The sequence below is a fragment of the Malaclemys terrapin genome, chromosome 1, assembly GCF_027887155.1.
Source record: "Malaclemys terrapin pileata isolate rMalTer1 chromosome 1, rMalTer1.hap1, whole genome shotgun sequence".
Classification (NCBI taxonomy): domain Eukaryota; kingdom Metazoa; phylum Chordata; order Testudines; family Emydidae; genus Malaclemys; species Malaclemys terrapin.
The window spans coordinates 76,141,400-76,429,757 of record NC_071505.1 but is presented as its reverse complement, the minus strand read 5'-3'; the positions used below and the strand labels follow the sequence as shown (position 1 = coordinate 76,429,757).

Here is a 288,358-nt window from a genome sequence, read left to right as displayed (position 1 = left end):
GCCAGATTACAACTACATTACACTTCACACCATCAAACTGTGAGACTGCAGAGAAATGAGCTTTATCTACATTTCAGACAAACTTAATGCATCTAAGATTTTAAAAACTCTACAGAAAATGTCCACCTCTGCTATCAGTCAGCTGAACCAGTAATGCCCTTAGTGTAGGCAAGGATTCTGTGGCCAGACCTGTTTTTTCCGCTATATTAATTAAAATTGGTAAAAAGCAGTTTGCTGACATGGCAGTAAGTCAAGCAGGATCTACCAGAGCCTTCCCTATATTAGGGCCACCACCAGTGAAAACGTTTTAGTAATATTTCCTATTGTACACAATGCTCATTTCTCTACAACAGCAGTGTTCAAACTGCGGGTCGTGACCCAGTACTGGGTCGCAGAATATAAGCCATGCGGAATGTAAGGTCGTGGTGGCTCTGGTCAGCACCGCTGCCCAGGCCATTAGAAGTCCCATCGGTGGTGCAGCCCAGCTAAGGCAGGCTAGCTCCTACCTGTTCTGACACTGTGTTGCACCCCAGAAGTGGCCAGCAGCTGGTCCAGCTCCTAAGCGGGGGGACCACAGGGCTCTGAGCGCTGCCCCTATCCCAAGCACTGACTCTGCACTCCCATTGGCTGGTTCCCATCCAATAGGAGCTGCGGGGGTGATGCCTGCGGGCAAGAGCCGTGCAGAGCTGCTTGTGGGCCTCCGCCTAGGAGCTGGACCTGCTGCTGGCCACTTCCGGCGTGCAGCGCAGTCTGCGTTGACAGGACAGGCAGGAAGCCTGCCTTAGCACCCCCACTGCGCCATTGACCAGGAGCCGGCCAAGGTAAGCCCATGGCCCAACCACGTACCCCAATCCTCTGCCCCAGCCATGAGCCCCCCACAAACCCGGCACCCCCTCCTGCACCCCAAACCCCTCATCCCTGACCCCACCCCAGAGCCTGAACCCCCAGCCCAGAGCCCTGACCCCTCCTGCACCCCAACCCTCTGCCCCAGTCCTGAGCCCCCATCCACACCCCAACCCTCTGCCCCAGGCCTAAGTCCCTCCCACACCCCAATCTCCTCTGCCCCACTCTGTTGGGTCATGGGCATCAACAATTTTCTTCAACTGGTCACCAGAAAAAAAGTTTGAAAAACACTGCTCTACAACATTTGATGGTAGCTTTGTCAGAAGCACCTTCCTGAGTATAACGGAAAAGCTTACTCAAATGTATATTTTCTGCAAGTACGTTGCAGAAATCCTGATCCCATTAAAGTCCATTTTTGGCCATTGATTTAAGGGGGTCAAGGTTTCACCCTTTGAGCTTTTTGGGCAAGAAGAAGGGGGCAGTGGTTTACAAAAGTTGGGGATACTAGTGAAAAACAAACTACAGAAATTCAATAAAGTAATGAATCACAGCCAAATGAAACAGCACAAAAGAGAAAATAATTACCTGTTTAGGAGTTCAAGGAAGATTTGTTATTTGTAATAACTATATATAAAATTGTATGTCAACCATATAAATGTATAACATATTTTATTTGTTATACTAACATTTCTTGTGAAAATTCATTTTTTTAAAAAATCAGTATTGAATAACTTGTTGCCATTTCCAAATAAGTCCATACTATTGCAATTTTTTTTTTTTTTTTTTAGTTTTTCATAATAACTCTCTTGCTTAATACTGGCTTAATACTGGAAACAAGGAAATGCAGCTGTTACTTGTAATTTTCCCCAACCAAGTCCTGTGTTCTTTCCTTAACATGATCCAAGAATCTAACATGTGGTGCTTGAGATACTCCTGAACCCAGTATGCTCTCCTGATGGCTAGATTTATCCATCAGTAACATTTGCTTACCAGCAGTAGTATATGAATGAGGTGAAATTTCATTGGAAGAAGCATATTGAAAACGTGTGTGTCCTGATTTGTTACATCTGTGTAAAGCCTCATCCCACTCCCCCCCAAAAAATGCAATTGTATTTACTTTCTTTTAATCTTGCAAAGAAATTTGAAAGTAGAAAAACTGACCCCATGTTCAAAGTCATTATCTGAGACAATGAAGTTGTAGACTTCTGTTTTTAATAATGTCTTGCAAAACAGAGAACGTAACTAATCATATTCATAGGATAAAAGACAAGCAGATTTTCTAGTTTCAAGCCTTTCTGAAGCCCAGAACATTTCACAGGCTTGTAAATGCTTACAGATACCATTCCGTGACTTTACACAAAAAGCTTGAGCAGTGATGAAAAGGCAAAATTAAAATTTTCATTAATGTATAAAACATTTGAAACCTGACTTTATTTTACTGGTTTTAGATGGAAGGTAGCATAAAATTGGGACTTCAGGCTCCCCGATATTATTTTCTACAGGCTTAAGCTTTTATTTCTACATGATTTAATTGGTAGTTATTCCTACTTTCTTCCTGTTGGTCTGTCCACATTTTTATATCATACCAATCACCATAGTAGCTGAGCACCTATAATTCTGAACGATTATTGTCTGGAAATAAGAACCCACAGTAGGTTCATCTGTGCATAAATATTTCAAAAAAGTGTCATATAGACCTAAATACTTTTGAATAAATGAGTGAGATGATGCTCTAGAATTTCTGAAACTTACCATATATTAAAAATACCTACATAAGGACTATTTGAAATTTGGTCCTATCTGAGAAAAGAAAAGAAAAAAACTACAATATTGTGCATAAGCATCACGTACCAGTTCAGCAAAATATATAAGCTTTGATTTCAGTGTAACATAAGCACATGCTTACATGCTTTCTGAGTTTATACAATTAATAATTGGTAATGACAAATTTAAGAAAATTGTGCTTTATTCAGACATTTTTCAGGCAGAAAAAAATAATTAATAAATTGTTTGAGAATTATTCACCCTGACTTAAAATATATAACGTTTTGTTTCAAAATTTTCCTTAAATTACAAAGCACCTCAAAAATTGTCAAAATTGAAATGAAACATTTTGAATTTGTCAAAGTGAATGTTGCATTTGACCGAAAGTGAACCCTTTTTTTTACTTTTCAATTTGCCAAAAAATTAGAAAATGTTTGTTTTCAATCCAACCAGAACATTTTTTTCCAACTTTTCAAAATTGCCAACAAACTGGAAAGTCTTTTATTCATACAGCTCTAAATACAAGCACCCAAATGCCACCCTCTATGTCATTCATTAGTTTCTGTACCTTTGTCAGATCTTCTTTGTTTTCTTGTCTGTCCAAATTAAAAGCTATGTTGTGGATTTACCATGAGTTCTGAACAAATAAGCCTCAGAGGGTCACAATTTGGTCCCTTGTTCCACCGCTGCTTCAGCAGGAAAGTAATCTGTGCCAGCCCTTTACATCCCCCTCTCTGCTAGTTCTTCTGACCAGCACATTGTTGGGATTGTTAGCTCCCTGTCCACCTATTACCTGCTCACCTGTATGGGAAGTGAAATAGAACCTCCTTGGAGGCTGCTTCCCCATCTCTGGTGTTCTAACCTGTGATGCAAGGGTTAAGCAGTTATTTATGTGCCTTGATGAACTGGGGCCGGAGTGCTCAGCACCTTGCAGGATCAAGCCCTCAGTTCATACATGTGTTCCAGCTGACTTTTCAAGATTGACAGTGATACAACCCTATTTATTTGGTACTCCCTACATGCTGAGTAGTAACACTACCGTGTGTGTGTGTGTGTGTGTGTGTGTGTGTGTGTGTGTGTACTGACAAACCATTTACAACTCACATGTGCACACTCACTGGAGAAAGTCAAAATGAACAGAAACTAGGTGTCTTGAAATTCCAGCCTTTTATGTTGGTATCCAAATGTACTACAAGGCCCAATTTTTTTAATATAAAAATTAACAATAATCAGCTTTTTCTTCTCTGGGTTACATCCTGTAGTATCTTTGACCTACAATCCTTAGTCTTCACTTAGGGAAAAATCCCATTGGGTTTTTGAAATCTTGCCTGAACTCTCACTGGGAGTTTTGCTTGGGTAAGGACTGCAGTATTGGACCCTGCATATTTATGTGAGCAGCATTGTCTAAAACACAAATCCAGGAATAGAAATTACAATTTCTGTAGCAATATTTGGTTTTGTTTTCCCTTGAGTGTTGAAAATGAAGCTTCCCCCCACACACCTCCTGGTCATTTCACCCTATGTGTTGCAAAAATATCTTCTGAATTACTGTGGGTTCAACTATTGTTTCATGGCTTGATCCAAAAATACTATTGGAAAAGGTCATCCGAATGCAAGTAATAGAGAGCAATGTTTATTGCAGAATCCAATTTAGTGTTAAATTTTTTCTGCCTCTGTCAAAAAATTATCGCCCGCTATTGCAAGCACATCAATACTAATATTTTCCACACATCTGTCATAGAAAAATCTCCCACATGATGTGTAAATATGACCAGAAGAAGCATTCAAAGGCAAAGCACTATTTTAGTAGCAAGCAACTGGGGTCTTGACTCTGCTATTTGTGACAAGGATTGATATTTTTGAGATCTGCCCTTCAACATTTGTGCACTCAGTTTTATTCAGATGATTAACAGGCGGCAATGGGTTTCCTTATGGAGGAGTCCTAGATATGTATTTGTTTTCCTATTACACATAAAGAGCCAGAATCTGCATTCCCCTTCTTGCAATGGGGTCAATAGGAGTCAAAGGCACGGTGCTGCTGAGCCTAGGATCAGGCCCAAAAAAACATAAAATCATCATAAGTGAAGGTGAAGGCTCTAGATCTCTTGTAACTTGTTGCTTTTCCTAATATGTCGCACCAATCAGAGTTCCTAAGCTATTTCTACAGTGCTGTGATTCTTCATACTGGTGAAAAAGTTCATACTATAAAGGTATTTTATACAGTGGCATCATAATAATCAATCTGCCATGTCCTGTACTGTTAGCACTGTTTGCTTGATTAAAACCCAGTTCATGAATATAGACCTTTTTTCAGTTCCTTTAGCCAGGACAACAGGCTATGTTCAGTGAAAAGACACTCATACGGAAAGCTATATTGCATCTCTAGCTCGAGCACTGACCATATGGGGACATCTTCTTCATGATCATGGCACAAAACTGACCATTCATGCACCATTAACTACACATTCACCTGTAATATCTGTAATGTATTACTGGAGAGGAGCCTCAATCTTGATACGGACAGGCTAGCATTATGGTTTTAGCAGAGTATGCAGCAATCCATATCTGCTTACCTGAATGCATGATTGAATCCAATTTCAATTACTTAAGTTTATTGGCCAGTTACCAGCATATTTCAAATCTAAATGACTATAACCTTGGCACAACATTAAAATGAAATGTCAAGGTTCCTTTTGGATAGTCACAGAACCTGATTTCACTGAGAGAGAAAGCAGACTATTGTTTTTCTTCTTCTGAGGTTAGTGTCATTTCCACATTTTCACAGGTAAGGAAAACCATGATTTTAAACAACTGCCAGGTCAGCTAATTGGATTTCTTTATGGTATGGTTATAGTTTTTCATAGGCAAGCACACAGGTCAGTATTAGCCCATCACTGTTTTGCTCTAAATGCTTGATTACCACTTGCTGATTTCTCTAGTCCTGCACCATTTAAATCAGCAAATCCTATTTGGGGGGCTGAAAAATTTAATAATGCAAAATTGAACATCTGTCTTTAGAAAAACTGTACACTGAATTTTAGAAAGAAGCAATTCAGCATAGCTAATATAAGTGATTTCATGCTTTTTACTGACCAGCTGGTTCTAGATTCTAGAGCATAATGAATTAGTCACTTCTGGAATCTGTTTTATGGGAATAATTCAGCAAATATAAAAGAGATGACTTCTGAATTTTAGTCATTTGGTGTACATTATTATGTTCCAGATCCTAGGGTGGCATAAATTGGCACAGCTCTGGGATGGTCTTATTGTGTATTTATACAGCACCTAGCACAATGAGGTTCTGATCCATGACAAGGGTTCTTGGGCACTACAGAAATGTAAATAAATAATAATAATTAACGGAGCTATGTTAATCTATACCAGGGATCGGCAACGTTTGGCACACAGCCCGCCGGGGTAAGCCCCTTGGTGGGCCGGGCCAGTTTGTTTACCTGCGGTGTCCGCAGGTTCAGCCAATTCCAGCTCCCGCTGGCCACCGTTCACCGCTACAGGCCAATGGAGGCTGCGGGAAGCGGCAGCCAGCACATCCCTTGGCCTGCGTCGCTTCCCACAGCCCCCATTGGCCTGGGAGCAGCAAACCGCAGCCAGTGGGAACCACGATCGGCCGAACCTGCGGACACGGCAAGTAAACAAACCAGCCCAGCCCGCCAGGCGACTTACCCTAGTGGGCCGCGTGCCAAACATTGCCAATCCCTGATTTATACCAACTGAGAATCTGGCCCTTTACAGGCATTTCGACTTAAGGCTCCATGTACACTCATTCTAAGGAAAAAATAAGTATCTGAATGCTGATTTTCATAGTGGCAATTTATCATACGTGGCAAACCATTATAATTACCAGTTGTAACCAGAAGAGTTCAGAGGCCCTTACCATCTAGCTCAGTATTGCACCAGAAATCTTTAGACTCAACTTGTGCTATGGTTCCAGATACAACTCTCTAGCTTATACTGCCTTGGATCTAGAGCTGATTGAAATTTTCCATCTGAAATTGTGGTACCAAAAAAACAACAAAAAAGGAAAGATATATGAAAGTGAGGTGGAAAAACAACTTTTCACCCTTTTTCAGTTGGAAAAGAATAAAAAAAAAAGTTTTAATAAAGTGTGAAAAATAGGGTTTTTCCACTTTCCCATATTTTTTCATCTTTCCCCCTTTTTCCAGTGTAAAAAATTAGGAAAAGTAAAAATGTGAGAAGCTGGGAGTGGGGGGACCAAAAACTGAAGATGGAAAATGAAAAAAGAATCAGTTTTCAAAAGTCAAAATGAAAAATTTTAATTGAAATGAAACAAAAAATAAAATAAAAAAAAAAGATAAAAACACTTGACTGGAAAATTTCAAAAGGGGATTAAAATGAGAAAAATCTGGATTTTCTGATTAGTCCTACTTGGGCCTATTTCACTTTCTCTGGTTTACTTCTGGTTTTGTTGAATGATTCCCATCTTTTTACTCCTAGTTTGCTCTAATGAGTCTCTGAGCCTCCCATATCTATTTTCCAGCATCTACTTTTCTCCTCTTCTTTCCTCTATTCCACTCCTCTGGCCCTCTTAAATTCTCCTTTGGCCTCATTATTCTTAGGTGGTGAATTCAAAATAGATGAACTTGGGTCCAAATTTAAACTTCACATCCCTTTTACGAGCAACTTTCTTTTACTTACAAAAATGATTCCTCTAGAAGTTGTAATAAGATCATTTAAAAAATCAGTCAAACTAAATTCTCTCAGGGACTTGGTTTCTTTCAAGGCTATCACATTTGTATATAGTGTTTTGTGTAGCATCTGATGCCCTCACTAAGCTTTTCATCAAATTGTCCTGTCAAAGGGGGTCTCCATCCTGACCCAGTGAACCTCACTGCCTGGCCAGTGCAGATGGTTTTGCAGTCATAAATACACACCAGACCATTTATCCTTCACCAAGGTGTGTATTTATTTCCCTTTTACATCACAATAACATGCAACACAGGCTTATAGCAAAGAAAGGTTTCCCTGCAGCCTTCACTTCACTTCACTTCACTTCACTGCCCTGCCCTGTTCTGTTCTGTTCTGTTCTGTTCTGGCTCACACTCTGAGATTCCTTCTAAGTTCCTCTTGAGCTGCCCCTTGTTTCTTGTTTCCTCCCCTTTTTTCCTCCCTGATTACCTTGTTAGTCCTGTGATTGTCACCCAGGTGCTCACTATCCCCCATCAGAAAGTGTGTAATTGCCCTCAGCTGGGTGTGCAGCCTGGTCCAGGTTGCAGCAATGTCAGTGATCAAGGTGCTGCTGATAGCATCCTGTCACATGTCCCAATGTTGCTGGAACACTAGTGTAACTCCACCACAGCTTGGACCCATGGAAGCACTAGTATTAGTTGGTTGCTGGCATTTTTACCACTGTGTTCTCTAGGGACCATCTGTCTATACTAGCACTCCCTCCATTGCTAGTAGCAGAGGATCTGCACCAATGCAACAACGGCAAGGGTGGGAGAACTTGACAAATTGTTCAGTGTAGATACAGCCATGATGCCCAATAGTTACTCCCTTTCCATACTTCTTTGGAGCTCAGTTTTGTTGCCTTTACATGAATGCCTTATTCTGGGGGTATTAGTCTCCATATACTTTCATACTGTCGTAATATTTGTATTTTATTAAAAATATATATTCACCAGACCCCAGCAAAGCCATTGCAAACATAATCCTTAGACCCTCTGATACTTTTTGATTTTAATCTGCATGCATCATGGAATTGTAGAGGAATCAATAGGTATTAAACATTATTTAATGTCTACTTATATTACTATATTTCTTAGAGGGGTTTGTGGATTAGTTGAATTAACAGTTACTTATACCAATCTCTGATTGCCATGCTAGGAGTTCCTACTTTCCCAAAGCAGTATTTAACTGATCTTGTTGTCTTTGTTTTTCCAAGAGATCAGCTGTCAATTAGATGCATGCTAACCAGAATAAAAGGTGGATTGAAGGTATTAGCACCTCCTTTCCAAAGAGCGAGAACATGCTGAGTGCTCAGTGGCAATCCTGGAATGAAGGAAAGTGTCAAAATATTTGCTGGGCAGATACCTTGGCTCAGCATGCCCTAGTATCCTTCCTGGGCTCTCCATTAGGATTAGCTGCAGATCCAGGCAGAGAGACTATCACTGCTCTTAATTCACAAAGAAAACATTAATAAGTGGCTTTTAATTGGCTTCAGGAAAAGGTTAAAGACTCACCAGAGGGGGGTTCTAGATCTATCTCAAAGCTCACTGTGTGATGCAGTCTGAGTATTCTCTAAGGACACATGATGTGAGAAGAAATTTTATTGGAAACATCCATTGCATCCCAGTACTTTGCCCTAGATACCAGAAGAAAGAGCACAGGGAACCCATAGGAAAGATTTGTATAAATCCTGGTTTCAATTTGTAAAATTTCAAAAGATATTTCAAACTAACGCCTTATTATGGGCCCAGTCCTGCACTCTTTACTCAGGCAAAATTCCCATTTACGTCACTGGGTGTTTTGTCTATGTAGAGCTAGGTGAGCTATTTGCAGAGACAACTTATTTGATCAATTCAAACGCTCACAAATTGTCCACAAACAGACTTGGATTATTTCATTATTCTAAATTATTCAAGGAATGGTTTTATGGGAACATATTTCAACTTCTATAAATATCCCTCTGAGAATTCACTATTCAAAATTGCTTATTCAGGCCCATGTGATTGGTTGCTTAAGTCCTATGGTGTTTCTGCTCCCTGTTTTGATGATTCCCAAGCTCAAGTGACCTTTCAAAATGGCTTCAAAAGCACTTCTGGGGTGATTACTCCTGAGACTAAATATTCATGCAGGTTCTCATAATACCTTCTCTTTCTGAGAATAATTTTACATTCAAAACTGTGCTCATACAAATAACAAATAATAGGGGTTAGACAACCACTTATGTTCATGGACACTTTTCTGGATTGCTTGCTTTGAGTAAGCACTGCAGGATTTGGCTTTATTGACAGAAAGTTCTGAGTTCAACGTTTTTGTGGGACTCCCTGAGATTTAGCACAGTGGTTTGGTCAGCACAGGGCTTAATCCTAGCTTTAGAAACCAAATGTTTTTACTTCCTTGGCAACAGAATTCTGACTTCTGGCTTTGGCTATTGATCCTGAACCATCAAGGCACATAGATCTATAGAGCCTCCTGTATACCTATGTGTAAAGGGTACCCCCAATTATGTTGTATTCTGGACTAACCCCCCTCCCTCCTCCGAACAAGGTTTCATTTATAACCAACAGAGAGATGTTTCTTGGGAAACACTCTTCCTTTTACAATGTCTACCAGGGACAGGTGTTTATAAGACCTGATAGTCTCAACGTTCCTTATAAAAGCCCTTTAATCTGTTGTTTGATTTTGGCTTAGGGAAAGGTACTGTTTCTTCTGCATCCTGGATGATTCCCAGGATATGAGGAAGGTGAGATTGTCTTGAGGGAGCAACCTGTCTGCTTTTTAAATTTGTCTCACTCCAGTCAGCAGAACAACCAGATTTTGCGTCAGGCTGTTTGACCCTTCTCAGGAAGAATGTGTCATTCTTCACTCCCTCTTTTTACATGAGTTCTTTTTATTGGAGCAGGACTACTATATTATGCACAGTATGTTTTGCCACCTGACATGGAACCTGAACTGAAGTCCGTGATCATTTATCTCCAGCCCATATGCACTCTTAATAGGTTTTTCAGGTGACTACTGTAACATAAAACCTGCACTAGGAAATCAGAATCAGCTATGAATCCTGCATCTTTCTCTACTACATTATTCAGGTCTCCTAACTTATCATTTAAAAAAAAACCCTCAGATTTGATCCAGCATAAAAGAGGCATCTGACACCAATGCGGAACTGCTGCTACCGAGGAGGGCCTGAACCCTGGAGAGGTGAGAAGCAGTGATTTGCTGGTTGCCACACTTCTGGGCCATGGACAGTTGCAGCACTTCTCCTGTATGTCACACGGCCTTTCAGGACTCTTTAGCCTATAAAGCGCTGACAATCTCACTTACAAAAGATTTCAAAATAAGAAAAAAAATAGAAATGTGATAGAAAGAATGTTACATCTGGAATGTGAAAAAATCAATAAGAAATAAGTTCAAGAAATTTACATAATATTTTAAGTAGACTGAATGTTCTATCTACCAGATATCTACCTAGATTATTTTATGGCCCCCATTATCATGGTATTTGAGTCCCTTGTTACTACCCATCCTAGGCCTTGGATCAATGTCATTATTTTGTTGGGGAGAGGAATTCCACATTTGCGAGCGGTGGGGAGAAGGAAAGATTATTTTCTTACAATTCTTTTTTAGATGGCAACTGTTTGAAGCTGCTACAAATCTTGGAATGTTAGAGATAGTCCAGGCAGAGATGGATTAGTAGGCAGAGTGCAGCTGAAGAAGTCAAAGGTGCATGATGAATGTAATTTAACACATGAATCTCATACCCATTTACAGATTTGGCAACTGTTCTGCAGTGCTCCAAGTATTCTGGTGGTCTTTAAAGATATTATCACTTATCATTATTCACCAGTACATTTCACAGTTGCAGTATTTTTGATTATTGTATTTGTGGTGTTTGCTCACTTGCTTGGTAATTCACAGAAGGAATGAATCTGCAATTGGTCTCATAGACATTTCCACAATTTAGCAACAGGTCTACTGCAATAATGAAGAACTATTCACGAAATTTGTAGTCAACTAAGGCACGTTTTTTACTCTAGCGATTTGTATTAGTGTTCCATGGTGGGTGAAGAAAATCTCAGCTCCAGTTTGCTTCCCTGCAGAAAGAGAATTCCAGAGGAATTTACTCAATAAGTATTCAGGATGAAGCTGATCTCTTTGCAGAGGACCAACATGTGGCCTATTCATCATTAGCTCCCACTTACATCCTCAAGTTAGGATTTAAGCGGTGTATAGGTCTTGTATAGTCCTTTGTACAGGGATGAAATTTAGGTCTACACTACAAAATTACCTCCTCCTTTCTGTTCTCCGCTTCCCCACCCCCCCGCCAGCATAGCTATGGTGGCAAAACACTGGGTTTAGATGCACCTATATTAACAAGAGTGCTTCTGTCAGCTTAGCTTATGTCATTAAGGGAGGTGGTGTAACTATGCAGGTAGAGGAATTCCTTCTACCTTCTTGCACTGCGTCTACCATAAGAGGCTCTGCTGTCTTAGCTATCCCGGCCAACGCTCTGTAGTGTAGGCAAGCCCTTTCCCTCAGTGATGTGGCTGATGTTATGCTGAAAAGACAGAAAGAGAGGAAGACCAGTCCATATCTTTGCAGAGGCAGAGGGACCATATAACCTCCTTGATAAATAAAGCCCATTGCATAATCAGAATGGCTTGAAAGGTGAGTAGAGCCCTTTAAATATTGTGAAAAAAGACCAAGGGGATTCGAAAATGTTTACACACAGGAAAAAAAATAGCTCTCCATCACTGGAAAGTAAATTCCTAAAGGCAACAGAAACCAAGAATTTTGGAGTCAGAAGGCATAACCAAATCTTTTCTCTACTTTCGGTTTTTGTTCCAATTTTATGTACATTTTGAAAAGTTGCCAAAATAGTCTAACTTGTCTCCCACTAAAATAATCTTCTATTCCCACAGAGGCAAAAGTCAAACAGGGATAAGTTATCAGGTAACATAAATAGTGTTTAGTGTTTTGAAATCATTGCCCCTTTATCTGAATGGGGGAACGCTGCCAAATACTGACATTCAGAGCAAGGGACTTTAAATAAGACTGGCTCCCAGTCAGCAGAAGGATGGTTCTTTATCATTTCACCCAATACCTGCAGCACTACTATTTTTCTTAAAATCATATTTTGGCTTCTCTCCATCTAAAACTTTTGCTGATCCTGTAGTACTGTATTTGGCACATTATTTTTCTTTGATGACTGTGGCAGCTACAAAACATTCGCTAAGCTTACCAAAAAAAAAAAAAGAAAAGAAACTGGGATCTGCTTAACATTTGGTAAATTTTCTTTTAAATACAGTTACTGATAACAAGGATCACTTCATTAGCCAGATATAATGCGTAAGAAAAATTAATAGGGAGAGAGATTACAATCTGTTTTTTTAGCAAATCTGACCCTTTAAGGCAAGCTACTGTATACTGAATAATATCTGGTATTCTTTGGTTGTTTCCCAAAAGATATTGTACATGTGACAAGTAGCTAGTTTAAACCATATATATGTATATATATGCTTCTTGCCACTGTGTTTTGTTGTAGCAGCTTCCACCTTCAGCAGCTGTGATAAGCCTCAGGTGATTCCATTTCTCAGTCTTTGGAGGCTCACTTTCTGTAATATTACTCCCTTCACAGTACAGCAAGCATAGAGTTTGGGCTGATATTAGGGTGCTAATGTTCTTTTTTTTTTTTTCCTCATTCTCTTCCTCCTTTTTTTTTTTTTTTTTTTTTTTTTTTTTTTTAAATGGAGATATCCCATCTCCTAGAACTGGAAGGGACCTTGAAAGGTCATCAAGTCCAGCCCCCTGCCTTCACTAGCAGGACCAAGTACTGATTTTGCCCCAGATTCCCAAGTGGCCCCCTCAAGGATTGAACTCACAACCCTGGGTTTAGCAGGCCAATGCTCAAACCACTGAGCTATCCCTCCTTTGCCCATGCTGTCTCTCATGAACCCAACTTGCCTCCCAACTATTCACAAAAAATCTAGGAGTGAAAAAAATTCACCACCCCGGTTCAAATTTTGCAGTGGGCTGAGAAAGCCATGAGAGAGTCCAGCCTTTCTAGGGTGGTCTAGAAAAAACTTCCTCAAGAAAAAACTGCATTCCCATTCTATTGCATTCCAAGACTTATATGTTTCATACACAAAGAGCAAACAGATACTTTCAGTGAGAATTACTTTTATTTGAGATTGAGAGAAAAAAATGTAAAAAGAAAAAACAAAGTGTCCTTGAGAGAGCACATGGTGTGGATGTGATCTTATCAGTTTGCATTAAATTGAACTGCTAACTCTTTAAATCAGCTCTTTTTATACCAAAGGCATTTATACCAAAGGATTACTGTGGCCAGGGGTGTCCGTTAGGATAGGACTCAATCTTCTGGCCAGGGCCGGCTCTAGGATTTTTGCCGCCCAAAGCAAAAACAATTTTGGCCGCCCCCCCCTTATTTAATTACCCCCCTGGCCCTGCCTCAACTCCGCCCCTTCCCCAAATCCCCAGCCCTGCCTCCTCCCCCCAGGCTCCCAAGCCTAGGAGGGAGGGAGGGAAAGAAGCGGCGCCACGCCACAGCCACTTGGAGTCTCCCCCTCCCTCCCAGGTTTGAGAGCCTGGGAGGGAGGGGGAGACTCCGAGTGGCCGCGGCTCGGGCGCCGCTTCTCCCCCTCCCTCCCAGGCGCCCAAGCACCTTCTAAGCACTGAGACTATGGACAAAATTCTGATGTCAGAAACACCAGTGCAAATCCAGGTTAACTTCCTAGAGGTACTCTGGATTTGCACTGGTGTAATTAGAATCTGGATCAGGCCCTGGAATGTGATCTTGAAATAAAATCCTGGATCTGAACACCCCTGAACGGTGAGGAAGTTTGGCTCTTTGTGGCTTGGGCTCATCTCTGACTAGAGACCTCTAGTGACAAGAGTTTGAATCATCACACAACTAAGCTCTTCCATGTAGAAGCAGGGTGAACGTGTCCAAGTAATGCTAGGTGAACAAATAGCAATATTGATCACACTACCTTTATAACACATGGTTTTGTTTATAAATATGATACAGCAGGATCCAATAAGTCATTATCAGGAGAAATTCTGAAGTAAAAAAGCAAGTTTGGCACAAGCAGAGTTGATCTGGGTTTTCATTTAGATGAAAACATGAGAATTTATCAGAATCCCACAGCAGAATTCAGTAATTGTGTGTTTCTAACCATGTCCTAATTTCCTTCTTATTGCCAGTGGTTTATGGTTCTAGTGCTGCAGTCAGCAAATAGTAAGAGATGCTGTATTTGGAGGTTTTATTTTACTTAATGCTAGGTCTGGGTTTGTATTGCTTCTTCTGCAGCCGATCTGCATACATAAGGTATGTGGCATCTCTAAATGTATCCTACTGATGAGACAGGATATATAAAATAAGAAATGATCAGGCTAGGGAAACTCATATTAAATATAAGCAAAACAATCTGTTATTTGTGGCCTGATTTCAAGCTGGCTTATTCTGTTTCAGTTTAGTGAACAAACCACTATTTAACCATTATCAGAGTGGGGGAGAATCTAAAATATCCTGTAACATGTTGGAAATTAAAATGCAATAAAGTACTCACACAATTATTTTGAAACCCATAATTTTTAGGTAGAAAAAGACAGAATAATAGTGTGTGTTTGCGTGCATTCATATGCATGCATTTGTTCGGTGTTTTTTTAGCCTTATGCTAGTCACTTTAAATCCTTTTTCAGTTTCTCCTCAGTTCCAACTCCTGTCATGACAAATTCTGCAGTCCTTAAGCAAAACTCATGCCAGTGGAAGTTTTAGTTAATTAAGGGCTGCACAGTTTGGCCAACTGGGAGTTTGCCTGAGAACAGGCTGAGTCAAATCTAGAATTGGTTGAGAATTTTTTGATGGAAAAGGCTGATTTGTCAAAAACAAAACTTTTTGCAAAACGTATCAGTTTCTCAGGTCAAGTAAGAGTTGAAAGAAACCCAGAAGCCAGCTCAGTTGAACAAGGACTTGAACGTGGGTCTCCCGCAGCTCAGCTGAGCATCCTGACTCTAGTTTTTCATGAAATTTTTTTTAAATGTCTTGGGTTTTGTTCCAATGCCAAATGAAAACAATTGTTGAAATCTTGAAATTTCCCACAAAATGGAATTCTTGTTTTCCACACAGTCCTAGTAAAAATGGAATCAAGATGTTGGGATTTGGCCTCCTGGCAACAAATGTGCACTGATCTTTGCTCAGAAAGAGAGTCCCTGTCTGAGACATAAAGTCCACTGCACACGCATATCACTCAACGCAATGCAGTTCCGGCAGCAACAAAACTGGCAGAAACACACAGCCGTATGTGTTCTGGGAGTGTGACAGCAGCATTGGAAAGAAAGCAAGAGGCAAGAATGAACATGTGTACTATCCTATCCCATTCAATTGAAGAATTTTGCCATTGATATCAGTGGGACCAGAATTTCACCCTCTGCATTCAAATGATCATAAACTGTTCTTCACACAGCACCGGATAGAATGATTTATGCACAGGAGTAGTTTTTGTCAGGTTTCTGGGGCTGTTAACTGGTTTGTAAGAGACAGTTAGCCTAGTTTCATGTGCACAAATTAACATCACTTATGGTGTCAAGTATCAGAGGGGTAGCCGTGTTAGTCTGAATCTGTAAAAAGCAACAGAGGGTCCTGTGGCACCTTTAAGACTAACGGAAGTATTGGGAGCATAAGCTTTTCGTGGGTAAGAACCTCACTTCTTCAGATGCAAGTGAGGTTCTTACCCACAAAAGTTTATGCTCCCAATACTTCTGTTAGTCTTAAAGGTGCCACAGGACCCTCTGTTGCTAATCACTTATGGTGTATGTTTTCATGTCACTTTAAACATATGCACCCAAAGCCATTTTGATTTATCCAGGGAAAACTCATTGAGGCAGTAAGTATTGTGACAGACCCAGACCAGTGGGGTACAGGAGTCTGGTAGAGGGCAAATATACTGGTCATTGGATGAGTAGTTTTCTGTTCCCTGAGTGTCCAGAGCAGGGGCTGCACTAGAGTAATCAGGAACCTGCTAGAACCAGTTAAGGCAGGCAGGCTAATTAGGACACCTGGAGCCAATTAAGAAGCTTCTAGAATCAATTAAGGCAGGCTAATCAGGGCACCTGGGTTTTAAAAAGGAGCTCACCCCAGTTTGTGGTGGGAGTGTGAGGAGTTGGGAGCAAGAGGCATAAGGAGCTGAGAGTGAGAGGGTGTGCTGCTGGAGGACTGAGGAGCACAAGCGTTATCAGACACCAGGAGGAAGGTCCTGTGGTGAGAGTAAGGAAGGTGTTTGAAGGAGGCGATGGGGAAGTAGCCCAGGGAGTTGTAGCTGTCATGCAGCTGTTACAGGAGGCACTATAGACAGCTGTAGTCCACAGGGCCCTGGGCTGGAACCTGGAGTAGAGGGCGGGCCTGGCCTGGGTTTCTCCCAATTGACCTGGATTGTGGGTTCTTCCAGAGGGGAAGGTCTCTGGGCTGTTCCCCAACCCATATGATGAATCTCTGAGGCAAGAAAATCTGTCAATAAGTGCAGGACCCACCAAGATAGAGGAGGCACTTTGTCACAGTATCTTTTTTTTTTTAAAATGTGTGCAATGCCTAGTAAAATGTAGCTTAAATGGAAAATTTTCAAAAGTGTGTTATTGGCTTAGGCACTAATATTCAAAGTGAGTTAGGCACTTAGGCATCTACATCTCATTGAAAATCAAGTACTTCTAAGTACGTAAGTTAATTTGGCTCTAAACCACTTGGGTGCTTTTGAAAATGTCACCCTTAATCTCTGATTGGGGCCTCCAGATTCTATCACAGTATAATAATTTTGAGAATACCGTCATTTCAGAAAATGTAGCCAAAGCTGAGTCTTCTAGTTATTAGCACTCTGTCTACTCTTCCTTTTTTTTTTTTTTCTGTGACTGACAAGCCACACTAAGGCAGCAAGCAGAAAAGTTACATGATCATGTAGGCACTTACATATCCTAACTGAGGGGGCTTAGCAGAGTTCCTCATCAATTTGCCATACTTTAGAGCAAAGATCTAATCATTTTTTAAGAAGGGTGATGAATGGGCTCATGCTTTGTCTAGGTCCACAAAATAAACACTAAATAACACATTCCTCTTCAGGAATATTTTCCGTAAAGTGACTGTATATTAGTATCACTGCCCTGGAAAGAGAGCCAAAAGGCAAAATCTTGGAAAGGTGTATATATTTCATGTTGTCAAATACACTTTTATGTTTCTGTGGGAAATACAATTAGCATTACTCAATTTATGAATAATCTTTCCAGTTGTTTAGACTTATTTTTCCTACTATGTTTCCCCTCCCCCCTTAATTATTTATTCAGTATTCCCACAGAGAAGTAGATGATGGGGAAAGAATTATTTATATAATGGAGACTACATACTGTATATAATATAATGAAACATTTCATAAGAAGTACTCTCACTCTTCATGTGTTCAAAAAATGATTTTATCCTTCAGAGGGTCAGGTTTATCCAAAGTAAACAATGTCTGCCAGAAGGAGTGTATGTTGACATGTTTGTGAAAAATTCATGCAGTCTGCAGGGTAGACACATGCTGGATTACTGTTGCAGAGCCAATGAAGATAGATATTTCAACTAGAGATGGGAGAAGTGGTTGTACTGAGTATATAATTGATTTTAAATGTATTAAAAGGAAATGTTGACTTTTTCTTTTCTTTCTTTTGGAATAAATGCAGATAGATATTCATCTTCATGGAGAAGGAGGTACTGTGGTAGTATTAGTGATGAGTGAATTGGTTGTACGGTAGAGCGGGTTGGAAATTTTTAGATGAAATGTTTTTCTGTCAGAAATATATGTTTTGACTAAACTTTAATCAGGAACATTTCTCAGGTTCAGGATGAAATTGAGAAAGAGAGAGAGAGAGAGACCCACACATTCCAGAATAGGGAACAGCCCATTTGGTACCCATTATAACTTTTCAATATCTTTTCAATATCCAATTATGATCTTTTAAGCATTATTTGATCAGTTAAAATATATTTTCCATTTAACTATGCAAAAGAATATATACTATGATATAAATATATATGATTTTCTGTCATGAAAAAACATTATGGGTTTATGTCCTTCCAAAATTTGCTTTCTCTTACATTTTAAGAAAAACTCTATGGAAATATAAGTGATCATCTTATCGGGGGCAGCAAACCATAGAATTTCAGTGGATCCATTTGACAAATAGTTCTGTTTTTTAGCTCTTCGTATAGCTGTCCAGTTTCTTCCCTGAAGTGAGATTTTCTGCTTAAGGATGAACAAAGAGCACTCAGATTCCATTACCAATACCCAGAGATTTCCAGTTCCCCCCCAAACTAAAAGTATTACAGACATTTGCAAGATTTGTTGATTTAAATGGGACAAAATTTCATCATTTCTGCTAGTAATGACAATTCTTCACTGCTCATTATGGTGAAACTATGACACCAGACTTGCGACTGCTGCTAAATTCCATCTCAAGATAAAAGGTCACAATTTCCATAGTAAAAGACTTTTTTTGGGGGGGGTGAAGTATTAATTTTTCATTGCTGTGTTTTCCTTTGCATATAAAAACGTGGAGCAAATTAGCAAAATGTTTATCAGTTTAGCAAAAAAACCCAAAATGTTTTGCTTTATTCGTTTTGGGTTTTTGCTACTCCCTATCAGTAGGCAGATACTTTAAATATAGACCCAGATTCTCAAAGGTATTTAAGGACCTAACTCCTATTGAAATCTTTGAGAGTTAGGTGCCTTATTACCTTTGAGGACCTGGGTGACACTTCTACTGCTGCACTTAAATCTTACCATGCCTGCACAGTCACAAGAACTTAGACTAAGGAGCAGATTTACAGATTTTGAAAAATTGGCTCTTAAACCGTTCTGCTTGTGCTATGAAAGATACTACCTCTCCTCCATAATGAAATGTTTCTTTCTTCCTGAGCTCTGATCCTACAAGCTGTTTCATATGAGTGGACTCTCATGCTCATGCAGCACCCCATTGAAGTATATAGAGCTCCCCCCCCCCCCCAGGTATAGGGGATCAGACCCTAAATCAAGACTATTTTGGAGCCACCAGTAAAAAGCCTATTTGTTCAGCAGATGACTGAAATAGAAAAGCACCACTGGATATTATGGCATAGTGCTTCTGTTCTTTGGAAATAAGGGGTTAGGCAACAACTTGATAATCTGAAGCTTTAACTATTTCTCGTGAAAAACAGAGAACTCAGTTAACTTACTCCTCAACTAGATTAATGAATTGGTTTAAAGCACCTCTCTCTGTTCCTCCTCTCCAACCTTCCCTTGAAAAGGTGAACATGAACCTTAGGAGGCATGGCTGAGACATGTGGGAAACATACTTGCTGAAAAAAGCAACAGAGGGTCCTGTGGCACCTTTGAGACTAACAGAAGTATAGGGAGCATAAGCTTTCATGGGTAAGAACCTCACTTCTTCAGATGCAAGTGAAGTGAGGTTCTTACCCACGAAAGCTTATGCTCACTATACTTCTGTTAGTCTCAAAGGTGTCACAGGACCCTCTGTTGCTTTTTACAGATTCAGACTAACACGGCTACCCCTCTGATACTTGATACTTGCTGAAAGGAGTCGGCCTAACTCAGATGAGGAAAAGGGAGAATATTGGGGGGAACAACTCTCTCGGTGGATCCAGAAGTTACCCAGAGTGTGTTTGGAAACACCCTCTTAACTAGGAGGTCATTAATGATCATAATACAGATAATTTTCTTAGTCTTGATGGCTCTGGAGTAACAATTAGTAAATACCTATTTTTGTCACTGAAGTCAGTAAATATGACTTTGAACGCGCCAAATGAGTATTTTTAACAGTCACTGCACTGACCATAGCTGCACTTTAATTTGTGATACAGTTCACAATGGATGAAACACACGCTTGCATTGACAGTCTAGGTGCGATTTTTATTCAGTTTAAGGCTGGGATTTCCAAAAGGATTTAAGGAAGTGAGATGCCGAGCTCCCAGGTGGAAATCCCAGCCTAAGTGCACATTATAGGGACCTCTGCACAGGAGCGAATTTCACTAGGGACAAACAGTATGAGGAATTTTAGAGTTTGTCAGAAGATGTCATTAGTAGGGAGATTCTGGCTGGCAAATTTAATGAAGGAGAAAAAAAACCCTTTATTAAATGCCTTTCTTTTGCTAGGTAATATTTAGTATGCTCTGTGTTGCACTTTTATAGAACCTTGTGGTGTAGGTTTCTCTGGCTTTTGATTTAGCTTATAGGAATCAATAAAAGAGAGGTTATATTCAAAATTTAAAAATTGTTTAATGTAAAACATTATGGCCTCAGTACAATGCATCACAAAGTGATATATTTGGCAAGATAATGACATGATTTTTCAAAAATAGCCTCTTAATTCTGCATGTAGGCAATTATCACAGGGTATCTGGCCCCTTGGGCAGATGGGGCCAGTCACACCTGTGCCATAATTAATCCACTGCTTCCTTGTCTGAGGAGGCAGGATTAAGGAGGGTAAGGGGATAGTTAATGGACACGTAGGCCTTATAAGAAGGCTGAGAAAGCTCAGATTGGAGCGTGGAACAACAGGGAGCAGGTAGGTGTCTGTGGGATGGACTGAGCCAGTTTCTGCAGGAAGTTGAGTACTACAATGGTAACAGCCTGGGGACTGAGTGCTCTATTTCAGGTCCAGAAAGACTCTCCAAGGTAGCCCAAAAGGGATTGGGAGCCTGGTCCATAGGGTTGGCTGAAGAGGAGCCCTGAAGGGCAGAAAAAACGATTATTTGTTGGGATTTTAGCTGGACATTTGCTACCCCAGAAGGGGTTTGGTTTGTGTATGATTTAGCCAGAGGGTTAAGCCACATCTCCAGCACAGACTAGCATGGTGAGAACTGAGGAAACACACCTTGGGGTAGGAAACTGAGGCAGGAAGTGCTGGCAGCATCATGCTTGGCCAGCTAGGGGTGCTATGGGTTGGCCAGGCCACATGACAGTGATGTATGGAAGAATCCTGTTTGTCAAAAGTGCTGAGCACCCAGTAGCTCTCATTGACGTCAGCAGGAGCTCAGCACTTTTGACAATGAGGCCACATATTTAGGTGTCTGAATATGGACTTAGTCTAACTTTAGGCATCTATTTTTAAAAATCTTGGCCAAAGGTGGTTAGAATATGGGATTAAATACCTGTATGGAATGAGTTGTCAGGCAGTCAATCATGTGCAGCTGGGACACAGCAGAGCAACCTGATTAACTAAGGCAATCAGGTGGCTTGCTGTTAAGCCTAGCAGTCACAGAAGGTCAGTGACTGCTCAACACACACACCAATGGATTCTCTGTCTCCTGTGCTTGCCTCACTCCAAGCCTTGCACCTCGCCTTGTTCCCATCCTGTCCAAGCCTTGCTCCTGCCTTGGAACCAGGCCTGCTTGTGCCTTTCCTGATTCCTGGCAATCCAGTGCTGACCCTTCGCCCAGATTCTGACTCTGCTTTGACCTTAGGTGCTGGCATTTGGACTCTGACCACTAGGCCTGAACACCTACAATCCAGTCTCCTCACACTGATTTCTGAGATATTAGCTACTTGTAGAGTATTAGTTTAAAATGCAAGGATAAAATGCAACCCTCTGAGCCTATGCACAAGGTTCCTATGCATCACTTCAGCCCATCCTTAAAACTTTAGTAACAAATTATGTCTCTCAGAAGTCCCTGGGATAGTAGAACTGTTGTGGTTCCAACACTGGAATTTGGGGGAAGCCCAGGAAGATGCTTCTGAACCCTTTTATTCAGGGGATGCCAGCTCCTAAGGGACTGGCTGCATGTCAGTATGTCCTAGATCTTTGGGGGACAGGTGGATTCAAAGAGTCCAAAGTCTTGGCTGTGGGTCTTCACTGTTTATTAAAGCATGAAGTCTCATTGTTGCAATAGAATTTCCCAATAATCCTAGATGATGGTACCACATAAATCTATCCTTCTGACAATGGTTGTCATGGGAATGTGCCTCAGTAAGTAACGTAATCACTAGTGCTCCCTTTCAGAGCTGTGCTATGGTTGGTTGCCACAAATTTCCATGTACTGTGCCAGTGCTAGATTCCAAACCATGGGCACTTAAAACCAAACATGTACAAGTAAATAAAAGCCCCTACTTCAAAGCTTCAAGTTTTTCTCAGAGGCTGAGCTGATTGGGGAAAAAAAGCAAAACACTGGAGTTCCTGCCCACAATGAATGCCAATGCCTCAACAATTAAACTTTAGTTTAATGTCACGGGAAGTCTAAATGGGGGTACCCTTGTGAAGTCTGAGGAGTGTTTCAGAGTAGCAGCCGTGTTAGTCTGTATCCGCAAAAAGAACAGGAGTACTTGTGGCACCTTAGAGACTAACAAATTTATTAGAGCATAAGCTCTAATAAATCATCTGAAGAAGTGGGCTGTAGCCTACAAAAGCTTATGCTTTAATGAATTTGTTAGTCTCTAAGGTGCCACAAGTACTCCTGTTCTTTCTGAGGAGTGTGTTCACAAACTACTGTAATTTCACAACACTTTTTCCTCTATAAAATGTAAATCTATGCTCCTGTCCCCTTTCTAAAACACATCATAATTTTATTCATCCTTTTACTAAAAGGAATAGCTCCTTAAAATCTTAGGCAGCCAGGATGCCGTGGTACATATGGCATATTTAATTTTTCATTAGCATTTATTTTCTATCTATTTGAGTAAAATTCACAGTTTCTGTCTGTATTATTCACTCTGCCCAGTCTCTGTTCCTATTTTTTCACTGGACTTTTTATTCTTTCTTCCTCCTCACTCTGGTTTTCACAGTTTCTCGTAAACCAAATGTGAACCTAAGGACATCAGAGCTCAGCTCAGACTTTCAAATCCACTATGGGCAGGTGGGTTTGCAGTGAAGTAAGATTAGTTGCCCTGATTCTGCAAATTAATTTTTGCTTAATAAATATAAATGTTGTGTGTTTCAGACCTGATTAAATGTTTCACATTGAGTCACTTATTTAAGAATTTCACTTTTCCCCACACAATTTGCAAGCTCTTTTCAAATACTCTGAGTAGTTTTCAAATGTTCTTTACTCAGCAACTTTTTCCACTGCATATTTCTTGGTCTGCAGATCATTAACATTTTGGATTTACATTCAGATATACTCTTAGTAGTTTGCACAGTAACTGCAAAATGTGCAAGAGAGCTTGGAATATAATTCAAATGCTTAGGCCTCAACCTTAAATGTTGTTCCCAGTGAGTAATTGATTGAAATCAATGAATTGGCTATACATTTGTGCAGTGTGGGGGTGGTAGATGACAACTAGGAATGTGCGATATGAGGTGGTTTTATTTCTATATTAAAGCAGGTTCTCTTGGGGTATTTAGGTGGTCCATTCCATGATGCAATCTACTTCTCTGGCAGTGTGTCCTTGTTTGGTGAAGGCAGTTTTGAGTGTGTTAAGATGTATATCCCAGACTTTCTCCTTGAAGCATATTCTGTGGTATCTAAGTGCCTGGCTGTAGATAACAGATTTCTTGGTATGTTTGGGGTGATTATGAAGATAGGTCAGGTGATCCAGGGGTTTCATGTATATAGTTGTCTGTTGGGTTCCATTGTTGAAGCTGATTGTGGTGTCCAGGGAGTTAATGCTAGCGTGGGTGTTCCAAAGAGTTTAATGGATGGTGGTGGTTGAATTGTGGTGGAAAACTACAAGGGAGTTTGAGTCATCTGTACAGAAGATGAAAATATCATCCACGTATCTCAGGTGTATCATAGGTTTCATAGTGCATTTGTCCAGAAATTCTTCTTCAAGGTGGCCCATGAAAAGGTTGGCATAGTGGGGAGCCATCCTAATATTGATGGCTGATCCCATGGTTTGGACAAATTGTTGTTGAATGTAAAATTGTTATGGGTGAGGATGAAATTAATGAGTTTGGCAATGTGTTTGGGGTGGATATCTGAGGGTTGTCCATTGTCTTGTAAATATCTGAGGCAGGTAGCTATGCTGTCATGTGAGAGATATGTAGAGGGAAGTGACATCCATGTTTTGTCCTATGACTACAGAAGTGTTAATGGGCCACTTCACCTTCAGTGATCCCTGAGAATATGTGCTAGCTACTTATGCTAAATAATCTGCATCACGTTGTATTTAGCTGTGACACTCTTTATAAAGGCTAGTCTATACTAGCAACACTTGTGTGGTCGTGGCACAGCGCTGGGAGAGCTCTAAAAAACCCCACCTCCACGAGGGGTGTAGCTCCCAGTGCTGGGAGCCTAGTTCCCAGCACTCTTTACACTGGCACTTTATAGCACTGCAACTTGCTGAGCTCAGGGGGTGTTTTTTCACCCCCCTGACTGAGAAAGTTGCAGCGCTGTTAATTGCCAGTGTAGACAAGCCCTAAGTTTACCAGACCTGAACAAGAGCTCTGGGTAAACTAGAAAGCTTGTGGTTCTCACCAACAGAAGTTGGTCCAATAACAGATATTACCTCACCCACCTTGTCTCTTCTGGCTCCATTAGGCTGTCTCTTCAATAACTAGCAATTGTAAATATCTAGGGGCGGAAGCATCTGAAAGAGTCCTCCTCAGAATGAAGTTTTTATTTCAGATTTAATTTTTTTCATTAAAGTTGATGTTTAAAAAATTAACTAGTACACAGGTTAAGAAAAGAGTGTCTGTACATCTGGGTATAGCTAAAGGCATACCTTAGCCAGTCTACAGCTGCCTCAAGTTTTGTTACCACTGCATTCCAATCAGCCTTTACCAGAATCACCTGTACCAAGGAACCTATTCACTCTCTTAGGCCTCGATTCAGCAATGTCATTCAGCACATGCCTAACTTTCAGCAGGAGTACTCCCATTAAAGACGATAACTCTTTTAACCAGAAATAGTTACTCAGCCACAGTTGATTTAAATCCATAAATCATCTGGTCAGGGAATGGAAACATCACATTACCTCTGTAATTAACCAGTGCTGCATGAACTGCTTGTTGGAAAATTTCCAATGAAATATACATGTTAAACTTTGTTTCCAGTGTCTATTGCAGCATTCAAGTGAAAATTCACTTTTTGCAAACATTTGCACTGCTGAAAGTCCAGAGCTTGAATGTTCTCAAAGGGTGAAATTCACCCTTAAGTCTCATTTAAGCTCTCAGAATTAGCTTTTCCTTTAGCACATATATTTGTTTTTTCCCCCTATAGTATACATCATAGTATTTCTATTTTCTATTGACTATATGCATGGAATATATATGTTGTATAGAATATGAACATAATACTGAGATACAATTCCTTCATGATTTTGAATAGAAATGTCAAACTGAATGGGATCAGGGATTCCCCTTCTAAACCTCCCCAAAGGAAGATTGTGGTTACTAGGTGAAGGGACACTTAAAACATTTCCATTAGTGTGTGAGGGAAGCTAAGGGAAGAGGGAAAAGATGTGAACATTCCCCCTTGAGCTCTTCCAATAAATTATCTTATTGCCATTGTGCCACTGTTTCTTCTCATGATGACTTCTGATTTTTAAAGGCTGCCCCCTCTCTCTGTTGTTCAGTGCACATGTCAAATGCAAGACAGATGGAGTGGGTTATCAGTGGCCAACACGAGGAGGCTAGCACTATAATCATATATCTGCGACAGCAGTATACATCTCTGTATTTTCAGGATTCCCTGAAATCTGGACAGATGTTTTAGCATAACTGCAACGCACATCGCCTACGAGGAGAAAATAAACAAATACAATTTTTAAAAATTGCATCTCATCATAAATTGTCTGCAACATCCAAAAATCCTGGAGTGAAATGTATATAACTTGGCTTCTTCTACAAACACCAATAGCTCATCATTTTTTATAGGATCCAGGGCTGTTAAGAATATGGAAAGTCTTACTGTGACATGATGGAAAATGCTATCTTCTGGCAGTTGTTAGTGCACTTTGTGAGCCTGAAATTTTGGAGCCAATGGGAAAAGGCTTATCAGGCTTCAACTTAATTTCCATAACGGATTTAATATGGAACAAATGCACATGCTGTTGCATTGAAATAATATCATAATAGACCTTCCACCCATACTCATGTGAGTAATGCTTACTTGCACAGGTAGACCAGGCTTTGCTGACACTATACACAGAAACAGGGAAGGAGATCTTAGCTGGCTGTCTTCCTCATGCAGTCCCTTGTCAAAGGAGTTCTTTGCGCAGTATAATGTGTTTTTTCTAGTGCTTACTGCCTTTCCCTACTGTAGTTAAAGGCAACAGGACTCTGAGGCTGTCACTATTGTTAATCCAGCTACCAACAAAAACGTGATCTGAATGATGAACTAAGAGAAAAGAGTTCCCTGCCCACTGTCTCCCCAGGTAACGTTACTTTGTTGTGTGGTGCACATTTAAACTCCATTAATAAATAGATGGACTGAGTTACTTGATGGTAAAGCAAAGCAATGATTAAATATTTGTGAAACATAAAGCAGACATGTGAAGGAAAGTCATTAAAAGCAAAGACAATTAGTCAGACTAAAAAAACAATACACCGAGATATACATGTCTAGCCTAGATACACACAGTAGCTACAGTCTGGAAGCATTTATCCTTGGATTACTCTTTATCTATTAATAACATTTGAAAAATGACTCCTACCCCCAAGTCATTTTCATGAGGCAAGTGTAATGTGAAATTCTGAAAAAAGCCTTCGATATAATTAGTAGCCATCCTGTGACCATACTTGGAAAAACCCTTCCGAAACCTCAGTCCCTGAACTAAGGCAGGTCCCGAAGAATGCCTCTCCCACCCCCCCGCCTCCAAAAATTTTTAAATAAAGAATAATAGCCTTTTTGGACAATGTGGAAATGGTGGTTTGTTGAGTTTCATAAACCCCAGCTTTGTTTAGAAATGTCCAGCATATGTTGATCAATGGCACTTGAAAAGACCTATGAATACACAAGGAGCAATAGAAAATCAGGCCTCCAAAAGAGCTGGCTTGATAAATGGACACATAGGGTCTGATCCAAAGCCCACTGACAGTAATGGGAGTTTTTCCATTGATTTCAATAGGCTTTGGCTTAGGCCCACAGTCATGGCAAAAAATGAAACCTTTCATACTCAATGGCTACTTTTTTTTTTTTCTAGGTTACATGAGTCTGCACAAGCCAAATAGAAAGTGGGAGCATTGTAGTGGAAGGAGTAAAGGCGAAAACCCCATGTGCTGCAAGTCACATTCATTAAAAAGACCAAGACCAAAGGGGGAGAGTATAGATCCCAGGGCAGCCCCATTTTGGGCTCTGGCCATTAATACAGATTTTTATTGAAACTCTTTTTTGTAGCTTTCAATAAAAATGCATCTGCTGCATTATCAGTGGCATGTGATATATCCACTGCCCCGAGATAAAGAGCACCTTCCGACAGAAATGTGATCCCTACTGAGCAATTTGAACCATTGAACTCTTTACTACATTTCAGAAGGAAAATATGTCCTATGTAATTCAATCATTTTCCCCCTTTCCCCTCACCCTTTTTTTAGTTAAAGCTCAAATTGTTATGGATTCCTAAATCAAAAGTATTTATATTGTGTGTGTATATAAGAATGGAGAAGTAAGAGAGGAGATGGGAAACAGTAGCTAAGTACAGGATATAAAACTTGCATTAACAAGGACATTATAGCTTCTCAAGGCCTGATCCTGTGACCTCTCACTCACTGGAATAATCTTTACTTATATGAACAGTTTGAATGATTTCAGTGGGGTACTGTGGCGGAGCACTTCTGGAAATCACGTTCCAGAGTTCTATTCTATTCATAGATATTAACAAAAATTGATTGGGTTTTAACATGTTTAATGCTGTCTATTGTATATACTCCCTATAATAGGTACATAGCCAAGTTCCAGAAGGAGTGAAGGATTAGATACTGATTTCCATTGGAATAGGATTATTAATTACAATTAGGAAAGGTCATAGCTATTTTCCTCTTGCAAGAAAGCAAGATTTTTGGCAAGGGTTACCTATGACACATAGCAGGTCTTGGGGAATGGATATGTCTGTGGTCAATGTATTTCTACGTCCCTTTTTCTTCTGAGTAGTTCTAGCTGAGGGCTATATCTACACTAGAAATGCTACAGCAGCACAGTTGCAGCTGTGCCACTGTGGTGTAGACACTTTCTACAAGGACAGAAGGGGTTCAAGCAATTTAGTTCAGATAGTCATTGGAACTACTGATGTGATTAAGCACTATGTGTGTGAATAAAAGTTGCTGGATCAAGCCTCTTGTAATTATTCCCACCTGAAAAACAATAAGCCAACGGAGCATAACATTTGTACTACACTCTTCTTTAGAGGGAAGGAAAGTATTCTGTACAATTCAAGCATTTTTCTAATTCTGCTTTTCCTACCAAAATGATTTGTCTCACTTGTACATCTATAATATACACCTCTACCCCGATATAATGCTGTCCTCGGGAGCCAAAAAATCTTACCGTGTTATAGATTAAACTGTGTTATAACAAACTTATTTTAATCCACTGGAGCGCGCAGCCCCAGCCCCCCAGAGCGCTGCTTTACCGTGTTATATCGGGTCACGTTATATTGGGGTAGAGGTGTATATAGGTCGGTACTGTACTTTTCACTTGCAATGTTAGCAACTTAAATAGGCAAGACTATCATCAATATGCAGAATGAGAATGCAGAAAAGTAATATTGGGGCTGTTTTCTGCCAGGGTGACATAAGGGTGGTAGAGATGCTTGCTCATCACAAGTCAGTGGTAAGCATTGTGAGAGGGCTAGAAATCAATGGAAAGTTTCTTAGACATATATTATCATGTCTTTCCATTGATATATATGGCTATGTTCCTTTCAATGGGATCTCATTTGTAGGCTTTGAGAATATTATCCAACCTATGAGCTTGATCTGAAGTTCATTGAGGTGAATGGAAAGATTTTGATTCCTTTCAGTGGATCAGAAGTTATTACAGATATCTAGCATATTGAATTAGCAAGCATTCCATATATGGCTCTTCTCTAATGACTACATGAAGACCTCTAAGGTGTATATAAGTAAAAATCATTCCTACTGCCCCCAAGAACTACAAAATGTTGCATTTCAACTTATCTATTTTTGAGATTTGTCCCTCTGCTTGCGGTCTGGTGCATCATGTACCTGGCCTAGACTGTAAAACCTAGACAGAGGCCTAGAATAGATATAGCAGCTGAGGAAGGGTTTGGCAGATCTGTTGTATCCAGGCATCAGGAGGTTTGTGGCAGCTAACAGGAAAATAAATAAAATAAACAACAGAATTTGATAGTGAAAGTTATCTCAGATGTAACTTGTATTTTCTTTTTCTGGAAAAAGATGGGATTTAATATCCTTTTACAAAATGCAAGACAACAGTTTACAGCAATAGTCAAATAAAGATAAATAATGGGTGGGATTTAGATAAATACAAAGTTCCCAAGCAGTTGTAGTTATTAGAGCCAAAATTAGACTAAGAAGTTATGTTGCACATGTATAGCAGCTACAGCAATCCTAGTGTATTGCATGAATCTCCAAGATTAAGTTCAGTTATGTTATGTGTAGAGCTGAGCTGATTTTAAAATACTTACCACCTCCTCTCTAGATCCCCGAAATACTGGCAGGGGCAGAGACTTATGGTACTGTGGGTACAAACTGAGGATTTCAGAAGTCCTTTAAGTTCCTTCAGAATAAGTGTTCAGTAAACCTTATACAGCTACTTAGGTGTGAGAGAGGGGAAAAACTGTCATTAAAATATTAATTTGTTGCGCTGAAGTGTTATGTTCTGACATCACCTCCTTTCCAAAACCTTTGCTTTTGAAAAAATAGCATCACACCATTTTCCAGTCACTATGTTTAAGGTTGCACCTATATTCCAGAAAATACTGCTTCCAACTCAGGAATGAACTCAGAAACCCTATCAAAATGAAGCTTGTCGATGTACCTGTATATATTTTGCATAAACTCCTTGCCCCATTGAAGTCAGTGGAAGTTTTGCCATTGATTTCAATGGGGTCAAGTTTCATCCTTTGTATCTAGGCTACTTGCATCTATGTCCTCACTACTATGTAATATGTATGTTAAAATCATTATTGTACAGCTATTGTCAAAGTTTACATTAAAAGTAGATTTAAAATATCCTCATTGCATTGCATTAATTAAACCTCCAGGTCAATAACCAAAGTACGTCTGTCATAAATAGGCTTGGAAGAATTAGATTTGTATTGGTAATTGCCGATGAATGTCGATTTCACCATATACACACTAACCAATGAAAAAATACTTCCAATGATATTACTGAAATTTAATAATTCAAAGAAAATGCTGCTTGAGAACTTTATTAGAGTTTGATTTAAGGATATTACTTTGTATATTTTGACAGGTAGTGTTGACAATTTGTGTTTTAAAGTTTGTATATCTACTGACATTAAATAATTATTGTCTGACATCCCCCTCATAATTTCTCACAATAGTGAAAACTGAAATAAATAAATTGAGGAAAATGCTTTAAAAATCAAAATTATCTGTCAAAATAATGATAAAAAATCAAATTCTGCTAAACCTAACTGTGAAGAGCCTTCAAAGTAAGGTCTTACCAGAATAAACCACATTTTGTAAGAAACAAAAACTTACTCATTTTATAAAAGACAAAAGGAATTATTTAAGAGTACAGTTAACTGACAAAGGACTAGATCCTCAAAAGGCACCTAAATCCAACATTAGATGCCACTGGGATGCTCAAAACCCCACTTAGCTGCTGCTTCATTCTGTAGGTGCCTAAAATCACTATGTGCCTAAATTTCCATTGTTAAAGTCTCCTAGGTGCCTATGTTTCTGCGGATTGGCATATGCCTACCTCACACCTACACCCCAGCTGGCTCTTCATTCTAGGAGTTCCTCCACCTATCTCACCTGCAGGGCCCGTTGTGGCAGGAATGCTCAGAGGATACCTAACCTCACACAGGAGATGGTGTCCTTCTATCCTCCTTATAACTTTTAGACCAGTGATCAAAGTATTCACCTGGGATGTGGGGAGACAGGTTCACTTCCCCCTTCAGCCTGATTTGGAGAAGGGGTTTGAACTTGTCTCCCCCAGCCCACATGAGTGCTACCCTGCTTCTTCTGGCCCAATGAGTATTTACTTTTTTATAGAAAGTGCAAAAATTTTAGCAGGACAGATTGAGAAAGAGCTGATCCAGGGTACCCCATAACTCTTCTAAAGGGGGGGGGACTCAAATTCAAATCCCTTCTACTCATCAGGCAGGTCTCCCTGTGACAGGTTGGATCACTGAAACCCCCTTGGGAGCTGCCACCTGATGTGCAAAAGACTCCCTCTGCTCCTGTTTTCCCTGCCAGCTCAGGACTCCAGCACCCTGTCTTGCTGAGACAGATGCTCCCGTCTGCTGCAACACAGACCCAGTGTCTGAATCACTTGTCCCAAAGCTGCAAGTTTACCTGAAAACAGCTCACAGAAGTGTGCTTGTCTCTAGCACTCAGATGCCCAACTCCCAATGGGGTCTAAACCCAGATAAATCCGAGATGAGTGCACTAACCACTGGCCTAACAGTTATAAGGAAGGCACCACTTGTAAGAAATGCTGTAGGTGTCTAACTCCAGGAGAGGGGTTCATATTTGAGAACCCCAAGTGACAATAGAATCATAGCATATCAGGGTTGGAAGGGACCTCAGGAGGTCATCTAGTCCAACCCTCTGCTCAAAGCAGGCTCAATCCCCAGTAGGCACTCCCTTCCAGCCCAGACTTATGCTCTAAACTAGAGCTGAATAAATAATTGATTTTTTGTTTGTTTGTTTGTTTCATGGCTGAACAAAAAAAGGAGATTAGTTTCTAATCAAAATTGGTGTTTTTTTTTTTTTTTTTACCAAAATGAAAAACCAAAAAATTTTCATTCGAGTCAAATGAAACATTTTGAATGTCATTTCATTTACTATTGACTGACATTTTTTCCCCCAACTGGACACTGAACTGCCTTTGAGGAGCAGGGCTTAGGTCACACCCCTCACCTTGGTAACTCCCATTGTCTAGGTGAGGCAGCTCCCTGTTTGGTATGCTGGCTTTTGTGGATCCCATTTTAAAGCAGCTAACATGCTTTGCATAAGGAGTTTAGGTACCTAATTCAGGTCTGTAGGTGGCAAGGCACCTAAAAGTTAGACATTATAACCCCTACCTCCTTTGTGGCTCTAGCCCAAAGTATCTTTATAGGAAATGGAAATAATAACTTTTACAGTTGCTTAAGGATGGTCTAAATTCCAGTACAACTGTTTAATCAAAAGTAGATGTTTTATCTGCAGTATTTTTTCAGCATAGATTGAAAACATTCATTATTATTAATAAAATAATAGGAAAATATGATCTGACCTAACTAAGATGTGCAATTTAGTTAAATTATAAGGTTGACTAACAATTGTTATTGATTTTATTACTAGCATCCTGCTGTAATAGAAGAAGAAATGTAATACATATGACTACCATTTATTATTCTATCTCCCATTCAGCTTGGTTGTTGAATCTTTGCTGAATTACTTTTTGGATGAATAACAAAACTAGACATTTGGTACTCCTCTAGTTTCCAGTGGCTTTTAATGAACTCAAACTCCTCAGCTTTTTTCAGTGTATTTAAAAAAAAAAAACTGTTAGAAGTAATTAAAAATATATAGTTTTGTTACATCTCATGACATTTGTATTGCTGGAGACATACCGCTTTCCTCTTCTAATGAGGTGCATTAGTCAAGAGCTAAAAGACCTTTGACCTTAGGATCAAGTGCCTACTCTGCAGGGACAAAGCTCAGTACATGGGATTATGAGTTGACAGGAGACAGCTGGAAGAAATACCTGCAAATTTACACATAAAGTAATCCCTGAAAATTGAATGGAGGTATGTGGAAATAACAATTATGTTCTTTGTGAAAAGCCTTATAAAAACTTAACTAGGGTTTGGGGACCCTGGCTACAGTTGCAGTGTTAGAACTAAGCAGTCATGCATTTTTAGCACTGTGGTCAATAGGGAATGAACTTTCATGAATGGACTTAATCTCCCGTTGATTTTATTGCTAACCCCTTTGCTGTGCTAAAGATGACATATGTTGTAAACCAATAGGCTGCCAAGAGGATTCACTCGTTTCATACAAAATACCAAATATTTTGCTTTTAAAAACTCTTCAGAGAGTAGTGATGACAAATAACTGTAAATGCCTGAAATAGACGGATTGACAGAAGTAGCAAAGACTTGGTCTGTATAATGACGGCTGGTCAATAACTTTAAAAAAATTACATTTTGTATATTTTTCAATTTAACTCAAAATAATGAAAGTTCAGCCACTGAAGTTGTACCCCCTTTCATTCACCAACATAGACATTTCTGTGCGGAAAACATCTGTGGTAAACTAGTACATCAAAATTCCTCTCATAATCCCTGAAAGGCATGTCATCGAAGCCTCTGGTCTTTATCTTAACTTCCACTTAGATTTTGTTCTCTCCTTCTTTGAACTACTCCTAGAACACTCTAGGCCAAACTCTGGAATCCAGACAAGCTACATACAACTCACCTTTGCACTCGCCCAGTTTTGAGGGTCCTGTGTACAAGGTTGTTTCCTTGGAGCAATCGCTAGCCTTCTCTAATTTACACCAACTATCAAAGATCTCAAGGAGCCAAAACTGCAACTGGGGATTGGTACAGTGTAGGAGCATCCCAGTCACACCCCTTTCTTCCAGATGTGCCTCCTACAACAGCAACAAACTGGAGGTAGCCCAGAAGCATCCAATTTTCTGTAAGCTTCCATTTGTGCTCAGGTGATACTCCAATGGCTGGATACTTAGGCAATATGGCTAGAATCTGCCAAGGGTATTGTCCAAATTAACCATGCTGCATCTAAGGACCTAGCACAAGATAGTGTTTAGATACTACTCACAGAATCAACTAAAATAATACCCAGTATATTTATGGGCTAAATACATTTATGGGCTGTTTCTTTAACAGGTTTTGAATAATAAATGGTAATTTGGTTTTTTAAAATTAACTGTCTGAGAATAATATTACTGATAAAGTGAAGGCTGTTCTGTTATTTGCCATCTACCAATGCCTCCCAAGTAATCAGCTAGGCACAATCAATGTTTTGGTCATGCCACCTTTCCTAGCCACAGAGCAAGAGGTAGTGCAGGAACAGTTGTGGATCCCCCACACTAGAGCATTCTTTCACTGATAGAAATTGCATAAAGTGGTCCACATGCAGTGTAGAATCTGTTTCCATGTCTGCATATTTTGGTCTTTTGTATATACTTCTACTGTAGAGCTGGTCTGAACAGGATTTCCTTATAGCTTATAGACATGGTCACCATGGGCTATAGAAGAATGGTTGCTTTCTCATGTAAAAATAGATATGAAAAATGGTATAACTTATATGTACTTTGGAGAGGTCATTTATTAAAAAATGCAACTATTTTTAAAACACAATCAAGGTTTTGTCTAGAGTGATAAATTACAATCTGAAGCAAAGTGAACTTGTTTTGTGATAATCCTTTGAGATCAACAGCTGCCTTGCTGTCTGGCTTACATTGGCTGAAGAATCCAAAATGCAAACATACACTGCCCCTTATTTATAATTGCTGTATTGAAGCAAATCTGTCCTCCTTTCTGGAAAATAAAATAAAGCTGTGCCAAGGAGCACGTTTTATTTACAAATACAACAATCACACGTATAGCAATAAAATAAATCCTATAAGCATTGCGATTATTCTGTTTATTGTAAACTTGACATGCCATTTGAAACATGCTCCAGAGAGATTTCCCTTTTCCTAGACTTCTGGCCAGATGGATGCTTCTGCACATAAAATGAAGACTTTCACCTTTGTATAATTTGTGTGTGTATGTTTGCTATAGAAACTACTAGGCGAAACACATCCCCTTACCAACAGCAGTATTTATACTAGGCAAATGTCTCACAATAGAAATTGGCTAAGATGGCAATGATTATTTTACAAAATAACACTACTCCAGGCAATTTTTCAATTTATATCAGAATTAGGGTATATCTAGAGCTTTGTCTATGGCGGGAATTTGCCCAGATTACAGCCATCAGAGGCTGTTCACTGTTTAAACTGCACAACCCTGGTATAAACATATGAAGTTACTATAAACCACCATGTGCCATAACGTAGTTCACCCTAGTTGCTAGCATTGTTAAGATGCAGTGGCAGAAATGAATCATGTCTGTATTAGGTTTGCACTGATGCTTCTATACCAGGCTGAAATCAGGACAAATGCCCCGTATAGACAAGGCCATACTTTTCCCATATGGTGCCATTTTTATATGAAAAAAATTAAACGTTTAGGCTGAGATTTTCAAAGCCACTTAATAAATGTGGCCGCCCAGTTCCCATTACTTAAATAGGAATTTAGTACAGAATAAATGGATACAAATATGACATCAGGAATGGTAATATACAAAAGCCAGTAAGTGAACACTTCAATCTCCCCGGACCTTCTATAACAGATTTAAAAGTAACAATTCTTGAACAAAAAAAACCCTTCAGAAACAGACTTCAAAGAGAACCAACAGAACTAAAATTCATTTGCAAATTTAATACCATTAATTTGGGCTTGAATAGGGACTGGGAGTGGCTGGCTCATTACAAAAGCAGCTTTACCTCTCCTGGAATTGACACCTCCTCATCTATTATTGGGAGTGGACTACATCCACCCTGATTGAATTGGCCCTGTCAACACTGGTTCTCCACTTGTGAGGTAACTCCCTTCTCTTCATGTGTCATTATATAATGCCTGCATCTGTAACTTTTATTCCATGCATCTGAAGAAGTGAGGTCTTTTACCCACGAAAGCTTATGCCCAAATAAATCTGTTAGTCTTTAAGGTGCTACCGGATTCCTTGTTGTTTTTGTGGGTACAGACTAACACAGCTACCCCCTTATACTTAAATAGGAATTGATTGTCTAAATCAGCTTGATTTAGCACGTAAGGCTCCAGGTCCTGAAAATATTACAAATTATGACATCACTGCAAGCTCAAGTAGCAAAAGAAGGGGAGATGGGAGGAGGGAAGAAAGCATTTCTAATTATAAATTATCTGTAGTATCGCCTTCATTTTGAGATTCAAATGAGTGTAAATAACAGTCAAGTTACGTAGATCTAATCATGTTGGAAGGGAAAGGAACAAAGCTGTGGAAGAGACATCAACCTTCTCCTCTGAGATGGCACAAATTCCTCTAGATAGACACTGTGTTGTTGGGGTTCTGTATGTTTATCATGAGTCTGTTGACAGTGGCAAAAAGACAGAGCCACCGAATTTTCTGTGGAGCATTAATTCCTTCCAAATTCCTTCTCAGCTCCTCTTGGTGGGTAGACACCCATAAATCAATTAGCCAGAGGAAGTATGGCCTACAAACCAGTCATGCTACCAGGGAAAAATGGGGAGCAGGACAGTATATGGGGAGCCTCTCACATACAACTGCCCCAAGTTTGATGGTTTATGGCTAGGATTCCTCTAAGAATATAATCAGGAAGACTTTTCCACAGCACCACTAATTCACCCCACTCCTAAAAAGCTCTAGCTACTTAATGAGCTGAAATGTACAGAGATTGCTGAATGATTTTTGTCCTTCAGAAAGCCAAGTATCTTGGACAATCAGCAAATTGGCCCGTGTACATGCCTGGTATAACTCTACTGCCTGGGATCAATATGGCCATTATGGAAAATAACAGAAAAGCAAATGGTCTTATATTTTTTGTCTGGTACATTTGATAGCTACATTTTGTCTTAAATATTTTGTGTCTGCAGCCTGAGGAAAAAAAAGGCTAATAAAAAAGAACTTTACTAGACAAGCGCTGAAATAGTTTTCCTTTAATCTTTTCCTTTGTTTATAGATTCAGAAGGGACCATTATGATTGTCTGATCTGACCTCTTGCATAACAAGCCACATAACTTCTCCCATGCATCTCTGCATCAGTCCCCTAACTTCTATTTGAGCTAGGGCATATCTTTTAAAGAGCCATCCAGTCTAGATTCAGAGACTACAAATGAAGGAGAATTCACCACATCTCTTTGTAAATTGTTGCGATGGTAAATTACCCTCACTGTCAAAAATCTGCACCTTATTTATAGCTCATGATGCCCGTGCAAAAAAGGAGGATGCAATGCAACTTTAAAGGTAATGTCAACCATGATTTGTGCTTGAAGCAATGCACTTTAATGTATATCAACTAAAATAACCACGACACGTTTAGATTGCAATATTTTTGGAGTCTTCTGAGTCTGCCTCTTGTGTGCATCCATTTGCTAGTGCCCTATCAGTTGCAGGTTTGGGACCTTATATTAGGAGAGCTTTAGTGCATGAACTCTCCCTTGCTGTGTGTTTGTACAGTTCCTAGTACACTGGGGCCCTGATCTCAACCGGAACTGCTAGATCTTACAATGATACAAATAAGTAAAAATATGTTTCCCAACAGAAATAACATCACAATGAGGAATACACTTTGGTGGCCTGGTTGCAAGATTACAAATACCGTTTACAGAGTGGAATTTCACTAACATTTTTTACTTTGGCATTCCATATATTCTTTAAAATGAAGTGTTTCCTCTCTCTAAATATAAACAGTTCCATTTTTCATGCTTTCTTCTCTTTTTAAGAGAGTTTTCCTGGGGTGTAACTTTTAGTGCTCTGATGTAAGTGCAGCTGTGGTTTTTTAAGAGGTGTTTACGCCACTTCTTGCTCACAGCTCATCCATCATGCTCTGCTCAAATACGTCGAGAATTAAAAATGCAGCATGATAGTGGCCCAGGCATTTACCTTCTGAGCAATGGCTGTGTCAGTGCTAGAGCACAACTTGGAATCAAGCAGAAATGATATATATGGCATAAAGAATGCTCTAGAAATGTGTGAAATGGTCTTACTGCTGTTTCAGATTATGGCAAGGGAGAAGAAGTGCTAGTGTTTTCATGTTCTGGTGAAAATGAAAACTCATGTGTCAAAATGATTGCTCTTGGCTTTTGCCCCAGCTGCTATACTCAGTCAGTTTTCCGTATCATCCACGGTGCAGGAGGTTCCACTTTTATTTGCTATTTATAGAGCAGTCTCCAGTATCTGCTTTTCCTTCATATTGAACACAGTCCCTCCTGTTATATGCTAGATTAGGCTAGTTATTAGTATTAACATTCCTGAGATTAAGAACATTTTCATATCATCTGGCACCATCCAGCTCAAGTCTAACTGCAAGGCAATTGTGCAAGTTTTCAAAACTTCTCCTTCTTCATTGGACCTATGTCAGGTCATACCACAGTGAGGTACTGTGATTGTCTTGTTGTGGTCTACATTCTGTTTTATGCTGGGCAAGAGCAACAGCCTAAATGAATACTGTATTTGAAATGGCAATTCACAATAACTTGCCTGAGAACTACACTTAAATGTCCATCTACAGGTGTCATTGGATTCTTACTGTCTGGCTGGAAGGAATCTAGGGTGAAATCCTGCCTACTGAAGTTGCCCTGTGTGAAGGGTGGACTGGTCCTGCCAGGACCAATCTTGTGCCATGCTGTAGCCAGCATTTTCTTCCACTCTGCCTGCATGCCACCAGGCAATAAAGGTAGAGTTTCACCCTATGTTTCTACCAGTCATAGTCTAACCTTTGGTCAGATACGTACTGAGAATCCAGAAGTAACTGTAGGTGATCAGTGAAATTCTAAGGAAATAGACTATTAAAAATATTCTTTTCAGACATTAATTTGAGTGACTCATTGATAATGATTTAATAAGAAAGATCGATCTGGGGTAAGTCCCACTGATAGCTCAACCACTAAGCTCAGCATAAAAAGTCTGTGTATCACACACAAGAGAATGAAGTGCAAACTCCAAAGTATTGTACCTACACACACACACACACACACACAGAGACATAGAGAGAGAGAGAAAGAGAGAGAGGTATGTTATTTCATATGCACTTCAAAAAAAAATTATTACTCATGCAAAGATGCTCATTTACAGTTTATGCCACTCACATAGGGCCCCAACTATCTATCCAAGGAAAACATATTCTTCCTCTTCTCCTTGTCCATTCAATATGAGTCAGATGGCTCTTATTCTTTGTCTTCAAGTGTTCTTGTCAAGTACAGCTTCCAAACTGACACCAACCTCCTTCATATGCTCGTTCAACATCTCAAAGCACCTTTATCTAGTTTTTCTCATGACTACTAGCTCTTGTATTTTCTGGCCAACATATCCCACTCTCATTATCTCACGTGACCCAGCCATCTTAGTCAAGACTCCCTTAGGAGTTCAGTGATGGGGGCTGCCTGTATCATGGCTCATACTATTTCACTGTGTAGCCTATCACTTCTCATCTTAACCATGTCCACTTGAGCATTCTCTTTCGACAGTGTGAAATGGTTGTTCTTCTCTCTTCCTCATTGACCAGCAAACATCATGGCTGGCCTAATTGTAATCTTTAGTTTACTTGGCATATTTTTATCACAGAGCATTCTCAACTCCCTCCATTTACAACAAGCACTCTTCATGCAGCTCCTAACCACAGCCACATTCCCATAATGGTTCAACACAGAACTGAGATATTTAAATTGTTGCATAGGCTTTAACTCTGTACCATCTAGTTTAATTGGTTTCTCATTGTCTCTGTCAATGAAGCATCACATGTATTCCATCCTTTGTCAGCTGATTTGTAAGCCATTTTCTTCTAATGCAGTTCTCCATGTTTATAAGTCCCTTTGCAATTTGTATTTATCTTCATCACATAAAATAATGTCACTGGTGAAAAACATGCTCCATGGAACTTCTCTCATAATTCAGTTCAGTACAATCACAAATAGGAATGGGCTGAATGCTGATCCTTGATGTAGACTTACCCTCAAAATGAATTACTCACTGCAGCTGCAGTTACACCTCACTAATATTGTGCTATCCTCATACATATCCATGATAGTCTGTCTGAACATATGTCCCTGGCAGATTGTGTGACTGCAGGTACCACCACAACAATTCTCTAAGAATTCTGTCATAAGCCTTTTCTAAATACACAAACATTAAGAACAATTCCTTGCATTTCTCCCATACTTCTGCCATATTTGGGCTGCAAACGCTGCATCCACTGTTGACCTTTCTGGCATAAACCCGAATTGGTGCTCCAGCTCCTCCTGAAGTCTTTTCTCGAGAATTCTTTCAAGCCATTTTGTCATGTGACTCATTAATTTGATACAGCATTGTTTACTGTGTTCTGCTTTACACTAGAACACAGGGACCAATGTGCTTTTTCTCCAATCGCCAGGCATTATTCCAGTACAGAGAATTATGTTTAGAAAGTTCATCATCACCACAACTATCTCATGCCCTAATACTTTAAATGCCTCAATTAGTACAAAATTCAGTCTCACTGCCTTTCCCCATTAATCCCTGTGAGCTAAGTAGGTATTATCTCCAGTTACAGACAGGAAAACTGAGATGTCTGGCCTAAGTTGAGATGGAATGTCTCTGTGAGATAAACAAGGACTGTAGTTGTCCAGTCCATCTTCTGTGAAAAAATCTATGGCCTGTGAATACAGGAGGTAAGGCTAGATGATTATAGTGGTCCCCTCTGGCCGCAGAGTCTATGTATCCTTGAAACTTCCATTTTTGTCTTACCACCTTGGTGACAAAAAGCATGGATAACAGATCCAACAGCCATAATATTAATTCCAACAGCAATTTTAAAAGCCAAGTGCTGGCAGAACTGAGCTGGTTTCTCAAAATTTGGTGAAGCAGAACTTTTTTCTGGAGCCTGCCAGAATCTATGCTTAAAAAAAAAAAGATACAATGAATCTTTCTTAAGATGTGAATCAGGTACAGATTAACGCAATGATATCTGCTTGAGTGTGCACGCATTGTGAAATACTCTGAGAAAGGTATGACTGCTTTGGTTCATATCAAAGAGCTGTTATCTCAGAAGCCTAATGACAGCACTTTAAGCACAGTTTTAATAATGGTTTCACTGCTGATCAATGCATGCAAGAAAGAAGAGGCAGTATCCCATTCTGAAGAACTACTGTGAATGGAATCTCGTTTGATGTCTTGAGTGGTTTGTGTGTAACTTGCCCCAGGACACTTTTATATGATGACACACTATCAATGGGATATGGGGCCTGAAAAAAGTTCCCTTGGAAGTGAAAAGAGATCCAACAAAGAAAAATAAAAAGGAGATAAATATTTTTTTAGAATGTCCAAGGAGGAAAGCCCAACATAGAATAAAAAAGAGTGGCCACTCAAAAGACAGTTGACCTGTAAAATTGTAATGGACAACAAGAAAAGGTGATACAGGGCTTGAATCTCCAAAAGAAGAAGAGAGGATGTGCAGCATCATTTGGATTTGGCCTGCTAGAAAGGCACATTAAGGAAGCAGAGATGAGGTGGAGCAAGAATATCCAGGGTAGCAGGTTTGGCAGTTTTGCCATAGATTTCATTGGGGTGAGGAGTTCACCCCCATTATTCACAATTATCCTTTAAATAACATCCCCAATGACAACTGTCAGCAGTCTCCAACACTATAATGGTCATACACAAGATTGAGGAACCCTAGCATTGTGGTGGTTCTGGTTTTAGAGGCTCTGTAGGAAAGCTAGAAGACAATGACCCTGATTGGCATTGCTGGCTGGGAATATTCACTGCCTTACTAGCAGATTAGAGTTGTAGCAGTGGAGTTGTTTGAGAAACAGGCAGTAGGCTTCATGTAGCTGATATGAATCCTTGGGGTGGGAATCTCTCCAGCTGTTCCTTTGATGGCTGACTACTCTGTAAGCATTTGGTCCCTGAACAACTCCATTCTGGCAATCTAGGTTTGCAGTTGGACAATAGGCTTTCTCTTTGATTAGGAGTTTGGTCCTGCATTTTTTTTTTAAAGAAAACAAAATGTAGGACGAGGCAGAAGACCTTTCCCCATTTTTTTCTGTGTTCTATTTGCTTTTCTTTATTAACTTCTTCGGCAGATCCATCCTTTTTTCCTTTTGTTCTGTTTTTGTTTGTTTACTTTGTATAATAAATACTCAAACAGCCTTTTGCTAGTCTTTTAACAAGAATAAAAACACTAGACCGAAAGCTATCACCACTGAACCAACTCAATTACCTCTTAACATGGTTCATTTGGTATATACATAGCTCACTCCACTCCATCATGTTTACAGTCCTGGGGCCTGACTCTCTCTGTTCCAGCTGGGGTACACTCAGCAGAGCCTTCCAGTATTTCAGTATATCAAATGCTTCCAGTATTTTAGGCCTGGGCTGGAAGCCTGCCCAATCCCTGCGTAAGTTAGAGCTGCCCAAAGACCTATGTGTAGCCGAGGATAGTCCAGGGTAGCACCATTGCATACTGCCCCTTAAACATTCCCCTACACCAGGACATGCAAGGAGAAGAGTGACAGAGGAGAGCTATTTGGTCAGTTTTATGTCAGTTGGGGAACCTCCATACTCCAAAGATGTTCTCTGAGGAGGAGATTCATTGACTTTAAGACTCCTTTATAGCACCTGAGCGGTGGAAAAGGGCCCTCGGCTAATGGAGAATCAGGCCAATAGTTTTGATCAATCTGTATTTATATAATTGTGTATATATATATATATGTCTAGGATATATGTAATTGACGTATATCCTCAATGTACACAGCTAAAATCAGTGCTTTGGAAAAGATACTTCCCCAACAGGTGAGTTTTCAGTGTTTTCAGAAACTTTCTTTTTTGGCTTATCCACTTTTCTATATTAATGTAGCAAGAAGGCAGAAACACTATGACCTCCCCAAACCACATTGTGTATGTTATATAACAGAGCTTAAACTAGCATCATCATCTTCTTTGTCCCCATATACAGGCATCTGTGGACTGTGGTGTAGTAAAAATTGTGTTAAAACTGCAGCTATTATTTAAAATTCTCAGGGGGTTTCCTGCTCCCGTTTGCAGGCTAGAGGGTTCTTCAGGGAAGCAAGTGAGCTGCAGTCAGTTCTGCCGACAGACAGCTTAGAGTAAGGTGGGATGAGTTCTACCTCTCTGCTTTAGGGAAAAGTCTGCTTTGTCTCTCTATTTTGAAGTCTTCTATGTTATCTTTCTGAGTTCTAAGAAATAAAATAGTGTTACATTTCAGCATTCCAACAAGAGTATTTTAAGTTTTTATCTAACATCTCTGTGTGTGTGCCCTCGACATACATGAACAGAGGTAGGTCCTTTTTCTTCCACTGTCCCCAGATTAACAGTAATCTCCAATCTGAGTAGAGCCACCAAAATCAGCAAAACAGCAGAGGAACCAGAATCAAATTCAATTCTGGCATAAGTGGGTGAAATTTTCTTCCAAGAGCAGGGAACTGTGAGCAGGCCTGGCCTATTACAGGAGTCCTTGCCCCCTGTGCATCCTCTGAATTTGGCCCTAATCCTGATCTTAAAAAAAAAAAAAAAAAAAAAAAAAGCTAAGTACCCAGAACAGTGATTGAAAAAATGAAAGAAGCCACAATACAAAATCCAAACGTGGAGGGGATGACCACTCATACATATGCTTCTATTCATCTAATCCATATGTGTCAGTTTATATTGTACCCATCCTAAGCACCAGGTGTGAGACTTCATAAGTGAGAGTTCTCTTCTCCTGTAGCAGCAACAGGAGGAGAGAGAGAATGTGGAAAGCAAAATTCTTGATCTTCTTGTGGGCTGCTAGGGGTAAAGAATCATAAAGCAAATCCAATGATAACAATGTCGGGTTAGTTGTTAGAGGCATCAGAGCATAGGATCAAAGGCGCAGAAGAAAACAAAATTTGACAAAAAAGACTCAATTGAGAGTCAGGGTCACTTAGGGGAACAGGAACAAAAGAATAAAGAGCACAGGAAAACATCTGTAAGCCGTACTCATGGGGAGGGAGTGGAAAGAAGGAAAAGGGAGGAACCCCTCCTCCACATGCTTTATGACTTACACTCAGAGGGCTTTTGTGTACATTTGTTGTCTTGCTCTCTGTTTCCTCCTTGTATATGGAATAATCAAATCACACAGTCAGAGAATCGGTGTCCCTGGATTCAAACCTCACCCACAGATGGGCACTCTTCCTCCTTAAGGTTCAAAGCAGAGTGCTAGGCACTTAAAAGCATAACTCCTGCCAGTGACATCTGTGAAATTTGCCCTGTAGATCTAAAACCTTCCACAGCATTTTGAAAATATTTGTCTCCTTGTTTCTCTTTCCAAATACATTGGGACAAATTCTGGTCCTTGTCCCAGCCCTTATATGCTGCTGCAGGGGAGTAGACAGCGGCTGCAAAGAGTCAGGGGCAAAGTCCACCAGTTGAGGAACAATGTAAGGCCACCATGAGCAGCCCAACTCTGGGCCCCTCACGATCCCCAAAACAGGGCTCATGCACAGTGGGTCAGGGAAGGAGTGTTCATAACACAGGTTTGGGGCTATGCCACTAGTCAGCTTAGGATGTGCTGCTATCAATTATAGCATACCTGGGGCTGCTCCAATGTTCACTGGAAGCCATTTTAGTTCTGGGAGTTTCCCAGATTCCCAACAGTTTGAAGCCACTGTTGCATACACATACTTCATCTGGCCTGCAACTTCTGTGTGGCAGCAGTCCAGGGAAGGAATAATGTCTCATAGCCTGTGTCTACCCTTGGAGCTGGGGGTATGATTCCAAGCTTGAGTAGACATACTCATGCCAGCTCTCATTATGCTAGCGCTAAGTGCTAAAAGTAGCGTAGTCATGGACACATGGGCAGTGGTTATCAGCGGCACAGGCTAGCTGCCCAAGTACAAACCTGCCTGAATCCCATAGGGATGTACTCAGCATGGTTAGCCTATGTCACAGCTATCTGTGCTACTGCAGCTACATTACTATTTTTAGCACACTAGCTGTGCTAGCAGAGCAAGGTCTAACATGAGCCAATGGCTGGAACTGAAGCTAGACAAATTCAGACTGGACTAAGGTGTAAATTATTAACAGAGAAAGTAATTAACCTTTGGAACAATTTACCAAGGGTTGTGGTGGATTCTCCATCACTGACAATTTTTAAAGCTAGTTTGGATGTGTCTTCTAAAAGATCTGCTCTAGGAATTATTTTGGGGAAGTTCTATGGCCTGTGCTATACTGGAATGGTCCCTTCTGGCCCTGCAATCTGTGATGAGAGCTCGCCCAAGTATGTCTGCTCCACCTGGGAATCACACCCCTTTCCCCCTCCCCCCGCAGCTCCAAGTGCAGACATAGTCGGAGAAATTCCTAAGCTTCCCTGCACAGCTCTTGCTTTTGGAGGGCAGAAATTTGTTGCTGGACTTAACAGTAGCAGGGTACTATTTAATCCTCACCAACTATCAGGGGCATGCAGGGGGCAAGAATCCACTGCTTTCTACCCAGGGGATTGGGAGTTTCAGTTGTGCAATCCCCTTGCTTCCCCCCCCCCCCCATGATCTTAGCAAGGATGAAGGGAAGCTGAACAGAGGCATGGGCGGGGGAGTAAATGGCATTAATGAAGGGCATTATTCCTGGTGCTTCCTCTGGGACAGGGAAGTTCTGGCCTGTGTTCTGTGTAGCAACTCTTACTGAGGCAAAACTCCAGTTTTCCCAGTGGTTTAAGAGTTTTTTAAACCAGTAAATAGCTGCATGTTAAAGGTCTGATTGTTTAGCACCCATACTGAGAACCCTTAACTCTGTAAGCTTTTCAGGGCAGGGTTCAACTCTTAGCATACATTTGTGCTGCACCATGCACAGGGAGGGTCCCAAGGATAGTTGAGTGCTTTTAAATGCTACCCTAACTTAAATAATCATAGTTGGTTTAGTGACCCTCAGCATATCGCAAAACTGGGCACAAAAGGAGAACTGGGCCAGGGGCATTCTAGAACAGGCTGATGAGCAATACTAGTTAGGAGGGACATGGCAGAGCCTTCTGGAATGAGCTTTAGTAAATATATTGGATCTTTGTTCAAAATCACAAGTTCTCTTTCACCAAATACCTTATGGAATTCATAAAACCTCTTTTTCCATCCAAAGCACTGAAAGTTGGTCTTGGATTAGGATACCAAACACACTAATGAAGGATAAATCTGTGGGAATTTTCCCGAACAAGGATTGCAGGCTCAAGTACTTGGTGTTAAAAGATAGCATACAACATTTTAAACAAATTACCAAGGGAAATGGTGGATGCCCCATCTCTTGGTGTTCTCAAATCAAGACTGGTTGCTTTTCCGGAAGATATGTTTTAGCCAAACTTAAGGTATAGGGCTCAATACAGGAGCAACCAGGTGAAATTTGATGGCTTGTGTTGTACAGGTAAGACTAGATGATCTAATGATACCCTCTGGCTTTCAAATCTATGAATCACATTTTCAAAATACATTATTTGATTACATACAAATACCCATTGTTTTGCTACTCAAATATTGCACAAGTGATATCTTGTATCCACTTTTTGTATTTGCCACTTCTTTTGATTCTATAAAACAGAAATTAGATTTTACAATGAAAGTCAAAAGGACTGAGTGGAAAACATTTTTTGAAATAAGATAGTTCTGGCTCTTAAAATTACAGCTTCAGATTATTTTGATTAAATAGTATTTTATCTTTAAAATCTTACCCATATTGAAAAATGCACATATTTTCCACTTCTATGGTATATAATAAGTTTCATAAAGCATATTGTACAAATATTTGTCATACGGTACAACATATATTTAAAATAATTTAAAATTAACCATGTTTAGGATAGTTAAAATATTTGATAATATCTTGAAAGATTTTAAATACACATAGTGTTATGCTGTCTTTACGTAGTGTAGCATTTAAAAAAATCTGCTTAGATATCTTAACACTGCAACACTGTTCCCTAAATATGTGTAGTAAATATTAGGGGCTATGTAATATACATATACATATGAGTAACATAGACATTTTTGCAATATCTTGGCATTTCTGTTTTTCAAATCGCAAACCTTAATTGGAGACAACTGTAGACAGAGACAAGCACAAGAAGAATTTGAAAGCTACCTTGGTGCCCAACTACATTAAATTACAAATTTATCCTAGTATATGACTCACTGTGTATGATGATTGAAGAGTATAACCCTTTTAAATGGTGTCACAATATAGACAAATGTGGATTTGAATTACTTGGAAGAGCACACATAACATACCATTATTAATTATTACTGTGAAAGTGCATTATAGTAGTACCTAGAGTCCCAACTGAGATTGAGGCCCCTTTGAGCTAGGCATTGTATAAATGTGTAGTGTGAGACAGTCACTGCTCTAAAGAGCTTCACATCTAAATAAACAAGATAGGCAAAATGTGGGAACAAATATGTTTGTGTTATCCCTTTTTCGTAGATGAGAACTGCAGCTCAGAGAGATTAAGGCCCAGATTTTCAAAGGTATTTAAGCACCTACCTCCCATTGATTTCAATGGAAGCTAGGCTTTGAAACACCTTTGAGAATCTGGGCCTAAACTGATTTTAGAAGTCTGGCAGAGCCAGAATCTGAACCCACATCTAGTGAAGCCCAGTCAAGTGCCTTAACCACAGAACCGTCTATATCACACCAGATGAGCTGATCTATATCTTAGACTGAAGGCTCTGCTGGTAATTGAATGTGCTTGCATGGTTTTGTCTAACCTTGTTCCTTTCCCTTCTTGTGCCAACAGATGCTAAGAACTGTACATTCTTCTCTGCCTATGAAGTGTGGAGAACAGCTACAGCCCAAATCTTGTGGGATAGCACAGAGAGGAAAGGCAGCTATTGACCAGATCCTCAGCTGGTGTAAATTGATGTAGCTCAGTTAACATCAATGGAGCTACTCATATTCACACCAGCTGAGGAGTTGGCCTATCCTGTCCTTTTCCCTGTACCCCACTGTCTGTCTGCCCTTTTCACAACTAATAGGAGTGGTGCCAGCAGAGCGAGGAAGGGACCCAGGGAATAGCCTTTCTGTAGTCTTGTTCCCCTCAAACACCATTGGAGGTTGTGCTGCAGTAAGCATTATTAGTTACTGATTTCCAGAAAAGCATTAGATCTCCATTTCACAGCTTCTACACACCATGGTGGAGGTACCATAGACACTCACAGTGTTGTGAGGTGAGAAGAGCAGTTAGGAAAGGTACAGATCACAGGTATTGTCCAGTAGTGCAGAAATCCAGAAATTTCTGGTGGCAAAACTGCCTTTCATGTCAGTAAGCTAATTGCTGAATCAAGTCCTGAAAATGTTCCCTTAGGTGAGGCTTTCTGTCTCAAAGGAAGGTCCCTCCAGCTTTTCATCTTATCTTTGTACATGGGAGGAGCTGGAAGGCTGCTTCTGAGCACCTAGCCTTAGGATGAAGTGAAGCTCACTTGAAGGATGGATAGGGTTGAAATTTTAAAAAATGGATTAGTGAGAATCACAGGATAGATGAAAGCTTCAAATCCTTCTAGGAAAGGGCTAATTTGCCTCTGCCTCAGGAGGCGAAGGCATCCTCAGTATCTACCTTTAGCTGTGGTTGCAGGGCAGGGTAAGAAAAACCTGATGCTAATACTGAACCTAATATTAAAAACATGCAAAGGAAAAATCGTACCCTCTGGCTGTAAAACTAACAGGAAAAGTGTCTTGCTCTATGGCATATGCTGCACAAAACCCATTTGTACCCTATGAATAACAAATTAAACCAAAAAGCCCTTCCCAACATGTGCTGCAAGAATATTCTTCCCTTCTCATTACTCCCCTCTCTGTATCCAGTTCATGCACTCGTTGCCTATAGTGGGCCAGCTTGTAAATCCAGACAGCTCTGTTTCAAGGATCTCCTTATCTCTGCACTGAAAGGGAATCAAGTGTTCTACAGCACTGTTTCATCTCCCCCACAAAGGCTGCAGAGGGGCAGACTAAGGAAGGTGTAACCAGGGCCAGAGGATACACATTGGCCCTTCACCAGCCCAGCAGAACCTACATGGAAAAGTTAACATAGTCCCAAGCTGTATCAACTTTTGCATAGCTTCCTAGCCATTCTCACATCCATTAGGCAATCAGATATTGCCGTGATGAGGGCTGTATAGAACTCTATAAAGAAAGAAAACCCACAGCCAGAGGGCCCTGCTGGCTGCATGGCTCCATGGGAGCTATGCTAACAGAGAGTTAGGGGCTGCCCATACATTGCATAATGCATTAGGAGGTGGGTGGATGTTAATTTTGCATGTTACAAGTGAGTGGGTGGGTCTTGAAAAATCACCAAAAATGTGTTACATAATTTATGGATAGCCCCTTAAGAAGGCTGAGGGCACTTCTGGGTGTCAGAGCTGAAGACGGGTAGCAACTTTATTTCAGGCTGCATTACATTGCTGAACAATCAAGTTTGAACCATGTGTGTGCAGAAAGCTACAGTGGGGATATTGGCGGATTCTGCACTACACCAGCCTGTATAGAAATAGTAATGATCAATGCACAGTCCAGAACCCCATATCCATGCCCTATATAGACAAGGCTGAATGCAGAGAGGCTGGTCAAGTGGACAGGGAAGATCAGGTGCTGAAGCAGGGGAGGGGCTAGATGTCCTTATGGGAGAATGAGAAGATGCGGAGGGCCACTCAGGCATTTGAGTGAGGGTGAAAGATCGCCAGTTGGGCAAGAAGTGGGAAACAAGGTTGGGCTTGGATACTAAGGGTGAGTAACCTGGGAGGGAGTCATGAGTTTCTGCACATGGTGCAGGAGGTTATTAATTTTGTTTTATTTGTTTGCAGTAGTGTTTAAAAGAGAACTGGATAAATTCATGGAGGTTAAGTCCATTAATGGCTATTAGCCAGGATGGGTAAGGAATGGTGTCCTTAGCCTCTGGATGGCAGGAAAGAGATCACTTGATCATTACCTGTTAGGTTCACTCCCTCTGGGGCACCTGGCATTGGCCACTGTTGGTAGACAGGATACTGGGATAGATGGACCTTTGGTCTGACCCAGTACAGCCGTTCTTATGTTCTTATATTATATTCTTATGCCCAATATGTGCTAGGCACTTAAGGCCAGTCTCTGCTCTGAGAAGTCACAATCTAAAGGCAGAGATTAGGGAGGGGGAATAACCACAGGCAATTTATATACAAATCAACAAGGTTCGCTATAGGCAGCATAGCAGAAGTAAGACTTAAAAGTAGACAGGGCATGGCCCCTTAAGATGAGCGCAGGAAGATCAAGCCATGGAGTGGGACTCCTTAAAAGGAGGCAAGGAAGTGACTGTGTGACAGTCTTACAAATGGGCAGATGACGTGGGAGCACTGGTGAAGCAGAGAGGATTGGGGGGCATGAATATTGACAAATAGGGTGGGCAGAATTATGTAGAGCATTAAGACAAGAAGCTTAATTTTCATACTGTGTTGGCTGGGAAGCCACTGGCGCTATTCCAAAAGGAGGGTTTATGATGTTCCCCACAGGTACCCAATGTTGTGAGGCACCTCACCATCACCCACCTTCTGCTTTCTGTAGTAGGGGAAAGCTGTTCCCAGGTGTGAAGGAGGTGCTGGGAGAGAGGAGGAAGAGCAGGGACCCTGGGTCTCTGCTGCTCCCGGAAGCAGCCAGCACGTCCCTGCAGCCAGGGAGGGGGCAGGGGGTCTCCGTGCACTGCCCCTCGGCCTGAACACCAACTCTGCATCTCCCATTGGCTGGGAACTGTGGCCAATGGGAGTTTCAGGGGCGGTGCCTGTGGACAGGGGCAGTGCGTGGAGACCCCATAGCCTCCTGCCTAGGAGCCACTGCCAGAGGGATGTGCCAGTTGCTTTTGGGAGCTGCCCAAGGTAAGCACTGCCCCCCTCAACCCTTCCCGCACCCCAACTCTCTGCCCCAGCCCAGAGCCTGCACCCAAACTCCCTCCGAGAGCCTGACCCCACATCCCGTCCTGCAACCAAACTCCCTCCCAGAACCCGCACCCCCTCCCACACTCCTCACCCTCTCCCATACCGCACCACCCTTCTCCAGTCCTGAGCCCCCTCAAGTACCCAAACTCCTTCCCACACACCCTCCTACACCCAAACTCCCTCCCACAGCTGGCACTCCACTCCTGCACCCCAAACCTCTGCCCCAGCCTGGTGAAAGTGAGTGAGGGTGGGGGAAAGCAAGAGATGGAGGGAGAGGGGATAGAGTGAGTGGAGGCGTGGCCTCAGGGAAGGGGATGGGGCAGAGGTGGGACCTCAGGTAAGTGGGCAGGGCAAGAGCTGAGCAGGGAGGCTTGGGGGTCCCCCAAAAAATCAAATCAAAATGGGGGTCCTTGGGTTGCTAAAGTGTGAGAACCGCTGCACTAGCTTGTTTGATTCAGCAGAGGATCAATGCATATATAATAGCACAGCACTGAGATATATTTATAGTGAAAACTATTATAAGTTTATTATAAAAGATTAAGGGATAGTGAGTAAGGACAGTTAGAAACAAAATTATTAAATATGAAACAAAATCATAAAATTCAAAGTGGGTCTACACTTATCATTGGTTAACTTTTTCTATACAATGATGTAGATTTCCCCCAAAAAGTTTCAGTCTTCTACAGAGCTAGCTGGTTTAAAAAAAAAAAAACAAGGGCCATGAGTTCATGAAGCACCCACCTCTGCCAGGGTTTTCCTCAGTGAGTGGATACCATAATGTCTCTTTGCATTCTTCTTATACACTTCAAAACTAAATGTTTGCCCCCCAGAGATAGGTCAATTTCCTCTGATTTTGTCTCCAATGTCTTCCCAATCCCCTGATGACTTCACATGTAAATTAGGCTCCCATTGCGTTGGCTTACAATGTTTAATTTACATGTGATCCAAGCTAGACAGGTTAATATACAGCCTAACCCCTGTCTGGAAGAAACCTGTTTTTCTCTTTGGTTGGTGACAGACTTTAAAACATGTTTTGGATACACATGCACAAGTCCTTAAATATCACATGTACCTACAATCACACAATGAGTCTGAGGTTCAGTATGACATAAACTTTTCTTAGAAACCTCACATGACCCTTTTTGGCTAGATCCTATGAAAGCAGTGTTTTAGGTGTGGTGAGTCTGTCAGGCTTTTCAGGAATTACGGTTACAGAACAGTGAATGCTTTGCCAGCTGGTGCCACTAGGCCTCTGTATCACAGGGCTACATGATCAAACTAGAAAGGAAGATGAGTTTAGCAGCAGCATTTTATATGAACCAAAGTGGAGCACTACGTGGAAGGATGGAGTGAGAAAAGTTGTAGTTTATTCCAAGGCAGGACTATTTTAATTTACAGGCTCTTTTCCTCTGAAGATCTGCCAAGGCCCCTTGGCAGGATATTGTTCTAACATGAACAGTAATGGCACCTCTTACTTTCACCCACCATGTCATCTCCTTAGGCAAGAGTATGGAAGCACCATGGATACTAGTCAGCAGGAGCGTTCCACAGGACTAAATCACAGTAACGTCCATCCCTCTGCACATTTGCTAATGATTTTCCATGGCAGAGGGTGGCAGCAGCAGCAGTTAGGCATGAACCAACTTCCAATGAAGGCAACAGAAAGACTCCCATTCACTTCACTGAGAATTGGAACAGGGTTTTAGACCCAGAGCCTCAAAGGTATTTAGGTGCCTAACACCATTGAAATTAAAAGGAGATAGGCACCTAAATACTTTTGAGGCTCTAGGCCTTAGTCCTTATTTGGTGTGTACAGTGTCTTGGGGGTCTTTAACACCTCCACTATATTCAATTTCCATTGATTTTGGATGCTTTTTGTATTGTGTAAAGAGATAAATGGCAGCTTTTTCATTTCACATGAACACTATATTTAAAAAAAAAAAAGATTATTCTCTTCCCAGGGTATTAAAAAAATCCCTGTGAACCTTAGTCTTCATCTCAAAGGAGTGTTAACATAACAAAAGAGCGCTTGTAATAAAAATGTGAGGCAAGATGTGTGTTCCACATCACCATTCAATCACTTGCTTTTTGCTTCATCCCTTTCTTTGTCTATCGGTTATGTATTTTGACTGTACGTCCCTCAGGGCAAGGGCTTGGGGCCTGAGTCTGATCTCACTTACATCAGTGGAAATCAGGGGATCTCCTGTGTAAAACTAGTGTGCTCGAGATCAGAATTTGGTCTCATACCTCCATATTTGGCTCCAAAGCACCTAGCACACATATGGGACTGTGTGAACAATAAATAATAGTAATAAAAAGATGGCAAGAGGCATTTTCCTCATCATTCTGCCTAACATGAGAAGCCCTTGAGAAAACGACCCATTAATGAATAAAACATAAATCTGCTAAGCAGCTATGAATATTTGCAACATGGTGTCTTCTGAGGCCTTGGGAAATTCACTTTGGTGTTGTTCTGACCTCAGCGGGTCAATATTCTTAACTTGTGGCAACTGAACATAGTTGAGACTATTTTCTTGCTTACAAACTTTACAGAGAAGCTATGAAGATCAACTGGGCTAGACCAGTATGAATTTCTTTTGGGTTAAAAGTTATATCCAACTGTTTACCAGCCACATAACATGCATAGCGCATGGAGACCCCAGATCCGCAATGAGCTTTCTCAGGACTGTGATGGGGGCAGGTTAAAAGTTTGGGAGGCCCCCACATAAATCTTTCTAAAATCATAGGGATTAAATGCTGGGAGCCCCTGACAAGTCTTCTAGTACAATGTGACATCGACCTTTATTGGGACATCTGGATGCAACAGCAAAACAAATATGAAATAATAATAACAGGCACAAACTTATCAGCATAGCTCTTAAAATAAGTATTGGCCCTTGTTGTGTAGTGCAGAGGGAAACAAAAGCCACGGTGTCAAGTGGACAGTGGCTCTATAGAATGCTCCTGGGTGTCTACTATGCTAAACTACCCCAAAATGTGAGCAGACCAGCATGTTCTACTCTTCCAAAAGCCATGGAAGGTCAAAACATGCAGAAGGGTAATGCCACTTGTAGGATTACTAATTGCATTGAGTGCCCTGTGTTTCCTTTTTGGGATCATGACTATGATTTGACCATGCTGCCATGACTAAAGGTAGCGGGGAAGGGCACTTCATGGAGACAAGAACAAAAGGAAAATCTATCCTTATAGTCAGTGAGGAATCTATCGCTTATAGGGCAAAGACACAAACAATTCTTGCCCCTCCCCCTTCATTTTTTTGGCCCCGCCCTTTGGCTGGTGTACATTTCACTGGTCCTGCAGATGAGGTTTTCTGTACAAGACATTATATTTCTTAATCATGTTCTCCTCTGTGGGATTTTGTGGAAGAGAGGAGCAGAGGGACCTTTGAGGTTTTTTTCACCTGCTGAAATGTTCACACCCAAATAAGGTATGTGGCACCAGTGGGGGTGGAAGGGTATCAAATACATAGTTGAAATTCTGAGTGGTTAATAGAGATAGCGTTGTGTAGTCTTGTCTAGAACAGCCATTCACAGAGGTATTGTTCCTTTACACATTTCATTTTTTCCCCCAAAAAACTAATTGTTTGCGTTGTTCTATCAGTATTACATTAAAAGATTCTGGTCAGTTTTCCACCTTGGGTTTTCTTCTCAAATAGCTTGGTGTGCTCCCTGTACAAGGGATTGCATAACAATAGCATCATTAGAGCTCAATTTTATTTCTGGATTGCATATCCAATCTCAAGTGGAGTTTTGAGTTGGATATTGAACACATTTGATCTGAAACTTTTGGCAAGAAAGAGATAGCAGGATGGGTAGACAAATATTAAGCTAGGCATTAAGGAGGTGGGTCACCCCAGTGCTACCCCAATCTTTCTAAGTTCATCTGTGATCTCTCTCTGCACCATATATTTCAGGTAGTCAGCCTCTTTGTGAAGTTATTGTAAGGTAGCAGTGGGCATAGCTAAAACACTGTAATATAGTACTTGGGCAAAAGTAGCCTCCCCCAGAGGAGTTTGTTTATAAATTGCTTTGGTCCACTTGACAAGGTCAAATCCATTCTCTTAATGATGAATCTCATCTGTTCTGGTGCAGAAAGAAATGTTTTCTTTCACTTCTACGTGTGGTAAGAGCTCATTCATCTCTGTATGTTCTAAAGGGAAATCTAGCTACATCAGAGAGAGAAGGAGTATTCAGAGGGCAACTGATGGCCAGTAAGATAGATTGAATTCACTTTCCTGGGACAGACATTCAAATGGTAACAAGTGATAGAAAACAGCTCTATATTTCAGCATGATGTGTGTTCTCTCTCTTACGATTAAACCCCCTGTGGGCCATCTGCATTTAATGGGTTAGAACTACTTTGTAGCTGGAGTTTTTTCCTTCCACTGCTCTTATTTATTTGAGAGAAGACCAAACTGCACACTTTAAAAGTGCAGCATTTAGGAAACACTGCCAAGAGAATGAAAAAGAAAAGGCAAATTTATGAGCCAGTGTTGTTTTAAGCATTTAGCAGTACAAATAGGAAGTGTAGATAAATGTGGACACATACGTGTCTCTCTGTTTATCTCAGTTACATTATTTGCCGAAATTCCAGAGGAGAATTAAACCAATTAGTTTAGATAATGGTTAATGCCGTGGCTCAGACTCAGAGATTTAGAGGATGTGTAGAATCATTTTCAAACTAAAGCTGATATTCTTTCCTCGACTGGTCTTCCCTAAAAACCATCCAAAACCAAAACACATTTTCCAGCCCATCCTCACAAAAGATTCTTATCAACAACAGTTAGAAACAAGTATGGAAACTACTGTAAGCAATTAGAGAATGAACGCTAATCAATGAAGCACTGTGGTTTTCAATAATAGAATGGGCTATCTAATCACAAGCCTTTCATATAAACTAACCGATTCAAGATAGTCTCATTTAAATAAATCTATTATATATTTGTTAAGAACCAAATCCTGGTCCCAAGTCAAGTCAATGGCAAGATTCCCATTAACTTGAATTGAGTCCAGGATGTGATCTTGAGTAAGGTTTTAATATGGGTGAAGCCAAGGAAATTTCCTCTTCCCGACCTATGAGTGTATTTTACTTCTTCCTCTCTATATATAGTGTTAGTGTTAACAATTGATCACAATGATCCCTTCCGGCCTTGGAATCTATGAATCACTAAATAATATTATCAGACTTTAGTCCAGACTTCAGCTTCAGGGCCTTTTTAAAGGGCTCACGGATCATTTTGTTTAATAATATCATGTATCCAATATAGTGAAGTGACAGCTTGAACATTTTTCCATGTAAATATGAATTTAATTATATTATTAAAATCCTTATGAAAACTAGTGGAAAAAATCTTACTTAAGCACTGCTTGGTAGCCAAGTTGTTCTATTAACAAATGTAATGTGTTTTGAAAAGGAAATCTGTGATAGTCCTGTTTAGTATTGTTATTTTAACTGGTGAAGAACTCAACCATTTTCCATTATTATTGTTTTCTAGCAAAACCATTTTAGTTACTAAAGCCCTGGCTTTGCAAACATCAGACACATAAGCAATTGTTTGAAGGATTGGGGCCTAATTTTTTAACAGCTTCTTATTTTAAATTAGGCCTTTGAGACATAGGAGGAAAAAATCATAAAGGTGTTAAATATAATCTTGTTGCCACTGTTGTGAATCGTTTCTGAATAATTATAAATCAGATTTTTTTACTTTATTAAAAAAATCCATCACATGCCAAGATTTAAACACATAACAAATTTTCCTGATAGAATTCTAACCCCTTGAAAATAATGGATTACAACAGAAGTGTTGGCACACCCATAATTACAGTGGCCTCTTGTTAAATGAGACCAAATCCTGCTCTCTGTACGTATTCCCAATGAAATCATTGACACTGCATATGTTGGTAAGACATACAGGATCTTAATAATGTTCATAATCATAGTATGATGTAGAGATTATTAGGATCCTGGTTTTGGGAAATGGACACCTCCAAAAGATTTAGAGCTATTGTATGGGCACTGGCATGTATGCTTTACATTATCCCATTCCAACTTTAGAGAGAGCTTGCAGGCTTGTGCCCGTGTTTTGGCCTTGATTCAAAGCCCACTGAGAACAATGGGGGTCCTTTGATATGCTTTGGACCTGGCCCTTTGTTTGGTTATATTTGTGTGCGGTTATTAGAACTGGGGGTGTACAAGAGGCATGCAAGTCCATTTTATAGCTGAGGTCACTTTACAAGAAAGATTCATTTAGGCCTTGATCTGGCAACCCTTACTGAGGCAAGTGGTGCTTATGCATGTCATTAGTCCCGTTCCCTATTCATGAATATTATTGTCTCTGGGTTGATTAATTTGGCTGGTTAGTAATTTGCATGTTATTATGGAGGCAACAGGTAGGGCTCCATAATTAAGCTTGTTTTGTGCTTAAAGCAGGGATTCAACAAATATGTCTGAGTACAGTGTATCCTCCCCATAATGGCACCATTTACTCTCTGAGTACACAATACTTTTTTTTAAAAGAATGTGCAAGTCCTTATGGCTTTCCATTGCGCTACTTTCAGGTATAAGAGGCGTTGAGCAAGGGACAGTGGTGGTTTTGGGGTCAAAGGAGAAATTGGGGATGAGTTGGAAGCAGAACTGTTTATGGGCCTGCAGGGAGAGAATGAATGTTTGTAGGGAGGGGGAAATATGTAGAGGAGACCAGTGTTATGTAGGAGGGGCTTGAGGTGCAGGGTAGCGGTGGGGAAGAGACCAGTCTCTAATTACTGATGTTTCTGAACTTTATTGGCTCTCCGTGAACTCTGGCCTCAGCGGCCCAGGCAGTTCTACCTCACTGCACAGTGGATACAGTAATGTCATAGAGACCCTTTCCGTGCATTGGAAGCTTTGTCACAGAGACACTAGGCTTCCCACTCCAGACCCCTGCATGGACCTCTCTGCATAAAAGCCTCATAACTCCCACATGTGCGGGCGTGTGGGCACACACACACACACACACACACACATACACATTGCATGTACATCTCTTGCTTCCTCCCACTCTCCTTGACGTTAACATGAATTTCTCCCCCTCCTCTCCTACAACTCAGCACACCACCCTTATTCCCCTTCAGAAAACCCTCTTTTCCAGTAATCAACTCCCGCCACAACCCCTCTATCACCTACCTTATTCCTCCTTATTGCCCAATCTGCCTCCAGATTTTCATAGGTAAGTCACATTTAAAACATTCTCTTTCAATTACAACTGTTTCACTCCATAGTTTCATGTCCTGGAAGTTTACTTGGTAAGTTTTCCTATACAACCCATAAGTCAAATGAGAAGTAAGGTCCAGAACCACCATTGAACTGCAGCTGTTTTGTGTTGCACAGACAATGCAAAGCAGCTGTAAACCCAGTTAAACTAGCCAATAATCTCTAGCTGCTTTGTGGTTGTCGACAGTCGTGCAAAGCAACCAGAGTGTACCACTGAATCTGGCCCTAATATTAAAATTCATGTGACTCACAATGTCTCAGAAACCCACTGCCAAAAAAATACCTCAGTTATCCAGGACACATGATCCCCCCCACAACATTCCTTCTCATTTGATCATTGGATCAGAAATTGGTACTGGGAAGGTGGGCTATGGAAAGCTTACATCTAGGAGGATGAGACGAGAACCAGTGGGGAATTGAGGTAGATGAGAGCTAACATTTAAGAGGAAAGAGAGGGAACTGGCAATGAATGAATGTGTATATTTAGGGGCAGAGGGAGTGGGTTATTCAGCAGCTGTGAGAGAAAGTGAAGGGTTCAGTGGTTGGGACAAAGTCAGGACCCTGTCATAGGGAGAATGAAGGATGAAAGTCTGGTGGTGAATAGGGCTGGTTGGAAAACAGAATTTCTTTCCACAGAAAATCTGGCATCACAATATTTGCTTTCATGCTGAATTGGAACAAAGTCAGGATTTTGAGGTCTGTCATGGAACGGAAATTCCAAAATATTTCAAATTCAGAAACATCTAATTGTTTTGATAATGTCAAATCATTTTGTTTAGATAATGTCAAATTGTTCCTTCAGTAAGGTAAAAATGACTCATTCCAATAATGTCAAAACATTATAATGAATAAAAATATTAAATATAATATACAAGATAAGCATATATAAATAGAATGTTACAATTCATATTTTAATATATACAAGTCAAAAATAATTGAAATAATAACATTGGAATGAAATGTTTTTACCTTTTCAAAACAAACCATTTCAACATTAGGGCAATGAAAACATTTAGTTGTTATCACAACAGAATGAGAGTCAATTTTCTTTTTTATTTTCTCCCATTTAAAATGTCATCAAATTCAATATATTCTTGTGAAACATCTCAATTTTGAAAAAGTGAATTTTCCAGTGGAAAACTGTTTTATTGAAAATTTGTGACCATTTCTAGTGGTGAATATAACGCTCTTCAGCTAGTCAGTGAAATATTGTCCTCAGTGTTGTAATACAGATTAAGTATATTCTGCACATTAAGATGTACAAACATTGATGACAAAATTTAATTTTTAGAGTTAGGTTTAAATATATATATTTTTTTGGTTCAGAAAATCAGTTTAAAAATGTAAGAATGATTAATCAATCTTAAGAAAAAATGGCCCACCAGTATATCATTACAAATAAATCATGACATTGTTTTACAACAATATTTCACCTTCTTCTTTAACAAGTGAGGGGAATCATAGCCCAGTACTTCTATAAATTTTCTTCTCATTGTTGCATGATGATCACATATTTCAAACATTAGCTAAAGTGCTCAGGAGAAAGGGCAGGTAAATCACCTCCTTTTGTTTTTAGTACATTCTCCACACCATCTGTGAAGGAAAATGTGTTGAAGAAGCAACTAAAAGTTCAGTCACTCATAGTAAGAAATCAGTAAGTGGATAAAATCTATTTATTTAAAAAAAAATAAAAAAAGAGTTAAAGTATGTGTTAAAGCTAACAAAAGTCTTGTAGACTGAAGAAGTGTATCCAACAGAAAAAGATCATTTTGATACCCTTATTCACACTGAGTAGAAATTCACTCAGACTATATTATATATATGCACACACATATATAGACAGACATTTCTTTTGTAAAATACTCTTGTAACAGATGTAGCGCTTTACTCCACAAATAGTGCCACTGACTTCAATACCACTATTTTTGCAGGAAGTGGCTACCCAAAGGGATTATAGGTATCTAACTCTTAAGAATATAAGAATGGCCATAGTGGGTCAGACCAGTGGTCCATCTAACCCAATATTCCTGTCTTCTGACAGTGCCAGATGCTTCAGAGGGAATGAACAGAACAGGGCAATTATTGAGTGATCCAGTCCCGGTCATCCAGTCCCGGCTTCTGGCAGTCAGAGACCATTAGTCATTGTGGGCCAGATTCTGCCACCCTTACCATTGTTGAATAGTACCATACTCTTGGCCTGATGGTGACTCAATTACGCTGGTGGTGAGCAACTATCCACATGAATAGTCCCATTGTCTGCTGTGGGACTAGTCATATGAGTAACCATTCCCCATTGTGCATAAGTTCACAGTTTGGCTTTCTGTGAGGAGTCCCATTGAAATTGTCTAGAGGGGTCACTAAACTGGCTGTTAATTGAAATCAATGAGACTACTCACTGAGTAAGGGCTACTCAATAAGAGTAGTAACGGAGGAAGAATCTGACCCTGTTGTATTATTTGACATCTAACATATGAGGGTGGTTTTTCTACATGCTGCAGCATATAGACTATCGTTCATACTAAGAGACCCGGCTGTTGCGAGAGTGTGACAAGTTTAACTCAGGGTCTGCAATTTATCACGCTTCGGGTTTAATTGGAGCTTGAATACCTGTTTGTTTAATGCATCAGGGTATGCTTGCAAAAGGTAACAAATCATTTCCATTGTTCAAAATGGAGAGGAAAAGTTTAATTCAAATATAACCCTTCCAGTTGATTACAATCAGCAGGAAAATGAGGGGTTCCCTCCCCACCTTTGCTTCTTGCTAGGATTCAAACATCTAGCAGTTTTGTAATGTTTTGAACATGACAGTTTATTTCCTGCAAACACTCTGTCACTGCAATACATTGCTGGGAATTGTTCAGTTCTAATCTTGACCTAAACTGCCTTGTAAAAATGAACTTTAATGCAGAATTTCCTGGACGATAATTGAAACTTCTGGTATTACAATATACAAGTAAACTGAAGGAAAGGCAATGATAAAATGGCTCAATGTTTTGCCAGTTGAGCTTTCATTGCCTTATTGCTAATGATGCTCTAATAAAAATTATCTGGAAATTGATCTGGCATGTTCCATATACTATACCTTAAAAATTATTATGTTGAAATGCTAAAAAAAAAAAAAATAATAACGAAAAACACATTTTGAAATTGGAAACAACGTGACCTGTGAAAAATGCTTGGATTTTCATCACTTTAATCCTTCTTCATATGGCACAAGTGTCTGTATAGCCGTTGTATCTTTACATATGTTAAAAACAAATCAGTCTGCTTTAAAGCATAAGGCACATTTTACAGTTGTCTAAACAGGTCATTAAAAAAGCTGCTAAATGTGAGCCTGAAAATTCCTCCTTCCTCTCCCCGCCCCCAATATCCACGGCCAAAATTGAAGAAGCTCATTTTGGCAAGGTAATAAAATTAGGAAACCACAAGTCTATAAATGAATAAAAGGCTGATCTTTTTGTTAAAGACTGTGCATAGGACAACTTTCTTTTCAAATCATCCAATTTAAAATATTTGCTATAAAAATCTCATTTCCAATTAATAATAATGCTTTCAAAGTGAGGCTTATTTACTGCAATTAAGGATTATGGATTGGATCCTTCTCACATTTAAGTCATTAGAAGCTTGGCCTTCATCTCAAATAGAAAGAGGAGCATTCCCTAGATCCCTGTAGTTTTGTTTTATTAATACTACTTAGTTCAGTTTTGTTGTAATGAAAAATGCTTCCCCGCTGCATCCCTTGCTTCGAAGTGGTGGCTAGAGAGAAAAGCAAGAAGCACGGGCTGTGTGGAGAGCTGTATCCTGTTCTAATCACAGCCATGCAAGTCCTTCTTTATTTCAATTAATTTACTTTGCCTTTATGAACTTGAGAGACTGGCTGTTGCTTTCAAGGAGCCTGACATTTCACTCATCTGAAGGAGCCTGGAATGTGACAGGGGAAAGGGAGGAGAAGTAAATCAAAGCAGATAGCAATTCTCCAGATGTAAAGTATTTTTCTTCCCCCCCTCCCTATTTTTAAATGTCAAAGTCTGCTAACGTTTTAATTCCTTTGTAATATGCAGCGAGCATATAGAGCCCAATCCTGCTGCCACTGAACTCAATGAGAGTTTTGCCATTGACTTTCTGCTTCCAGTGAAACCATGGGAAATTTCTCATTAAACTCAATGAGAGCACACTCAGGTCTATATGAGTAAAGGATCAGACTCACCATTCCATTACACCAGTTTTACAATGGTATAACTTCATTGAACTCAATACATGGGTGTAGCAGAATAATGGAGCAGGCCCAAAGCAGCAGCGGCGTGCTCACAAAGTCAGACCTACAACATTTATTTATAATAAGGAGAATCATATGCTTAACACCCCACACAATGTGCTTAAAGATGTACATCACAGCCTTGATATGACAAATGTATTTTCCTCACCAGACTTCCTCCTTTATCAGGTATTCATTCATAAGGAATTCCTTTTGTACGTAGCACTGACATATATCAAAATATAGCCGATGTATTTGTTTAATAAGTTTATTCTTTTTGCAGGTTTTATAATCATATTTCATCAACTGGTACAATAAAACATGTTTTAATATAAAAAACAAAAAACGGGGATGGTTGAGATTGGTAAATCTATTCAGGTTTATCCTTTAGTTTTATTGTTAAATAATATAGGATATTTAGGTAAGCAGGCTTCAATGTATATCCTGACCTCTAGCATTTCCAAACACAGCAGCTTATTGTTGTGTCCTTTAAATATGGGAAATAAGAATGTTTTTAGTTTGCTACTTAAAAAAAGAAAGTGTACTATGATATTACATGGCCCAGGAAATGTTCGCAGCGTGCTCCTTGGCTTTCATTCGTAGAACTGCAATACTGGAGGACCTCCTTTCAAATTCTGGCTTGGTTTCAAATGCGTGTCCGTTGGTAGCCCCAGAAAGTAAAGAATCAGTGAAAAAGTTGTTGAGGGGCACGTGGCTGAATTGGTTCTGGTGGTTTGAAAAGCCTGTGTATCCAGAATCTGTCCGGGGTGAGTGGGAATAAGGTGTCATACAGGAGGAAGTGTCACGCGGTAGCATGCAGGAAGTGACCATCGAGCTGCTAGCTGCATTTCCTGCCCACAGATTGTTCTGAATCTGGAACATATAAAATAAGATTACATTTAGATTTTTTTTTCGTGTTTTGTTTTCTTCTTTCTTTGGTTTCCCTCACTAATTCTGCTGTATAATATTAGCAGCTACCCTACTAGTGCTATACAATTTCATTGAAAAATATAGTGAAGATACAGCATGGGCAATGTATTAGATCATATGCAAGGGAGCTAGGACTGTGGAACCCTTTCTCTGCTCTGCCACTGATTCTCTTGGCACACTGAACTTAACTATATGCATCTCCTCATGGAGATAAAGAACCCAATCTAATGCCCATTATAGTCAATGGAAACCTCCAAATGACTTCAGAAGAAAGGAGCTGTAGAAGTGAAAATATTGTCATTATAAAAGCTTTTGATAGTTGAAAATTTTCACTTTGTTTTATTATTATTATTATTTATTTGTATTACTGTAAACAGGACTCCATAATGCTAGTCACTGTACAAACACAGAACACAAAGCTCAAAGAGTTTACAATTTAAGTATAAGACAAATAACAACAGATGGATACAGACAGATGGGGGAGTACAAGGAAACAATGAGCCAGTATTGGTCATCATGGTAAATAGTGGTCTCAGCACACCTGTCACCTAACTGTTGTAATGTTTTGCATACGCATCATGGCAAAGGAGAGTTTTTAAGTAAGCATTTGAAGATAAAAATACCAAACTTTGAACTGAACAGACAATTTTCTCAAGTTACTTATGCTTGACTATAAAATATGAAATTTCAGCGTCTTGGATTGCTTTGTATAGTTAGTTACTTTAAAACAAATGAATCCAGAAGATACAGACATGAGTCATAACACATTCATGGCTCCTTTCTAAAGTGGTTTCAAAGATGGTTTTTAGTTAAAACCGTCTTTTTCATGATGTTTTAAAACAAAATTACACCCATGAACCTTTTTTCCAGCTCTCTGCCTTAACTGGCTATACAGTGTGGCATTTTTGTTGGAAAACTTTGCATGACAGACTAGGAGACAAACTTTGTGGTTACCGGCAATGTCTGCTACAGATCTGGAGTAACCGCATGTGTAGGGTTTGCTGTCTTATGCCTTTTGTGCTTGGCACTCACCTAAAGCCTAATTTTTTAAACATAAAGTACCACTGGTTTCTCCTGTCTTCAGTGTATATATTTATATAATTTATGAATATATATTTTTCATATATTTGTTATTTGTTAGATGGTGGTTTACAAGGATTTTCAAGGCTCAGCACAACTTATGCCTCCATCTCAGATTGTGTATATTTTTACTGCCCTATCTGTGCACTTTGCTCCAACCAAGACTCACATCCAACCCTCCTTTTTTGTCTTCTCCCATTCTCCCATCATGCGACCACCTTTTGCATGAATGGGCGAATTGATCTTACAATCCCCCTTTCTTCAAACAAGTCTCTCTTTATACAATTAGGGCTTTTCTACATGGAGCTTTAGTCCACACCAGAAGGGTGTAAATTTTAGTCCACACTAGCATATCGTGCACTAACAGGATCAACGTGGACCTTGCTGATACACACTAAAAGTTCCTTAGTGCGTGTTAATGTAGTCCTGTTTCAATCTTTACTGAAACAACAATAAATTCATGATAAAGACAACTTTCCCTTCTCATTCACTATGGGGAAAATGCTCTGCCAAGAACTATATCATGCTCTTTTCATTTCCTGTGGTTTCCCCCACACCTTTAAAAATGTGTTTGTACATTTTCATGCTGACTTTAGATTACAAGCAAATTGGGATAGGGCCTATATCTTTTTATGTGCTTGTTAAGTGCTATGCACACTTATGGTGCTATTTTGGAGTGTCACAAATTGCTCCATAGGTCACAAAGTGAGTTATAAACCCAATTTTACCCCCATTTTTTCCTATCAAATTTGCCATCAGTTGGAAAAGGGGTTAATGAATTATGACACCCCACCAAAAAAGTTGCACTCCCAAGTTAAAAAATGTTTCTGATGTTTTTTTTTTCTCTACTCCTTCATAGCAAACATACACACAAACCACCAACCAGAAGGACAGAGATAAATTATGGTTCACTAAACTCGTCTAGTTGAGATCTAGTGTGCAGATATAAATATGAGGTAATTAAACTCATATTTTAAAAGTTAATATTTTAAATTATATTGTTAGCATGGGTCTTCGGGAGCTGACAAGCTAATTTTGGATCCTTGGCAGCTCCAGAAACTGTGCTAGGAGTAGAAAGAGAGAGCCAACGGGAAATGTTCCTTCCTGGGTGTCCTGCAGAACACTTGGCGAATAAGGGGCAAATCACACCCATCCTGATGCTCCTGCTCTCCCTAATCTCTCTCACTCACACACACACACACCCCTCCTAAAGATCTGCTCCTACATATCTCAGGTGGTCTGCTGGGAGGGATGGGGGTAGGAAGCAGGACAACGGATGGAGATAAAAAAGTGCTCGGGGGTGGGAGGGAGATCAGGGATAATTCCTCCTTCCTGTGGGCCTCCTGAGATCGACAGGAGGAAAGAGATCCAGTGACCTTTAGGAGGCTTGTCAGTCCCCATCTACTTCCTGCTTTTGGAGGATCCCAACCTCACAGAAACATCAGGCCCATAGGAGGCCCACCCCACCCCTACATGGGGCTTGTTATTCCCCAAAGGACCAGTTTGAGCCTATTTTAACTTGTCATAAGCTGACAAGCCTACTTTTGCTCCTCAGAGATCAGGGAAGCCAATTTCAGCTTCCGGGGGGCTACGGAACCTGCTATGTCTGAGGCAGACATGTGTGGGTCAGTTCCAAGACTACTAAGTGGCAGCCCATTAGCTATTTCTAAGGTTCATAGAGAGGGTCATGAGTATCCTTCTTAAGGCTCAAGAGACAGGGTCCATGAATGTTCTAAGGCCTGCAAAATGCAGGCCCTGATGAGCATACAAAGTCTTGTTGGGTATGGAGTGGAGGAGGAAGAGACCATCAACAAGCCCCATGAAGCCTAGGGATGGAGGGTAGAACACTGCCTCCAATAACTCTAGGGGAGGGTGAAGGTTGGAGAGGGCCCCAATGAGTCTTAAGGTTTACAGGATTTGTGAAGTCCCTTAGAGCCTTTTAAAACTCATAGAGACTGGAGGCACCAACAAACCTGCTAAGGTTTTTACAGATTTGGAGGCCTAATAACCACCAAGGAGTCTCAGGGGATTTGAGCTTCCTGGATTATCTTCATAGAAATGTAACGCTGGAAGGACAAGAGGTCATCTAGTCCTGCACTGAGTCAGAACCATTTAAACCTCAACCATTCCTGACAGGTGTTTGTCCAACCTGTTCTTAAAAACCTTCAGTGACAGGGATTCCACAGCCTCTCTTTCAAGCCTATGTTATCCATCCATAACAAACAGTTTGGTCTTTCTAGAGCTTGTGCTAACTCTGGCCTTCTTTATGATCATTCACATTCCACAGAAACAAATCTGCCTTATAAACTCCTGGTTAGACAATAACTTACTGACAGCAATGAATCATTCCCCATTCCTTTTGGGGGGCCCAATCCTCCAAGGTGTTCAGGGTGTTCAGCATCTCATATGCTCAGGCTCTATGACAACCAATGACCTAAGTGTCATTAGACACAGCGCTTATGGGCCAGATCCTCTGCTAGTGTAAATTAGCATAGCTCCATTCAAAGCTTTGCCAGTTTATGCTAGCTGGGGATCTGTCCCACTGTGCCTACAAAGGTGACAGAAAACTAATTATATACTAATGCTCTGTGTGCAATTTTATAGTCTACCTGCAAGCAGAACAAGTATGGTGGCAGTTCCAAACATAAGCTATTATACTTTTGAAAGCTCTTAGAAATGGTGCATGATCCCAAAAACTACAATCTTATGAAGCTATTCTTGCAGTACTAGGTTTCCAGTTTGAATGATATTCAAATATAGAAGAAATTTCACAAAAAAGACGATTTTGTGATATTTCCAGCCCATAAGTATCCAATCTGAACCTTGCAACCTTTTGAAATTTCCCCACTATTCCCACAGTTGACATACATTAGACAAAATCCCATTTTATCTGTCTTGCCCAATGTTCTTTAAAAAAATCAGGGCAAATTCTGCAATTCCATGGGCTGCAGAGGTATGATTACTGGAATAATTTTGCCTGAAAACTGCTTTAAATGGGTAAAACAGACAAGTGGAACTTTGTCCAATAGTATGTCTACTACTGTGATGATGGGTGGACTTCAGAAGCTTCAGAGGTTAAGTTTAGATGTTCCTATAAACTTGTGTGGTCTAGAAGTATCACAAGATTAGTACTTGTGAGATTTCTGCTACCTCTGTGTTTGTCATACTATAAATATAGTACCACAAGTTTTTATGATATTTTTATCCTAAATGCGCCCCTTTCAATTTGAGGTTGTACAGGTGTAAGTGAGGGAAGGAATCAGCCCATAATGCTCAAATAGATCTATCAAAAAAGTGTCAAAAAAGTGAACAAACGATTGATTCTTGAAGATTACAAAGTGGTCCCACAGATTCCTTCATCGGCGGAAGGAATCTTAACTAGTAGCCTGAATTTGAAAAGCCTAACAAGATCTTGGAAGATGCTCACAGCTTATCTCATGAGGCAGCTGCACTTTTCAAGTGTATGTATCATGTTTGCTTTATCATCCTATTCCCCGGGTCATTTTTTTGTTCCTTTATTATTGGACATGAAAATTATTCGGCCTTCATTTTAAGTGCTTGAATCATGTTTGATATCACAGCTCCACTATTTAACAAAAAGTTATTCCATAACTGTCTCAAAGTGAAATTGTAAGTGCAAAATATATCCCAGAATTACATATAAACAGAGCAATACTTTACAATAAATAGAAATGATCAGTGCTTCTTCTATAGTGTACATAGCAGATGTCAACAGGAGGGAAAGGGGACATTGTGCACATGAATTTAAAGAAAATATTTTTCCTCTTAAAATCTTGTGTGATCCATGTACTATATAAAAGGCAATTCAGAGAGGCTGTGAATAAGGCTATACATACTGTACATCTCTGGTTTCTGTTAACATCACAGACAGCTTGAGATTTGCTCTTGTGGTTACCATGAAATCACCAGAACCCTTGAATATATTTACCTACCATGTTTTATATATATTTATACACTGCCAGCAAGAAAAAAAAAAAGAGTCAGATTTCAGGGCTGTGACATCAACATCACTAGGAAAGTCATAGTTGTCATCGTAGTTATGATGTCACTTCCTTAGAATAGACCTTCTGCCTGACAGAACTGAGGTATAAAGTTAACTAAAGTAATCAGTATTCTGATTGTCTTTCCATGTAAAAATTCCATACTTCTTTCCATAGTAAAGTCTACTACACTTTCTCTCTCTCGTCTATTCAGACTGTAAGGTCTATGAGGAAGAAGGTCTTTGTCTCTTATTAATGTGTTGTTTTTTTTCAGTGCCTAGCACAATGGACCACTGAGATGTTAATTAATAAACAGTAATAATATAGTAATGAGCCAGATCCTAGCCACCGGGTCTGTTCCTTTTGTGCTGCTGAATGATGCAGGATAGTGGGGGATTCCCCTGATGTACAGGGAATGCCCATATGGCAAAAAGTCAGGGTTGTTTGCTCTATGCCACCTACTCTCCCTGTCCTTCTCCCTAGTGTAGATGATATTCCTGGACTGCCACTGCACCCTGGCAATCCCAGGCTGGCAAAAAGTTCCTATGGCACTGGTTTAGCCAGGTTAATCTTGCTGCTCTAAACTACACCACAGGTCAATTCAGTCCCTGCTTAGGCCCAGGATCAAGGGAGCAGACAGGCAGCTTCCCAGCCCTTGATCCTGTGTCTACCACAGCTTGGCCAGACTAAATTGGCCTAGTATTCAAAAGATGCTTTATTTCTTGTATAGTGTACATCCCAGATGTACTGTAACCCACATAACTCTCAGAGCCAAAGAGAGAAAAGAAAAGCATCATTCACTGCTATGATATGGTCAAAGGCCATATTTCATACCCTTGGAGAACACTATTAAAGGGGGAAATCCTACCTCACACCATTGAGTAACCTTGTAACTAAACTCTGGGTTCACTTTCACCCAAAAAGTTTAAGGGACTAAGGATTCAGCAAATAATGAGAAAGGAAATCTTGAGACACCAAGGACCAAGTATTTCAAAGTACTAATTGGGTAAGTGAGTATGGTGCTTTTATGGGCTTGAAAAGAAAATTGTTATATGTTGTATGATCCTGTCCAGAATGGGTTACGTAGGGAGATGGTGGAATCGCCATCCTTAGAGATTTTTAAGGCTTGGCTTGACAAAGCCTTGGCTGGGATGATTTAGTTTCTGTTGGTCCTGCTTTGAGCAGGGGATTGGACTAGATGACCTCCTGAGGTCTCTTCCAACCCTAATATTCTGATTCTAGATTCTATTATTCTAATTGGCACTGGTCAACAGAATTAGCACTAAATAACAGTCACTGTTAGTCAGCTACTGCGGTTATCTGCCAGTTATATTTAGCCTATAGTTAAAGTCATATAACATGTGGTGTATAATATAGACCACATGAGGGATTTAATTTGAACCAATAACTCTGATTATTTTTAATGGGAGTTATCCATTACAATGGAATTAGAATTATGATTCACGGGCTTAATAAACAGCATGTGCATATTTATATAATTTCTTACATCCTTGAGCTGCTAAATAGAATATGGGACCTTAAGGTTTTCCATTTCTGACTAGGTAGTCATAGGCTAAATAAGTACATATCACCTAACTTAGCCTGTCTGAGTGTGTTTGCCAGTCCAAGGTAGGGGACGAGCCCTTGTACTTCTTCCCCTCTCTATTTTTAAGAGGTTGCAATCTACTCTCCCCACGTTTTCTCTTTTGCATCCCCACAACTTCTTACTTTGTTTGAAGCCCCAGCTCTCCTTTTGGGATTCCCACTTGCAGTGGGTTGGAATGTCCCTGAAAATCAAGTGCAGCCAGTGCCTCAGACATGCCTCCATTTCCAACTCCAGTTGCATTTCAAAGGAGATGCTGTGGCTCCGGAGAAAAGGAACCCCAGAGTCTCAGTGACAAAAGGGCAGTCAGTTTAGGAAAAGCAACAAGAATCCAGCAGAGGTAACAGTGCAGCAACAGCAAAGAACAAACAAGTAGGGAAGTCGGGGTGTGGTAGTGAAAGAGTGAGGGGGGAGGAGGATATCCCTCTCTCTCTTTCTGTAAAGGATGTGATTGAATACAGTTATTTATTTATTGGCCTTCTTGTGTTTATAGAGATAATACATATGGATTATATTTAAGGTATACAGTGTAAAACTACTAGCCTAAGTACTGAACATGAATAATGTGGGATCGAGAGTATGATTATAACTCTTCATAGGGAATAAGAAGATGCAACCTTGTCTCAGCCTTGGTCCATTTACAACCTAGTACTTGAGCACAAAGACTATTGAAGTTTAGCACGGACAGTGGCACTAGTCTCTCCAAAGGACATGGAGCAATGTCTCCCTCTTCTCACCACCCTCCAAAACTGGCTCCATGTAGTGGGGTGGGAAGCACATGCTGTATTCTGGACATGGGGGTAGCAGGGCTGTGCACCCTCAGAGCCCTGAAGTTATTCTTCCTGCCTCTAGCAATGCTTCCAAGGACTGACTGCATCCTCTTCTCCCTATCACAGAGCTGTGCCTTAAAGGCAAAATCTGGATCATCATTTCTAGTGTCAGAGTGTTACTGACGTCACTTTTTCAACACAAGGGCAGCATTTCTAGCCTCTCAAGCTCTAGCCTATTTATTACACTCTTTTAAAATGATCTGAGCCCTAATGTGCTGCATAAATTAATCCTCTAATGAGGCCAAAAGCTGCTACTAGAGCAGGTCATAAAACAACATATGCGCTGGTTTTTCCATCAAATATCAAATTTTCAACACAAACCTTTGTCAAAAACTCAAAATTTGGAAAAGTTCAACTCGTCCTACAGCTGGCTTAAAAAACCCTGATGATTTGCAGGGTGTTGGGGGAGGTAATGATAACATCTACTTTTTGGAAAATTTCAACAAACTCTACTTTTTACTATTTTACCTTAATTTTTCCATGGCTATTTTGTCGTACAACATGCTTGACCACAAGCCTGAAGTACAGTTGAACTGCAAGGAGTTGTGTCCCAAATGCTACTTGAAGTGCCCACACCTGTATGCTGGTTGCTCCCATTACAGTCAAGGGGAGATCTGAGTGTGCAGACACAAGAGAAGAATTGAATGGCATTGGGGCTTCCAGTTATTTTTTCAACCTGCAGAGCAATCATTTTGCACCACAATTTGTGTCAACAGTCAACATACTGCAAAATAGATTAGACTGAATTAGACAGAACAAATAATTATGGTCGGTCTATAAAAATACCAAAAGTACATTGTCTATAACTATGTTAAAGATTAAGAAGAGTAACTTACTAGCATGGTTGGGCTGAATAATAGATAATTCAGAGCCAATCTTCCATCCCAAATAAGTTGAAAAGATTCTTTACTCACTTAGGAAGAAATCCTTTATATAGTTCACACAAGGCTCCGAATACATCAAAAAACATCATATTGTTACTGTGGGGTGGGGGTCAGATAGGCAGTGGAAAAGCAGAGCAGGGGGGTCTCCACACCCTCTGTTTTGCTCTATCTTTGTTGGAATTCAGGTGGGCTATGTGTGTTTGGAATACAACCCACACATGAGTTCAGAGCAGAGATCTGCAGGCTGCAAATCATATAATGCAGAACAAAGAACCATATTGGCTGCTGATCCTCATGCCACACGGCAGTCAGTGCAACAGACTGCCCCAGTGTCCCTATATTCATGTTGGAGGAAGGAGAAAGATTCCATCCTCCCCAGTCCCCATGTACTTTTCACAGGCAAAATCAAAGGTTGGTAAATGCACATCAATGTAAGTAAGGGTTTCACAACTTTATCACCCAATCTAATTATCTGTGTTCCTCCACTCCCAGACAATCTTCTTATCTGCATGCATGGCAGAGCATGCCTTGATCTTTAGAGATGTCAGTGTCAGAATAATAGTGCTTGAGAGGGTTCATTTAGGGAAAATAAAATGACTGATCGGTTTACTTTGTATCATTATTTATTTTTCTAGTTGTGGTACCACTAGGAGTGCTGTGATAATGACACTCACTCTACTTAATGGCACTGTGATTGCAGCCTCTATTAAATTACATTAATGTAATTTAGATCTTGTCTACACTTAATGCTACAGTAGCACAGCTGCATTTCTCCAGCTGCGCCACTGTAGCGCTTCAGGGTAGACACTACCTACGTCGATGGGAGGGGGTCTCCCATTGGAGTAGGTAATCCATCTCTCCAAGAGGCATTTTTCTGTCAACTTAGCACAGGTTACACACCAACTTAGGTTGGCTTAGCTACGCCATTTTACGTGGATTTTACGTGGATTTTTTCAAACCCCTGAGCGACGCAGTTATGCCAACCTAATTTTCTAGTGTAGACCAGGCCTTATTAACAGTATCCAGGGCAGGCAAGCAGATCACAAATTTAAATCCTGACCAATCTCTAATATAACAGCAGCGTATATCTCTGTTGCATATTACATCTGTCTAACCACTTATATAATTCCATCACCATAGTGCCAGAATGTCTTCCAACCATTTAAAAATAGAAATAACCATAGTAATTTCTCTCTTTCCTCCTTATCTGTGGAAGAAATAGCTTGAGTAATTTATACGGAATGTTGTATGTGTTGTGAAGGTGTGAAGCACTTATGACGGGAAAGAAACCAAATGAAAAGGTTTGAATGTAATGATTCTAGGGGCTATTACGTCTTCTGGTAGAAGATTTCATAGGCCAAGTCTACACTACAGCCCCCCACAGTAGCACAGCTATGCTGCCATAGCCCGTAGTGTGGAGGCTTCCTACATCAATGGAAGGGTTTTTTGCATTGTTGTAGGTAATCCACCTCTTTGAGAGGCAGTAGCTAGTTCAACAGAAGGATTCTTCTGGCAACCTAGCTACATGAGGGATTATGTTGACCTAACTACAATACTCAGTGCAAAATTTTTCACAGCCCTGAGCAATGTAGTTAAGTCGACCTAAGTTTTAGATGTAGACTAGGCCATAGCCTCAGGCCTTGTCTACATGAGTACATTGCACCAGTTTAACTAAAGGAGCAATTTTAAATTGATTTAGGCCTTGTCTATACATACAGCATGGCAGCGGCACAGAGGCTTCATATCCCCAAATGATATAAGTTTGCCAACATAGGCTGTAGAGTTAGGGTGACCAGACGTCCCGATATTTAGGCGTTTGTCCCAATATTTCACATTCCTGGTTTTTGTGTTGCTTTTTTTTTACTCCGCCAGCGGGACTCTCCCCTCCCGCCATGTGTCCTGATATTTTCTTCATCCCATCTGGTCACCCTATGTAGAGTAGACATAGCCTTAGTTAAACCAGTGCAAAAACTGTGGGGACTCTCATATTTCAGTTTAAACCAGTCTTATTTCAATCAGTTTAAGCTGATTAGGAGTCTGCTTAAGAGAAACTGAAAAATACCACTTTTAAACCTAAACAGGAGAGCCCATCTGAGTTTAAAAATCAGTTTAAAAAAACAACTGAAATTAAGCCTGTACAGCTTTCTCTTGTAGGCAGGCCTTATTCCATATACATATTTATGTGGGTGTGCTTTGAAGTGGATGTATATATGTATGTATGCAAAGAATACATATAGCAGTAAGGTAGCAATACTTACGTAATGTTCTGCTATCAGGATTTCTAATATAAACCTCTATTTTTAGGAGTTTATAACTCAACCCAGTGATAAAAATTTCCTCCAGGCTGAAACTTGGCAGACATGACCTAAGCCTGGGAAAGAATTTTTCACAAGATTCATGAAAAAAACAATAATCAGGTCACCCATTTCAGACCAGTAAAGAAGTATACAACAGACATTTTCATTGGCTTCAGGTTTTTCTTTTGGCATTCTCCTATAACTCAAAAAAGCTTCATTTAAATACTAACAATAACTGCCAAGCAATTATCACATCATGTGGATGAAACATTATCTATATTTAACAATATTTTAAATAACCAAACTATGGTTAGTTTTAAAATATACACTTTTAGCACACACATTTCAAGATGTTTACTGAGCGTCCCAGAGTGGTGTATGCATAGTTCTAGGGTCTGGTATTACTGGAAGTCTGCTGGTCAGGAAAGATTGCAAATGAGATTGTGCTGAAAGAAACTGTGCTTTAGGGGAGCTGGCATGGTGTAGTGGATAGTGCAAGGGACTGAGGTTCTGAAGATATGGATGCTAATCCCAGCCTTGCCACTCACCTCCTGTGTGATCTTGGGCAGGAGCGCCACCAGCTTTTCTGCCACCCTAGGCGGCGGAAGGTCCCGCCCCGAAATGCCGCCCCCCACAGAGGCAGCGGAAGGTCCCGCTGCTGAAATACCGCCGCAGTTGCCACCCCCCAAATTGTAGCACCCTAGGCGACCGTCTAGGTCACCTAATTGGTTGCGCTGGCCCTGATCTTGGGCAAATCGCTTCACATCTCTGTGCTTCAGTTCCCCCTCCTCACTCATTGTCCCTCTTGTCGACTTAGATTGTAAACTTTTAAGGGCAAGGACGATCTCTTCTGTGTATATACAGTGCCTTACACAATGGGGCCCTGATGTCAGTTGGGGCCCCTATGTGCTACTATACTATGAAATAATACTAATGCTCTGGAAGCCCCACTTCCTAAGATAAATGCATGCAGGTCTGTTTAAACTGATGAGCTGACAGAGATTCAGCAGTCCTGGTAGCACAAGAACATATTGTCATTGAGGGAAGAGGGCAGGTGTGGCTCAGGGTGTCCAGAAAAGCTTTTTTTTTTTTTAATATTGTGAAGTGGAAATTAGAAGGAAGACATGAAGAGGAGTGAGTACAAAAATAGAGGTGTCCCAAGTCTAAAAGAAAGGGGGCAAAGAGAGGAATGGGACAGGGGACAGACAGCAAGGAGGATGGGAACAGTATGAGAAGGAAAGAGAAGAGAAATAAATGGAAGGAGTTGATAACAGGTGAGAAGGGTTTGATGATCATCTCTTCCTCCTCCTCTCCTTCCCCCAAGTCTGACCCTTAAATTTCTTAATCATAAACTGTGTGCCTGTGAGTAATCTTACTGACTTCAATGGGACTGCTCATGTGAGTATACATTAATGCACATGCTTAAATGGTTGCAGAGTCAGGGCCAAACTGCCTAGTGATCATGTAATGAAAGGTCTGTTAACAAAGTAGAGTGACATCTACAATTCTGAATTTCCTGACTTCATTGTTAATGCTTTTTGGTGTTCTTTTTTTTAATGAATAGATAGTATAGATTATGTAGGGGTGTTTATATATATATATGAAGTGAAATCCTGGCCCTATTAAATTCAGTGGCCCAACACCCATTATTATCCCAGTGTGACTAGGATTTCACCCACGGGTGCGTGTGCATGTGCCTATGTATATAGATTACACACATACACCCTATGTATCATATACATGCAGGAAAAAAAGGAAAAATGCACAAACCAAAGTTATTGCCCACTGTTTAAGAACAAATCAGCCTCCATAACTTATGGAAAATCAGCCATAATAGAAATGCAACGTCTTATAAAAAGCCTTTTCTCATCTAAAAAAGAAAAGCTGTAAATGTATTGTGAAAGCTAATTATTCTGTATAAACAGTTGAGGTGTTGGTCATAATGGCAGCTCTGTTGGATACAAAGTTTTTTGGCATTTATAAATAGCATAAAAAACAAAGTATGGTCAGGGGAAATGAAAATATACAGTAACTGGTTGTGGGGGGGAGTAAAGGAAAACAGATGCCTTGGCTGAGACTGATGGTTTCATGGCGCTCTTGTTCAAGAATGGCTAAGGCTCACCAAACAAAGCCCAAAAGATATTGTCTTATTATGCTACATACAGTGTTATATTTATTTGACTAGTTAACAAAGGTAAAGAAATTGAAAAGTGAAAGTGTGCAGGAATTACAGTGCAAATGTAGTGCTCTTGCTGCCTATTTTGTTTCTAGGTCTTTGCATGTATGAAGTCATACAGAAATGATATTTTAAATGAAGAATGTTAGAAGAAAATCAAATTAGTAGAGTCAGAAATAAAATCAACATGGACTCGAATGTCTCAGTGAAGGGGAATGATGATTGAATATTTTCATTATGCTACAATTGTACTATTTTTGAGCACTTTTACATGCAAGCATTGGCGTGAGGGGGGAACAAAGGTGTTGTTCTATGTTATTTACTGTACCTGTGGGTAGCTGTCAGTCCGTGGTAGAACAGATATATCGTAGGTGGCAGCAAAATGGCTTTTAGCTTGCTGGATCTGGCCATAGCGTTCTCTTTTTCTCCATTTGGCTCTTCGATTTTGGAACCAAACCTACACCATGAAAGCAAATAACAATCACAAGAAGCTATTGAAAAGCCTTTCCTGAAACCAAAAGACTTCGGAAGGCAACTTCCAAAATTGCCATGTTTTTCTGAAAGGAAACTTCTCTCATTGAAAAGAGGAAGCTCACTGCCCCCTCTCACTCCAGACCCTTTCGATATAAGGTCTATTGAAGTGAATTCTGGCTCTTTGAGATGTGTTTACAGGAAATCTATTTTTCCCCTACTGACTGAAGGAAAGAGACAGAGAATGATCAGCACATAAGGTAACACGATGTTATATATCCCAATTATTTTGGGCAGCCCACTCAGGTAGCAGCAAGTCACACCTAAGAAGTACCTTCACTTATTATTAATTTCATACAGCCAATAGATTGTTATGATTGTCTAAACTCTTTATGTTAAGAGGTGGTATATAAACTTTATCTGGAGCAATAAAAAATGGTGGGGGAAGCTGGCTAACAGCATCTGTGAGCTTTGCTACATAATGGAGAGGATCTTGAAGGAAGGGACACAACCAGTCAAGGCTGGGAAACAATAAACAGTTATGGGGCAAAGGCTGTTCTTTATAATCGGATCCAGTGGATAGTCCTGGCAGCATGCATGAAATAGCTCAATGAAAAGAAATATTACTTTTACTGGGAGATGGTCCCGTTTGGAACACTGGAGGTCTGGGAAGGAAAGGAATTTCATTTCTAGGTTCACTTAGGGTCTCATCAAATGCCCACTGAAGTCAATGGAAAGATTAACTTGGCCCTTGGATTAGACCCTTAGTTATTAAGGCATTAATGTATCCAGCTCTCTGAGTATTTATATTGTACTCAGCACAGTATTGTCTGAGAGACTAATATGAGTCCACCATGTTGTAACTTGTGACTAAAGATGGGGGTCCACCTTGTGATGTATAATTAAAGCTTCACTCTATTTTGGAAGTTTAGTTTGAAGTGCCTAGAAGAGTTTATATGCCTCCTTCGTAGCCTGCTACAAGTTGAACCAAAACTACTATACTGAGGGCTCTATTGTGCAATCCAGACTCATGATGGTGAACACTTGCTCATGAGAGTCATCTCACAGAATCAAAGAGACTGCTAATTTGAAAGTGTTCATCAACAGAAGTAAGAGTTGCCCAGTTAAGCCCTTATTGTTCTGCTATGGGTAAATTCATTTTGATACTAGTTAATAAAGTTACCATGTTAGTAAAACTAATATTACTAATTGTATTGAGGATCCCCAGTCACAGACAATGACCTCATTGTGCTAGGCACTGTACAAACATAGAACAAAAAGATGGTACCCACCCGTATACTAAGGGATGCTTCATTATACTGGATACCACAATATTTAAAATGAAGTTATATGGTATTAGACTCTAGAATAGGGCATGTAGCTCTCTTTAGGCTGAGCAGAAAGTCTCATGATGAGGAAATAATTTAAAGACTCATCTGTCATTAAAACGTAACAGCAAAATGAGTTACTTGAAAAAGTTTCTAGTTGGTTTTAGTGCTTTTAACTCTTTGGGATTTTTGCCCTGGTCCTCTGGGACTCTAACAACATTCCCTTGATATTGTCTGAGCAGCAGAGGCATATTATTGGTCAGTTTAATTTCTAACTACTTATTGCAAATTTAATATGGCAGTCTTGAAAAATGTACCCAGAAATCAAAACAAGGCACAGAATACCTGTTGAGCATATTTTCTATGAACCTTGTTGGTAAATTTGTATTATCTATCATGCCTGGGGCTCAGCAAAATATATATATAGTATTTTTTGCCTGCTGTCTCCACAGGAGGCACCAGGAACATGCTAAGGGAATTTAGTAATGAGGCTCTTTCATTGAAAAAAGACCTTGACAATCTCCTTAAAATGGGTGCCAATTACTGCACTGACATGCAGCAGGAAAGAGAACAACTTAGATAAATTAGGTTCAGGTTGGCTCACTCTGCATGTACGCAGGACACAAATTAAACTGGATCTTGATGAAATGGCGGTGAAGAGAAATGTGGGTAGCGTATCCAGCTGATCATTCCACTAAAGTAAATAAAACAATTTGTTTGAATTTATAGTAACTAAACTAGAAAAAAAAAGCACACTTTTTTTTTCTTTGACAATCCCCCAGAATGTTTCTGTTTACATCACTTTACTAGAAACTGACTCTTGGCAAAGATAAAGTAACCATTTGCCTACACAAAGTAATGCAAAACTGCTGCTTGTTATCCTTACATTGCCAGATGCTTGCCCCTAATGATGCAAGGCCTTTTAAACTGCTTAATCCCATGATGGAATAATGTTGCTACTCAGGATCAACATGATCACCATTTCCTTTCATATTCCTTTCTTATTTAGCTTCTCAGAAATGCAGATATTGGTCATTTTCTAAGTGAGGGAAAATTATTTGTAAACAAAATAGAAAACAAATATTGTCAGCCTATTATTCAGATATACTGTGCTTTGTGCAATTCTTTGTGCAATTCTTCAGTTGTCCTACTTTTACTTCAAGAAGCTTATGTAACTGTGAAAAAAATATGATCAATTTCCCAACCTGAAACTATTAATTTGGACCCCATTATTCCATGCTAATTCTCACTAAGTAGAACTTTACTCTGTGAGGAGGCCCAGTGGCCCCAAAATTACATAATGGAAATAATATAAAGCCACAGTGGTCTTAATGACTTATATGTGTTTGTCTGAAATCTAAGCAGAGATTTGTTGCAAAAAGTAATGACCAGAAGTCACTCCCCAAAAGCTCTCTAAATTTAAAAAGAAGACTGATTCTCCAGGGTTTATTAAAGAGTTAAAAGTCCCTGAGCTAAATTCTCTTCACTTCAGTGACATTGCATGGGTGCAAATGGAGGGAATATCTGGACCCCGTTTTCAGATGGCAACAATGCCTATGTCACTCAGTTAAACACAGACAGGCAAAGGCCATTTATTTTATAAAAGTTAAGTAATTTAAATAGTTTATGAAAGTGATCTTTGTTTAATTTTCAGTCGTGTGCATGTGAACTGGCTTTTATTTCTTTATAAATTACAAGTTGTGAAGTTGTTAACACGTAAAGTGGTTAAACTGAAAAAAGTTACTCCTGTTTTGGGTGATTCAACAGGACTGATATTCCCTAAACTGTAAAAAACAGGGAATATCAATGAAACCAGTAAGATCTCTAAAAACAGAATGAACTTTTAAAATGCAACTACTGTATATATTTGACAGCTAAACCCATCCTTTGAAAGTAAAATTCAAAGGATCTCAGATTTTTTGTCAGCCTTTCTGCATATTTAACACCTTTTCTCATTATTGTATATGTACACATACAAATATTATACAGATGTATTAAATCAGTTATGTGTGTAACTAAGATATATACATATAATGCTAGCTAATTAATTATTTAACAATAAATGTACCCAAGAAATTAAAATAATCTTGAAAATTGATCATACAATAAGTGAAAGAAACTAGGTCACAATCCTGCAAGGTATTGAACAGCCTCAACTTCCAATGATATTAATGGATCCAGTCCTTACTGTCTATATATATTGTTTCAGTGTTTACTCTTTGAAACAAAATATAAGGAATTTGATTACTTTAAATCTGTAATTTGTGTTCAATAATAGAATTGGAGTCCACAGCAGTCCAATTTGGTATGATGATACTGCCAAACTATTATACATTTTGTATTACACTGTTGGGAACTTTTACATATTAACACCATATTCATGTGCTGCCTGAAATTTTGACAGAGAAGCAAGGTTATCAGAGACCGAAACTCTATATTTCTTTCTATTTTTCCTCCTATATGCAAGTTTCTCAGACAGTGAAACTTAAATATTAACAAGTTATTTTTCCTATGAAATGAACTGGCTCCTCTTTATAGAAAACATGACAAACTATATTCTGTTTCATGCAACATTATGAACTTTTGTACAACCCCTAATGTGCTGTTGATCAGGTTCCAGAATGTTTAAATTGTCCTGTGTAATGTCTAAATTAGGTACCTACCTGGACTCTGGCCTCAGTGAGCTCTGTTCTCAGAGCTAGCTGTTCTCTTACATATACATCAGGATAATGTGTTTTCTGGAACACTTTCTCCAGTTCCTCCAGCTGTAAACTGGTGAAGGTCGTTCTGTGTCTCCTCTTCTTACTGCTGGAGACATTGCTGTCACACTTATCTCCCAGTTCATCCAGTTCTCCCTTCTCCTGCATCCCTTTCACTGGAGACATCCTAAGACTGTTGCAATTGTCCATGGGCCTATTCAGCTCTGTGTGAAGAGGCTGTCCTTCTACTTTAGTAATCCCATAGTTCACTGTACACAGGAGGGGAAAATAAGCAGTTAAATGGGCTTTTAGATTGAGGATTTTTAGAAAACTTTCATAGGGAAGTTGATTATATGCAATGATGTTGGAATGTGATACAATTGGCAAGGAATCCTGTAATTTTTTTAAAAAATTTGATACTATTATTGATACCTATAGAATTTTTGCAAAGGTATGTTATCTAAAAATATTCTTTGAAGTCTTTTGGTGTGAAGATAAAGAAGTCTGCATAAGTAAATTACCTATTTCTTATATATTGCAAATAAAATACATAATAGGCAGTATATGAAATCTGATTAAAATAGAGTTGCATAGCCACAGAATTCTAGTGTGAACTAGACTTTGATTTAAAATAAATGGCACAAAAGCTGATGAAAAATGTGATCTTAAACTAAGATGGCAGTTAAACTAACCCCAACATATTTCTATGAAAAAATCAAAATAATTATATAGAACAAATTAAATATTTGTAAATTGACTAAACAAGAACCACCCAATTGAGTAAAACTAAAATTTGACATTGTGCACAAACCCAACAGATTTTTAAATACTCTTGGATTTGTGAAGTGGAATTGTTTCCAATTAAGGTTGTTATGATTACAAAATATAGGGGGGGTTCTGCAAAATGTTAATAAGTTAAAGGAAATTATTTCATATGTTTTGTATTAGTATTACAGGAACTATTTATCTTTAGGTAAACACTAAATGACAGCAATAAATATTAAAATATTTTCCTTTAGTTTCTAAATAAGAAATAAAAAACATTTGATATTTTTGCTAAACATGTCACATTGCATGGATAACTAATGCAACGTGTTACAAGATTTGAAAGATCCTTTTTTTGCTCTCACAGACAGGAGAGAAAATTGAAACATCTACTGCAGTAAAACTTTATAAAGGATGGCATCAGGCATATGATTTGGAGCTTGTTTTGTGGTTCTCTGCTTAACCAAACATAATTTTTTTGATACCCGACTCCAATACACAGATTAATAATGCAATAAAACACCAAACATAAATTAAGCAAGCTAATTAAAAGCAATCACACTCAGTAAATCATTATGCTGTAGCTTTCCTAAACCACACTTGTTCTTGATACTTTTAAGAGCAAAAGATTGCCATTGGTCCCTTTTAAGATTTCTCACATAAAAAGAATTGTCTCCAAAATCTTTCAATACATATACGAAATACAGCAAACTTGATATATTATTAATCCTAGTATTGTACTTAGCTGATTTGTAGCCATAAATAGGAACTTTCTACTAGACCGAGTTTTTTTTTCTTTTAGTATTATTTTTATAAATGCTGAACTACATAGAGAGAAAATATTGAATTAAAATGTCAAAATTGTAAATTGTTCATTAAAAAAACAAAAATAAAGTGTACCATATTTTATTTTTCCTAGATTCCAGAAATATAAACTATATTTATTTATTTAGTCAGAATGATCAAAAATAAGTGTTATAATTTATGATCTGTAATATAAACATTACAATTATAAGTGAGTTGCCGTTGTGTACTAAAGTAGTATTAGACCAAATAATTATTTGAAAGAAATGTAAAAAAAATTTTATTCAATTTCAGCTTTTGAAATAAAGTACAAATAATATATATTTTAAATGACCAGTCTGAAATAAAACATTGAAAATTTTCACAATAAAAATATTATATAGAATATAATAATGAACTATAACCCAAATATATTGTATGTAACTTTTGGGAAGTGAAAACATTATTTCCACAGACTGAATAAAATATTAGAAAACTACATACACTTTAATCATTTTGGTACTTAACATTTGCAGTAAGGTGTTTGGCAGATTTGAAATCTCGTTAAAATAAAGGGGTTTGTTATAAATATCTCACATTTATTGGTTTGTTGTTTTAAAAGAACCCCCGTTTGCAGGTTATGTGCTGTATACAAGGAGACACAAAAATCCTCTTGGAATTGCAAAAGTGCTTTAACTGTCTTGAAATGAAATGATGGGGTTTGTATTCGGTCGGTTACAAGATAGAAAAGATAGATGGCTTGTTTTGATAACATTTTGACTTTGGAGGGCTTTTGTTTTAGAGCTGAAGACTTTACCAAACAGTTACCACTAAGAAATGTCCCTGTAGTAGCTTGAAATCTGTAGTGGGTCTTTTTCTGGCTATTAAAAGTCAGTTTAACAGACTGTATAGCAAGCCAGATCTGAGTCACTTGAGCATTTGTTGCTAGGTTAAGAATGCTTCTAGACACTGCACCAGATGTTATTGCAAGTTTAGCTATTTCGTTCTCTTTAGTACATTAGAAGATAGTCTAAGCTAAAAGGTAGAATGACCAAACACGCTATAAGCTAAAAGATGGACTGATTATAGAAACAAACGGAGTGTGTCTATAATATAACAGCACACAGCTATATATGATCATTACTTTCTAGCTTGAACTATATATACAAGAGAATAAATCTGACTCTGTGCACTGTACACATTACATATCAAACAATGGTTAACATACAGGTATTTTCTATTATAAAATCTCCAAATTTAGCTGTATCCTGTAACAAAAAGAACTGTTTAAAAATGTTCAACATTTCTGTTTGGCTCGACTGGTTTTTGGCTAGAAATCCTTCAGGGAATTCTATGGAACTATCTGAAGGAAGGGGAAAGTCAGTACTGTTTACTGCAATTCGGATTGTGATTCTAGTTCTAGCTGAATGTTTTGAGTTTAGGCTGTGTCTTCCGGAAACATTTAAACTATGGTGCGGTAAAACCCAAAGCGAGAGCTTCGCCTGTGTGCTGCCGGAAAGAGAGGCTGAAGCCACACGAAAGGAGCTCATTAATATATTTGCTTAAAAGATCACTTTAAAAGCGTGCGACCGATCCTCCACCGGAACGTGCTCCGGATCCACCGCACTTTAGTTGCTAAGTGCACCCGTTAAAGCTTCCTCTGTTGTCCTCGGATAAAAGGAATGAACCTGGGAGGGGAGACGCGCCGATTCCCCTGCTCTGCGAACTAAGAATAGTGCTAAATAATTCTACGGGGAGACTCACCATTATTGTCCTGGCAGGGAGATGTCCTCTCGAGCCTCACATGATGCTCAGCCCTTTGCAGAGGGTTGAAGGCCTGCACGCATTTGCTGGCTGAAGTTTTGCTGTAAAAGGACTCATTGTCCAAAGTTTCCATAACGTGCTCCAAAGTGCCTCCTGTTCCCATGTAAAAGTCACTGTTCTTAGTCGGCTGGCTCTTCAGGGCAAACTTCTCTCTCAGAAAATCCATAATCATCTAAAGCTGCTTGGGAGCCGCTTCCCTAGACAGAGGCTGGACTGTGAGCTGGGGTAGGGGGAGGGAAGGGAGGGGAAGAGACCTCCAGAGCTCAGGGAGCTGCTTTGCCTCTGAGCCTTTGATTTGTCTTGTCTTGAAAGGGGGAACCCGAAGTTGCTCTTATATCTTGAAGCTCAGCAGGGCTCCTTGCGCAACCTCCCATTTCTAATGAATATGAAAATAGGCAACCAGTGTAACTCCACCCCAGATCCCTCTAGACCTAATCCCAACACTGGAGGGAGATCCAGGCCCACTTTAGACAGACAGATCCATTTCAGACAGACAGACACACAGACGCGCTGGAGGGTGGGGGCAAACAGATGGAAAGAGACATTTCCCCCACCTCGATGGATTCACATTTCTCCAGGGATTCTGGAAAGTGCGCTAATTCCCCCTCCCGCATCTCCTCCCCGGAAAGTTTAGAGCAATACGTTTTCAGAGGCAAATTCCATTCTAACGGGCTTTTATTTAATCTATTGGGACGACACAGAGATAGGACTATATATGATCTGGAGCTGTGAAATTAACAGCTGGGGTTTCTTCCGCTTCTTATGCACACGGATGGGGAGTTTGATCCCAAAGTAAGAAAACGAAACGCTTTGGGGCTTGTTTGGGTTGTGTGAATGGGAGAATCGAAGGAATGAAAGAAATTTACATCAGAAATTAGCCCAAGAGAAAACTAGCTCCTCCATCCCTTATATGTTACTTACCGTGCAGACTCGAAATCTGGTTTTGTGTATGCGTATAAAGAGACTAAATGTTTCCCTTATCTTAAGCATTCTAGATCTTAAAACATTTAACGACTTTAAGGGGGGAATCACATTTTGAAAACGTCTAGTCGCCCCTTTATTGCTTCTTGGGGAAATGATCGCCGAGTCACTGCAACAAAAATAGTATTAAGAGAAACAATAACACCTATATTAAAAAGAGGTATCCTATAGACAAAGCACATAAATCGTGACGCTTTTAACTTTCTTGTTTTTTTCCCGTTGCATAACGTGGAGGATTCAGAACAGAAAAAGAGACAGATTTATATTTTGAAGACAAAACTATTTAGAAAAGACCCTAATCAGTAGAAAGCGAAACATTGCCTTTTTCTGCTCTTTCGGTCGAATTATGATCTAATTATTTAATCATCAGAGAAATTTAGCTCCCACCTTGCAACACTCCTCCTCTCAAAGAAATCGATATTTCAGTGATAAGGTTCTCTTCTGTCCCTCCAGATTGGGTTTTCTTCAAAATCATGTTCAATTTTTCACATTTATATGTCATAACATCAGTTTTAAGCCCAATTTTCCATTGAGATCGATGCGGACCTTTTAAAACTAATGACACTATGTGGGCTATATTTACTAATAGTACATCTTATAGAGTCGATCACTAAAAAACTGCGGAAACAGAACAAGTAAAAACGTCCCTAATTTTCACATTAGTATTAAAAGCACCCACACCAGAGGTGTAATTTATTAACACCCGAGGTGAGGACTAGTCAGCTTTCCTTGTCTTTCTTTTTAAGGCTATTTGAAAATGTAGCTCAGTCAAACTAAAACATGGACCCTCTTTCATCTCGAAAACTATTGTACAAATTAAGCTTTTGTGAGCTGTTGAAGTATAGGTATGTGAATGGATTGATTTGGCTGCTGGTAGACCTGTTAGTAGTAAACTAGATAGACAAGCTAGGGCCTAAAGTGAACAACCTCAAGCTACTTTAGTGACCTGAATATTCGGCAGGAATTACTTTCTTCCTTCCGAATAATCCTTTCCCCCCTTCTTGTCCTGTTATTAATTGTCCCACTTCGCTGGTGTGTGTGTGTGTGTGTGTGTAGAACAGTTAAAAGAAAAGGGGGAAAACCCTCATTTTTAAGCATTTCCTCTCTGCTGTTCTATCATCTAAATAAATTGAAGTTTTAAAAAAACCATTAAAATAAACATCCCTGCTTGCTTTTAAGCCAGAAGGGTACCAGAATTGTAGGCAAGGCCGATTTATGTCGATATATATATTTGGCCATTTCTAGGGTATCTAGAAACGAACATTCGTGTGTGTTCGTTTAACACATATTCTGTCTAAAAGACCCGTCTAATTTGTCAATATAAATGCCACTTCCTAAGCACTGTACTATTTAGTGTTTCCTTGTGCCTTAGGTTATTAGCTTGGCTGTCTAGCTTACTCTGCATTGGCATTCTCACTATCTAACAGCCATTGTAGCGCCCCTGAATTACACATTGTCTATGCTCATTTTCGCCCATGTGCTCTCTGGTTTACAGGGCTCTAGTGGAGATCTCCTAAAGCTCTGATGGCAACTGACTCTCATTAGATGAACCCTAAACGAAGCTATACAGTTTAACAATGTGGTGTATTGGACTCAGACTCCCCACCCCCGTCGAGGTCTAGTTAACCTACAAGCAAAGAGGACAGAGCGGAGTTGGACCATCAGTAGAAACACCCACTCTAAAGAAGGGGTTTTTATGTCCTGCTAAAGGTGGGGAGAACGCCGCGGCGGGTGCAGGATGGGACAGGCAGGCACACTCCTGGGCGTGTGTGTGCCTGGGTAGGTCCAGCGCTAGGTTTGCTCCTCTAGCTGGATCACTGGTTTTAACAGGACATTTGGTGGAGCGCCTTTGAGGCCCAGATCTGCTGTGGCTGCGGACTCGGCCCGAGCTACGTCTTGCAAGCCTCGTTCAGCCAAGCCGCAGGGCCAGAGGCGGAGGCTAGCACGCACACAGGAATCCCTCTGATCGCCTCTCTGCTCCTGCTTATGCTACGTTCAATCGCCTGAGCGAATTGTGTGAGGAACGTTACATTTCCCCCCTACGCCATCCACCTCAACGCCTGTCGCTGACCCGAGAAAATAGGCCAATAATCCCAGGCCATCCGTATCTCTGTGTACTAGAGCCTTGTCAGCTTGTTTACAAATATGCCTTAAAAGCCCTGAACGCCTTGGGGGAAAAGAATGCTCGGTGTCTTTTAAATGAAAGCCACATGCAAGGTTGTTGCAGCCCGCAGTGCACTTTTATCCCAATAAATGTCCCTCTTAAAAGGCAGCTAGTAAACTGCAGGGAAGCCGGGGACAAGGAACAGCGCATCTGCCTGTAAAACCGGTTCCCAGCAGACCTCAAGCCTGGACTCTCCCCCAAGACGCTAGGAAACACATTGTGTTGCACGGGATGCCTGCTAGAGAGGGACACGAAGCTCGCTCTGTGCTTAAACTCAGGGCCCGCTTGGTGGCAAACTCCCGTAATAAACGCGTCACCGGCACTTGGCTGGCAAGGAAATAGCTCTCTGGGTGCCAGGGGGTCTCCAAAGCTGGAAAGGCTGTTCATGGCAATGTCACAGCTCTGAGCGTTCCTAACAAGCGCCGAGTGACTCCTGCACACCAGGAGGGGAGCTGCAGCCCGCAGAGAATCCGAAGTGAGACCGTCACTTTCACTTGCCCTTGATGCTTGGTTCCTTCTCGCTCTAAGGAAAAACCCCCATGCGATGGGGCTGAGCGCCTGGGGCTACCACCACTTCTCATCCCATTTCCCGCCTAGAGCAGCACCTTGATGGAGAGGCTGTTGGTTATGATAGCACAGCACCGGGCTGAATCTGTTACAGACAGGGCGCGGGGGGGTAGGGGGATATCCACTACCACCACCACACATTGTGTGTTTAGGGGTCAAATTCTGCTCCCATTTACATCCGTGCCAGTCTGCTGACTTCAAAGGGGTGGAAGGACTTAACTGGGGGCGGAAATTGGCGCCACGTTCGTAAATTTATTCTTCTTCAGAACTTGAAAGTGCAAAGCTGCCTTCAGTTGCAGAAAAAAATGTAAAGGGCTTTTAAAGATCTCGGGAGAGAAGGGGGCAACTCACACAGCGCCGGGAGCTCTCTCTCTCTCTCTCTCTGAAAAAGCATCTTTCTGTAGGGCAGATTCCTTGAATGCAGCAGCCAGCCCGCCCCGCTAGGCAGGGCAGCGTGCAGATGTGCCGCTGTGTTTCAAGAGATGAAGGATCTCCTGAACCTGCTGTGAAAGGGTGTTGCGTGTGATGAAGAGACGTTTCGTGGCCAGAGGTGGTGTGAAGGCGCTTGCCCTTGCAGCGAACGCTAGCTCGCCAGGGAAACGCTGTCCCCCGAGATAACCCCCGGATTATCCGCTGCCAAGTGGCTCCTAGCCCTGAGGTTTCGGAACTTCAGAACTTTTTTGAGGGCTTTCGTGTTCAACACAGAACTTGGCTTCTTTTTCTTTCTTTCGCAACCTTTCCCCTTCCCGTCGGGATCAGTTCGCTTTCTAGGAGCGCGATCAGGAAGCTAAATTAAGATAGTCAACAGGAGTGAATTATGAGCAAACATCAAACACAAACAGATCCCTGATTTAAAAACAAAACCTATTTGGGAAAAAAGGGAATTGGATGTGTCGGAAAAACTTCTCCACTGAACCAACCATCATTATTTGAGACAAACTGCCTGGAGCTACAGCCCAGACGAGTTGCTCACATTGTCTCTCCAGTTTGCCCTGTCCCTATATTTATGGGCATCAGCTCACGGCCCAATTAATGTCCCACTCTCCAGGGAATTCCCTTAGTTCTTCAGTTTGTTTAAACAAAGAGAGCGGACTAAAACACCAGTAAGACTCAGGGATTTCCTTTGTAAATTTCAAATAAGACCACCCCCACCCTCTATTTCAGCCAATGTTTTTCTAGGATTAGGGCCAGGCATAGGGTTGGTGTTTTGGCCTGGACTATAGCGATCTACTTTACACCGCTGATGTCTTCCAAACAACAAGCGGCTTTTATTGCCTGTGCTGCAAACACGACATATATTTGTGGGAAAAGAGAAATTATTCGCTTAGGTTGAGCGGCAGAGAGAAATCTCTTACTACAGAGGTTGGCGTCTCTACCTTACGGCGTTCTTTCCGAGCTGTTAACACAACCTCATGATAAGGGAATGACAAGCTATAGGGGTTGTAAAATGGATGCTTTTACAAGGTTATTTTACAAAGTGAATTTGAGGTATACCAGTAAGGGAAGCCAGGGAGAGAAAAAAAAAAAACTTGAAAATGACCGAACATGTCAACTGCCGGGGGAAAAAAAAAAAGTCCATGAAAAAAACGAAAGTAATTGAATGTTATGTAGAATGGCAAGTGGCCAAATGGTTCAATATTTTATGTGCCCTCTGTTTCCTTTGTGGAGGCTTCACCCACCCACGCTTTCATGCTTGAATATATAGATTTGTATTATCTCAGAATAACTCGAGAGTTGCACTGAAGTGAAGCCCATCAAAAAATAAATACACCAGCCTACAGTGTTATGAATCATTTTCTAAAGCTTAGTTATGACTCACTTGACCTTCTTTTTGGCGATGGGCGAGCCAAAGAGAGGCGAATAAAACATAAAGTGCAACCTGAAGGAATGATATGACGTGAGAACTATTCACCAAAAATTATCTAAGGGATTGTGAGAAGCCAAATTTTATAGATGTAGAATATGGATTAACCGATTTACATTTTACCGAAACATTCTGTTTGGGAAAAATATCAAATCAAATATTATTATAATAAACATACAATGCCAGCCTTTTAAAATGTATTTACACGCCGTTTAAAACGAGTTACTTAATATGGTAAACTTCATGTTCAATTAATTAAAAAACTGAATATGTTTAACCGAAGCACTCAGGATACTTAACGGACCCGATTCAACCCTATTAAGTTCTAGAGACAGGTCGTGTCCAAACTGATGATTTTTCTTTCCAAAGGACCGAATACACTTTCCCCCTCGCCGCGCCCCCATTAACGCATACAAATTTGGTTCAATATAGACAGATGCTCTTCGCATTTCACAGTTTGGAGAAAAAAATGTTGAATCAAAATATTTTCAGAAAAATTACTAATATCTGGGCTCCATAGGCTTAGTTAGAACGTACCGATAAATCAAGTTTTTTACTGATATTTTAATATTTAATCCTGTGCTGGCAGAAGAAAAAGACTGACTGGCTCTAATAAATCCCTTTCATCTCTATCTGTAGTAAGTTAAAACAAACGGATCATTTACTAGTTACGCCGGTCCCGATTCCACAGCCAAAACCCAAGGAATGCAAGGTCAGGCACTTTTCGTTCCTATCTACAATCCAGCCAAGGGCAACATAGCAGTAACGCTGTGGTATCTACCGTTTGATGCGCTGACAATACCTTAGTGGTTTAGCTGATTTCTTTTATGACACCTGCACAGATAAAAAGAAGAAAATCCCTGTCAGTTTAATTTGCCTCAAATAGATGTCCAGGAAAAATACACCACATGTAGGGAACGTAAAAGTTTGCTTTGCCCATGCAGGGAACATCAAAATTGTTTCAAAAGCTACGCCAGCTTTGATGAGTTTCCATTTGGAGTACGTAATGACTGTTCTTAAACCACCTAACGTTTCGCTAAAAACAAAATGGTCTCAGACTGTGTAGCGTGTGGTATGGATTTAATCTTAGCTCAATAGGGAATCACAACAGAGATGCTCCACAAAAGCAGACTGAGCTCTTAACAGGATCTAGTTTAAATGATAATGAAGCCTACTCACGTGTGTTGCAAAAACCAAACCCAACACGACTTCCATCTGCATATTATCTGGGGGTTATATTAGCTCTTTATCAAGTCTGTAAAAGGTTTGAAATTTGAGTAATAAGTGTCATAAGGATGAGACCAGCTACTCAAGAATGCAGGTTTCCAGGACCCGATCGTGTCCCGTACTCCACTTTAGAGCCGGCTCCAACTGTCAGTCTGCAGTCAATAGAAAGAGTTCCTTTCACATCTCTGGGAGTTGGATCGGGCCCCTAGAGGAGGTGGAGCATCTGGACCGTATTCAATTCGCACTCTTTACAAGGATAAACCAGTTCAAAATGAGAGGGGAGATAGCTGAGGTAGGTCTCCTCTGCAGCAGCTAAAAACTTTGTTTGAAATGAGGTCTGACCCCCGTGCCATTCTGTCTAATAAATCAAGGAGATACATATAAAGAAAAACACAAATACCGTTTTCCACATCAAAGAAATAGTCACATTAAGAAAGAGAGGCCCAATCACGACTAAACAAGCTCGCTAGTAAGTGAAAGTTGAACATTTGCTGCTCATTTTCCCAGCAGAATTAATTTTTTTTTTGAAAATGAGCTTATTGCGAGTTTTAATTTTCGAAAGCTCCTAACTAAATTAAATTTTAAAAAAATCCTCTCTATGTAGAATCACCCCAAAATGAATCAACCTAGCCCCGACTCGGACTCTAAAACATTCAAGACTTCACACACCTAAAAAGATCCCGTAATGGTCATACATTCTTACCTCGCTGGCCCTTGATTACTATTAGGACAGTTCTAAATATATACCGGCTACATTACTGCAGCGACGCAGGAAAGCATCGCGGAGGCTGGTATGGGTGGGCTTAGGGCTGAGTTGTCATCTCACGATTTAAAAAAACAACAACATGAAATATAGGTCGAAATTCTTGGTTTGCAGCACGAAGCTAAAGAAAGTCGGTTACAGATCGCACAAGGGCTAAAAAAAGATCGCTATTTATGTAGCCTGCATTAACAAACGGCTACATTGAGTCGATTTAAACCCACATTGACAGGGACTGCTAGTTTTCAAGGTTAGATCAGCTGAAAGGCCACTGCTTTTCGCCATGCAACATAAATGTTAGATCAGATTCAAAAATGTGTAATTCAGCTTCATCATTACTCATACAGTGCCCAGGCCGAAAGCCACAAAGCGATTTTATTCTACCCTTTCAGGGTTTGGATCTGGAGAGTCTCAGCATTATTTTGCCCTTCGGTGAGAACCGTTCTGTAGTTTTCGAGCCGTTTTGAGTGCTTAAAGGAGCATTTATTCCCAGCTAACTAAAGGTTCTCGCTCGGCTTTTCTTACCATGAGCACCTAGGTGAATACAAAATAAATAAATAAATAAATAAATAAAAAAGGGCTTAGTGGGTAACCGATGTGCTGCTGATATTTCATCCACGGTCCTTTTCTTTCCCCTTTAAACTCTAACTTTTGGAAAAAACAACGTATTTTAAGCTTTCCACACAAATATTGATATTGGCAAATAAAGCCCCATCTCACCGTCCATAGCTAGAGACAGTATTCTTTTTGTTTCGAAATTGTGCAATCAAAATTAACCCAGGGCATTACAAATGGCCTAAAATATCCAGAGGGGGTAATTTGTCTACACAAAACTCCCACGTCCACTTGCCACTGCGGCAGAACGTGCCTGAGCCCTTTGGAGAGGCGTTTGCCTGTCAGGGGAATACAAGCAAATGGCGCAAAGTGGGATACGTCAAGCTCAAACATAAGCCACGTGTATCTCTGCATTAGTGCCAGTAAATCGTTGGTGCGATCAAATAAACAAGGGAAGGTGGATCTCGACGCCTTGATTTGTATTTTGATCACAGGGCAGCCCTGTAGACCTATATCTGAAGCGAGCAGGATAGCATGCCCTGGGCATAGGATAGAACCAGATTGATCGCATCCTTGATAGCCAGTTGGTGTCTGAAACGCCACATAAGGAACATACAAACAAATACAACATCAACGCTGTCCTGATCAAGAGACAGACTTTAATCACCTCATAGGGCAGCGCTATACAATATACTCAATGAAATCAACCCGCCTTTAAGATGCACGGTCTGCAACAGAAACAAAGCAAATTAGTATTAATGAAAACGACATCAACGTGGGTAGGATCCCCACATAACAACTGTTGCCTAAAGGATCTATTCTCAGACAAAAAATTAATGGGAGTCAATGGGAATGGGCCCAAAATAAGGAATGCAACTGCTACTTTTAAAGAAAGGAAGCTACCTGATCACTGTTTCTAACTATGACATTTTAAAAATAGAGATTCCTTTGTGGTCTTTAAGGAGCCGCTATACTGCGCGTCTGTGAACTAACATCGCCTAAGCAGCAAAAAGTTCATTCAATTTCATCAGTCCAGTTCTTCATAGAGGTTCCAATTTAATAAAAAAACTATTTGCGAGGAGGGGGAAAAAAGTCTTTAGAAATCTCTATTTAGTTGAGCCTGTTTAATTTTCTTGGACTGCCTCCACTTCCATCATCTGCTTAATAGTATTTGCTTTCTGTGGCAGGCATTCTTCGTTTCCCACATTAAGAAAATTGTTTTTAAAAGAAAATTGCTGAGGAACTGAATTAAATTAGGTGAAATACAAAGAACTCATTACACGGGGCAGAGAAAGAATTCACGTTAGTCCTGTGTTTTTGCAAATAGGCAGACTCTCTAATCTCTTGCAGATGATTATGATGGCAGAACACCTGTCCTGTTGAAATGACAGGTATTATTACAGTCATCCTGCCGGAAAATAGCTTATCTCCATCAACAGCAACTTGAATCAACCTTGTTTTTTTAATACTCTTAAAAATCGTGACACACAGCAGTAGACAATTAACACCGATACAAAAATACAGAAGTTACTGTCTTTATTTCTTATTGCTTATTTAATTAACAAAGCCTTAGCTACATAGCAACAACTTTCCCTCGAAAATTGGTTTGTACAGAGAAATACCAGACGAGCTGATTTAAAGTCTTAACTAACTGCGTTGTGGGTCTTACGGGTCTTTCAACATAATAAGTTACGCATTCAAATATCAGCTACGGCACAAAATGTACTTGCGCAATTGCCCCTAAAGATTGAAGAGATCATTGCATTTCAGCCACCAGGACACTTGGCGACTATGTGATCAGTGGTTATTGGCTTTCTTTAGTATATGGGTGCAGGAAAGTAAATGTTGATGCTTAAAGGAAATACAGAAAACCAAATGAAAATTCTCCAGTTCCAAAACAACCAATCAGCCCCAAATCCCAGCAAAACACAAATAATTTAATCAGTTGGAGCATGGGACCGGCAGAATTTTGCTAACCTGCCTTATTAACATTATTTAGCTAGACTATCAAAGAGTGTACCTGTCCAGTCATTTGCCCATAAATAGGCATCTATTTGTATGTTGTTATACAGGTGACCCATACATGTTTCCTCTTCACAATTTTACTCCTGTCTGTTTCAAATCCCCATAGAAAAGGCTTGTCCAACAAGGGATTAGGGTCGATTACATAGTGTCTCTGTTCAAGTTACTGGCAATTCCAAGACAGTTGCAAGGTTGGCTGAAATGTCAGGAGTGCTTCAGTATTTATAGAGAAAGTCTCACAACTGCATATACATGGCCCTCTGCACCACCATGAGTTGCCTAAGTGAGTTGGGGGGACGAGGGTCTAGGCAAAGCCTCTACAAGTTGTGATCAGTTTCCCCCTGCTGCACAACATGTAGATAGGGCAGTTGGGGACAGGGCGAGGAACCACTACAAGACCACACCTATAAGGTATAGTGTCAGCAGCCTTGAGCTGGAATAGAGGGATGTGTTAATCTACAGGTGGGCTGAAGGTCTTTTCCCTAAATTTCACACAAAAAGGCCATTTTTTTCTGACTTTGTGTGAGAAGGGACAATTTTTCCTTTTCTATTTTAGACTGGAATAATGCCCAATTCCCTCGAGTATCCCAGTCTTATCTAATGTATCCTACAGACTCTAGTTAATTATGTGTCATGGGTTCCACTATCAATTTTTAGGCCTGCAGAGGCTGTAAATCAGAGCTGAATCTGGTTCCTTGTCTTACTAGGTTTAAAACTCCCAGTCCAAGCCAGGATAATATTTTTCATAAATCTTTAAAAAGATTAAAATTAGATAATCTGTTTTTTCCCCACTTATGCAGGTAAAAAATAAAACAAGCAACAAAGATTGCTGCTGTAAGACTTCTATGCTAGTACAGTTTAGTACAAACAGCTTTGATCTAAGATTGGAAATTTGGCAACCTAATCATGCATAATATGGTTCAGTTCTTTTCTGTATTATTGGGGACGTCCAATAAAAACTAGTTTTCATAAGGATTTTTCTCATTATACAATGTCACTTTAAGGTATCGCCTTCCAGTACAACCTGGCTTCCATTACTGCTAATAGGAGTAACTTTGGCGTTCATCAAGGAAAGAATGTATCTCCATAAATACACATTTCCATGACTGCCTTACTATGCTGTGACACTGAAATCAAAGGGCTGTTAATCAACTACATTCTTTGCAGTGCCTGTAATTTGTGCAGTAGGCAATCAAATGGTAGTTATGCTCCTGTGTATCTGTGGACTGTTCTGGATCCTAGTTATGGGAGCATCTTAAAAAATTATAGCATCATACAGTAGAACCACCTTTAAGGGACAGCCCTGTTAAAATTAATTATGATTCTCCATTAAGGTAAAATGCAGCACTAACCCTTCATGAAAAGAAAGCTGTAGAATATTTTTTTCTTTGTATCAACCAAAATATATTTTCTGTAAATACAGCAGCGCCTTGTTAAATGGGGACCAGTTAAAAGAAGAGAGCATTTTGAAGAATAATCTCTTGTTAAAATAAGGTTACTGTTTAATAACTGTCTACTATACAAGTAAAATGGACTGTATCGTGAACAAGAGACATATAATTATGGTACTTGGTCATTCAAGTACAGATTATTTGAGCATCATTGACACATCTTAGTCTAACTGAGTAATAATGTTCAATTTTGGTTACAGTCTCTCCATTTGAGGATGTTTTGATTAGCAGTATTCAAATAGCTATAAACCTGTTAAAACTTTCTAAATAAACAAGTAGTTAAAAAAAATCTCATTTTATGAGCTCAGATACTATGGTGTTGAAGGAAATCAAATAGCTGTAAGCTAGATAGGCAAAAAGAGTTCAGTGTTTGGAGCAGAGGAGAATACATGTAAAAATTTCAAAAGTCTTTCAAATCGATTTGGTAGATGACACAGTTATTAACAAATCTCCCCACGTATATTTCTGGGATTGAAATGACCAACATAATTTGGAATCACTGCATTTTTAGGTTTCTGAGAATGTATTCTATACACTCACCAGAAGAATTTTTAAGTGGCTATTCCCATTCATTTTTTCTTCCTGATTTATAGGATGTACAAAGAAAAATAAGCCTCAGATAGAAATGTTGGTGGATTGTTGTTGCGAGTGCTGGGGCACCATATGGACAATAGAACTTCTAACAGATTATGCTCTTGGATTTTTGTGGATGTGGGTTTGCTAAACCACTAATGGGGAGAGGAGAAGGGTTTTCAGTTTACAGGGTCAGTGTTAGTCTATATCAGCTTTTCCTCATTCAGCACATTCCTGTTCTGACGTCAGAAAATAGAACTAGCTCCAGGGAACATGTTTCCTTGAAAATACTCTGACCATGTTCCTAACTGGGAAGTATTTTCTGATGTATACAGGAAGTAGCATCTGACATCTTTGTGTTGTAAAGCTACAGTTCTCAACCTTTATTTCATTTATGAACCTCAAATGGAGGTGCAGACCCAAATCTTAGACATAGTCTGTGGACCCCATGGGTCAGTGGACCACAGATTGAAAACCACTGTTGTAAAGAACAGGGTCCCAATTGATAGTGAAAAGATGTCATGTCTCATAAATATGCTGCCATCTGTAGACATCCATACTTACTATTCATAATATCAGACATTACAAAGTTGTGTACCTTCCACTATAAAATGTTTGCATAAAAGCAACTCCAATTGAAATCAATGAAAGTCTTATTAATTTTAATAGGAGCTGGATCAGACTCCTTTGTCCATATTTGACCAGACCCAGTGCCCCTTTGATGTTCTGATCATATAATAAGGCTCTTTGAAAAAGCAAATTGTGCAATCTGATATACAATGTATGACATTGCAAAATTATGTAGTAAAGGCTGCAGCATATCTTGGCATAGTCCATACTTGACTTTTGGGTGGATATGCTATATAAACACCACCACGACAATGCTAAGTTGTCGAATAGCAGAATAAGTATAAAAGTATAATACTATAACAAAGAAGTTTGTTACAAAATTCACTTCAGAGTACTTGCTCACAGATTATGTTGTAGAGCAGTTAAGACAAAACTATCATTTTGCTCATCACATAGTATGTACATTAAACAATGATGCCAAATCAGTTGGCATAAACAGTTCTCATTTTATTCATGCTTGGAGAGGGTTCTTAACTTTTGCAAATTTGCAATGCTGCCCTGAGGAAAGTAGGTACAGTTTCCCTTTACAAAGCATGAATTTGGAAATACAAATCCCCTTCATTTATAGCTGCTCTCACATGTGCAGTGGGGTGCAGATTGCCATCTGCTACACCCATGGGTGCGTGTCAAATCACATAATGAATCAATTGCTAGATGTTACATTCGGACCTCTGCTTCAGCTGATACACACGTAAAACATATAGTCAGACATCTACTTAGTGACTGTACAGCTGCACATATTCAAAACCATGTTATTTAAGTGATGGAAGAAGGTTGTTCCTGCAGAGGTGCCATCCTTGATAATATAACGGTAGTCATAGTTTTCAAATTTGAGCATCTACATGGCATCTAGTGGTGCATCTGGATCTTCAAATTAACATTCAGTATCTAAAACAGGTATTTGATCAGGCAAGTACCAAATTGTGCACACATCTAAAGAACTGGATGCTGTAACACACTGCTTATGGACATTTTATATTCTTGTTTATGATGGATAGCAGCTTACTCCATAGGCAGTTCTATTGATAAATTTCTATTCATCCTGAATAAGGTAACTGGTGTAATGCGGCGTGCTCCATCCCCATCCTCGGATGCCCCAGAAACCTCTTAGATTTGTTCAAGTAAGTAGCAATTTTGTGTGAATTTATTTATAATTCCCATCACCAATATAGTCTGGGGCAGCCAGAGACAAATAGAGTCTCCCTTCCTTGAGATCTCAGTGCATACTTGGGATCAGCTAAGCCAGGTTCTCCCCTCCCTTCCTTCTTGTGTCTTCTTTTATACTCCTCAGCTCACCTGATCAGTGGTATATTCCCCAATCAGCCTTTTCCAGGAAAACTCACTGGTGCCTAAGTGATGAAAGTGCAGGCTCACCAGTTACTTCACTCATAGTGAAGGCCTGTCACACTGGCCTTCGCTATGAACAGCAGGCCCAATGGAGTAAGCAGCAATTTATCTTTTTCAAAATTTAAATGATAAGAAATTAGCAAACGTTTTTGTTCCTTTTAAATAATGAGGCACTGAAATAGGCAGAGATCAGCTTCATGACTTCGCATATGAATCGTAAAAGTCCTTAAACATCAGTATTAATGCAGCTTTCCTTTGGATTGTTCAGAGTAAAAGACAATAAAGTTAAACACTTCTAATCCATATTAGCCTGTGGATGTTAAAAGAAAACAATATGATGGACGCTTTACAAAACAATGTCTTATGGAATTTACACCATGTGCCAAAAACAAGGACAACATAAGAATTTATGTTTTCTTTATTGACTGACATCTCAAGCCCCATTAGCCTTCCCACTTCAGTCTCAGTTTGTAGCAGTTTAAGGCTTCACAAGAAAGGATGAGACGAAAGCAAACAGATGAGGAATCACCAAAGACTTGCTTCTCTATATCCAATTAGCAATTTCCACCTTCTAAACAGAAAACATTTAAAAAATAGGAATACAAATCAAATGATCTTCTCTGTCCTGTCTATGGATGAACATAGTGATTATTAAAAACAATGAGAGTTATGCACCCACTTCAAGCATGCTAAAGGTAAACATAATATTTCTCAGGCTTCCTTCATTAAAGCTGTATCACAAAACTTTTACGCATGCACACATTAGTTTGAATGAGACTAATTACTTGAACAAATAGAGACTGCCTATAACTGACCTAGAGATGTAATGCTACACTACCACAGGAGAAAATTTCAGGATGGTAAATTCAATTTTTCACTGGAAAAAATGTTAGAAGTCCTTAAAAGTATAAAATATTAGCAGCTTGCCATAGCATCACAACAGAACAGTACTAACATAATTTAGTATTAGAATTCATATGCACCTCTATCTTATTAGAAACAGATACTAGCATTTTATAAGCTTCTAATGTGCTGAGAATTTCCATTGCTTCTTCAATAATACATACATGTAGACTTTTCTCAGGGTGCCATTCTTGGGCATTAGAGTTCACAACACAGTTCGTAAGTATAAACATGATATATATTATTATTGTATTATAAGAAATCAGTACTTCAGTTTCTAACATACATCCTCAATAATGACCCATTATTGCATTTATACATCTAAACTAGTTGTTATGAGTAAACCCACAAATCACATTATATTAACAGCAGTTAATGGAGTCTGTATTCCATACCACATGAACACAGAAGCAACTGCAAATTCAAAATATGAATGTAAGGAATATCATCACCAGAAAACAAAAACAAAACAAAAAACCTGCAAAACATGTATGGTAAAATAAATCTAACATAGTTCTTTGAAACGTTGTATCTAATTGGTAACATATATGTAGAATCCTGAAATAATTGATAATCACAGACCTCTTGAAAAGAAACAGCTCTCCATACATTTTGCATGTTGAAGTTTCAACTAATTCTTCAAAGATTTTGCCTTCTTCTTGCCACTTCCCCATCCCCCACTAAGCTGGACTGGATGGTCTCGAAACGATATCCGCTCTTTACGAAATGGACCCGGGTGTGTTCTTTCTGAAGCAGATATGTCCTTTGCTATACAATCAAACAAATGGCATGAAAATATGTCATCAGTCCAGCCAAATTAGATTATTTTTAATACAATAAAGTAAAAATTCTTCCATCAACGTGTCTAATTTAGTAGTTTATATCTTTGCATAGCTTATGTCTTTTGTCTTTGTGCTTTTTCTTCAAAGTAATTTCAAGATTTAAAAGAAGTTGTAGCAGTAATTTTGTAAATATAATACAGTATTTTGGAAAATAAACTGCAAAATTATTAGACATAGGCAATGTAGTTTCCAAACAAGTTTCCCTGCCCATTTTGAAATGATTTTAAAGAATATGTACAAGATACATTAGAGAAACAAGTCACTCTTATAATTAAAGATGTTTTGTAACCACACAAAGAACAAGCTTGGTGGTTTTATCTATTTAATTGGTTATTGTTTTGATACATCAGTACAAATACAATGGGTCAGATTTGCTCTAACTGAAGTCAAAGGAAGTTTTGCCATTAGTGCTGATGAAAACAGAACTGGGACAACAAGCATATATAAAGACACTATACCCCCCAAAACTTTTAAATCTTACGAAATTATTCAGTATTCAGTAACATCTATACAAATACCTAAGTAATGCAACTACTGATTTCTACAAACAAGCCACGTGAGACAAGATGGGTAGTTTAATATACAAGAGAGTAATATATAGAGAGTGCCATAGATGTAATTTTATTTTAAGAAAATCAGCACTTCAATTGATAGAAATGTCTCCCTCTCTCTCATTAGGCATGTAAAATCCTCTCATATTCTGTGTAACACATCTCACATTGCGTAGCAAATCCTCAGAGAGGAAAATGGCGAAGATAACACAGTTATCTAAGGTGTCTATTACCAAGCAATTAAGCTAAGCAAGCATAACAAAATTTTACAAGTGTATTTCTGCCAGTTATCAATAGAACCTGTTCTAATTTACCCTTTTTGGGTAGTCCATACATTATTTTCAACAATTTTAATTAGCTGCATTAAAGCCATTCATATAATCATGGAGATTAGAAATGAAAAAGGCCTATTATATCATCTCAGCCAAAACAGGATTGTACACTGTTATATATATATATGTGTTGTCTAATTTAGTTTTAAGTCCCAAGCAATGGCACACTCGCTACTTCCCTTTGGAGCTTATTCTACAGTCAAACAGTATCTCACAGTCAGGACATTTCCCCTGATGGGAAAAGTCTAAGTCTCCATCACCCCTTTTAATTTTATCCCATTACTCCTAGTTATACTGTCATGCACCACGCAAAATAACACTTCTCTCTTCCTGATATTGTGACCTTTCAAATATTTTTTATGTATCCCCGATTTTTAGGTGTGGCTTAATCAAACAATACATATTTTTCTTATTTAATTTTTCCTCACAATTCTTTTCTGATACTGCCTAGAGTAGACCTAATTAATATTGTGTCAAAAATGCCTGTGGCAGCTGTTGCCCCATCTACATTAAGGCTCTCAACATTGGGTCATTTTGTTACCTTACCAATGGTAACACATTTTTAGATAATGTCACTATTACAGACAGGACCTTTATTAGGGAGCAAGGAGTTGGAGTTAAGGTATATAATAATTAATGGAGTTTATTGTAAACTTTCAGGGTATTCTTTACCTGGAGACAAAGTACTCACAGAAGATACCCGAAGCTGACAGCAGCAGAGTGGTAAATTCAATAATTTCTTTGAAGTTTCAAATTAAGTGTAATAAATAAATAATACTAAGAAGTTTCTTTCTCAACTGAAGGAGAGATTCTGAAGCTGGAAAGAACAGTTGCTAAGAAGAAAAGGCACGAAGAATTAAGACTATGGAACATGGTTTGTTTATTTGTGAAAAAGAGGAAGTCATTGTTACATGTTTAGACTGAAAAAAAAAAAAAGTTGGCGCTATTGTATGTATGTGACAATCTTTCTCCAGCATTTCTCTTATAAGCTGTAGCAATATGAATGGGTGAAGGTGGGGATAATAATTATTTTTTTCCTTTCCCCATCTCACACCTTTTTATATTCTTTATGTGGAAAAAAACTCCATACCAAAACGGTTCTGGAAGTTCACCCAAAAAGGACAGAATTCAATGGAGCAAAAGTTGAAATTAATCACACCCTAACTACTAATAGCATTAGCTGCTTGTAAATTTCTATATTGTTTAAATTTGATTTCCAGTGGAAGGACTCCAGAAATCTTTGCATATAGGGTTTTCTGCTTTTCCACATACAAATATACACAATTAATTGGAAGGGACAGTACTACATTTCCATTACTATGAAATATTATTCTGAAATGGTAATGTAAGATTTTTTTCCAGTTTGGTGTAATTTGTTGCAAGATAATTGTTAATGTTTTACAAAATTATTGAGATATATCTTTCTATTTGGACAGAAGGGAACCATGTTATACTACGGCATGAACTGTTCTTGCCCCAAAGTCCCCAAACTTCAGCTTCAAATGTCCACAAATTTACTTTGTATTTCTGATTGTAACTGATTGTTATATTTTTTTGAAAAAAGTGTGTTAAATTTTTCTGTAAATAAATATGAATTTAATAATTTTTAGAGTTTGAAAACTGTGTCGACAACAAGTAGTGTTCCAACAGTCTGTGATTAACCTGGTGGGAAGAATGGGAACCGTATCTCAGACTTCAAAAAGTCTACACAGTTACACAATGTCACAGAGTAGGATTAATCTCTCAGTCTTTTGATGGTTTTGCAGGTTTCCAGAAAATTCTACATGACCAGATTCTCTGTTTCACTGAGTTTATATTCAGTGAAGCAAGGAGGGGGATTTGTAAGGGTGCCAATTATGGCTCCCTGATTATCTAGCCATTCTCTACCTCCATAACTGACAAGATCCCTATATGGGATGCAAAGAATTGCTCTTTAGTGGCTAAAAAAAATCAACTACTCTCTGAAGGGAAAGACTAACCAAACTACTATAAAATCCCAGGAGTTCAGGGAAGCTATAAAATAACCAATAAAGACATGTCACCTCTATGTGCCTCAGTTTCCCCAAATCTGTAAAATGGAATAATGATACTGACCTTTGTGAAGCACTTTGAGATCTATCGATGAAAAGTACTATATAAGAATTAGGCATTATTATTATTATTATTATTACTACTACTACTGACAGTCTTAGCAGAGAGGCTAAAGACTGAATGGATAGGGAGATTAAACAACTTTATCATACCTAAAGATTGTCCCTTGAACACAGAATTAAGTCAGATTGGCATAGGAGTATAGTGAAGCCTGTTCTTTTCTATACCTTCTCTAGACTAATGCTGCAGGCTTTACACACAGAAAACTACCACTGGCTTACACATTAATCATGATGGAAAGACTGGGCCCTGGGATTGTGTGATCTATGCTAGAGGCAGTCTGGGTAGTCAATGGAGGAGTTCGCCTAGTAAGAAAAGTACCCCAATTTTATCCCAGTCCTTCCTGGAGTTGAATGTAGAAACAAACTGTGGGGAAGAAAAAGAAAGAGGAGCCAGCTGCAGGCCAGACACTGCAGAACTAGGAATTGTCTATACACAAATTGACCCTGAAATAACTGTTTTGGTTGTAATTCACAGTTAGATACTTCAGTGAAAGTTGTGCATGGACACATTTATTTTGCATCAAGAGTGTCTCATTTATACAAAATGAGCGTCCAGACACAGACTAGCACCGAAATAACAAAAGATGTCAATTAAAACCAATTTAGTTATTTTGGTGTCAATCGGTCTGTAATTTTAATTTAATCTGTCTCTTAATTCTACACTATCAAAATAGAAACCTGGGCAAACTTTTGTTGAGTGAAGCGTTCCACTAAAGAGAGAACCATCTCCAGTGATCCTAATCCCATCTAGATCCAGGGGCACAACAGGTACTTACAGAATCGGCAACACCATTTTGAATTGAGAGAGTATTCCTTACTTTTATAGCACCACTTATTCCCAGAAATTCTGCACTGCAGTCTCACACTGAAATGAATGGGTAACTGAAATCCCAGTTTATGTTTCTTCTGTTTATTTATACTTTTTTCTTCTGATTTCTCTTCTCCTCCTCCTCATTGGTATATGTGTTTGTAGCTGCTTGTTTCCTTCTGGCCACAGGAGGCCAAGCACGAATATTATTTTAAAGTGTTTTTTTTTTTAAACAGACAAGAGTGGGGACAATGAAAGAATAGAGAGACAGAGGAAGATGACTGATTGGTGCTTCGGGAGATAAAGCCAGAGATCTCTATTAAATAATACCTAGCACTTGTATAGCATTTTGTATTTTTCAAGGTGCTGAAGCAAACATTAATCTCAATGGATCTAATTGCATAAGTAAGGGCTGCATGGTCAGGTATTTATTTTGCAAAACTATTCTGTGGGCCTTCAGCTGTTATCTTTGTGCCCTTTCTCAGAGTCAGACCTTACACATAAACAATAATTTGCAATCTTTCCAGGGTTAGTTATAACTCTTTATACTGATATTGCTAATGATATATAAAAGCTCCTATTATATGACAATACGAACAGATTTTACAACAGCATTGAATTCTGTAATAGCTTCTTTTCTCTACACTGAAAAACATTGCTCTGAAATGAATGGACAGTGGATTAGTATACAACTGAATAAGCAAGTAATTTTTAAAGAGAACTTTTGCTGACAAAATAGCTGGAGGCATTTACATTCATCGCTTGTTAAATATATGTAAATAAACAATTTTGACTGGTTATCATTATACCTTCACTTCATTTTGTGTTCCATACATTAATTTGTATTGGGTCTTATCCAAAGCCCACTGCAATCAATGAAAAGATTCCTATTGACTTCAGTGGGCTTCAGATCAGGCCCTTGCGTTTTTGAAATGAATACATAGTGACAAAATAAACTGTAATGCAAAACAACAGGATCGTACTGGCACTTGTTTGGCAACTACAAGAATATCCTTATTAATAAGTATGATTAGTATTACATTTAAATAGAATCAGACAAGTCTATTAAATAGAATAATTAAACACTGTGGTAAATTATAACAGTTAGCCAGGTGGGAATAAAATCGTGAACAATTCTTAACTCATACTATTCATACCTCTAAAATTGTGAAGCTGTTATTGAAAATGATTTGTTTATAGTAACACTGTGTGTTTTTGACTATGTGACGCTCCAAGTCTCAAAGATATTTTCAGGTGCTTGTACGCACCAAATAATATTTTTGTTTAAATATGTGCTGAAAGCATCTCTTGAGTTTGGTTAGTGTGTTCATATTTTTAAGCAGTCACTTCTCTGAAGTTTAATCTGTTTTCTGCTAATGATTTGTTCTGGTCTTTTTTGGTTAAATCCTCGGTTCTTTAACAAATGTCAAGGTTTACATATGCTCTGTTTGGATAAGTAATGCAATATGTAAAATGCTTTGAATGAAACTCTTGGTATCTAGAAAAAAACTTTGTTAAACAAGTTATGTTAGAAATTTCATGATGTATGCTAAGACGTCATAGGATTTTCATCAATACACCTAACATGTTGTCTGGATATATAATTCATTTCAAAGTCCTTACCATATTGTATTGCTTAACAGCAAATACTGCAAAAGAAAGCATGGAGAGAAAAATTCAACATTTTAATGAAAGTGACCAGAACGAATCCTTAGCAGCAAAGCATTTACATCAATTTAAGCTCTGCGAATGAGTTAGATTCAGCAGGTTTAGGGGTGAGCTAGATGCTACAATCTATCAGCAGTTGTTTTTTAATGTTGTTTCTTATGTCCACATTGAAGTTACACTCGCCAGTTCCCCTGAACGTTATTTGTACCATTTAAACTTTTTTTTATAAATAGATAAAAATCAGGGGAGAAAATAAATAGAAAACTCTGAGGGTGAAATTCTGGCCCTTTTGAAATCAATGGGAGTTTTAGAGTAGGGTGAGGATTTTACCCCCAATGTATAACATATTTGGTATCTCAATAAACATATATGGTGATATTTCTTAGTTACACTGTCTTATACATTTTTAAACCAGTTTAAAATGACTTTTTAATACTTTTACACTAATTTTCAATTTGATCAGTTTTCCCTGTATTATTATTTCACTCTTATTGTGCAGTAGCATCAAGAAGCCTCAACCACTTCTCAGGGTACATCTACATTACAGGGGGGAGTCGATTTAAGATACGCAAATTCAGCTACGTGAATAGCGTAGCTGAATTCGACGTATCGCAGCGGACTTACCCCGTTGTGAGGACGGCGGCAAAATCGACTTCTGCGGCTTTCTGTCGGCGGCGCTTACTACCACCTCCGCTGGTGGAGTAAGAGCGCCGATTTGGGGATCGATTGTCGCGTCCCGACGGGACACGATAAATCGATCCCCGAGAGGTCGATTTCTACCCGCCGATTCAGGCGGATAGTATAGACCTAGCCTCAGACTCAAAAATAGACCTGTTAAAAACAACTCCTCTTATCAGATTTTGTAATATAAATGAGATAGTACATTTAGAACTTTTAACAAGTGTACAATTTAGAAAGGGATGTGTAAAGATTAAAGATGAGGAAAAAAATCTCACAGGATTTGGGGTATGACATCTTTAATGATATTCTTGTTGGTTAAATCCCAGTCCTGCAAACATTTAGGCAAGTGTTAAACTTTATGCATGGGTCTTCTTGACTTCATATTAAGGACCTGCATATGCATTTATAGGATTGGAGCCTGATTTTTGAATTTTATAGACAAGACAACTAATTTCAAATATTTTTTTGTCACTTCAGCCCGCATGTTACAAATGTTTATGCACATGAGTACCCTCACTGATCTCCAAAGGACTACTCAAACGCATAAAGATACTCATGCGTTTAAGTGTTTGCAGGATATGGGCCTTAAATTGCAACTATTTATTTATGGTATTTCTATATAATGAAACAATGTTTTAAAAAGCTAATAATTCAGTTTCTCAATTTCCCTACAAATAACTGTAAAACACAGCATTTTTTAAATCACAGGTGGGTCTGATATTAAGGTTGCCTGGCACTTCCCATTACAAGACTATGTTTTCAGTTGCTTTGCCAAGCTTTATCAATTTTGGCTGAAATAAATTTTTCATGCCAGCTATCTGCCTCAGGCTGATTCTTTTTATTTTGGTGACATTTTGTCTGAGAAGCTCTAGAAGCATCCATGCTATGGAGCAGGGGCCTCAATTTTAGCAAGGAGGCAGTTGATGTGTCTTTTACCATTCCCATGATCTGTTCAAATTTAGCCATGTTATAAGCCTTTCAAAAATCTTAGTTCACACATGATCAGTACAGACTTCCTAGAGCTTTGCAGATACATTCCAGAAGATTATGCCCACACTGAGCGTCTCTGGTCTGGAGTTGCAGGGACTGAGTAGGACTTTCCCTACAACTGCTCCTGCAGGTTGGGCCAGGTCCAGGCATGGAATAGGAAACTGCTTGAATCAAATGCAAAGGGAACAAGAACTGGGCTGTGGCGGGGGGCGGAGCAGAGGGAGGCAGTGTAATAGGACAGGGAGCCAGTGGGGGGTGGAGGGAGTTTGAGACTGGAAGTTGAGGGGATGAGAAGCTGGGAGGAGGGAACTGGCACTGAAATGGCAAGGAGACTGGGATTGAGAGTGGGAAAAAGACCACATGGGACTGGTGGTGGGAGACTAGGACTGGGATAAGAATCTCAGGAGTGGAGCCTGAGACTTGCTAGATGAGGAGAATGGGACTGGGACAAGGAGCCACAGATGAGGAAGAGACAGGATTGGGACAGGTTGGAGGCAAAGGAGCAGAAGTGGTCAAGTTTGGGGAAATAAGAAGAAAAGTCTGTGCCCATTAGAGCACACTCCTCTCCAGAGCCCAAAATGAAGCCCCAGATTCCTGTGTCTCACCATTCCTCTGAAATCAGTAAATATCTATAAAACCCACTGGCAAAGTGGGTGCTAATTCAGATAGAGAATGATGACAGATTATTTTACTCAGTTACCTCAAGTGGCAGAGGTCTGTGTAGTGGATCTAAAGGTTCCAGCCCTAATAATCACCTAAGTAGATGTCAATATGTTACATGATGGAATTTCTGTTTTTTCAGTTTGCTTATTTAAAAACCTAGAAAACTCTATACAAAAAACTACATTAAAACAACATGATTAATATTGTAAAGTCAAGCATGCAAAATTAGGAAATACCAGAATTAAGGTTCGCCTTGCAATCTTAATTCATTTCCCCATGTACACATGGACTATGATACAGTCTTCAATTACAAGCACAAATGCCTCCTGCCTCATTCAATGCATATGATGGACCTGCTGTGGAGATAAATAAGCATTGTGTAGTAAAGGAGGCTTTTGTCTGCTGGACCCCTGTCCATTTGTTGTAGATGATGGAAGATGTATAGTAAATGAGACGGGACTGCAGGAAGAGAAGTACAGTTTCATGGTCAAGACACTGAATGTTGCCCTGGAGAATTCGATTCTCTCTCTGTCACTAAGTTACTATGTGATGCTAGGCAAGTCACTTGAATCAAACTTTTCAGAGATGGTCATTAGTTATGTGTTCCTCCTTTTCTGGGTGCCTGACTTCACACCCTGGAATTTGAACTGGAAAGTGCCGAGCACTCACAGCTGCAACTGAAGTCAATGAGAGCTGTGCTTTGAACATATATAGTGCTATATTATGCTACATGCTCTGAAAAAAAACAGGAGGTAAGTATCTCACATTGGGTGCCAAAAATTAGTGGATACTTTTGACCTAAGTCTCTTTGCCTGAGTTCCCCATCTGTAAAGTGGGGATACCACCACCCTATCACAGGGGTGTTGTGAAGATAAATTAATTAATGTCTGGAAGCACTCAGATACTATAGCAGGGGTGACCAAACTTACTGACCCTCCCAGCCCACATACAATAATCTTCAGAAGTTTGAGAGACAGGCACACCTTCCAGGGCTTGGGGCTTCTGCCCTGTAGCAGGGTGGTGGGGCTAGGTGCTTTAGCCCCATAGGAGATGCCTGCCAGGGCTTGGGGCTTCAGCAAGAGTGGGGCTGAAGCCCCGAGTTCTGGCAGGCGCCTCCTACAGGGTTGAAGCCCTGAGCTCTCCCCTAAGTCTGGTAGGCAGAGAATGGGGGACACAGCGGGAGCCCCGCAAGCTGCACTTTAACTGTAAAAGAGGGTTTGGCCACCCCTGTACTATAGCAATGAGTGCCACAGAAAAGCCCATATGGAAAATAATAATTGTCTCTTCAGAGCAGGGTTTGAATAATGTGCAATAAATAAAGCCCGGGCCACACATTGAACAATAAGGATAAAACAAAATATTGTATAGCTGCCTATTAAATGAGCACTATCCATTCTATTCACAGGGATCTTGTTTAAAAAAATACAGTATGTAATCATTTAACTAGACCCTCATAATGAATATGCACAAGGGAATCAAATTAAGGTTGCAAAGGCACCTTAATTCTGGCCTTTCCTAACTTTTGAGTGTTTGGCTTTTTCACCTTAATAATGTTCTTTTAATGTAGTTTGTATGTGTAATTAGAGATGTATGTCTGTCTCTCTACCTGTTATATATATTTAATAAAGTGCTTAATCGGTTTATATATATATATTTCTTTTCAAAAAATTTCTTTAGACTTAGGCAGGGGTGCTGGAACAATTTATATAGTGGAGGTGCTGAGAGCCATTGAACCAAACTGTAAACCCTGTATGTGACGGAAACAACTTCAAGCCAGGGGGTGCAGCAGCAGCCCCGCACTCCTACTTCCAGCACTTATGGCCCCAAGTCTACAAGTGAAGTGATTCAGCATATATATATGCATTCTTTCTAGGGCTTTCCCAACAAAATACGTATCCTAAAAATAGATTAAGCACTTTATTAAAGGGATGCAATAAATAGGCTTTATTATTAGGGTATTAATGAATTATGGGTAAAATCCTGGTCCCACTGAAGTTAATGGGAGTTTTGCCACTGACTTCAGTGGAATCAAGATTTGACCCAGAAGTCCAGCTTTTCACTCTGTCCCATTATTACTTGCGATTCTCTACTAAAATCAAACCTAAGCTGCTTATCTTGTAAGTGGCTGCATGTGGGAGGATCCCTGCACACGCACATTGAAGTCAATGGGGCTCCATGAGGACATATAGGATTCTATCCATGCTGAATCACTTCACTTGTAGACTTGGGGCCATAAGTGCTGGAAGTAGGAGTGCGGGGCTGCTGCTGCACCCCCTGGCTTGAAGTTGTTTCCGTCACATACAGGGTTTACAGTTTGGTTCAATGGCTCTCAGCACCTCCACTATATAAATTGTTCCAGCACCCCGCCTAAGTCTAAAGAAATTTTTTGAAAAGAAAGCCCATGTCATTTCCATGAATCTTTAATTCATTGTGCCATTTTATTTTATAATGCACTGTCAAATTTTAAATAATATAACTTGAGAGTAATACTGCACTTTTGTCATTTAATATAATCCAGAAAAAAGTTAGAGAAAATAAAGAAACTGTCAAAGCTGATAGACCTACAGTCTGACCAACCAACTTTGATTTGTTTTGCTGGTAAGTACATCACTTGCCTCACGTGTCTGGCCATGTGTTTATTTTTGCCAAGAAAGGCCTTGATCATGCAAATTGATTTGCACTGGTACAGAGCTCCATTGACTTTAAATGGGGTTCTCTGTGATGCCTGGATGGATCCACTTGTAGGACCTACCCCTGTCTTGACATGGAGATTCCAAGCAGTTTAGTTAACTCATAAATGAGCAGGAAATATATAATTAGTATTGACTTGCTCCTTTTCTCACATACTACTCTTGGTAGTTAACAAAATAATACTGTCAAGTTTTCATAAGTAGCTATCAATACACTTTACATATTTGGTCAGTATTATTATCCCCATTTTACATAAGCAGAGATTCAGGTATAGAGAGGGGAAGTGACCTGCCCAAGTTCACCTAGCAGGTAGTGACAGAGTCCCACTCCAATACTTTTCTCACTAGACCACAGTTTCTCCCAAGTAGCTATAATATAGGCCAGTGATACAATTCACTTGCTATACACAGAAAATCAGTTTTCTATCTCTCTCAGATTTTGTGCAAATAAGTTCTATTCTGTTGTGTTTTCTCACACATTGTGCTTTAAAAACAAGTTAATAAACTCAATAATAGCTATAGTAACATTATGTAACTTCTGCTAGTAGCTGATATTGTTTTATTCTTAATTATATATTGAATAAAAAGTATCAATATTATATCATCACAGTTGAAAAAAAAGTACATATTTGGAAAGTCTGTATTTTGATTACAGCTGAGATACAATACAGTCCTAAATATACAGAGATGTTATAGATTTAATTAAGTAATTATTACTATGAAGTGTTCACAACCTTAAAGATATATTTAAAATTGTCAGACTTTTCAATAGGTATCCATGCCATTCGACTAGGTATTATAACCTTTATCAAGATTTCAAGCATGTCAGAATCGTAGAACATTTCCCAGTCACCTCACACTTAAAGTTTGTACAGCTGTCTGTTCTCCCATCATGTCCTCTGTTTGATGGAATGCAGGCCTGCTAAAATAAATGTGGACACCTCACCTAGCTATAAGCCTACAGAAGATATCCACCTTACTCCTAATTATGGTGGCAGTAGTTGTGATTCCAGAGGTAAGGCAGGGTTCAATTTAATGTAAGGCTGGGGTTAAAAGACCTTATTCTGTATGACTAATACACTATATCTGCTCCAAATTTAAAGCACTTAATCTGTGAGTGAAGAGTGAATTTTATGGCTATTTTCAAGTAAATTGTTAAGCAGTTAAAATTAATTTAAAATGATCCCTTAAAAATTTCTTTACAAAATTGCGTTGTTTCAGAATCTTTCAGGCCTATCCAATGGCTTGTTACTAATCCTTTAAACTCTCCATACAGTCAAAACTGGAAAAAGGCACATTTGAAAAAGTTTGTAACTTCATTAATGACTGTTGTTTGAAACTTATTACAAATCAGGGACAATTCAACGGTTCATGTCATTCTTTAGTATCACTGTCATATCAGAGATAACTCAATCATTCATCACCATTCCTGACATTAATTTGCATGCTGTAGTTCTACTGGCTAGAGTAAATCAATTAAGTAAGGGTAGCTGTACCCAATGCCATCTCCTCTGAAGGTCCGGAACATTGATGCTCCTGTACTTCTCCAGCTGGTTGAGCAGGCAAAAGCTAGGACACTCAAAATTAAGGTTTCCATGGCAACTTTGCCTTTTGTGCATTTTATTACTATTAATAAACATTTTTATACTGTTGTAGTTTACATATCTCTTTAAAGATACAAGGTCAAATATGGAGATCCCTGGTCCATTTTTATACTGAGGCATATTATCACTGGAGTCAGTGGAAGTTAGCTAGATAGAATCAGTAAAATATGAGTAAAGACTCTGGGATTTAGCTCAGAAATAAAATGTTTCCTGTCCCATGAGTTTACAGACTGCTAGCAGCAAAATAAAAATAAAGATGATACAGAAGACTAGTTTCTGGAATGACTGTCTGGAGATTACAGTTTATTTAATTAGTTAATTTAATTAGAGGGTTTTTTGTAGTCTTATCACTGTAGAATACAAATGCTTCATTAACCATGATGAACTTAATTTCATAATATATTGATGTAGTAGAGAAGTAATCTAGGTGAGAGGTGACCAGGGAGTGGATAGAGGTTTAGCAGTGGAGACCGTAAGTCGAGGGTAGATTCTGAAAAGAATGATGAGGAAGAAGTGCCAGGATTTAGTCATCTGATTAAGGCAAGCTTCCTTGCCTGAGAAGTGATGCTTTCCTAAATCAGTGACTCAGCAAGAGACTAGCATGTGGGGAGAAGGAGAGGTAAGAATTAAAGGTGGAATACTGAAAAGCACTTGTGTGATTTAAGAGCACAAGTCCCATTGATTTTCAATTCTAAATCATGCATATGTTTTTGGGAATCCCATTCTAAAAGATAACAAAATTACAGGCCTCAGAAACAAGGAGGAGAATGGAAATAAAGGATGAGAAGGCCAATGATTAGGAGAAAAAAAGGATATGTTCAAATTACGAAAAATGGAGATGGTGGCTGGACATCGCAGAAGAGATGTCAGAGAGACATCTAAAAGTGCAAGACTGGTTGGAGTGGGGAGAGGTCTGGAGTAGAGGCAGATTTAGGGATGATTAGCATTGAAAGTCAAAACCACAAGAGGAGTCATGGTGACAGAAAGAGGGAGGAGGAGATTGAAAACAGGTCACTGTGATCAGGTCTTGCACTATATGACCACGGCGTAAGTATTTTAGTCTATCCTTCCAATTTGTCAAAGCTATACTATATTCTAATTCTCTCTAAAAAATCCAATCCACAATTTTGCATTACTTAAGCATCTAGAACGTTAATAGTTTTACATAAAAATGATCTACAAGCTTGGTTACTGTCCTATTTACTGCAAAGTTCCTGACATTAATTAAAATATTAATTAGTAGTGGCGTCATACCTGAACTTTGCATGACTCTATTTGACAATAAACCACTAATAATCACCACTAAAGGTACACAGACTAATTAAGACAATTGAGAAGATATACTGGCTACTTATTCCCCTGTCTCTAAATACAATTACAAGGGGATAGGAAATGATATTGAAAGGCTGAACATTTAATAATCATAAACATTTTGTTCTTAACACAATACTCCATTTTGCTTTTGGAATTTTCTGCCACAAGATGTCACTGAGGTCAACACCTTCACAAAATTCAAAATAGATTGAACATTTCTGTGGATAAATGAGAACACCCAGAGTTATAATAGCAATGATTAAAAAAAACAAAAAAATTAACAGCTAAGAGGTTTCGAAGGGATATAAACCCTCATGTTTCAGAGCACAAGTCAATCTCTAACTAATGGGGTTGTGATGAAATTTTTCCTGGGGGCAGGCTATCCAAAAACTCACCACTTCAAAGTTTCCTGTACCTTCTTCTGAAGCAGCTAGTACTAGCCGGTGGCAGAGACAGGATACTGAAATAAAAAGACCACTAGTCCGATCCAATATGGCAGTTCTTATATTCCTATTCCTTATGTTGATGTTTTAGCTTGTTGTATATCCAATTTGCAGTGGCTCCATTTAATCCATAGCACTCAATTTTCTTTATGAGTATATTATATGGAACCTTAGTAAAGGTGCCTTAGTAAAGTTGAGATATACTGTTCTACTGCATTTCCCTTATCCACCCCCTGCCTCGGAGAGTACAGGGTAGAAAGAGAGTCATTGAGTTTCCTTGACCAGGAAAGGGAGGGATGGGGGAGAGAACAGCTCAGAACTTGAGTTCCCTTCTCCAGTGGGAACTTTGCTAACAGTCTCATTTTGGCTGTCACTGTCTCAGACTTTAGTTCTGAGTTCTAGATCTCATTTAACTGCATCTCTGTCTTGAGGATACAGAGCTACTTGGGTTGCTCTACATGCTGAAGAAGCTGCTCCTCATAGTTCTCATTGATCCTAGTCAGAGCTCCTTTTCTTTGTGCTGCACTGCAGAGGCATAATGGGAGCACCAGCTATCTGCCCCACCCCACCCCTTCCAGGAGAAGGAAAGGGAAATATGAAAACATTGTGTGGGAAAGAAAGAAAGAATATGAGAAAGAGAAAATAAAAAGAAGAGAAAGATGGCTTACAGAAGCATGATGGCAAGATGTGAGGGGCTGTGACGTGTAGCAGGAGTAGGTGAGGGGTATAGAGAAAGGTAGGAAAGACAAGTTGAGAAAGACAGAGATTTTTGCCTTTCTGAGTCAAAGACCCCACACATTTCTCTCTCTTAAATATAGTCTTCAGCTACAATAAATGTGACCATGGAACATGGTACTCACTTGAGCCAACGGAGGGTTGTGAATGAAGGATGGCAAATGGGGGACAAGCAGAGACTTTAACTCGTATTTTTGTCTATACTGGAATTATCACACACACACACACACACACACACACACACACACACACACACACACACACACACACACACACACACACACAATCTTGGTTTTGTATGCCTTTAGTATCAATCGTCTTCTGAAATCTGTAACAAAGACACAAATACAAGGGCACTACTCTGAATTACAATTCTCCCTGAGTTCCTGGGTTGTGCAAGGGAGGATGGAGGGGGAGGGGCCTACTGCCACTCACAGCATACTCCACCCCATCTTACACACACCCAAACACAATATGGCTCTGCCAACGTTTTGTTCCTTCCTGTGCACTTGTTTGCGTGGGGGTGGTAGTGGTGTCCATCCTCCCCTTTGCGCCCAATTCCCAATTTGGAAGCTACGTGGTTACCCAGGGATGAAGGTGGTACACACCCTCTTCCCCCAGCAATGTTTACCAGGATTGTTACATAGGGCTAAGATTACAACCTAGGACACAATTGTTATATGTTGTGTTATTTAATAAAACAAACACCCTCTTTTCATCATTATATGTGATTTGAGGTTTCTATATATATATTGTTCAAGATATGTTGCATTTATGAAGTTTTTTTAAATTGAATTATAGATAAGATGCATTCATTATACATGTATTTGTTTATGAACAATTCATTTAAGTGCTCATTACAGGACTTTGTATCACTGTATACTTATCAGCACAGTGATCTCAACCCTACTTCCTTTCATCTTAGTGGGACTTTTGCCATTGATTTTACTTAGTGTAGGATTAGATGCAATGTTTTCTTTTTTTGCTCTTAGTGGATTTTCTGACTGACTGTATTCCAGCTGTATCGTCATTTCACCCTTTATTTTAAACATTTTTAATTACAGTAGCAAAATATAGATAAAAAAGTATTCCTTATGCTTTTATGTCTAGTTTTTCCTTTTAGGACATCAGTTTATTGGACTTTGGTTCAAGTTTCATTTAAACTGAACAGTCAATATTAATGTCAATGGTAATGGTCTGATCAAAATATCTGAAACCAGTGATTAGATTTACTTTCTGTTGAAATAACCTACTTTACAATTATATGAACAAACTCAATGAACTTCACTAGTTATACAGTACTACTGAACTACACAAATCTGCCTAGGTCTTTTAATACCTCTTACAGTTCCTATGCGGTCTCTCCCGAATTTCACTTATGCTTGAAAGTCACATTTTCCAAAATCTACATCAAAAGTATAAATAGCATATGGAATATAATATATTTAAACAACAGATGATTTCCCAATTTTCCTCAATTAGTTTTACTATGCAAAGCAAAACCTGAAGCTTAAAAAGTTAAGCTTTTAATGATTTTTAATAATTATTAGAACATTTATTTTCAGTGTTTATTCTCTTGTTTATTTCTGTGAAATTTAAACAGTGATAAAGTTTCCCCAGAACTTTGAAAATACCATCTGCTATTAGAGTCCAGCAGTCATCACTACTTCCATCCCAATTTAATAACTGAATTCATGGCAATATGTGCCTTGATTGGGATATATGTACTGGCATTCGGTGGTTATATAAATCAACTTTCCCTAAATATTTTGAATGAACTGTTATAGAAGAAAGACAAGAAATCAATTCTTTAGAAGTACAAAATTTTCCTTTCATAATTAAAGAGTTAGGCAAAAATCTGTTTTTAGGAAATGAATGATCAAAGGATTTAGTGTGGCTTACAGGAGAATCACAGGTTACAATTAACTAACAGACAAAAAAACTAATGATGTTAATTTTTTGAAGTGATTTAGAGTTTATATATGTAAAACATAAAGGGAAAGTTTCAGGTAAGAAAGAATCAAAGATACATGTTACTAGACATTCCAATGGCTGGCATTTTATACCCCATCTATATGAGAATGCAGTTAGACAGGCAATTCCATCAACTCATTTTAAAGTGAATATTGAAAGAAACCACAACTTACTTGAAGATCCTGCTGAGTGTCTGTGCGGCTGATTATTTTTTTCTCTGTTCTGAGTCAAAGCACTTCCACTGATCATGGAAATAAGGTCTAAATCCGTGTCTTCTCTGCTTACAGGGCTTGCCTGGGAGCAGTGGGAGAGAATGTACACAATCATGAAACAAAATATGACATTTTCTGAATGCAGCTCACATTACCTCAAATAAATAAACATACTCTGTCAAACAACCTTCTTCAAAATGATACCATAGTCCTTTATTGCTGCCTCGGCTCAACAAATGCACTATGTCAAAGCATTTTTGTAAATAAGAGCCGATCTTAAAATTGTGGTTTGCGATCTGAGTCAGTACAACAACAAAAGAAAACTTTTCTGTACAGTAATTTTGAAGAAAATCAATCTTGCAGACAGCTGATGAAACCTTAAAAAGCTTAAGATCATTTACTGACCGGCCTATAATTTAAGTCATAGCTGAATGCCAGAAATGTCATATCAAATTATTTTCTGCAATATTTATGTTTTATCCAGGGCAAGTATCAATTCTATCAATCAAGCATGCAGTACGTAATTTCATCTTTTAGTGGTTTGCTACTTAACCATGGCCATCAAAGAGCATTTAAATTATACTTTGAATATTATATTAATTATAATCTGGCATGCAATGGTGGTACATGTTGGTGATGGACATGATATATGAACCTAAATACAGTAACATAAAATTGAAATGTTCTCTCATTTTAACACTGGGTTCTTGATCTTGGGAGCTTGTACAGCATGGCATAGAAACACTGTCCTGGAAGATACTATACTCCATAGATGACACTCTTAGGAGCTTGAACTTACATGTACTTAATGAGAATTCCCTTAGCTAGAACTCAGATATTAATCCAAGCAGGGGATGTCCTGCAACACCCTTCATTAGGAACCTAGCAGTCCACTGTGCTTTTATGGTCAGTTCTCTTTCTAGTAGGGAGTGATATATTTCTAAAACAAAAGCAGATGAACAATATACATATATTCAAATTTCAGAGTCCCCATTCTGGTGGGGAGTGGTAATCTGTCAAGATTCATCTCCTCAATGAAAACAATGATAGGAAAGTAATTATTTCTTCTCTGAAGATACCCATTATGATAGATTTCCATTCTGGGAGACTAAACTGCTCCAGATATATCAAAAAAAAGAAACTGCAATAGGAAGTGTGTGCCAATAAACACAGTGAACATACATCTCGAACAATAGCAATTTTATTCTATATTATTAGTATATAAAAACACATGTGCTCACACACATACATCTGCATGTAGACATTTTGGGCTCAATTGTGACATTATGTGTCAGCTTGTAGGGATCCTCAGCAGGAACTTCAACTTATTGTGCCTCAGTGCAGAGAGAGAAAGGCCGCTGTACCATCCTTGGTGCTATCACACCCAAGTCAGGTAAACCACTGCTCCAGATACTCCCTCCTTCCTCTGTGGAGTCTAGCAGCTACGGTGATGCTAGATAGACTTCAATAGTCTTTGCATTCAAAACAGCACAAGAACTAAGATTGCTCACAGCCTTTGTGATGACTTTCTGAGAAATTAAGTCAGCTCCACATAAAAGCTCAGGGTTTTTTTTCACATTGATCTGGGGGAGAAGGGCTTCACTGCACCAGATGTGAGTAAAGGAATGGTATAAAAAGGGATATTGATTAATGAAGGTGGGACACCATCACCAACTTTGGAAGGAAGTCAGGCTGTGTTGGAAGCACCATCTTGTCCTTGAAAAAAACATTGTGTACAATGGAGGTTTTAAAGGCAACCTGCAAAGGAAAAGAAAAAGGGCTATGTCCTTTTTAGCTTGTTTACAATATATATAGAGGGCCTAAAATGCTATTTCAAAAGAGGGAGGGGCTCTACAATTAAAATTTTGGGTTTTAAGCAGATTCTATGGATGAGAGGAAAATTAGGAGACTTATGATATGAGAAGTACCAAAGAAATAAAACCTAACCTGCTCAGGCTGGACACCATTGTGAGAAAAGTAACAGTATCTTATGTCAGAGAGACATAAAAGAGACAATAGTCATTGACAAGAGAGCAACCTGTAAGTATTAAATTCCTGACTTGAGCTGGACAGCTAAAAGGTATCCTTGTAAAAAATGCCCATTGTAATCTCCATTCAAACTGCAACTAAATACTGACAGGTATCAATGATGTGTAAAAGGAAATTTCAGAAGCAGAGTAAAACAATAGACAAGATTTAGAAAAGAGAAAGAAAATGAATCCACCTTCATGTTAACAGAGTGACAGCAAGAGAGCTTGCATGAAATGGAATAAACCTGGCATTCACTCATTCTCTGAGATTCAGTGTGATTGGTTTTATTTTATGAGTATCAGGCTTTTTCATATCCTCACACCTCAATCTCCTTCTGTTAAATGAAAGCTACTGGTTTGTGGGATTTGTAGACAGTCTGCACCACATTGCCTTTGTGACCTTTAGCACTGCTAGATAAAAGAGGATTTACTTAAAGACGTAACTGGGGAGAAACACTAAAATACATTTCCCCCCTCTGTCCCTGCAGTGCTTTAGGATTTTCTCCTTATTTATGAAGTTGTGGAATCAGAGTATAACAGCTCCTGTTCTTGGAGCTCGAGGAGATGAGGAATTAATGAGCAATGAGTGGAGTTAATTTTCATGTAGTTACATTTCTATTCCAGATTTAAAACTTCAGAGAGCCCCATGTTAAAGAAGATTGTGGGATCAAGCCTTGGGCTCCTCAACCCACAATGCACAAATCATTCCTTTGACTTTTGTTCTATCACTCTTCCAGACACCTTCCCCATTATTGCAATTTCTTGCTGGAGCTGTTATAAACTCCAAAGTGCAGCCTCTCATTCTCTAGGGCAGAGGTAGGCAATAATTTTTGCAGCGGGGCCACTCCACAATTTTGCTAAGTTGTCATGGGCCGTACATTTCTACTATATTAATGGAGAGGGTGTGGGGTCTGGGAGGGAGTTTGGGTGCAGGAGGGACCTCCGGGCTGGTGCAGAGTGTTGGGGTGCAGGAGAAGATGAGGGGTATGGGCTCTGGGAGGGAGTTTGGTGCAGGAGGGGGCTCTGGGCTGGGGCAGGAGATTGGGGTACAGGAATGGGTGTGGAGTCTGGAGGGAGTTTGGGTGAAGGAGGCAGTTCTGACCTTGCGCAGGGGTTGAGGTGTGGGACGGGATGCGAGGTGCAGGCTCTGGCAGGGAGGCGCTTACCACAGGTGGTTCCTGGCCAGTGGCTTAGCCGGGCGCTCAGGAAGGCTGCCTGCATGTCATGGCCCCATATAGCTCCCAGAAACAGACAGCTGCTGGCACCGTGGCACATCTCCGTCTGTCCATTGTGGGGGAGAGGAGCAGCGGGTTTCTGTGTGCTGCTCACGCCCGCAAGCACTGCCCCCGCAGTGAGGACGGTGCTGGCCAGGGGCACACAGACACATGCCAACAGCAGCCGGCCACGGCATGAGACCACGGCAGGTAGGCAGCCTGATTGAGCACCCTGTTGCGCCGTGGGACTTTTAGCAGCCCGGAGTTCGCGAGGTTGGCAGCTACAGTGCCCGGCGGACAGGACAGAAATGTTAGATGGGCCGTATTTTGCTCTAATATACCTGTCTGTCCTCTTCAGTTGCTCAATGCATGTTGACCTTTCATACTATCTTCTCCACAAACAAAAAATTGTAGTAATCTTAGAGCTCAGCAAAGAGGAACAGTTCTTTTAGGATCAGGGATTTGAATTACTGTATCATACATTCCTGCTACCATTACAGCTTCTAGAATGTTAGTAGGAGAACTCTCTTCTGTTAACTTTTCTTAGAGGTTCTACTTAGCAGTAGCAGCTTTGGGACATTTCTCTATCATTTTCTCAAGCTGCCAGTCAGATTTTCTCATCCTTGAAAGAAAGTATTGGTTTTATTTTGCCTAATAATTAATTCCCCTTTTAGTCTGTCACCTGATTCAAATACAAATTGCTTCAAGAAAAGAGGACATGAGGTCGGATGTGAGCTATGAAACAATTTTCTCCATGTTAGGTTTCCATCTCCAGTCAGAAGTAACACAGAAAGAATGGGATAAAGGAGAGAGGGGGAAAAAATAGCTGTGAAGGCTCTTATATTCTCTGCATTGGGTCCTGAAGCTGTCACTGGTGTGAGGAAGGACTAATAAGCAGAGGAATAGAAACCCTGTTCTATTTTTGCTGTCTCTGCAGAAGAAGTAGGATGGAGAGGAACAAAGAAGTCCAGCCCTACTACTCCAAATTGTGCTGACTCCATGCAGGCAGGGGACTTGTGGGGAAGACTCAGTCATGGTTTACTTAAAATCAACTTTATTAAGGACCAGGAAGGCTAGAGGGAGGAATGCCAGGGACAATTTGTTTTTTCCTGTGTAGCTGGATTATGCATAGAGATAATGAAGAGGAGCAAGAGAAAGAGCATACTATTAAGAAATCAGTCTTAAATGATTATCTCTGACAACCCACTGTTCCTATTATGCCTATTCATCTGTCGCTGCAATTTTTAAACTGTCAACTGCAGCGGTACAATGAAACCACTCCTGTCCTTCCTCACTAACCCACCACAACCCAATCCTCAGTTACCCAGTATCTTAAATTTCACATAATTTGTCTATGTCTAATTCTCGACCTTTCATTAGGCTTTTCTTTTCCAATTTCTATCCCTGGTCATTTTCAAATCATCAACTTCAAAGATGCAGTCAGTTAAATTAGTACTGTAATCCAGAATGTATTCTTCACTCTTGGACAATACACAAGGTATATGACATGCTGTTTGCCTTTTGTAGGTTTAGTGGCCATGATTTTTAAAATTTATTTTGCACGGATTGCAAGCTCTGCTCTTGTTCTTAACTGTAACAATCAATTTTCTCTTCAGGGACAATATTAAGGTACTCTGAAAGATGTCTTTGTTTTCTGTTGAAAAATTGGCCATTTTTGGCCTATTTTTCAGAGGTGCATGGGAGCTGCAGGTACTCAACAGCTTTGAAAATCAGACTATTTATGTTTGTCTCCCTCTGGTATCAAGTATTTCTGTACAATTTGATCACTTTGGCACTTATAGCAATTGAAATTAAACAGAGTTGATAAATCATTCATATCGCCATCTTTTTCATTTCCATGCATGGCAGATTGTTTCCCAATGTCAAAAATGTAATGGTCAGTGTTTTTTGTTTGTGCCCATAAAATGTCCAAAAGGTTTCAGTAATTTAAACAAGTATCCATGCTGTGGGGCTCTTATCTAATCTGTCCACCAACAAATCTTTTGAGAATGCACCCCTCACTTACAGACACATTTACACCGGATTTAATAAGGGTTGCTGGCTTTATGACTATTAATAATTGTTACTACACAGGCTAAAATAAAGATAAGAATAATCACATCAAAAGATGGTCAATCAAAATATTAGCTTTTAAAATTTCATTACTACAGAACAAAGTTTCATCCAGCACCCAGAAGCGGCCTAATCCAAAACCCACAAAAGTCAGTAGAAATATTCTCATTGACTTCAGTAGACTTTGGATCAGGTCCAAGATGTGCAGCAGGAGTCCAACACATGTTTTTAAGAACAGTGGTAGTAAGCATCTCACCTGAATTCATGACAGTATATTTAACTTTTTCCCTATTTCACCCTTGGCCTTATTCCTATAAAACATCTTTTCAAATTCATACTTTCCTGTGGGGTCAAAAAAATTTCAATCTGCATTGAATATAGCTGTAGATTTGTACATTTGATTATTACTTTGTTAAATTTTCAAATCTTCTGAGAGAAAAGACATGTAAAAGAGACATGGATGTTTTTGGTATGCTAATCAGTAATGAAGTAGTTAACAACATAATTATTTGGGGATATGTTGAATTAATTTAGATGGAATAAATGGGCCAAAGATGTTAACATACCCCAGTCCCCGTTGAACATTAAACAGTGTTAAACAAAATATAGTGTCTGGTATACAAAGACCTCAGCCTGCTTAGTACCAGGGCAAACAGACCATTAAAAGTCCTTATAACTTTTTAGTAAAGCAAAAGAAAAGAAGGAAAAACAGTTAAAACATTTGTAAAGTAATGTATTAAATAAAACCTTCATTTTAATATTTATTGTTCCCCTTTTCTTTAGCTGGAAAGAGTTTTTAGAAGGAAAACCCCTTATTTGAAAGTCTCTTAGATGGTATACAAGGGGTAATAACCATCCTTTAGGGTGGGGGGAGAGAGAAAAAGTTAGATGAAATGGATTGGCGCTGTTGTTGTTTTTGCTATTGTCAAAATATGATCCTGTTTCATCTCAGGTGGAGTTTGCAGTTCAGCTAGGGGTGGCGCTGTCATCTGGATCCCTCTCTCTCTGTCCTGGTCTGGTCAGGACATCTCTCAGGATCTGGATGACAAAAGCCTAGGGTCCAAGGAGACCAGGATGAGGTGGGGTGGGGTTTGGCAGCCATGATGGTGAGGCTTGCTGTAGTAACCTCTGTCTTTAATTCCATTCTCTCCCCAAAGTCTCCTTCTTCAAGGACCCACAAAGAGAATGGTGGGTGGAATAGCCAATTATTGTGTTTACCAGTTAGGCCTAATATCGGATACACCAATTCTGGTTCATTAATTTCTGGTTCCACATCTTTTGTGATTTCAACACAGTCCTTGAGTTATATCAAGTGGCCTTTTTTTTGTTTGGACTAATTTAGTCTGTCTGGTTCTCTTGCATCTGTTTTTAACATTCATTACTGAAAACAACTTGATCTACTCTTGATGAACATTTATTATTATAGGTTATTGTACTATCTTATGAATTTTAGATAGATTAGATTAATGGAGATATCCCATCTCCTAGAACTGGAAGGGACCTTGACAGGTCATCGAGTCCAGCCCCCTGCCTTCACTAGCAGGACCAAGTACTTATTTTGCCCCAGATCCCCAAGTGGCCCCCTCAAGGACTGAACTCACAACCCTGGGTTTAGCAGGCCAATGCTCAAACCACTGAGCTATCCCTCCCCCCAATTTTCATATACTTTTTACAATTGAGTTTACAATTAGGGTAAATTTGTCAGCCCAATTATCACAACAAGTAAAAAACACCTTGTTAAGATGAAAAAGGAAGTGTGCTCTACTCTTATACCCCAATTCAGTAAAGTACTTAAGCACATGCCTAATTTAACATGCTTAATTTAAACATGAAGTCAATGCGACTACTCATGTGCTTAAAGTCAGGCATGTATTTTCAAGTACGCTGGTGAATTAGGAATTTAGTATTACTTCTTCAATCTGTCTTGAAGACTCAAAACAGCATACTAGACAAAGCTGCTTTTGCAACCAGAAGGTTAGGACTTCATTTTTTGCTATGGTGTTTAGACTTGGAAGGATTACATTTTTATTGATAAATGTTGATAAACGTCAATTTCACCGTACACACAGAAAAATACTTCCAATGATGATGATAAAAATTTACAGACAGGCAAAGTAAGAAAAATGCTGCTTGAGAAATTAGTCGAGTTTGTGAATTTTGACATGTGACATTGGCAATGTGTGTGTTAACAATCATAAAGTGTTAACATTTTGAATCTCAATGTCTGCCGTCATTAAATAACCCACCCCCCATAATTTTGCACAACTATGAAAACTTAAATTGAGGGGAAAAATTAAAAATGCTTGCAAATAAATATTGATATTATCCATCAAAATTATCAAAAATAAAAATGAATTTTGCCAAGCCTACTGATATTCTAGGGATACCATGTCCCGCTTTTTTGGTGGGAACATTTTCTCTTTTGCCTGCATTTCCCCTTCCTTTTTCATTATGAGAACTGCTAAATGTTATTTTTTAGCCTTTAACAGAACTACATTATAAACATATTAGGAATATATTCAAATTTCAACAATCAAAATACAAGAAAGTTAATGTACATATTTTGAAACTACATTCATCGGGTTATACAAATCTGGTCATTAATTCATTATCTATGTACATATAGGATTTTTCTGGTACTGGAGATCCATATTATTACATTTCTTTTTTATGACCGTCCATTGCATTTTCCTCTGTACAATATTTATGCAGGGCAGCTTTGTAATTATGTAGCACAAGCTGCGACAATCACACAGCATTGTCGGGCATGTGGGAACACCAGAAGATAGGACAGTTACCTGTTCCATAACTGATATTCTTCGAGCTGTGTTGCTCCTGTCTACTCCACAGTACGTGTGCGTGCTCGCCACATGCACCGGTGCTGGAAGTTTTTTCCCTTAGCAGTACCCGTAGTGGGGGAGCAACGCTGCGACCCCTGGAGTGGCGCCTCTATATCACACTATAAGGGGAACTGCGCACTCCCCCCACCCTCGGTTCCTTCTTGCCAGACAACTCCGAAAGAGGGGAACGAGGGCAGGATGTGGAATAGACAGGAGCAACACATCTAGAAGAATGCCAGTTACGGAACAAGTAACTGTCCTTTCTTCTTCGAATGATTGCTCCTGTGTATTCCACAGCAGGTGACTCCAAGCTATATCTGATGGAGGTGGGTAGGAGTTTAAAGGTTATTGGGATGGAGTACCGCCCTACCAAACCCGGCATCATCCTGTGCTTGGGAGACGATCACATAGTGCGAGGAAAAAGTGTGGACCAAGGACCACGTGGCAGCCCTACATATGTCCTGGATAGGGATGTGGGCTACATAGGCAGATGACGAGGCCTGCGCTCTTGTAGAATGCATCTTCAAGATAGGCGGTGGGGGAACCCCTGTCAAGTCGTAACACGTGCATATGCACGAGGTGATCCAGCGGGAAAGGAGACTGGTTGCCCTCTCATATGCTCGGCCGATGCAACAAACAGTTGGGAGAATTTCCTGAACAGCCTGGCACGGTCCAGGTAAAAGGCCAGTGCCCTACGTATGTCTGGCGTGTGTAGGTGGCGTTCCTCGTTGGAGGAATGGGGCTTAGGACAGAGTACCGGTAGGAAAATGTCCTATTCCATATGGAAGGCAGAGAATACCTTGGGGAGAAATGCAGAGTGTGGGCGAAGCTGGACCTTATCCCTATGTATACGGGGGTTCCGAGGTCAAGGCCCTAAGCTCTGAGACCCAACGGGCTGAGGTGATAGCCACCAAGAATGCTACTTTCCAGGACAGGTGGGACCAAGAACACATGGCCAAGGGTTCAAAGGGAGGGCCCGTGAGGCGGGATAGCACTAGGTTCAGATACCATTGCGGGACCAGGGCCCTGGCGTACAGAAATGTAGGATCTAGTCCCTTTAAAAAGCGGGAGGTCATCTCATGGGAAAGCACCGAGTAACCCTGCACCGGAGGGTGAAAGGCTGAAATGGCCGCTAAATGTACCCTGATGGAGGCCGGAGCTAGACCTTTGGTCCTAAGGGACAAGAGGTAATCTAGAATAAGTTGGAAGGATGCAGACGACAGGGAGGCGCCCCGCTCTCCCGCCCACCTAGAAAACCTAAACCATTTGGCCAGGAAGGTCCGTTGGGTAGACGGCTTTCTGCTCTCCAGCAGAATCCTCCGAACACCTTCCCTCCTCCTCGTTTAACCATGGAGCAACCATAGCTGTCAAGTGAAGCGCGGCTAGGTTGGGATGGAGAAGGCATCCCCTCTCCTGGGAGAGGAGATCCGGGTGGAGTGGCAGCCTCCACGGTGGGAGGAGGGGGCGCAAACAGTTGCAGGAGGGTCTCATACCAATGCTCGCAGGCCCAATCCGGGGTTATGAGGATGACCTTCGACCTGTCTGCCTTTACTTTCTGCAGGACCTTGCCTATCAGAGGAAATGGTGGAAAGGCATAGAACAGTTGGCCTGACCACAGAAAGAGGAATGCATCCGAGATCGCTCCCCTTTCTGGCCCTGCCCTGGAGCAGAACTGGGGGCAGAGATGATTCTGGGTGGTAGCAAAGAGATCTACTGGGGAGCTCCCCACACTCGGAAGAGTTGCCGGGCGATCTCCCAGTGGAGTGACAACTCGTATTGGTGGGAGAAAACCCTGCTGAGGTGATCAGCTCACATATTGCGCGTGCCTGGTAGGTGAAAAGCCCACAGAGAGATGTCGTGGGCTATACAAAATTCCCATAAGTCCAGGGCTTCCTGGCACAAGGCCGAGGAGTGTGTGCCCCCTTGTCTATTGATGTAATACATCACAGTCGTATTGTCCATGAGGACTCTGACCATCTTTCCCCGTAGGTGCAGGCTGAATACTATGCAGGCCAGGCGCACCGCCCTGAGTTCCCGGACATTTTTGTGCAGGGACAATTCTGAGGTCGACCTGGGTTTGGAAGCTCTCTGCATGGGCTCCCCAACCCAGGTCCGAGGCGTCCGACACTAGATCTAGTGAGGGAGGAGTCTCTCGGAAGGGGATCCCTTGTAACATGTTGATCGGGCGGGACCACCATTGCAGGTCGGCCACTATGTTGGGAGGTAATGTGACCACCTTGTCTAGGCCGTCTCTGGCCTGGGAATATTGGGAGGCCAGCTATAGTTGGAGGGGCCTCATTCTGAGCTTGGCATGTCGCACCACAGAGGTGAAGTTGCCATGTGGCCTAAGAGTTGAAGGCACACCCTTGCCATCATCACGGGGAAGGCCGTGACGGAAGCTATGAAACCCTTGAGCATCTGGAACCTTTCCCGGGGGAAAGAGGCCATGGCCACCACCGAGTCTAACAGCGCTCCTATGAAATGTATGCGCTGAACTGGTACTAACATGGACTTGTCCTCCTTCACCACTAGGCCTAGACTCTCGCAAGTGGCCAGCAGGAATTTTATCTGGGCCTGCACCTGGGACCGAGACTTGCCTTTGAGCAGCCAGTCATACAGGTAGGGGAAAATTTGCAGCCCGTCCCTCCTGAAGTAGGCTGCCACTTCCGCCATGTATTTGGTAAAAAGCCTGGGGGCCGTGGAGAGGCGAAAGGGAACGATCGTAAACTGGTAGTGGTCCCGCCCTACCAGGAAGCGGAGGAAGCGCCTGTGACCCTCAAAAATATGGATGTGGAAATACGCATCCTGGAGGTTCAGGGCTGCGAACCGATCCCCTGGGTGTAGGGATGGAATAATAAAGGCCAGGGAAACCTGCAGAACTTGTAACGAACCATGAACTGGTTGAGGCTCCGCAGGTCTAGGAGGGCCTGAGCCCGCCTTTTGCCTTTGGAATCAGGAAGTACCGGGAGTAAAAACCCCTGTCCTGGAATTTCCGAGGCACCTTCTCCACCGCGCCCAAGGTGAGGAGGTGCGTCACCTCCTGGTCTAGAAGGAGGGCGTGCTCCGGATCCCCGGGGATCTCCAAGGGTGAGGGGTGCTGGGGGGGGGGGGGGGGGGGCGAAGTGAACTGCAACATGTAGCCCCTGGAAATGGTGCTGAGGACCCACTGGTCCGACGTTATATGGGACCATTGCACTCGGAAGGCAGATAAATGGTTGCAGAACACAAACTTTGTTAACTGGGGGGCTCCCCTGACAACAGGCCTGGTGGCCCCCCGCAAAGAGTCAAAAGCGCCTCTTCCCCTGCCTTTTGCCCTTGGAGGGCTCAGGTCGCAGGGCCAAGCGGGACTGGCACTGGGACCTATGTCTCTGCTCCCTCGGCCTCTTAGGAGGGGGCTCATATCTGCCCCTAGTTGGAGGAGCCAAGATCTGTGGCCTGGGTTTGTCCTTAGCTGGTGGGACAAATAGACCCAGAGTTTGCAGGGTGGTGCGGGAGTCTTTCATCCCATGCAGACGAGTGTCTGTCTGATCCGCAAACAGGGCCTTCCCGTCGAAAGGCAGGTCCTGCATGAAGGACTGGGACTCCGTGGACAGCCTTGACAGCGAGAGCCAGGACTCCCTACGCATGGCATCCACCGAGGCCATCAAACAGGCCTTCCTGCCAAAGATATCGAGTCTCCTGGCGTCTTTTTCCTTCGGGGTGGGCACGGGTTGACCATGCCTTTCTCGGTTGTTAACTGGCTCCACCACCAGAGAGTTGGGCGCCGGGTGAGAGTATAAGTACTCGTGACCCTTTGCCGGCACAAAGTACTTCCTCTTCGCCTTTTTAGAAATTGGCGCCAAGGAAGCCAGGGTTTGCCAAAGCGACGTCGATATGTTGGCCACCCCATGGTGGAGAGGCAGGGCCACATGGCCCTGTGCCGAGGAGGACACAGCGTGTCGGACGGCTCCTCCATCTCCTCAGCCTGAAGCTGGAGATTCGAGGCCACTCGCCTAAGGAGCTCTTGGTGAGCCTTAAAATCTTCCTACAAGGCGGGTGGTGGCGCCGCTATGGATTCATCCGGTGCCAGTGAGGGGACCCGATCTGTCCCCAGGGTGTTGGGCGGTACTGGGGGCTCAACCCCCAAGTCTGAGTCCAGGAGCGGTGCTGCTGGTTCGGTGCCGGTTGACTTTTCTCGATGCTGAGGCAGGGATGCTGAGTGTACCTGCGATGCCCCGGCCACCGAACAGGGTCTCGCCGGTGCGGGTAGTTGGGGCCATGGTGCCCATTGACACCACTGCCCTTGCCAAGGGGCCCCTTGCCACTGACCCGCTTGTGGACCTAGTAGGGCCGCTTGATCAGGAGGAGTGGCACTGCCCGGGGATGAGCGGCTGGATGCCGAAGCCAAAGTCGTGGAAGAACGCACGGTGCCGTACGAGTGTCAGGAGCATCCACGGCCATGTCAGTGCCAGCTTCGAGATTTAGACCTCGACGACGAACACCCGTATCCATTGGAGGAACTGCTTCTTGATTCCCTTCGGCGACCATGGCTACGACACCTCGGTGCCGGTGACTGTCGAGAAGAACTTTGAGCATGCCATCTGCTAGAGCGAATGTTTGAATCTGAGCGTCGATACTGACGGCGTTGCGACCTGCTCCTATAACTTCGTTGGGAAGAGGCGCGTCGATGCCTCTTGTCTCGGTGCCTGCAACCCTTTTTTGTGGGAGGCGGAGGACCCTCAAGACTCCCTCTCAGGCGAACCCTCCAACGGGGTGGACGTCTGACACAGGCTACAGGATGGCCTTGCAGAGCAGGTAGATACCTCATCCTCGGAGCGGGGGCTATGCCGAACTGGGGAGGGTTGGTGACCTCCCAGCAGCAGCTTCCCTCGGGATCGAGGGCCCATCTGAGGCGGCGCACCAGGTACCAGAGGGGCGAGGATATCACGCACTGCCTGTGCTGCCTCCGGCATCGACGGTATTCTCACCGCAGGAGAGGCACACGCGGACGGGGCCGGACTACTCCACTCAGTGCAAGTCGCAGGTCTGGGTCCCCAGGGGGATCGTGGGGTGCCCAACTCAGGTCTGGCCTCACCCCTGCCTTCTCTCGGCGCCGCTGGGTCTTCCATTGCTTCTTGGCTAGGGAGCGGTGCCAAATGGTGGATGGAGCATCGCTCCGTACCGAGGATGCGGTGCCCGGCGCCGAGTCAGGTCGGCGCACCAGTGCCGGGGCCAATGCCAACTCCATTAGCAGAGCCCGGAGTCGGATATCTCTTTCATGCTTCGTTCTAGGTTTGAATGATCTGCAGATTTTACAATGCTCACTTACGTGAGTCTCGCCCAGACAGCGAAGACACAGAGTATGGATCGCTCCTGGGCATAGAACTGCAATAGGAGTTGCACGACTTGAAGCCTGGGGCACGGGGCATGCCCCCAGCCAGGCAACTAACTAGAGAAACAATCTATGAAGAAGAGTTGTACTACTAAGGCTAGACGCGCTACAGCAGAGCTGGAGCACAAAGTTCCGACTACCTTCACTGGCGGCAAGAAGGAACCGAAGGTGGGGGGAGTGCGCAGCTCCCCTTATAGCGCAATATAGAGGTGCCACTCCAGGGGTCGCAGTGGTGCTCCCCCACTACGGGTACTGCTAAGGGAAAAAACTTCCGGCACCAGTGCACATGGCCAGCATGCACACCTACTGTGTAATAAACAGGAGCAATCACTTGAAGAAGAACTTTTCCGTTCTTGCTGTGGGATCACACAGCTATTTTGTGGATAAAACTGCTTACTATATATTGCTAATGTCTAGCTATGTGTATATACGTTTATGAACAATTACATAATGTGTATCCATATGTAATATCATTGGATTAAGAACCATTTCAGATTGGAGGTAATTATTGTTTTATCCCCTTTCTAAAACCAATCATAGCTACTGCTCACAAAAGCCACAGAAAGGCAACCTAGTTTATGAAAGCAATCTTTAACCTGGATCCAAACAACAGATCTTGTACTAAGAGAAATAATAAACAATCCTGACACTTATTAAAGCCATATCAAGAAAACAGCAATCAGAAATTTTTCAGGTGGAATTTTGTATTCTCCATGTAAATAAATTGGAGAGAATGTAATAAAATAATTACTGAACCATATTTCAAGTGGACCTCAGCTTTGTGCACCCTTTGGAGAGGAGACTGTGTCATCTTCTATATTTGGAAAATGTCCTGTACATTTTAGACATGACCTCAGTAAAAATAACAACAACAACCACTTGATATTTATTTACTCAACTTTTTCATGCTATCATTTGTGCTCAAGCTGGGCCCCAGAGCTCAGGCTCCAGCCCAAGCCCAAACGTCTAGACCAGTGGTTCTCAAAGCCGGTCTGCCGCTTGTTCAGGGAAAGCCCCTGGCGGGCTGGGCCATTTGCTTACCTGCCGCGTCCGCAGATTCGGCCAGTCGCGGCTCCCACTGGCCAGCCACAGCAGTGCTGTAGGTCTTTAATCCCTGTGTTGACATACCTTCTCATATACAGCACAGAGCACAGAGTACAGAGTCAGGAGAGAGTTTTTAACCCACATTGCTGGCCACCTGATTTTGGGTTAATCCAGGGGCTGGAAAGATATCTGGCATAATTCAGACAGTCCTGAGAGGATAAGTAATGGATGATGGTGCTACTGGATGTGGTCTGCCCCCACATGACACTCCCATGTACCACTTCCAACCCAACTCTCCAGGGCTTGTGAAGGGGTCCTTGATGGGGGGGGCCTGTGGCTGCCTTCTGAATTCCTGTGCCTGGGTGAATTTGAGGCTTCTAGAACCTCTTTATGTAGCTCCAGCCCTTTTTCCCAGTGCAAAGGAACAAAAGTAGGGATAAGCTCTCATCCTCAATATATATTTCAGTCATGTACCATTTGTGCATGATTTGCATGTGAAAATGGGGGTTTGGGCTGGTAAATTATGAGCCAGATTCTGAGTTGGAAGCTATTCTGCATACCACCATGGATTTCAATGGAATTATGCCACTTTATGCCAGTTGAAGATCTGTACCTGTATTTTCTTCATACATAAGTGAGAGTGTAAGTAGTGCACACAAGTGGCAGAGAGAGTTCAAATGGAGAACACATCTTAAAAATTATCGCATTAACAGTCTGGATGAGGGGAAAAAAATCAATAAACTATTTATCTTCAATAACCTTAGTTTTGAGTGCTATTGTAACACAATTTAATCACTTCACCATACATGGTTTTTGTAAAGGGAAATCATTCCTCAGCAAATCTACTGGAATTTTTTGAGGGGGTCAACAAGCATATGGACAAGGGGGATCCAGTGGATATAGTGTACTTCGATTTTCAGAAAGTCTTTGACAAGGTCCCTCACCAAAGGCTTGTAAGCAAAGTAAGCTGTCATGGGATAAGAAGGAAGGTCCTCTCATGGATCAGTAACTGGTTAAAAGATAGGCAGCAAAGGGTAGGAATAAAGGTCAGTTTTCAGAAGGAGAGGGGTAAATAGTGGTGTCCCCCAGGGTTCTGCACTAAGCTTTTAAATCACATGTGATTTAAGTCCAGCTACAGAACACAGGCACTATTAAACTGCTCAAAACCATTATCTGGATGTTGAGCCTTTTCCTCAAAGACATATTTGAATTTAACCTGCATCATTTTGTTTACAAAAAACAAACAAAATCCCAGAATAACCCACTACAGAAAATACTTCAGAATATTTTTAAATCTCAATTGAAAAGGAAGAAAAGGCAAATAGGGGGAATGAATTTTAAGATTTAAAATTGGATTTTTATTGCTTATAGAATAGAAATTTTAGGAATAAATATAATTTTATGGGTTATGTGATAATCACTACATTTTATTAATGTTGAAATCCAACTTACCACATTTTAGTAAACAATGCTCTGAACACATTGGAGTAGTTTACATTTGTGACCTCTTTATATGGCTTAAGCACATTTAAACACATATGACAGAAACAGATGTAGGCCTTGATTCAGCAAAGCACTTAAGCACATGCTTTATAGTGCTCTTCCTGAACAGGAATGCTGTCCTGAACTGGAGTCTAAAGGAATTTTTTTAAAAGCTGTATTTGGAAGTTTTAAAATGAATTCAATGTTGTTTTTTAATCTTAAACGAAAAATAATATCAATTTCCATATGAAAATTATGCCTCTGTGGTGAAGGTGCATTCTTGTGCCCACGTGCAACTCCACTACCTCAATGGTCCTCTGCCAAGATACAGGCATGTGGATCTGATTGCAAAGTCAGAATCTAAATAAAAGGATTATAGTCAAGAAAAAAAAAAGATCATACTTGTTTTTCATACTGCACATACATTTGGAAATATCAGCTATTAAGGTTTAAGTTGTGATTCTATAAAGTTTTACAGTGAAACAAACATCTTACCACTAGCTGAACTCGTCCACCATTGAGTATGTCTGGATTTAAGTCAGGCAAGAAGCGATTGCTGTGTAGTGACAAAAAACAGAACAAATACTTCAGTAACACCTTAAGTATACTGATTTCAATAAGATACCTTCCTGGAAGTACTATTGCTCAATAGAGAAAGCAACATATTCAGCTAAATATGATCAATTATTATTTGTATTTTATATCAAGGCATATTATTTTTGAAGCATCTGAGAAGCTCAAATATAGTCATCAGTTATTTCAAGCTAGCCAAAGATGCAGTTCTCAAAATGCAAATCAGTAAATGACTGGAAACAAAAAATATAGCAGTTTACTGAATGTGTATAAATTACAGCCATAGACTCTGATCCAAAACCCACTGAAGAAAGTGAAGACTCCCTTTGACTGCAGTGGGCTTTGGTTCAGGCTCACAATTACCAGATCTTATCAAATCAGTTGTTATATTTACCTTCTGTCACAATTAAGTTGTTTACATCTATCAGTTGTTTTACACATTGTGTTCCGCTGAAGTCAATGGGAGTTTTGAAACTAACTTCAATAGACGCAGGATTGGACACAATATCTATATGCAGCGTTGTAGCTGTGTTGGTCCCAGGATGTGACACTCTGACACAGATGTGACAGAGACCTAAAGATGAGTTCTGTATAAGCTCAAAAGTTTCTCTCTCACCAATAAAAGTCCAATAATTGGTCCAATAAAAGATATTATCTCACCCACCTTGTATCTCTAGTACTAATATTAATGTACTACACACCATAGGTGCTGGAACTAGGGGTGCTACCACACCTCCTGGCTTGAAGTGGTTTCCATCATATACAGAGTTTACAGTTTGGTCCAATGGCTCTCAGTATCCCCACTATAAAAAATAGTTCCAGCACCCTGATACACACATTTACGGAGGTGACTTCACATTTTAAAACTTTTCCTGTTGTAAGCGGACATATTTTCTTACTTCAAAATGTTTTCATTAAAATCAAAAGCAGTGAAAAATCACCTTAAGCACCTGGAGTGCATGAAGCTCACTATTAAGGTACGTGATTGACTATATTACAGATAAGAGTTTAAAAAAAAAAATTGCTGCTACTTACTCATCTGATATACACAATTTAACAACGTAGAGAAAGGTTATTTTTTCTAAGTGCAAAAATATATCAGTACAGTAGTTTCTTCAGAAATTAATATTTTTGCTTCTTAAAAATATGTTAAATAAGCACACTAACAATGTATTGTATGTTGACAACTAGCCTGATTTTTTTTTAAAAAGTGCTGAGTATCTGCAGCTCCCAGTGACTTCAATGGCCAAATATTTATTGGATATTGACTTAATGAATAAGAAATGTTAAATGCACTGTGTTTATGTTAACATCTTACAGGAGCAAAATTATTTTTAAGAAATCTATATTTGTATTTGATCTGGTTAGTAACCAAAACAAAGTTAATACAGAATAGGGTGTTTTACAACCCCCTTTTCAAATGTATTATAGATTTGTCAAAAGTAGTTTTTTCTTAATTTGTCCTCTCAGTGTTTCAAAGATACAATACATATTATCCATTTATAAAGTTTTATTTAGTTCCTTAACCTATCCTATGTACAGTGTATCTAATTAGCTATTACACAAAAATAATTTGAATGCATTATATAACAAGAGAATTATGCCCCATGTGAAGATCATATATTTTTCCTATATTCTTCATAGAATACAATTCCTCATGTTTGTGGTGAAAGGTTACTTATATATGTTATCATTAGATATTGCATACTGGTAGCATACCAATTCACTATCTGTTGCAGAAGAGGGATCCATAGAATTATTAAAACAGTTTAACGGGAGTCTGTTTGGGACCTGGCATTGTGGTGTGCTGGCCTTTGGCTATAAAACCATGTTTGTTTTAGGACAATAAACCTAGGTTTCACTTTACAAGAGGTATTTAACATACACAAATCTAATTTAAAAGCCAATGACCTCACCATTTAATATTTCTCAAACTGGTTGCTTCATAATCTCCGACCTGTGTGTGAAGCCATTGGTATGTAAGATCTTTGCTCCTTTGTAATTTCTCAGCTGAAGTAGTATCCAAGTGGACAAAATCTTCTTCCCTACCTGGGGATGAGAAAGAGATCCTCATCTTCCACTGTTATTTGAGAATAACAGAGAATAAAAGAGTAACCATCAAACTCTGCAAATATCAGAAGATGCTTTGGGGGAAGTCAACAAACCAGTGTTATCCACTTAACCTGCAAAGAGTCCAAAGCCCTCTGGATTACTTTTATATTTTAAATATTATTCTTTTTTAGAATAAAAATCTTGACCCTTTGAAGAAAAGTGTCTAGAAAGGGAAGATTGCAGAACAATCTTTTGCAGTAATTGTGGAAATAAAATTCTATGTAGGAACTTACAGCTCTGCTTAGTGCAGCATCTATGTGCCTCACAAACAATGAATTTATCTTTACTTTACCCCCATAAGGTAGGAAATATCATTATCCTCATTTTCTAAATAGGGAACCAAAGCAAACGTGACTTGCCCAAAGTCGCACAAGAATTTGGCAGAGCTCAGCTGACGGTGGTCCCAACTCTCCAGCTTCAGCTGCTTCCAAACAGTCATTTCATGTTAAGATAATCAATCTTAACTATGTATTAGCCAAGGTTTTTATTCTGGGGGAAATCTAGATAAAGAGTTGGAACAACTGCTGAAACTTACCTCTGAGTGTCACGGGAAAGCACGGGAGAGAGTGAGGGAGGAAGTAGCATATACAATAAGCTATAATAAAAATTACATACTGTACTTTTTAACTGGCAAGTTATGTTTCCCAAATTATTGTTAATAATTTGCTACATGTATGGTTTGGATTTCTGACTGTGTTATGTCTGGGGAATATTGCCAATTGTTTTATTCATAGCGATGCAAAACACTCTGACATCCAGTTACTTAAAAAAGGAAATGATCAAGATAAATGTAAGTACATTAAACTGACAAATGTATGAACTGATTTTTAAATCACATCAGCTATTTAACACAATGGCCACTTTCCATATTACATTTAATACTGTTTTTGTTTTCTCAAATGGGCAAATGGTATGAAGTAATTGCTTAGTAATGCATCAGAAAAATCTGTTCTATTGTCTCTCCCTCAAATATATCCACACATTTAAATCTCAGTGTTAATGTCTTAAATATTTTCCTTGTGGTTACAATCTTTTTACTTATTTAGAAAAATATAATACATTAAAAATTAATAAATGTTAATCACTCTTGTTCCATTTGTGAACCTTCAAAACCACCCATACCAAATATCATGTGTTTGGGGATCTGATATATCAATAATAATAAAATGTTATTTACCTGACAGCATTCTTAAATTAGGAGTCTAGCTTTCTGACAGCTTGTGGCCTGATTTTCAAAAGTACTGAACACCTACAAATCCCATGGATATCATTAGGGGCTACAGGCGTTCACCATCTTTGAAAATCAGGCCTATCTATTTGCAAAACATGAACAACTCTTGGAATACCAGGTTAAAGGGAACTTTTGACTTTTCAAAGGGAAATAACAGTAATAATAACACCGCCTATCTCTTATTTAGTACTTTTCATCAGCAGATCTCAAAGCACTTTACAAAAGGAGGTCAGTCTCATTGTTCCCCATTTTACAGATGCAGAAACTAAGGCACAGAGAGGTAAAGTGACTAGCCCAAGGTCACTTAGTAGGGCCAGGAGCAGATCCAGAAATATAACACCCAGGATCCCTATGTCCCAGTCCAGTGCTCTAACCACTACGCAATACAAGAAAACCAAATAATTTCAGAAGCATTAAAATAAAACACACTAAGGGATCATTTCTAAGCTTTCAATCTAATACACTTTACCTACCTGATACATGCAGTTTAACCATTTAAGATTAGAAAACTTTTACAGCTGGCATTAATACAATAGTGATTTTTAGGTGCTGTCAATTAACAGTCAGCCCGCACAACACACAGATGCAGCCTGTTATGCTTTACACAGTGAAAGGATGTGACTGTTAAATCAATATAAAATTTCTCTAGGCTAGATAAAATCCTCACAATTGTGTATGTCCAACCTTTTTCATGAAACTTGGACTCTAGAGGATGACTTTATTCAAGTAGTCAGCTTACTGAAGATGCAAATTGAGGGATCAACTCACATGGGTCTCTAAAGGATTATGTGTGGTCTAAGAATAATCTTTGAAACATAAAAAAATATATGGAGGTGATTTCAGGTCTCTAGTTTTATGTCAGTTATTTTTCTGGTCTTACTTTAAGTTGGAAAGTAATGCCGGAGGTGTAACTATTAACACTTACCTAAAGTGCTAGGAACTCAATGTCAGTAGTTTAAGAGCAAGGTAAACACAGTTGAAAATAATATTTTAGAATATTATTTGTATTTAATCTGTAGTTTTGAGCCTTTGCATTCCGCAGCTCAGCAGCAGCAGAACTTTAGCTGCTCCCCTACTGGGGGGCTGGGCAACTAGAAAGTTTGCAGTGTGCTGAGTGGGGATTTTTAGGCTACATCTACACTTGGAGCTAGGGGTATGATTCCCAGCGTGCTAAAAGTAGTATAGCTGCAGTAGCACAGGCAGTGGTGAGTGGCAACAGAGATTAGCTGCCCTGAGTATGTACTCACGGTCCACGAGTTTCCCAGTGAGCCCAATTAACTTCCAAAGATGAATGAAAGATCTATAAAATGGAAACTTCTCAAGGAAATGCGATGTCTGGCCATGAAAATGAACTCTAAACCAACAAGCATCCAGAAGCTTACAAATGTACTAAGGAAAAGGTTAACACGGAGTACTGTGTACACAGATTTTTTGATCCATTCAAAACAGCAAGAGTCCTGCAGAAAGTAACTGAGGCATACATAGCCAGAAGCTAGTAAAATGATGACTACAACTTTTGATTCTCTCCTAAAACTCTCTCCCTCTTCTTCTCCACTCAAGATCATTCAGATTTCAAAGAGAAGATCAATAAGGCCTACCACAATCTCCCCCTCCTGCTCTCCTCTAATCCCTCCACCTGCCCTAGAGTGATCCCATCCTTTTCACATCCTGACCTCACTTGATCCCACCATCATTCTCCAGCTCTCTCCTCTCATAATGCAAGCATGCTCTGGTCTCCCTGATCCTCAAAAAGCAATGACTCAAATAGGGCCAGAGTCCAATATCTCGGTAAATCAGTACCACTTTTTGTTTGCGAGGCCATACTCCTCCTCCCCTATTTCAGTTTCTTGGCATCTGCCTCAATTCCCCTCCCCTATACCCAATCTCTGGATGCTCTCTTCCACTCACATGGCTTCAAGTACCTGACAAATTGCAAATCTAACTCTTCACTCCTGACCTGCCTCCCTCCATTCAATACCATATCTCAGCTGCTCTCGCCAACATTACCATTATTTATTCTAGCTAAAGAAGACAACTCAGTTTCCTCAAGTAAAATTACCAGGGAGATTTTTTTTTCTTCTGAGAAGGTTGTATGATTTTTATGGTCTAGAAACAGAGTTAAGTAAATATGACCTGGCCACTGTTTTGGGTAGTCTCAATTGAGATTCTAGCAATGAATACCAGAACTAAAATTAGTACCTAAAGTTGGGGACCATTGTTTCATGATAATGAAACATCCAAGATTAACAAGCAGAGAACCATAGCATGTATCTATTTTCAAGAGTAGATGCATTTAAACTCCTTCATAGATGACTAAGATGACAATCTCCATTCTGGCATTATATTCAGCATTGCTCTGGTAAATATCAGCATGTCACTTTGTAATACTGTACCAGGTATGTGCAGCAAAATGGTAGGTTTTTTTTTGCTTCTGCACCTGGCACATTAGCCAGACTCAAATGGTTAATCAAGTGAATTATACAGAAGAAAAATAAGACAGAAGTAAACTACATAAATGCTGAAATACTAAGATTGAAACTGCTCTGTAACTTTCCAGATTTATAGGAATAATTCAACTCCCCCACAAAATGTCAGTACTACTATTTCCAAAGCAAGGTTTAGAAAGAAAGCAGTCTTTCATTTCTTGTATTCTGGATGAATATCAAATCTTTGTAACATCTGTGCCAGCATTTGATCTAACGTTTAGATTCTTGAAATCTATAAGGCTGCATTAAGAAAAACAGAAGACAAGTATCATAGCAATACTATTTGTAGCTCCAAAGCAAAGCATGACAGTTTCCATTAGAACAGATAATTTGAAGTGATTATAAACATTTGCATCAAGTTACAGATACAAGATACCCATTTTAGGAGCAAAACAATTGGAAAAAAATATGAAAAAAATACATTTGACTATCGTATGATTGGAGTGCCAATTATTTTTTTTTCCTATCTATGGTACCTATATGCCCCCAATCACCATGTTATATGAACACCTTTTAATTTATTTTTCATCTTTGAATATATTTATTCATATAATAACCCTCTAAGATAGTGAAGTATTATTGGCCACATTTTACACATAGGGAAATGATGCACAGAGATACTGTCTTGCCCACGGTATCAGAGGAAGTCTGTACCAAAGCAGAGTATTGAATTTGGGTCTCTCAAGTCCAAGATTAGCACCCTAACCACTGGACTATCCTTCCTCTCTTTAACCAGCACCTTAGTCCTTCGTGTGAATTGAAATATGTGGACAATTAGAAAAAAACAAATCAACCAAGTTAGAAATGTGTCAAGTGCATTTGCTAAATCACTTAGTGCTATAGCTAGGCTTGTAAGGATTAGAGTTTTATTGGTAAAAGTCAATAAACACAGATTTCATCATATACACAAACCAACAAAAATATTTGCAGCAATAATAATGGAAATTTCAGATAGACAACATAAGAAAAATTATGCTTGAAAACTTATTAGAGTTGGATTCAAGGATATTTACTTTGTATATGCTGATGTGATGCTGACAATTTTTGTTTTAACAAATGACAAAGCTTTAACTTTTTGAATCTCTCAGTCTACTGTCATTAAATAATTATTGTATGCTCCCCCATACTTTCTGCAACTGTGAAAATTTAAATAGATGAAAATAAAAAATTGCTAAGACATAATTTTGCACAAATATGAAAATGTAAATTGATAAAATCTAAAAAAAAAGCTTAAAATAAACAATTCTAACTGTAAAAATTACAAAAGAATAAAAATTAAATTCTGCAAAGCCTAGCTATAACATAAATAATTAAATCACTATCAGTAGCTGGATGTTCCAAAATGTGTTGCTTCCACAAATCCATTTAGAGCCCAGGTGTCATGTTGTAAGGCTTCAAAAATGTTGAGAGCACTTGGCTGCGTGTTGCTACACAACAGATTGGTGCCAAGCCTGAAGTGATAAAGAAGGCAAAGAGGCTCCTCCTTCCTCAGTTTCAATCTGAAATAAAGAAAAGCACCAAAGAAACAGGATTGGAGAGATAGGAGGAAGGGCAAACACGGATCTGTGGAGACCATACTGCATAACTGGGAAAATTTAGTTGTTGATAAAGTGCTATATTGTAACTGATATTCCTCTAGGCCAGTGGTTCTCAGACTTATTTGATCTGGCCTCCCTTCTTTGTGTCTGTAGTCATTTACATCCCAACCCCCTCCACAAGCACATATTCCGCCACTCAGCTCTGAAGGCAGAGCAGAGAGCAATGGCTGCTGGCTGGGCATCCAGCTCTGAAGGCAGTGCCATGCTGGCAGCAGCACAAAAGTAAGGGAAGCAATGTGAAAAGTGATATTCGTCAATATCACTTTTCACAGCAGACTTAGTGCCCCATTCACACCCTTACTTCTGCGCTGCTACTGCCACCCCGGGGATGGCAGCCAGAACCACGCTGCCTCCAGGTGAGGGATTTGGGGGGGGTGGAGGAGTTAAGGAGAGCCCGAGCCCAGGTGCCAAGGCTCCAGCTATCGCCTTTATCCCCACATCCCAGGTTTGCACGGCCCTTCTGCATGAGCCCTAGCCATCTGATGCTGACAACCAGAGCTCTTTTAAAACAAAACAAAACAACAACAAAAACCATACAGCTCACACCTTGACACATTCCTGCACCCAGCCCCATAGTTTGAGAACTTTGGCTCTAGGGTATAGCAGCAAGTGCTGTTGCATACCAGCTCCCTCTAGATATCTTACTGTCTATAGTATATGCTCGGAGGCAAATGCTGAAGGTTCTACAAGCACTAAACTCTTCAGGATCCAGACCCCGATGGATTATTAATTATTTGTATTATCATAGCATCTAGGAGTCCTAAATCATGGACCAGGACCTCATTATGCTAGGTACTGCACAAACAGAACAAAAACAGTGCCTACCTGAAAGAGCTTACAATTTAAGGATAAGGCAAGACACAATGGATGGATACAGACAGACTGACCAGGGAGAACAATGAACAAGGAAACAATCAACATTCACATATCTCAAATAACACATTGCTTTACCAGCACTGCCAGAAACTACAAGATGCATAATGACACCCTAGGCACAATGATTTTATGTTTCAATACAAAGATCAAACCACCAACATTCCTCAGACTGGCCCCTAAGAGCAGTCCAATTCATCAGTATAATCATCACATTGTAATCCTTCCACCCTATCCTCTTGGCGTGTAGGCTGCTGCCTGTACCTCCCTGGGGGCTGCTACTGTTGCCTCCTTGCCAACAACAGATTGAGTCTGTCAGCCTTTCAGTCCCAGCTTCCAGGCTTCTCCTCTGCAGCCAACTACCATAATGCTGCCTCTGGCCTGGTGCTCCTGCTCTCACAGGATCTCTGGTTCTCCACCCTACCCTGTCCCCAATGACCTCAGGTCATTCTTCTCCTCTCTGAAGATTATGGAGCCCTCAATTGGCTAAATATTGAACTGGGGATTAGACAAGAAATGAGCCACAAATGTCATTACAGTTTCTCGTTTATGACATTACTTCTACATTTCTCAGACTCTTGAGATTAACAGAAATAACTCACTATGTTAGGTGATTGACAAGTGCTTAGTGGAAGGATGAGATAGCTTTCCCCAAACATTCATCCAATTTAGCCTCAACATCAAGAATAATTCTGGATAAAAATATGCATCCAATTCCTCAAAGTCTCTCTGTGAATCTTGGAGATGGACACTGGGAGTCTGTAGAAGCTGCTCTAACTCTACTAGAGTTGGCTTTAAGGTCATCAGGTAGTTGAACTCCAGAAAGTACATAATAGATTTTCATGGAGAAGATTGTGCAATTGTGAGATTGATCATCTAAACACCTAAGAGAGTTGTCAAATGCAATACGTCATATGCAGGACTTTCAAAAATATTAGGGCCTATCCAGCTAATAATAGAATACCTGCATTACATTCATTTTATAGAGCAAATTTTCCCTAGGAGCATCACAGAATCTGGGGTTGGGGAGGGAGGGGAAGTGGTAGACAGATGGACTGTTTCAGAGATTGAAACACATCTTATCTTATCTTTATAAAGAACTGTAAGAGAGGGATGAGATACAGAATCATAGAATATTAGGATTGGAAGAGACCTCAAGAGGCCATCTAGTCCAATCCCCTGCTCAAAGCAGGGCCAACACCAATTAAATCATCCCAGCCAGGGCTTTGTCAAACAGGGCCTTAAAAACCTCTACGAATAGAGATTCCACCACCTCCCTAGGTAATCCATTCCAGTGCTTCACTACCATCCTAGTGAAATAGTGTTTCCCAATATCCAACCTAGATCTCCCTCATTGCAAATTGAGAGCATTGCTTCGTGTTCTGTCATCTGCCACTACTGAAAACAGCCTAGCTCCATCATCTTCAGGTAGTTGAAGGCTGCTATCAAATCCCCCCTCACTGTTAATTTCTGCAAACTAAATAACCCCAGTTCCCTCAGCCTCTCCTTGTAAGTCATGTGCCCCAGTCCCCTAACCATTTTCGTTGCCCTCTGCTGGATTTTCTCCAATTTGTCCACATCCCTTCTATAGTGGGGGGGCCCAAAACGGGACACAATACTCTAGGTATGGCCTCACCAGTGCCGAACAGAGGGGAATAATCATGTCCCTCGGGCAATGCTCCTTCTAATACAGCCCAATGCCGTTGGCCTTCTTGGCAACAAGGGCACACTGCTGACTCATATCCAGCTTCTTGTGAACTGTAATCCCCAGGTCCTTTTCTGCAGAACTGCTGCTTAGCCAGTCAGTCCCCAGCCTGTAGCTGTGCATGGGATTCTTCCTTCCTAAGGGCAGGACTCCGCACTTGTCCTTGTTGAACTTCATTAGATTTCTTTTGGCCCAATTTGTCTAGGTCACTCTGGACCCTATCCCTACCTTCCAGTGTATCTACCTTTCCCTCCAGCTTAGGGTTATCTGTGAACTTGCTGAGAGTGCAATTCATCCCATCATCCAGATCATTAATAAAGATGTGGAACAAAACCGGCCCCAGAACCGACCCTTGGGGCACTCTGCTTGATATCAAAGCTTGGAGCTTGCCCATACACTTAACAGTGGTAATAATGACCAAGGTGGCCGCTTTTTGCTACAGAAAGCATAAAGAATGTTCACAACATGATTCAAAAGGAAGGGTCCATGAATTTGCTGAAGTCTATATTCATATCCCAAAAATTTGCTAGGAACTCTAGCAGACAGTACAAGTGCAGCAGCTTCTTTCAGGGAAAACAAGCAGATGCTAACATTCAGTGAAAGTAAGTAATATGAGATGCAAGGTAGCAAAACAAGAATGGAGGCACCAGAGCCTAGTTTGAAATATAAATGGAAAAGTGCCTCCATTTTGAAGCACAGGCTTATGACAAGTAGCATTGTCATTGAGTGGAAGGAAATGGTTTCAGGAAAGCAGTATAGATAAACCTATTCTACTGCCCCTGGATTTTGAATGTGAGGCTGGAGTACCAAAAAGAGGTTGGACAGGAATTTCTCTCCTTGGTTTAGGATTATTCTTCAGCCTAGATAGAGATACACTCAGTAATCCTGTTATTTTTTCCTTATTTGAATATGGTTTGGATCTGATCCTGAAAGTTCTAGGATGGCAGGTGCAAGCACAACACTTGCTGTAGTTTGCTTAGTGTGAGAAGTCTCCTTCCTAATAAGTCTCAGAAGCCATTTTGTCAAAGCAGAAGTGTTTGTTCCCACCTACCACCACTCTAAGATTCAGTGGGGAAAGCAAGCTGGGAAATGTTGTACAGCTTAGCAATCATTGTAATAATGTGTGTCTTTGGTTTGGCATGATGGGCAAAGGGAAGGAAATACTGGGATATTAAAAAACCCCAAACATTTAAAAAAAATGGAGATTACTAAGTGATAACACAGTACTTAACTTGTATCAACCTAAGTACTTACAAGCAAGGAAATGATTAGGTAGGGATAGTATAAAATGACTTCATTAGAGTCCCTATGATTTACACCAGATGAATATTTGGCCAGTACTATTTATGAAGTTAAAAGAAATGCATATTTTTCACCAAACCTTATATTGTTACTTTAAAAAAATATTACAGTATTTATGTATGTTTTATCTTGCTTTTAATATCTAAATATTTTGTTTTAAAGTATATTCTAATTAAGATATTATAACTTAACATTGTCAATTGATACGGTCTCGCATGATATTCTTATCGATAAACTAGGCAAATACAAATTAGATGGGGCTACTATAAGGTGGGTGCATAACTGGCTGGATAATCGTACTCAGAGAGTTGTTATTAATGGTTCCCAATCCTGCTGGAAAGGCGTAACGAGTGGGGTACCGCAGGGGTCTGTTTTGGGACCGGCTCTGTTCAATATCTTCATCAACGACTTAGATATTGGCATAGAAAGTACGCTTATTAAGTTTGCGGATGATACCAAACTGGGAGGGATTGCAACTACTTTGGAGGACAGGGTCATAATTCAAAATGATCTGGACAAATTGGAGAAATGGTCTGAGTTAAACAGGATGAAGTTTAACAAAGACAAATGCAAAGTGCTCCACTTAGGAAGGAAAAATCAATTTCACACATACAGAATGGGAAAAGACTGTCTAGGAAGGAGTACGGCAGAAAGGGATCTAGGGGTTATAGTGGACCACAAGCTAAATATGAGTCAACAGTGTGATGCTGTTGCAAAAAAAGCAAACATGATTCTGGGATGTATTAACAGGTGTGTTGTGAGCAAGACACGAGAAGTCATTCTTCCGCTCTACTCTGCTCTGGTTAGGCCTCAGCTGGAGTATTGTGTCCAGTTCTGGGCGCCGCATTTTAAAAAAGATGTGGAGAAATTGGAAAGGGTCCAAAGAAGAGCAACAAGAATGATTAAAGGTCTTGAGAACATGACCTATGAAGGAAGGCTGAAAGAATTGGGTTTGTTTATTTTGGAAAAGAGAAGACTGAGAGGGGACATGATAGCAGTTTTCAGGTATATAAAAGGGTGTCATAAGGAGGAGGGAGAGAACTTGTTTACCTTAGCCTCTAAGGATAGAACCAGAAACAATGGGTTTAAACTGCAGCAAGGGAGGTCTAGATTGGACATTAGGAAAAAGTTCCTAACTGTCAGGGTGGTTAAACACTGGAACAAATTGCCTAGGGAGGTTGTGGAATCTCCGTCTCTGGAGATATTTAAGAGTAGGTTAGATAAATGTCTATTAGGGATGGTCTAGGCAGTATTTGGTCCTGCCATGCGGGCAGGGGACTGGACTCGATGACCTCTCGAGGTCCCTTCCAGTCCTATAATCTATGAATCTATGAATTGATAATAGGATTTTTATATGTACTTATAATTGCTGTTTCTTTAGAATAACACTATAAGTGAAGTTTAGTAAAGAAAATGTATACTTTATCAATGTATTGTAAAATTATGAATGCACATGGGCTTGTATATTATGCTGTTCAATACATACATATTTGTGTTTCATTTTAGAAGGGTTTTATCTTGTGTTATTTCAGTTACTGATGAAAAATAGTATTTATTTTTGGGTCAGTCATGGTCGTTGCTTCGTGATGAAATATGTATTCTTTAACTAGATAAGAGTAGTGTGTTAACTATTCATGGCTTCATCAGTGTAAGAAATGCAGCAATTCAAAAATATATGGCAATAAGTCATATCACACTACATCATTATGTATTTTCTCATAGACGTTCCACACACCCACAGTGTATGAAAAAGGATGTGAGGATTATTGTTTAATATTTATATTACAGTAGTACCCAGAGGCACCAGTGAGGATCAGGCATCCCATTGTGCTGTGCATTGTACAAACAAGGCCTGATCCAGCTGACATCAATGGAAAGAACTGTAATGATTTCAATAGACCTACTGATTTCAATTTCAGATTCACACATAGGAAGACATGGTCCCTTTCCCAAAAAGCTTAAATCTAAGGAAACAAGGGACATCGTAGGTGGAGAGGAGTATAATCAAAAACATACCATTTAAAATATATTTGCAATTTGTACATAATTATAAATAGATATAAAAGCCAGCTATCCCCATCTTCCCTTCAAGTCATAATTCACTGGCAACTAATACTTATCAGGGAAGAAGTAGTTCTTGAAGAGGGATTTGAAGGACAAGATCTTATGGTTACGTTCAGGGAGGACATTCCATGCATAAGGGGAAGCATTGAGAAAGGCACTGAGTCATTTGAACACATTCTTCTAGCCCTAATGTAACACTTTGTATTTCTACACCAAGGAGTTCAAAGGACTTAACAAATGTTCCTTAATGAAGCCTCAACTGTTTGGAAAAGAGTCTTCTGACTTGTTTACACACAGGAATGGCAACAATTTAACTACAGGTTTCAGAGTGGTAGCCGTGTAGTCTGTATCAGCAAAAAGAACGAGGAGTACTTGTGGCACCTTAGAGACTAACACATTTATTTGGGCATAAGCTTTCGTGGGCTAAAACCCACTTAATTGGATGCATGCAGTGGAAAATACAGTTGTTTCTAAACCAATTTAGTTACAACTGGCATAACCTCTTTGGGTGGGCACTTTTAAAATGATTTAAGAGTGTCTATCTAGGAGGCTGCACCAAATTTAACTAGATTGATTTAGAAACAGATATAGTTACATTGGCACAATTTCTTTGTGTAGACCAGGCCTAAATGATTTGCCTGACAGAAATAACAAGTCAGAGCTGAGAACAGAACCTAGGAATCCGAACTCCCACAGTTCTTTGCAGGAACTATTATACTCGCACAATACCTACTTAATATAAGTTAACTTTGATCCAATGACAAAAGGCCAATGCCTAACTCTGCACCACTTAATTCACTGAGTTCTCACTAAGCTTGTAAGATGATGATGAATATTTTATTCTCATTGGAGTTGTACACTAATTCCCATGATTTTTGAGATATTCTTGTTTGGGCAACTGTTAAAAATACAGTGAATATACCCAAGTTCACTTAATTGGGACATAATTAATGGGGAGATCATGTGTTTAATTAGGATGTTTCCTAGGGAACCACTTAAATCCAGGCATTAGGATGCTGATTCTGACTTCAGGTGATACTTTTGTCCCATCTCTTTAATCTCTCTTCATTTTTTTTTCCATCTCTAACAATCTTCAAGACCTCTATAGCTGAGATACATGCAGAAGTATGATTTGTTTCACTGCTGTTTGTTCCTGACTGTTCACTTGCAACCTCCATGCCAATTATACATGCTCAGTCCCTGTCTCTGGCACTGAACAGGCAAAACACACAGTCCCTATTTCATTCCAGTACAGGGAATGTCCAATAATATGATGATCTTTGCAATTTTTAAAGACTACAACTATACTAGTAAAATGCTGTCATCTCAGGTGAGAAGTCCTCAAAATGACGACAAAATAATCTCCATCAAAACAAACCACTAAGAAGATTCTACTTGATCTGTAATAACCTCTGTAATAAGGCACAGATGATGGCATTTAATGGACAAATCTGGAAATACCACATGCCTGCTTTTGGGTTTGTTTGTGAGAACCCAGAATCAATGGCTTCTCCCAGGAAGAGCTGAAGCAAGTCACAAAAAAAGAGAACACACACAAAGAGATTCATACAAAATAAAACCTTATTAGATAGTTTCTATTAGATTCTTGCAACACAAACAGCAGCAAAATAGTGTGAACAAAAATGACGATGGCTTTATAACAGCTCAAGAAATTAAAAGTCCCACATTAATTAGAAATATTTACAACATATGGTAGTTGCATTTATCTAAATGCACTCTAACAACGGAAAGTAAGTGCATGCTTAACATTCTTGTGTTACAGCAGAATTTCTGCTACTCCTCTGATCTGAAAGGAAAATAAATTGATTAGAAACAGCATGTTAAAAATATTCTCACAGAGACTAATGTATCACTGCAGTGAGATGATAAAAAAATGTTAATGAAAAACATACAAACTTGTCATCAGTGGGTGCATCATAGTCCCCAAAATATCCTTTCAAACCTTTGAAGCAAGCAGCTCCCCCACTCTGGTTCAGCTGCTGCAGCAGAGGCAATTAATACAGAGACATGCCTGGATGGCATCATAGTCGCCCAAACAAGCACATTCTCAGAAGAGGCTCTCTTCTCCCTCATGATTCTAGCTGCCATGGTTAATAAAACAGGAAAAAATAATGCAATGTAGTAAAAAAGTAATTAACAGCAAGATACGTGAACTCCAACAAACTTAAAATTCATACTACTACTTACCTTCTCCCAGATTCCAGCCAGGTTCTACAGTTTTCATCTAGCCAGACCTTAGATCACCTCACTTTGAGGTGGTCTGGGAGTTCATCAGTATTGCCTCCTTGTACATGGTTAATTGTACAATGAAGATAAGGATTTCACCCTCTAGCAGTGCTGCCAGGATGCATATGAGGAATACGAGTATATCATACTGGCAGAGAGACTTGGAAACAAGAAGCACTTTGAACAGGGAAATAAGACAAAGCTCTTGTTACGTAACTGGAACAACATATTATAAGACATACTTTATCACTAATCAGTGACTATGAAACTATTTGATGCTTGTACAAATATAAAAAAATCCATCACATCCATCATATGAGATGATGGACATCTAATGAACAAGGAATTTGTTTGTGAAATGTATGTCAAGTAAGTTTTACAAATATCAGTATTTGCAAAATGCATTTAAAAAAAATATGTTTCAAAGAGATTTGTATGGTGTACAAAAGTCACATAATACCATGACAGCCTACGTGATGTTTTAGCATATGTAACCCAGACTACAAGCAAAGTCTGACAAAACCTAAGCAAGCAGACCTGGTAAAGAATCAGGAGTCATGCTTATTATATATAATTCTCAAGGGTATCTTGCAATCAGAGGTCACAATCGAGGCAACAGAAGCAATGTCACGATATCAGAGAAAGGGCCAATTCAGTCCTGCTCCCTGACAGTCAGTGAGGTCAGCGCTTGCAGCAAATAATTGTATCAAAAGGGAATATTCTCTGCACACTTTTAGAACCGTCATCTGAACAAACAAGGCCAGGTCATCTTGAGGTTAAATCAGAACTCTCTGCTTAACCTTGTAGCTCATTGTTTTATGTTTAATTCCCAATCAATTTCTTACCTAAAGGAGGAACCTCTAACGAAAATTCTCTTAATAGATTTTACTTTGAGATACATATTAAACTGTTTAGAAATAATAATAAAATATATATTTGCAATTAAATCCATAACTATATCTATAAAATATGCCCCTTTTCTCTTCATATGCTTCAAAGTACTTCATACTAGAGTACAATAAAGATGTAACTATTTTAAGAGAAATGACCCTTCATAGTTTAGTAAGCCTGGCACTCAGTCTGCACTTGAAAACCACTTAAATAACTTATGCTTAAGCATATCCCACTTGCTGTATAATTAATATGAAAGTGAGGTTAATTGCTACCTTTGTCTGGCTATTTTTATTCCTTTACACCTAACGTGACACAGGGGGCTAGACACAAGCCTTATCACTGGCTTTTTAGTTGCAATGATTTAATTTATGCAACTATAATAAAATGTCAGAAATTTTAACCTGATAGTATATGTATAGAAGAATTATTTGAATGGTCATCTAAGTGACATTTTATTGTAGAACATGATCTCTGCAGTGCTGTGACAATGTTTACAAGCATAGAAGTTTTCTGAGTCACAGCTGAGGAAGCTAACTGTATTAATTGGAAAATATAGTATTTTCACATTGTTCTTTATCCAGTATTATTGTACAGTATGATATTTGTTTCCAAACCTATTTAAAACTTGAAACTCAATATTCTGTTTTTGTAATTTTCTTTTTGAATACACATAGGCAAGATAAGATATTTAAGGCATACACACCAAGAAGCATTGTGGTGTAACTCCAACCTAAAAACACCTTCCTTATAAACAGTACAGATGTACAAATTTGACATGACTTAAAAAGTTTGTATATTATAGATGTTAAAATTTGAATGTTAAAGTCATGCAGTAGAAAAATGTATATTATATAATACATGTCCTAAAGGATAATATAAAATTAACTAGATATATTATTATGCTACAATTCCTCTATTAAAATATTTGAATAATTTGTAAACATACCTACAATTCCTTGTAAAAGCGTCTAAATCTGGCATGCTTACTTTCTATTTCTTTAGATTATATGAATCTTGTAAAAGGTACAGGGCTTTGTTCATTTTATTTAACAGCACTATATTTTCAATATCTAAGTTTCAATGTTGGAGTCTTTTCTCAATGTTTTGTTTAAAAGAATATTTCACATAATCAAAAGGAGTTATAATATACTGCTGATCCACACCTTTTTTAGTAAGAAAAAAGAAAAAAACGACCAAAAATGTGTGTTCAATATTAAAAATGTTGTCACAAGGAAACAACTTTTTTGGAACGCTGTAGATCTCTGACCTCATTAAGACAATTAATCCTTCATAACACTGTAGGTCCCATGCAAAGAATAGAAAACCAATAATTTCTTCATAAGCGATGTCAGTCAATTACATTTTCAGTTCAACAAAATGACCTTGTAAAGGTCTTTCTTGTCCTAATCCAACCTCCTAAAGGTATTTGACCAGTTAAGATAGATGATTAGAGGCAGTCCTATAATAACACATACATTTATAGAATGCTTTATTTTCTCTGTTGTGGATTTAAAATGTACCATGTTGCCATCTGTTATAAGAGTTGTACGCAGGAATTGTTTCTAAGAATTCATTTGTTAACCCAGATTCATAACTCTGCACACTCCTAACTTATTTTCATGACAAGAGCTATCATATAATGCGGCACTTGAGGATCTTTGAATATGCAGTGTATACCTAAATGCTCTGTTTAACCTTTGTAAAAGGTTATCTAAATGAGTTAAATGTTTAGAATATTTAGCAATCCAAAACTAAGTAAGATAACCTATTTGTGTTTAGTGACTTTCTGGAAAGTAAAAGTAGAACTTCTGCACTGGCATGTTGTTAAAAAAAAATAGTATGGATGTATGTCATCCAAGTACATGGCAACAAATTGAATGATTATTTTTAATTAGACTTAAGTTCAAATGTTGTAAACCTTTATTGAAAGAGGAATTTAGCCAAATTTACTCTCCCTTAGCCCCTCCAACCAAACCCATTTGGATTTAACTGGTTGCTAAAATTATCTGTCTTTTGCACTCGAAGACCTGGGTCACAACCTTACTTAGGGACAGGAAATAGTTATCAGGTCACTGAATGGTCAGATGAAAAAGGATTTGAAATGCTTTAGTACTCAGGAGTCTATTCATCCAAAATGATTGCCGTATGAAGTGTAAAAAGCTGTGGATTTTGACTCTGCACTCAATTTATTCATCTATAAATTGGTTGCGAGGCAGAATTATTAGTTTTATGTTACCCAGTTCCAGGTCACAGAAGCTAAATTAAAGGAAACTTCAGATGCTGTAAATTACTGTTCAGCTATCTTATTCAAGAATGATAAAAAAATTGCCCTCTGTGGCTGCAGAAATTATGAGGCTTGTTCCACCCAATGAAGTCCACATTAGCCAGCATTAATTTAAGAAGCAGAAAGATCTAAATCTATTGTTTTTAAATGTAAAGTCCCCCTCCCCAGTCCCCTCAAAACCAGGTAAATTGCCATACAGCCAGGTGTGAATACCCAGGTGTCAAAGCTCTAACATTGTTTTATAATAGCTTGGGGCCTTAAAAGGTGATTGTGGCAGTTTGACATCAAAATTTGTTGGCATAGAAGATTGAAGAACATATTAAAGTCAGATTGCCTCACAAGCTGCTTACTGTGGTCCACCTAATATCATTACAAATGACCAGAGTCTTCAAATGGGAATGAGGAGACAGGACAGTGCACAAACGGGTGGAACATTCCGCCAAGTTCAGAATCCTGTGGGGTTAATATAATGGAATTTGGAAGATCAGAACCACGGTTAGGCAACAGGGTATCGAGCTGTAGTATCTCCATGGCTGCTACGTAAAGTGCTGGAATTTCAGGCAAATGCCAACCTTACTGTTTAAGATAGACTTCTGAACATAAAACACAGAATTCCCTTTCTAAATATTCAAAGGCCAATGCATACTGCATTGCTCATCTCACAAAAGATGTTTTTTTATTTATTTTTAAGCTTGTGTAGCAATTTCAAGATTGGTCTATTCCAAGATCACTGAAAATGCCTATGTTATCATTGATGGACAGAAGACTGGCAAATTAGGCACAGATTTCATTTTAAAGTTTTATTTCATAATAAGAAACTGGGCCACTAAAACTATGTAACTGAAGCTCAAGTGCGTGCACTGTAAGGCCCCTGCAGTCTTTTGCAACTTTTCAGCGTGCCGCTGTTGTGAACTGGGTTTGCACTCTGCCAGCAGAGCAGCTCTGACCCATGGAGAGCACTCCTTCAGATCAACACTGCCTCAGGCTTTACTGCGTTCTCCAAGAAGTCTTACATTTCAGGCATCAAGTTGATTTCTTCTGGAGATGATTAACCCAAACCCATGACAGATTTTTTCCAAGATATCCAACTCCTTATGTTTATTTTATCCTGGCTCTTTCTGGATGTACTGGACACAAGTAACCTACTCATTTTACATGTTAAAGGGCTGGTGGAGAGCCATTAATTCCTTAAAATGAGAAAATATTTCAATGTGCAGAGCTCTGTTGTGTGAGCTCACACTAGATAATGAGAAACAATGCTACAGAACTATGATTTTAAAAGACAGACTCCCTTCCACACTACAGGGTTTTTTAATGCATTTTATTACATCTCAAGATAGATCTTATGCTTTTTGGAAATGCATTATTCTGTCACTTTCACCAGTGCAATACTGTAAGGATCAGATATTGCTTCCATATTCTGCCATACAAGTACAGTGCCTGGGAGAGATTATTATATTTTTACTGTAAACATGGCAAAACATTTGTTAAATTATAGAGCATTAATTTTGCAGCATGGTTACTGATGTTTTTTTAGACTAAATAAAAGATGACAATTTTAGAAATTGGATGCATACAAACAATTTGTGCTTTCTGGGAACGAAGGCCTTTTATATGCTTTAATTGAAAATGGTAAAGTTATTAAAGCCTGAAAACAGTTAATACCCATGAGTATTAGCTACCTTTCATAATATTCTTATCTACCTTTTGAATGACATACACATCCTGATATAATGAAAGCTTATCTGTTTCATAGCACTAGTAAAGGTTACTGAAAATATCTCAGTCTCAATGACTTCTATCAGCTTTCATCTGAAGATATTATATCCAGACAACCACTAGGAATTTGAATCAATAAGTAATGCTATTTACTTACTACATACTTATATTTTCCAATGTATTTCCTTTCATTACTACAATGTAAGAAATTACATATGTTAAACATGTTTATGTAAAAACATTTTCAAAATGCGTACTTAAATTAACCAAAAAAGGGAATCCTAAATTACCAGATGTATTTGGCCTAGTTTAGCAAAGAAATTTAAAGACAAAGCGGCAGTCTTAAGTCTCAGTTTTAATGGGTTTAAGTTAAGCCTAGTAATAATAAATACAGTATAACAACATTTTGCACTTAAGTAACACCTTCTGTCTGTGGATGTAGATGTGCTTTACAAATATGAGTTATGAGAAAGTTGAGGCACAGATGTATTTTAAGAGACATACCTAAAGTCATACAAGTTGTCTGTATCACAGCCAGGATGTATGAAATCCTGGACCCACTGAAGACAACAGGAGATTAGTATCAGAGGGGTAGCCGTGTTAGTCTGAATCTGTAAAAAGCAACAGAGGGTCCTGTGGCACCTTTGAGACTAACAGAAGTATTGGGAGCATAAGCTTTCGTGGGTAAGAACCTCACTTCTTCAGATGCAAGTAATGGCCATTACTTGCATCTGAAGAAGTGAGGTTCTTACCCACGAAAGCTTATGCTCCCAGTACTTCTGTTAGTCTCAAAGGTGCCACAGGACCCTCTGTTGCTTTTAACAGGAGATTAGCTATTCATTTCACAAGGGTCAGGATTTCATACCTGCTTTCCTGAATCCCAGTCCTGTGCTGTAACCACACAATCATCTTTCTTCTAATTTTTGGTTAATGCTATCTGAAAACAACTTTTATTTTCATTTGCAATGTATAGAGAAATTAATACATTTGTCTTTTATCAGTCAGTTTTTAATTAAAATAGAACCTGTTAGTTTTCAAATGAATATTTATGAAAAACTGTCCTTAATACTTATTATGCTTTCTATATTTCTTATTATGCTTTCTATAATTTAGTGATCAATGATCATAAGATGACAGAGGACACAGTATTACTAATTAGATACTCAGGCTTATTAAGAAATTTCCAGCCTGCTGGCTACAACTAACAATATAAAACAATATGACTAATAGAGATTAACCTTGTGATACTGAACACTGTGCACACTTAGGAGTGAAGCCACCTAAATGAGTTATTTTCACTGAATCTGAAGACTATACAGAGAGTGCATGTGCACTAAAATGTACCCTGATGGATGTACTTCTGTGTCAGTAGGTCACCAATTGCGAGTAAATCTTAATAAAGGCATCAGAGTATAGTGCCTGAACTTCTGAGTGGTAGCAAGAGAAGTGGATCCAGACATTGAAAATGTTCAGTAGGATTACTGACTTCCTAACAGATCCATTCTGTTTCTCCATCTTGCACAGCTGATTCCACACCTAAGAGAAGCGATGAACATGGCTCACCAATCATATGGGTAGCTGGACTGCATTCACTATCAGGTGGCTAGGATGATCTGAAGTGCTTCAAAGCTTATATTCCAAGTGGGCCAGACACTTATACCCCCTATGGCAGTTTTGTGCTGCTAGAACAGAGTAATACAGCCATGATGGCAGTGGAATTGACTGTGTGGGAATTTTCATAAGTGGAATCATGGCACAGATGTGGCAGAGAGGGATTATGCCACACTCTAGTTCATGATTTACAGGAGTTTTACAAGAAGAAGGAGACAGAGAACACCAGCATTTTGTATCTGTCAGATCAACTCTTTGGATCCAAAAGGCCACAGACTACTCTACACGAGACCAGGAATTGGACGTCCCTAGGCAGCCCCAGGATGAAGGAGTAGATATAAAAATGGTTTATAGTAGAGCTGGTCTAAAAATCATGAAAATAATTTGATTTTTTTAATTGAGAAAAAAACAAAAATAGTTTCACAGAATTTTTCATTTGTCAATTGAAATCAAAATTTGACAAAGAATTTAATCAGCTCTAGCTTAAAGCCAACTAACCCCTCCCTCTTCTAGTCCTGATCTAAGCAGAACTCAGCTGGACCAGAGGATCCAGTCCAACATATTTGATGCATATGAGTAGGGTGACTAGATAGCAAATGTGAAAAATCGGGACTGGGAGTGATGGGTAATAGACGCCTATATAAGACAAAGCCTCAAATATAGCGACTGTCCCTATAAAATTGGGACATCTGGTCACCCTACATATGAGTGGCTAACAGATCAGTGGAAATCGGAGAACATGTCTTTCAGGTTACTTCAATGGGTTTTGGATCAGGCCCTAACTTCCCAAGAGAAGAAAAAAAGCAGGTTATTGTGTGTGTGTGTATTTAAAATGTATTACAATTTTACTAAGTGCTAACATTGGCCCATCAGTATCATTTACAATGTCAATATTTAGGAAGGTTTTGTAGCCTTAAGATGTATTGACAAGTTACAAAAATTATTTTGGTGCATGTATATATCCCTCCTCCCACCCCTTTTACGTAGCACTTACCTTCTTAGATAGGAAACTCTTCAAAATGGAGATCAAGTCTCCATATGTTATTTGTGCAACATCTAACACAAAGAGGTCTGTTTCTGATTGGGGCTTCTGCATGCTACTGTGCTATAAATATTAACTAACAACAATTTCTCCTTTAGGCCTATTATAAAGTCAATGGAGGATCAGTAGTGGATTCACTGACATTTCATGAAAGATTTGATATCTTATCGCAAACTTTAAAAAATATATTTTTAGATATTTCTGTTCACAAAGGCCCCAGTCCTCTAAAGCACTTAAGGAGCATGTGTCAGGTTTTGCTCACATGAGTAGTCCCATGTGATTAAAGTTATGCACATATGATCAAAGTTATGCACATGCCTCACTTTCCTCTACAGTTTTGTTACAGAATGATTTGCATAAAAAATGGGTTTTCTTCTGCAGAGCTCATTTGCTCTTTTTGGCGATACCACAGTACGGTAAATCTGTGGCATCACACTTGCTTTTACAAGTACAATTAGTGTGATGCCGGAAATGAAATTCCAATTTCAAATGAGGAATAAGCAGGACCAGGAGGTCTCAAAACCAAAGCTTTTGGATTTATACAATAATCTGTAATAAAAAATAAATGAAGGTAGAAAGAAAATACATGAGCCAGTAAGAGAATTGTCAGCAAGAAAAGTGCTATTTTCCATGAAGTTTCAGTGAGTTTTTAAAAAGCCATACGTTCAATAAGTTGACAACTCAAGATGTGGGAGAAGGGAATGTTATACTTTTTATGTAGTATTAAAACAATGATTTTTAAAAATCCCGTTCAAATTAAAATATTGGTCTTCCTTAAACCAAGGAAGTTGAGTATTACAGATGCCAATCTAGCCTAATTCCCCCATTGTGTTTAGATCTATGTCACACAACAGCATACAACATTCTGAGACTTCTGAACTACGTAGGAAAAAAAGGTGAATTATGACAAAATGTCATCCTTAACTCAGACAGAATTGATTTGCTTTAATTAGTTCACCAGATTGTTGATCTTATTTAAGTGCAAGTTTTTTCCTTCCATTCAGTGAACTTGTTACCAGACAAAAAGCTTGCTATATTCTTCCCTTCCCACAAATGCTTGGCATCCATTAATCCTTAGAACAATAAATATTTTAAAATAACCATGAAAAAATGAAATACCTGATATATCTAAAGTTGAAACAAATTTAACCAACCCAAGGATAGAACGTAAAATACAAATAGGATACCAGTGGTTTAAATAATCATCAATACTGGTTAATACTGTATACATAGGACTCAGATATAAGCTTTTATATATATTGTTTTTTCTACCACTTGTTTTCCTTCTATGCAGTGTTTCTTTTTTGCATTAGGTTTATTTTAAATATTGTTAACCATAATCCATAATTACAACCAAAAGAACAGAGAAGACTCAAGAGACATACTATACATTTGACAACTTAAATCCTTCTAGATGTTCTCTACTGTGATGTGTTCCAGTTTAAAAAGCTAAAAATGGTCTAATTGTTTCACTTCCTAGGGCATCCCCTTTCAAAAGTAGCAATCCCCTTATTTAACAGATAACATGTGTTCTTGCTATTGATGTTATAATTTCTCCTCCCCACCTCCCACATTAAAGCAGGAATATTTAGAATGTAGATACCCTCTTCTTTGAGATCTCTCTTTAGTGGGTTCTAAAGAAGAGGGGTTGGGATTCAAATCCTCCACCAGAGCACTGACTGGCAGGCAAGCTGGCTGGCTGTGGAGGGAAAATGGGTTGTATGGTTGAAGTTGATTCCTACCAGTCAGCTGATTGGTTCATTCCTCCTCTTGCGCTGGGGGACAATGTCTGCAGGGCTTGAACAGAAGTTGGTCCAATAAAAGATATTACCTCACCCACCTTGTATCTACCTGGTATCTCTACAGAGCTTGTTGGCAGAGAGTGGGAACTCCTACCATAAAAAAGATTCAAGGAGATCTGCTCAAGGCAAGAAAAGGCATGGTCAAAAGGGCAGGAAGTGAAGACATTGGCCTGGTGCTTGTGAGATGGGAGACAAGCAACAATCTGCACAGGTCCTGTTCCAGCCCAACTCAGTGAAACTCTCATGCAGGCTCTTTGTTTTGTGGGGGCCAAACTGAGGCACAGAAAGCTCCGAAGTTGTCCTGGTAGTATCACAACAGCACAAGCAGCTGTTCTCAGGTGTGCTCTTGACCCTAATTCCCATCCCCAACTTAATGCCTTCTGGCAAGCCCATTTGAAGCCATCTTGTGTGCACTAGAGATGCTTTCCTCACACTTGATCAAAATGAAGCAATGTGGCAGCATTCTCAGTCTAACCAGAACCCCTTCAGAGAAAGAACAGTCACTAATAGCATGCAGTGCTTGTGAGAGTTTGCTGGAAAAAAAACCCAGCCAAGTCACTGATCAGAGGGGAATAGCTGTGGATGACAGGAGAAGTGCCCGGTAGTGGCCTAACTCTGCTTCCAGTGAAGACAATTGGAGTATTACCACTGACTTCAATAGTAGGAGAATTGAACAAACGCTGAGGGCATTTGAAAAGCCCAATCTATAACTTTTATATGTTCTGTTGACATTTCTCATGTATACCCTCAGCCCAAAGGTGAATTCTTTTTGAATTTTCAAGACAATGTTTGAATTGTATGAGAATGGAGAAAAAAATGTATGTTTGTTTTTTTATTTAAAGATTTTATCATATTCTTCTTTTGAATTCACAGAACAGTTTGTAAAAACAAAAAAAGGTCCATTGTCTTCAGGAATGGGTAACTTGAAAAAAATAATAATCAAGAAATGAAGTGAGATTAGAAATGGGGTTATTTTGTGCATTTAAATAGGTAAGAAAAAAGTACTGTGTCTGAAATAGATAAGGGTGTACACAAGGCCTAAGCTATATTATTTCTCTGGTTACTACCATTCATAGTATTCTATGCTACTGCTTTGTATTTTCTCTGTACAGTGCTTTGTTGCTTGTGTAAAATATTTTATTAAATCTGTAGCAGCTGGTGTCATACAGCTCCACCTCCAATCCCACAGCATGTGAGCAGCTCCCCATTTTGTTGAAAGGGTCTTTCACTAAGTCCCCTCTAAGCTACGCAGTTGCATCGCTGCACAGCAAGCTATCAAGGGCTGTGCAGGCAGGGAGAGGCGCCTCTCCCCCAGTCCCAGCCCCAGAGCTGCTGCGGCCAGGGAGAGGCGCCTCTCCCTCGGCCCCGGGCTACTGAGGTGATAGAGGGCTTGGGGGAGTTCTCTCTCCCTGCCACAGCCCCATGGCAGCCTGCACCCCAAACCTCTATTCCCCACTACAGAGCCTGCACCCCCAGCCAGAGCCCTCAGCCCTCTCCCCGCCACATCCAACCCTCTGTCCCAGCCTTGAGCCCCCTCTTGCATCCGGAACCCCTCATCACTGGCCCTATCCCAGAATCCTCACCCCCAGCTGGAGCCCTCACCCCCCCCACACCAACCCTGTGCCCCAGTCCTGAGCCCCCTCACGCACTCCAAACTCCTCATATCCAGCCTCACCCCAGAGCCCTCATCCCCCCTGCACTCCAACCCTGTGCTCCAGCCCTGAACCCCCTCCCACACTCCGAAACCCTCAGCGCCACCCCCGCCACACATCATCTCCATATTGGTGCACATAACAAAATTAATCCCGCACATGGACGTAAAAAATTAGAGGGCACATTGGTTTCACCTCCCTTCTCTGCATGTAGCTTCAAGCATGTCACTTAAAACAACTCCCCCAATTTAAAAGTATTTAGTGCCTGATACAAAGCTCACTGAAGTCAATAGAAAAATTCCCATTGATTTCAATGAGCTTTGGGTCAGGCCTACAGTGCACATTACAAATTAATCACTGGAAAAAAAATGTATTAAAACTGAAATGTTTCATCACGTCATTTGAGTTGTCCACACACACTTGGAGCCTTCTCTTACTTCTGCATGTTTTTTCATAACTCAAAAAGAATTGGCCAAAGACATTACAAAATACATAAATAAATATAAAGGGAAACTCCTGTTCATACCTTCAAAGTAACTGCTGGCTGTCTCTTTTGCTGGCTGTCTCTTCCTTGGTGGTTTCACAGGGGGATGTTTATTTTCATTGTTTCTGAACAACGCCAGGCGCACAGCTGGGTCTAGACGACAAGAACAAGTTAAAATCAGAGGTCAGATCTGGCTTGTTCATTCCTTGAAGCAGTTATTCACCTTTTAGTCATGTAATAAAAGAAACAGAATCTCTTGTGTACATTTTACATTAACAAAAACAATTACATTACTTCTAAAATAAATTAATATAAGTACAAAGAAGCAGCCATATTGACTTGTTTTACATACCTTTAAATGATTTCTAAATCAGCCACCTGTGAAAAGCTAAACTACATTTTAAAAAGATATATATTTTAGGAAATATTTAGAAGTTCTATTTTGAAGGTGGGGATCTCAATCATAAATATTAGGTACACAAATATGTAAACCCCAGTGTTTACAACTTAATAGATAGGTGGAAACACCTTTATTTGAACCAAAGCAAAGAAAATCACAAATATTTTATTATCTGAGGCTAAACTTGAGGAACATAAATGGACCGAAAGCCCTTTAACATATCCTATCCTGTTCTATCCTGTTCAAAGTAGAGGTGGCCTTCAGCAGCCTGTGGAAACATACTCACCATAATCATTCCCATAATTACCAGGCTACATAGTCTTAAGTCTTCATAACTTATCATTCCCACACCAGAAGAACTTACAATTTATATAAGAAAATCAAAACCAATACTGGACAACAGTTCAGGAGAAGGGAGTTTTGCAGTTTATTAATGATGGGAAGGGAGGAGGAACTGCTTGAACAGGTGAATTTAAGGAGCGCTATGAAGGAAAGTTAGTGCTTGAGAACAAGGAGAGAGTCTCACACACAGGGGGCAGAATGAAATAAGCTAAAGTCAGGTATCTGGAATAGGAAATGAAGAAAGGGGTGGGAAGAACACAAGAACTGGAAGAAATGCACAGAGTTAGAGTGGGAGGCATTGTATAGGATCATGTAGGTGAGTATGGTAAGTTTGAACCTGAAGATAGGGTTGCCAACCCTCAAGGATTGGCCTGGAGTCTGCAGAAATTAAAGATTAATCTTTAATTAAAGATTAAGTCATGTGGTTAAATCTCCAGGAATACGTCCAACCAAAACTGGCAACCCTACCTGATACAGTAAACAGTGTGAGTCCCAAAGGAGGGAACCCAGGGAAAAGGTCATATGGTTAGTGAAGGGGGGAGGAGACTGCAAATGAAGGAAGAAAAGAGATTGTTACAAGGTGATGGATTGGTTTTTAGCAGTGACAAGGCTTTTAGCAGTGGGGACAATGAGGAAAGGATGTAGCTTGAGGACAATGAAGAGAAAAAAGACTAGAATTTAGCAGGAAAAAGAATGAGTAGGCAGGCAGGGTAGAAGGATTAGGGAAGATGGGAAGTGCAGTTTTGGAGAGAGTGGGTGTATCAGACTGATAATGTCAGTTTCTCCATTATGAGACTGTTGCCGGGGGAGGAGGAGGCTTTAGTGGGGACAGCATTACTTCTTAATCAGTGAGGGTGTCAGAGCTTCTGAGAGCCAGCAGCAAAGTATGTAGCTCTTTGGAGGGGTGAGGGTGAGGGGAAAGACAGCTAGGTCTATACATGTTGGACCCTAATCCCTCCAAAGTCAAGGTGTGTTTTTCCACTAACTTCAATGGCAGCAGAATTAGATTAGAAAATTGGCTGGAGTCCCTTCATGCCAGGAAAAAGGGCTGGAGTGGCTTGAAGGGGCCCTAGAAGTTCTAGTTCTGCACAGGGGAGGATTCCCTTGGTGCAAGTACTCCAGACCCAGGACCCCATCACAAGTCCTAGGGTAGAGGTCATGATAGGGGCATGGCTGGGGGTGGGGGAGGGATGTGTGTCGTGGGGTGAGGGAGGCTTTTTTAAGAGCTTCCAATCATGGTGCAATCTCTATTGGTTGAAGGAACAAATTCACAATAATTCAATTCAGTCTCTAGTTCAGGAGTACTCTTGGATTCCTTGCTGACACTAGGCTCTCACACAGCAGCATCTAGAAGTAATACTTTTTACCATCTCTGATTGGCTAAAGGACTCCAGAGATCTGGCTTCAATTATTAAACTGAAACTACTGAAAGGCACTCTGATACTATGTTCATGAGCATGGTATAAAAACGTATACAGAAACAGGGACTGCAGTGTACCGAATCCGGAGATTCCAGGCAGTGCTGTGGTCTTTAGGGCAGTCTGGAGGATGCTGCCATATCTTAGGCCTCCAATGGCTGTCTATGTTATAGTAATGACCTCTTCAGCCTCTGTAGGAGCCAAGGATTGAGATGCCACAAAGGAAGTGTAAAGTCACCTTAGCCTGACCCCCTACCCGCCGGCTGCAAGTTTCATCAGCCTTTCGCTCAAGGTTAGCTCCATTAACTAAAATCAGACATTTTAGAGTGTTTCAAATAACTAGATTATATCTGTTGAGGAACTGGACTACTGGGATAACTTGTTAACTGTGAATATTTTAGCAGTTATGGTAGGTAGCTAGATCAGTCAAGTATTTCCATTTTGGCAAATCACCAAAATCTTTATTAATATGGCATTCTTAGTGTCAACAAATGCTTACAGTACTCGGTCATACTGGTGTAGAGGTTCATAACTAATATCTAAAATACAGTAACAAATAATCAGTCCTTGTTACAATATACAAGAGAATTTATCCTGCACTTCTTACTATAACTCAATAAAAATATTGCAGCTGTATAACTATATCAGTCATGCACATATAATTTTAATTTCAGAGATCCTTTTCTCAATAACTTTAGCTGGCAGAAAAGCTATATGAAATATAAAAATATTAAACTATAGTGTAATTCATTACTGTATTTTCTATAGTTATATAATGAGACCCATTGTTATGTACAGTACCACACACAGTGAGAAAGGTAGAGAAGAATATTTTCTGTACTAATTGTTTCCCCCAAACCAAACCTGTAATGTGCAATGAAAAACCAGACAAGTCAGCACACTACTTTAGAACAATTTCAAATATGGTAACTTTCTTGAGGAGGGCAAAAGACCAAGTTACCAAAATTGACAGATTAGAAATTCACAAAACAAAATGTGATAAAGGATTCCTAGGTTTCTTTTCTGATGTTCCCAACAGATTATTATAAATTGTTTTGCTTCTTTGGGTCTATTGAAGCTATTCTAAACTTGCTATGTCTAAAAGCTTTAGAAATGGAACTTTTTCACATTCAAACCTGCCTAGTTACACCCATGAAAAAGATGACCAGTCTAACAGTACAGTGCATTAGGGACATTTGGATGAAGTCACATAAAATGGCTAATATCACCCAAATTATTCTATAGTTGATCTATGTATAAGATTGTCAAAGTAAGTACTGAAGGAGATATGTATATTGGGAAGAGAGCTATGGAAACTGTTCTGAGAGATTTATATCAGATAGTCTACTTTTGAGCTCTGCAAAATAATTTAAATAATCCACTGAGATTTATCACAATGTCAGAGTACTTAAATTACACCTACATGGATCACCTTAATCTAGGGTGACCAGATGTCCTGATTTTATCGGGACAGTCCTGATATTGGGGACTTTGTCTTATATAGGTGCCAATTACCCCCCACCCTCATCCCGATTTTTCACCCTTGCTATCTGGTCACCCTACCTTAATCATTGCCTCCAGCTCTTTTGATATTAAAAAGAACCCTTTTTAAATCTAGTCTCAAATTAAGGCAATATTACTTCGATTATTTTATGATACTAGTGTTTTTAAGTATCAGAGAAATGGGGAAATGGATTAGATTTTATGTTTTTATTACAGACAATCAACAAGTGTTTTAGATTTCACACAGAGGAACTGCAAAAGAGTTAAACAGTTCAGAATTACATTGAGATCTTACTGGACTCCTGAATACTTGTTTAAATGTGGTTTATTTGTTGATGATTTGTACTGAATATCTGGAAACTAGGGAGGTAATTTAATGCACACATTTTGGCAGACTCCAGATATAAAAGATAATTTGGACAAACATTATAAATGTGATAGAAATACTATGGAAATTCATGTTACTGCCTAAGCTGGCATTTGTTACATGACATCGTGGCAAAACTTTAATTGGTTTGTCACTGATTTTGGGTGCGGGGAAAAATTGAAAAAATGAAAATAGGTATTATTGGTACCAGTTTTAAAGAGTTGATATTTTAAAATTGCAAACACTGCATCATGTGAAGGAGGATTAGTCTGAGTAAGTTCAATGGGAGAGGGACCATCATTTTGTTCTGTGTTTGTATTGTGCCCATCACAATGTGGTACTGGTCCATAATTGGGGCTCCTAGGGACTGCTGCAATATAAAGAATAACTAAATAAACAAACAGACAACAAAATGGAAGCATTTTATTTCTTACAGCAGATGAATTTCTTGTATCCATTAAGGAAAATTCAGGAATAAGGGTATTTGAATTCATATCAGAGGTACAGATGGTGAATGATGTTCAGTTCACTAGAGTTGTTTTGTATTCTCAGAGAATCTTTTAAATCTGAATGTAGTTAATGTAGTATCTTTCAAAGACGAAGAAAACAGACTGACCGAACAATACTTCTTGTCCTGTGACAAATCAATCAGTTGTTTCAGTTTTATCTGAATAGTCAAGTCTCAGCCTTAACTTCTCCTTTGTCTCTTCTTGTGTTTCTGCCTGGGTGGCAGCAGAAGTATCACTTCATTTTGTCAATCACTGACAAACTTTGCCTCCAGAAAGGAAATGGTTAAACAAGTAACAGTACAGCATGGCAGAAGATAGCAGCTGAAAACAGTTACTCCAGGCCTCTGGCCATCATAAAAAAATTTGTTAAAAGAAAAAATAAATTAACTTTATTAAAGTTTTTGAATTTCCTTGATTTTGTGGATTTGATGATAGCTCCTTAAATCCCAAAGTTAAGCCAGAGACTCTGTTCTCTTGTGCCAAGGTATCTTTAAGGGCTCTGTGATCTTATGAATCATAGATGTTTAGTACCCAGGCACAATGAAGTGCATTACTGTCTATTGCATTTAGGTTTTTAATTAGAGTGCTGCAGGATTTCATGCATCCTTAATAAATGGGAATATTTTTGATATTTTGCCGCTTCTACTTGGCTGCAAAAATTTCTAGTATCTTGCCCACACGTCTCATATTATTTGACAGTCAAGAAAAAGTAGTTGATGTGGACATAGTGGAGATATAAAACACGGCATACATTTGTTATGGTTAAAATACAGGCCACGATTTTAACTGTTTATATCTGCATCCATAACCATAATAGACTGGAGCATAATCTACACTGGAGGTACTGGTCCAGTGCAATATGTACTCATTGTCTGCACACACTCCACTTTGTAAGGAGAGGGTACCTTTAGCTCTCCCTAATGATACAAGCCACAGGACTTAGGGCACTTACTAGCATCCTTCAGACCTGTCTTTCCTTGTGCAAAGCTTCTTGGGCCCAGACACAGCATGACTCTGTAGAAGACCCCATGCCCTGCAAGTCTTGTCTTAAATTTTTTCTAACCCTGTGCTCAAGGTTAAGATTGGTAAAAACCTCACATTTTCTTAGAACTCCTGCACTGGAATCTGCTCCACAAAGTTTCAACAAATACACAAGTAGAATGCATATACATAAAGTCTCCCCATAAACTAAGCTTTTGGGGAAGGCAAACCCCATAACTGGCTCATGTTAATCTGCAAAAACTGCACAGAGTCCTCTAGGTGTGCTTTCAGTGCACATCCCCTTCACCAATATCACCACAGTACCCCATGCTCCCCCCTATTTACCCAGTGCTTCCAGCTGCAGCTTTAGACCCTCTCAAGTCCTGACCTGAGGGGAGAAGAGGTCTCCTTAGTTTGAGGCCTCTCTGTGATCAGCCCCAGCTAGCCCTGTCCCTCTGATCTCCCCTTTCTCTCTTTTTTCCCTTTGCACATCCTTCCTGTGCCTTGTATCAGCCCTGGGCTGATGAGCCAAGTGAGTTCATTGATCCCATCAGCTTCTCCTGGGTACTAATTAGCCTCTAAGCGATCAGAGTGCAGGCTCATCTATTCACTCCCTGCACTCTGTCACAGGGCCGCTGAATGGATACACTCAGTTATAAAGTGCACCTACCGCTGCTGGAGCTGGATGCACCCGAGCAACAGAAGTCAGGGATGATTTGTGCTCCCATATTATGGACTTGCATGGCCCAGTAGAAGAGGTGGAATAGTATCTCTATAAATGTGCTTGTACGGGTGGGACGGGGGAAAAACAGGGCTAGATTGCCATGCAATGTTATTATGAATATCACGATGTCTTATGAAATGGGTGGGAAGTGAGTCATAGTATGGGTTCAATAAGGAAGTGATTGACATGTGGCTTGGTTTACCTAACTGTATAGGAATAGTGTTTGCTTACTAATTCTTAATTGTTCCTGACCTTACGTTTAACTTTATTAATTCAAATCTTGGTTGTATTATGAGATACAGTGATAGCAATAAACTTTCTTGGTGACATAAAAGGTTTATATATATATATACACACACATGCTTTAAAACAATGCAGCAGTCACACAGCCAGGCAGGAGAGCTGCCATTATAACACCAAAATACCAGTTACAAAAGAACATCCCCAAAACATGTCCCCAGGCTTCCCTATTCTCCTTTCCCCTCTTTCCTCATTTTCCATGCAGTTGGTGCCGCAGAAGGTGGATGGAGGTATTCACAGGAGAGGGGATCAAGATAGAGGGCCGCATTGGGTTTCGTTTGCCCTGCCCAGCTGCTCATGGGGACAGACTGAATGGGCCACCCAGACATGGAGTTTTTGCAGCTGTTTTTGGACTCAGGGTATGTCACAGGAGAATCAAGCCATAGTGTGGGAAAGATAGCAGGAGCCAGTAATCTTGCAGCTATGACTAAGATGAGCAGCTTAAACAGTTCTTTCTGCTGAGTCCTGTCCTTAGCCACTGTTCCTCCTCCTGCACAGATACTCTGTTCTCAGCCTTTCCTCCTGCCTCTCAGAATGCCTTTTCTCCAGTCTTAAGTCCCTGTGTTTCTGGTACTGGACTAGCTTGTCAGCCCTCTCAAGAACATCAACCATCAGTACATAGAAATGTTTCCTCTTGGAATGGTCCATGAAGGTACTGATATCGAGTTGTGGAGGTACAGCAGCTAGTAGTGGGGACTGCAATAGGACACAACATAGAGGGTATCAAATATCTCAGTAGAGGACCCCAGAATTATTTCTTGTGGAATTTCAGGGACATAAAATGTTACATTTCAAAACTGAACAGCAATATACTGTGAAATGGATGCTTCAGTCCACAGAATCTCCCTAGAGACAGCCTGGGTAACCACAATTAAAGTAGTGCAGACACAATGGTAAATAAAAATGCAAAGCTGTTTTTGTTTTACAAAAGTTCCATAATTACTTGGGTTGGAGAGAGAGGGAGGGGGACTGGTCGGTGGCCTTGCTACAAAAAGCTTTTTTTTTTTTTTTAAATCATTTCAGGCCTTTCATATTTTGAGAGGACATAACTGTTCTTATGGTGCCCTATAGGCAAAGGAAGATGTTATTCGAAGCTGCTGGTTGTAAATCTGCAGTGTATGCATCAGAAATATTCAAACATATAGCGATTGAACGACACATCTATGAATGGAGTGGGCTGGTGAGCTACCCAAGTGACCCTGGAAAATACATGCTTCCACACAATGTGACTAACTATCTGGAATTCTTGTTTCAGGAAAAGTTTGCAGCTATTAGCAACCAGGATTGGGTCAGAATTCATGACTGAATTAACAGAATGCTGAGTTATCTTACTCTGGTATGGCTGCATTCCTCCTCCCCCCCCCACAGCACATTTCTGGACTAAGCTTCAAACCCCAGTCATACTTGGGACAAATGATTGTGTCATCTATGGACTTCATAGACTACCTTTAACTGAAATTAATTAGTTTTGAAAATGGATCACATTTCCCTAAACACACAGTTCATTTTTATAGGCAGCTCCATAGACCATTGAGTGATTACAGTGCGGCAAATGCAAATGCACGGCAATGTAATTATTATTTTTATGAAACAGGAATGGGCCTAGCAAAAAATCGGTCTTTCCAGTAAAAATCCTCTTTCAAGGTGTTTATTATGGTTTGCACTTCCTGGTCGTCATTTTAAACTCCATGTGATGTGGAGGTGGAGGGGAAAGGAAGGCAGAATGCCAAGCTCCTGACATACAATCTGCCATTAGTGAATACACGCTGCTAGTCGGGACTTCTCATAACTTTTGCATTGGTTCTTAGAGCAAGAATCCCTCTCATTATTGTAGTAATAAACATTACATTGGAGCCAGAAACTTTCCGGGCTCAGGGGCAGCTTTTGTCCCTTCTGTGTCTGCTACAGGCTCCGCAGCAGGCTATTCTTCAGGGAGTGCATCAAACAGCTTCTCTGAGTATGGACCCAGAATTTGCTGCTGATCCTGTTCCAAAGCATGCTCTGGGACTGGTTTTAGCAACACAGTTACTTCATGGTCTTCACTCAGTCCCCGCTGCTTGCTCTTATCAGTCCCCATGCTGGATTCTGGGGCCAAAAGGGCACCAACCTGGCTGACCAAGTCATCATGCACCACAGTTGTCTCTGTGCTGGGCACAATGCCCAGCACCCGGTTAAACTCCTCATAAAACTGGGACAATGTCTACAACTTGCCCCAGGCGCAGTTCTGGTCCCTGGTTTTCCGGTATGTACTCTTGTGCCATTTAATCTGCTGTCTGCACTGGTCACCAGTCAAGTAAATTTACAAAGTTGCTAGCTTCTTCGCTGTCTGCTGGTATGCATGGGGATTCCTGATACTTTTACTAAAGTCCACATTTTTTCTTGTCTCGCTTCAGAGAGTCACCAAAATCTGGTTGTGCTCCCATGATCACGAAGCAGCAAAGACTGCAAAGGGCTTGTTCCCTTGCAAACACAGAAGGTTCCATGCTGGTATGTTTTCAGCTCAGTGGTCAGAAGACTATGAAGTGGAATGGTGAGCTACCCAAGAGACCCTGGAAAATACATGCTTCCACACAATGTGACTAATTATCTGGAATTCCACTCACGCATCACACTACTCGTCACAGCTCCATAAGAAGCAGATATATGGAGAGAAGAAGGGAACAAGTCCTCTCACCAGAGAGCATCAGGACCCAAGATGTTCATTACAATGCTAATCCCATCCAAGTTCCACTGTGGTAAATAAGTAGGCATTTTAAAGAGTGGCTATGTAAAACTCAGGGCAGACGCTAACTTTATATTTTGGGGGTATGTGGATGTCAGCTAATGAAGCCTTAAGGCAGAGGAAGTTGGTGACATTTGCAAGTAGGTAGCCCCACTGTGACAAGACCACATGAGTGGTCCTATGAAACAGCATTTAATAAGTCACTACTGTGTGAATGCAACATCTTCAGTTTAGCAAGATCCTTACCGTAGCATAGCAAGATTTCTCATGAAAGATGTTTGGTTAGCGGGCTGACATTGAGACTTGAGCACAAAAGGATGCCTACTTGTTAATATTCTGTAACTTCTTTGTATTTAGAGCTACTGGAGGTTGGTCATTCTATGGTTCAGCTGACAACTTTATTTTTATTGTGTTTTTGTTTGTAAATAATGTATAGAGCAATGAAGGGACATATTAGATGTTCTCGAAACCTGCTTCTTTATAGCATTTAATTAACATTGTAGGTGCATACTTTGTACTTTATCCTCAGATTGGTGGGAATGTCTATATCAATGAGTTTGTATTATTTTAATGTAAGTATTAAATTTTTGAATGAAATTAGTTGAAGCTATGTTAGGAAGAAATAGTGCCAAATAACATAACATTCAATCTGGAGTTTAGGAAAAGATCAAACATAAAAAAAACCTGAACAAGATATAATGAGGATAAGTATAATAGTGAGGTGTGGATGACTGGACGGTGGCTGAGGATCAGTTTAGAGAAGATGGAAAGGATGGGATGCTGGTTGCTATGGAAACAAGAGGAAATGATGGGGCTGACAATTGCTTATTGTTTAAAGAGGTTGTTACCTGCCTTTTGTTAGTAAGAGGCACATGTTCTGGGGATATCCAGCTGCATGAGAGGTTCAACTGACAGAAGTGACCCAAGGTGGTGGTGGTGGTTTTTTAAAATGGTCTGGCTAAGAGATTGTGACCTCTCTCATTCTTAAAAAGGATGTTGACATTGGCAAATATCTTTTTCCCCTCAAGAATGGAGTTACTGCAATTTGTTCTACATGGGGCTGCATCTGAAGACCACTCATCCCTAAGTAGGGGAGAGTGGCAGCCACACATAGCTTGTTGCAGCTCCCTGATTCAGGGCTACCTGGTCTCAGAACAAGTTAGAACAGGACTCCTCCCGCTTTTTCTTAAGCTTCTGGTGTAAGGTCTCAGTTTCACCATGCCCTCAGCCCATCCCTGCTATTCCCTTTCTGTTTCTCCTCCCCAGCCCATATGCTGGGAGGGACGTAGGAGACAGCTATGCTTGTGGAGAACCCCCCTATACAGGGTGAATTTTCCACTGGGATTTTCTGACCAGTATTAAGCCACTTCACATAAGCAGCACAAAGAAACTTTGGCAGACTACAGAATCCAGCCCAGAAAGTTCTGAATGTAATTGCTTGTTTAAATACTTAGTGCTGCTTCTGGCAAGGAGGGATTGACAGCTGTGCTTCAGTATCTGCACTAGTGTCCAATTCAGATCAGGGTGCAACTGAAAATGTGGGTTTTAAGTTAAACTCCATTTAGATCTGACTACCTTAGAGTCTGCCTCTTTCACCATGCTGTACCAGAGCAGTTCAGATGAAGAGAGGTACTTGACCTAACAGCCCAAACACTGAAAGGGGATTGAAGGTGGGCATTTTCTGTGAGGGGGCACTGACACTGAAAATCAGTGCTCTCCTTTGCCTGGATGGAATATGTGGAAAGGGGATTCTTTATTGGGTAGTCATGGAAGGAGATATCTTGCAACTATACAACAGATCAGGTCTATACAGATCTAACAACTCAACTTGTAAAGTTTTGTTAACTTTTTAAACACTAGTCACGTGCTTATGAGAGTTTTCCAGTGCAGCACTTTCTAGAAACAAACAAAACAAAACCCCCTCCAATCATCTGAATATAAAAACATCCAAAAAATCCTCTAGAACAACAATAAAAAATAGGATAATTGAATTTGATACTCACAAACCATTTATGACTGAATTAATCACTACTAATATAAACCAGACAACATATGGAGAAAAGATGATATAACCAAATAGACTTTATTCATTAAAAATGATACATGGGCCACCAAGTTATACATATGTCAAACATTCAGCTGGCCACCAGATATTTATGGTTTTGTGGCGGGGCAGTGTGGTAGGGCACGGTGGGAAACTATAAAGGATTAAATAATGTTTTAGCCTCCTGCCCATTGTCTTTTCCTCAACCATAAGGAAAAGATTACAGTAATTGTATGCTACCTTTTATTTAAATCTAGAGATCTATCTGTCATAAGTAGTCTTAGGTGCTGGTACTTGGCTAGGGAAGGAGGGAATTGCAAACTTTTCTTAACTTTACCTTTTTATTTGTAAGTGGTGTTTCCCCCCTTGAGTGAAAAATACTCTTGAACTTAAAAAAACAAAAAACAAACAACCAACCACCACTTGACACAAAACAGGGATTTCCCATGTTATGCAGTAATGGAAAATGCATTATAGCCAGTGATGTATTCCAAACATATCACCAAAGAGTTAAACATTATTAATGGAAGGATTTCTCAAGACAGCTTACCATGACTAATGAACTTAAAGGTGTTCACCAATAATCAACTAAGATATTTTATCCTTTCCTGTATTAACAGCTGTATACACAGAGAAAATTCACAGACATAAGAGGTGACCATGCAGGGAAGGAATCATTTTAACATCAGACAGAAAGAAGAGGAGAGCGCCTTCCAAGATTCACAGAATCATCTCTGAAGCTTGAATGCCAAATTATGATCAATTCTAGAGACACCAAAAACTGTGAAACCTTCACAAATGTATATCAATAGCACTTTACGTAATCAAGAGCCAGAGATGATAGGTATGATTACAGATACAGAAATGTTTTTAGGACAGACTTTGAAGCATATCAAACAGATATAAAACTACCCAAACTGAGCAATGCTATTATAACTTGAGATATTCTCTTGAAGGAAAAAAAAATCTAATGAGTACAAAAATACAGAAATATAAACTTTATATCTAGCAAAGGGAATACACAGAACACAATGAAACAAAGTTCCCATTTCATACATTTGTCAAATATTACTCTCAATATTCACCAGAGTACTTTTTCAAATATTAATATATTGAACATATAAATGAAATAAACTTCCTTTTATGATGATTTAATATGTTCATTTCTGAAGCACATTCCTCCCTCCCTCATATTAATGTGTGAAGTGATCTAAGAAAATACAAGCAACATTTCTAGAAGTGACAACCTGCTTTCAGATGAAGAAGTAGAGACCTGCTGTTTCCAACATTTTATACATATTCTTATGTAACATATATTGTAATAGCACTGTTGACTTACCTAGATTTTTATTACTAGATTTCTTGGATTTCATTTTATGGGCCCTCTTCAGCATTAGCTGTGCAGTGGCAATATCTTTAAAACCCCTAAGGGAAGGTGATATTTTACTATCAATATATACACATTTTCACATATCAACTGCACAGCTCTCTCTATATATGTGTGCGTATATATGTGTGTGTGTGTGTGTGTGTGTATTTATACACACACACACACACACAGAGTTTTCACACAGAATACAGCAAGCGCACAGGACATCTCATGTATGATACTTGACACACTGAACTACAGAGATGCTTGCAATGCTCATCTTAAACAGTTAAGAAATTGTAGTTAATTGACTTGGTATCTCACATACTGGTTAAAAGTTTAAAATAATATTTTTGACATTTAGAAATAAATACCTACTTAACCAGGATACCTATTAAAAGCCTCTACATCTATAGTTCCTGATGTGTAGAATTCATGTTAAAAACAAAAAAGTAGGATAGACTTGGACATACCATTCTTCTGAAATTTTCTCTTCTTTTTCCGATTTGAAAGACAATTTCTTTTTGGGCTGCAAGTCAGAGAGACGTGATATAGCTCTCTTCTCTGATCTGACAAAAGAGTAGCAGAGCAGTACTGAAATCTGGGTCAGTAGTAAAGGTATGGTGTGATGGCATTGCAGCCTTTATTATTCTGCAAACTATTTATGCCTTTTGAAACTCAGAAATAAAAACATCTATTTTAATACTCCTGGAAGGCTTTATCTTTGAGAGTAATTAAAAGTTTGCCATCAATTTTGAATGTTTACATTTCAGTTACAATGAAGCATATTTCAGTCCTTTTCTGCAAAGGAATACAGCATTGTGAGAAATACTTTTAAATTCTTATCTGATAGGTATCTGTATGTTAAGGCCTACATTATAAGATTTTTTTTAACATTTTATTATTTACATATTTATAGCCTTTTATTCTTATAACTTTTATATTTTAATTAAATGAACATTAAATTACTGCAAACCTAACAGATTGTATTTGTTTTATTCAGTTTTAATAAGTGCATTTACTTACAAATCAGTCATTATCAGAGTTACCAATCAAACAGTTGCAAAAAGCACCACAAAGAGGAGTACTAATTACTCTTCCAGTGTTTATTCTGGTATCTGCCAGAGCAGGTACAGGTAGTAATAAAAAAAGCAAATAATTTTGGCTTACCTGGTACTAAACTGAGTTTTTTCTGATGACAATGAATGTGGTCTCTCATCACACTGCCAGGCTTCATGTGGAGGCCATAGTAAATTAAATGAATTATGATCTGAACTTAAAGGCCTAGCATACTTCTAAGTAAGGAAATATTAAAAAAAAAAAAAAGAAAAAGAAAAGAAGAAAAAAAGTCAGTGAATAGTATTATAACTTTGGCTCTGATCCTACAAATGCTTATTCATAGCCTTGACTTTATGCACACGAGTAGCGTCGTTGATTTTAATGGGGCTATTCGCAAGTGTAGTTAAACATGAGTGTGTTTGCAGAGTCATGCCCTTTGTTTGTATTTCAGAGGTATAGTAAAAACATGATAGGTCCATCATAGACCTTATCTTAAATTAACTAAATGCTCTATGGAATATTGCAAAAAGATGGTGAGTTTAATTATATCACAAAAGCAAAAAAAATTTAACGCACTGCACATTTATGAATATCCATTATTTTAATCCAGGCAAAAATATTTTAAAGAATACTTTATAGCATATAGCAGAAGAAAAATGGAAAAAACCTAAAACAAAAACAAAAACACCCCAGAAAGCTGAAACTTCAAAGTTTATCAAATAACTAACAGACATTACAGTTCAATGACCTTTAGCTGTTCTGAAAGTCCTCAGCTGTTGCTATATAATGCAGGACTTTAGTATTTTTAAAGTACTGTGTCAACGAGCAATTTTTAATCCATTGCCAAATGTGCAGATGAAGCACATCATCTTTTTTTTTTTTTTGAGCTACTGTGAAGTAAAGTGTTGACAGAAATCCAAAATAAAGAAAAATTTAAGCAAATGAAAGAAAAGCTACATGAAAAATTACATCTGGGGATGAGGAGGAAGTCAGAGGCTTCTAAAAGTAATTGTGTTTTTCAAGTCAATAAATTGAAGTATTAATCACTCCAATGTAGCATATCCTCAAGGAATGAACAAAGACTGAAGACTAAGAAGTTTCCATGACATGTTACCTTTGGCCAGTGCAGCTGGTTTGTGAGCAGCAGTGTTTTTGAAGGGAAGCGGGTGGAATCCAAAGCTAGCCATTCTCTCTCTAAGGCAGCCTGTATGAATGAGTAAAATCAAAAAATGCACTGATAAAAAACAGTTTAGTTTAGTTTTGATAATTTCTACAAAGTCTCTTTTAAATTGTCTTGCATATTGATTCAAATGTGTTCAGGTTGTATATCAGAATACATCTGCAATGCAATCACAGTCACAATTCCAAAGTGCTGCATTGGATTGATTTTTATTATTATTTACTATTTGTATTATCGTAGCATCTAGGACCATGATCATGGACCAAGACCCCCATTGTACTAGGTGCTGTAGAAATAGAACAAAAAGACACAAATAAATCCACAATTAATAGTGATTTTCACTCAGATGTTTCTATCCTCTTCTCAAATTCTCTTTATTTTACTCCAACACCTTTGCTAAAATAAGCAAATAAGAGCCACTAAAGCAGAAAGCTACAGAGCTAAAGTAGTTTTCAAATATTAATATAAAGGACACAGAGAAGCTTGTTAGCTTTTTTTGAACAATTAATATTTTAAATCCCTGTGTGAGTGCCTGATTCTGTCACCCTTACTCATGTTGAGTTGTACCTATCTGGTGAAGAGTCCCACTGAAATCAATGTGTCAGACTGTGCAAACATTCACGCAAGTAGTCCAACTGATTTATAGCCTAATGGAACAACTTGCAAGGGTCGCAGAATCAGATCCTGAAGGGTATCTTATTTTTTCCTAATTTAAAACTCAGCCAGACTAACTTTTTTCTTACACTTCATTGACTTTTTGACCATATTTTCTTTTAACACTTTTAGACAAGTGATAGAAATGCACATCCTGATGAGAATAAGTAAGTACCTCTAAGAATCTGGCTTCTCTTACTGAAGACTCAGCCACTCAGATTGCTCCTACTTCAGCAGCAAAGAATCTTGGGGTTCATTCTAATTCTATTTCCGCTTCCAAAAAAACTCTAATTTATGTGGCTAGAACATCTTTCTCCCATTTATGGAATATTATTAGGTTGCATTAATTTCTGCCTCCATCAGAACTCCCAGCTTTGAATACCTTAAGACATGATTACAGTAATTCTTTATTGGCTAGCATGCTTAACAAGTGTTTGCATAACCTCACATTGTTGAACAATGGGTGCTGCCAGGTTCTTTCTGAAGAAGAGATGACAGGTTCATATTTCACCTATTTTGAACAGGTAACCTTGGATGATGGTCAAATACTATACTCATTTTAAAACAGCTCTGATGTATATGTACTATATGATGTTGAATCACCATCCTTCCTCCATACTTACTCAAAAATTCCTGAAACAAGGTTTTTTAGAGTGCAAATTTTAAATCATAAGAACTCTTCCATGTTAGACTTCTTGTTTCTGTAACTACATTAAGCTTGATATGACGATTAACCATATTTGGTATTTGGGATTTAATTTTTTTAAAAATCTAGATCAGATTATATTCCCTCTTCATTTATATCTGATGTATCATCACTCTTCTTTCCCATTTATCGCTTAATTTCAAGAACAAAGTTTTGTAGGTTTTCCTTTAACCCCCTTCACATCAGTTGCATGTTAAGGAAATAGCAGTATGATAAATTGAAAACATATTTGCCAAATAAATTTATCATGCACCTATGATTGTCTCATTTGCCCTCTGTCCACTGATCAATCTCCTTTGGAACTTATTCTAACACTCCTAACCAGTGAGCAGCTTCAAACCGCTCCCATTTAAAAACAAAAAAATCAAAGTGCCACTCTAAATGTGGATTCTGTCTTTGCACTCCACACCTTAAAAGCCACCTATCTGAGATGCAAGATGGACAATGTTTAGACTCAGAAACAGTGACTAATTCAAGGTTTGATATGTTTATGACCCAGTAGAGCTAGACTTGGGAGCGTCCCAGATTTTCCACACAGAATTTGCTTCTAAGCTTTGGAATGGTATCTCAGGACATCAGACTTTAAAAGTATATACTTATTGTTGGCTTGTGTAGTTTATCTGCTGTGGGAAGAAGTTTTGAAGCTAAAAATCTCTTCAATCTTGACAAAAAGAACAATTTTAGATGGAGTCAAATTTGTGTATTTTTCTTAAAATTAAATGAGATTATCAAACATCTCATTTGGAAATAGGTATTAGTTTACAAATGAGTACTCTTCATGCCCTCTTTAATTTGTACTCAGCTTCAATTAACTAGCAGAAAAACACTTATAATTGTTCAAATGAGCATCCCTACATTCATCCCGAGTCCAGTCCTGCAATCATCACAAGTAGTCTCACTGACACTAGAAGTTCTGCTCCAAAAAGCAGCTATATAAAGATGTAGACTTCTTATTCAAAAATCTCCTCCCTCTCTGTTAGCAATACAAAGTCAACACAGATAAGTGTGTACTGGAGTTTATTATTTCTTCTCCATATTTGTCAGGAGACTGGGTCATAGGCGATCAGGCCTAGTGGTCAGAACAGGAGTCAGGCCTAGTGGCTAGATTCCAATTTCCAGAGCCAAGGGTTGAGACAAGGCCAGAACCAGGATCAAAGGTCAGAACCAGAGTCAGAGTCCAAAGGTTGAGCCAGAGCTAAGGGTTGAGGCACTGTTGCAGTCAGGAATCAGAGTTGAGTGTTGAACCGGATTACAAGAAGTCACAGAAGGCAGGAGCAGGGCTGGTTCTGAGGGAGGAACAAGGCAGGGACTGGATGGGAACAAGGCTGGATGTAGGGCAGGGCCCGGGCTGAAGCTGTGGAGGAGCAAAGCAGGAGCAGGGCTTGGTGAGACAAGCATAGGCAGTCAGAAAGTATGTGGGCATGTGTGTTGAGCAGTCAGCAAGCTACAGTTCCTGTTGATCTTCAGAACCAGCCTGCTGGCTGCCTCATCCAGTCATGCAGGATGGTCTGTCAGGCAGCCCAGATGGCTCGTTAGGGTGTCAGAAGTACTGAGTAGGCACAGCTGCAGTGCCTTGCTCCTGATAATACTGAATTCTAATCACTCTCTCTTGGGTAAATCACACTGAAGCTACTTGTGGTCCACAGGCATATTTGAAAGGAGATTCTGCAAAACATTTATTAATGCAGAATAAGATCCAAGCTTGACTCTCACATCTCTGGTCAAGTTTGTAGACCTGGCAGTTTAAGTTTCTAGTCTAAACTGAGCTCATTTGCTACGGAAATCAGTCAACAAAAATAAACATAGAAGCCTAGAAGGCTTTAAGTTTTGAGGACTTCAGTAACTCAGCCAGAGATTATGGGTTTATCATCAGAATGGGTGGGTGAAGTTCTGTGGCCTGCGGTATGCAGGAGGTCAGACTAGATGCCACTATGGTCCCTGCCTGGAGTATGGATTGGATCCTTTTGTTTTAGAGATGCATTATTTACGAATATTCTTTCTTTGGCTTTTAAATGTATGTTGAAGCCTTACTGTAATTTTTAAATTCAGCTTTTACCATTTACTAAATTTTATATCAATGTTACTATTTTAATAGTATTTTCATTTGTTTCACTAATTGTACATAAAATATAAAATGTCTAAAGCTGTCTGGTAAAAAGAGACACCACAGTACAGAATGGTAAAGCATTATTCAAAGGTATAAAAGGTACAGTAACTAACAAAACATTACCAAGACAATTGATTTATCATTAAGATCAGATTTGTTAATATGAAGCACATTTGGCACTACTAAGAATGTACTGTGTATTAAAAATATACTAAAATGTCATTTACTTTGGCCAACAACAATAAACACATCACTGATTTTCAAAATGTATGTTATTCTATTATGTTTATCCCTAGAGATTTCTACAGTACCAAGCTCAAGAGACTCCTGTTCATAGTCCCCCCATAAATATAGTACTGAAGTATAACTATCTAAAACAAAGTTTATACATAAATAGATTTTTTGATAACTTAGTCCAAAAATTAGATCCCAGTGCTACTGAGGCTATGCTCTGATGGAAAAAATGCAAGCTGGGATAGACTAAAGATGTATAAAAAGTGGAAAGCACGATTATACGGACTAAAGAAAAAATTACCAATTCCATTTTTACTAGACGAATGTGTATATGTGGAAGAGCCTCTGCTGAATATTAAGTATATTTCTGAAACCAAATTAAAGGCTTGATTTTACAAACACTAATATATACAAGTAACTTTATGCATGTTTGCAAATCCCATTCAATGGACCCAACTCACATGTGTAAAGTCAATCATTCACATACAATTCGCTGCAGGATTATACCCTGGGAATTTTACATCTAGTTCTATTTGTTTCAAAATAAGCAATGCAATTTACAAAGCTTCATTTAATGGAACTGATGATTTGGAAAAATGTGATTTTTCATGAGGCTAGAGAGAATACATATATTGGCTGCAAGTTAGGAACATCTAGCACATTTTTAAATCCAAAAAGAAATTCTTTATGTTAACCTCCTTTCAGTCTCATATTTTAAACGCTAGTTTGTTGGCACTTTTTTCAAGAAAGAATACACATATATTGAGTAATATTCAGTTAAGGTTCGCACCAGTTTACCTCCTGATTTACCAGGAGTGGGCACAAGAATGTCCAGATTATACCTTCATTCTCATGGAATTCTTTATTAAATACAGTATTTTTTCTCCTCATCGCTTCATATTGCAAGAACTATTAAAATGTAAATATATACACCTCTAACCCGATATAACGCGACCCAATATAACACGAATTCAGATATAACACGGTAAAGCAGCGTTCCGGGTAGGGCGGGGCTGCACACTCCAGTGGATCAAAGCAAGTTCAATATAATGCGGTTTCACCTATAACACGGTAAGATTTTTTGGCTCCCGAGGACAGCGTTATATCGAGGTAGAGGTGTATTATAGTAATAAAGAATTCTTATGCTGTAAGTAGATTTTGGTATATCCATTAGATAAAAAACTTCATTCAGTGATTCACTGCATCACATTCTTTCAGCTTCTATGAATGTAATCCTGTGATTCCCCCCGCAGTATTCTGGTATCTCATAAATGAATTCCAAATGAACAGTGAATTCTTCCCCTCCACAGTTTACTACATAACCTTTTCATATATAGCTATTCTTTCCTACCTTTAATCTATTCATTCTAAAATAATCCCAATATCTCTTTTTAGAGCATTATATATCTTGCTTTTATTAAGTACTCCTCATTTTGGACTTGATAGTTCAAAGTGCAGAGCACCCCCAATTCGAGTGTTAGTCAATGAGAGCTGTGGGAGCTCAGCACTTTGCAGATGACATTCAGAACATAAAAGTGTGGAATTCTGCTGAGTACAATTTAAATAAACTTAATAAAATAATAATAGCAATGATGAGGTAGTCAGTGACTTCTTAAGAAGGAAAAGGCAGTGGGTGGAGAAGGTGGGTGTCCTAATTAATCTTTTATAAAAATACAACAGCATTTACAAAAAGTAAATTACTTCCAGTGGATCCAATACAATGTCCATTGAATGTACGCTGGATCAGGCCTACTGGGAGGTGGAGATTGCATCCTAATCACGCAAACATACATTAGAGTAACTTTACTCTTGTGAGCAGCCCCACTGAGATCAATGGACAGGTCTCATGTGAGTAAAGTTATGCACATGAATAGTTTTGGACAGGACTGGACCATAGTCTTCTCCAGGAGCAAAGTGGAGCAGGAGAGTTAACAAAAACACACAACCAAAAAACAAAATAGGGAGAGGTTGGGTTGACAGGAAGGAGAAGAGGGAGGGAAGAGTCTCAAAATATTTAAATAAATCAGCATTTCAAACAAATACGCAAAGATTCTTCAATTTAATGTAGAAACCTAAACTCCTGCCTACAAACACACAATAGCTTTATGGCTTCTAAATTGATTTAGCCCATGATTCAGTTATTATAATAGCCTGACAGTTCTTCTTGTTTACAAGTACTAACTATGTCCTAAACTATATTTTTATTAATCCCAGAATATATTTATTACTGAATTTCTAGGAAGTAGAGTCAATTCATTGTTATACTGAAGTATTCACTTAAATAGCTACGTATTATATGGGGAGAAAAAGAACCTACAAGAGAGCTGTTCAAAATGCTGAATGTTACCTTTTTAAAATTAGAAAATCCTTTTGACCTCCTCAATCACCCTCTTCCCTCTCAATTAACCCCTTCTCTGCCTACAGTACAGCATGGGTTTGTCCAGAATAATTGTCATATTTCTGTTTATACAGTGCTTCAAAACCAAAATTTGGGAGTGACTGGCTGGAATTCTCCAAATGTAAACAAAGCAATGAAAAGAGTTATTCTGACAGTTATTCTGAATTCAGGTGCCCTGTTGGCCTGGGGGAGAGATGGTGGCATGAGAAGCATGGAAGGAAAGAGGGCACTGAGTAAAATCTTGTTTTAAAAAACAGCCTCTCCTTACAGTTTCACAGGCCTATCAGCTAAATCCACTGCTTGTTTTAACTCAAGGCTGTTCTATACTCCGCTCCAGTTTATACCTCTGATTTTGTTTAATCAGTTTCCCTGCCTTCTGCTCTGCCAATGAGGTCATTCATCTCCAGTTCCCAATCCTGTCACCATGCCTTTTTCACATCATCTCTAGGTAAGGAATGTCCTCTTCATTCTGATTTTACCACACCACCATCATCTCTGCATCCAATTTTTTTTTTTAACATTGATTTTTCCACATGGACCACAAAGAATGAACAAATAGAAAAATGACTCAAAATTAATCATTATGCTTATCTTCCCCATGCTGGAAGTGTTTTCAGTTTTGTATTTAAACTAAATTCTTCATGGTAGGGGATGTCTTCACTTTGTTCTTATACAGCACCAAGCTCACTTTTGGTCTTTAACAGAAATGAGTAACAGTCTAGCTCAGTGTTGAAATAAAAATGCTTTAATCCACAATGCAAGTGGACAATACATTTAACAGTGTTCTCAGAACTGTCACTCCTCAAGATGCTGAGGATGATGAACTTTGTTTCCATGTGACAAGCTAGAGACTAAAACTTCTTCACCCCATGTTGGCTATTTAGTGGGCTATATGGTTGCTTTCTCTCTTCTTTGGGTCAGGAATAAATAATCACGTAAATGGTGGCCAACTTCATGGATGATGGAAGTAGAAAAGAGCATACCAGAGAAAAAAATACTGTATTGACTTTCATTTGGCTGAAAACTGCAAATTTCTATCCTGTTTCTGGCTAACATCTCTCTCTCTCTGGTGTATCCCATTCAATTCTTCAGAACAAACCTTTTCACCACTTAATCTAGCTTTTGTTTTCTGCAAGAATCTTAGTATCTCTGATACAAAGTTCTTCTCTGTAAACTTAAGTACTTGCAAAAGTTGCAAGAAAACATGCAATTCTAACTCACAGGTTTCCTGGCACAAGATCCCTGAACTATTCTTTCCCAGTTGTTTATATATTGCTGATTGACTGTGAATGAAAACTGCCTTTGAAATTAGAGATCTGAATTTTTTTAGTGCATTTAAAGTTCTCTTTCATCCCCAGAATTTTGATAAATCAGATTACTCTACAGGCTAGTTTTCCAGAGCAAGAAAGCAACAGGCCTTCTCTTGTATAGCTTAATTTGGAATCAGGAAGCCAAACATATTTAGACATTCAGGGCCAGACTCTTGGCTAGTATAAATGCAACTGAATCCAATGGAGCTACACCAATTTACATCTACTGAAGGTGTGTCCTCAGGCAGATTTGCTACAATTTCCATTAAAAGGGGGAAGATTTTTAGTTGCTTTTTCAATTACAGGTAAGAAGTTACTGGCAGTACACAAGTACTAATCTTAAACAAAAAGATCAGATACAAGTTTGAAGTAAAGGGAGTATGAATGATGTGTTACAGAAAGTGTATATATTGGGCCTGATACTTCTCAGCATTACATTGATTTTACAGCTCAGTGCAAACACCTTTGTGATCAGTGGAGTTACACAAGCATAAGAAACAGTGTAACTAGGTGGATCAGGCCCTATTGTTTTTATAAAAGCTATCATCATGATATGTTTTTAATCAATCATTCCTCAAACAGTCCAGTTGATGAATCACGTACATGGATAGAATCTTAGAATTGCAGCCAATAAGAATAAAGTAGCCTTTTTCTGTTGGTTTTACTTTTCCTGATACTTCACCTATTCTATTTGGTAGAAGTAAGCAGGTTAGCTCCCCAGAAGAGCATTTTAATGTTTGACCAATGCTTCTTCCTTAGCTCTGACATTATTTGAGGTGGAGGAGTTGAGAAAGGGAAAATGATCATGTGTGCTTAAAGAAAGTTTCCTATAAGTTTCAAAAGTTGCTTTTAAAAAATGTCCCTTAGATAGAATCAGAATGGAGAGAGGTTAATACTGTTTACTTGCTAGCAAAGTGGGTATACACTTTTGTTTGTAGTGGGAGAGCTTGCAGCATGATGAGTATCTCTGCCATTGAATGTAGAATGCTTGAGCAGTAAGAGGAAGCAGCATAGCCTGACACCAACACTTCAGCTGCTTCTGGTGACTCTGCAAAGGAGATCTCTGTAGTGCAGACTAGTGAAGATGGCTGGGAAAAAAATTAGCTTATGGATCCCACTTTAGCAAGGCTGGCAGTTAGAAAAATTTCCATTTGTAAACATAGCACATTACATAGGTAAATCACAATTAAAATGGCATTTTGGAGTGCCATGTTTGTCTCAGCCCTGATCTACACTGGGGGGGGATGGGGGGAGGGGAATCGATCTAAGTTACGTAACTTCAGCTACGAAGTCGATGTACTTAGATCGACTTACCGTGGTGTCTTCACCATGGTGAGTTGACTGCTTCTGCTCCCCCATTGACTCTGCCTGCACCTCTCGCGGCGCTGGAGTACAGGAGTCGACAGGAGAGCACTCTGGGGTCGATTTATCGCATCTAGACTAGATGCAATAAATCGATCCCCACTGGTATGTAGACATACTCTCATTTTACAAAGTAGAACCATACAGCAAACCACTCTGAAAACAAAGTGAGGAAAATACGGATCATCAGAATTTGTGAATTCAATAAAAATTGTGCTAAACTTTGTGTGCATTCTAAATACAAAAATAAGGATTACAGAAAAAGACTATTGCATAGCCCTATCTACAAAAATAGGAAGCTTTAGAAACCTGCTATACCTGGATTCAGAAAACTCTGAACTACTACTAACTGAGATTATTTTAAAACACTATTCTAATTGCTAAAAGCAAACAATATGTCCAGCCAAGAAAAGTAGAGAGAGGTGTTGTATGGATTCCAAAGAAATATCACAACAGTGAATTGTTCTCATGGGATCTCAAGAGATTTTAAAGACATAAGAAAGTAGAGTAATTATTACAGAACATTCCCTTAAGAGACAGTTAATTTAGAAGAGAAGTACAGCTATAGTGTATCTTTCTCTTGTAAGTGGACACAATGGAAAACGACAACATTTAGCTGAGAGAAATTTAAGGCAGGATCATATTTTTGAATGCTTGCACCAAATGTCATTTGCTAAAATGCTTAGAGTAACCTTAGACAATCATTCTAACAATAGATTTCACTCTTATTCCTATTGCCTGTGGTTTTTTTTTAAATAAATATGATTAGGACTGTGTAGAATTAGCAGACTATTCAGTACATGAAGGAGGATGCAAGTAAATGAGTAAAATAAAACAATCTCACAGAACGTTGGAATTTTTGCAAATGAAAACACTCCATACTTAACTCCAAAGAGGTCAAGTCTTATGATAATGTTACAGAAGTCATTCATGACATACACATAACTTTTCTGCAAAATGTGCTTTGTGCCCTAAGCTTGATAGTGCTCAAAGGAAGTTATGGGTCAGAAGCCAATTCCTACATTTTGTTTTGAATAAAAGACTACAAAGTACAGATGAGTGAACCTCATAAGCTTCAGAGGTTAGACTTGGTTCACATAAGCTCCAGAAATGCTTGGATGCTTACCCAAGTTCCCAATTCCACCCTCTCAGCAACCTCAAGAATCCTCAGACTCTTGGCACCTTCAGCCCTACTTGAAGGCTCCAAGATCCCCAAACAATCATCCTTCCAAAGGCTCCCAGTTCCTGCTTCCTTCCTACCTCTGATTCCACCACACTCTACAAGATCCTCACCAGACCACTGTCCCTAAATGTTCCAGATGATGTGCCCACATAACCAAATCTCCCATGCTTCCTAACTTTGTTAACAAAACTATGGAACTCAAACTACAGCAGCTTTGCTACACTATGGCAAGACCATAAGCTTCTGTATCTAAATAATATTGCACTTGGAGCTTTCTCTATTAAAGGTAACTCAGAGTATACTGACCTCAGATTTCCAATATGGGATATCACCACTAGAGAATATGCTACATGTACTGGGGGCTGCAGCTTTATCAGGAGAAGAGAAGCCGGAGAGAAAAGTTAATAGTGGAACAGGATAAATGTTGAGGTATTGCCCAAGGCAGAGATTTTCAAAATAGGGGAGCTGCTGCATGCTCTGCACTTTTGAAAGACAAGCTACTTTTTAAGTGTCTAAATATGGACTTCAGAATATAGTTTTAGGCTCCTATTTTTTTTGAAAATCACAACATAAGGTGCTTAAGGTGGACACAAGATGCTTAATTATTAAGAAGATCTATCTTCATAAGACCCACTGCTTGAGAAAATTTGGGCCAGGAAGCACAGAAGGTGGCTAGCCACCTGCCTTGACCTGAGTCCCCACATTCTGTGGCTCCTGGCTCCAACTCTTCTTTAGAAATGAGTCCTATGTAGCTCTAAAAACAGTTGGTCCCTGAATCTCGTCAGTCCAAGACTTGGATCCACTATTCTTTTGAGATCTGTACTCAATCTGCCACTGTTTAGAGAGGTTTTGAGAACCTCCAAGTGCTGGGCCCTCCAAAATGTGTCTCTGTCGGACAGTCACCCCTGCAGATCAATAACTGCCACTGTTTGTGAGTCAAAATTGATTTGGGGAGGGTGGAAGGGTACAAAATAAACAATGTAAGAATCCACAGAAAGCCAACAGCATTTTTGGCCCCTCATACCAAGGCGTAATCATGCCTAAAACTGACGGACTTGATTGATACAGGGTCAGGGAAATCTGCCTGTTTATAAGCAAAGATAATACAGTATTTGAGTAGTCTCCATAAAGAGATTTGTAATGTCTTGTTCCCCTTTTAAGAATCACAGGAATAAATTATTAGAACCTGACAAAATTTACAGACTCTTTACACTCAAAGAATGCACATGGTTACAAGATGCACATATTCTGCCTGTTTTGTTCCTAACATCATTTGTTTTTTGTTCCTTCCTTCCCTAGCTTCCACTTCCGTAGGAGCTCAGGAACTGATAAGAGGGGGAAAAAGGCTTAGAGAAATAAGGCATACACTTCAGGCTACCAGGAGAAAGAGGAAAAACAGTGAGGAGGAAGTAGGTGGTTGAGCTACTTATGGTCACCTTTGTCTCCTTACTTCCAGGTAGTTTGAAACATGAAGGATAGGTCCTAAATAAACTTAGGAAAGAAAGGTTGCATGACAAATCCACAGTTTAAAAGCTGTGTAACATTGTTCTATTTAGTAAGAAGATAATAGTAATTGTTTTTCAGGAGAGGATTGTTTCCTTTAGTAATGTTCTCAAATATTTCTTTCATCGCTTTTCTTAAGATTGGAAGAAGTTAATACTTCTGAAGTTTAAGCTAATGCTGACTATATCTATGAATTCTGCAGAACAGCTCTCAAAGACAAGAGCTTCAACTGGAAGCAAGAATTTGTTATTTTCTAGATTTTATTTTGAATAATTTGGTCTTTCTTTTCTATTATTGCTACATTAAATATTGATGTTCTTTTAAAAAAACAAAATAATTAATGACAGGTTTCAGAGCAGCAGCCGTGTTAGTCTGTATCCGCAAAAAGAATAGGAGAACTTGTGGCACCTTAGAGACTAACAAATTTATTAGAGCATAAGCTTTCGTGGGCTACTGCCCACTTCTTCGGATGCATAATTATTTTGAAAATAATTAATGATGAATAAAATTTCTCCTCATATTTAGCCTATGGGTTAGACGATATCCAGTGCTCTAAACTAAAAGGATTTCATGAGCCAAGCTACAAACAATGAGATACATATGGATCTTTGCGTAGAGAGAGAAAGAAAGGAAATTGACACTTCACTTTCCTCCTTTGTCCCTCTAGAAGTATTGATATTAAAGCCAATTACAATACTGGCTGCATTGATGACCTCTTTTCACAGAGTATTGAAGTGGATGTTGATACAATTAGCACATTCTTGGCACACAGATCTCCAAGTACTTTAGTAAGAGTGTAACCCAAAGTTCTTGAGTCTTTAGAAGCAACTATATATAAAGCCCCTAGGCTATGGGCTGGAAAAGATTAACTAGGCCCCACATTACCTCATCTTGTATATAACGATATCATGCATGCCACGATAAATTTATATAAGGGAGCAGATTATGATAAATCTATATGAGGGTTAAATGGGAGCTCTGGGTAATTAATGGCAGACAACTGGATGGAGACGCTTAATATAGTATCTCTTGCCATTTCAATTGTACAGAGGCTAAAAGCATGACAGCAAAGATGTATAAAACCCTCAGTCATTCCAGACATAGAATTTCTTGTCCTTGAAATACAGGAACACCTAGAAGAGTAGTTAATATGGACAGGAATTTGCAGAAGAAATAGAGGGACACCCATATTAGTAAGCCAGAATGCAATCATTGGAGCAGCCAGGCAGGGAGAAACTCCTGGTGTTTGAAAACAGATGTTACAGAAGTCTTCTTCCCCAGCAGTCAATGTACCAAATATTATGTGACCATGTTAAATAACTGATGTGACAGATCTCTGGATATTTATACATTCTGGACAACCCTTTAAAGGCAAAATATACCATCACTGAAATACTAATTTTAATTGGACACAAAAATATCTGAATTTAGGGTTAGACCCAGGTCCAGTCCCCGCCTCCATGAGATCAGTGACTCCCCTGGCAAGAGAACTAGTGCAGGTTCATTGCAGAAGGATGAGCTGAATGCAGGGAATTGGCACCTCATGCTCACTGCAGCTGTGCAAGGACTCCTGATGCAATTGTACTGAGAAACAGGCAAAGTGGAAGGATCTATCACTGCATGAATCCTCACCTGCCTTTTCACTTTGTAACATGCCATAGAAACTGCTTTGCCTCCTAGCCTGGAATAATCACTCCATGACCCTGGGAGGCATAGAAAGATTCCTCCCTTCTATACATCTGTTCTGTGCCTGGCCTAGCCATTCAGGCCAGCTGCTTGACTTCGTATTTGCACCTAGATGAACAACTATTAAGAATATTCAGTTAATGACATGATAGCACTCTGATATGTAATACAGGCTATAAACACCACTGTTATTTATTTTAGAAAAATACTATAATATTTGGAATAAATAGAGATTCCAGGCCAGATCTCCAGGTGGTATAAAAGGCCATAGCTCCCCTGACTTTAATGCAACTGCACTGATTTATACTAAATAATAATCTGGTTCATTGGGTGTAAAATCCAATACAGCATATGTGCTTTTCCCTTCTTTGATACACATGAACAGATATTTTCTTCCCTGTGTTAAAAAGTACGTTCTGCAACTTTCTAGTATTGAGTATTATTTGAGAGAAAGATGGGAGCAAACAACAGAGTTGCTCTTTATGCTGGATACATTTTAAAATCCTAAACATTAAAAAGTAAAATTTAAGCCTACTCTTCTGGTTTAAACCCCCATTTTATGCCCGCAAAATTATTTCCTGGTACTTGTGCCTCTGTCTGATTTGCACTCTCAAAAGGGTGGCTGCCCTTTTGAAAATTTACCCCTGAAAAGTTTATAGCTACTCAAAGACTGAAGAAAAATTAATTTTGATTGTTAAAAATTATTCCAAGTCATAAGTAACACATTGCATGTGTATATAATAAACACCATTCCTGTTTTGTTTAATCCAGTGCAACTCTAACTGGGGTCCTCAAAAGGTGGCTGATCCTCAGGTCACCAGATACAGTCCTGTTTTGGTACACCGCAAAGACAAAAATATTTGATGTTCAGAAGTATTTTATGAGCCCTAGGAACATGTCATCTCCAGCCAAGTAGGGGTTAACCACATTAGAAGTAGGTCATCTCAACCTTCCTTTTGAAGTTATGGTGGGATTTTAACACAGGACTATTGCAAACACCCATGCTCACCCGTATCCAAATGTCCATGACAAAGCCATATAAGGTTCCATGGCACCAGCCATGATGAGTTCCTTTCTTGTGTTTGAAATCATGACAAGGAAAGCAGGGTGAGTGAATGAGGATGTGCAGAGAACTCAGAGAGCTCCAGTTACAGGTGAGTAACTTTCTTCATCCAGAATTGCTCCTACAGATACTCAGTTTTGGAGAGACCATCCAGTTTCCAGAAATGGTGGACTGTACTGTGTAGTATTTAATTCACACTGGATTAATTCTCTCCTGAAATGACCCTCTGACTGGCTCTGAGCAACAATTAAATCCTTGCTGGAGTCTACTCTGCCAACTGTTTCCAAAAAACAGAGCCCCAATTGTGCAAGTATTTGCAAAGAGGAGTTTCTGTTGTTTCGCAGGAAAGTGAAGATAATGCTGCATAAGGCTCCTTTTCCATGCTTACTGAAAAGATTTGGCTGTTGGCAGTTGTTTGATTCCCTTGATGCAGTAGAGCATTGCCTACATGTTTTATATATCAATTTACCAGGTTTTGAACTTTACTTTATTGCTCTGTAATTCCTTTGGTGATCTTTGTCATGTCTTAAAAATGAATATTTTTGCTCAAATTCAGTCCTCTAAAACTTCATTTGCCCTCCCTGAACTGCCAATATCGACAATGATTCTAATAGTTCTTGTAGTACTGCAGCTGGATGTTCTGGATCACTGCTACTTTAGCCTTTTCCTTCCCAATTTCACTATCCCTTTCTTCATTAACTACTCTTGCATTAAGAACCTGATCCTCCTAGTCATTTTCCAGAACACAGAGGTGAGATTGCTGAATTGTTTAGTAACTTTCTCCACCTCCGGTTGTTGATGGTGGTGGTTTGTTTATTTATTTTGTTATCCCTCAATGATAATTAGCAGATATATTTTCCAATATGTTTTTCTTTTAGAAGTTTGCATCCATCAGTGGCATAGCTCCCAATCTGTCAAATGACTCTACTGATCACTATGCTGGTGACATCACACCTACTGGGGACACTGGAGTTCCTGGGACCACTCGTGAGGGTTAAGGCCAATCCTTATTTTCTCCAAAAATTATGGTTTTGTAATATTTTTGAAACTACATTGTACCTTATATCCCACAGGGTATAAAATATTATTAAAAGGGTTACAGAACTGCACACTTTTGGACAAAAACAGCCACTTGCACGATCCATTTATTTGCCTTCAGGCTCTAGAAATAGATGAGGTTTCATGTAGATGAGGTGTGTCATTAATAGCATAGTAGCACTGGAACATCAATGCGACCAGCAAGCCAATAATCCATAAAAAGTACATTTAAATTAATTATATACACAAAATGTAACTCTTTCTTGCTCTCTCGGGTTATCTAATATATCCAACATACAGTTCTAATGTAGGTACAATTTGCTGCTGTTTTAGGTGAACTTTTATGTTAACAACTGTGCTTACTTCATCAAATGTAAAATCATCCACATTTACTTCTTCATAGTCATCCTCCACTTCATCACTTTTAACAGCTGCAAGAGCACTGGCTAGTTTCTTCCGCAAGAGGAAACCCTTCCAAAATGCCTAAACAAAAATTTAAAGCATGTTATACAAGGCCATAGATCAAACCCAAATCCAGATTCTCTATGTTATCCCATTAGGAAGATAAAACATCTTAGACCTTGGTTTAATAGCTCAATGATCTGTTTTTTGAACTTTATGTGACATTTAAAACTACAAGACAAATTAAATGCCAGCATATGTCTAAAGCTCAGAATACTCAAGAGGTTTTCCTCAAGTAAGCAGAATGGAATCTTGAAACTCCCTCAACTACAAACCTAGGTCAACTAATTAATTATTTGACAATTCCTACAGGGCCTATTCTAAGCGGAGGGGGAAGAAGATATAAGAAAAAGTTGAGTGTTCACTTTCAAATTACTGAGAACAAAAATAAAAACACACTTATACCAAATTTCCAGTGGTTACAAGTGGCAATTCTTGTTGTCATCTCATGTAATTAACCTAAACCAGTCAACCACATCTTCACAGTCACCGTCTACTCTACATTTTTTAAGAAAGGGGTTTTTTATTATCATCATCATCTAGGTAAAAAAGAACATACAGCAAAAAAAAATGAGCACTTAAATACCTGAAAATGATGCAAGACATTAGGAACATGTGCAAAGTCATACTGGATACTTTAGGATAAAAGGCACATTATACATGGGAATATTATTTTTATAACTGTAGTTTTATGGATCATGGTTTTAAAGGGAAATTCCTGTTTTATGGTAGACAGTGTTAGAACTTGGATAGCAATTTTCCTTGCTCACTGAGAATGTTCTACACTGTATAAATGAGAGGATATTGACATTTCCTCCTCCTTCTCAAAAATTATGTGCAAATAATAGCCTTGTATCTGCTTTGCCTTATCATTTGCAGTGTGCTGCCACAAACTAATGATTTATCATGAACATAATGAAATGCTGAGACTGAAGATCTGCTTTCCTACTGGTTACTCTGTTGGCTTGTAACTACTAGGAACATACAATTAAAGTTAAATCAGGAATACTGTAGCACTTATGACTGGCTAGGTTAAAAACTTGTATATTGGGTTATATCCTCAACTCTTCCAGAGCACAGGTGGCAGGAAAGGGCATCCTCATGGGTAAGTGACCTGTGCTTGGAGAGCCCATTTCTAGAATTCAGAGAGAAGGAAAAGCCAGCATTTCCCCATAATGCTGGTCCTTTCCTGATACCCATTCTACATTCCCAGAAGACAAGTTCCGTTGAACAGATGCCACAATGTGATGAAATCCATGAGGCAAGCAGTAAAATTTTCTGAAGTAGCTTAGGATACTTAGGGTACATCTACACTACAGCAGGGAGTCGATTTAAGATACGCAAATTCAGCTACGTGAATAGCGTAGCTGAATTCGACGTATTGCAGCCGACTTACCCCGTTGTGAGGACGGCGGCAAAATCGACTTCTGCGGCTTTTTGTCGGCGGCGCTTACTACCACCTCCGCTGGTGGAGTTAGAGCACCGATTTGGGGATCGATTGTCGCGTCCCATCGGGACGCGATAAATCGATCCCCGAGAGGTCGATTTCTACCCGCCGATTCAGTCGGGTAGTATAGACCAGACCTTAGTAGATTAAATCCTATTGACATTTAAATAAGATTTAGGCTTCGAAGTGTGTAAGGTATTTTTGAAAATGAGACAAGATCCTAAATCACTTAGGTACCTTTGATGTTTTCACCCAACAAACACAATATGGAATAACTTTCAAGATAGGTTTATGTAAGGCCAAAAATTCTGGCAGTGTCCCTTTAATTTAAAAAGGACTAGAAAGATTTTGAAACTAAGAATATACAGGGTACATGGCATTATTTACCTTTGCCACCACAGTAAAATTAAAATCAAGCTAATATTTTGTAAAATAAACTTTTGATGCTTATGCAGGATTTTATCAAACAAAAAAAGGGTTTTCTGCTAGAATCATCTGTTTGGTTCAAGAAAAAAACAGAATGAACATTACTTATAAATACTGCTAATTAATCAAATCATTCCTGACTAAGTGTAACTGTAACAAATGAAGAGAACACTGTAGCAAACCAACCTGAATAAGGGCAGCAGCTTTATGCTTCTGTTCTATAGCGTCTGTGAGTTCATTGCTTTCTTTTGTGCAGTAGACAGCGTTTCTCCTGGCAAGGTACTTCCGCCAAGCACACTGGATCTCCGTTGCTGCCATATGTAGTCTAGCACAGAAATGAATATCTCTGTGAATTATGTAGCCTCGCCAATATGACTGGATTAGTGTAGCTGCCAAACTATGAACACCAAAAAAAGAAAGGTTTATGCAGTAACTGTAAAGACGTTCCCCATTAGATATGCATACATGTGTTCATCCACACACAATGGTTGAGAGACTCTTGGAAAATGCATTTCCAGCTTCTACCTATTTTTACTTTTTAAACAACAAGACTACTCAAGAGAGTAATACACTAGGGATGCTTTTAAATCTACACAATGATTTAAAACAGTTATGTATGGGGTGCCATGGAGTTACCCTTATGCAATCATACTATAGTTTATAATTTCATACTGCAATCCCAGTGGTTAAAGTATTGTTCAAGTTCCATTTTGCTTATTGTTTTAAAAGTACAGTTATTAATTTAAATGCTGTAAAACAATCTTGATTATATTATAATCAGAATATTCAGATCTGTCAAATGGTTGGTGCTTTCTAAAGGTTTGGGGAATTCAAGAAACCAAGGCACATTCTCCCTACAGTGATCTGCAGATAAAATTTTTATAGAGAAGTTAATGTCTGATGGCAGTTCTAAGTTGTTATCTCAAAATTTTAGAAAAAAAAACCCTTGCATCTCTTATATCAACAAACCAATGAAAGGACAGAAGAATTTAGAAACACCCCACATTTCTATATTTTTTTTGTTTTCTCTTCTTATTTAGGTGTAGCTGCTTAAAATGCGAAGCAGCTTACAGTGAAGCAGATACTCTGAAACAAGTCACAGCCTCCCACAGGAATATTTTGAAGTCAATAAGTTAACTCAGAGATAAGTAAATATTACATAGAAAATATGTGGCTTTTTAAAAATCTGAACTTCTAAGAAAATACTTAGGAAAATTTTAAAAATAATTGATTTCACCATAAAAAGTATATTTTAAAACCTTGCTTAAGTACTGATGAGCAAGCACAACCAGGGGTGGGGAAAGTAGGGATGCTGGGGGTGCAGTAGCACCCCTGATTTTAAGTAGTTTAGTTTACAGTTTTGCCCAATAGCTTTCAACACCTCCATTATAAAAAATATTCCAGCACTACTGGGTGCAACTCACAGTTAAGAGGATGACTTTCCAACAGCAGAATTCCTGGAATATTTATATTAGAAGAGTAACTAAAATACTTTAAATGCAACGTTTAGAAAAGGATTTAGATTTTCAAAAACACTCAGGTTTCATAATGGGCTACTATGCTCCCGCTCATTTCCACTGGAGTTCATTATGTATCCTGCAGTCCTCCTCAAGAAATACATTCATAATAAATTAATCAATTCCCAAGTACAACCAAAAACAAAAAAAACAGAAAAACCCCAAAACACAGGGAATGCTGTCTGCATATTGTACTTCTAAGGAAACTGAAGGAACATACCTTTCAGTGTTGCCCCTCACAGTGTACCCCAAGCTTCTATGTACAGTGTATTTTTGAAACTGGACACCTTGTCCTATCTGAACTCTTATGTACATAGGACCAAATCTTCACCTCCAGTTCTGCCTGTGTAGCATGAATCAGTACAAAGCAGCTAGAAATCTGCCCTAAATGGCAACAGAGCATTGCACTTCACACGGGAGAATCCTTAGGTGGCACAAATCAAGTGTAGTTGGCTCTATGCTCCCCAACCCCTTTTGTACAGGACGGAAAGAGGCATGTTGGGAATGCCAAGAACAGGACAGATAGTTGGCTCTTCAGTCAGCACAGCTGCATGTGATTGGCCCAGGGTCAGGAAAATGGAGAAGTAGCTTTAACAGCACCTTCCCCTCCCACTTTCTCAACTGTAAACTCAGCACAGATTAGGACTGAGCCCTAATGAAAGTTACAGAAAAAAAAAAAATCTTACTAAGAGTGTTAAAAAGCCTCTGGACTATTGTTTCTTCTTGTTTTATACAATTAGGCAGAGGGTTCATGTATTTAGTACCAAGAAAGGAAAAGTTAGATAGAAGTCACATTTTTAAATTTTCTCCTTACTTTCACACAGTTTTCAATTAAAATACATTTTAAAAATATTGTTAAAATGCAATCACCGACAAAATACCACAGAACTGTCATGCATAAGGGATATGAATTTTAACCATGATTAGGAGACAATAAGAGTTAAAACTTATTAAAAAGTACATAGGAGGTGAACAGAAAAGACAAAGGGTTTGTCTACATAGCAAGTTACTGCACAGCAAGCCAGTGTGTTATATATAGCATACTGCGTTTCGAAGTAGAAGAATGCTAAGCCACACTCCAGGACTTTCACTGTGCTGTAGCAGTGTCCACACAGGATGCTACTGCATGGCAAGATAGTGCGCTGTAGATTCACAGCACAGTAACTTGCTGTGTAGACAAGCCCTTAATAGAACGTAATAGTTGTAAGTTTGTATCCCATTGGAAACTATTTTGAAAACTAACTTTTCACATTACGATTATGCAGAAATGGAACTGGGTTTTTATGGCAAATATTTGACATTTATATCTTACTTTTCCACACTGTTCTCAACATGCTGGAGATTCTCTCCCTCATTACTTGCAATAACTGTCTCTCTGAATGTATTTCTTGTAGTTGGGGTTGATATTTTACTGTTATCTTTGCTCTCCCCTTTGTGACTGATGCAACATTCAGTACTTTTCTTCTTTATTTTGTGCTCTTGATTACTTTTTTTTTGAGGCACAGGTACGGAGGAGTTAATGAACATAGGCTGAATGTGGCTTGTAGTAATCCATCTTTCAGAAGGATTCAACAAGCCCTGCTTATTTTCCTTTGCACCAGCGATAAAGAGGTTATTTTGCTGTAGCCTGTCGGTGGCTGTTTGCTTCAAATGATCTTGCTGTGCTTCTGGTTCGTCTCTGTCAGCAATGTTTAGGTCTCCATATTCATGTGCATATCGGTGTTCATTACTAAGTTTCATCAGCTCCTTAAAATACCAGCACTGACTCTGTGCAGCATCCAAGAAAGAAGCATTTCTGAAGAAAGATAAAAATGCAATTACATTTATTTTAGACAATTGGAATTATATTTTTAAAACAACCATGCCTTTATTTTCTAATGTACATAAACCATGTATTGGATGAGTTTAGCACACACATAACATTGTGAACATCCTCCTGCTTTAATTGCCAATTTATAATATTCTGAAATTGTTTCTTTTCCCCCCTTTATTTTTCCAGTATCTTGAATACACTAACACACATTAGTTTGCTTATTTTACTGTACCAGTAGCTTCATTAGAAAATTATTTTTTCTTGGTGTTAAGACTTTGGGTTTGAAATACGTACAGGGGTATCTATTTCACTGCAAATTTTAGTGCGGTTAGGAGCATATAGTGCAGCAAATTCTGGAGGATGAGTCTATTTTATTTTATACACCAATAACCTTATGAATCGATTGTAAAATAGGAACTAAGCAAGACAAAGTAAAGATGGTACTAAATATTTCTGAATCTAGAGTAGAACATAACAAAACACAGACTCCAACCAACAAGCCTCAATATCTAGTGAGGATCTAAAAGAGAATAAAGTCTAAAAAGACTATTAAAAATGGAGAAATGCTGCAATTTCATTATCTGGGGATCATACATATCCAACCAAGGAGGCTGCTCCAAAGAAATCAGAAGATGATTAGAGATGGATCACTCAGCCATTGTCTTTATATGAAAGTGTGGAAAAACTCGAACTTCCATGCACTTTGAGATGCAACTGGTGAACTTTAGATACTTATGGATATGAATCCTGGGAAACTAATGCCGCAGACCAAAAAAAAGCACTTACATTCAAAATATTATCAGAGAGAAGCGGATTTGGCTCTTGGAAATCAACAGGTGAAAACTTATATTTTGTGATCAAATCAACACAGACATGAAAATACCCTCGAACAAATTATCATGAAAGCAATAGTGATGGATCATTATAGTAAAAGACAACCAATGAGAAGATGGATAGAAGATTTGCAGCAGATCACTAGGAGTTCAGCTGCTGTGTGTGTGAAGTTAGCGATGGATTGAAAAGGCTTCCGAAAATTCTGCTATGATGTCACCAGATGTCAGCCAGAAACAAATGGACTTTACCACTACAACTATTATTGACAAGCCATCAAAGACTTTGCCTAACATGCTAGATGGCAGTTTTGCAAAAATACATGTAGGCATTAGTAATGCTCTGGCAAAAATGTCTTATTAGTATCTGGATCTTTACCCTACAAGTCCATATTTAAAAGCACCCTTTCACCAATGCTGGCAATATAAACACTAATAATGCACCACGCCATCTGATAGTGTAGAATGACTTAGTTTCCTGAACCTAAATTATATCAGGTTTCAGTATTCAGCGTATGTTGCTTTAATAAAGAATTATTACACAATTCTGTGTTTAAAAGAAATATGAGTTGTGACAAACAGTATATGCAGACTGTACACTCAGACATTACATTAGATTCTGTTTGTAATTGCGTAGTAAAATAATTCTGCATAGAGGAAACACATAGAAGTATCATTATTATTCAACTACAAAGTACAAAAGTCCCTTACAGATACATAAAAGAGTTTACTGTTTATATTTCTTCTTTCACATTCCCGTAACAGAGCTTGCCTGTCATTTTCACTATTTTAAATAGTTACTATTTATAAGGTTTTCAACTTCCATCAGTATCTATTACTGAAACTGAAGTGTTGTATTTCTTAATATAGCTATTTATTAGTAAGTGTCAAAAGATTACATGGCAGTCATTATTAGAACACAGAAATTTAATTTTTAAAAAACATAATTCTTAAGCATGGTAAAAACAAGACATTCGAAAGCAGAAACTGCACAGACAATTTATTTGAGCAGCAGTGGTATATGAAACATGGATTAGAGAACCAACCAGTGATTACTTTTGGCAGATTACATAGCTGAGGTCGTACCTACAGGGGCTCATAACTTAGTGAGATGTGAAACAGACAAGAAGCTTGCTCTTTTTTCAGTCTGTTCTTATTCAACGTTACATTAAGTCAGTCAACTTGGAAAAAGTATCGCAGTATGTAAGTATAATAGCTGTGCTGTTTAGGCTTATGTAGGTATGTTTTGTTTAGGAGTTTTTGTGTGTGTTTTTTTAAGTGCACTTTTCAATTGTTTTTAAATCATCCATAAAATGTGCTTTGGGCCAAAAAATATAACATACAGGGTTGTAACCCAAGTGAATACTTCTTTAAACCAAATTTCATAAGAGTTGTTTCATCCATTTCCAATTTACAAGTTTAAATTTAAAAATTACTAAGGGTCAAATTTTTAAAGGATCTTCAGATATCATTGACAATAGAAGATAGTTAAACTAAAGATTAATTGTGAAACAAAATTTGGACATGAGAATTATCTACTTGTAATCGCTCTTCTCAAATATATCCAAAATTTTGGGTGCATAGTGCTATATTATGGCAGGAACTGCCATAGCTTTAGAATTTTGTTGTATCCTCCCCCAATACACCAGCAATTGATATTTCCCATCCTTATTGAGGGCTGAAGCAGTCCTAAGTGTCTGTAGTCACTTTGCAGGAAAGTGATTTGCTTATTGAGGTACTAGTTATAGATCCACAGTTGAGGACACTATAAAGTTCTCTACATGGTAAATAAGTAGTAGGCAAAATTTTTAGCAAGGAGACATTGCTTCAAGTGGTAAAGTGGTGAGGAAGCATCAGTGCTTCATCTGCAAAACTGAAATCAAGAATCACAATTAAAAATACAGCTGGCTATGGAGATGTGAAAACTCTTACTGTGTGCTGTAAGAATAAGAGCATGCAGTGTGAACACATTCTGGAAACCAGAGAGAAACCTGGACACACAAAATAAGAATACATCTAAATACTATAGCCCTGAAAAGTAATCAGGGCAGTATGACCTAGAACCCAGGAACGGTCAGACAAAATGAACTGTAAACACAAACTAAATGGACCTTCTACAGGCCTCATCTGCAGAGTTTGCTACAGATAAAGGTTAAAAAAAAAAACCCTTCCAATCCCGAACTTACGCAATAAAGAAGGAAGGTGTTACTAGTTTAAAAGGTGGTTAAGGTAGGACAAAGTTGACTCTTGATGAGGTGATTCTTCCACTACAAGCCCACATAATACGTAAATATAATTTGAAACAGAAGAGGATAGACACTCCATTTAGGATATACTGACTATCATGTATAGAAAAAATGGTTACCTACCTTTCATAACTGTTGTTCTTCAAGATGTGTTTCTCATGTCCATTCCAATTAGGTGTGTGCACGTCATGTGCACAGTAGCCGGAAGGTTTTTCTGCTATCAGTACCCATCGGGTCAGCTCAGGTGCCCCCTGGAGTTGCACCTCCATGGCACCATATATAGGGCCCTGCTGACTCGCCACCACTTCAGTTCCTTCTTGTTGGCCTTGTTCCGACAGAGGGGTAGGCAGGTGGGTCTTGGAATGGACATGAGTAACACATCTCAAAGGACAGTTACAAAAAGTAGGTAACCATTTTTTCTTCTTCGAGTGCTCACTCATGTCGATTCCAATTAGGTGACTCCCAAACAGGAACTCAGAGGTGGGGTCAGAGCTCATGGGTTTGCTGATTGAAACACCGCTCTGCCAAAGGCTGCATTGTCTCTAGTCTGCTGAGTAATGGCATAATGCAAGGGAAAGGTGTGGATCGAGGACCACATTGCAGCCCTGCACATTTCCTGGGTTGGAACCTGGGCCAGGAATGCCACTGAAGAAGCCTGCACCCTCATGAAGTGTGCTGTCAGCATGGGGGCAGGTACTTTCGCCAGATCGTAGCATGTTCAGATACTTGAGGTAATCCATGAAGAAATTCTTTGAGAAGAGACTGGGAGCCCCTTCATTCTGTCTGCTACTTTGATGAATAGTTGAGTAGATTTTCAAAACTGCTTCATCCGTTCAATATAGAAGGCTAATGCCCGGCGAACACCCAAAGAGTGAAGTCTTTGTTCCTGGCTGTTTGCATGTGGCTTGGGATAAAAGATTGTAAGAAAAATGTCCTGATTAAAGTGAAACTGGGAGACGACCTTCGGTAGGAAGGCTGGGTGTGGCCGAAGCTGAACCTTGTCCTTATAGAAGATTGTGTAAGGAGGTTCAGATGTTAAGGCCTTAATCTTGGATACGCTCCTGGCAAATGTTATTGCTACCAGAAATGTTCCCTTTCATGAGACAAAGCAAAGAAAATCTCGCTAGTGGCTCAAAGAGGGGCCCGATACTCTGGAAAGAACCAGGCCGGGATCAGTTGTTGTACTTGAGGGTATAGCCTCTCAAGTCCTTTAAGGAAGCATCCAACTATTGGGTTGGCGAAGACTGACTGGCCCACCACACCTGGGTGAGAGGCGGAAATGGTGGCCAAGTGGACTTTTATTGATGACACAGAAAGCGCTTACAGTTTCAGGTGCAGAATTCCAAGATAAAAGGTACTGTCGAATGCGCAGAAGATGTGTATTTCTGCGATGACCAAATTGTGAATCTCTTCCATTTGGCTAGATAGGTAGCCTTAGTAGACGGTTTCCTACTGCCAAGGAGGACTTCCCTAACTGGATCAGAGCAAGCAAGCTCCATCAGGTTTAGCCCTGGAGCTTCCAAGCCATGAAGTGGAGAGATTCACGGTTGGGGTGCTGAAGACGGCCGTGGTCCTGAGATATCAGGTCCAGGAGAAGCGGTAGAGTGATCGGAGTTTCCACTGACAGTTTCAGAAGAGATGTGTACCAGTGCTGACATGGAGCTATCAATATTACCGAGGCTTTGTCCCTCCAAACCTTGAGTAGCACCTTGTGGATGAGTGGAATGGGGAGTACCACCAGAACAATTCCTTACTGGAATTCTAACTATATAATGACTAAACTAACTACAACTACTAACTACTGTTCTAACTATTTACAGAAAAAATAGTCTGAAGACTACTAGGGAGAAAGCTTACCGAAGCAAGAGAGAACAAGTGTTCTGGCTAACTGTCACAGGTGGAAAGAAGGAACTGAAGTGGGAGCGGGTCGGCAGAGCCCTATATATCGCATCATAGAGGCGTGACTCCAGGGGGCACCTGAGCCAACCTCAGGAGTACTGTTAGGAAAAAAACCTTCTGGCTACTATGCACTCAGTGCACACATACCTAATTGGAATCGACATGAGCAAGCACTTGAAGAAGTAGTGAGAATATCTCTGCAAAATAACACACCCAAGTCTTCAACACACAATGTAAGAAGAGTTAGCATGACAGAATTACTCATGTAGGAAACTAGAATAATAAGCTGTAAATATAGCAAGACAACTCAGATACACCTCATGATATGAGAGAATACATGTAACAAACATGGGTAAAATGTTTTGTTTTGAGTGAAGAACCTTTAATACTAGACCTTGTGAACCATTAAATGGTAGATATCTAAAGCCCTTCAGAGACTACCTAACATTAAGAAGAGTTATTTTCTGGTTTAAGAAGTTATTACAGTCCTTAATGTAAAGGTGCTAATATGTCACAGAAAGGCTTGGAAAGATTTATAGTTTCCTGATTTATCTGGGCCTGTTTCAGCAAAGCACTTAAGCAAGCACTTAACTTCAAGTATATGGGTAGGCTCATTAACTTTAGTGGAAATATTCACCCACTTACAGTTAAGCATAGGCTTGAGTACTTTCCTGAACTGAAGAGTCTATCCCTATGCAAGATACCAAAGAACTCATGAATGGAATGAGAAACACAGATCATGGATTTCTGTATAATTTTATGAAATATACACAAAAGTGTGTTTCCGATAAATAGCTAAAAAACAAATAGATATTTTGTATGGGATATTTTAAGATACCTTATTGTAATAATATGCAGTTCAGAATTCATATCAAATATTTTATGTTAACAAAATCTGTAACCCCTAGTAAGGAATAAGACAATCACTACAGACAATGCATGAAGGTCTCATCCTGGAAATGTAGATGTTGCCCCAGAATGAAAACACTGAGTGATTCCAGAGATTAATCAGCACAACAAAAGCTCCAATAAGATCCCTTATCAAAATAAAGCAAACATAGAAAAACCTGTGCAAAAATAAACTTGTAACAAATTTGAAAAAAAGAAAAAAAGCTGTTTATGCAACATATATAGTAGGAGGATGTCTGTTAACAAATACTGTACATTTTATTTATGCAAGCGTATACACCCACACGCACACAGAGTGACCAGCTTCTTGGTTTCTAAAAGGACTTGACATTTCAGTGCTAGACAAGTGAATTATTTGAATTGATATATCCATTTCTTGGAGTATGTATCAGAACTAAATTAATAATGATCAAACAGGAAACTTTTGGTTGGCCCAAGACCAATTAATTTGTTACCTGCCTCAGTATTACCTGCTTTATGTTATCTTTTTAAAAGTTATTCTGGGGAAGATGTTTTCTCCATACTTCTACATTATCTCCTTGCAAGACAATCTCAATCCCATACGTTTATTTAAGAAAAATTTACCACAGGACTGCTGCTCAAGCATCAAGTCTGGAAGTATCAGAGACTTTGAAGACCACAGTCTTTCCTTATAAAAACTTTGAGCTTTTACCTATGTACCTCCAATCATTTGTAGTATTATCAACACACCCAAGAAAAACTAATATGGAAAAAAACCTCAATGTGCCTTTAACAAAAATCAATTTATTCTAATCTTGGGCCACAAATACTAAAATGTATTGATTGAATCGGCCCTTAGAGGATAGACTTAAACTTGTTTGAAGGCCTTGACATGTTTGGATCTCTTAAATTTAACCTTAACTCTGACCTGGCTTTGTAAGCTTATTTTGAGGATAATTATAACATCATTGTAATGCTCTTTCTGTTTAAAATTACTAATATATACTCTCATTCTTAACGTAATTTATATTCCCAGACAAAATTTTAAGTAAAATACAGGAAAACAATGAGGAAGTATCCTAAAGACTTAACATTTTAAAAAGCATGCTTTTGAAAATAATTATATTTGCATAAAAAGATTTCAGATATCTACCCTGGTTCAATGGTCTTCTTTTTTATTAAGTTAATTTCTTCAATCTGGGCTTGACAAAATTTCAAAAAGCTTCCTGGTTTTGACTCTTCAATTCTTTCAGTTGAGAGTTTTGCAGGAGAATTTAGGTTTTCACCATTAAGAAATTGCAAACTAGGAAGTATTTTAAGTAGGGAACACCTTTTAAAAGAGGAGAAAACAATCCATCATTAGCATTAAGGAAAAACTTGCATTTTAGAATCCAGAGTCTAGAAATACCCATCACAACTACATAAAGAGATTGACCTTTAAGTATGTTATTTTACTAAACATTTTGGTATACATGAAAATGTTTACATAAAATTACTATACCTTATTTGATATTTATTTACTGTTTATTACTACCAATATTTACTCTTATGGAAACCACAAAATTAACATAAGAAATCATTTATTAGCAGCAATTCTTAATACTTTTTAGGTATATAGACACTGGGTGAAATCCTGGCCACACTGAAGTCAGTGACAAAAATTTCTGATTCAAAAGGGCCAAGATGTCATCCATTACCATTAATAACTCCATGAGTACCTGAAATATTTTTGTGGTTTGTTTTAAACATAGGCAACTGATTAGAAGGCAATACAGAAAACTAAATCATGATGGAGTAACGAACAATAAAATAAAGCAGCACTGGCTGACCTGATACTTTTGGAGACAAATTCAAATACTGCATAGACCGCGAACGAAAATGGCATTGCAATCTCATCTCTCTCTCCATTTGTATACAGAACAAAAACAAGACAATTCAACCTGACTCACAGTCTCAGGAAAGTCCATGTGGAACAGCAGGGGTGTTGCAAGTTATGAATGAGAGGAAAATAGCACGGAACTTGCAAATTCTAGTGCTGTTAATCACACATTTTTATGAGAATTAAGGGATGGCTCCTGCTCCAATCCTAGTCACTAGGATAGGTCCCTGCTTCTATATATACCTAAATGGAACTCCCACTGACTTCAATAGAACAGGACTGGGTTAATTCATCCCCTTTAAAAAAAAAACACCTTAGATAGCTATTGGAATTCATTTTTAGTTTTCTAAAAGATGTATTTTAAAAAATATTCAGAAATGTGTAACATCTGACTTAATAGACTATGGGATTAATAATGCCTCTCATAGCATAAAGTCCATCCTATAAGAAAGGAGGTTGTACCAGTGAAATCAGAGGGGGGAGGGCTAATGAATTTCCTGGGCAGCCCTTTCACATGCAAGGGATAATCTGGCACACAGATGTTAAGAACACTTTTTATGTGTGTCTAATTCACCAATTAAACCTCATGGTATTTTAAATATTTATTTAGGACAATACAATATGTATTGTGTCCGATATTCCTTATTTTCAATTCAAATTTTTTTCAAGTTATCAAACGGCAAAAAATAGCTTAAATTGGCAAAGTAGTATATCTTAATGCAGAGAATTTTAAATAAGTCTGAATTAGCTTTTCCTTTATTTAGATTTAAATAACACACATTAAAGAAAGCCTATTCTGCACTATAGGCACCTTTGCCATCAGTTAAAACTACATTACATAATCCTTCAGAACCAAAGGATTCCTTGACCACCCCCATATTTAAAGAAAAGAATGTTACTTAGCTGAGATCATATATGCCAAGTTTCAAATCCGAGCAAATTTCTATGGCTGAGTTACATTATCCAAAACATAGATTGGCAAAAGTCTTTACAACAGCAGTGCTATTTGATGCAGATAAAAGATTCCCCCCCCCCCCGCCCTCCTTTTTATGGCAAATATAATACTGTCTAAAATATACTTGAAATAAAAGGATCATTTTAGATACACTGGCCTTGAGGTTGTAGTGAAGAGCCAATGTTGAATAATGATACATTTAAAAAGTGCCATATCAAGTTGATTAATGCTAGAAGTAGTGTATCTTCGAGCTATGGGATCTCAACACTAGTTTTTCCAGCTGGGTTTCTCCTGGTGAAGGGCTGAGTCAATATTTCATTTAGTGAAAACTTCCTGGTGAATATTCTGTCACTTAAGAGGCTCTATTAATCATTACTGCAGTGAAACACATTCCCCTAGGAGCGCTCAGACTGATCCCAGGGTTTAATTTTTAAAAAGCAATTTCTTAGTACTTCAGTTTTGTCGGTGTTATCGCTGGCTGGACATGAAAGTAGGAAACCGATTGGAAAATTTTACAACTAATTCCTTTGTTGGTATCAAGGGGTTACGTAAAGTTCATTGGAACATATTGCCTGAAGTTATAGTTAATGCTGTATTCAACAAATCCATATTTTATACTATCCCAGCCTTTAAATCCTTTAGATAAATGAATCTCTTGTCCAATCATAAAAGCTCTATTGGGTCAAATGATCTAAGAGAAGAACCTGAGGTATCAGTTCTTAACGTTAATAGGAATTCAGAAGTAATTTATTTTTCCTGAGTAATGTCTGAGGAAGAAATTAGTTCTATGAGACATCAGAAATTAAAAACAGTGGAAACGTAAATGTGAGCTTTACTAAAATGTCATATGTTGAAGAATATTAAATAGTACTTGCATTAATTAACAGTAGTGTAAATACATCTATGCATTAAATAATATAAACATGTATTTACAGCTACTTCTGCTACTGTTTGAAAGCTTCAAATTCCAAAAACGTGCACACATGTTTTTCCACTTGAATACTAATCTGAAGTTTGCTAAAAGATCTCCTACTGGAGAAAATATGCATATATATTTTTCTCTCTTTATATACCACATGCAAAAAACAAAAACAAAACAAAACAAAAAAAACCCTGAATTTCTCACACCATTAAAGTAAAAAAATGGCAAGTCACTGCATTGGGGAAGCTTGTGGTAATACTGTAATACTGAAGCATAAAGTTGTGTGTTTAACTGGCTTGAAGTTATGCAAGGAACTGAGAAAAGTACAAAAAAATGATTACAGAAATGAATGTTAATGAATGTCAAAGAAAATGTTTACTCAGATACTGAAATGATCATACTGAAGGTTACTATATACAGTCACGTGGTACTGCACTTGAGGGACTATGGCTCGTGGGCAGCAAAAGTAGGAAAACACAAGAACATTACTAGCAGCATATTTCTGTGGATTGGAAAGATTGGTCCCAGAGACCAGGAAAACAAGAAAAGAAGTTAAGAAATATTTCAATCTATGGTTCCAAGAAGAGCTTATCAATGACAATAATAGATTTTTAAAATAATTTTAAAAAATAAACCCTCAAACACTGCTACATATTCCACTGCCTTGTGATATCACTTTTGATAAACAATACAAGCCAGGCCAGGATCCAATTGCTAAGCTTTTTTTTTTTTTTTAAATGTTCCTAGTCAAAATCATAATCAACTACATTACTCATATCTTATCTGAAAGTTCCCTTGTTATCTCAACCCAGAATACTGACATTTTTAATGGGCTTAATATCTCTTTTCTATCCCTAGAGCTATTCTATATAAGTAATACTTTCCCAAATAAATACTAGATGCCCTTATTTGGAAAGAACAGTTTAGATTACTCTGGTCAATCTAAAGCTTCTCTGAATCAACTAAACGGCTCACTTAAAAAGTTGAGTAATAGGGACAGCTTATTGACTCAATAGTTTATTCTGCCCTATCATGTAGAAGACAAAAGTTGGATTCCAGGCCTGCCATCTTTCTCTTGAAGGTACCAGGCCAGAAAGTTAAATGAAAGAACTCTGGATCTGATGCAGGATCAGACTGGCTGCTCAGGAATCATCTGTCTAAAAAGGTTAAGGAAAAGATTTGGAAAGGGGATTTTGTTGATTTATTTACTTGGCTCTTTAGGGAACAACAGTCAGAGAAAGGGGGCAAAAAGAACAAAAAAAGATGAGAATAAACCCCGCAGACTTAAAGTGCCTCAAAATTTTAAGAGCAATCTTTTGCAGTTATGTGAGCGTAATTTGCGAGAGAGTTGTATTTCCTTGTTCAAGTACGAGGACTTAATGGCAAAGGCTTATGCTACATCATTTGTGAGGTAGCACGGTTAAAGCATGACAGAGAATATAGACAGAGGATGGCAAAGGAAACAAATACCCTGGGTTACAATAGACCAGGAACTTTGGCTGGAGTGTATGACTTCTTATCACCCCACCTAGCTGGCATTCATAGACATTCACTTTCAAAACACGGATTTAAAACGAAGATGTGCTTTACATTTAACTATGGAAAATGTACATGCATTGGGAGCAAAAACAAACACCACTGTAGGTGATGGGCGGGGGTGGGGGGGGGAAGGTCAGCACAGTGCCCTCTCCTGTTATGGGGGTAGAAGGTGGTAGGAAAAGGGATCAACAAGGACTCACTGCTTCAGGAGATGCTACAGGGGGAGGCAGTAACCTTGAGAAAGCTCCTTTTCCAAATTAAAATACAGGTTTTATGGAATATTATTGGACTACCCCAAGAAAAAATATGCAGCTTATTTATGGAATGGGTTTTCAGCCAGTTTTAAAATCCCATACGAAGGAGTGAGATACAACTCCTGGGCAAAGAAGTCCATTAAAGGCATCAAGCATATAGTGAAAGCAAAGATCACCCCACATTATAGGGCCAGATCCTGGTGCCCACTCTGGCTGCTTCATATCCCACAAAGCAGCCAGAAAGATGGCAGATCCAGCCCCTTAAAGATTTCCCAACTATAGAATAATCCTTGGGTGGTACAAAGTTGTTATAGAGGCTTCCTGACAACCCTCCCACAGTCTAGGGGATGTGGGCAGGGAAAATGTGCACAGTTGGTTGCCCGTATTCCTCAGCTGCTGGGATGGCCCTCAGTGTCCCTGAAGCTGCTCTGCTTTACACCTGAGACTAGCTCAGTTTCTGAAGCCTGAGATTTAATACTTTGTCCGCTTCTCTCCCCCACACTGTTATACTAAGAACATCTCAGCCACAACTGAAGAACTAGGAGGAGAGATTGAAGAGGCTAGGACTCGTAAGCTTGGAAAAGAGGAGACTAAGGGGGGATATGATAGAGGTATATAACATCATGAGTGATGTGGAGAAAGTGGATAAGGAAAAGTTATTTACTTATTCCTATAATACAAGAACTAGGGGTCACCAAGTGAAATTAATAGGCAGCAGGTTTAAAACAAATACAAGGAAGTTCCTCTTCACGCAGCACACAGTCAACTTGTGGAACTCCTTACCTGAGGAGGTTGTGAAGGCTAGGACTATAACAGCGTTTAAAAGAGAACTGGATAATTCATGGTGATTAAGTCCATGAATGGCTATTAGCCAGGATGGGTAAGGAATGGTGTCCCTAGCCTCTGTTTGTCAGAGGCTGGAGATGAATGGCAGGAGAGAGATCACTTGATCATTGCCTGTTAGATCCACTCCCTCTGGGGCACCTGGCATTGGCCACTGTCGGTAGACAGGATACTGGGCTAGATGGACCTTTGGTCTGACCAGGTACGGCGTTCTTATGTCCTATATACCATTGCATAGAAAAATCCATAATCAAATATTGTTTTCTCAATGTTTAGTCAAATGAAAACTACTTTTTAAGAAGCATTTCACAGCAATCACACACTGGAAATATCATAAAAGTGTTCTATTGAGATTATGACAGGGATTGCAGTAACTCAAAGAGATGGAACCTAGTAAACCTGACAATTTAAATTTGTACACCATTTCAGAAAGAGAACAGAGATGAAATGATAGGTATGCTGTGAAATATCTGAGTGACAAACATCTGTGCCAGAACAGGCCAATGCTCACTCTTTTTATGAAGCAGTAAGTACTCTACTAAAACATCTTAATTTGTGTGTTTAACTTTATAAAGCTATAAAACATTTTAAGACATGTTCTTTAATTTTATTTGGAGTTGGGAAAAAATGCTAATTAGAAGGGAGAATAAGTTTGAAGTAACCACTGCCACACTCTGGCAAACTTATGAAAATATACAGCATTTTACTAAAAATCCAGAAATGTTGGGCTACATTTTGGGGTCCTTGCTTGAGCAAAGTTTCCATTGATATCAATAAGAATTTTCCTCAAATAAACAGTGCAGAATTCAGCCCATTTTTATGCAGTTCCCCCCCATCAGTGGCTATTGTAAAGAGATGTATGTATGTACATCACAGTTCTCTTTCACAGTATACCCTCTACTGTTCCTACTTCATTCATTTAGAAGTGTCATACTAGTTTGTTTGCAGGAGTGTATCTAAGACCAAAGAGTTGTGGGTAGGGAAAGCATGCTTTGTGTCAACAATTTTACAAGTGAAGAGAGACAGCTACTTGCTCACTTATACCTTCAATGACTCTTCAGAGTCCTTCACTGCGAAGGAAAGAAATCAGAAGGAAACAGAATGTCTCCATAAAACCAACGCTGAAGTCATGAACTTTTTCCAATTCTTTTTATCCACACTCATTCCCTCTCACCCCCATCCAAGTTATAAATCTCTGAACACAAAAGGACTGCAGAATCCAGCATCCAGGCTCAAATTTTTGTATTGGGATGAGCCAGGGTTCCTCCCAGCCCCAAATTTAACTGTGGTGGTGAAAACTGTTCTCCTTTTAAGCAGCGGAATTCAGAGTTGGAAGGGAAGGAAAGGAAAGGGAGGGCAAGGTGCTTGAGTCCAAAAATTGGCAGGATCAGGCAGGATCCAACTTTAACTCAGCACCTTACACTCATACTAAGTGTCAGGGAAACAAATCTTCCCTCCAAAAAACACTCCCCAAACACCACAATACTGCCTTTCACATACATTTACTATGGTGTAAGTGTCCATTTATAACTTGACAAGCGCAAGATGAGATTTTTAAATAATTTTAGGGTGGTTGGCATATTTCTGGTGTTGAAAGGCTTACTGAAGCAAGTAAATTTACAGATGATAATTTTTCTGGCCTGCCCAGCATTTTGGTACATGGTGATACTGACATGCTCCTTCACGTCTACGCACCTCCACCTTTCTGTGCACACACAGACCAGGGTCTAAACTCTCCTCTTTCCTAACCACCTACATGCAGTACCACTGTACTCATAGTTGTGAAATCTCACTACAAGCTAGGCTGGCAGGGAAGCAGGGTCTGAAACCCTGGCCTTCCCTTGACTCCTGGTGCACAAGAAGCCTAGTGACTGATGCTGACAGTCAGTCTTCCACTGGACAAGGTAATCTGGGAGTTCCCTCTCTACAGAATAGGGCATGCTGACTTTTCTCTCTATCTGCTCATTCCAGTTTGTGGGGGGCCATTACTTATGTTAGGGAACTGGCTTCTCTTTCTGTCTGTTGCTGATAGCAGAGATTTTGGTGGGCAGCACCCCATAAAGCTGGGTACTTCTGATCAGCTGCATTCCTCTTGCCGAGAAGCAAAACAGAGTGTTTTTTTCGCCCTACTCTCAAGGACAAGCGAAGGGGCTGGGCCTTCTTTTGCTGCTTGAAGTCAACTCCCTTACCTTCCCCAAAACACTACTAGTGGGGCCTGGGTCTACTAGTGTGGCCTGGGTACACATGTCTGAATGGTCTTAGCTATGTGCATGTTACTATAGGTGTGGGGTTGGTTGTCCAGGCATGTCAGTCAGGCTCTGAGCCCCAGCCAGGATCATAACCCCATTGTGCTATGTGCCATACAAACATGGAACAGGAAGGCAGTCCCTGTCCTAGAGAGCTCAGAAGCTAAGCTCACAACCAGAAACAACACATAGATGAAGCAGGTAAATAGGATGAGGGAATGGTAACAGCAGAACTGTTTGAAAAGTAGAAGGTAGTCTCAGCTTGCCATCTGGCAGTATTTTCTAGGGTTTTATTGATTCATACTTTTATCATTATTGAGGCCTGCAGTAGGCATGTTCTCCGCAACAGTGGGTATGTCTACAGTGCAAAAAAAGGTGTGTTCTTCATTCAAGTTAGCTCACTCACATTAGCTAACTCAAGTTAAAACTGCATCAAAGACATGGCAACTTGGGTTAGCAACTTGTATTAAAGCTGGTTGAATTCAAGCTGCTAACCCAAATTAAAAACTGTGTGCTGTATCTTCACTGATATTTTAACCTGAGTTAAGAACAAAGTGTTTGCTTTTGCAGTGAACACCTACCCACAGGCAGGCTGCCCAGACAATTAACCATCATAGTCATAAGGTGGAAGACAGCCCCAAATCTGAGGTTAGTGAGTGATGCAAAATGCATCCCTCTAAACAAAAAGGGGAAATGAATATCTCCCACAGCTGGCAAGCCCTGCACAGCTCTTCATAACTAATCTCACTGCCAGCTACTTACCCAAGTCTTTGTTACATTCAGGAAATGTAGAGAAAGATTAATATTTACCACTATAAGTTTTCCCTGATCATATAAGCTCAAGCCTTAATCTTTGCCTAAAATTAGAATCCCTAGAAGGATGATGACTCTCTGGATATTATTTCACAACAATATCTAACTTAAAAAAATACCAGCATTTACACCAAGAAAAAAAAAAATCAGATCACCTATAAAAATATCAACATTTGCTGATGTTGCCACAAGCCTAGATGCAGAAATGTATACTAACCCTGCACTTCCAGTGTGTGCAGGAGAGCTGAGGGATAATTTCATTTGTTGGGTGGAGGTATTTATAATATTTAGATTTCAAAAATGATCAGATATAATATTCTGAATAATAAAATGAATAATAAATGTATTGATTGCAACCTCCAGATTTTTATAAAATTACTATTTAGCTAACTTAAATATTAAGATTTATTTACTATCTGGCTATGTGTGAACTTTGGTTGATTTAGATTTTGTTGAGCAATGGATATATTGTAAGGATTAATTAATTGTTTATCTTACCTCCAATTTTTTTCTTGGAGAACTGGATTTCCATTGAGTGACAACTCATTTAGTTTTTCACATCCACTAAACCATATGATGACACTCTCAAGGTCTATATTACATTAGGGAAGAAAAAGTAAATATAATACTGAATAATTAAGGTGCAGACATGTGTAAAAGCAAACAATTATAGTAAAGTAGTATCATTAACAAACTCTCCATTATTGTGGATCCTGTTAGAAACAAAATGACAATTGTCCAAACTTTTTTGTGAAAAGGCTTTCTCAAATTTCAACCAGCTCTAGTATAGAGTATATTCAAGTAAAATTCAATTTAACAGAAATCATAAAATTCAGCAAAAGTGTACAAACATTTCTGTTGTCTTATAAAGTAGTCACCTGTTTACCTGAATATGTTTGGAAATACCTGAAATATCTAGATAAATAGGTATTTGATCAAACATTATGCTATTACATTTAGAAATACAGGTGAGGACAACAAGGCATCTGAACATCCCAAAACATAGAATGATGATGTACTCTTCTTTCCAGATTTCCTGCATCTAAAGAGCATTGACATTAAATTATGATCCTTTGCATTATAGCTGGAAATGCACAACTAACACTGACTACTACAAATAGAGCTGATGGTATACAATTCCAGCTTGAGTCTGTGGAATAAAAGCTACAAGATACCTCTTCAGTGTTTGGAATATAGCAGTAATTCATGTCTAGGTTTTTTGTTCTTTAGCCAAGCAGCATGCAGGTGGCACACAGCTTTACCTATTTTTCACCATATATGACCTACCACTAAGATGCCCCAGTGCTTGGATGAGATCATCTCATGGATTAAGATCAACTGGTTGAAAAAGAACTTTACAGAGGATATGCTGATAGAGAGAGGAAAGCAGTTTGAGGAATCTGCAGACATAGTTCAATCTCCTTTGGTTGAAGGTACACACCCTCAGTTGGTGAAGTCAGTCTGTAGGTGAGCAGTGCTCCCAGATTCCTCACTCCGATTCTAAATTCTCACATAGCAGCATACATGAATAAAAACACCTTCTAACAACTCTAGTTGGATAGGAAACTCCATTCCATGCTGCTGGCTTCAGTTACATAAGCCTTCCTCGCCTCTCATCTGGACTACAGCAGTGCAAGCACTCAACCCTTGGGAAACTACAACTAGTACAGCACACAAGCATCTCCTTAGCAACATAGGCTACTGTGTGCATGTCAAACATGTCCTCTGCTGCCTACACTGGCTTCCCATAGAATAATGGTCCTTATCTTTGAAGTGCTCAACAGCCTAGGCCCAGCATATCTCAAAGATCATTAGAAGCTTTTGAATGAAGTCTGACCAACAAATGCTCCTGAAGAATAATGAATCTTCCTATCATAAGAGTAATACTCTTCTGTGTGGAAGAAAGAGCTATCTCGGGGGGCCCCATCTGAGATGGCAAAATGAACTCTCAAACTTCACCACCTTCTAATCCAAATGCAAGATGCACTTCTTCAACCCTTCTTCAACATAAGCACATAGCAGTATGTACATTAAAAAAAAAAAAAGAAAGAAACACAATTCTTCCCCTGGAGAAAGGATGAGAGAGAGAACAAACCACATGTGACAGATGTTAGCGACATCACTTAATACACAACTGGAAGGTGCTCAGATACTACACTAATGAACTGCTACAGGCTGGGGACTGACTGGCTAAGCAGCAGTTCTGCAGAAAAGGACCTGGGGATTACAGTGGAAGAGAAGATGGATATGAGTCAGCAGTGTGCCCTTGTTGCCAAGACGGCCAATGGCATATTGGGCAGTATTAGTAGGAGCACTGCCAGCAGATTGAGGAAAGTAATTATTCCCCTCTATTTGGCACTAGTAAGGCCACACCTGGAGTATTGCGTCCAGTTTTGGTCCCCCCTCCCCATTGTAGAAGGGATGTGGACAAATTGGAAAAAGTCCAGCGGAGGGGAAGGAAAATGATTGGGGGGAGAGGGCTATTAGGAAACACTATTTCACTAGGAGGATGGTGAAGCACTGGAATGGGTTGCCTAGGAAGGTGGTGGAATCTCCATCCTTAAAGGTTTTTAAGGCCTGGCTTGACAAAACCTTGGCTGGGATGATTTAGTTGGTGCTGGTCCTGCTTTGAGCAGGGGATTGTACTAGATGACCTCCTGAGGTCTCTTCCAACCCTAATATTCTATGATTCTACGAAGGTGGTCATAGAATAGAATAGCTCCTGTCATTTTAAGACCCCATTCTATATATTTTAATAAACAATTGACGTTTATAATATGCTGGTTGCCTGTATTCCTAAAAAAAGCCTAAAGGTAATTTTTACAAAAATATATTGTTTAATTCATTTTACAATCTCACCTGACAAGCAGTTGTTGCTGATATTAAGCTTTTCCAAAGATACACATGAAAATAGGGGTGCAAGCTGAGTCAAACTAAAAACAAAACAGAGAAAGTTATGTAAATAAAAAAGCAGCACTTCTCATTGAGTCAGACGTAGGGACAAATATTGCTGAAATAAGTTTTGAAATACGATGTCAAGGATATATATAAATAAAATTTTACTATTAGGGCTGTTCACTAATCACAGTTAACTCATGCGATTAACTCAAAAAAATGAATTGTGATTTAAAAAGCTAATTGCAATTAATTGCAGTTTTAATCACACTGTTAAGCAATAGAATATAAAGTGAAATGTATTAAATATTTTGGATTTTTTTTCTATATTTTCAAATATATTGATATCAATTACAACACAGAATTCAAAATGCACAGTGCTCACTTTATATTATTATTTTTATTACAAATAGTTGCACTCTAAAAATGAAACAAAAGAAATGGTATTTTTTAATTCACCTCATACAAGTACTGTAGTGCAATCTCTATCGTGAAACTGCAAGTTACAAATGTAAATTTTTTTGGTTACATAACTGCACTCAAAAAAAACCAATGTAAAACTTTAGAGCCTTCAAGTCCAATCAGTCCTACTTCTTGTTCAGCCAATCACTAAGACAAACAAGTTTGTTTACATTTACGGGACATAATGCTGCCTGCTTATTATTTATAATGTCTCCTGAAAGTGAGAACAGGCCTTTGCACGGAACTTTTGTAGCCAGCATTGCAAGGTATTTACATGCCAGATATGATAAACATTCGTATGCCCCTTCATGCTTCAGCCACCAATGTAGAGGACATGCTTCCATGCTAATGACACTCATTAAAGAAAAAAAAAAAAGCATTAATTCAATTTGTGAATGAACTCCTTGGGAGAGAACTGTATGTCTCCTGCTCTTTTACCTGCATTCTGCCATATATTTCATGTTATATCAGTCTCAGATGATGACCCAGCACATGTTATTTGTTTTAAGAAGACTTTCACTCTGAGATTTCTAAAGATAGTTACAGCACTAAATCCAAGGTTTAAGAATCTGAAGTACCCTCCAAAATCTGAGAGGGACTGGTAATGGCACATGCTTTCAGAAGTCTTAAAAGAGCAACACTCCAATGTGGAAACTACAGAAACCGAACCACCAAAAAAGAAAATCAGCCTTCTGCTGTTGGCATCTGACGCAGATGATGAAAATGAACATGCACTGGTCCACTCTACTTTGGATTGTTATTGAGCAAAACCAGTCATCAGCATGGATCCATGTCCTCTGGAATGGTGGTTGAAGCATGAAGGGACATATGAATCTTTAGGGCATTTGGAACGTAAATATCTTGTGCCACAGTTCCACATGAACACCTGTTGGTCACTTTCAGGTGACATTGTAAATAAGAAGCAAGCAGCATTATCTCTTGCAAATGTAAACAAACTTGCTTGTCTGCATGATTGGCTGAACAAGAAGTAGGACTGATTGGACTTGTAAGCTCTGAAGTTTTACATTGTTTTGTTTTTGAATATATATATATATATATATATATTACATAATTCTACATTTGTAAATTCAACTTTCATGATAAAGAGATTGCACAGCAGAACTTGCAATGGGGGAACTGAAAAATACTATTTTTTTTTTACAGTGCAAATAGTTACAATCAAACATAAAGTGGGCACTGTACACTTTGTATTCTGTGTTGTAATTGAAATCAATATATTTGAAAATGGAGAAAATACTCAAAATATTTAAATAAATGGTATTCTATTATTGTTTAACAGCACGATTAATTGCACGTTTAATCGTGATTAATTTTTATAATCACTTGACAGCCCTACAAACTATTCATTTAGCTATCCAAGGTGCTACAACTAATTGCTGCAGTTTTCCTTTTAAGCTTATAGTGCTTTATAGTATTTTAATCTTCTGCATGGCATGGCGTTGCAGCACAGTACTTTAGACCAGCTCAGCTTAGTCTAACAATTTTCTCTTTAGGATTTTTTCTTTTTTTCTTTTTGCTTCATAGATTTTATTCTTTTTTTTATGTAGTTCTGATTATGTGAACACTTCTGCTACATTCAATGACTCAACTACCATGACTTTGCTTGAGATAGCACCACCAGTATGGGACTAACAAGGGGCCAGGAATCTGGAGAAATAAGAAAATCTGTTTTTTCCTCTTTTTTCCTCAGTTTTCTCCTCTCTTACACTATTTGTTTCCATCTCCCTTCTCTACTCACTCAAATTGCTTCCTAGACCTTAAAAGGTACACAGCAGTAATATCCGTGTAGGCTTGCATATGCTTTCATATATCAGCTGTTGCATTGAGGTCAACTAGCTCTGTAGAGCCTCCTGTATCTCACTACCTCAGAAAACTCTATCAGAGATATGCCAAGTACAAGGACTGATATAAAATTACTCTTCATACACGAGTCAGAACAGAATTCTCCCTGGAGACTGAAATGGCAAAATACGGGGTCCCCAAAATAGGAAATCTAATGTGGAGAGTATGTGTGGCATGGGCATGCTCAACACATAGTAAGTTTTCCTGAATTAAAGAAAATTTTCAGTTATTGCTATTAAAAAAAAATCAAAATTTATCCACAGTTGTGCTATGCACTGTTATTCTAAGACTTTGTCTACACATAAATTTGCACTGGTTTAATGAAAAGTGTGTTTTTAACTGGATTTAGTTAAACCATTGCTAATTTGTTTGCAAATGCTATTCTTTCATTTTAAGAGTAGTTTATATTTTGCTTTATCTTAAACCTGAAAAAAAAAAAAAAAAAGAAGGGATCAAGCTAAACTGCAATATGCCACTCTTAAAACAAAATTAGAGGGTCTATGCACAAACTTGCACTAGTTTAGGTAAATCAGTTAAAAACCATACATTTAATTAACCTGGTTTAAGTTTTTGTATGGACAAGACCTAAATATCACAGATGGCACTGTGACTGTTGGCAACTATTAGTTTTTACAATCGAAAGGAATGTACTGTGTGGAGGAAAGTAAATGAACCTATCAATTAGAGTCTGCTATGGTCAAAAATCTTTTTTTGTGCAAAAATTATATCTACTTATAGACTCACAACCTGCTAGTCAAAGCTGCTCATATATTGCCAAAATATATGTTTTATGACTTTTTAAACACACTGTTATTCCTGCAGTCATTACTGCTAAGAGAAAGATGGATTTTTTTCTGGTTCATGTATCATCAATAGAATTGTGAACCAAGTTTTGATTGCAGAATCCTTATTACTGATGAAGATGTGTGCATGTGAGCCACAAAGAGCTCAACCTGATTTTCACATCCCATGTCAAGTCACAGGGAGGGAGGCTTACATGTAAAAATATAGTTTCAAAGTCAAAAACCAGCTCTAGAGTAGTAAAATTCATATTAGTTGTGTCTCACTATGCCTTTTCTTTTTGAGTCACATTTTACAATAAGATCTGCACTTACTCCAATTTATCCTCTGCCCATATTTTTTCAACTAGATTATGATGTTTCATATTTTTTTCAGTCTTAGAAACAATTGGTTTAATATGGTTTAACTAGATTATAATGTTTCAGATTTTTTCCAGTCTTAGAAACAATTGGTTTAATATGGTTTAATATGAAATAACAATATCATTTAAAAATCTCTTCAAAGGTAGTTTTTCCACTGACACACAAATAGTGCATCTACTTTTATTTCTCATAACAGTGTATATTGCATCTTGAAAATCCATGACACAGGCTCGGGTACCTCAGAATCAACAAAAGTTGGACTGGGTGAACGCTGATTTTAAGAGTTCAGTTCCCTAGACAAAATGATGCACTATTTTTTTTATGCTGTGTTGATTATGTGGGTAGTTGTAGCGCTATGCTGTGATGAACTGACAATTCTATTTGACTCCTGCTCTGCCTTTTTCTGCTGGGATTATTATGCGATTTAAATCTTTCTTGTCAATCTATCGCCTTCCTTTTACTGACATTCTTTGTTAATTCTTTTTCTAAGAAAATTAAAACCAGAAAGACAAAGGACATTACTGAAAACTTAATACCACTTGACCTTGTCACACTAGCCCTCGGCATAAAAAAGATATAAATTACAAAGACGACACAAAAGTAAAAGATATTCACAAAAAAGCAAGCAATAGCTTCCACTTTCTGCTCCCATTTAATGTTGTAGCAGGAGTAGGACACTGACAGCCAGAAAGGCTTTCAGTCAGAAAACAGATTTTTTAAAAACTTGATTAGGCGAAAACAGTGTAAAAATGAAATTTAGAACCTGCTCACCAAATATTACATGATGGCCCAAATCCTGTTGAATGTCTGCCTTTACCCAGGAAACTTTTCATTAACATTAACTGAAGTTTAACAGGTAGGAAGACCGAAGAACTAAAATTTAACTTATGTTCTATAATGTATATTCTTATCTTAAAATAAAGCTCCTGTATTTCTTTCACATTCTTTAAAAAATATACAATGTTTTACTTACAAAACTTCACCTTTATTGTCCTATACTATCATTCTATTTTTCCTGAATATTCTGGCAGAGAATACTTAAGAACATTGTCTAATACTAGACATTCAAAATAAATATCTGCAACAAAAGGTTACTGAATTTGATAGAATCCAGTCCAATTCAGAAAAATTCTATATCCAAATGTATTTTATGAATGATTAACTGCAATATCATAGTTAATTACCACTAAGGACTTCTGAAAAGGTTGTAATTCCCAAAAGACAGTGGCTTGCAATGGAAATACAGTTAACCATAATTACAGTCATTAGTGTAGTGTAGTATAAAAATGCATATAACATGTACATTTAATAGAGAGACTAATATGTATTAATAAGTGAGAGCACTGAGAAGGCCTTTTAGCATTTTGATTAGAATTCCTTTAAAAAAACCACATTCAACTGGGTGTAAAAACATGCTACAGAATCAATGTGTTCGCACTGAATTTGATCCCGCTTAGACCAAAGTCAATGGGAGTTTTGTAAGTACATAAGAATGGCTGTACTGGGTCAGACCAAAGGTCCATCCAGCCCAGTATCCTGTCTACCGACAGTGGCCAATGCCAGGTGCCCCAGAAGGAGTGAACCTAACAGGTAATGATCAAGTGATCTCTCTCCTGCCATCCATCTCTACCCTCTGACAAACAGACCATCTAAGCTGTAGCACTGCAACCACAAAAAACTTGGACTTTTGCAGGTATATAAAAGAGATACCTGTTTTCAGATATTTTGTGTTCAGATGCATTTACAATATGTAATGTTTAGCTCTATAGCAATTCCTGTTGTTAATTTGTGGATTTAAAATATTTTCTTTATGCTTTGAGGTTCAACTTTGAAAAATGATTTTGGGGAGCAATTTTTGATATTGGATATGGACATAATATCTAGATCAACAAATCCTTACAAATTAGTTTGTGAAGAACTTTCTTTTTTCTTTTGATTTTTCCTAAACACTGCTTTATTTTTAAGGAGAACATAAATTTACAGTCTTACCATTGCAGAGGCTTCCTGAAATCGGCAAAAAGGAAATGGCACTCAGTGCACACTCTTAAAAAGATTCTCAAGATTGCATTGGCTGAAGGATTAAAGCAAAGAAACAGCTTTTCTTTCAACAGCTTACTCCATTACATTAATTCCTTCTATATAGAACATCCAGTTATTCATGCCAAAGCAGATGCATATGGAGCTGCTTATAATGTACATAAAGTGAATGTAACAGAGTAGGCTACTGCAATACTAGGAATTTTGAGGCTTCTATCCTGCATTTAATGTTAACTTGTCTCTTTTGCCCCAGAGATTTGATTTAAGGCACTGACACATGATATGGTAGTCGTTCATGTCTGACTTATCATTCATATATTTGTTCCGTTGATGCTCTGACATACTACAGCACTTCTTCCCCCACTACAGGAAGCACTTCATATTTCAGCCAACCACTAAAGCACAGCATGTCAGCAGGACTAGCAGAGAGAAGACACATGACAGGGAATGAGGATTTTAACAGAAAAGATGGCAACTGGATGGGTGAATGAGTCAGAAAAAAGAGAGACAGGGGAGAGAGGGGAAAAACAGGAGACAGGAAACAGAAAAGGCCTCCATAAAATATAGAGAAGAGGAAAAGGCAAAGGCACTCAGGCCAGATTCACAAGGTACTTAGGCACTAAAATGCTGAGCATCGCAACCCCGTAACTTTTAGGCACCTAGAAAAATCACAGGAACATACTGTGATTCATTAAGCCTGAGTTAGGCATCTAGGCTCCTATACAATGAACGAGGAGAGAGAGAGGCACCTTGGAATACAATTCACAAAAGCCAGCATGCTAGACAGGGAGATGCCTAGAGGTATCCAATAGAAGATGCCAACATCAAAGGTGTATCATAAACCCCAGCCCTCTAGGCAAGGAGATGCCTAAATCCAGGTTGTAGGGAGGTGTCTCTCTTTGCTAGCGGTTCCCCTCTCTTGGAGTCAGGCAGCTTAGATGCCTAAGCTGCTTCTTGTTAGGCCAGAGCCTCGCTCCACACAAAATAGCTAGAGACTCACCCAGGTTCAATTCTCCCCCTCCTGTAGGGGTGCTATAACTACAGAGCTATGGGATAGTCTGATATGGGGCTCCCTCAGTGTCTTTTACTGAAGTTGTTCCTGTAAGGATAAATATTTGAAGAATGATTGGAGCAGGAGGACTAGCCCAAGGGTCCTCCCACCTCCTGGGTGAATACCCTAACCACCAAGCTATAGTCAGTCGTTCTCTCACTCTGTGACTTTTTAAGTATTTATACACAGTGGAACAGCTTCAAATACTAAAGAGTCTTTGGGAGACAGAGCGAGAGAAAATATGATTCTATAGCCTTGTGATTAGAGCACTCACCTGGGAGGTGGAAGGCCCAGCATCCACTCTCTCTGCTCCAAAGACTCTTTATCCAAAGTAGAACAGCTTCAATAGGAGAGACTGAGGGAGCTTCACACTGGACAATCCTATGGCTCAGCAGTTAGAGCACTCTCCCGAGAGGTGGCAGACCCATGTTCAAATCCTTTCTTCTTCTCTGGCAGGGGGTGGGGAGAAATGAACTCAGATCTCCCACATCCCAGCTGAGTACTCTAACCACTTTGGCTCAAAGTTCATCACCATCATCTTGTACTGAGGCCAGATTTTGAATGGGACCCAATCCGGTAGGCAACCTCTGAGCACTCTTACCAGATTGGGCCCTCCATACAAGGTAGGCAGCTGAATGCCTATCTTCCCTGAATTGCGAATCTGGACACCTAATGTGAGGCAGCAGTGCACATACCTAAGATACCACTTTGATGGATGTTTCATAGAAGTCGAATAGAAAACAGAAAAGACATGAAGTAAACAGAGGAACAATAGCAGAGAATACTGTCTGGGGAAATCATACACAGACTTATATTTTTATCTGAGTTACCAAAATAAGAGTAAACCAAAATCCACTGCCCACCAAACAGTACTCATGTTAGTCACAGACATGAAGCACTGTCTCCAGAAAGCTTGAAGAAAGAAGTCTAGATTTTGGCATATCCACCCTACATGCCTTGCAATTTCATATGCATTACTACATTATAGGTGACCTGTAAAGCTTACTTTGAAAAGTCAGAATGCCCCCTAAGTGAATCTAAACTTATTTTTTATTTACATCTCCCCACAATCACATCCAATTAGCTCTCCTCACACAGAAAGCACCATGCCCCAGCTATGACAGAACCTTGCTAAGGGTACGTCTACACTTACCGGAGGGTCCGGGGGCAGGCAATCGATGTTCTGGGATCGATTTATCGCATCTGGTTTAGACATGATAAATCGATCCCGGATCGATCCCGGAAGTGCTCGCCGTCGACGCTGGTACTCCAGCTCGGCGAGAGGAGTATGCGGCATCGACGGGGGAGCCTCCCTGCCGCGTCTGGACCCACGGTAAGTTCGGACTAAGGTACTTCAAATTCAGCTACGTTATTAACGTAGCTGAATTTGCGTACCTTAGTCCGAAGTGGGGCCTTAGTGGGGACCAGGCCTTAGTGTGACATGCCCTAAATTCTTTAGCACTGCTCTATGTTTTCAGGAAGGCCATCGATTCTGTATATGCCCTACAGTAGGGCATGTAAAATATCTGCAGACCTTTACCCTACATTGTGACAAGAGGGCAAGCTGCTAAGAAAAATTCTTTACAAAATGTCTGAAATGGTGCTAAGTATCAGGGGGTAGCCGTGTTAGTCTGTATCCACAAAAACAACAAGGAGTCTGGTGGCACCTTAAAGACTAACAGATTTGTCTTTAGGGTGCCCTCCAGACTCCTTGTTTTTGAAATGGTGATGTAAGCTAGTAAAATACACTTCCCATTCAGAAACTGTAGCTGCTTATATCTCAAAAATTATCTCTCAAAAGCAAGCAAACAAAAAACTACATACACACGCACACATACGCAGCCTTGTGAGATTGTACAAAAGTAATACAGAGAACTAGAAATATCCAGAATTGTAAGTGTTTGTTATTGTTTGCCTTTGCTCATGCACTGAGGTAGACTCAATTTTGAAATCAGCTACATAAAAAAAGGCAAACTTTTGACTCAGAACATGTGGCTACTATATTCCCATAGAAACACAGATTGCCACATACAAAGCTATGGGAAGTCATTAATTAGTATTTTACTATATGGCTTATAAATAATAAGAAAAAACCCTATTTTATTTTTTACACATTAAATCAAACTAAACTGTAACAATGAAAAATAAAAGCTGATAAGCAACTTGAAATTCCTTTTCTTTGACACTTGAATACAATGTGTGCATGGAAATGAAAATTAGTTTTTTGATGAACATTTTAATTAGCACTGTTTATTCCAGATAGAGTGGGAGGCCTCTATTAGGTCCAATGTTTGGAGCAAAACAAGCCCTATGGTGGAAGTAAGACAGAGAATGTTTTACTAATAATCCTATTTATAGAGTAAGGTAGAATTCTGTTAACATGGTTTCAGCAGTGCCACAGCACTGCCATAATTATATTTTTAAATTAACCTTTTATGGTCACCATTGTTTTCAAAATTGTCTAAAGAAGATTACGCCTATTAATTGCTAAATATACTTTTTCAAACAACATCATCCTAGGAACTCTGCTTTGTCTGGTACAGCTGAAACTGTCCTTTATGGTCCTTTATATACACTCAGGTTCATACTGAAAACTCATAAGAGAACTGTTATTTTGTAAATATCTATGTATTAAATTGCTTGAATAGAAAAAGTTTCCACTTTACCTGTTTTGTGATAGAGAAAGGATATGTAGCAGAGGCAGCCAATAAAAAGAAAATGTTTCCATAGTTGAAATACTATTGTCATCCAAGTATAGTTCTCTTAGCAGAACATGATTTTCCAAGGTAGGGAGCTAAATACAGGAAAGTGATTTTTTGCTATTATTTTTCAAATAAAAATTGATTGCATATAACAACAATTGAATGCTTATCAGTTGCTTTTCTTGACTATATTATTAAATACTATTACAGATATGCTTTGTTACATAGTATGTATAGCATTTTTGATTTATCACATGCTAACATTTTTCTATGCTTTGTGCATAGTCTGAACATTCAATGTATGCCACAGCATTTGAGATTAGCAACATACACAGACTTACTGCTTTCATTCATGCAACGAGGAGATGACTGGGTCTGTGGATGAGGGGAAAGCAGTGGATGTGTTATTCCTTGACTTTAGCAAAGCTTTTGTTACGGTCTCCCACAGTATTCTTGCCAGCAAGTTAAAGAAGTATGGGCTGGATGAATGGACTATAAGGTGGATAGAAAGCTGTCTAGATCATCGGGCTCAACGGGTAGTGATCAATGGCTCCATGTCTAGTTGGCAGCCAGTATCAAGAGGAGTGCCCCAAGGGTCGGTCCTGGGGCCGGTTTTGTTCAATATCTTCATTAATGATCTGGAGGATGGCGTGTATTGCACCCTCAGCAAGTTTGCAGATGACACTAAACTGGGAGGAGTGGTAGATACGCTGGAGGGTAGGGATAGGATACAGAAGAACCTAGACAAATTAGAGGATTGGGCCAAAAGAAACCTGATGAGGTTCAACAAGGACAAGTGCAGAGTCCTGCACTTAGGACGGAAAAATCCTATTCACTGTTACAGACTAGGGACCGAATGGCTAGGAAGCAGTTCTACAGAAAAGGACCTAGGTGTTACAGTGGACAAGAAGCTGGATATGAGTCAACAGTATGCCCTTGTTGCCAAGAAGGCTAACGGCATTTTGGGCTGTATAAGTAGGGGCATTGCCAGGAGATCGAGTGACATGATCATTCCCCTCTATTCGACATTGTTGAGGCCTCATCTGGAGTACTGTGTCCAGTTTTGGGCCCCACACTACAAGAAGGATGTGGAAAAATTGGAAGGAGTCCAGCGGAGGGCAACAAAAATGATTAGGGAGCTGGAGCACATGACTTATGAGGAGAGACTGAGGGAACTGGGATTGTTTAGTGTGCAGAAGAGAAGAATGAGGAGGGATTTGATAACTGCTTTCAACTACCTGAAAGGGGGTTCCAAAGAGGATGGATCTAGACTGTTCTCAGTGGTGGCAGATGACAGAATAAGGAGTAATGGTCTCAAGCTGCAGTGTGGGAGGGTTTAGGTTGGATATTAGGAAAAAAACTTTTTCACTAGGAGGGTGGTGAAGCACTGGAATAGGTTACCTAGGGAGGTGGTAGAATCTCCTTCCTTAGAGGTTTTTAAGGTCAGGCTTGACAAAGCCCTGGCTGGGATGATATAGTTGGGGATTGGTCTTGCTTTGAGCAGGGGGTTGGACTAGATGACCTCCTGAGGTCCCTTCCAACTCTGATATTCTATGATTCTAATGACTGACTATTTATTGACAAGTAGGTTTTGCCTCAGTTTTATACAAAAGCCATTGCCAAGAAAGGTTACTAAATGTACAGGTAGCCATCTAGCGCCTTATTTTTAGAGTTGCAGCCCACAATGATTTAATTCAAGTTGTAGGCAGTTATCACCTATGAAATCATCCCATACTGAATTCTGGAAGAAATATCTCTACTGCATGACTCGTTTTACCTTTAATGATCATAGCAGTTTGACCAACTTAAAAAAAAAATAATTTTGCATACAACAAACTGGAAACTACCCACTATAGTACAAAGAATGGAAATTAAATTACCGAGGGGCGGGGGGATTTTCAAAGGTACAAAGGGTACTGAGACACCAAACTCCCATAGCTGGCCCTTTGTAAATCCCCCCCTCAAGAAAAAAATAATGTGATCAGCATCATGGGCTGTATTACTGGTATCAGAGAAGCATGGTATGAAAAATCATCCCATTTGATTCACGGATATTACCTCACTTAGATTATTTCCTTGTAACTTCAGAATCTGAAGCAGGCCACAATTCTCAATGCCCTCAAGTTGAGTAAGATGATTAAAAGAGCAGTCTATGTGCATGAGAGTTGGCACATCACAAAGACCTTTCGTGCTGATTAACTGATTGTGGTCCACAATTAGTTGCTGGAGATTTTTCAATGACTCTAAACCACCTGAAAAGGAAAACTCATATTTTAACCTGAATTAAATCATAATGCGATTAAAATTGTGTTAGTTTTGAATCTTGAAGCACACTGAGATTGTAACAGGTTCATGTTTTAAAAAATGAACACACTCAGTTTTCTATAAAAGGCTTTACAATGATTTTGAGGTATTTTAAACACTGATTAATTTTATATTCATCCCCATGTGTTTCAAGCATTTTAAACAATCATTTTCAAAAATTGCAAACGTCTGAGTCTATTAACTAAACAAGAAACCAAATTAGCTTAGATTCCCTGTGCACATCACATTGTCAAAGTGTTGTAACAGGACATGCTTCGTGCAATAAAGTACTCTTACAATGCTGTAACTAGACAAATTACTAAATACCAAAGGCAGAGAGCATATTTAGTCAAGGTCCTGTGGTGTCAGCAAAATGCTAGCAGCCATCTTAAAATCTCTACTAAGAGCAAATGCTCAAAAGTTTCAATTTGAAATATTTTAATTAAAGTTTTTTTTAAAAAAGTGACCAGAAATGGTAAGAACTAATCATACCACTATAACACACAGAGGCCAATCAGCAGGGATGTGAATGAGGGCATGCACTGTGCAAGCAAGCGCATTAAAACGAAGTCTTATAAGGAAAGTGAGGTATCTGTAAACATATGTATGTCTTGAACTATAGCTACAACTACCATATTTTTAAAGAGCAATCCTAACAGCTGGTATACAGAGCAAGAATCAGACTATCACATCCCACTCTCGGAGAGTGAGAGTTCTCTCCTGGAGTTGCTCCCAAATCATTCTGTTAGCAGTTTATATGATAGCGCAACAAGACTAGGTTCCTCCCACTACTTTGTGGAACCCAGGGGATCTGAAAGATGGGCAGGCCTTGTACCTCTGTACCAGCTCTGGGCCCATTCACCTCCTCACTTGTTTCTAGAATTGTGGCTCCCTTCAAGAGAGCTCAGAAATGATAGGAATGAATACGGTATAAAAACCTATGGCAGGGGGAGGAGGGAAAGTGAGAAAAATGTAGTACCCTCCCAGTCCTTCTTTCTGTGTAATCTTCACAGAACTGGGAGGTGGTTGAGACAGGCCTTCTCAGACCTACCCCCAACCTTCCCATCCTTCCAGGCACAGAATAGAGATGATCTGTGCAAGTATGGAGCTAGCTTTGTGGTAATCTCCCTGGAGCAACCTGGGCCTTCAAAACTACTGTTTGTCCCAGCCAAAGAAAGGGTTACCACAGGTACAGAGGGTGTATGGAGAAAGAAGAGAAAAGATGAAGGGGGAAAAAACATAGTAAAAATTAAACATCAATATTCATATTACATTAAGAATTTATACAGAATAGGACTTAGGATAATAATAACCGGAAATGGAAAAGAATATCAGATATTAAACTGATACTACACCAAATTTAAAGCAAGTGGTCTGTTACGAGCAGTTTATTTCCCTTCCGAGCTTTAAGAAATTAATTTACTAGCTTTTAATTACTGAAAAAGAATTTCAGATATGCCTGTGACATACTACACCAGACTGAAAGCTGCTTTTCTGGATTTTATTTATTTATTTATCGAGGAAAAAAATTAAAGGGAACTAGCACCATCTAGTGGACTGCGCAGAGTTTCATTTCAGGCATAATACTGAAAACTGACAGCTGCAAGAACTTGCCTCAACATCATTTTTCCATTTTTAAAGCTTTGTACTTCTGTGTAGGAAGGTCAACACGCTTAAAAGACAAGCACTGAATTCAAATCGGTGGCAGACCAGTAGAGGATGTACAAAAGGGACCTCTACAGGAGGTGTGCGTGAATCAAGAGACCAGGATTCTATTTCCAGCTCTGTCACTACCCTACTATGCAATCTTGGAAAGTCACTTAATTTTCTGTGCCTGTTTCCTCATTTATTTAGATCGCAAGCCTTGTGTCTGTCTTGTTTATTTTGTCTGTAAGCTCTTTGGGACAGGGACTGTCGCTCACTGTGTTTGTATAATGCTAAGTACAATGGGGTTCCAATCTACTTCGGGACCTCCTAGTGCTACTGTAATACAAATATGTAATTTGTATATTTACTGGCTGTATTGCAGACATATGCAAGATTAAAACTAACCACAAATGTTAGGTGACTATATATTTTGCACTATGCAGGGTGCAAGGGGAGTGGATGACAGGGGATGGATCACTCTATGATTGCCTGTTCTGTCCATTCCCTCTGAAGCACCTGGCATTGGCCACTGTCAGAGACAGGATACTGGATTAGATGGATCATTGGTCTGACCCAGTATGGCCAATCTTATGTACAAGAACATGTCTTCTATGTTTTGTATAATGTCATGCTTAAATAGTAATGATTTCTTTGAGAGTCTGAATTCTCATGGGCACTGACAAGGCACCAACATAAAACACACGAAGTGATATCAGCTATGGCAGTACATGAAAAAAGGTGTTCTGTAACTACATGCATATGTCTCAATAAAAGAAGCAGAGGTGAAGACTCCTCTATAAGCAGAACTGCTCTTGGTAACGTAAAACAGTGCAGCTGCATGGAGCATCCACTTGCCCACGGCACACCGTTCAGCACACATTGTCCTGACTCAATAAAAGTAACTTTCTTTTTAAAACAGGAAGAAGATGGATGAGGCAAGAGAAGTGAGGTCGTAAGAAGAACAGGAGGAGACGACTGACAAAGAGAGAGGAGGGGTTCTGAGTAAGCTGATGCTCCAATTGGGCATTTCTTAACTTCTAACAAATGGTAAAACCAAGACTGCCTGAAAGGGGGATCCAGGGCTGTGCTTTGTTCTCATTAGCACTGGTAACCTACTGGGTAAAATACACATCCTATGACCTACATAGAGATTCACGGGGGGGGGGGGGGGGGGGGAAGCAGCAGCAGCATACACATGCATTTTCAAAGATGCTGGATCTAGTTATTAACCAAAGATTTGGGAGCTGTGGTGGATAATCACCTGAACATGAGCTCTCAGTGTGATGCTATGGACAAGAGAGTTCATGTGATCCGTGATGCATAAACAGGAGTCTCAAATAGGACTAGAGAGGTTACATTTTGTCTGTATTTGGCACTGCTGGAATACTTGTTCCAAGGAGGATGTTGGTAAACTGGAGAGGATTCAGAGAAGAGCCATAAGAATGATTAATAGATTAGAAAACAAGCCTTCTAGCAATAGCCTCATGGAGCTCAATCTATTCAGCTTAACAAAGAGAAGGTTAATTGGTGCCTCGATCACAGAGAAAGGTATAACATGATCCAATGGCCGGAAGTTGAAGCTAGTCAAATGCAGACTGAAAATAATGAATACGTTTTTAATAATGAGAGTAATTAACCATTTACCAAGGGATGTAGTAGATACGCCATCACTGGCAATTTTAAAATCAAGATTGGATGTTTTTTCTAAAAGCTCTGCTCTAGGAATTATTTTGGGGAAGTTCTATGACCTGTGTTACCCAGCGGACAAGACTAGATGATCACAAAGGTCCCTTCTAGACAAGATTTTTTTTAAATATTTTTCATTAATAAAAGAAATATTTAAATGAACCAGCCCCCTCCCAAGAATATACATATGCTAAAGTTCCTTATGCTCATTGTACAAATGTATAGTCACCCAGGCAGTGAGCATGCTGATTTCAGAGGACATGCTCATTTGCAATAAAGCATTCCCCTCAGCCCCCATTTATTTTATTAACAGCTTCTGCCAACTGCCATTGTTCCCCACTTTTTACTCTGGTGAAAACAAAAGTAATAGTATCTAGGAAACTTCCTGCAACAAGTTAACCTGAATTGCTACAACCATAATATATATAAGCCTTTAAAAAAAAAAATCCATAGATTAGAATAATTTAAAACAGAATGAACTGAATGTAAAAAAGAACGCTACACAGCAGTGCAACTTACAAAATTGCCATGGGACATGCTGCTAGATTTATAGATGGGAGGAGCAAATTAACATCTTAATAAGGACATGAGTACTGAGTAATATCTTCTTTGAAATAAGCCTGTTACAGGATTAAAAATAAACACTACTACATTGGCAACAGTCGTTTTCTATCTTCAACCAAACCAAGTTAAGAATAAATGCACAATACTGATGTTAAATGAATAAAATGCATCATCTTTAATATTTTCTTACCAATTCGAGTGACTTTATTGCAGGACAGTTCAAGATTCCTGAGATCCCTGCAGCCATCTAAGCCACGAAGTGATGCAAGTTGATTTTTATTCAAAATTAAAATGCAGAGATTTTCTAGATTCTCACAATTTATTGTCTGAATATTGTTTTCCTACCACAAAGAAGAAAGCAGATAAAATTAAAGATCATGAATAGAAAAGCATAGACAGTTTTCAGTGAGAGAGGAAAGACAGTCCAGTGTTTGGATAACTAGCCTACGACTTGGCAGACCCAGGCTCAATTCCCTACTCCACCACAGACTTCTTGTGCGCTCTTGGACAAGTCACGTAGTCTCTCTGTTACCCATCTGTAAAAATGAGGATACCACCACTTCCTTACCTCACAGGGGTGTTTGTGAGGATAAATACAAGAAAGACTGAAACACTTTGAGATCTACTAATGAAAATCACAATATTAAGTTAAGCATTATTATGGGTCATTCAAAAATATTGTAAACTTTACTATTGTTAACCATTTTTAGTCTGAGCAGTTAACCAGTATTCGAGGCCTTGAAGAGTGTTTCCATTAAGAGGCAAAACTGATGGTTGAGTTAGGCATCTTTGATGTAATCCTATTTATAAAGAATGTACAGAGAGTCCTATTTCACTGAACACGGTAGGAAGCACACAACAGGAGGCAGTTTCTTTGCTCACATTTCCAAGCTTCTTTCCAACCAGCACTCTGCCTATAAAGCTCTCCTGGCTTTTTTCCCCCCCAGTAGTGCTTCTATTGCTGTCTGCTTGGCTTTCGCTGCCTGCTTCTGACTCACAGACACTTACAGCTCCGCCAAACAACAATGCTCAAGGAATTGTTTTGTGGAAGTTCTATGGCCTGTGTCTTACAGAAGCTCAGACTAGACAATCGCAATGGTTCCTCCTGGACTTGGAATCTGTGAATACTCAGTCCCCTGTGTTGGCATGCAGATGCTAGGAAAAACCCTCAGACCAACTGGCTCAACTCCTACTCAAGCCTTGCCATGCTGGTCTGTGATTTGGGCAGGGTCTTGTGTTGTTTCAGCTTTTACTAAACAAAGGGGCATTTAACTGCTCTGTCATTTTAGTTTGAATGGAAGTCTTCTATCAGATAAGCCAGCACTGCCCGCAGATCAAGCCACCCAACTTCCAGTGAATAGACAGCTAGTGTAATACTATATTTAGAATAACATTTTTAATGCTTAGAAACACCAAGTTTGTGTGTAAAAATACTGGGCAACACTTAGTATAAAACCTCGTCATCTATAAATGTCAGTCAGAGAAAGGTCAACAGGTTAGCTATATATAGATATATATAGATATATAGATAGATAGATCAGGGGTCGGCAACCTTTCAGAAGTGGTGTGCAGAGTCTTCATTTATTCACTCTAATTTAAGGTTTTGCGTTCCAATAATACATTTTAACCTTTTTAGAAGGTCTCTTTTTATAAGTCTAAAATATATAACTAAACTATTGTTGTATGTAAAGTAAATAAGGTTTCAAAATATTTAAGAAGCTTCATTTAAAATTAAATTAAAACGCAGAGCCTTCCAGACCGGTGGCCAGGATGCAGACAGTGTGAGTGCCACTGAAAATCAGCTCACATGCTGCCTTCGGCACGCATGCCATAGGTTGCCTACCCCTGATATAGATATAGATATAAAATCCTCTTACTCCTTTTACGCTGTAATTTGAGGCACCCAAAATTAGTGGACATTTGAAAATTTTCCCCAAGATTATTTTTAATAGGTAGGAAAACTGGGAAAAGAACACAAGAGTCTTGACTCCCAGTGCACTGCTCTAACCACTAGACAATGTTGCCTTAGCTATAACTGACCTTGCCCATTCCTCTCTCAGTTTTGAGAAGGTCACAGCATACACCAAACAGTAATCATTGGGCAAAAAAGAAACATTCAAAACTTTTATACACAATGGGTCTTCTGTTAGTCATTATGCGTGAACTCTCCCAGTGCATTGATATAATCAAAATGCTAAAAACCGAAAAGGTAAAACCATCTATTTCATGTAGATCATCAAGTTCTTTAAATGAGGCACATTTTCTTTAGTCACTTAGGGTACATCTACACTACAGGGGGGAGTCGATTTAAGATACGCAAATTCAGCTACGTGAATAGCGTAGCTCAATTCGACGTATCGCAGCCGACTTACCCCGTTGTGAGGACGGCGGCAAAATCGACTTCTGCGGCTTTCTGTCGGCGGCGCTTACTCCCACCTCCGCTGGTGGAGTAAGAGTGCCGATTCGGGGATCGATTGTCGCGTCCCGTCGGGACGCGATAAATCGATCCCGGAGAGGTCGATTTCTACCCGCCGATTCAGGCGGGTAGTGTAGACCTAGCCTTAGATTTTAAGACACAGCTCCGTGTAAGCAGCAGTGCAGTGCCACCACCTGCAGAAGCAGCACTGGAGAGATTGTGCCTCAGAAATCAGTGCTGGTGCTGCTCCTTGTGCACATGGGCAAGCAATCTGGGCTAGTACACAGGAGTTATGTTCCTAAGGCCTCACCTCCTCCTCCTCCCTCACTTTTAAATGCCCTAGTCACTAAGGGGGAGGGGAGTGGAGCACACAAACTGCTAGGGTGAACAGCATTTGCACAGCCATGCAACAGAGGGAATGAAGATTTATCACTTTCCCTCCATACTCACACTAGGGCCATTCACGACCTAATACCTGGAGACAGGGAAAGAGACTGTGCCTATTTCCTAGTTCTGGAAGTTTCAAATTACCGCACTTTAAAATTATAACAATATATACAGTAGACTAGTATCTCCTTGTGTCCCTTCAACTTTGTCTTTGAGCCAAAAACAAGGAACAAGATTAGGTACTCAGAACTTTAGAAAATCAGGCTGCTTATTAAGTGCATATCCTAACTATGCACTTAGTAGACTAACTTTTGGCAGTTAAAAAAAAAATATTGTCCTATATGTACATACACATATAAACAGATGGATTCAGTTTCATCATATCCTGAATGGCAGAGATGGCAGGCTCACCCCACCTCCATAGAGATAGTAAAATATGCTAGGTACCTCCACATCAATATACTTTAGGCCTTTGCAATTACTGAGTCCTTCCAATGCAGTTAGTCCACAGCGTCTAAGGGTCAATAATTGAAGACTTGAACATTCAGACAACGTGGAGAGACTACAGCCAGGCAAATCTTGAAGTGTAAGTGTCGTAACCTACACACATTCAATGAAAAGGATGTCCATAAGATTGCACTCTAATAGTATTTTTACGTAGCCTTTTTAAAGTATTTTTAAAGTTAAATACCTACTACGTAACATATAATTATATGGATTAAGTCTAGATTCTGAATTTACTGTAAAACACTTATAAAAGACTAAAAGTTTTCTGATCTTCAGCAAAAACATTAACTGATAAATGTTGCTCCCATGATAAAAAAATTGCATAACACTACTTAAGCATCATAAAAACATAGAAATGATTTGCAATAGGGTTGTCAAACAATTACAAAACTGCAATTAATTGCAGTGCTCACTTTATATAATTATTTTTATTACAAATATTTGCACTGTAAAAAAGAAACAAAAATAGTATTTTTCAATTCACCTCATACAAGTACTGTAGTGCAATCTCTTTATCCTGAAAGTGCAACTTACAAATGTAGAATTATTTTTTACATAACTGCACTCAAAAACAAAACAAGTCTACTCAGTCCTACTTCTTGTTCAGCCAAATCGCTAAGACAAACAATTTTGTTTACATTTATGGGAGATAATAGTGCCCACTTCTTATTTACAATGTCACCTGAAAGTGAGAACAGGCATTTGCATGGCACTTTTGTAACCAGCATTGCACGATATTTACGTGCCAGATATGCTAAACATTCGTATGCCCCTTTACGCTTTGGCCACCATTCCAGAGAATAGTGCAGATATTTGTAATACAAAATAATAATTACAAAACACTGCACACTTTGTATTCTGTGATGCAACTGAAATCAATATATTTGAAAATGTAGAAAAAATATCTACAAATATTTATAATAAATTTCAATTGGTATTCTATTATTAACTGTGCGATTCAAACTGCAATTAATCATGATTAATTTTTTAACTGAGTTAATTTGTTTTGAGATAATCGTTTGAGTTAAATGCAATTAATTGAAAGCCGTAATTTGTAACTGATAGTGGAAAAAATTGGTAAAACTATAAAAAAGTGATTTGATTTTGATGTCCATTTCAAACATAAGTGCTTCACTACTAATAATGTATAATGTGAATGAATAGAAGATTAATGAGACAGCAAAACAGAAGTCAATGGGGTTTTGTCTCATTTATAATGTCAACAGATTAGAAGTGTACATAATCTTACCATAATAGAAGTGAGAAGAATCATCGCTAAACTAAATACCATATATATTAGGATTAATAATGGTATGTTGATACCAATCAGATGACCACAGTACAAATATGTGCCAGCCTCTTTTGCATTAAAATAAACTGTTCTGCAGATCTGGGCCGTTTTATTAGTGTGAACCATATTTCAATAGAGACATTGTTTTATGCACCACTTCCTATCCCAGTCACAGAACATCCTTGTTTCAATAAATCAATTACTTATATGGAAAGATAATGTAATTTCAGCTGTGACTTAATGCAGTTTAGCAGCTGAAAACAAAGAATCAGCACCATGAGCAGGATTTCCAAAAGCACTTGACATTGGCCTCATTCTTTTCCCTTTGAAGAAGTCAATGGAAAAACCAATTATTAGGCCAACACTGACAGTTTTGAAAATTCCACCTCCCATGACTAGTCAGCTCTCATGTAAATCACTGCTTAAGAATTACTTACAGTATTTAGTTACCTGTTGGAGGGCATTCCAAGGGCCACATTGAATAATCATTTCTACACTTAATGGGGGCATCTTGCTTTCTGAGGTTTTTCTTGGTCTGCTTCTTTTAACTACTTTCTTTCTTTGGTTTTCCCTATAAATTTTAGACCAGGGTTTACACATCGTCATCCAAGTTAGCCTCTTCTTTTCAACATTATCAGGTAGCGTTAGTGGCCTCTCAAAATACTTAATTACACTCTCGCTTTTGTCCCAATCCTCAGCAACTTCCTCCTGAATTTTCTTCATCACAACCTCTGCTGTTTTAACTGTTTCAAACTTACAAGATTGCACTTTGTGTTCACTGTTCCTGTTATCTGGCTGGACCTCCAAATTCCACTGACTATTGTGCATACTGTTTTCCTTATTTGAGATTGCATCATTAGCTACAAGAACAATGGCTTCTCTATCCATAGTTTGTAGGGAACTTTTTCCTGTATGTGTCATCACATACCCATCTTCATTTTCTTTACTTTTATCATGAGACTCTTCTTTCTTCTCAGAGCTCGGTGGTGTCTGTTTTCTGTCTTTTGTATTCTCTGAATTATTTGCCTCTTGTATCTTTCCAACATGTTTTTCTTCTTGTTTCTCTTCCTCTTCTCTTATTTCTAGTATCTGTTTCTTCTGCTCCTTTTCCTGTTCTCTTAGGTCTTTTATATTTTCTCTCTCTCTTTCTTCCTTTGTTATTTTTGTGTCTTTGTCTCTATTTTCAGCCACTGCATTTATTGCTATTTTCTCTTTTTGTTTTGCTCCTTGTTGCCCTCTTGGTCCTTCTAACTGAAGGCTTTTTTCTCGTTCAAGCCGGAGATTTTCTTTCTTCTTTTCATATTCCTCACGCCTCCTCACCTGTTCCATATGTGCTAGTCTTTCTATTTCTTCTTGTCTCTTTCTCGACTCCTCTTCTTTTTGCTTCCTTTCCTGCATCCGTCTCCTCATTTTTTCTTCCTTTTCTCTCTTTTCTCTCTCCATTTTTTGTTGCAGTTCCTTCTTCCTTTTAATTTTCGCTTTCCATTCTTTTAAGATAGGAGCATATTTTCTGTACACGATAAATGCTCTAAATCTAGCTTGGATTTTAACAGCTGCTTTATTCCACTGCTCTGCCAAGTGTTCTCTTTCTTTTGCTTTCTGCTCTTCAAAGGCCCTTTTCTCCTCTTCTATTTGCAACTGTAGTCTTTTGATCAATTCCTGTGCCAAAACAATAGAAATACATTTTATTCAGCATCTGAATTACTGAAATCTTCCTTAAGATGTAATTATAATATGTGAAACAAGATAGACAGATTTATTCTTAAATGTTATTTTACTTTCTGCTAATATGGTTTCTTCTTCATTTCTTCAGGTAAGTCTGGACACAGGATTGTCTTCTTATCAATACATGGAGACAAACTCCAGTTTGTAAAGTTGGCCAAAGGTTTTGCTTAGCTGGCGAACCTGAGAGCTATTTGCAGCTGCTCAAACAAGAAGAGAAATGGACTGCTCAGCCAGAGAAGGGCTGCTTTCACAAATTTCAAAAACTTTTTTCTTTTTTAAAACCACACACAGGTGCCTGTCTTAACACATATGGCATAAATCATTCAATTTGATTGTGTTTTCCTACATAACAATGAAAGTATCTTTCGAGCATATTCTAATAACATTCAAATACTTTTTGACAAAAATTCACATGTACAAATTACCTCATGTTGCCTAAACTTCTCTCTCCAAACTTCCTTTTCTTTCAGTAACTCATCTTCCATCATAGCTTGTTGCTGCTGTATAACAAATAACCTTATATCAATTATTTTAATACATTTCATTGTATAACTCACTAAAATCATAGCTGACTATAAAAATAGCATTCTCCAAAAATCCACTTATTTTGTGTTGATACCTGAAATATAATAAGCAGTCAGGTTGGTTGGATCAGAAAAAAACAAACAGTAGCTAAAAACTCAAATTCAGTGTCACCCATTTGGTCAAGCATGGCTCCAGAAAAGCAGCAAACAGCATTGGAAACAGCATGAAGAAGAGAGAAGAGTAAGCTTGGGAAAACGGGGGGAGGGAGGGGGGAGGAGTTACCCCTTTCCCCCAGCCCCACAGACAAGGAAGGGTAGGCACAGGCAAATTACACAGAAGGGGACAGTGAAAAGAAGGGGAATTAGTGTCCCCTGCCCCAGGTACTTCCACCCACAGGCAGGCTGTGTAGGCAGGATGGCTCCAGGGGCACGGAGAAGGGTGAGCTCAGGAAAACAGGGGAGCTGTTCACCACCACCAGGTGTTAGGGAACTGCAGGCACAGGCAAATTAAACAGAAAAGGGACAGTGCAAGGAAGGGGAACTAGCATCCCCTACCCCAGGTTCTTTCACCCCCAGGCAGGCTGGAAACTGCAACCAGGGAGGGTGAATTTGCAAACGAGGTGAAGCAGTTTCCATTAAGGGCAGCAACACAAGGTGGAATTAGGTGGCATCACGCACTGTGGTTCAAGGGCATAACACCAAGGGCACCAGGGGTTTGTCCATACCGCAACAAGCCTGAAAAGGGCCCCGGACACATAATTGTATTTGCTGGGCATTTAATAATGGTGGTTGTTTAAGATGCCTACCGCCGGCAACTTTATTTCAACAAGGCTATGCCAATGGGCTCTTCAGTATCCTGTGCAGCTTTTCAGAAATTTAGTTCAGTGTTGCACTGGGCAGTGGTGCAGTCAGTGGGACTAAACCAAACAGTGCATTATTTGCACAATTTTTGTTCACAGAGCGAGCTGGGCCAAATGAGTGTTTTCACCTGTTGGGACACATTTTCAGGTCCTGGCTAAATAGTTGGGGAAACCCCTAGCGAAGGACAAAACAGAAGCCCCCTTTCACGACATTAACCTACCTGGGCTTTGAGCTGAACTCTGCTTGCAGGGTTGTTGCCCCGGGGCAAGCTTTTTGTGCCCGGCTGGCAGCGGCACCAGGTGGCATAGCCAGACCACACAATTACATATGAGTCACTACACAGATGTAGTAAGACTTGGAAAAGTTTTCTAAGTCAATTTAAGGAGGTATCATTGTGGAGATACAAATGGTTATTAATTTGGGTCTAATATACGGGTGTGCCTTTGGTGCGACAACATGGCAATGGTACAGGTTATCAATCGCCAAAATTCCGGATCGCACAGGATTGGAAAGTTGGCAAGGGCATTTGTTCTCCAATGCTTAACCTTGAACATCTGTTTTTTCTTCCAAGCACATGCCAGGCATGGATAATGGCATAGCAGATGCCTTGTCTCATTTCTAGTTTGCCACGAGCTCTCTGGAACCTCGGAATGTCATGTGGTTGGCGAAATGCAGATTTTTGGCTCTAACTTACAAGTTGTTTATTTTGTTTTCTTTTAAGGATTCCTCTCAATACAAGGATCCAGAGAATGGGTCGCCTATGCGGCCCTCCATTAAGGGTGTTTGCTGCAGTACCAGGTCAAGGACAATGCAGCTGCTGGTGTCCCTTGACGATTACACATGGGACAATGGGTTCTTTCTCCCCGGTAGGGCTGCTAGCCAAGAGGCCATTTGCAGATGTCTGGGAACCCGGCGGGGTTGGGGGGAAGCAGCCAAGCAAATGGCTGGCGCCTCCTTGTGGCGGATGTTCAGTGCAGGTACTCCATAGGGAAGGCAGCCAGTGACCAGATAAATGGCCTCGTAAAGGACTTAAAAGGAGGTACTGGATAAAGAAACAGAATGAGGGAGGTGGTTCAGGGACTCCCATGACCGGTATGGCAGGGAGCCAACCCTCCCCCACCCCCCCAACCCCCGTTCTCATAGCCCTCCTTAAGCCTCTTGAGATGCTGGTGGATGGTAAGGTCCAAGCTATGGGTCGGCTGAAGGACCTGGATAGAAACAAAGGGTGGCTGGTGAAAGCCCCAGAGAATTGATTTGAATAACCATGGATTTGCCTGCTCTGTACACTTTATCTGCCGGGTAGTCCCAGACATCTATATAATAAAGTTGCGGCCTGATTAAAACCATAACAAGTCTCCTGTCCTTCTTGCGGTATACCCAGACAAACAAAACCAAGTCAGAAACTTGGTACTTTACCCAAATAACTGCCATCTTGTTCTTCAAAATCTTCAATCTATTACTGAAAATTAAAAAAAGGTCTATCCTTATGGGTCATGAAGAGATCCTTCAAAATGCAGACAGGCTAACTGATACAATGATGTCTAAGTCTGAAACAACTGCTCTGATAGAAGTGTGAACTACCCCCATTAGAATACTGTATAACTCTGAAGTTCATAAGCTCTTTGAAGGAGGAACAGTGTCTCCTATGGCTACATGAAAATTTTACACCAAAACGGTTTTGATGGAAAACTGGGGTTTCGATGAAATTAAATTTTTCACAGTAAACTTCCATAGAAAATTGTGATTTTTCATCAAAAAAGCAGATTCCTCAGTACCAAAATATTTCAGCCTGAATATTTAGACTGAAAACTAAAAAAAGAAAAAAAAAAGAAATCTGATATCTGAATCAGGTGCTTCATGGGAGTTGTAATTCATTTTTCTTATGCCCTCATTCTTCTCTATGGCCTGAGATTCCCAGCCAGACTATATCTTCCATGATGCAACCATTTCACTTCACTATGAGGGAATTCTGGTGCATCAGGCAGATGTAATCTGACCAAGGAGAATGGCATAAAGAAGAGAACTGGAGCACAAGAAACCAGAACTACAAATCCCAAGAGGCACCACAGAAATGTTTGGCTTTCAGCCAAAATATTTTGTTTGGGATTTTTCACCAAAAAGTTAAAATTTTCCATGAAAAGGACCTTTTTATGAGTTGCTCGAGTACCATCTTGTTTCTGTTCAGCATCTAGCACTTTGGGGTTCCATTCTTGTCCAAGGATTTTGGCTGGTACCATACTACAAATACTTACTAATAATGATAAAGCCTAATTATCACAATTTAAATATCAGCTTTGTTAAGTAGTTCACAGCTTATCAAAGTAGGGAAGAGAGACAATCATAATACAAAGATCTACATGATCTATTCTCAGCAGTATTTCTTTTTGGAACCAGAAGTGTGGGGATGTGCACACATTTGAGAGGGTACTGTTTTCCCTCTCTTCAGCATTGATCTTTATGTTCAAGTAGTCCAGATAAATAAAGGGGTGTGTTATAAATATCTTTGTTAAAACGTTACCTTATGAAGCATCTCTAACTTCATCCTTTCAGCCTCAAATTCCTCCAGATACAGTTGCCTTCTTTTCTTTTCCTCTTCATTTTGTTTTTCCTCTATTTCCCTCTCAGCTTTCAGCTTTTTCCTTTTCTGGTCTTCAAGTTCTTTTTGTCGCTCCTCCCACAGCTCAAATTCTTGCCTGCACCTTTCCTCTACTTCATGGTAAGTAAAGCTAATGGTCATGTCACCATTATCTACAAGAATTTAGGCAAACACACCTTTTAACTAAAAGTCTGAGCTCATAGTAATTACTTATCTGAAATCATGAAATAATTTAATGGATTGAAAAGAAAACAATACGAGTAAGATTCTGTGTTTGTACAGCCTATAACTTGAAGCCCTAGAGAGGAGGAGTTGCTCCAGGGGCTGAAAAAGTGCTATGAGCAGAACATGGCAGCCTGTGGAGCTGCTCTAAATTACAGCAACCTATTATGGGCTGCCTACAAGAGCTGGCACTGCACAAAATGCCCAGTTTTATAGGCCTACGCTCTCCAGCCTAAGGATCTGCTACAAACATACATGCCCACTACACCAGGATTTGTAAGGAGGTCTGTGTAGGACTGTTTAGGGCAGTCCTATACATGCAGGCACCAGGGCAATTTTCCCTTAGCCACATAGGGGCTTTTATGGCCCCTGTATTCTACCAGTGTAGAATACAGAGGCCATATTGGATGGTGACATTTAAAGTGAATAGTCTATAAAGCAAATGCTCAGTGGCCACAATCGAGTTTCCATTTGTGTTCATACTATGTTTTGCATGGAGAAACAAGAGAACTGACACATACATAGTTTATTTGCACTCAATTTGGGCATTTAAATTGGATCTATGTATGCAAAAAAAACCCAGCACGTTCAGATTGTGTGAATTCAGACCAAAGCCACATTCTGCAAATGCTGCCCTTAATGTCAAAAAAACTGAAATTAACAAATATTAAGATCGATACATTTGGCCCAGTTGCTGATTTGGGAACCTTTTAAGTATGCTTAGCCAATCAGCAAATGAAATTAGCTAATAAATTATATTACTTAAGTCATTTGTGTATAATACCATTTGAAATAAACTCATTATTAAGACTTTAGATATAAAAGAATAAGAAGTTAAGATCCCGTTCCTACAGCTGGATAAATGCAGGCATCTGCCTAAGTAGCTCCGGTTCCAGAATCAGGTTCTAAATCCCATCGTAACAGAGGCGCTGTCTTTCTGAGTTGCCAGGGGGTGCTTGACCGCCACTCCACCCCAGGCCCCGCCCCCACTCCACCCCTTTCCCCAAACCTCCACCCCGCCCTGCCTCTTTCTGACCCCCCAACTCTTCCTGCCCCCGCTCCGCCTCTTCTCAACATGTTCCGCCCCCTCCCCCGAGCGTGTGCCACCCTAGCTCCTCCCCCTTCCCCCCAAGCACCTCCTGCATGCTGCCAACAGCTGATCTGCGGCGGGTGGGAGGCGCGGGAGGGGAAGGGAAGGAGCTGATCAGGGGAGGGAGGCTGCCAGTGAGTGCTGAGCACCCACTATTTTTTTTTTTTGATGGTGCTCCAGCCCCGGAGCACCCACAGAATTGACACCTATGTATTGTAATATATATTGTACTGGACTGCCATAACTATTCTCATCAAAAGAACAGAGCAGAAGAAATATTTTATACAGTGATATGAGTATTGCACTAAATAGCAGCACAAATAAACTAATATTAAGTTTGTTTACCTGTGACAGAGCACTCATCAGCAACCACTCTGCAAGTTACATCTTCATTGATGGGTTGACTATTACTATCAGAAGTTGCTCTGCTCTGCAATTCTTCATTTTCTATTTCAGTCACTATCTGTATAAAACCAAACACATTCTCATGATGAAATGAAATGGGATGAAGCTATAACAATCCAAGCAGAACATTTCAGATAAAGACTTTGGATCAGGGACTTCATTTTCATTGTCCAGAGTTTAGCAATCTGGGGGGTTCTGATCCCTGACTGCAGCCCCTAGGCACCAGTGTCACACAAATATATTTAAAATTAGAATGTTATTTTTTAGGGTAAGGAATATTTGGAGCAGTTCCCAAAAGATTGTAGTGCTTTCTTATATTTTGTATATTGAAAGGGAAATTGTCAATATATATATTTTTTTAAGAAGTTGCACAAGTAAATGCAAGTACTATATGTATAAATTAATTCTATTATGGCAATAAATACGTGAAATTGATCACACAGGGAAACTGAAAAAACATTATTTGAAAACAATACTGCATGGATCACATCTTCTTATTTTTCTTCCCTTGTTCTTCACTGCCAAGAGTTGATCTATTCCTGCTACGTATTGATCATCTGCATAGTGTATGTATAGTTCTACATTTGTGATATAACAACCATCACAGTAAATAATTGTGCTGTCACAAACAGGATGTTCACAAGAAAGTGATCTCTTAATGTAATTAAACTTCATATTTTATACAGTGCTCACTGGTAAAAACAGGGAAAGAAATAAAAGATGGCACATAAACAGAACTGTTTTTAAATATAGGTTCAGGTTTTCTAAAGTGCCTATGAGAGTTTGGCAACTGAATACCATTGAAATTCAATGGAAATTATGTGCCTAACTCCCTGAGTCTCACTTGAAAATTCCAGTCATAATTCTTTTAACATTTTCCATGAAACAGAAAAACTTTTTCAATAAGTGAATTATGTTAGTGATCTCATAATCCTAATAATGAAAAGGAACAGACAATGATAAAATAATAGATAAGATCAAAAATGAACACTATAAAAATCTTATATTATGGAAATGACATTTTGCCACTGGATTAAATATTAATAATTGATAGTCCAAGTCTATTTTAATCATTTAATGTTCATCCCCACCACTTAAGACTACTGAACATCTATACCAAATGTTATAACTTCATGATCTAGGGCAGGTATCAGCAACCTTTCAGAAGTGATGTGCCGAGTCTTCACTTATTCACTCTAATTTAAGGTTTTGAGCGCCGGTAATACATTTTAACATTTTTAGAAGGTCTCTTTCTCTAAGTCTATAATATATAACTGAACTATTGTTGTATGTAAAGTAAATAAGGTTTTTAAAATGTTTAAGAAACTTAATTTCAAATTAAATTAAAATGCAGAGCCCCCCGGACCTGTGGCCAGGACCCGGACAGCGAGAGTGCCACTGAAAATCAGCTCGCGTGCCGCCTTCGGCACGTGTGCCATAGGTTGCCTACCCCTGATCTAGGGACTAAAACACCAAGGAGCTCATCCTGCAAAACCACATACAAATGCTTCCCTTTATGTGCACCACTAATCCCGTGGGGACTACTTAGAGTGTGTAAATTTAAGTATGTGCATTGGTCATTGAAAGATTGGGTCCAAAAAAGGAATTGTTTATCTGTAATGACTATGGAATCTAATCTATTACAAAGATGGTTTAAACATAGAATACCCTCTTCTTCAATGCATCTGGATCTTCGTTGTATTCAGAAGCCAATTCTGCCAAGTACTCTGAAGCCTGGCTAGAAACTACTCGATAGATGTCACCTGAGGAGGGAAGGGGGAGAAAAAAGGACACTGGGAGAAGATGTCTTTCTAAGTAGTCTAATTCTGATGAATACTAGTTTCCTATTATTTGTCCATAAAATCCAAAATCTGAAACACAATGTGTTTTTGCTTTAAAAGTGTACACCACAGGTACTATTTAAAGAAAAACACCAAATCCACTCAGACAAGAAACGGCTCCTTTAATATTAATTAAATCTAATTAATCTATGATGATTAAAAACACTAGATATATAGAAATAAAAGAATAGAGTAAAAAAAAAAGTCTATGGCAACAACATCTATGCAAAGAAAAGCTCTCCATGAGGCAAAACACATTTGAACATTCTCCAGCTAACAGGAAGTAATAAGACTGGGGTGGTTACTTTTTTAGAATAAGAACTGTGACAAATTGAAGTTCCCCTAAAGGACAAGGTAAATAAGTAGGCATATACATAAATTATATTTAGAATATACATAATTCTTATTACTGAGAAAATGGAAGAAACTTCCCCTAAGGATGAGCATGAATAGGGAACACAACTTCATTCAGAACAGGTCCCAACTAAAAGTTGTGAAACCTGGAAACTCTGACGAAACTGGAATTTGGAGTCTCAACAACCTAGGGTAATTTAGAAACTAAGGGCTCAGTCTTGTGAGGTGTTCAATTACCTCAGCGCCCACTAATTTCAGTGGGAGGCAGGGGTTTTAAGCACCTCACAAGATTGACCCTAACAAGAACATGGTCTAGAGTGGCTGAGTACTAGTATTTCAGAGAACAATACTGTGAGGAGGCCTTCCAGCAATGGCCCTAGGACCTGTGTGGAATCACCAGGTGCAAAGATCAACCCTAGCAAATGCTATTTCTGGATTAAGTCTTTCGAGTTTACAAGTGCTAAACATGTGTGTTTGAAAAGTAAAAAAGAAAAAAAAAAGAAAACTCATGATTGACCTGAATAGTCTAGAACAGTGTTTCTCAACCTTTTTGATACCAGGGACTGACTTGCTGCCTTCCAAAACTGTGCCAGGGAGATTTTAGGGGCTGGCACCAGTCCACAGACCAGTCATTGAGAAACACAGATTCCTTGTAGCCCACAGAAAGGGAAAGCACATTATGCATCACTCTTCAGCATCCCACAACAGTGAAGTCAGAAGTGACTGTGGTGACATTCTGGAGCCTGGATGGTTTCCCAGTAAATTATGCAGGATATGAGAAAAGAATTAAGGATGGGATTAAGACAACTTCAACTTGTCCTCTATACAGCACATGTGTAAAATGCCTTTGGACTCCCATCTCTGCAGACCGTCTACATTATGCAGAAACTTGAGATTATCCTTGACTGAGTCAATGAGACAGAAAAGAATGCAGATTTTAAGCACTCTTATAATAATAGAAACCTTTCATGCTATTGTGCAGGCTAGAAAAGCAACACCACCTCAAGCCGTAGGCATTGCAGTCTATAAACTATTAACCAAGGTTTCCATACCACTGAACAGGGTTATATTTCCTAGCCAATCCTTTGCAAACTGTTTTGCAGTAATAAAGTGGTGCCTACCATACTATACAGGACCACATATTTTCCAGACTACATGCTACATTAGTTAGTGCTATTCGGAGAACATCTAAGAGGATCATAGGAGCTGCAATACTAGGTGATGAGTTAAAGTTGGTGCAATAGGTTACATAGTTTTGTTACATTTGAGGATTTATGTTATATTATGGATGGTTTTTAGTTTGATCTGCATTGGCAATAGGAGGGTTTGGGAGGCACATCACACATATATTTATTACAATCACAGCTTACTTGTGGTTTCTTCATCTTCCAAGTCTTGCAGTATAAGATTTTCAGCATTTTGACTTCTGTTCTTCACAACGTTTAGACAATACAGAACTGATTCTGGTAATTCATCTGAAGTCTAGAAGTAAACATTATTTTTAATTAAATTCTGTATGTTCATCTCTCTGTGAAGACTACTGGTAAATACTTAACATTCTTAATTAAAGTCCATGGGCCTGTCTACACCAGGAGTCGGCAACCTGTGGCACTCGGCCCATCAGGGTAAAGCCGCTGGTAGGCCAGGCCGGTTTGTTTATCTGGAGCATCCGCAGGCACAGAGTCCCGCAGCTCCCACTGGCCGTTCCTGGCCAAGGGGAGCTGTGGGAAGCAGTGGCTAGCACGTCCCTCGGCCCATGCCACTTCCTGCAGCTCCCATTGGCCAAGAATGGTGAATCGCGGCCAGTGGGAGCTGCAGGGCTCCGTGCCTGCGGACGCTCTAGATAAACAAACCGGCCCGGCCCAGCAGTGGCTTTACCCTGACAGGCCAGGTGCCAAAGTTTGCTGGCTTCTGGTCTACACAGTTATTTTTAAAGCACTTGCACCAGCCTCACTAGCCAAGCCAATCCACCCAGTCTGGGAGACTTATTCCTGATTCACTCCAAAATGCTGTGTAGACATACTGTATGTGTCCTTCACTAACACACTAGTATTTTTTCAGTCAGGCCTTAGTTTCATTATTATGTCACTCATTACTTGACAGTCATTTAGACTTCACAGCAATCTAATTACTACTGCCCTCTAGAAGCATCTTTCTAATTTATATTGTTTTTTGTTGTTGTTATTGGTTTGATCCAAGTTGAATAAAAGGACAAATGATTCAATATGGAGGAATCAGACATGTGACATGGGGTCTTTGTTACTGAGATACTGATTTTTTGAAGGACAGATTAGATTCACAAATACAAATATACGAAGGACTTGAACCTAGGTCTCCCACGTCCTCAGTAAATGCCCTCACCACCAGATTATAGAGCCAGTCTCTCTCAATCTCATTTGATGGAACTGTTCCACTTATGATAAATTTAATATTCAGTGGGCCAGCAAGAGAATGAGTCTGTAGCCTAGTGGTTAGGGTACTTTCCTGAAATGTAGGAGACCCCGAGATTTCCTGACCCTGAGTTGGGAGCCCCTGGTTCCCTACGCTCTAGGCAAGTATCCTAACCACCAGGCTTCTAGCTATGCTAGGGTGGGTGGGTCTCTCCCTTTCTCAGGCGCTGGACCTGAAAAACTTCCCAATGAAAATTTCATCAACACCAATCCATTTCCACAAAACATTTCAATTTTGACAAAACAACATTTTTAGTGGGACAAAATTTTAAATGAATTTTTTTCAGGCAGCTCTGTTAATTATTGATCATTTCAGTAGATGGAAGCAAAGTGCACTAGGTTGGGAACAGGATGCTGCTGCGGGGATGGAAATGAAAAGAACAGAGGAGAGGGAAAAGAGAAACAAGGCAGAGATCACAGTGACCTGAAGGGGAACAGATTTTCCTCAGAATTATGGGAGTTACAAGAAGGCACTTAACAAGTAATAAATATCTAAACATTTAGTTACTACATAAAGGCCACATAGTCTCCTTGATCTCTGTAAAAACTTCTTACTGACATCAAAGAGCATTCTATTGTGCATCTAGGGAATGTATAGTCCTGAATTTATACCCCAACCCATGGACCATAATTAACCATAGAATTTAGCTCTCTCAGATGAGCCTGCAAATGACATCCCTGCTCCCTCAGTATTCCACTTCTTTTCACTGGTACTCTACTCTATCCCCGACTACATAAGTCACAGGCAGAAAGGAGCAATCAGAAGCAGAGGAGTGAACTCAGTTGTATGGAATATCATCAACAAATTGTTCACCTGGGCAAGAGAGTCCTCACCCCCATTGTTCAGAGTTTGTATTTGTTTTTCCTGATTAAGGGTCCAAATCCTGTGAAGAGCCCAGTGCCTTCTGAGAGCTGCTGAGTGTCAATGCCTTTTTATATCAACAGGAGATTAAGGTGTTCAGCATCATACAGGAAGCACTTAGTACTCAGAGTCTCTGAACATTGAGAGTTCCTGACAATCATTATTCTGGTGGGAGTTGTGGGTGCTTAGTGACTGTCAGGATCAGGCCGTATGTTTTTAAATAGATCCCCACTGGCCAATGCTCTAGGAACTCTCTGCCAATAGGCAGGGGCAGTTTACAAAGATAAAAGGTTCTGATGATGGAAATAACAGAATGGATCCTTGAGGTTATAGTCATAGCCCAAAGACTTTGAGGCAGGTGAATGCCAGTGAAAATGAGGTAGGAGCAGAATCTAAAATAGGGAAAGAACAAGTCAAAATTACTTAGACAAGTTAGATGTCTTCAAATAACCAGGGCCTGATGAAATGCATCCTAGAATACTCAAGGAGCTGACTGAGGAGATATCTGAGCCATTAGCAATTATCTTTGAAAAGTCATGCAAGACGGGAGACAATCCAGAAGACTGGAAAAGGGCAAATATAGGTCTCATCTATAAAAAGAGAAATAAAGGACAATCCGGAGACTAGTCAGCTTAACTTCTGTACCCGGAAAGATAACGGATCAAATAATTAAGAAATCAATTTGCAAACACCTAGAAGATAATGAGGTGATAAGTAACAGTCAGCATGGATTTGTCAAGAACAAATAGTGTCAAACCAACCCGATGGCTTTCTTTGACAGGGTGACAAGCTTTGTGGATGGGGGGAAGCAATAGATGTGGTACAGCTTGACTTTAGTAAGGCTTTTGATACTGTCTCGCATGACCTCATAAACAAACTAGGGAAATACAATCTAGATGGAGCTACTATAAGGTGGTGCATACGTGGTTGGAAAATTGTTCCCAGAGAGCAGTTATCAGTAGTTCTCAGTCATGCTGGAAGGACTTAACAAGTGGGGTCCCTCAGGGATCGGTTCTGGGCCCGGTTCTGTTCAATATCTTCACCAATGATTTAGATAATGGCATAGAGAGTACACTTACAAAGTTTGCGGACAGTACCAAGCTGGGAGGGGTGGCAAGTGCTTTGGAGGATAGGATTAAAATTCAAAATGATCTGGACAAACTGGAGAAACAGTCTGAAGTAAATAGGATGAAATTCAATTAGGACAAATGCAAAGTACTCCACTTAGGAAGGAACAATCAGTTGCACACATACAAAATGGGAAGGAGTACTGCAGAAAGGGATCTGGGGGTCATAGTGGATCACAAGCTAAATATGAGAGTCAGCAGTGTATAGGGTTACCATTCGTCCGGATTTACCCGGACATGTCCTCCTTTTTGTGCTAAAAATAGCGTCCGGGGGGAATTTGTAAAGCACTCACAATGTCCGGGATTTCCTCCTCCCCCGGCACAGCAGAGTGAGCGGCTGGGAGGGCTGCAGGAAAGTCCCGGGCTGGACTCCGGAGCAGCTGGAGAGGAGCTCCGCCCTGCATTCTGAGCAAGTGTCTCAGCACAAAGTGCAGCCCTCCCCTTTTGCAACTGGGAGCGGTTTCTGCCATGCAGCGTAGCAAAACGGGAGCGAGAGCACTTTGTGCTGATACAAGGGCAGCTCTCCCCTGCAACCCGGTCCGGACCTGGGACCGGGTTTTGTTGTGCAGGGCCAGGGACCGGGTTTTGTTGTGCTGGGGAGCTCAGCCACGTGTCCGGCTCGCACAGAGCCCAACACCCTGTTCTGAGCAGCAGGGTAAGGGGGGCAGGAGAAGGGGCAGGGAGGTTCTGGAGGGGGCAGTCAAGAAACGGGGGGGGGCTTTTTGGGGGGAGTGGAGAAAGTTTTGGGCAGTCAGGGTACAGGTAGGGGGTAGGGTCCTGGTGGGCAGTTGGGGGGGGTCTTAGGAGGGGGCAGTTAGGGGACAAGGAACAGGGAGTCTTAGGTAGGGGGTGGGGTTCTGGAGGGCAGTTAGGAGCAGGGGTCCCAGGAGGGGGCAGTCAGGGGACAAGGAGCGGGGGGGGTAGGGGGCTGGGAGTTCTGGGGGGGAGCTGTCAGGGGGCAGGAGTGGGGAGAGGGATCGGAGCAGTCAGGGGACAGGGAGCAGAGGGGTTTAGATGGGTTGGGAGTTCTGGGGGGGGCTGTCAGGGGGCAGGAGTGCGGAGAGGGATCGGAGCAGTCAGGGGACAGGGAGCAGAGGGGTTTAGATGGGTTGAGAGTTCTGGGGGGGGCTGTCAGGGGGCAGGAGTGCGGAGAGGGATCGGAGCAGTCAGGGGACAGGGAGCAGAGGGGTTTAGATGGGTTGGGAGTTCTGGGGGGGGGCTGTCAGGGGGTGGGGAGTGGTTGGATGGGGCGTGGGAGTCCCAGGGGTCTGTCTGGGGGTGGGGGTGTGGATAAAGGTTGGGGCAGTCAGGGGACAAGAGGCAGGGAGGCTTAGATAGTCCTGGGGGGCAGTTAGGGGCAGGGGTCCCAGGAGGGGGTAGTCAGGGGACAAGGAACGGGGGGAGGGTTGGGAGGTCAGGGGGGGCGGGAAGTGGGAGGGGCAGGGGCGGGGCTAGGGCGGGGCTCCTCCCGTCCTCTTTTTTGCTCGCTGAAATATGGTAACCCTAGCAGTGTAACACTGTTGCAAAAAAAGCAAACATCATTCTGGGATGTATTAGCAGGAGTATTGTAAGCAAGACACAAGAAGTAATTCTTCCGCTCTTCTCCGCGCTGATTAGGCTTCAACTGGAGTATTGTGTCCAGTTCTGGGCGCCACATTTCAGGAAAGATGTGGACAAATTGGAGAAAGTCCAGAAAAAAGCTACAAAAATGATTAAAGATCTAGAAAACATGACCTATGAGGGAAAATTGAAAAAATTGAGTTTGTTTAGTCTGGAGAAGAGAAGAGTCAGAGGGAACATGATAACAGTTTTCAAGTATATAAAAGGTTGTTACAAGGAGGAGTGAGAAAAATTGTTCTTCTTAACCTCTGAGGATTGGGCAAGAAGCAATGGGCTTAAATTGCAGCAAGGGCAGTTTAGGTTGGACATTAGGAAAAACTTCCTAACTGTCAGAGTGGTTAAGCATTGGAATAAATTGCCTAGGGAGGTTGTGGAATCTTTTCCAGATTATGAACAAACAGGAAAATGAAGGTGAAGACGACTGAGTTAACTGCACAAGCCAATATTTTAAGTTTCTCATGTTGACCTGGCTGACATAGTCGATTTAATTTTTTTTTTAAATTTAACTATTTTAGTTAAAAACAATTTTAACAAAAACAAAACTGATTTTAAAAAACTTGAATGTTTAACTAAATTCAAAAATTCATATGCTTGTTTTGTTAAAATATTATATGTTTGCTGTTGAAGAAAAAAATCCAGAATACAGAACGTTGTTGTTTTAGTTAAATAAAACAATTTAAATGTCTGTCTGGTGATGGTCTCCTCCTAATTCAGCATGGCAAGAAAATCCTCCAAATATTAATGATTAACCTGTTGAACTGGAGATATTTATGAAGTCATTGGGAGATGAACTATCTGTTTCAATTACCTTTGGTAAATGAAATAACCAAACAATCATTCATTTTCTGATATAGCTGTAAAACTAGTCTGAAAAGTTTTCAGAATAAATCACTTTAAAAATGTATAGTGTATACCTTCTAAAAATGAAACCTACATCTATTTCTGAGTTGTGAAGAATACGTATTAAATTTATAACAACCAAAAAGAATGCACTTTTATGTAGCAATTCATGATTAAATCGAGTCCTCCTGACTAGTGATTTAAATCAAATCCACCCTGTAGTACACCTCCAAGTAGCTTAGAACGGCAGGAATGCAAGAGGCCTCCACAAAAGACACAAGTTTGCCATGCAAAAGGAAAGGCAGTACTATCCCTCCTGTGTCCATTAAACACTTACTGTTTCACCATCACTCCAAGCTTCTGCTGATAAATCAGTGTTGAGATCATCCACTTCAAGGGAAGTAACACTGATTCTGCTCAATTCTATATTTATTTCTTCTTCAAGTTTTACATCATCATCTTCCATAGCTTTCCATAATAAAATTGTAACAGCAAAGAGGAAAAATAAAATTGAATACATTAGTGGATATTGTATTTACTGCTAGATTTGTGGCAGTAGTAGGTATCTCAAAACTCTTTCTCTAAAACAAAACAAAAATCATCCACATCCACAGTAAAGCTCCAACTATGACAAGACTTATATGAACACTTAACTTTAGACATGTGAGTGTTCCCATTGACGTCAACGGAATACTCACTTTCTAAAGTTAAGGTTTGGTTGTACTGGGACCAGGGCTAGCTCCAGCATTTCTGCCACTCCAAGCCAAAAAAAAGAAAGAAAAAGCCGCGGCCGCGATCGGCAACTGGAGAGAAAAAAAAAAAAAGCCCCGATTGGCGGCGGCAGTTCAGCGGCAGGTCCTTCGCTCCCAGAGGGAGTGAGGGACCTGCCGCCCCCGAATTGCCACAGGTGCCGCCCCTCTCCCTTGGCCGCCCCAAGCACCTGCTTGTTAAGCTGGTGCCTGGAGCTGGCCCTGACTGGGACCTAAAGCTCTATATTTATCAATACTGTTGAGAGGGAAGGATGCAGACAAATAATAAAATATTACCTTGTGCCCTGTTCCCACAAACATTTACATGTGTGCAGCTTTCATTGACTTCAATGGGACTACTCAGATGAGCAAAGTTATGAGAGTTTAAGGGTACATCTACACTGGAAAAAAAAGGTATGTCCTTAACTCAGGTTAGCTAACTTGGATTAAAATAGCAGCAAAGACATGGCAATTCCGGTTAGCAGTTTAAGTTAAAGCCTAAAGGAAAGCCTAGAAATGAACTCGAGCTGCTAGCCAAGTTGCCGTAGTGGTAGGTAGACTAATATATTTATATGGAAGTATAGATATCTGTGATTTCTTATCAAACTTTAAAGCTCCACAAAGAGCATTACCTTCAATCACTGACTGTATTAAACAAAACACAGTAAACATGCATTCCCATTTGGCCTCAGTTTTGTCAGCTATTGATAATGGATTTAAACCAAGGGTGGGCAAACTTTTTGGCCTGAGGGCCACATCTGGGAATAAAAATGGTCTGTGGGCCACGAATGCTCACAAAATTGGGGTTGGGGTGCAGGAGGGGATGAGGGCTCTGGTTGGGGGGTGCAGGCTCCAGGGTGGGGCCAGAAATGAGTTCAGGGTGCGGGAAGGGGCTCCAGGCTGGGCAGGGGAGTGGGCTGTGGGGGGGGGGGGGGAGGGAGGACTCCGGCTTGGGATGTGGGTTCTAGGGTGGAGCTAGGGATGAGGAGTTTGGGGTGTAGGAGAGTGCTCTGGGCTGGGAGTGAGGGGTTCAGAGGGTGAGAGGGGGATCAGGGCTGGGGTAGGGATTCAGAAAGGAGTGCAGGGTCCGGGGTGGGGCTGGGAGGTTTGGGGTGCAGGAAGGTGCTCCAGGCTGGGATCGAGGGGTTCGGAGGGTGGGAGGGAGATCAGGATTGGGGCTCGGGGAGAGGCTCAAGGGTGCAAGGCTCCGGGCGGTGCTTACCTCAAGCGGCTCCTGGAAGCAGCAACATGTCCCTTCTCCGGCTCCTATGTGGAGGTGCAGCCAGGTGGCTCTGCACGCTGCCCAGTCCACAGGAACCGTCCCTGCAGCTCCCATTTGCCACGGTGCCCAGCTAATGGGAGCTGCAGGGGTGGCACTTGGGGCAGGGGCAGAGTGCAGCCCCCTGGCTGCCCCTACATGTAGGAGCCGGAGGGGGACCATGCCGCTGCTTCCGGGAGCTGCGTGGAGGCCCCTCAACCCTGCTCCCCTGTTGGAGCGCCAGACCAGGCAAGCCCCAGACACCACTCCCCAGCGGGAGCTCAAGGGCTGGATTAAAACAGCTGGCAAGCAGGATCCAGCTGGCAGGCAGCAGTTTGTTTAGAGTATGGGCAGTGTACCTAGATCTCTATTTTTTAATAAAGAGAAAAGGAACTGCACAAGTTTATCGCAACTACACACTTTACTCTGTAACAGACATGAAGAAAAGCAATACAACACAGGAAAAGGTTTGCTTAATAGTTTGAGATAAGAAAAGCATCACAGAACAGACTATTCCTATGGATTCTGCAGATGCTGCTGTAACCCACACACCTCCTGGGTGTGGTGCTCTGTCCCATCTAATGACACCGAGACACTTAGAAAGAGATTAATGAGTCTGCTACAGTCTTAGCTAACAAGCACATGACTTTTAAGTCATGCGATAGAGGCTCGTGTATTCAGTCCGAGGTCCCAAATTCAATCCCGCCTGCCGATGAGCCGCATCTGTCAGTGTTACACTGCCACTTAGGATACACAAAAAACATGCCTTTCATCTGCATACTGTACACTAGTTTAGATATGAAAGCTAAGATAGGTATTGCTCAAGAAGTGCACAGTGAAAAGGTACAGCAGATACAATATAGCACACTTTGGGAGTTGAGGTTTTGGGACAGAAGAGTTGATTTAGGGATAAAGGTCTTTTTAAGGTGAGGAGGAGCTTGGTGTCTTTGGGCCATTCTGATTCAATTTTTATTTTAAATTTGCATATGTCTAGATTGTTTCTGATAAGTTCAGTGTATAATAATATACATATACACACACACACAAAATCTGCTTCACACGGATACATTCACGTGCAGCAAAATCCCTCCTTTCTCGACTCCATCAACGCAATTGCAGCGCTAATCATCACCACAAGTAACGTTATCATGTTGCCAACCCTCATTAAGGTCTCAGGAACCACATGCTATTTGATTTTTTTTTTCTGCCAGAACCAAGCTGCTGAGTGGGCTCCAGAAGCTCACCCTTCACTTAAAGACAAAAAGCGTCTCGCTCTCATGGTTGCGGAGAAAAGATTGAGTATAAAGAGCCACAAGGCTCAGGACCAAAGAGGCAAACAACAGCCAAGTTATTACACTAAAAATATTCGGGGGTTCAAGGCAGGTGCTGGCAAAACAGCCCCAAACAGGGCCGGCTTTAGGAAGTACGGGGCCCAATTCGAACATTTTTGGCGGGGCCCCGGCAGGGATGACTAAAAAAAAAAGTTTAAAAAAGCCTTTAATTTCTTAGCAACCGGTTCCCTATAAAAAGTTCTGATTTAAGGGATGTGCCACAGTATGTATTTTTTGTAGTAATAGGGTTACCGTATGTCCAAAAAGAACCAAAAAGCCTGACATGTCCAGGAAAATGCGGATGTATGTTAACCCTACCTAAAGTTCTTTTTTAAAAAGATGGGCCTGAACTAGAAATGAGCTCCGTTTCACATGTGTGGGTCTCCACCACTCCCTGGGGGTGCGCACATGTGTAGGTCCAGTTGCTCCCTGCCCCTCTCATTGAAGCAGGTTTGCAGGGTTACTGCCCTGGGAACTGCAGGGCATCAGTAGACATGGGGCTGGCTGGAGGCAGGGCAGGGGCTGACTGGAGGTAGGGTCTGGCTGCAGGCAGGGCAAGGAGTGCGGGACTGGCTGGAGACAGGGGTGTGTGGGGTGGGCTGGCTGGCTTCAGGCAGGGCCGCAGGGGGATGCGGCATGGGTTGGCAGGGCTGGAGACAGAGAAGTGCGGGACTGGCTGGCTTCAGGCAGGGGGGGTACGAAAGGGATTGGCTGGAGACAGCGCAGGGGGTGCAGGGCTGGCTACAGAAAGGGCAGGGGGGGCAGGGCTGGTTGGCTTCTGGCAGGGCCGCAGGAGGGGTGCGGCAGGGGTTGGCTGGAGACAGGGCAGGGGATGCGGCAGGGGCTGGCTGTGGGTAGGGGGTGTGGGGCTGGTGCAGGCAGGACAGGGGGTGCAGGGCTGGTGCAGGCAGGGGCTGGCTGCGGGCAGGGCAGAGGGTGCAGGGCTGGCTGGAGACAGGGGCTGGCTGCGGGCAGGGCAGGGGGTGCAGGGCTGGTGCGGGCAGGGGGTGCGGGTAGTCCACCCTGTATGGTAAGTGCCCCCTCCTTCTCCCGTCCCCACCGGGGTAGCAGCAGCAGCCCGGGGCCCGGGGCTCCCCTGCTTCCACCGCCCTGGCCCTTTAAATAGTCGCGGGAGCCCTGGGGAAGCGGCAGGGCTCCAGCGGCTATTTAAAGGGCCAGAAGCAATGGGAGCCCCGGACTTTTTAAATAGCCCCCATAGCCCCGCACTTCTACCCTAGGGTTCCAGCAGTGGGGCTCTGGTGGCAATTTAAAGGACCTGGGGCTCCAGCCCCTGCTGGGAGCCCCAGGACCTTTAAATTGCCACCTGGGGAAACCAGGCCACCCGGGTACAGCACACCGGCTCTTGCCGGTATGCTGTGCCAGGGTTTGGGCATGGGGCCCGATTCAGGGGAATTGGTTGAATTGGTCTAAAGCCGGCCCTGGCCCCAAAGGGGGAGAGGGAGGTGAGATGCCCACGGGAACAGGCCAGGCTCTTAGCCTGGGGGAGAACAAACAGCCCCAGGGTGCCCGCCTAGCTCATTTTCTCTCGAGGTCCCGCCCAGGACTACAGCTCCCAGAATGCAACAAGAAACGGCCCTCGCAGACCCTACAGCTCCCGGACGACAAAGATCCGCCTAACCAAGCCCTGGGGCATGCTGGGAGTGATAGTTCCCTCTACTTCCCATCCCCGGGGGACCAGCCGCAGCCCCCAGGATCTCGCCGAACAGTCCCCGTGGGTTGGATGGAGCTGGTCGCCACCCGCGGCTGGAGTCAGGCCCCTACCCGGGCCGCGGCCCCTGGAGACGCCCCGTCGCCCCGATCCTGCAGCTCCGGGTCACGCAGATCGCTTTGCAAACCCTCCAGCTGCGCACGCTGCGGAGTTAAACAGGAAGCGTAACCATGGCAACGGCAGAGTGGGGACAGGGCGAGGCCTGTGCTACGGCAAGGCGGAAGGGACTAACCTAGTGAGCAGCGATCTCTTTGCATTCCAGCCGGGGGAGAGGAGGTGAAGGAAGAAAGGCAGAGAGAAATGTGGCTGCAGGATGAGGGGAAACCCTCCATCACTAGCCGCGCTTTGGTCCCGTTAGCAGCTCCCGCCTTTCCCATCCAGCTTGAATGTTATTTCAAATCCCCATTATTTTCTTACATTGATTGGCTTGTGGCATGGGAAATAGTTTTCCCAACCCCAGGCATTCGCAAATCGAGTAGTCAGATCCCCGCCGTCCCCAAATCATGAGCTTGGTTTAACAATCACGAGATTTTTATAAATAATTAATGTTGGGTTTGTTAGTTTTTGTCTTCTGGGTTGTGATCTCTTTAGCATCGTGTTTCTAAGCTTTTCTCTGCACCTATAGCTAGAAACATACTTTAAAAAGAAAGTTGCGATTTTCAAGAAATCATCTGACTCCAGGAGCTGGTATTTTGAGGAAAAAATACAAATATTGTGAAACTTCCACTAAAATTGGATGGGATGTCAATGCTGAAAGTATTTGCAAAGCTTGTCCTTTTGAAACCCATCCTGTGTCTTCCAGCAGTCTGTAATAATATGTAACAATGCTATCCAAATCCAGGGTTGCCAACTTTCTAATCGCAGAAAATCGAACACCCCTGCCCTGACTCTGACCCTTCCCCGAGGCCCCGCCCCTGCTCATTCCATCTACCCTGCCTCCATCGCTCACTCGCTTTCCCCCATGCTCACTCACTTTCATGGGACTGGGACAGGGGATTGGTGTGCAGGAGGGAGGTGAGCGCTCCAGTTTAGGGGTGCAGGCTCTGGTGTGGGGTCAGGAATGAGGGGCTTGGGGTGTACGATGGTGCTCAGGGCTGGAGCAGGAAGTTGGGGTGTGTGTGGGGGAAACAGGCTCCAGGAGGAAGTTTGGGTGCAGGAGGGGACTCCGGGCTGGGGCAGGAGGTTGGGGTGCGGGGGTGTGTGTGAGGGCTCCAACTGGATGTGTGGGTACTGGGGTAGGGCTGGGGATGAGGGGTTTGTGGTGAAGGAGGGGGCTCCGGGCTGGAGCAGGGGGTTGGAGAGCGAGGGGGGGGTGAGGGCTCTGGCTTTGGGGGGTGGGCTCTGGTGGGCTGGGAATGAGGTTTGGGGTGCAGAAGGGGCCTCAGGACTGGCGGCAGGGGGTTAGGGTTTGGTGGGGTGCAGGCTCTGAGAGGGAGTTTGGGTGTGGGAGCAGACTCCGGGCTGGGGCAGCGGGTTGGGGTGCAGGAGAGGGTACGGGGTCCCACTGGCACTTACCGCGGCTCCCAGGAAGTGAATGTCAGTTATCATACTGCCGGCTATACACTTACATAGCACCACTGTGATCATGAAGCTCCTGCTTGGCTGCTGCTGACCCTGTAGGCACCTTAACTCACTCAGCACCTAACATTCCACTAGGGTTACCATACGTCCGGATTTTCCCAGACATGTCCAGCTTTTTGGCCTCAAATCCCCGTCCAGGAGGAAATTCCAAAAAGCCAGACATGTCTGGGAAAATACGGAGGGGTCGTGGGGCTTGGGTCCGGGCTGGAGCCGCTGGGGCCGGAGCCGCTGGGGCTGGCGGTGCTCGGCCAGGGCCGGGGCTGGGCCGCGCCTCCTCACGCCCCCCACACCGCCCCAGCCCCAGCTTACCTGCTGACTGCCTGTATCAGGCTTCCTGCGAACACCATGCCCGCAGCTCCCGTTGGTCGTGGTTCCCGGCCAATGGGAGCTGCGGAGCCGGAACTCAGGGCGGTGGAGCCTCAGGGACCTGGCTGCTGCTCCTGGGAGCCATGCGGAGCCAAGGCAGTTAGGGAGCCTGCCTTAGCCCTGGGCCCCCGCTGCACCTCCGACCGGACTTTTAATGGCCCAGTTGGCAGTGCCGACTGGAGCCGCCAGGGTCCCTTTTTGACTGGGCATTCCGGTCAAAAACTGGGTGCCTGGCAACCCCATCTAAACGAATATTAGAAGTTCTTTCATGCAGTGTTATTGTAGCCATGTTGGTCCCAGAATATGGGAGAGACAAGATGGGTGAGGTAATGTCTTTTATTGGACAACTTCTGTTGTTGAGAGAGAGATAAGCTTACCTGAAGAAGAGCTCTGTGTAATCCCGAAAGCATGTCTCTCTCACCAACAGAAGTTGATCTAATAAAAGATATTATCTCGGCCACCTTAAAAGTTGTCATTTAAGAGAAAATCAGATCCTTTAAAAATTCTTTGGGGGCAGAACTGATTCAGTGATATTTATCTTCTAGTACATGTTAGGCCTAAGCTACACTTAAAATTTAGGTCAACATAACTACGTTGCTCAGGGGTGTGAAAAATGCCAACCTCACCCCAAGTGTAGACATTAAGCTAGGTTGATGGAAGACTTGCTTCTGTCAACCTAGCTACTATTACTCAGAATATAGTGTTCCTACACTGATGGAAAAGGTCCTGCATCAGTGTACACTATGTCAGCACTACAGGGTTTTGCTGGCATAGCTATATCACTGTAGCTATGTTGGTATAGTCCCTGTAGTGTAGACATTGCCTTAATCATTGTGCTCATGGTGATTAAAGCAAACAACTTACTGCAGCACTGAAAGGAATGAAACTTCTATAGAGTTTTGTACATAGTTGTCTTCTGTAACAAGGAAGTAAAATATTGTCAACAAAAGAATTAGTAAACATACTGTGCTTGAAATGCAGTGAAGAAACGAATTTATGCCACTATATGGTAGTGCTCCATAGATGAGAGTGAAATATTCAGCACAAGTAAGGATTTTTTGTTTTGTTTTGGAGTTGTATTTTAATAGAACAACTACAGTACATGCTTCTGTGGGAATAACACTATTTTTACTTTTTATACAATCAAATGGTTAGACAAAGATTGAAAAAATGTGTATAAACAGTTTTAATAATGAAACATTGAAGTGCAAGCACTATTGTTCCAAAGATTTCTGACTATTTCATGTACAAGTTGGTCAGGTAATGTATCCATTAGTATTGTTTTGCTGAGAATATGCTGCAGGTACAGCATGTAATTAAATTGTAGATGTGAAAAACTCTGGGATGAGATTTAATTCGCTGTGAATACATAGTGCATCATTTTAAGAATGATGGAATCTACTCCAGGGGAAGTGGAGCAACAGTTATCCAGTATGGTTCATAAATTGTACATAGTTTTGTAATATAGAATTAAAAACATCAAAAAGCAGCAGTTTTAAGAAGCTTATACTTTTTATCATTCTAGTGTTTAGCAAGTAAAAATTCCTAATGCAAAGAATAAGAATGTTGACAAATAAAGCAAAAACTAATTGTGTTTTGAATGATACTGCTATTAATCAATGCCTTTCACTATACTTCATTATATATGTTTGGTCTGTACAGTAAACTGTCTATTGGATACAATTATTTGAAAATATGAAGCTGCATCTATCCTGGTAAATCTCCTTCTATTTTAAAAATGACAGAAAATGTAACTATTATATTCTCATTCGTGCACAGAAATTGATAGCAGCCCTGACAAAGGAGAAATCCGTAGGAATCCTTTCTTTTTGTATTGCATCTCTTGACATTTTCATTGGGAAATACCATTTGAATAGCACTGTTAAATTTTTGGGGCTTCAGCAACTTAATTCTTCCACTTACCTGAATGATGTCATAAACCAGAGAAATCAGTTAGTGGAGATTTCTGTTCATCTACAGAAAAGTGTACAGATAACTTTTGTGGTTAAAGGTGTAATTTAATACTAGTGTGGTGTTATGTGAATTAGGTTTGTAATACAGTATTATAAGCATGTGACAAATCTCAGTTTTCAGTATCACCACTTCTATCACCAAAGAAGGTGGTAGAAAGTAAAGGTTATTTAAAAAAAAATCTGAGTATGTTTGTTATCTATGTATGTTGTGAGTGAATTTAGTGCTCATGAAAGCAAGAATAAGCATTAGTTAGAGCCACTAGATTAAAACTAAATGGAACTCAAATGCACCAAAACTTCAATACTCCTGCCCCAACCCTTTTTCTTCAAGATTCCTTGATTGTCCTCCCTCAGCTCTGTTTTGATGACTTTTCCTGCCAGTCTTGATGGACTCTTTCCCTTACAGCCCTCCTGGATAGACCCTTAGGATGAGATTATCCATCTTGTTAAATCTATTTAAGCACAGTGAAGCAGACTTAACCCTGTCTCAGCTGATCAGTGGAGTATCATTTCCTACTCATACCACCTTCCGTCTTAGTGCCCAGCATAAGGAATAGGGCAGGGCAAAAGATATCATGGCTGGGATGTCCCTATATCTGTCTGTTTCGTTACTGCTAGAAAAGCCACTGTGGGCCATTGGCAGTTGGCATAAAATAGAGTAATCTTTAGGCTGCTCTGTCTTCCACAAGAAACTGGATTTACATTTTCTAGCTCCAGGATTGTAGAGCTGCAAAGATGGTATAATGCAACCTTTTTACCAACTCTCACTCCCATTCCTGCAGACTTTCTCCAAGTACAGCTCCTTTGTTCTGGAGGATCTAGGCCCTGCTTCACTGCTGTATTGTGCCTACTCAATGTGTAGTATTCAGATCGCAAAGATGCAATGCTAATGCAGAAATAATGCAGGAGACACTCTACAGTCTTCCCCATAGGGCTCTACTAAAGTATCTCAGTCCTAACTGGCAGGACTCATGCTCTTTTTCCTCAGACTTTTATAGATTGGAGGATGGTAATTGACTTTAGACAAATGTGACTGTCCATTAGGGACCAGTCTCATAGGGTGGGCTCCATGAAGGATTTTAGGCACTGCAGCCCTGAGCATCACAGCACCTAACTTTTAGGTGCCTAGAAAATCACAGGAACACTGCGATCCACGAAGCTGAATTAGGCACCTAGACTCCCTATACCATGAATGGGGAGAGCCTGGCATCTAAGAATGTGATCCACAAAAGCCAGCATGTTAAGCAAGGAGCTGCCTAAGGGAGCCAACGGGAGATGCCAACAAGAGGGGTGTATGCTAAGCCCCACTCCCTCATAGAGATAGGTACCAAAATTGGTATGTAATCACAAATTGGTATCCATTGCCTGGAATGGGATGGCTTAGATGCCTAAACCACTTCTTGAGGGCATGAGTTAAGCACCACTTTACTCCACATGAAATAGCTATAGAAGGAGGCCTTACCCACCTCATAACTTGTAGCCCAGTGGTTAGCCCACTCATATAGGATGTGAGAGAGTGAGGTTCAATTACCCCCTTTCTGCTACAGGAAGAGAAGGGATACTTCCTTTTCAAATCTTTTCTCCCCCTCTGCAGAGAGCTCTGGAGGAATTGACCCTGGATCTCTAACATCCCAGGTGAGTGCTCTAACCATGTGGCTAAAAGTTATAAAGTAGGCAATAATACCACTTCTTCCTCTGGCCAGATTTTGAATGGGACCCAGTATGGAAGGTGTGATCAGTGACCACCTACCAGATTGGGCCCCTCACATGACTTAGGTGGCCAAATGCCTGTCTTCCCCTGGTTTGTGATTTGCTCCGGAGCTTATATGAGAGATAGGCCTCCAAACACCTAGAATGGGGAAGCGGTGCACATGCCCCTGGGTCCAAAACTTAGGCATCTAGGGAACTTTTACAGTGGAATGTTAGGTGCTGAGTGAGTTAAAGTACCTACAGTGTTAGCAGCAGCCAAGTGGGAGTTTCATGATCACAGTGGTGCTGTGTAAGTGTATAGCAGGCAGTACCATAACTGACATCTTCGATACACACACCTTCATCCCTCTTGCTCCAAAAAGTCTTTGCAGATGTAGAAAGAAAAGACTAAAAAAGAAAATGTAAGACTGATCACAGCTATAAGGCAGTCATGACGTGTCAGCCATTTTGGCACCTCTGATGATGCTGCTACTTTGTAACTCAAAATAGCAGTTTTAAATATTTACACTTATAGAACTGTACTCAGACATATACCTAAGGAGTTACTTATCTCATTGATTATATTGAATGAATGATTTGTGTTGAATGAATAATTATATTTGCAGAAAGCCATTAAAAACTCAGAAAAGAAAGAGAATGGAACCGAGAGATAAAATATTAATCCTAAAATACTTTCTAAGCATCTTCAACGGAATTTTCTTGGTAAGAATCTTGATTTATTTTTAACAAGTTAAATAACTTGGTAAATATTATTCAGCAACTGTCTTAATTTAAAAAATAATCTTATTTTCAGGTTTTAGGTCTTATGCTTATGATGTTCGGCATGTGGCTTCTAATTGACAGAAACAATTTATTCACTGTTTTATGTGAGTATAAATAGATATTTTTTTCTGCATTCCATGACTAGCAAAACATACCCACGCTAACAACAGAAATAATTATAGGATTTCTTCACAAGGTGGCAGTATTGGATTAAAATGCAATGTATTAACTTTGCTGTAATTTATGTTGGACAAAATCTATTATCAAAGTGGGAGAAAGAAATCTGTAGCATAGACCCTTAGAACAGCAATTAAAGAGGTATTCTTCCATCGACCTAGCAGTGTCTATACCAGAGCTTAGGTCAGCTTAACTACATCTCTAAGGGGTGTGAATGTAGCCGACATGGCTAGGTCAACATAAATTTTAGGTATAGACCAGGCCTGAGCCCCTGTCACACCTTTAATCATGGGAAAGATCTTCAAGGGTTCACAAGCTATTTCCTTTGTAGACTGGGAGGAGAGCAATCACCTCCACAAAGGCTGAATGTGGGGGAAGGGGCCAACTGCATTGTCCCAGACATCAGCACTGAGGTGATTTGAAGGTCACAGAACAACTCCAAAAACCTTTCTTATAGACATGGAAGAAGGGAAGGAAAGAGTTAATCTTAGATGGCTCCCCCCATGTCAGCCTTTAGGGCAGAGAGTGGTCTAAATCAGTGGTTCTCAAAGCCTGTCTGCCGCTTGTTCAGGGAAAGCCCCTAGCAGGCTGGGCCGGTTTGTTTACCTGCCACGTCCGCAGGTTTGACCGATCGCGGCTCCCACTGGCTGCGGTTTGCTGCTCCAGGCCAATGCGGGCTGCAGGAAGGGCGGCCAGCACAACTCTTGGCCGGCGCCACTTCCTGCAGCCCCCATTGGCCTGGAGTGGCAAACTGTGTCCAGTGGGAGCAGTGATCGGCCGAACCTGCGGACGCAGCAGGTAAACAAGCCATCCCGTCCCGCCAGGGACTTTCCCTGAACAAGCGGCGGACCAGCTTTGAGAACCACTGATCTAAATGGTTACCCCTAGAGATCTAAGATAGGGAGGAGGAAAGCAAGCTGCCCCTGAAAAGCATTATGTGACCTTGTGGTCTATTCGTCAGTGGATTGGCACAGCTAGGCAGAGTCCCCAGAATAATTATATGAGAACAAGCTCAGTTAAAGAACAAAACCACATCTCTTTATTCCTGCAATACGGTATAAAGGCAGCTCCCCTCCTGCTGCTGGCATTGCTGGCACCAACCATTTTGCCTTCTCCCCACAGGCAAAAAGCACATATCCACACTCCTGTAGTCCCTCTCAGAATTACTTCTTGAGATAGGGATCCTTCCCACCTGTGAGGAGCCACACCTTTAAGAGCTGTCTGTATGCCAAGGAACCACAACTCATGTAGAGTAACTCTGACACAAGACACTGAAGATGTAGAGGGGTGGAGGGTGGAATCACAACCATCTTCTCATGTCCACAAAGATGATAAAATATAAATGGAAACTTGGTTCTGGTCCTCCAATTAAGGAGGACTGGACCCATGCCCAAAGAGTTTGTGAATCTAGCATGAATTTTGAGTGCACAGCAAACCTATAAGCAGGTGAGTGTCCTCTGGTTTCACTATGAACTGTTCACACAACTCTACTATATATATATATCCTTGTTTACATCTGATGTACTGCTGGACAACTCTGGGTGTCCCACAGTGCCTTGTACTATGGTTTCAGACTGAACTCGCACAAATGGATCTACTTTTTATGTGAGTATATACCTCCTCTGAACAATACTGGGAGTTAGCAAAATTTCAGGAGGAAAGCAGATCTCTGTCTCTTTAGCCGGATCTAGCAGTGCAGGTAATAACTTCATTTGGTGACTTCACTAATTCCGTCTATTCAACAATGGCTTTAAAAAAGTTGGTACAATGAATTTTTTAAAAAGAAGAAGTTTTAATGGCAGAGGTTTTGTAAGTGAAGGTTACTAAGAAAAAAATCACATTTTCTGAATTCATTTTGTTTCAGCTTTCACAGGTGAAAACCACTTGGTAGCATACATTTCTTATATGTTGCTTGGCATTGGATCCATCATTGTTTTTATTTCATTCTTGGGATTCCTAGGAAGCTTTGAAGAAATCAGATGGTTACTAATTCTGGTAAGTACAGTCTTGTAAAATGACTCCAGATTTAAGATGTTAATTTGCAAAGCACAGTCAATGAACGTACTACAGGAACAGAGTGTCCCAATATTATTATTTATTTTCTACCAACTGCCTGTGTCACGTGTGAAGCTCTGAAGAAATAGATAAGGAAAGTGAATATAAGATGAGAAATCATGATGTGAGGAGCTGTGTGGCATAAGAGAAGACATTACCAGATGAGAATAAACTGCAGGAAATTGCTTTTATCAAGTCACAATACTAGTGAGCATTAAGCATATGGGTTTTAAAATGTCAGAACATTGCAAATTGTATCCGTTAGGTACATTTGCATCATTGGTTTATTATCAGTAAGTTCTTTTCTGGGGGAAAAATGCCTCTAGTCCCTGAAGCAATTTGTAAAACTCCTTTATAGTTTCAGACTATAAAGGTTGCTTCCTGAAAAGACCCACTTACAGCAGCACCTTGTGGAATTACAGTATGCTGTACATTTTGCCACCCTTTTAACACTATAGGTTCATCTTGTGGTGAAAGTACTGGAAAAAAACAACTGCGTTGTCAGTTTTGCTACCAGGCCAGATTATTTTACTAGATTATTTGTTTAACTCTTCTGCCAGGTGGATCCAGCAGCAACCAGGACCAGGTTCAATATCTAGGGATTCCTTTTCAACAATACAACACAGAACCAACTCGAGCTCCCACCCAGTAACCTGGGGAAATTACACACCACCCCTGGGTACCACTGAGAGGTAATACTTGCCCACTCGCAAACACAGAATGTAGAAAAGAAACTTTTAAGGAAAGGAGGAAAATCACCCGACATGAATTAGGGAGAATGCCACAAGCGGGATTCATAATCATAAAACTGTGAGCAGGACACCCACCCCAGAGTGCGTGGGGCAATGCCTTCCAACTCATGTTCTTGAGTCCGACAACCAAAAGTTCCTTTTCTGTGCCCCTCTCTGCTCCCTTACCATACCTCACTCACAGTTATTGTCCTTGGTCAGAGAGGACTCAGGGTTCAGGAGCACATCTGTGTGAGTTCACCTCCCACCTAGAGGAGAAGGAACCTTGCTGGCACCGCCAGCCGATCACTTGCTTTGGCTGGCTGCCCCGCTAGCCACTGCTCCTTGCCGCCTGGTCACCCCACCAACCGCGGTTCCTCATTGCTTCTCCAGCCTCTCATTCTGCTCACCGCCTCACTCGTTCACCGGCCAACTGTCAGCCACCTTCTGCTGCCACCTGTCTCTCTGCTGTGACCGCTGCACATCAGTCTCTTTGGGTAGGTCTACACTTACCTCCAGGTCCGGCGGTAAGCAATCGATCTTCTGGGATCGATCCCGGAAGTGTTCGCCGTCGACACCGGTACTCCAGCTCGGCGAGAGGAGTACGCGGCATCGACGGGGGAGCCTGCCTGCCACGTCTGGACCCGCGGTAAGTTCAAACTAAGGTACTTCGAATTCAGCTACATTATTAACATAGCTGAATTTGCGTACCTTAGTTTGAAGTGGGGGGTTAGTGTGGACCAGGCCTTAGTAATTTTCAGCTCTTTTCAGGCTGGGCAGAAACACTGCCCCATCTCAAGTGATTTCAGCTCTCAGTCATTTTTAGCTCTTCAGCAGGCTGGGCAGAAATACAGTCCCACCACAACTGATTTCAGCTCTGATTCAGCATTTAAAATAACTAAGAGGCTCCTAATGAAGCCTATTTAGCTTTTTCTTTGAACAATGGGGAGGAACAGGTTAAACCACTCTGGGGCCCCCTAGGAAGCCTTTCACAGGGTTCTGGCATTTGAGCCCCTGGTTTAATGAGGTCCTTTCATCGGAGAGTGACCCCCTCATTTGGGACACGTTGAGCACAGTCCTGTTTCTCTGTATTCATACAATAATGCCAACAACATTGGTAACAGCATTTCACTACCCCTGCATTCAATACTAAAGTGATTTGTAACCCAACACCAGCCAAAGTTGATTATTTTGAGCAACACCTCTCTATCTGCTGGATATCTATGCAGAGTAGGTGTGTACATGTAAATACAGTTTGCTCCAGAAGTCTCTCCCCATCCCAGCTAGCTGTCAGAGGAGAATCCATTCTGTTCATTTAAACCCTTACATTTTGTTGACTTTAATTTATTACTTGATGCTGTCTTCAGTTGTAAATTGGCAATACTATTGCATGTGCTCTTGGAACTGTTCAAGAAAAAGTGTCCATGTCCCTCAGACAAAACCTCAACAGGGCAATCAAATTTCACTTTAAGCCAGGGGTTCTCAAACTTCATTGTACCAGGACCCCCTTCTGACAACAAAAATTACTACACGACACCAGGAGGGAGGACCAAAGCCTGAGCCTGCCCAAGCTCTGCCACCCCAGACAGGGGCACAAAAGCCTGAGCCCTGCCGCCCCAGGCAGATGGGGGCAAAGCAAAATGGAAGCTGAAGCTTAATGGAAGCTAAAGCTCAGTCTTTGGCTTTAGCCCTGGGCCCCAAAAAGTCTAAAGCCAGCCCTGGCGACCCCATTAAAACAGGGTCATGACCCACTTTGGGGTCCCAACTCACAGTTTGAGAACCACTGCTCTAAACCATTGCTCCTCCTGCTGACAATAATCTGCCTGCCCAGCAAGCTGTGATGCTCTGTGGAGTCAGCTCTCCTTAGTGCAGTGCTTCGATGGATGAGATGAAGCACTTGTGTGCTGCACAGCAGACTCCGCAGGGCAGGCTTACAGTTTGACTTATGTTAGCAGGGACAAGCTCAGCAGAGATAGCAGTGCTCACTTTATTGCCTTTCTGAAAGTGAAGACTAGCAAGCATAGGAAGAGAAGGAGTAATTGAAATATTTACCATCCCATACAACAGTGGTCCCCAAACTGTTGGGCATGCCCTTCTAGGGGGGGTGCAGAGGAACGTTCAGGGGGGCGTGTGGTGGGGCCCAGGCCAGCCCCCACAGGGGGCAGGGCAGGAGTGCCATCCAGCCCTGCTCTGCTCCAAGACCAGCTCTGCCCCCAGCCACAACTTCACTCATCCCCCTGCTCTGCCCGCAGCCCAGCTCTGCCCCCAGCCACAGCTCCAGTTGGCCCCCTGCTCAACCCCCAGCCCAGCCCAGCACCAGCTCCAACTGCAGCTCTGATCTGCCCCCAGGCCAGCTCCAACCCCAGAGGCAACTCCACTGTTCCCCTTGGTCCACTCCCAGCTTTGCCCTCTGACAGATTCCATTACTGGTAAGGGGGGGGGGAGGGGCACGAGAGGAAAAGGTCGGGCACTTCTGCCATACAACATGCATTCAGGAGATGGGTGATTAGAAGGGCAATTCCCACTACAGCTAATTAGTTAGGGCCTGTTTCTCCATTGCCTTGGACCCGGTGTAGTCATTCATACCCGTGAAAAGTGAATGTAAACTGATATTGTTAGTGTGAATGGAGAATTCAGATTTGGAAGGTGTAAATACAATGGTGCAAAGTACAGGGCATTGGAGAATTAAACACTACCCCAACTCCACCCTCTGTGCCTTGCTCAGGTTAAAAGTATCTTCCTATGTATAACCAGAATTCCAACCTGGGAGTGGTTTCTTCCACATCTGTCAGCTACTTCAATAGTCTCTTCTTTTCAGGCTGGTCAAAATTCTGTCCTTCTAAGGAAATGGGTTGCAATGTTTTTTCATTTGCAGACCCCTAAAAATTTTGACTGGAGGTGTGAATCCCTTTGGAAATCTTAGACATAGTCTGTGGTCCACAGAGGTCTGCAGACCACAGGTTGAAAACCACTGTTCTATGGTAACGGCAACCTTTTGCAGGTCCTTAGACATAGTCTGTGGACCCCCAGGGGTCCATGGACCTCTGCTTTAAGGATGCTGGCGCCCTTTGAATCAGAAGAGCATTATTGACTCACTAGCAATGTGTGCCATCTGCCACGCTTCCTTGCTTAAGGGCCTTCCTTGACAGGCTGACATTCACAACTTTAGAAGTAGACCTAAGAAATACTAAATCAGCTGGTCTAATAGACAGAAAAAAACAGCTGGAGGTAAAAAAGAAAAAAAAAAGGCCTCAGGTACAAAATTACTAACACTACACTTGTAACACTGCAACATGCAATTGCTTTGTGAACTTTAAGGACCTTAAGCCCTATGACCTGTGTTATACAGATCAGACTAGATGATCACTATAGTCCCTTTTTGGTTTATAATCTACAAATAGGCTATATTTTCAACACAGCTTTGCACAGAAGCAGAAGTGCATACAAGGGCTTATTTCAAATTATAGTAATTTATGGATGTTGTAATGATGATAGAACCTAAGAAGGAGCCTTTGCTTTTTCTGTAGCTTCACATTAGAGAAAGGAAGTAGATAATGCAGTGAAACAGTAGAGAGAGCCTAGAGAGGTCTACACAGCAGACCCCTGTGCATATATTGGGGCCTGTCTGAACTCCAAAATAAATGCCCTACTAAGAATGTGGTTGGACTTGATTAATGGGTCGTGAGCCCAGTCTATGTACATACTCCAAAGATTATGGAGAAATAAGGGACTTTACTCCCTATGTGGGCTACTTATATTGCAGAACACAGCAACTGCCCCAGCACTGCTGCTTCCCCTCCGATGCTATTCAGAGGCGAGTGGGTGGAGAAAAGGCAGAACTTTGACACTGACCTCTTTGATGTGCTGGGCAGTACAGCTGAGATAGTGAGGGGAGGAAAGTAAACTGTGTCAAGAAAAGAGTTGGAGCAGCTGACTTTACTTATGGAGCAAGGAGAGACCAAATTGTGACTCGGGGCTTTCTATATGGTGAGTTAGTGTGTAGCCATCCAGTGTGTGAATCTGTAGAATCTAGTTTGTCATGCACTAACATCCCATGTGATCACTGCTAGAACTAGTGTTTTAATCTGGACTAACTTTAGGTTGTGATTCTGAGTTGAAGTTCAAGGCTGAATCAGGACTAAGGTTACAGTTCAGATTCAACAACACCAAAGTCTGGAGTGCAGGTCTCAAAATCCATTAATCCAAAACTAAAAAAATAAAATAAAAATAATTAATACAATATAATCTGTTCTCATGGGATTCCCACCAATTTGGGCTGAAATACCAATAACTGTTGCCATAAGATTTCACCTATATCCAAATTGGAATCAGAAAATAGGCCCCTTCCTCTTTTAGATCCAAAACTATAGGGGCAGGCCGGCCTATAGCTGGAGATTTGAAAATGAATCTCTTTAACTCGAAAGGTTTGAACATTCAAGGTTCTGGTTTTGATCTTTTGTTTAGTATTACAGTGTAATCAGTGCCCAATCAGGGATTCGGAACCCATTATGCTAGCCACTTTACACAAACACAGCCTCAAAAAGCTTACAATCTAAGTTTGATTTTCATGGGGGGGAGGGGATGGTTTTGTTTCAATTTATTTATAAAGCTCTCCCTCCCAACAAGATGCTCTGGATGCTGTGAAGATAATATAATGCAGTAATATATCCCTCCTTTTCAAATGTGGATGTACATTCTGATTATTTATATTTCATTCTAAAAATTCTTGAAGTTTTAAACAGCAATGATATGGATTTGGTCAAATTCAGACTGAAATGGTGTTTTCTCTATTTTCTGTCAGTTTGCTGTTGGCTTTAAGCAGGCTACAAAAATATAACTTATAGTCATTTATAGAATGTTATGGTAAAAAAAATATATATATATATATATATATATATATATATATATATATAAAATCTTGGACAAGTTCATTTTGATATCAACTATTTCAGATCAGGATAAAATAGGGGAAAAATTGTTTTTATGTCTAGATATGTTGACTAAACAGTAAATGAAGTTTTCATTTTTTAACTATTTCTTTGCTGGATTTTCACAGGACAATATACAGGCTTATAACAACAGCATAATGCACATTGACTTTGCACACTTTCAACATACATTTTCAAGAGAATTCTGGAATGAGGTTTCCCAATAGCTCAGAAGGGAAGCCTGTATAGTCCTGTGAAGTTCAGATCATATCTAATCCATACAAACAAGAGTTGGGAATAATGAACAAAAGTATTCACAAGCATCATTTTGAATTAAATTGCAAATTGGCATCAGTATAAATTTTTCTCACAAGTGTTTTCGTTCACAAGAATGTTTGCAAGGAGGGAAAATGTCACGGGTATCAGTGTTTCAGGTACTCATGTAAATGAGTATCAGTAAAACTATTCCCACTGAAAGTGTTCATGTGGCCATCTTGAAAGCTCTTCACATGTTGGGACTCATCCAATCAGGAAGCAGTGACAGTACCATGCAACTTAGGGGGATCACACAGCACAAATAGCAAGCTAAGAATATGTGAAGCAAGCCTTATGGTGAGTCCCTGTAAAACAAGAATATTTCATGTAATCTTGTCTTTGGGCCTGATTGTGCAGATATTACTCCCACTGATACAATGGCATGAGGATTTCATCCATTAGATTTATATCACACTAAGTATGAAGAGAGTTTCACGACAGATAACTTATACGCTGAAGACACAAATGGCTATAATATAGCTACATTATGGAAACACCAAGTATGATTAAATAAAGAATAGCTAGCAGTTATTTTGGCTATTATGGTTGTAACTAGTACTCATATTTGATATCTGCGCTTTAAGGACTCAGTTGCTTCCATTGAAATTAATGGCAAGACACATATCAATTTCAGCAGGATTGGGCTATAATTTTAAATTCTCACAGTTTATGTTTTTGTTACATTCATGCTCCTATATTCCTTTTTTGCCCCCTTTTTTATTATCCTTTTTTGTGTAATATCTAATTTATACTATAAGAACCTTGAGGCAGAAAGATATCCTTTTTGTCAGTAGAGTACCACAAACATCAATGAGACACACCAGTCAGAGCTAGGAACTCCTGAGTTCTAATTCTGGCTCTTATCCCAGCTCAATCTATGGCACTAGACTAAGGCATCTTAGCCTTTTTGCATCACTTGTTGACATCTATTAAAGGGAGATGATAATACAGGTATCTAACTGCCAGTCTCCATAAGGTTGTTATGATTAATTACTAAGAGTGAGATCCTGGCCTCACTAAAGTCAATGGCAAAACTCACAGGGGCTGTCTTATGGACACAGTTTGTTGGGGGAAGAATCAACACAACTTTTGTGAAGGAAAATCATGCCTCACCGATCTATTAGAATTCTTTGAGAAGGTCAACAAACATGTGGACAAGAGTGATCCAGGGGACATAGTGTACTTGGATTTTGAGAAAGCCTTTGACAAGGTCCTTCAACAGAGGCTTTTAAGCAAAGTAAGCATTCATGGGATAAGAGGAAATGTCCGCTCATGGATCAGTAACTGGTTAAAGGACAGGAAACAAAGGATAGGAATAAATGATCAGTTATCAGAATGGAGAGAGGTAAATAGTGGTGTCCCCCAAGGATCTGTACTGGGACCAGTGCTGTTCAACATATTCATAAATTATCTGGAAAAAGGGAACTAATGAGGTGGCAAAATTTGCAGATGATAAGTTACTCAAGATAGTTAAGTCCAAAAACTGCGAAGAGTTACATAGAGATCTCACAAAACTGGGTGACTGGGCAACAAAATGGCAGATGAAATTCATTGTTGATAAATGCAAAACAATGCAAATTGGAAAACATAATCCCAACTATACATATAAAATGATGGGGTCTAAATTAGTTTTCACCACTGAAGAAAGAGATCTTGGAGTCATTGTGGATAGTTCTCTGAAAACAGCCACTCAGTATGCAGTGACAGTCAAAAAAGCTAACTGAATACGAGGAACCATTAGGAAAGTGATAGATAATAAGACAGAAAATATCATAATGCCTCTATATAAGTCCATGATATGCCCATGCATATTGCATGAAGTTCTAGTCACCCCTCTCAAAAAAGATATATTGGAATTGGAAAAGATACAGCGAAGGACAACAAAAATGATTAAGGGTATGGAACAGTTTCCATATGAGAAGAGACTGAGACTTTTCAGCTTGGAAAAGGGACGACTAAGGGGGGATATGATTGAGGTCTATAAAATCATGACTGGTGTGGAGAAAGTGTTATTTACTCCTTCTTATAACACAAGAACTAAGGTTACCAAATGAAATTAATAGGCAGCAGGTTTAAAACAAACAAAAGGAAGTACTTCTTCACACAATGCACAGTCAACCTGTGGAACTCATTGCTAGGGGATGTTGTGAAGGTCAAAATTATAGTAGGGTTAAAAAAAATAGTTACATTCATGGAGGATAGGTCCATCAATAGCTATTAGCCAAGATGGTCAGGGATGCAACCCTGTGCTCCGGGTATCCCTAGCCTCTGGTTGCCACAAACTGGGTGTGAACAATAGGAGATGGATCATTCCTGTTCATTTCTTCTGAAGCAGTTAGCATTGGCCACTGTCAGAAGACAGGATACTGGTCTAGACAGACCATTGGTCTGACCCAGTATGGTTGTTCTTATGTCTTTTTATTCTAAGTTTGTATAGTGCCTAGCACAGTGGATTCCTGGTCCATAACTAAGGCTACTAGCTGTTATGATAATACCAATAAATAATAATTTACTTCAAAGGAGCCTGGATTTCATCCTGTGTGTCACAATGCTTTCAAGATGAACGGCACTATATACTGCAACTACTACATCAGTGTTTCCCAAACTTGGGATGCCGCTTGTGTAGGGAAAGTCCCTGGTGGGCTGGGCCGGTTTGTTTACCTCCCCCGTCCACAGGTTCTGCCGATCGCAGCTCCCACGACCGCGGTTCACTGCTCCAGGCCAATGGGAGCTGCTAGAAGCGGCGCGGGCCGAGGGACATATCTAAGGCTATGTCTATACTACAGCCTATATCGGCAAAACTTATGTCATTCAGGGGTGTGAATATCCCCCCACTTCCCGAGCAACATAAGTTGCACCAACATAAATGTTTTTGTGCACAGAACTATGTCAATGGGAGAGCGTCTGCCACTGACATAGCTTCTGCTGCTCACAGAGGTGTTTTTTATGCTGACGGGAGAGCTTTCTCCCATAAGCATAGCGTATCTTCACTAGATGCGCTGTAGTATCAGTACAACTGTGCTGCTGCAATGCTGTATGTATAGACATGGTCTAATCCTGAATGGCAGCAGCAGTGATAGCTAAGCATTTTGCTCTCAGATTGCTTTTATAGGAACATATTTCCTTGCTTTTATTGGAATACATCTAAATAATAAGCATGGTTGATCAGATTTCAGTTTATGAAGCAGCTTTCCATGCACTGTTCTATTGTGCAATAATTTTTATTTATTTGTATTTGATTTTTTTAGTATCTGGGACTCATAGTCTTGCTGTTTGGTATCCAAGTTGCAATGCCAGTGCTAATATATATAAGAAAAGAAGAGGTATGTAAACTTTCTATCATATAGGCCTGTTATTAATTTAAAATTGTTGCTAAAATTATTAAGGGCTGATCCCTATGGGGTACAAAGATATGTTATGCACTGAGATGGGAGCTCTGCAGTGGACTTACTATGCCCAAGTATGTTCATGCTGACACATTAGGGGACACAAAGCCACTTGGAACCCTGGCAGATTTGGAAGGTTCTCCTGCAAATTAATTCCCTACCTCCTCCTCCGTGGACTCTCCATAGAGCCTTCTCCTGTGAAGGAGCCAAGGAGATTATGGTCAGCAGTAGCACCAATAGATCTGCCCAAGGTGAGCTAGAAAGGGATGCAGGAATTGTCATAATAATAATAATTATTAATGGAGATATCCTATCTCCTAGAACTGGAAGGGACCTTGAAAGGTCATTGAGTCCAGCCCCCAACATTAACTAGCAGGACCAAGTACTGATTTTATCCAGATCCCCATGTGGCCCCCTCAAGGATTGAACTTGCAACCCTGGGTTTAGCAGGCCAATGCTCAAACCCCTGAGCTATCCCTTCCCCCAATGTCATAAAGGAAATGATACAGGTGCTTGTGAGTGTGGGTTGAGTAGGCGTCAGCTTCCCTGAACCCCACTACCTTTCACTGTGAGCCGATGGGCCCACTCCCTGCTGATATCTCCATTTCGGAGATGTCAGCCAGCTCCGGTGCTGGGCTGGGAAAAGGCTCACTTGCTGTCTTTCCAGCCATCAGCTAGCTTGGATGCTATCTCCACGCCAAGACATCTGGGGAGGCACCACATTCCTGTAACTATGACTCTCCTGCTGTATACAGAAGTGGGAAGGAAGAGACAGAAGGGTGGGGATCCATGGCACACCTCTGGTTGCTGCCAACGGGTCTATCCTCATAAAATTCAACTTCTCATAATACAGGCCAGCAGCGTTGGTATTTGACCCTTAGAAAAATCACAGGTATTGTTACATGACTCACCATCCCAGAGATCCCCCTGCAGCAAGACCAGCGGCTGTAGCGCTTCCACCCCAGTTTCCCCACATGATCTTCAGCCTGCTCTCACCATGCTATTGACTTGCTGCAGTGACTTTGCCCTCCAACTAAATCATTAACAAGAGTCCACCCCCTCTGGGGAATCCAAATCTAAAACCCAAAGTCTTTGCCACAGCCCATCCTTCCCAAGGGGTCTGTCTTCTCTCCTTTAATTTCAGGCACTCTTCTGCCCACCCTAAGGCTCAGTTTTTGCCCTTTCCAGGTTCATTTTCATCTCACCCCCCCCCCCCTTTGATTTGCTCCCTACTATTTCCTGAACAGCCATTCCTTAGCTTCTGCCTCATTTATACCTACCTCTCCAGCCAGCTCCCCACAGCTGGGCTTCCTTCCTCTTAAATCCAGCACCCAGCACAGGTGAAGTGGGGTGGGGCTAACTGAACAGTGCTGACTGACACAAGTCCCATTGGCCCTTAAAGGGGCAGGCTGCCCTGTACCAAGTATTTAATCCCACCGTCCAAGCACAGACTGTGTAAACAATGACCATAGAGCTATAGTGCATCTTATATTATCCCAGTTTAGAGGGAACATATTGGCTGAATTAAAGACCGCATAGAGCACGTGTTTCTGCAAGATCATGACTGGGTGGGGGAAAATATGGAACAGTGTTAGATGGGATGGTCCTAAAATAGTTCACATGACAGAAGGTATTTTCTCTTACGCAATATAAGATGCATAGGTAATGTACAATGCATTAGTACTGCCACTGCTAGACCTTTTGTAAAATTCCAATGCCTGTTAATGGGGAATTAATGTATTTTTAAAAATGATAAAAGAATTATGCTGTAATTAGATAATTAGCTTATGTAATGAGCTTTATTAACGTGAATGATATAATTAACCACTATGTAACAACTGCATCTATCTTGCAATTTATAGCAACAGTAATTGTTACCATGACATGTAAAATATATGAATTAATTACACTATTTGTTAACTTAGGTTCTATTTTAAATGCAAGCACAGCCAGCATATCTGTGAATGCAAAATTCTATGCGATGACGATGGCCCAGATCCACAAAGGGATTTGGGCACCCAAGTCCCAGATTTAGGTACAGCTTGCAGTCCACAGCTGGGAACCGTCTTTTGGAGTCAGGTAAGTAGATCTAAGCTACTTTGATTTGAGTTGTGCTATTCATGTAACTCAAATTGCGTAGCTTAGATCGACTTTTCCCTTTAGTGTAGACAAAGCCTCTGCGAGCCCCCCATCAGAGCATCCCATAGTCTAGTGGTTAGGGCATGCACATAGAGGGTGGAAAACCCCTTTCTTCCCCATCTGACAGCCATGGTGTGTAAGTTCCCTGGACTGAAGGTTATAAAGGAGGTGTCCCCTAGCCTGTCTCATTTCTCTTCCCCCCACCTCCCAGCCTTCTTGTGTGGAGTTAGGTGTGCACTGCTGCCATTCTTGCAAAAATGGCTTAGGAAACTGACTCCAGGAGACGCTTACTAGCTGTGGATCACAAGCAGAAATAGGCACCTCCCTACATTAGCGAGGTGCCTAACTCTGCAAGGGGTGGGCTTTAGGACACACCTCTCTACCCAGTATCGGTCATTGACTCCTACATACCTTCATTTATTTAACAATAGGAAGCAGCAGCTACAGACTGTGCAAAACTGTTGACCTGATACTCCACGGTTTTGTACCTTCATATAGTAGTTCATGCACTTCACTTCAGCACTGCAGCTCTATGGAGGGCAGTAATTGGTGGTTCCATACAGAAGTCCTGATTCCTCCCTCTCCTGGCCATACTCCCTAAACTCTATTGCATGGGAATGCAAACAGAGTCCCCAAAAAACTAGGCTCAGAATGCACAGGGGGTGCAGGCTCTTGTGCAGGTTTTCCAAAGCCAGCTCCTATCCCCACACTATACAGTTCTGCTGCATCTGGGTCTCTCCATGGTACCAGAATTTGCCTCTTAACTAGTAATTAATGCTGACTGAGTTCTGCCTGTTATAGAATAATTTTCAGTATTGTAATATTTGAACAGATATGATATATTCAGGAATTTTGTGTGTGTGTGTGTATGTTATTTTAAAGACAGCAGTAAAGCAAATACAATTGTATCTCAACCTAACTATAATGCTGCTCAGGTATTAAAATAAATTAGACTAACATGCTATAATTCACAATGCAGAGCTTCCAACCATGTCTGCAGAATGAATAGGCTAATTGGGGTGGGGTGACAGAGAGAGACTTACCATTTGCTTGCATTGTAATGAAAGGTTTCCACAACCTACAGCATGTCATCATATGTTACTCATGCCCTCTGTGTAACTTTTCCCTGTGATCTGTCACTCCAATGCCCTAGAGCAGGGCTGGCCAACCTGAGCCTGAGAAGGAGCCAGAATTTATCAATGGACATTGCCAAAGAGCCACAGTAATACATCAGCAGCCCTGCATCAGCTTTGCCCCCCACTCCCAGCGCCTCCCGCCCACTGGCAGCCACGCTGATCAGCGCCTTCCCCTCCCTCCCCACACCTCCCAGTCAGCTGTTTCTTGGCATGCAGGAGGCTCTGGGGGGAAGGGGGAAGGAGCAAGGGCACGGCAGGCTTGGGAGGGGGCAGGAAGGAGTGGAGTGAGGGCAGGGCCTGTGGCAGATCCAGGGGCTGAGCAGTGAGCACCCCCTGGCACATTGGAAAGTTGGCACCTGAAGCTCCAGCCCCGGAGTTGGTGTTGGTACCTATACAAGGAGCCACATATTAACTTCTGAAGAGCCGCATGTGGCCACCCCTGCACTTGAGGCTGCTGTTACACTGGGTCACTTTGTTCATCTTCTCATTTTTGCTTTCTTCTTTTCTGTTGCTCCCGTGACCGCGGCTGTTCTCATATATGGTAAAGAGGCCAAAGCAACGCTGCTCACAGGTGGCTCTTGGAGAAAGCAGAATGTCAGTAAAAGAAAAAAACACAGACTGCAGTATCCCCTTTCCCAAAAGTGGAAACATTGAGGGCCTCTTTCCACAACAGAAATGTCCAGGTTTCAGGTCCCTGAGCCTTTTCATGAAAACTAGAGTACACAACATGCTGCTGACATACATGTTCTTTCATCAGAACTCTAAGGAGACATACTCAGGAGAGGCAACATGGTCTAGTTGATAGGGCACTGTAGTGGGAGACTGGAGAGCAGAATGAGCCTGCCTCTGCCTTTGACCTGCTGTGTGATCTCTGACAAGTCATTTGAAGTTCGTGCCACAGTTTCCCCTCCCACTCTTTGCCTATGTCATCTATTTTGACTAAAGTTCTTCAGCATAAGGACTGTTTCTCACTACATGTTTGTACAGTGCCTAGCATAATGAGGTCTTGATCTCAGTTTGGGCCTCTGGGCACCACTATCATACTAATAATACAATATTTTGAGCAGTTTATTTTAAATCGACCAGTGTGTATTGTAAATGCTCTGTTTTAACAGGTCCAGATTATGTGGAATGACAGAATTGATGCAGTTATTTCTAACTATGGGAACAAAAATCTGACTGGAAGAGAACATGAGTGGGATATTCTGAATGCTGTGCAGCATACTGTAAGTAGAAAATTGAAAAATCACCACCCCAGAAATGTTCTATCACCTTTTATCACATGAAAAGTCTATGTCATAAAGCACTCTGAAAAAAACTGTTGTTTAGCTACAGGCTTATATAGCATGGCAGCTGGTGTCAGATGTAAGTAGATACATTCTCTACTGTTTAACTGAAAACTTGGATGTCTATGGGGTTGAGAGTACTAGCTCTGCAGATGTGCAAAAGGACTCCCCATCCTTGCTTTGCCACCCTGTGCAGGGGCAGGCACAGTCCCAATCATTGTAGGACACTGGTCTAATTAGGCCCCTGGGCATAAGGGCAAGAATTCTCTAATACCTTGGCCAATGCTAGAAACCACAAAGGATGTGGGCAGGATGTGGCCGTGGCCTCAACCCCATGCACATTGTCTAATGGAGGTGTTCCAGCATGGAGAGGATTGAACACCGTAACCTGTAAGAGAGTATAGCTGGGGTCACACTGTTGCAGCAATCATATGGGAATTGTCATGTGCCTTCCTCAGGGGCAATGCTGATCTCTCCAATGCATTATACCATACTCATCACCATAGTGTCCAAGTGCATGTGAGAACACCTGCTGGTGCTATATTTCTCTTCACCAGCCCTGACTGCCAGAGGCAACTTAAAGCCACATTAGTCCTGCATATCAACATTTTATTACTAATATTTCAGAGCATTCATAAACATTTTCATTACATGGCGATACATGAACAAAGTTTCCTTTGTTAGAAGTCTTTAATAGCAGCATCATTTTCCATGGGATAAATTGCTTAAAAGGTGAACTACAAAGTTCTTTGCAAAGGATAAGCAATGATTTATGATCCCAAATAATCACAGCAGTATCTACCCTTAAAATTACAAGTTCGTTTGCATTGCAGATATATTTTAAAACAAACATTCTTTGAAAATCTGTTCTTCCTTCTCTGAGTTGCAAAGTCCTGATTTCAGCAACAGCTGATGCTGACATCATCATAAACTAAGACAGCATTCCCCACTATGCTTCCATCTCTTATGTGATGTCATCAACAATTGTTAGAAAAACACAACCACAACCTAAGATTTCACAGCTTTTTGCTTGATAAGTTTTTCCAGCAAAATATGGGTTTTCATTGACAAAAATTTTTTGTAGGAAAATGTCATTTTTAACTGAATTATCTGATTTTTTTTCAACAGGAAAATTCTAAACAGGACATTTCCTTTTGACTTGATATTTCAACCTGAAAATTTTTGAATCAATATTGTGCAGTGTCAAAAATGACACTTATATAGCCATTTCCAATTTGAAATTTTTCAGAACTGTTTCGTCTTTTATTTTATTTTTTATTTTTATTTTAAATTTTGACTTTTCATACTGTTTTAGGATGAAAAGAAATGTTGAAATATTAGACTTTCCCCTGGGACAGAAATCCAGCATTCCAAACAGTTCTACCATTGATATTCAAACAGGTTTTTGGGAAGGATGCCTGGAGCTGACCCATGTGATTTTGTAGTAGTGGTTAGCTTTTTGCCAAAAAACGAGAACCTTACGGCTGGATTGTCAAAAGAGCTCCATTCTCATTTAGGTACTAACATAAAAGGCCAGGTTTTCAAAAGAACTCAGCATGTTGGGAGCTGAGCTCTTAAAAATCTTACCGTAAGTGTCACCATAAGAGCTGCTGAGTTGTGAGTGCTTTGGAAAATCTTGCTCTTATAGAGGTGTCTAAATCAGACCTGTACACCTTAGAAATCTGGCCCTAATTATGGAAGTGTACTCTATTTCCTTTGCTATTTTTACAGATTTTCCTCTTTTCTTTCTGGTAGTATTTCACTGTGCCCTGGCCTGTTGTCAGTTTGGTGCCTCTACTGCTTGACTGCATAAACAACAATATATAAAGTGAATGCCTTCTTAGCTCACATTTAAACCTTGATGAAGGCTGAGTGTGATGGCCAAAATGTTTGGCATTTGCCTGGAATAAAAACATTATAACAACATTTCCAGTTTACATTTTTAGTAGTTCTGTCACGATCCTTGTGCCCCAATTAGAAATTCCTTTAAAATATATATTTTAAGAACATATTCCTCTCCTAATATACACATGTAAAAGGAACATTCCATACATGCCATTGAATATTACAAATATATGCAATGGCTGTTTTGGAAAAGAGATTGGATTCTTACATTGTAGAGAATGGTGAGACAATATAAACCATATTTTTAAGGAATAAACTACAGCACTGACACTACTACTACTATCTCTTATTGTATTATAATTCTGTCTACCTTGGGGGCACAATGTGTCATTCTTTATTTGTTTTGGCATTAAAAGTGACAGGATCTTTTTTTTCTAGCTGGAATGCTGTGGAAGACACAATTCTACAGACTGGAAAAAGAATGAAAATAAACAATACACAAATCAGGTCCCATGTTCATGTACAAAATCTAATAGGAAGGAATGGTTTTGTGATGCCACCGCGAATGAAGTGTACACTAAGGTAAGGAATAACCAATTTTATTTTACCTGAGTGACCACAGTAACTAGCTTTCAGGGCTGGTCTACACTACACAGTTAGGTCAAAGTAAGGCAGAATCCGTGAAATTGACAAGAAAGCTGGACAGCTGGAGCCCAGCTGCCCCTTGCTCCACTGGAGAGCTGGGTGGCTGGACCCCGCTATCATCTGGGAGCTGGGTGAGAGTGGACCCCATTATCCTCTGGGAGCTGGGGTGAGAAGCCCAAGTGGCTCTCCCCCACTCCTGGCAGGGAATGGAGAGGCAAGAAGCCCCTGGTGGCTTGCCCACAACTCCTGGAGGGGAACAGGGAGTGTGTGTGGGGGGGGAACCCTGCCAGGAGCCCCAGAGCCTGTGGGGCAGCTGGGCTGCAGCAGGGAGCTGCAAGTGGAGCTGAGAGACTAGGCTTTCAACTCCCCACACTGGCTCTCTTAGGTCGGTGGAAGCACTCCTGGTGAGGACACGCACCACCAACCCAAGTAGGGTAATGTGGACATGCACCACCACAGTAATTACTGCAATGGCTGTAAGTTTATCTAATATAGATCAATTTACATTTATAGTGTAGACATACCCTAAATTAAATTTTGAAAACTCTTTCCAAATCTTAATTAAACCGTAAGTGCCTTTACAAAAATTGAAACAATAGTAATGATCATCATAATTAAAGCAAAGACATTCTTGGGCAGGCTGCTGGCGTGGTTGTTACTCTTTAGGAGTCTACCACACAGGAAACTCTAGATCAAGGAGGAGACTTCAGGATAACAGGAGCTGGGAGCATCACAGAGTGAGTCAGTCATGAGAGAACATTTACTGGTAGCTTGTGCAGTACTGAAGTTGTTGCCATCCACCATTTTGTGCTCTGTGCAAGTACAGCTATGATACAGGAAAGGAGTGAAGAATGTAACAAAAGCAATGGCAACACATAATTGTTATCATTGTTGTTATTTGTATCATGCCAGCAGTGTATTCACCTATTTAGGAGTTGTCTTTCACCAAAACATCTGCATGCACTTTACAGAATTAAAGAACCCCAAGCAGAAAAATAAGAAGCATATTATCAGAGAGAGATAGATCAGAACTAGCTAATTATAAAAGAGAAGGACAAGCTTGTCTAGGGCCATCAGATTGCAGTTATTAGAAAGCTGGAGCAAAGAGATACATCTTACCATACTTCCTAAAAGCACCCAAAGTTGATCTCATATAATCTTACATTGGGAACAAATTCAAGAAGGGCAGGATCCAAAGGGAATACTATAATCCTATGCTCTTGAGCAATATTCTTCAGACAAACAGCCGAAGGCACCTCATGTCAATCATAGATAGTTTGGAATGGTATAGCATGAAAAGAAAGATTTTCAGCAACAAATGGGACCAAGATCATTGAGGGGTTTGTAGATACTAATCAGCAACTTGAATTTCACCTGAAAGGGAACTGGCAGACAATATTTCATTCTTTTCATATCAAGTTGGCACTGTCCCCTTTTGTTGCAACAAATTAACTCTGATAGCAGGTCATTTACTGGGATATAGAGACATATTTGATCATCTATATATTAGAGTATTCTTCCCCCGTGGAATATTAAGACTTCTTGTCAAAAAAGCAAATGTTCAAAAATAGATATTTTTTATTTATGTATTTATAGTTTGATAACTGAAACTAATTATTTTTTTACCTGAAAACTGCCAGAGACTGAAAGCTTTCAGTCAAAAACAACAGAAATCCTTCTTTGGGTTTCTGTTTTCCTAGATACCCCCTCATCCCCAAATGAAAGAAAAACAGAAACTCTTCATGAAATTTTTCATTTAATCAAAAATCCAATTTGCAGTTGGAAAACAATTTCAACAGAAAATCTTTGAGCAGTCTTAATTTATAAAAACTTTATTCTTGACACTATTTCAAGATACAGTTTTCTGAATATGTACACGTACTGTTATTGAAAATCAGGGAAGTGGAAAGAGGAAAAGACATGGAGATTGGAAGTTTATATTAATGTGAGACCTGCACAATACCTTTTCCCTGCAGTAACAATGACCCTTCTTTACTTTTCAGCTTCTTTCCTATATAACAGTTTATTAATTATTGAAGTGACTGGTATAACAAACACAAACAATGATCCAGAAGTCATATAAGTCCATCCTGAGATGAATAATATGTGGGAATCACAGTAAACTTGCAATAGCTAAACATATTCTTTTAAGCATCTAATTGTAGAGTGATTGGATGCCTGACTGCATATCCATCAATATGCTTTTACAAAAGCAAATTCCCCCTTAGATCAGCCACTAGTCCCAGGATTTTGGGGTGCAAAGGTAACTGATTCAGTCATTTACTTTTAAAAACTGGTTTATACATTTAAAAAAAAACACTTGAAAATGTTTTGGGCCAAACTCTCAGCGTTAATGTGACTGCCTTCCAATGAGTAAGTATCAGAACCCATAAATCCCTGGTAGGAAGTTGTTGCATAAAATTTGAACAGGGACATGTTATAAACATGCAGTCTGAATCCAGGAATCAAAAATAATTTTGCAGTTAATATCTATTCATCTGCTTTTGCCTAGGGATGTGACGAGTATATTAAAATGTGGTTTGAAAACAACGCTTTGGTCTTAATTTCAATTAATATTGCACTGCTAATTGTAGAGGTAAGAGTACTTGATTTTTTAAAAAATAAGAAAATATTGACAAACTAGTGGGACCCACAAAAATAAGTTTAGTGTTCTATGGGCATGACCCTGCCCCATTAAAATCATGTAGGAAGTTACATTAACTTCAGCGGGAGCAAGATAAGTCTCTATTTATTGGTGGCTTTGTTAACTAAGTTAATGTCTACTCTGAGCCACTGTTCGGATGACAGGGCTGTGAATAATAGAGTACATTGTAGCTCCCGTAAGAGAATGCTGTGGGCTCAAACTAAAAGGTCCCTAGTTTGTGTATTGCAAACTAGGAACTTTTTAGTTCATGCTCTCTGTGTCTACCTAGGATAGTTACAGCAAAGCACTTTGGTGCACACTGCTATTCACAACCCTGAAGTCTGAACTGTGTGGCATTGTAGATACAGCCTTAAGCCATGTCTACACTACCACTTATGTGAAAGAGGTGTGAAAAAAACACTCCTGTGCACAACATAAGTTTCGCCGGTGGCATAAGTGGTATTGTGCACAACACTATGTCAGTGGGAGAGCTTCTCCCACCGACATAGCTACCATTGCTTGTTGGAGGTGGTTTAATTATACTGGCGGCAGAGCTCTCTCCCATCAGCATAGAGAGGAAACAAGAGAGATCTTACAGTGGTGCAGCTGCATTAGTACAGCTGTGCTGCTGTAGGATCTCTAGTGTAGACATAGCCTCAGAAACAGTATTCCGAGAGCCAGTGCTGCTGGAACATTTTTAGTAGTGGGGGTGCTGAAAGCCAGCCCCTTTATCCCTGTCTGCTCCCCCGCCCCCTCCCCCCACTAAGAGGCTGGAAGCAGGAAGAGGGGCCCTGGACAGGGTAAAGGGGCCAAGGCCACAGCTGGGGGCAGGCGTGGGGCCAGGAGCGGAACCCTGGGCAGGGGCCAGCAGCCGAGACCCCACGTGCAGGGCCAAGAGCAGAGCCCCAGCTGTGGGGCCAGGCATGGGGCCATCAGCTGGGGAGCAGGGCCGGTGTCCCAGGAGCAGAGCCCCAGGTGCAGGGCTGGGAGAGGGACAGGCCCCGGGAGCGGAGGCCTGGGAATGGGGGGTGGGGCCGGCAACCAGGACCCAAGCCCCAGGTGAGATGAGGGGTTGGGGAGCGGAGTGCGGGCGGAGGGCTGGGAGCACAGCATAGGTGTGGAAAACACCCCAATGGCTGGGGAGCAGGGAGCTGGGCCGACGGCCCTGCATAAAAGCTGAGGGTGCTGCAGCACCTCCCACACCGCTACTTCCCATGCCTATGCCCAGAGCAGTAAAGACTCCTTCACTGATGTTGGTACCCATCCTGTCTCTAATTTGTTTATACAGCTTTCTTTAACCTGCAGTGGAGGAAAAGTCAGTTACTGATTGTAAGCTCTTTGGGGCAGGGACAATCTTGTTATTGTTTGTTTGTATGGAATCTAGCACAGTGGGGTCCTGGTCCATTACTGGGGCTCTGAGGTGATACCATACTACTACTGCTTATTATTAATATTTGAGAAATGTGCACTAAATCAAACAGCACAAAATCACATTAGGAAGAAAATTCATTCTCAAATTTATGAGAAAAATATATCATAAAAAAGTTATAAATGCTGCAAAAACAAAACAAAATTTGTGTTGAATTACAACAAAGAGACACCCTGAATTCCATAGGCACCCCGAAGTCCCACTGCCACCAATGGAAGTTGTCGGAGCATAAAGGAAGTTGGCTCAGATCCCAAATCACTGAGTTGGAAATTGAGTTACCTCAGTTTTATACTGAGACTGAAAGCAGAATCTAACTCTGTATGTCCAGACACTTTTATTGTTCCACTATCCTATACAGTGGAATTCCCCATTATCAGTGTTGGCCAAATTAGTAATAAAAAATGGTTTAGGGTTTATTTATATTAAGTACTGGGCTGTGATACAGACTAATTCATATTCTGACTAAACTGGTTTAACCATCTCTCCTGACATACAGCCCTTTAAGGAATTGATCTATGATCACCGTTTTTATCTGCAAGTATATTCTGCTGGAATCTTTTCTCTGTCAGATATTTTATTATTTTACTTTTGGGATTTTCTGATCTGCACACCATCTCTTCCATTGGTGTATTTTAGGGGCAAATGACATTTATGGCAACATTTACGTTATTTTAAGTAGGTATGTATCTCCCATTCCCATAGTGCCTCACAATCTTTTATGTCTTTAGCCTCACAACATACTCCCGTGAGGTAGGGAAGTGCTAGTATTCCCATTTTACAGAGAGGGATCGAAGGCAGAGAAAGACCAAACAACCTGTGTAAGGTCACACAAGAAACTTAGGAAAGGGAGAGGGAACTGAACCCACATCTTCCAAGTCCTACGTTAGCATTCTAACCACTGGTTTATCTTTTCTATCATTCTGCCTACTGTGGCATCAGTGGGAGCAGGATCTGGCCTCTAAACTGCAACAGATTAAATTTAGATATCAATGAGCATAAATGACTATGACCCGCTTTAATTTTTAACCCATTCTTCCTTCCTTTTTTCAGGTCCTCCTGTTCACACTAGCTGTATTGCTGTTCAAAAACACCAAGAAGAATAAAATTTCACTAAAGGAATAAAGAAAGATTTTTGGTGTTGTTATATTGCATCAATTATCTAATAATTCTTTAATCCAGAGGTTCCCAAACTTTTCTTATTGTGTGCCCCCTTCCAGATCTACCAGGTGCCCATGTACCCCTACCCTTCTCATCACTGATACTTTGTGTGTTCTTCTTAACACTACCAGTCTTTAGCCATCTGTCCATATTCACTGTTATGTACAGATATAGTTATAGTGTGACATATACAACCAAAAAAATCCCCCTAAATTCTGAGCTAAGTTAGACTGGACAGTTGCTGAGCAACTGAGCCTGCACTGTACAGTGATTGGAGTTGAGGACAGGGCTGGATTTACACCTTACACACTCCTAGGCACAGCATCTTCAGCGCCCCCCCTCCCCTGACTATAGCTGACCTTTGTGTTGCACACAATTTCAGAGAGGTAAGGCGCCCCTAGAATGCTAGCACTCCTAGGTACGTGCCTACTATGTCTGGCCCTAGGTGAGGCCTCTGTACATCTGTGTCTTTGTGTATCTGTGTTCTCACTGATACATCTTGAAGTAAATTAACTACCATATTTTATAGAACAAATTCCCAGAGAGTTTTAAAGATTTATCTGCATAGCCTATTATGAAAATATAATAAATAAAATCCACCATTACACAATTTTTCCTGTGTACCTCCCAGAGATGTCTTGAATACCCCCAGGAGTACGCATGCCAGCGTTTGGGAACCTCTGCTTTAATCTGACCCTTCAAGTCAAAGGAAAGACTCCCATTAAAATCAATGATGTTTGGCTCAGGCTCTAAAATATCACAATTACTCTGAAAGATTGTAATTTATGTGTTGATACAGAAAATATCCCAATGTATATAGCTTCCTGCTGTGTACTGCATAACATATGTGAATTTATGTCTTGATACATTTGTGTATTGTTTGTAGTCTTGGTTATGATATTTATACTACAAAGATATACAGACTAAAGTATTGAGCACTTTCCCATTAAATAGCTGGATAATAAAACATTCTGTGAAACTGAGTACTAGTTTTCTGAGTCTCCAAAACAACTTGCTCTGTGAGTTATGTTATATATGTTGCTGTACCTCCAAATAACTCTAAAACAGAAAGATATGTGGGCATTATCACTGGGGTTACTGACCCCATTTAAGAAGAGTCTGGGCCCAGGCTACCCATGATGAACTGATTTAAGGGAAAAGAAGAACAGGAGTACTTGTGGCACCTTAGAGACTAACAAATTTATTAGAGCATAAGCTTTCGTGGACTACAGCCCACTTCTTCGGATGCATATCATCCGAAGAAGTGGGCTGTAGTCCACGAAAGCTTATGCTCTAATAAATTTGTTAGCCTCTAAGGTGCCACAAGTACTCCTGTTCTTCTTTTTGCGGATACAGACTAACACGGCTGTTACTCTGAAACTTGATTTAAGGGAAACAAGCCTATCTAGGCAGCCTGATAAAAGGCCATCAGGACTCGGTTGCAGAGAGGTGCTCACAGAAGGAGAAGCAGTCCTAAGAGAGAGGTGTTCCCTGAAAACCACAGGCACAAAGAGGAGGGCTGTGCCACGCCCTGAACCCAAGAGGAGAGACTAGAGGCCTGGACTGAGAACCCACAGGCTCCAAGAAGAAAGGATGTGCAACCTCTGAACCCAAAGGGAGAGACTTTATTTCAAGTTTATTTTGCTTTAATAAAGGAGATCTCCA

The 288,358-nt window shown here is 40.0% G+C and overlaps 3 protein-coding genes across 3 annotated transcripts; 1 reads left to right on the top strand and 2 right to left on the bottom strand.

Moving 5' to 3' along the window:
- Positions 1–62,903: 62,903 nt before the first annotated feature.
- On the bottom strand, positions 62,904–84,592 carry ALX1 (ALX homeobox 1). The gene is made up of 4 exons (XM_054027538.1): positions 84,252–84,592; positions 80,904–81,208; positions 76,770–76,898; positions 62,904–63,513 (listed from the first exon to the last, which is right to left on the bottom strand). Exons 1-4 carry the CDS (start codon positions 84,481–84,483, stop codon positions 63,193–63,195), a joined length of 987 nt encoding a protein of 328 aa, XP_053883513.1. The 5' UTR covers positions 84,484–84,592; the 3' UTR covers positions 62,904–63,192.
- Positions 84,593–90,688: 6,096 nt separating this feature from the next.
- Positions 90,689–256,548, bottom strand: LRRIQ1 (leucine rich repeats and IQ motif containing 1). Its single transcript, XM_054027505.1, has 28 exons — positions 256,484–256,548; positions 251,701–251,831; positions 245,835–245,946; positions 243,938–244,032; positions 242,210–242,327; positions 240,475–240,704; positions 236,997–237,071; positions 235,297–236,505; positions 233,496–233,648; positions 230,436–230,586; positions 226,103–226,296; positions 224,009–224,136; positions 214,731–214,804; positions 212,370–212,463; positions 203,574–203,750; positions 196,075–196,557; positions 193,432–193,642; positions 191,274–191,393; positions 175,601–175,690; positions 174,598–174,722; positions 173,901–173,996; positions 173,398–173,483; positions 160,791–160,901; positions 135,559–135,691; positions 133,565–133,625; positions 116,977–117,097; positions 99,938–100,123; positions 90,689–90,721 (listed from the first exon to the last, which is right to left on the bottom strand). The coding sequence occupies exons 2-27, from the start codon at positions 251,827–251,829 to the stop codon at positions 99,987–99,989; spliced, it is 4,713 nt and encodes a 1,570-aa protein (XP_053883480.1). The 5' UTR covers positions 251,830–251,831; positions 256,484–256,548; the 3' UTR covers positions 90,689–90,721; positions 99,938–99,986.
- A 6,137-nt stretch (positions 256,549–262,685) lies between these two features.
- Positions 262,686–287,820, top strand: TSPAN19 (tetraspanin 19). Its single transcript, XM_054016213.1, has 8 exons — positions 262,686–262,762; positions 262,854–262,926; positions 264,864–264,994; positions 274,274–274,348; positions 278,802–278,912; positions 281,256–281,399; positions 283,975–284,058; positions 286,586–287,820. Exons 1-8 carry the CDS (start codon positions 262,697–262,699, stop codon positions 286,655–286,657), a joined length of 756 nt encoding a protein of 251 aa, XP_053872188.1. The 5' UTR covers positions 262,686–262,696; the 3' UTR covers positions 286,658–287,820.
- The last annotated feature ends 538 nt before the right edge of the window (positions 287,821–288,358 follow it).

Excerpts from the sequence above, each read along its gene's own strand:
- ALX1 (XM_054027538.1), bottom strand. The coding sequence starts at position 84,483 with ATGATTATGGATTTTCTGAGAGAGAAGTTTGCCCTGAAGAGCCAGCCG. Across the intron at positions 81,209-84,251 it reads TCCCTGCCAGGACAATAATG|TGAACTATGGGATTACTAAA; the intron begins GTGAGTCTCCCC and ends TCCTGTGTACAG. Across the intron at positions 76,899-80,903 it reads TCACTGAGGCCAGAGTCCAG|GTTTGGTTCCAAAATCGAAG; the intron begins GTAGGTACCTAA and ends TTCATGGTGTAG.
- LRRIQ1 (XM_054027505.1), bottom strand. The coding sequence starts at position 251,829 with ATGGAAGATGATGATGTAAAACTTGAAGAAGAAATAAATATAGAATTG. Across the intron at positions 191,394-193,431 it reads AAGCTGCTGCCCTTATTCAG|GCATTTTGGAAGGGTTTCCT; the intron begins GTTGGTTTGCTA and ends ATTTTTGTTTAG. Across the intron at positions 100,124-116,976 it reads ACACTCAGCAGGATCTTCAA|CAAAGGACATATCTGCTTCA; the intron begins GTAAGTTGTGGT and ends TTGATTGTATAG.
- TSPAN19 (XM_054016213.1), top strand. The coding sequence starts at position 262,697 with ATGGAACCGAGAGATAAAATATTAATCCTAAAATACTTTCTAAGCATC. Across the intron at positions 264,995-274,273 it reads TCAGATGGTTACTAATTCTG|TATCTGGGACTCATAGTCTT; the intron begins GTAAGTACAGTC and ends TGATTTTTTTAG. Across the intron at positions 284,059-286,585 it reads TTGCACTGCTAATTGTAGAG|GTCCTCCTGTTCACACTAGC; the intron begins GTAAGAGTACTT and ends TCCTTTTTTCAG.